The sequence below is a fragment of the Aulonocara sp. 'chitande type north' Nkhata Bay genome, linkage group LG7 (assembly GCF_057382095.1).
Source record: "Aulonocara sp. 'chitande type north' Nkhata Bay isolate Kocher_YH1m ecotype deep benthic linkage group LG7, A_spYH_male_GT1.1, whole genome shotgun sequence".
Taxonomy (NCBI): Eukaryota; Metazoa; Chordata; class Actinopteri; order Cichliformes; family Cichlidae; genus Aulonocara; species Aulonocara sp. 'chitande type north' Nkhata Bay.
This window is the reverse complement of record NC_141350.1, coordinates 18,555,322-18,837,704: the sequence shown is the minus strand read 5'-3', so window position 1 is coordinate 18,837,704 and position 282,383 is coordinate 18,555,322. Positions and strand designations below refer to the sequence as shown.

Sequence of the window (282,383 nt, the reverse complement as noted above, 5' to 3'; positions counted from 1 at the left end):
TGCAGTCTTTTATTCTGTAAATAGATCAATCATTTTTTTCTTGCAGCGGTTTGACAAAGGTGCTTTCACTTCCAGGTCTCTATCCACTGGACGGTACTCAGAGAGCGTCAGTGACCGTAGCGAGGTGTCAGGTTGTATTCACGACAAGCTCCTGGCCTTAATTGCCTTCCATGCAACTGGGCTCAATAATAATCAGCATGGAGGCGTTCATCACCCCCATCATACCTGTACCCTCTTACATGTGGAATTTAATTTATCTGGTGCAGTTTCCTTTTCTGTTCAGTGTCCCTCTCGCTTCAACTGCAAGAATCAAATGATACGAGTTATTCTGTCTAGCTTCGGTTTCCTTCCTTTCAGCCAAGCTCCAGATTTCTTTGAATCTTTTTAGGACGCTCTGTAAATGTAGAGGATCAGCTTACACGGTCCACCATTAAACCTAGAGGCTATTTGATACTGATACAGTGATTTCCAATCTTCAAAAAAAAAAAAGGGTGGGGTGGGGGGTGGAGGAGTGTTATTTCAACTTAGCTTTGTATTATAAGGACTGAGAGCAAGAAAATGACTATTTAAAAATGCTTTTCCATGATTCTTCTTATTTCACCCTTTGAAATGCCATCCTCAAACGCAGAGTTTTCTCTCTTTGGAAAAACAGAGTTCAGGTTCTTATGCAAAATGCAGCCTGGCACTAAACCTGATTCCTGCAGCTGATGCTACTTTGTCTCCTGGCTATAAAGTGAGTGTATGCTGTTGTCAAGCACTTCGCAGGGGCACTGCTTAAGCACACCACATAAAGGTCAGACAACAAACAGGGAATTGTTTAAATCTCTACAAGTCATTACATGTCCTCTGGTATTTATATAGATGCTATAATAGAAAACGTCTGATGACTCAGTCAATCTTCAAATGAAATTGGGGCGCAGTTCTTTTTTGTTTTGGTTTTAACTCAAAAGGTTAATGAAGAAAAATGAAAACGTGGCCATTTAAAGGGTAACTTTTAAGGTGGGCTGTTCAGCTGGAATTGGCTGGGGAGGAAGAGGCGTGACTCTGGAAGTCAGCAGTGACACAATGATCCCCAGACCAGAGGAAAATGGGATCTTGATGCCGCAGACGCCTCTTTCCTCCCCAAATCCCCTCAAGGGGTCATTAGTATGGTGAAGGGCCTCTGCTGTACCCATTCAAGCTGTTGGCTCCAGGTTCAGTAATTCCCGAAGGCTGAGTTCTCAGAAGCAGTTTAAGTGCAAGAGATGGGTCCAAGTGTCAGCATAACATTAGCAGTGGTGCTGCTGTTCGGGGACCGCGCTGCCATCTGAGAGGATTGCCAAGCCATATTAGAATCTGCAGGGAAAAAATGCCAAAAAACACAGAAAGAACCCAGCTCTCTGTTAGCCAAACCCATAATGGGTAGCTGTCCATGTGATTTCCCTCAGTTAGTAAAGTGTGTTCTCTTAATTGCCTTGAAGGCAGCATTGCCTGTTGCAAAGCTGTAAACCCCATCTTGAAAGCAATGGGGTGTCACTTAACATCAGAAATTACAAGATTCAATCATAAACTGCTCAGCCATCTGAAAGGTATTAAGATAATCATCTTTTCCTCCTCCAGAAACAACAAACCTTATGAACACAATAATATGCTACTGAAAAGGTGAATACTTATTATCCTGAGCTGTATCTCTCAGCACATTTAACATCTGCAGAGTTGGGGAAGGAGGTTAGATGCGTATTTACATGCAGAGAAATTAACTTTCACTGTGCATCATGTAACTTTGGGCAAGACCATAATTTTGTGGATATATTTTATGGGATCGTGATGAAGTAAAACCTCAAAATAAGCATTTTCAACCTTGATCTTTTTAGCCATACTGACGGAGCAGAAAGGCTCTCTGACAGGTTTTAAATCACTCCTCCAAAGAGTTTTGTTTTTTCTGTAAATCACTCATATGTTCAATCAATGCCATGTCCAACAGCACAAGTGACAAATCAGTCCTGGTATTTCAGTCATGGCACTGAAATAGTTTTGCTCTCTCTGAATCCTTCTGCGCAAACTTTGAACTCTTGCAACTGTCGTCACGCTTCCAAGCTTCACTTCAGCTGTGGTGCTTTTTCTTTCAGCTCTACCATTACTTCACCATCATCCTCTAATGATTCATATTTGTGTTAAATCTCACAGTGCTGTTGGTAAGTATTCAAAATTGAATATCAGAAATGATATGACATTCATTAGGAGGAAAATATTCTATCATATACCTGTTAATCGAGAGAGAAAAACAAAGATTTGTGTAATCAACAAATCATTTCAGTTATTTTTTTCTGTAATAGTTTTGTAAGTGAAATTATTGAATATTTAACCAGCTGTTTTACCCCCAGGGAGTCCAGAAAATGAGAGGAAGTAACAGGAAGTAACAGGAAAAGAGTACAGATAAAAAGCAGACACAGGGGAAGAATGAAAATATATTTTTTAATTAAACTCAAAGAGATTGTCAAGATGCTATTACCCCCTAAAACAAACAAGATCATTAAACCACTGCAATTGTTGTTCAATGCTTACACTTTGGACATTATTATGGATGTAAAAAATTACTTTTGAAGGATTTGAGCTCTCCAGTAATTACTTTACATACTTCAAATGATAAGGGCATGCGTCTGAAAGGTCTGTGATGTACCAGAACTGTAGCGATTATCCTGAAATTTTGCTATGAGGGCAAATAATAAGGCATCAATTATTTTTAGTGTCCTTAAAAATCCCTTTTCTTTTTCAACATATTCAAAGTATGGAGAAGCTGAGGGAATTTTTAGATGACAGAGGACAGCTCCATAAAATATTTAGCAACAGGCAATGGTCCCTCTGCTTTTTTCCTCCCCACCTGTGTGTAAACAACAAAGTCTCAGATCACTGTCACCTATTGTGATACTTCACTCTGAAGCCCCAGTGGGGGAAAGAAACCATCAGTCACGCTGACAGAGACTCATGAAACTGGAGATCCATCTTAAATTTTGCATGAGGTTTTGTGTTAAAGCTTTAAAAAGGGACTTGTGTGACTGTCGGCATTAATGGCAACGTGAAAACTTACTCTGGGATAAAAAGAAATTGAAATAAATAAAGCGCTTTTCACAGTCGCGGTCACCGTCACAGACGAGGAGTCGTTATTGCTGTCATAAAACACAAGAAATGCTTTGGTGTTTGTAAATGAAGATTATGCATCATTACAGCAATAAGCCCCCCGAGATGAAGTTGTTTTTTTTGTGCAAAGTTTAATAGCATTTCACCTCAACAGCAACTGTGTCTTTCCCAGTGATTGATGCTTTCACTCTTGATTTGGTCCAGGATAATTAGTGAGAAAACAATGTAGGGATTCTTGGAGCACAGTTTAATTCTCTCAGCTAGAAGCAGTGGCTGCAAAGGATTTTTTTTTTCTTTCCAGCATAGATAATGGAATGAAGCACTGCATCAGGACAGCGGGCTGTAAAAATGGAAGTTACTGTAGCATAACTGATGAAAGCAAGGATGTAAATTAGCAGTTTTTAAGGATTCACTGACAGGTTTTAACAGTAACAAAGACTGAGAGTCTGACATCAGACAAAAAGAAGGGGGAAAGGAGAGCACAAATTATAGAGCATTCAGCACAGAGACGTGTGCAGTTTTCAAGTTCAGAGTTCCTGTAAAGAACTGGAAGTATCTCATCCTGACCTGCCCTCCACTCTTGGGCACCAATAAACTTAGAGAAGGTTAAAAAAGAAAAGGTCATTGAAACAGCTATGTAAAGATTAGTAAGAACAAATAATTCACGTTTTAATGAAAAATGCAATTTAGTTCTTTTTAATGCAATGTACGGTACTAGAGACATATTTGAGGACAAGAAGTAGGCTGGAAGTCCTTCAGGTGTCGATTTTTATGTGAAGTACTTGAAGAACTTTCTGCTAATAAGCCTTTTATAGTTCAGGCTCCTGTACCATGCCAAATCTGCTGATAGCTTCAGCAAAGTGGGGCTACAAATTAAAACCAGAGAAGAAGTGTGGGAGGAACAATCCAGCAGTATAAACTGAAATACAACTCATTTTGGCATTAACTCCAAAATGGGTTTTTTTTTTTTAAAAAAAGGTTAAAAATGTTAAAAACAGCAACATTAAACTGCAAATCTTTGTGGCAAGAGGCTTTTGTTATGTCTACCCGAGTCCAATCTAACACACCTGGAAGTCTGGCTCCTCACATCTCAGGAGTAGATTCATGGCTCTTGCAGGCCTGGCATGCTCCCAGCAAGGAAAGGCAAATCTAACTCTTGAAAATGACCTCTTTTATCAAGATTGGATAGTAAAAAGTCATTTTAAATCTTCCACAAGCAACGCACAACCATCCTCAGTTCTGATTTGTAGCAAAAACTGATTAGGCTTTTAAAAAAAAAAGTTTTTTGTTGATGATTTTTGTTTTCTCGTAGTATATTAAATATAGCATACAGTCCTGTGAAAACTACAATAAGTAAACGCCACATGATTCAGTAGCTTGCAGAACAACCTTTGGCACAAAAACCTGAATCAACTGTTTCTGTATGACTTTATCAGTCTCTCACATCATTTTGGAGGATCTTTGTCCCACTCTCCTTTAAAACGCTCCTTCAGTTCTCTGAGGTTTGCTTTATGCATATTCCTCTTAAGGTTCTCAAACAGCATTTCAATCAGGTTGAGGTCAGCACTTTGACTGGACCATTGTGTTCTACATGTGCTGCTGTGCTTAGGATCATTTCAGCCAAGCTTTAGCTGTCAGACTGATGGTCTCAATTTTGAGTCTAGAATATTTTGGTATACAGAAATACTCCAAAACAAGCCCAAATCATTACCCCTCCACCACCATGCAAGACTGTTGTTATGACTTGTTTGTGCTGGTACGTATGCTACAGTCATTTCTTTGCTTGTTTGGTTTTTGTATTTGTTTTTGTTTTTTTCAAATATGGAGTTATGCATGATGTCCAGAAATCTCCATTTTCATCTTATCTGTCCAAAATACATTGATCCAGCAGTCTTGTAGTTTGCTCAGACGCAGCATTGCAAACCTAACCTACGCTGACCTGCGCTTCTTTTTAGGCAGACGAGGCCTTTTCCTGGCAATCCTTCCAAATAAGAGACATGTGGTCAGTTCTTTTCTAATTGTACTTAACTTTAACACAGTTTTCTTTCCATTTCCCTGTGTATTGCACAGTTTGACTCGGGATGAGATTATCCCACTCCTGGGAGGATTGCAGCATTGTGTTCAAAGATGTTTGAATGCTCCAGACCAGCAAACCGCCTAAGTGCTTGCTTTCACACTTGCTCATGATGACTGAACCAACTGCATTTGGCTTCTACTTACCCTCTTAACTCCTACTGAAAGACTACAGGCGTACTTAGTTTTTCACAGGACCTATGAAAACTTTCTTTTTCACGTTTTCATATGACTATATCCTGTTTATAACAGGTAGCTGTTTAGATGATTGAAAGTGGTCTCTGCATTGAAGTGTTGTTTTTATATTGAGCACAAACCTTTTTATTATAGGAGAGTCGTCATCAAAAACACAGGCTTTCCCAACCTTGTAACATCTCATCCCCAGTTTGTCTTTACTCACTTCAACCCTCAATGTTCAGATTTTACAGATAGCCTTACACATACAGACAGTACATTAAAAAAAGCATCTTTATTTACCTGTAGCATGCATGAAAGCAACAAGAAGAACATTTGTTCCAATTTTGTGGACTGGACATAATGAATATATGGATTTACCTTTTTTTGTGTTAGATACGGATTTAAATAAAGAAAATGAATACAAAGTTTTATATATTTTTTGTCTTAATATGACTATTTAATTAGAACCTGTGTCAGGAGTGAGGGGTCAAGAGTTTGCTTGTTTAATTTGGTGGTCTTCTCTTGTATTGTATCAAAACCACTCCCTGTATATGAAAATGATCAATAAATAAGATAGGTGAGGAGAGTTTGAATTATATATTGTCCCTGTGTCTGAAATGGAGAGAGATCATGAGGTTTTCTCTGACGCAAACAAGAGCATCCATTCAGGCTTTAAAGAAAGTCCTCCAAGTGGTCTTTTACAAGAATAACACACAAAGCCTGTCAGCATTGAACATGGCTCTTCGTATTATGTTTACATTTGAGGCTTTTAGACACATATTTATCCAGAAGGATTTAAAATAAGTTGGTAGTTAATAGGGACAGCCACATGACAGCTGCACAGTTGCTGTGGGAACCAAATCTCTAAAGGTTCCTCTGTAACTACAACACTGCGACCACAGTGCCACCTTTACTGGACATATTTATTGACAACAGAAACTTGTGACACAAAGGATTGTCACCAACCTACTCACACTGTGTGGCCTTACCCTCTGCACTAAAAAAAGGTCCTCAGTTTATTTATATAGCACAGGTATTGGTGCACAGAAGTCAGTAGAACAAAATTACAAAACAATAAGGGAACACATATTAAATCATAACTTAACATAGTTAAAATTACTAACCTACAGAAAGACACAGCTGTAAATTAAATCTATAATAAAAAGTTTAAAGAAAGAGAAGAGGTTTTAGTTGCTACTTGAAAACTGTTAGTGAGGCAGTCAACCTGATCTAGACGGGAAGGCTATTCCAGGTTTTCAGAGCTGCAACCTATATATATATTTATTTATATTTATTTATTTAGGCTATCCCATCAAAGCATTTAGAAGTAAACAAAAGTATTTTGAAATGAATCCTAACTTGCACAAGTAACCAGCATAATGTTGCCAAGATAGTTGAAATATGTTGACGTTTCAGACTAATTCAATTCAGTTCAGTTTATTTATACGGTGCCAAATCACAACAACAGTCGCCTCAAGGTGCTTTATATTGCAAGGTAGACCCAGGAGTCTAACAGCAGCATTTTGGACCAAAGTAATCACAATAACAGAGCCTTGCTTCAAATGTAACCCTTTAAACCCCCTATGGCTTCATATTTGTAAAGAAAAAAAGTCTTTATACATCCTTATACATACTTACATCACAAAGTGTTTACTTTTGGACAGGGCCAAATAAATGGTAAGAATTAATTAGATCCCCAGGAGTTACAATTCTCTTTAATGTAGAGGGTGCTTACTGTTCTAACATAACTACTTTGTCTAGTCTTAATATTACTTTTAGCCATAAGTCTACCATATAGAAACTTAGGCAGACTTTTAATAGGTTGGGTTTAACACCATGTGACAGTCTTCCCTGAGTGAATTTAACCTGTGTGTTCTCCTCAATGCCTGAAAACTGCCCACAGTCTTTTTATTAGAAATAGGCCTGTGGTGGCTGAAAAGGTAAAGAACTGCAATAACTTATTAAACAATTGATAAACAATAAACCCTCGATTTCAAGCTGAATTTGGAGAAGCTGAAAATGGCAGGGGGAAGGGGGTGGGATGGGATGGGCCAAAGGTCTTTCCTCCGAAATTGTTGCTGATTAGAAAGAGAATAATGATCATCACTTTAATTGTCAATCAGCATAAGGGTCTTTTCATGTGATTGCACACGGTCATTAGATAGTTATTGAATTGCCTTCAAGAGCACACTAGCATAGCTGTGCTTTTAAAGAGGTCCTTCTGCATAATATCAGGAGACCTGGGGGATGTGAGGGGAGCTCACGACCCATGACTGATGAGATGACCTCTGACCTCAATAAACTCACGATATTAAAAGACAGTACCAATACATTCACACACTTAAGTCCGAGCTTGAGAATCCTAATGCATGATGATGCAAAAAATCTGTTTAATCGATTTTATGTGCTTCATATGTTTTGCGTAAGATCAGTGAGATAAATTACAGTTTGATGTGGAAAATGAGCACAGAAAATGATAGCATTAACAAAGTGTTGCTGTGGTCAGACACAAATCTGAAATATATAAGTGGCAAAATACAGAGAAATTTCATATTATGATAACAGAAGGTTAGGTCAGTCAGGGTACTATAGTTGCTTTTAAATATTTTATGGCACTTCAGTGGTGGTTACATAGGAAACACTTTCAGCTACGGTAGGTGAAGGTGAGTGTAGCTCAACAGCCAGGGGAATATGGTGTGAAAGACTATACACCATATTACTCTGAATAATTCATCTATCTACTCACAAGGCTTTCTTTGCCCTACTGACAAGCTTCAAGGCGGTGTGAGTGCACATTTCAGGCTTTCATGTTATCATGAATGTTTCTTATCTGTGTTGTATAGATAGCTATGTGCTTTATAGATGAGTGCTGACCTCTGTGTGTTTTCAGGCATGACCGTCAGTCATAAGCAGCCTGATTGGAGTTGCCATCTGCTCGGTGACTCGTTGAAGGCCATGTAGCCTTACACAATGGATGGATAAATATAAACTGTTCAGTTGCTTTTTCCAATAAAAGAAACCCAGTATGTGGATGTACTGTCATTTTTAATGTTGGCATAATCAATAAAATGTCATTTCTAGTCCTCCTGTAAACTAAGTGTGCAATCATAATTTCAAAGCAGCTATAGAAAGTACTTTTGTTTGACTTGCAAGTGTTTCCTAAAACTTTGAACAGGAAGGTGATTTAGATTCTTGGATGGACTAAGATTAAAAATAACATAATAATTCATACAGTGGTGTGAAAAAGTATTTGCACCGATGTCATTGTTGCCCAGTATCTTTTATCTTCTATCTGAAACAAGTATGACCAATATGTAAATGCATTGATCTCAGTTCAAAATGAAGCAAAACCTTTAATAGAAGGCACAGTTTGTTTCACCACTGAGAGAAGTTGTTATTCACAAACCGTTTGTTTTACAGCTTCCCATTTCTGCAGACTAAACAACAGACTGACTGGAAATGCCTTTACAATTCATCATATTCTTAAGGGATTCTGCCAGTGCATTACAACCCCAGTGGCCATCAGGCCTAAGCTGCCCCGCAAGGTATTTTCACACGGTTGTTTGTTTTGGCACATGTATTCAGCACCCTTTATTCTGTACATCTTACTAGCACTGGGTTGAACCCCCTTTTAACTTCATGGCATGGATTCAACAAGATTCTGGAAACATTCCTCAGAGATTTTCGGTCAATACTACCATGATACTATTATTCAGTTGCTGCAGATTCATCAGCTGAACATCCATCATGTCAATCCCCCATTCCACCACATCCCAGAGGTGCTCTACTGGTGGAGCTCTGGTAACTGTGGAGTTCATGAACTCGCTGGCGTGTTCAAGGAACCACTGTGGATCATTTGAGCTTTGTGGCATAGTATATTGTTCTATTTGAAGCACCCATCAGAAGTTGAATGCATGGCAGGCATAAAGGGATGGATATGATCAGAAACAATCCTGAGGTGGGCTGTGGTGTTTAAATCATGCTTACTTGAAACTATATCCAAACTGGGCCAAGAAAATATCTTGCAAACAATTGAATTACCACCATCAGCCTGAACAGGTAATACAAGGCAGGATGGAGTCATGGTTTCAAGTTGTTTACACCAAATTCTGTCCCAGTGGGATTCAAGACTTATCAGACGAAATAATATATTTTTAATCTTCTACTCTGGTGAACCTTGTTCTTACCTGACGGGAGCGATATCTGGTCTGGTGTTCTTCTGCTATAGGTTCGATGTGCTGTGTTTTCAAAGATGTTCTTTTGCATACCTTAGATGTAATGAGTGCTTGAGTTACTGTTGCCTCCCCACCAGCTTGATGTAGTCTGTCCATTCTCTTCTGACCTCTGGCATCAATGAGGCATTTCCCCCAAAGAACTGGTTCTCATTTTCTCCTTTGTGGTGTGGATATAGGTCCTCTGGAAGCTTGGGGCCTGGTTTGCAACAATAATTAGATGGGTGAGAAGGACCATAAAAAGCTATAGAGTGGACAGAAATAATATTTAGCCTGCTAGCAGCATGACTGTAGGAATGTTTTGACTGGTTTGACCACTTTGGCCTTTACTGAAACATTTCAATAAATACGCTACTGGATAGACTGTCATGAAATCTTTTATACAAATTTGTGGAAGAAGTTTGAGAGTTTACATAAAAGAATCAGCGTTGCTTAGGATAACCTCAAAAGTCTCTTGGTACATTGGTCTGCTGTGTTTAACCATCTTAATAAAAATATTATTAACCTTAATAAGATTTGCTTTAGTGCACTTAATAAGTTCTGTCTACCAAGTGGTTATTTAGAAAAAGAACACTTTCTTCATGAGTGAGGAACAAAAACCCCGACCAATCTACCATCTTTCCAAATTCCAGAGAAGAAGAGGGATGGAAAAAAACAAAACAATGGATTTTAATTTTGTGATTCTTAATGCTGTCACGAAAAAGCATTAACTACTACAAGTAAGGGCAGAGAGCCAAGGACATCTGCTGACATTCTGCATTTGTCCTGCCTGCGCAATCCTTGATTACTGGTGTCCTTGGCGACTGGCTGAAAATAATGCAGTAAAAAGAAACAGACTCCTCTAATACATAAACCTTTGTTTTTCCATGCACTGCATTGGGTTTGGCTGCACGAGACAGCACAAGAGTGACTCATCACCTCGAAGACCATTTATAAAACTAACAATATAATTTTAATAGCTCAAACGAAACAACAGGGAACACAGAGTACGAGAAGGGGAAATTCTAAAAGTGTTAAAACAACATGATCATAATTTTGTGTACCAAAAAATATATCCACTAGATGTGCACTAAATAACTACTGCAACTGAACAGATCCCAGTTACTTCATCCTTGCAGAGCTAAAACAGGCTGTACTCTTATCACGTTTTGCGCTCAGTGGCCAATTATCTTCTGGTAGTTATGCAATTTATCAATGTCCTTGCTGATCTAAATCCCACAGTCAATGGTCTTCTGATACTAGTCACACACTGCTAATCTAAGTTTCCCCAATTTGCTTTGTTGCATTTAAATAATCACTCCAAAGAAACCAGGAGAGACCCCCAACAAGGAAGATAGATGGGCAAGAGATTTATTAGCAGTATAGATCTCATTGCTCCCGGCAGACCTGCAACACAGCATTGAAAAATGTTACGAATGTAAATGTGATATGAGCTCTGTGCAAAGTCTCAGCAAATATCAGTCATCTTTTTTTCTCTCTGTGCTGTGACGTTATTTGAGTTATCGATATTTATGTGAAAACGACAGTGCTCAGAGGTTCTCAGCTGCTGTACTAAATCTCCTGCAAGGTGTCCTGAGATCACGCTACATGGTTGAGAGGATAATAAATGCATATCTGATTTGGAAATATGTTATCCCGTTCACTATAAATCTGATAAATCCTTTGTGAGTGCTGTGAAATGGCGCAGTGAAATGATGGCATTTCATGACCTGAAGGCTTCCACCAGTGGTTCTCAAATGAGACACAATTAAAATCTAGCAAACGAAGGTGGAGGGGTTTTCATTTCACTATCAAGGCCTTTTGGCATGTAGAGAAAAAAAAAGATAATAAAAAAGATTGCAGCTACTTCCTGTCTTGACTTGGTGCTGACCTGCATTCTTTCCTTGGGATGTGAAAAAAATTCTGTAATTCCAGTCGTAGCTATGTATTCACAACCAGGCCTATGCTGAGCAAACAGTGACACTGTGTTTTGAGAGATCGCCTTAAGAAAAGGCAAGATTAGCTTTGATCATATCCACACACACACTTGTGCGCGCACACATACATACACACACAGTAACCAACAGACATTGTGTGCCTTGTCTTTCATCTGTTCTCACTGTTTGATTCCATCTGTCAATTCTTCAGACTTAACGCACATCAGGGTCTGTGTTTTATCTTTCCTGTGTGTGTGTGTGTGTGTGTGTGTGTGTGTGTGCGTGTGCGTGCGTGCGTGCGTGTGTGTGTGTGTGTGTGTGTGTGTGTGTGTGCGTGTGTATACGTGCATCCCTTTGAAATTGGTGGGAGGAAGAAAGAGACAAACTCTCTTGCCCTCTCAAAAGCCTTGCAAAAAGCAGACAAGGTGATTTCGATTTGATTTGTCATGAATCACAAAAAACATTAATTCAACATGACACAAGACAGACATTACACACAGGCACTGACCGAACACTCGGAAGCCTTTTGCATTTAGAGGAGCATCCACTGCAGGCTGACAAAGCTCAGTGCTTTTCGGGCTCTTGTTTCTTTCTGATTCACCACCACCAAGATGTCCAAGTGTATTGTATTCTTATAAGTCCAGTTCACTTAACACATACTGTTTATATAATAATCTGAGGTATAGGTTTCAGATACATTTTAATATTATATAGCTACTCGTGAAATATTTAAGCTTATAATAATAATACTTTTATACAAAAGCCTTCAGTGTTTGAATCAAGTAGTTCATAAAAAATAAAGTGCTCCAAACATCATTTTACTACTATTATTTACATTTGTAAGATACACAATTTCACTCATACTCTCACTCAGACTGACAAACCACTTGAAATTGGGATGATGGTGAAAGAAAACTTTTATGACACACCTCATGAGTTTTCCTAAATTATAACTGATTTTGGCAAAAAAAAAAAAAAAAAAACAGGTGCGGGGGAATAACTGCGTCCTCAGTTATAATAATATTGGATTACTCTAGGCCGCAGAACGTTCAGATTTTATTTTTATGCTCAGCAAATCTCAAAGAACAATTACAACATGCACTGATCATTAAACCGTAGGAGGGTTTGGCAAGAGCTCTGTTTTCTCCCCTGCACTGGCATGTAAACACACACGCCTACATGTGCATGCACAGATGCACCTGAGCGATGGATAAGAAAAAGAAGTTTGACTGTTCACTGAAGAAGGCAGATGCGTGTTGACAGCATACAGATAAAGACACGCAGCTGCCTGCAGCTTCGTAGAAAACAAGCGACCAGGCGGAAATTAACAAATAGAAAGTAATTTAATTTGATTGCATTAACATAGCGAAAAAAGGCCCCTCTTCTGTTGCAGTTAACTGCTGTTGACTTAAGTGCTGTCCATTAAGCTTGTTAAAGTGGGCAATATTATTACTGCCACATGGTAAACCAGCCTACAGTGGTGTAATTTTCTCTACCATCGCTCTCATTGCTTAATCACTTTCTGAAACAAACAGTGGTTTCAGTGGTTATTACTCAAAACATCCTGTATGTTTTATAATTACAGTTTTTGCCCGTTGCCTGAACACATTTTGCAAAACTTTGCTCATTGTGCCAAAACCCTAAACACAAGTAAACATGACACAACACTGGGAAATATACCATTCACATCTGCACCAAATTGAAACTCTACTCTCAAAACCTAAACTCTGCTATCAAAACCTAACATTCCTTTGTCAAAATGTAACTCTGTTGACAAAATGACACATACTTGCATCATATGCAAACACTTACAGAGCAGGAGGAACACACTAGTCTACTTTATATAAAGCACTGCAGTCTTTGATTTCCATTGTTCATTCAGAAGGCATATTTTCAGGAGACACATTTGCAAACAACCAAAAAAGCAAATAGACCTACTCAATATTGTACATTGCAGTACCATGAATTCAGATAAAGCAAAAAAAACCAAAACAAAAAAAACCCCATAATACAGTAATAGAAAAAACACTATACTGTAAACAAAAAATCATGACAATTGTGCATACGTGGGCTCATGGATCCCGCCGTCTGTTGGGGTCTGGCCACAGGACCTCATCAACATCGCAAGCAATGTCTTCTCCCGCTGGGCACCGGGGAAAATATCCTCTTCCATGTCAAAACCATCCATGGATTGCTGTCACCTGAATGTCGCCGCAGGCCTGTTCCATTGCCTGCAGAAGAGGCATGCGGGCATGTAGTTGGCGGTCATATACACGCCATCTCCAAGCCGAAAAAAATTCCTCTATAGGGTTTAAAAATGGTGAGTAAGGGGGCAAGCATACCACTTCAAGTTGACTTTGGTTGGAGAACCAGGCCTGGACCAGAGCAGCCCGATGGAAACTGACATTATCCCATATCACCACAAACCTGGGCTGATCTGGTCTGTTCTGTACAACTATATCATGGAGAGCATCTAGAAATGTGAGTATGTGTTGGCTATTGTATGGACCCAGTATTGCATGATGGTGCAGAAGCCCTCGAAGGCATATGGCGGCACATAATGTGATGTTTCCCCCGCGCTGCCCTGGGACGTGCACAATTGCCCTTTGGCCAATTACATTACGACCCCGTCGTCTTGTTTTGCTCAGGTCGAATCCAGCTTCATCAATGAAAATGTATTCATGAGGCTGTGCAGCTCCATCCATGGCCAAGATTCTCTGAAAAAAAGGGGAACATATCACTGTACTACAGTGCTACACATACAGCACCCTCACCCCATCACACAGGTACCTGTGTAGCTCTCAGAATGGATCCATGTGGTACTGATATGGTACATATTCAGCTGCTACTGGACTTCACCAATACTCTATTGTAAATGTAAGGGACAGTTACACGTACCCGTACATATTCAGCTCGAAGTCCTTTGACCCTGTCACTGTTCCTCTCGAATGGGACTCTGTAGAGCTGCTTCATGGTGATGCTGTGTTTACCCAAGATGCGTCTGATGGTGGTGATGCTCACATGGTCTATGTTGCTGAACACTCGCCTGTCTGCAAGTATTTTCCGTCGTAGCTGGTGGAGACGGATGGCATTGTCTGCCCTCACTAGGTCCACAACAGCAAGTTCCTGCCGTTGTGTGAACAGGCGTTGGCGTCCTCCCCCAGAAGGTCTTCGAGTCATTCTAGAGAAATACAACCACATATTGTCATCGGTTTGCTTATTTTTCTTACAGTACTTCACTGTATATACTGTATCATCCACTGTACAACACTGTACTTCAATATAAGTAATCATGGTATGTTTCACAGAAACTACCACTTTGGCTGCAAAAGGAGCATTAGCACCCTGCAATACCCTGTACACTTGATATGGTAACTGTAGAACAGTACTATGAAAACCATCTGAGTAGAGTAGAAGGCAGTGAGATGAAGACAGACCTGTTTTCTAGTCGGAATTTTCTTATTACAGATGCCACTGTGAAGCGGCTTAGATGTGGGTGGACTCTCTGCCCAGCTTCCCTCATAGTCAGGCCGTGGTTGATGACATGGTCCACCAAAGTTGCTCTTATATCATCAGAAATATGGGTCCGTGCATGGCCTCTTTGACCTCCTCCTCCTCTTCCTCTTGCTCTCCCTCCATCCATGCTTGCAAAGTTCTTGAATTGGCTAAACTGAGGGCTTTTTGTGGTTGGCTAATTGGTGTTCAGTTTTGCAAGTAAGTGCCTTCAGGTGTATATTTGAGTGGTTGCAATTACCCGATGTGTTTTGTATTTTGGATACATGTGTTTTCCAAATGGCACCCTGAAATTTCATTTTTGAACGAAGTGTCTTATGTATGAAATAGAGTGTAGTATGCAGGACCATGTGTGTTGCATAAAGGAGTAAGTGTGTTGCATAATTGCAACCAGAGTGCAAAGCAGCACTTTTGTTTAAGGTATGGGTACATGTGTTTGAGGTATGGTAACAAAAGCTTCAAGTTGTGTTACTTTAGTCTAAGCATGGGTTTATAGTGTTCAAGCAACGAGCAAAAACTGTAACAGCCAAATTACATCAAGCATATTATTGACAGAGTGAATCAACACTAATTTTGCTGGGAAATGACTCATTCTTTTAACTATTGATGAAAACAGGATTGTCAAGAATTTAGAAATCTATACAAGAAAATATCCTTCCAAGAGTACATATTATCATATCGTTTTAGGTATAACCCTAACCCACATGCTTAATCACTCACTCATCAAATTTTACTCCCCAAATTCTGACAGGAAGCGGTTACTTCTTGTAGGATGTTATCCTAAATCATAAAAAGCAGGAACATTTGGACAGTGCTGTTATCTGTTAAGTGCTAGATGTGTTTTATTTTGAAACTTCAGCTGGTACAAAAGTAAATTTTGTGTCATGTCTGTGTAGTTTCTCGGTCATCCAGGTCATGGTAGTAAAAAGAGCTTAGAAATAAGGCGGCTGGACTTCTTTAAGTTTCTTTTTTTGTTTTTGTGTTTTTTGTTCAGCTCTAAAACCAAAAGATGGAGCATTCCAGTTATTTAAACCCTAGTGGGGGTTGTCCCTCAGGAGGACCGTTGACCCAGTAATAATCATGTGTGCCATCAGATGAGCCAAGGTATAAAAAAATGTCAGTAGAGGTTGAGGTGCCTATGATCCCTTCCCAGGCATCTCAATCCCCATTCAAATCTTGCATCAGGCGACTTCAATAGGTCAGGCGCGTCTCCACTGTCACTCAAGATGCACTGTATTGAACTGGTGTTGACAATGTTAGTCCAGAATTTCTGTCACTATACCAAGTTCAGCATGGGGGTGCAGAAGAACTAACATCACCTACCTATTTATTTTCCCTGGTATTGTCTTTAGTTTGGATATATGACTAAACACAAATTTGCAACCTTTTTGTAATTTTACTCTTTCTGAGGTAGACCATTCTAGTCCCAGTTTGAACCCATTTTGAATTCAGAAGTGCCATTAATTCTTCACAATGGAGTCCCAGCAATGTGCTGGGAGCATTCCTCAGAGATATTGGCATGGTAGCACCATGTAGTTGCTTCTGATTTGTCAGCTGCACAACCAATATGTCAATCTCCCATTCCATTGCATCTCAAAGGTGCTCTACTGGTTTGAGGTCTGGTGACTGTGGAGGCTATTTGAGTACAGTGAACTCACTGTCATGTCCAAGAAACCAGTTTTAGATGATCTGAGCTTTGTGACATGGCACATTATCCTGTTGGATGTACCAATCTACTCTGCTCATAAAGGAATGGACATTTTCAGCAACAACACTGTGTCATTTAAACAATGCTCAGTTGGTATTAAGAGGCCCAAAGTGCGACAAGAAAATATCTCTCACACCATTACCACACCATTACCCACCCTGGGGCGCCTCTGTCAGTGCGCCCCAGGGTGGCTGTGGCTACAATGTAGCTTGCCATCACCAGTGTGTGAATGTGTGTGTGAATGGGTGGATGACTGGTTGTGTAAAGCGCTTTGGGGTCCTTAGGGACTAGTAAAGCGCTATACAAATACAGGCCATTTACCGTTTACCATTACACCACCAGTAGCAGTCTGAACTGCTGGTAGAGTGGATGGTGCCAGATGGGTTGGCACCATCAACCATCTCACATTCAAAGTCATGTAAATCACCTTTATTCTCCATTCTAATGCTCAGGTTGAACTTCAGCAGGTCGTCTTGTTCATGTCTAAATGCAAAGAATTTCTCCAATTTGATTGGCAGATTAGATATTTGAGTTAACGAGCACTTGAACAGATGTACCTAATGAGGTGTCAGTTAAGCCTATACACTTGGAAGTCTATACGACCCTGTGACTTTGAATTGTTTGCTTTATGTCAGTAGAAAGTAGTTTAGTGTCTCACACACCAAACTGGAAGAGTGTCAAATAAGGTGGCCAAAAGAGGACAGATGTGGGACAGCAGGGCCATTTCCTGAAGCCAGGCCTGAGGGAGCCGGCCAGACTTGGAGCTATGGGCCTTGGCTTTCAACAGGCAAGGAGAGGAATGTTGAGCAGCACCAACAAGATCCACAGGCTTGAGCTTTCCCCCTGTGCTCAGTGCTGGCTCTACAGCCAACCTCCACAGTCAAGACTGAGCCCTCAGTGACAACAACAGGTCCCTAGTACTGTGAAAAACAATAACATCTAAAAGTTAATTTGAAGCACCTGTAAATTTAAACGAACATAATAAGAAATAAAAAATGACTATATGAAGGTAAACAGGATTGCTTGTAGCGATAAATCAAAGCAGAACGCCCCACCCAACCACTTCTACCCCACCTCCACCTCACTCTTCCCTCTACCTTAAAGGACCTACAGATCTCTCAGCTCCCTGTTTTGTTATCCACGCTCAAAGTTTCACTTATTTGATTCACTCCCGGGCAGCTGCTTTGAAAGTTTGGAAAATGAAAACAACCAACCTCCCCCAAGAACCGACTAAACACTACCTGCCGAGCACAAGAAACTGGTGAACATATTGATGCACTCAGCAGCTACAGAGTCAGGTGTGTCCCTCAACACAGGTTGTAGAGTGCTAAGAAGCAAAAGGGAGATTGGATCTAGGACCTATGTTAATCTACTCTGTCCACAGGACGTGTAAACAGGTCACCGTTTTCTAATTGTCTTGTTTTTCATTGCCCCAATGCTCAGCTTTTTGAGTTTGAAAATGCAGTAAAGACAGAATAACAACTGGGATTCACCATGCTCTGTGCAGCAAATCACATCTGAGTACCCCGGCGGAGGCACGCAAACAATTAAAGACTTAACATTTCTTTTGTGATACACTAAATGTCTGATCAGGCTGATGAAGCAGAAATACATCTGTATACTTGACACACTTGAGCTGTGTTTTGTCTGCGTGTCACTGTTTTAAAGTAGTGCTTCTCCTAATCCGGCAATAGGCTGCTTTAATACTGAATTTCAATTTTCAATCAACCCTCATTTGTAACATAGTGGTCTGCAAATGGAGTTACCATGCAGCACGTCGCACATGTAGAGAACAGCAGAAGGGGGAGGAACAAATAAAAGGATGGATGTAATACTTGTGTCACTCTCTGCTGTCCCCTTTGTACTGTTTGAGCGTGTTTGCTCCTTCAAACCGCATATTATAATGCTTGATCATTACGTGACGCACCGCAAACAGAATACAGCGTGCTGTATTGGTGTGGACACTCTCTGATGTTAATAAAAAGAAACATTTGAAGAAGAAGGGGAGACGCTCACAAACAAAGACCAGTTGCTATGGCAGGGCTGACGCAAAGAGAGGACCATCCACACTCCCTCCACACACACAAACACAGAGACACACACATACACAGATCCTGGCTATTTTAAGCTCCACAAGACTGTAATTTGAGTGCTCCATTTTTGACCATTGTAACTCAGGGTGCAAATGGGGAAAAAAGAGAGGGGGACAAAAGGCTCACAGGGCTGTGGTGAGAGCCTAGCGGGTGAGCGCATTATAGGAAGCCTGAAATGCCAGCAGGCAGGTCAAGGGAGGCACTTGTTATCCCGTCCACCTGTGCCCCTAAACACACATCTGTTTTCAGAGACAAAGCCCTCCTGTAGACACATGGATTGCCTGTCAAATTGCAATGTAATCTCAATGCGTTTTCACAGTAAGAAGCAAAGTTTTGCTTCTGTCTTGCTTCTAAAGTTTAAAAAAAAAATAAATAGTAAAAACAAAAACAAATTGCTCTGTTTCATTTGGAGTCACAGATTCTTCACAATCACACATTTTCCTAAACACACCAAGGGACCCTAACCCCTTGTGTGACAGGAAAAAACAGAAGCTTTAGTGACTCATCCATGTGTACTATTCTCTAGTCATACATCATACCCATACACTGACAGGAGAGTAAAAGCACTGGACAGATGCCACTTTGGATTCTTTGCGAGGTGAGTGGGTGGAAGTCAGATCTATTCTTGGACCTTGATGGGTTTGCTTTTCAGACATCAATTAGTCTGGGAATAGCAGCGAGTCAGAGAGAATATTACCAGGATGATTCTGAGAGGAGGCAGACACCTGTGCCTGGCTGTTTGTTACGGAAGTTCCCAAGCAGCTGTCCTGCACATCTGGGTAATGTCACAAAAGCTTATGTGTTACTAGTCTCCAAGACTTTGTAAACCACTGGCCCTCATTTGCTTACTATCATTAATATTGTATCATCTTTTTTTCACCATTTAAATTAGAAACCAAACTGTTGGATATATTTACTTCATGAGTTTTATAAAGAGTGATCTAAAAGCTTAGGCATTAGACCACTGTAATGATTTTTGTTTTTGTTTTTTAATTATGTGCTGGAGAAAAGGAGGACAATTTGTAACACAAGAGTTGCCCCTTGTTGGTCATTAAACAAAATATAGACTTCAGTTACTCCCTGTCTAACACCTTTTATATAGAATATATGACATCAAGAAAAAAATTGCTACTTTTTTCTGTCTTCTACATTGTTGGACTTCTTTTTGTAACCACACTCAACCACCTATGTTGGCTTTAAAAAACACAAAGCAGAAGCCTAAGCCCATGATTAGTATACACAGTATTTTAAAACAATAAAGCAGAAAAACTGTTTATAATTATTTCCCACACATTTAATATTACCAAAGACCAATAAAACTAGTCAACTAAAAACTTTCATATGTTGCATTTGTCATACTTTATCCATTACAATTATTGCCACTTAATCATCAAACCATTGTAGCTATCGACTCATTTACCTCAAGATTTATCACATACTGCAACATGCATGCAATATTATCTGTAATTCCTTTCTTAAGGAATGCCATTAATTTTGGTCTTTTCTCGATTTAGGGTCCAGATAATAATATAGTTAATGACCAGGAATTTAACCAGGAAGAAGTTTTGCATCTCCGTTTCTTGTAACGCAGCTCATTATTTGCACTAGACGTTAGAAAGATAATTGGATATGGTGAAATATTTTGGCATGGACCCAGAGTGAAGCTCTGTTTTGGATGCAATTCATTCCATTTTCAAAGTCTTGTATGCTACACTGCATAATTGGCTTGTTGACAGCAAGCCTGTCACAATCAATATGAACGTATAACGTTGTGACAGTGTGGACATCTAGCAGTACTGGGTGAGTTATGAAGGCTAAGTGAATACCAGATGAAACGAAACCATAACCCTCTGAATACGGCTGCGCAGCAAGGAATACTCATAAAACATTCATATACAGAGACAGCAGTGAAGATGTGGACAAAAAAACCCAAAAACTGTAAGCAGTTTTATTGTTTTGTTTTTTTAACTGACAGCTGACATATACATTTGAAACTTTATTTCAACTGGTATATGCAGCATTGCCCCATTCAGACCAGACAATGTTTTTCCAAACTTCTGTTGTTCAATTTTGATGAGCCCGTGCAAATTGTATTAGGAAAATCCTAGTAGATCATATCAGCACATCAGGTATTAACTATCATAGATTTTTAAAGTCACTTAAATCACCTTTCATTCTGATGCTTGGTTTAAACTTCACCTGGGGTGAAATGGGGCTACATTCTTTAGGGCGATGGCTGTAACACTCTGCATATTGCCTTCATATTAAATCATTTTTGTGAATAATTTTTTTAAAATATTTCTTCATGTCATTATGCGAGCCGCAAGTAGGGGTGACATGGCCTGCGAGATTGAGACACAGACATTAGAGCCTCTTAATGCGTGTTTTGTTTGTATTCTGTAATCTGTAGTGGAATACATTTTAAAAGTAACCTTCCCAACACTGTTAATATTACACTTTGACATGACCAAAACCTTTCCCTTTCTCTAGGCTTCTTAATCACTATGGCTCTGCTTCAATCAAAATTAGCAGTTTATTAACATCTAGCAGACAACATGGCTGTTTTCATTCAGTATAAGTATTCCTCTTTGCTTTGGACACCCTTCCACTAATCACTGTGATCCCAGTGTCTCCGTGAATGTTGCTCCTGTGACATGCATATTAATTTCTCTTTTATTATCAAGACTAAATACCAAAAGAATATAACATCTAGCATAGGTGCTTAGAAAAGGTGTTATTTACTGAAAATTGATAGCACTCCATAATTAAGTTGCATCACTCCCCTGACAGTCTTAGTCGCTTTCTGAACTGACAGTATGCTTACAGACTGTGTGTGATGAGGGACCTCAGTTTCATTAAAATACTTTATGCAAACTAAACGAGGTAACAAGGGCTTGAATCAAAAACGAGTTTTTGCACGGGAATGCAAATCATCCTTAGTTTGCAAATTGTTGCCACTGACACAAAGGAAGAGAATGAGGGAGAGAGAAAAAGAAATGTTTCAGTAGGAGTTCAAAGGCAACAGCAAATACGAACCATCTGTGCGAGCCCCAATTTCTTGGTTGTAAAATAAAGAAAAAAAATTTTTTTTTGTATATTTTTGTTTCTAATAACTGGGCAGAGCGCCTTGTGGCTTTTTGCGAGGCACAGATTTCACAGAGTTCACTGGCGAACAAACAGTGAAACAATTAGTCATTGGTAAAATATACAATATAAAACAGTTATAATGCTACCCAGGGGTCACATTTAGTTTAAAGTTGCCTGACATTCTTGGTAGCGGAAAAAAAAAAACAATCTGCCCACAGTTCTGGATCTTCAAACACTGGTGGCAGCTGATAGAAGAAACAAAAGAAAGTGCCCTTCACAAGTTTCTTTCCATTGCTTCTTTTATATCTCAGAGTTGTAAAAAACTGTTCTGTGTCTTATTTCTCTCTGTCAGGAACTGAGCACGTTTCCATGGCGACCACACTGCCGTTAGCCAGCTGTCCAACGTGAGATAATGCAACAGACAAAGTTGAGAGGGAGTTCTATAAATCCCATAGATTAGGTGCAGCCATTGTGTTTGTAGAGGTGGAGGTGTGAGTTTACCTCATACCATCATACCACTGCCTCACGTCAGCTGATTTTAATCTGCTTCACAAGGAAAGCTCTCCGAACTTTTTTTTTTAGTACATTTGATACATTATACTACTTAAAACTGGTTAGCACTAATTAGCATAACTGTTGGCAGAAGTTTTCAATGTATTTAACACCCTTCCTGACAAAGTACAGCTGTACGGTGCAACCACATGCCCTATGGCAGCGGTCCCCAACCCCCGGGCCTCGGACCGGTACCGGTCCATGAGTCGTTTGGTACCGGGCTGCGAGAGTTGAGGCTCAGGTATGAAATGTATGGTTTTCAGGGTTTTTATTGGTTTTCAGCGTTATTTTGTTATCGTTTTTATCATTAACTCGGTTTTCCTGGGTCTTTTCACGTGTGTTATGAATAAATCTTCTTTTTTTTCGGTACCGGTACTAGTTTTATTTTGTTGTATTTATCCGCGACACCTTAAAGGCCGGTCCGTGAAAATATTGTCGGGCATAAACCGGTCCGTGGCGCAAAAAAGGTTGGGGACCGGCCGCTGCCCTATGGCATGAATGCATCAGTTAGGCCACCATCTGGCAGCTTGTGCAATATTTTTCCTGTTGTGCTCTGCAAGTGCTCTCACTGAAATGGCAGAATTGGTAATGTAGAAACAGCTTGTCTGAGACATACAAGCTTTATTTACATGGCTGTCCTTAAAGGAAAAAGCAAACTTGCATGAAACTTATCATTTTGCATTATGGAAAGGAGGTTGTGCACGTATATCCATATAGATTCTCAGTGAAGATCGTTGCTAATGTTTGAAGATGCCATGCTCAAAAGTATGCATGCAGAGATACTGATGAGACGTACACCATATAACTGTTCAAAAAGGCCAATAGGACTGAAAAATGTGCATCTGTCTGCTCTTGCAGTGTCTAATAAGTTACCATGACAACCAGAGAGTGCAGAGGATGCCCTGGTTGAGCTTGAGCTCTTTTTTGCCAGAAAGGTTTCCCTGTATCTCCCGTGGCCTTCAGTAAGCACCTCTCAATAATCTTGAATATATAATAAAGCAAAAAAAGAAGACGTCTTAAAGGCGATCAATTTAGGAATATCCACACTGACTCCTGAGCTTTTGTTCCCGCACTTGATGAGCTCCTGCAGCATCAGAACTGTCAGTTCTTTGATGAAATAGGTTTTCTCCATTGGGGCTTTCTGTCCCTGTCATTTTCTATGTGAACACTAGTCGGTTTTATCTTATCTTAGCGTTGTCTTTCAGCACCTTTCTTTTAGAGATAGTCTTAGGTTGTTGGGGATTTGTGCGTTGTATAGAAAGACTTGTGAAACCATTTACCTAATATTGGAAAATTGACTAAAAAAAACCCAAAATAAATAATAAATAAATAATGATTTTCATTAGCTTCTGCAGCAGTAGTGAGGAAACACTCAGTGAACCACTCATGGCATTACCGTAATCAACACTCCTACACCTGTTGAAGAGGATTAGCATTTGAGCCCATTTTCGCATCTTTAATCCCCGTTTTATATGCACTTCATGTAATAATGAACTGCTTGACTTCTCTGATAGCACGGCTTGAATCTGATTCAAAGCCACCCCGCAGCTTGTAGAGCTCCTTATCTGCCTCAGCAACTAAACTTTCTTCCGGTATTTTGTACATACCCTGCTCACCATCACCACCACCCCACCTCCATCTCCTCTCTGTCTTTCACTGCCTGCCAAGGGAGCACACATGTCGAAATAGCTACTCATCTACCGGCTGATCTGAGTAGGCTCCAACTGACAACTGAAGGGGCACAGTTCATCATTTTTGCTGTGGAGCGTTGCGGCATGCATGCTCCACAGCAAAAAGGCAAATGAATTGGGTCACGGTAGCTCCTTGTTTGTTTTTAAATCTCTAGTATTAGGAGCCTTTGATGAGGATTTTATGTTTACTGGTTGGAGAATTGATAGAAAATAATAGTTTTGTTTACTATTATCCCAATATCAATTAGTCTCCCAATTAGGAGTCTGACAAAAATGTAAAATGTAAATAAATAAATAAATAAAATTCAGTTTCCATGGGTCCCATTTTCAAATGTCACTGCTTTTTCTGTCCAATTAAAAGTCCAAAACACAAATTAATTTTATAATTATGGAAGGCTAGGAAAATCACAAAATATTTACATCCAAATGAACTTCTGGCATGGTTTCCCAGTGTCATTTTAACACTTTAGTGAATTACTTGTCACTTTGAGATGTAAACATGTAAGGACAATAAACACTTGTCCACTCAAGTGAAACTTCATCATTCTGTTTTAATGCAAACCAACCAGAACAGCAGCTGAATATTGCATTCACTAATGTCTTTTCTTTTTCCAGAAGCAGGACGTTCACAGACTTGGCTTCTTGTTTATCTAGACGTACAGTATTGAAGGATACCTGAAAAGTCTGACAGATGTTTCTATCGTCTCTCTCATCTTCAGTGAATCCCCAGACCATTTGATCCGCCATTCTTTGCTTAATCATGAGCCACCGATTACAATTTTACTCATCTTGCATAACGTGCATCACAGCATTGAGGCACTCGGAAAAACACACGGAGACAAAAGTGCAGAGGCTGACATTTCAGTATTGATTCCTAGCTTTAGCAAGGAATTGAACTGTGTTGATTGCGTCCACAAGAGAGCGAGGAAAATTCGTCAAGGTGAGCTTGTGATAAATGAGAATGACAAATATTGTGACATAAATGCTAAAGGTCATGAGTGACATTGGGCACATAGTGTACTGCTCTAACCAGGAGAGTGAGCCATGTCATTATCTCCTCTTCCAGCTCAAAAGGGGGGACCAGCAGGGCAACGGCCAGCTAAATGTCACATCTGCACTGCCAATGCATGCCGACAGAGCACGCTGACAGCCCCGTGGTGCCACAGGCTGCCACTTGCTTTGCCAGTTCATTATAAAGTACCCATCTCAGGACTGGCACACAATAGCTACTGTCACATCGTCACCTGAGTGCCTCGCCTCTAGCAGACAATGGCCGCGCCGCTGTTGCTCGGGTGGGAATGTGGGTGTTCTCGCATGTTTGGAAAGATAACTGAGTGTAGCCTGGACCTTTTTCTCAGCCCACCGCAATCCTCCTTCACCTCACTCCTCACTGAGCTCTCTGATTTGTTGGATCGTACTTTGAAAAATGCTAGAAAACCCTCTTTGTTCAAAGAGGGATTCACTTGGCTATTTCTTGGACTGCAAGATGTGCTATTATAAGCCGTCACGAAAGAGCAAAAAACCTGCAAGCTGAAACCTTACTCTGAATGACAGATGTCAAGCTGTTTGTGTGAGTTGAAAAGTACACAGTTCTGCTGACTGTAAAACACTTCAGTCATTCTTTTCACTTTGTGGCAGCTTGATGGGAGTATGCAGCTGTTGTCTAAAGGCATTATTGTATGATAAATGTGTTTTCATACATGTTTGGGTGTATATATCACTGGTACAATTTAACGCATCCATTTTTTTTTTTACTAAATTACTGGAAGAAGACTTGAAAGCCAATGGGGTAAAAGAAGAAGGAGGGGATGTGACAGTTATTGAGGGATTATGCATCATCATTGACATTTGCAGAACATTTTTATCAAGCTATGTTCATTATCTGGTGAATTACTCCCTTTTTAGCACCTAATCAGCCCGCCGCGGATTAGCTTCAGCTCATGTAAAATTTATGTCATGCTTTGGCTTCCATGGAAGCAGGGTGCGAAAAACTACTCAGACCAGTGACTGTGCTGCAGGCAATGTAAATAAATGACACATTGGACAGGTTGAATATTATATGGAGTTTCATTAAGCATATTAAGTGATCATTCCTAAATTACAAAACACATAATACTGTTCCACTTGATACACTACACTACAAATTTATTAGAAAAATAAATAACTGGTAAAAACATTTTCCAGGATTTCAAAGAACTGCATCTCTCCAGCCTCTATGCCATTCTTTCTCTTTCATGTATCCAGACGAGTTGCAATGTGACCGACCTTTAACTAGTGAGAGAATTAAGTTATCCACTAGGCATATTTCTGTAGAGAACAGCACATCATTAATATGTTAATACTTGCCGACGCTTCCCTGCTTCGCATTTAAGAAAGGAATATTTGACCTTTGCTGACATTCTGCCAACAATGTCAAGCTGGCCTCATTTATGAAAGTTGTTTAACTTCAGTTGCCCTTTGCTCCAAAAGCACAGGGTAATACACTGATGAGCAAATGACAGGCGTGAAAAATGTCAGTGGGACCAGAAATGCTGCTATGATGTGCAGGAATGCAAAAAAAAGAAAAAGAGTAAAATTATATCATGTCTCTAAACTTCTAACCTGTTTTCAGTGTCACAATATGTACATTAATATACAATATGTATATTAAATTCCCCTCGTGGCTGCTTTTTTGGTGTTGTATCTGTGTGCTGTCAGCAGGGGGCAGTGTTATGAATATGTGGCACAACTGATAATGTGGGATATTGTCGTTTCTGTTGGTGATACTGTTGGTTCTTTACCTCAGTCCTTGTGGTGGAACAGACAGAATTCCGAATTTAAAAAGAGATTTACTTCCCATGGATGGATGGGTTTCTGTTCGGCCCAGCTTTTCAATCAATCTGCATTTAAAGTACGCATAGTATTGTTGTGGCTGAGCAACACACTCATGGTGCTTTGCAAGACAGTATATAAGTGTTTCTTTATACCCTCTGGTTGTGAGATTTTGATAAAATTTTACAGAATCCTTAATCCACAATTTCACAAACAAAATATACTCTGCGCACTCAGTGAGGTCTGGAATAAGTTACGAGTTTTAGGTAAAAATGGCCTGGTAAATGGCCTGCATTTGTATAGCGCTTTTCTAGTCCCTAAGGACCCCAAAGCGCTTCACACTACATTCAGTCATTCACCCATTCACACACACATTCACACACTGGCGATGGCAAGCTACATTGTAGCCACAGCTGCCCTGGGGCGCACTGACAGAGGCGAGGCTGCCGGATACTGGCACCACCGTTCCCTCTGACCACCAGGTGGTCAGAGGGCCCACTTGGTATCACTTGTTCTTGGTCTTTAGTAGGGAAGGAACAGATGGATTGGTGGGGCATCTGCTGTCACGTGTACACTGTACCAGTCTGTTGCATTGATGAGAGCTAAATGTGAAAGCAAACCTGCCAATTTACTGTACAAATTATGTTGACATTCTCCAGGTCATGAGCTCTGGGTAGTGACCCAAAGAATGACACTGCTCACACAAATGGCAGAAATTAGGGTGGCTAGGTTCTCCTTTAGAGACAAGGCGAGATTACTCTGCTTGGACATGACCTGGAACCAGATAAGTAGCACAAAGCTTGGATGGATGGATCGATGGGTTTCTATAGTATTTAATCAAATTCAAACTAAATATGGGTTGTGTTTGCTACACTTGTGCTCCTTAACATCTGTGTCACAGACCACACAGTTGATATTTTATGGGGACCATTTTTTCAGCAGGAAGCAGCTCTACTGAAAGCTACAGACATTGTGTTATTCTTTTTCTCATAAAGATTCCAAGGTCAGAATCTCTGCAAACAAACATTCTCTAATTTAATATAGAGTTTAAGGGGCTGTATATGTGCACATGGAAGTGCAATGCCTGCACACACTTACACAATGATCTCAAGAGTTGGATCAATATGAACTCAAATGAACATTTCTCCTTTAAACAGAATATAGTCTAGCTGAATGCCGATTGGCTGCAACATTATCTCTGCCAGAGATGTTTTTATATCCCCACACTGGATACACAAGAGCAGAGTTTGACAAACACTAGTAGTGCTCCTGAAACACCAAATAGGCTTCATTGATCCATGGCAAGAGTAAATTACGTTTGATTTTTTTTTTCCTCCAGTGCCTTTAGGTTGACGAAGCCCATGAGGTTTCTCCCATGTACAGCAGGGACAGTGACAGTGACCCTTGGACGATGGCGATTTATCATCAGGCTTCTCTGATTCTCTGGGACTTCAGCAAGCTATAGGCTCAGTCTACAGTGGTGTAGTGTTAAATACACACTGGTGATCCACTGGGCCAAACATCAAGGATTTTGTGGTAGCCTGAAATATTGGTAGAACTATAAAGAATCACAACCAAAGGTACAAACAGAGCCAGACAAATGTTACAAATTCTTGCCGTTGTTCCCAGGCTGTTGAGCTTATATCCATCCATTTTTGTCCAATAATTGTTGCAGGTTGGATGACTGCCGTTTCTGTAGGTTTACTAGGATCCATCTGTTCCCCGCCTGGTATAGACTACGTTACTTTCTCTTCATGTTAAAGAGATGGGAGAAAAAGACAAAGGAAGAAAGACCACGGTTTTAGCCGCACATTAGTGTGTCGTCACGGAAAAAGCAGCGAGAGCTGCACCTACACAGTTTCACTGCTCCATCTGTGCCATGCGGTATGTGTTATAGCAGTTGGACAGCGATACGTTAGGCATGTGCCACGTTTCATGTAATGTAATCTAGCAGCTATGAAGACAGTTCTCCTGAAATCTGTTAATTTCATTTTTCTTATTAAGCTATAAGATGAGAATTCCCTATATTAACTCATTCACTGCCATTGACGTCTATAGCCGTCAATGGCAGTGAATGAGTCAATGGGTTTAACTCATTCACTGCCAATGGCTGGCAGTGAATGAGTTAAATATTTCATAATAGTCCCCAAAATATCAAAAAATCCACACAGTTATCATAATTGCACACATGATGCACTAAATTTCCTGTATGTTATTTTATGTGCAAAATGTGAAAATATTAGTGCAAACTACAAAAATCTGCATTTGAAAATTATTTTGTGGTATTTTGTGCAAATTAAAGGTACAAACCATACTGTCTTTATAAATAGAGCTGTGACTTTTGTTTTAAAATTCTGATAGCAGAAGTATGATGATTATGATGACTGAACAATTGGCTGGCTTTTACATGTATAGCGTTTTAAATAACTGCACAGAAACCTGGTAGCAGAATTTCAGACAGGGTTGACATAACCTTTTGTTTGAACAAATTGAATATTAAAACTTCATGTGCATTTACACATTACTAGAAGGACTCCGTTTTTGCCTGCTCAACCTTCATCACCTGACTGAAATGTCTTTGACACAGGTGCACAGCTGAATAGCAGTTCACAGTGACGATGTGGTTAAATTACCAAGTCTGAAACTCAAGTTTGAGCTTTGTGATTTCAGCAGCACAGAAGGCCTTCCTGCAAAGAGTCGATATCTGTAAAAGATCTCAATGACTCAAAGGTCAAACTTAACACACTTTTATTGCAGAAGGAGAGCTGTGAGTCACATTCATGGAGTTCAATCTATCTGACAGTGTTCAGGGTGACTATTCTAAAGTGGAGAATATTTTTGTTGAATTTTACCAATTCTTGATAAAAGCAGAGCACTGTATGAAGCAGAAACCTTTAAAGACAATATTCACTTACTATCTTTGTTTTAAAGACTTCTCAGTGAACCTGTTAAGAGGCAGCAGATCTTAAATGTACTCCTATTTCTGAGAACAGACATGTTATTGAAATACCAGTTTTATAAGTGAGTTCATTAGACTGTCTGCATAACACTGGACAGAGGCGCCTTGCAGCCATGGTATGAAATGAATGGTAGTTCAGCCCATTGAGCGTTTGTTTGTGTCAGAGCACATAGTTACTGACATTTGTGTTTAGATAGAGCAATAAATGGAGATAGCACTACTGTGCCAAACTAATAGATGGTTTCAGAGTTTGGTGAGGTGGCTGGCAAGTGGGACTCAGTCTCTTCTCACTTTTAATGATCTCCCTTGTGTGTTTTGGCAGATACGGAGTTTGAGCAACGTTCCAGCAACCGAGGTGATTTCATTTCACCAGACTGTTTAATGTGCACATCGGTGTGAAGTTTAGACCAAGCATACCCAGGGATGAAACAAGCTTTGGGCTTTTTTAAATTTAATTTACTTTGACTTGGAGGTGCATTATGTAATGCCTGACTTTCTTTGACCTCTTCTTGGAACTAATGGTACACGTATCAACATCATTAGAATTTACTTCTACCCCACACAAGTTTCCAGTAAAGCCTCCCCCCTAACTCTGGGAGCGTAGCCTGCAATTAACATAAATAAGTCAAATAAGAAAAAAGAAGTAAATCTCCGTACAGAAATGTTTAGATTCGATATATGCAATTCTGGTGAATATCACGGATTAATTTATCTTTTATCAGGTTCTGACTTGGGCTGTGAGGTAATATTTAACCTGCTTACACTTGACTGCTCTGGTGGAAGTACAGCAGGGGCTCTTCTGACAGCCAGATTCTGTTTGCTTTGCTGGGAGTGCTGGCTGACAAAACAATTAATGCTGCTGTGCCTTAGAGATGCACAGCTGTCCAGCTGCCAGCCTCTCGTCCTGTCATGACACTGTTGGAGCGCGACATACTGCAGCTCCTCATGTTTAGCTCTATCGTTTATACATCAGATTCCTTATTTAGCAAACATGACACTGAACTTTAAAAGCATATTGTAAATGGTTAATTAATTATGAGCTGCGATAGGAGGACGATGCCTGCATGTTTTTCGTGAAGGGGATCCTTTAGAGAATCAAAATATGACAGAAATATATTAACCTAAATGCCATTTTTTTTCTCACTATGACACTGCATACTTAACCGTTTAATATTTCAGAGTCTTCAGAATATGCTATGCAGTGTGCTTGGCCACACTATAGAGCAATCCAACGACTAAGACAATGTAGCATTTGTCAAAGTTGGATTTCTGAATGTTATAGTAAATATGGACAATATTTGAGTTTTGCCAGAGATAATATATGTGTAATTAAAGCATGTTTAAACAGTTACCACACATTACCTAAAGCCTTAAAAATCAAATCACATTGTGTGTTTCAGCACTGACATCAGTAAGATGACATCTATAATAACAGTTCCAGGTTGTAATTTAATGTTTGGTTTTGCATGGATTACACTTTTGATCTATGTCCACAACTTCAATGTCAATTGCCCAAATACATTGACAGATTTGACGGGATAGTGATGCAGAATTTTGTTAAGCTAATGAAAATTTACATGTATGACATTAACAATAAATATTTTGGTGAGAACCTTTGCTCTAAAGGAGAGCAAACATCAGTCAGTTAAAATCGTCTTTGACAATGCCTGAAGAGAAACACTGTGAGGCTAATTATTAGGGAACTCATTTACATTTTTAAATCCACTTACAAAAATTAATCTTTTGCTTCACAGAGCAAATCATTGTCATTAAGGGAGCCTGGAACTTAAATCATCCCCAGTGATCTAAGACTGCTCTGTTAAAACTGACCACTTTGAATTTAAATGTATGTTTTTTCAAAGACTAAAAACACAAACTCTCCTCTTTCAAAGTACTATGGGTGCAGTCTGCATGTTGTTCTTACAAAATTCTGGCCGTTCAGTTAATTTCCCAAATGGCTTTATCAGCAGCCATAGAGCGAAGCTCCCTGGAGACAGAGGCTGCTAATTTAAATGGCATTTGTTGTTCCCTTCAATACGTATTTAAGTTGTCAGCTCAAAAGCCTCTGTTCAAAATCACAAAGCCGGGAAACTGATGGAGAGATAGAGACTGAACAAGTAAGAATGAGCTTCAAAGCTGCCTTTTGTACAATACTGAAGATTTATGTCCTTTGAATTTAAAATAAATAAAGTGGGAATGCTGGCCTCCGCATTTCATTCTATGTTTAGTTAATGAATCATTTGCATTCTCTAGAAAAATCTGCTTCTGTCATTTTGACAGTGTAATGTGGCAACAAAACTTTAGCCTTAAACAGGCTCATTGTCAAAATTATATGACAATGCACAACAGTTGGGTTTATGTTTATGTAGGTGAACTTTTACGGCTGAGGCAATTAGTGCATGTAAAAGTTTCCTAACCTTTCAGAAGGCACACTATATATTATATTTAGTGGATCTTTTCATACCAAATTTTCTAATAAAAATTTTAAGTTGTGAACGAGCTGTCTTTTTTTTAAACCTAAACCAATTAGTGTGGACACCTAAACTATGACTGATAATACATTTTTTGTAAGTAATTTTTAAGTTATAATAATAATAAGTGAGCCAAGTCTAAAAATAACGACCCCAGTAAGTCCTGTGGTCCTTGATCGGTTCCTCCACCAATCCCACTTCCTCTGAACCAGCCAAAGCATAACTAATTAACTCCTAAACTATACTGTAAAGTAGTTTTATGAAATGACTTAGTCCTGAAAATGAAACTACATTTGTATATTTATGCCTTCATTAGTGTCAAAATTTGTGTGAAATTGGGGGACCTTTACCTCACCGAGGCAACCAATGATTTCATATGAGAAAAATATAAAACAGGTCTGAATTCTTAACTAAACACACCTCCGATAAGAGCTCTATTTTACAAAGGGAAATCTTAAACATGAATTAAAGTGATAATAAACAGATTCCCAGTCCTTGTATAGTCAGCTGCCACTCCACACTTTGATGCCACTGTTCCTTTCTAACCGTCAGAGGGGATTAGTAAGTCCGTCAAATGCCTTTGATCAACAAACAGGCTTAAAAGGGACAAGACACTCCGCTTCCCAGCAGCTAATTATCTTGAGTGAGCTACCAGGACAGTGACAAAGCCAGTGCTGAAGCCATCAGCTCTATACTCCATGCTTATCATTTGCTGCCACTGATAAAATACCATTACGAGGTCGTAGCTTGGAGTCACTGTGTTGCACTTGGTTATAAATAATGGCCTGTTCATTTGAAGGTTCCAGCTGACATTTTTGGTTTAAAGTGAGTCAGTTTCGTCTCTCATAATACAAACACAAGGACAAATTTTCAGCTTTTTAAACTTAGATAAAGAGTAAAAAAGATTTCTGCTGCCACATTACACATATACCTATTATTGCTTGGAACAATATTTATACTACCCCGTTTAAAATTCAGCAAATTTAACCTAGCAAATAAAGGATTTCTAATTTGATAAATACATGTGACCTTATATATAACCTTATATATAATATGCTTTAACTTAAGATTAGTTTCAAATTGGTAACCTTTTTGCTTCCACCCCTGCTAAATCTTCCTAAATCTGATGTGTCCACTTACATTTGTGTCTGTTAAAAAACAAAAGAAACATCCACTAAATGGTAAATGGCCTGCATTTGTATAGCGCTTTTCTAGTCCATAGGACCCCAAAGCGCTTTACACTACATTCAGTCATTCACCCATTCACACACACACATTCACACACTGGCGATGGTAAGCTACATTGTAGCCACAGCCGCCCTGGGGCGCACTGACAGAGGCGAGGCTGCCGGACAAAGGCGCCACCGGGCCCTCTGACCAACACCAGTAGGCAAACATGGGGTTAGTATCTTGCCCAAGGATATTTGACATGCAGCCAGGAGGCAGCCTGGGATCGAACCACCGACCTTCTGATTAGTGGCTGACCTGCTCTGCCACCTGAGCTACAGCCACCCCTGTTTTACTAACTAAAACAGACACAACAATGAAACAGAGATGTCCTTTCCTCAATATGACACTCGATCCTATGCAAAGTAAGGTTAAACCTTGCTCTGAGAAGCCGTGCTGTCATCACCATAAATGTGTCCTCCAGCTCTTACTGCTGAGACACAAGAGAATGGAGGATGGTCTTTAGCCTCAGTGTATATGGCACCATTACAGCCATCCAGTCCGTAGGTTGGCTGTGTGCATCACTCTGTATTATTGTGAATGCGTGTGCATTTCCATGAAACAACCTCCCCATCTAAGCAAGGACATGTCCTTTCCATCATCAGCATCATCTCTATCAAAGATGAAAACGTCACATGTAGAGGAAGCAACGACCAGAGAACAGTTTAGAACCAACAAAAGCTACAAGCATTGATTCTGTTCATCTGGTCGTCCAGATGAACAGAATCAACCTTTTGGGATTTACCTACATGGATGACTGAGCATGCATCAAGACATAACTGATGCATATTTGTTTTTATCAAAAGCATAACTAACTGCTCTGTAAGGTTGTACTTGGGTACAGCAGTGCTTTGAGTTATAAAGTAACCAGTAAACTACCATGGTTTGTGCAGATGTTTAGCAGCTTTAATGCTCACCATTTTCTTGTGGTAGAACACAAACATGAAATATTGCACAAGGACATTTCTTACTTAATGATGGTGCTATAATAATCCTGTTTTGTCATTTTCCTAAAGCTGCTCTTGAGCAGTTTCTGAGCTGTGGTTTGGCGCACTGTCCTGTGGTGAGAAGCTGCTGCCATTAGGTAATGTCTTTGCCATTTGGGGTATATGTAGCATACAACAGTGTTTCGGTGTGTGGAAATTAGCATCAATATAAATGTCAGGACCCAAAATTACATATATAAAAGTTTATCACATGCATACAGCAGAATGTCAGATTTGTTTTTGACAATCTTTCTTAATTAGAAATCATACAGATCGCACAGAACATTAGTCCAATCAGAAGGTACATGAACAATAAAACCCACTGAAATTCTGATTTTTTTGGGTGGGAGCCCAAGGAAATAAGGAAACCGCCACAGGTGCTCTCATTTTAAAATCAATATCCAAGCAGGGGAAAAAAGAGGCACAGATGAAAAACTGATGTGGAAAACAGTTCGTCTCCCCTTTTCATCATAGAAGATTATTGGTTTGCTTTTCATGCATCTCTGAGAGGATTGCCCTTTGAAGCAATCACTATGTAAGTAAGCTAGCGAGACAGAAGCTAAGTTCGTTGCAACATGGCAATTGCCTCAACGCTACCCGAAATTGAACCTCCCCCACCCTAATTCAGATCTGGCCTTTGGAACTATTTTGGTGTTCATGTGAAGTATGACCCTGAAGGTAAGCGCGTCATGGACAAAAGTAAAACAGTATGTCGAATGTGCCACGCAATGCTCAATTACATTGGTGGGTACTAGTGCGTTAGCGTAGTTAGCTTATTAACGCATTGACGCCGTCCAGTCCCACGCACGGGGCGATCCGCAATAGCTCGTTAACCGAGATTTTCCGTGTTGTGGCGTTAACGTCATTTTAGCAAGATTAACGCTGACAGTACTAGTGGGAATACAACGAATATGACTGCACATTTACGCCGACATCATTCTAGTGCAAAGACAAGTGGAAGCAGACAAGAACAACAAGCATGCATGCTACAAACTTTACCCGAGTCATTTAGACAGCCGTTAGCACATGATTCTCCTTATGGGGACCTGATATTTTTAACGTGCTGCTGAGAATATAGCCCAGAAGAAGCGTATAGTATAGCTTTTATTTTGGAAAGAGCAATTTCTCTGTAATAAACTCTCTTTTCCAAAGATGAGTGATTTCTCGATCAGATAGTTTTAATATTACTCTTATTATTCTTTCTGGGTCACAAAATAAACTTTCATATTTTCAGGTGAGAATGTAGCTGTGTAAACTTGAAATATCTGCTCAGTTTATCAAGACACCACATATTTTCAAAAGCAGAGACGTCTGTTACCCACCAGCTCGATAGCTAGCCAGGGTTCAAGGCTCACTAGAGCCGGTGAGAACACCAAACTCCCGGCAAATCGTTTTCAACCCCACCGCTGTCTTTCACTACTCGGGTTAAACATGATATATAAGTCACTCAGATAACTTAAAAATGTTATTGTTTGGCTTTTTCTTTCAGTATTTTATTTGTTCCTGAGTAAATCAGTTTGGCTGAGATTAAAGTTATTGTTTTTACACAGCTGAATAAACGTCAAGCAGACAACTGATTATAAGAAGTGTGAGATGCTCGAGAATTTACTCCGGTGTGCTGTTATATTTTAGATAACAAGGAGCAGACGGCTGAGTTTATTAAACTTCACCGAAACAATCTGCAAATTTCATTAAAATTTAATAAACTATCATCTTGTCTTTATTTTTTAGTTTGCACATACCTTAAACACTTAAAGCTGTAAGCTAATGATAGTTATATAAGAGCAGATGCTGCTGGTGCAATAAGCTGTACAATGGACGTCCAGTGGATGCACGATCTGATTAGTCGACTAATCGCAAAAATAATCGGTCACTAGTCGACTATCAAAACAATCGTTTGTGGCAGCCCTAATATATATATATATATATATATATATATATATATATATATATATATATATATATATATACATATATATATGGTGTTTCGTTCCTGACGGCAATCATGCCTACACAGGCATAAGTAAATAAATTCAACATTTCAGGATCTCATTGTAGAGTACTCAGGCTCAGGCTTACCCTAAGATCTAATATATATATACACATATATATATTAGATCTTAGGGTAAGCCTGAGCCTGAGTACTCTACAATGAGATCCTGAAATGTTGAATTTATTAAAAACATTAATAACTGATTTGATTCTGGTCATGAAATTTGAGAGCATGCTGTTGGCTGACAGTACATGAAACGATGTAAAAGAGGATCCCTGTCACATCCCATCTTTGTCAAATACATCTGCAGGAAAGACAAACACCCTAAACCACTGTAAGTTAGGGTGTTTGTTAAACTGCCAGGAACAACAATGACATGCAACTTTTAAGTGCTGCTATCCTGATAGTGACATTTAAAAGCTAAATTTAGCAACTGGCTGCATGGCTGGATTATCCTGTAGGGGGCCCCCTGGCAAAATTGAATTGCTGGACCCCTTTCAATCTTCCTCTTGCTCTCTGTGCAGTATGTGCAATGGAGCTCAACAGTTAGGTGAAATTAAAAAAACAACCATCCAACCCAGACTTGCTACAAAATAAAACATTGTCAAATGATGGTATGTGCTTCTGAATGAGATCAACCTTGTTTTATTAAGAACCCATTTTATTTGTGATGCTGAAGAAGAGTACTACTCAACCACTAAGTGGTAGAGGTAGCTGTTACCATGGAAATGTTTAAACCCATGAACGGCAGGATGCCTGTGTAGGCATGATTGCCATCAGGAACGAAACACCATATCACAAGGATCGCTGCCCTATGCTTTATTACACAAACTACAAAAACGTAAACCAAGATGCCATTATACAATACCATTATTAAAAATATAAACATTCTGATAGCAGAAAGGATTAAATTAATTCTAACTGTAATCTGGGAATGGCACTGGGCTATGGGATGAGTAGGTTGAGTAGACTGTAATTATGTACACAGTCTTGTACCTTTGCCTTTTTCCATTTTCCTTTATTTCATTTTATTTATTCATTTATTTATTTATTTATTTTTAAAATCAAAAAATCAAACTGCTTGACCAAGAATTTTCTGAGAGGATTACATTATATATTGCTATTATTAAGAAATTCACTTCCAGAACTTGGAGACCTTAGCGGATGATTTTTTTGTCCCAGCATTGTTCCAGAGCAACTAAAATTATCCAGAAAAAATGCCATTTCTTAGCTTTTCATTCTACATTTTCCTAAAAATGTAGGTAGGTCACATTTATAATTTCTGTATTTTATTATGCCCTACTGATTGGCATAAAGCAGACAAAGCTTCACTGAAAAAAATGCTATCATGAACTTGCTCAGGATGAGATTCGGTAACTTATGATTAACAATGTGATTCCAGTTGAGTTTGCTTAATGTTTAAATCTTGATAAATAACACCCAAGAATGTTTTTCATACCTGTGTGAATAACTTTTTAAAACCCTTTCATCAACCAGACCAGAGAATTTTTATCTGTCACAATTCTTCTTAAAATGTCACAATTTGTTCAAAAAAAAAAAAAAAAACAAGTTAAAAAATGTTATTAAGGAAAATGACGAGACACCGAGCACATCACTGCTAGAGCAGCTATCCTTTTCCATGACCAGTATCCTTGTCTGTCCTTGCTAAGAAAGAAAGTGAGAAAGTTTGTGCCAGGTTTATACAATCTATATTTATGTTTGGAAAAAGGCATGCACATGGGTTCTGATGTGTGTGTCATCCTTTATACTCTGACCTCTTTAGTTCTTGCATTAACAGTTTGCCTCCTTGGTGCAGGCTTGACTGGGGGCTGATGTGCAGTAGCATCATTGTGGTCTGCTCGCTGCATGAACGAAAACTCTGCTGAATATCAGCCATATTTTACTTTTCTCTGATGTCTTCCTGCTCTATTAAGGCGGTGTTTTTGCTACCGATGTACACAGAGCATTTCCTGCTTTTGTTGCTTCACACTAAAAGCCTTTCATGGTTACCAGCAGCAAGTTGGCAGAGATGTTATAATAACAGAAATGTGCTTATCACACAGTAAGTGGAGATTTATAAAGGGTTCAGGTAAACCAACTCTGTGTGGTATGCTAAAGAAACACTCATGGTGAGCCAGAGCAAATGGATTGACTGTGGCTGCTCAGGACCACCCTACAGTGGAAAAAAATCAATTAATAATGCTTATCAATTCACGTTTTTCTGGGGAAAACAATTTAGAAATGTAACTTATTCTCTTGATTATTCCAAGTTAAGTAAACCTGAACAATGTGTATACTGAAGGAGGGAGACTATTCAAATGTTGTTAAACAAAAACGAAGCAGCCATTCACTCCTAACTTGGCAAATTGGGACAGCTATTGTATTCTTTGCGGTAACAAGCTGTTACAATGTCTTCTCTGTTTCTCACTGAGTCCTAATGTAGGCTATGTCATTTTTTTCCCCATCTGAGGATTCCTCCAGCCAAAATCATAATAACACTTATTTATTTCATATTCACTGGCGAGGCTCTCTTTCATTTGGCTATGCCGGAGGTCTTCCAAGAGGCTCCATTAGCAGACTTCTCGTCACAGTGTTTACTTTGGTTCTGACACATATGGGGGACGCAACATTCCTCGTGCTCGTCTCTCCATCACATGCTGGATAAATTATTCACAAGTGATCACATTCCAGAAGTATAATTATCACTGTCCGACACAATCACCTCAGCAGTTTCTTAGCAACTGCTATTGGCTCCTTTCTTTCTTCCACAACAGCAAGATTTTTATGTTAGTTGAAACCAGACTCGCTGTTTGTAGAGTTTATAGAAAAAAAATATTGCAGGGATTGTCCTCAATATAAATGCACACGCTGCATCTTTATCGGTAACTCCTAAGCTAAAGTCATAAACGTTTCTTCCTTTAGTTAGAGTGACGTGAACGTATCCTTGGAAACACTGGTTCTTGATGGGGGAGTTGAAGACAAAGGAGAGAGAGGGGGAGAAAGAGACAGCTCCATACACATTGGTTGGCGAGATGAAAAACATAATGGACGACATCTAAGTCATCCATTATTCATCCACCCTTTAGAGCTGGCCTGTGCTGTGCATGTCAGCATGGATGGCAGACAACCACCCCGGGCAACATGCAGAGGGAGTCAGTCTTGGTCTCCATGAGCTGGTGGCTCAGATGGCTGTGTGGATGTCAGCCAAGACAAACAGAAGGGAGGTTAAAAGAATGGAGTAGGGAAATCATTGCGGTTTTGTTTGGGAAGGTTTTCGAATCAGTGAACTGGTGCTTGGAAAAGTTAGCTTGTTGGCTGTTTTGACCAGATACCCCCAGGAATTAAAGTCAGGACCCAAACAGGAACTAGAAGTTACTTTTCTGTGTTTAGAGTTGAACCACATGTTAAGAAATGTTAAGCACTACGGCAGCTTTCTTACATGGAACATTTTTGTGCATAATGTGCTCTCATCCATCCGAACAAGCTCCCATCTGACTGAGATATCGATTGGATGTGGTAAAGATGTGCATCGCCGCCAAACAATCCCTGACCCTGCTGAGTGTTTTGTGTTTATTATTCTGTTCATAATGCACCCATAATAAAGAATTTAGAATTAGACATGCCTCACCAGGCCAATATATTAGCAGATTCTAGCTTAACCCATTACAAGGAGCATACATGGAAATTTGAAAACGTCGGTGTTATTGAAGCATATTACAAGACTTTTTTTACTTGTGTGACTTTTTTCAAAGGTTTCATTTTTATAGCACAAATGCAAGGTCAATTAAATTTCCATATATGGTTCCTCACGTGTTTACAATAGACATTTTTCCAAAACGCATGTTTTCTAAAAACTACACGAATAACATGTTCTTTCTTTATTCACTCTAAAAATCTTTACAAATATAACACACATACTAAAGTGCAGCCCTGTACTGTTAGGAGGTGGTGGGTAGGTGTACTGTTGTTGTTTGGGTTTTGTTTTCCTTTTGGTTATAGGTAGGCGAGGCGGGGCTTGATGGCATTCCAACACACCTGCGACGCATCGGACGTCATCAGTGAGCGCTTTTAGGGAGCAGAGTCACGGACGTCTGGTGTCGGAGTATTATCGCTGTCACAAGTGCCTGTTCCATCGCCTGCCCGCCTACCTAGGATTTTGTGTTGGCTATGCTGGATCCGCGACGGAGTGCTACGTACCATCAGGCGGCGATCACCGCAGCGGCTGTGGTTTGGGTGGTCAAGTAAGCTCTCCAACTCTCTCCGTCCACTTGTGTTTAACGTTCGGCTATCAACGGTATGCCATAAACCCTGTTTTGTTCCCTGTTGTCAGGTAGCTCCGGTGCGTCTGCTACCTACCTGTATGCTTCGGCTCCATCTCATCGCCTCGGTGTTTTCCTGCTGGCACATTTTTATTTAGCACTGTATATAGCCCCTTTCCCTTGTAAATATTCCCCCTTACTTGTGTATATATAAAACTTGCATCACCAACTATTCTGCGTCCGTGTGTGTTTCTGCCACGTAATCCATCTGTGTAATCCAGCTAACCTAACATGTACAGTCACTGTTTCATGGTACTTGTGAAACTGCTGTAACATGCCAAAAAAAAAATCAGTAATTTCTAAAAACACAAACAACACCCATCTCAATTTCTAGAACAACTATTGAACTAATAACACTGGGTTTCATCATCTTACCACTGTTAGGTTTGCTGTTATGACCACAAGTGTGGGAGTGGGAAGGGGTGAAAAACCCAATTTCTCAAATTCTGGAAGAACACGGAAGTTCGACATGCTCCAGGCCATTACTGACTGGTCAAATGCAATAATGTCACTATCTGTCACATAACCTGGTATTTGCTGATTAGTTGTGAGAAATGCAAGTGGTTCTACAACCTCACAATGAGCCATGGGGAGGCTCCTTGCCCAATAAATGGTTAAGCAGATATGTAATTAAAAATGGTCTGTATTTATATAGCGCTTTGGGGTCCTTAGGGACTAGAAAAGTCCCTAAGGACCCCAAAGCACTTTACACATCCAGTCATCCACCCATTCACACACTGGTGATGGCAAGCTACATTGTAGCCACAGCCACCCTGGGGCGCACTGACAGAAGCGAGTAGTAGTGTACCAACTGTACATCATCATTATTCTTTTAAAAACAAACAGAATAAAACCTTGTCAAATCATTTTCGTATCAGCTAAAATATTCTTCTTGGAATCTCCCTGACCAAACAATGAAAATAAAGATCGTTAGAAATCCTGGTCTTCCCCAGCTAGCCAATATTACTAAAATAACTACGCTAACACAAGGCCCAATTTGCCTCTCACACACAGCATTGTTACATATTACATAAGGCAAGGCAAGGCAAGGCAAGTTTATTTGTATAGCACAATTCAACAACAAGGTGATTCAAAGTGCTTTACAGAGACATTAGAAACAAGAACAAATAAAAAGCATGATTTAAAATTGAATAAAACAAGCAAATAAACTAACTAACTAATTAACAAACAACAGTATATAAAATCAAAACAGATAAAATCAGAACAGTAGATAAAATCAGTAGTTAAAATGTTAGTTTTGAAATTTAAGCTTAAAGTGTGGATTTGGTGCTTTATTCAAATGCAGCTGAGAACAGGTGAGTCTTCAACCTGGATTTAAATAAACTGAGTGTTTCAGCTGATCTGAGGCTTTCTGGGAGTTTGTTCCAGATATAAGGAGCATAAAAGCTGAATGCAGCTTCTCCGTGTCTGGTTCTGACTCTGGGAACTGATAAAAGACCGGATCCAGATGACCTGAGGGATCTGGAAGGTTCATACTGGGTCAGGAGGTCATTGATGTATTTTGGTCCTAAACCATTCAGAGCTTTATAGGCCAGCATCAGAACTTTAAAGTCTATCCTCTGACGGACAGGCAGCCAGTGTAAGGATCTCAGAGCTGGACTGATGTGGTCCACTTTTTTGGTCTCAGTGAGGACTCGAGCAGCAGAGTTCTGAATGAGCTGTAGTTGTCTGACTGATTTTTTAGGTAGACCTGTAAAGATGCTGTTACAGTAATCAAGCCTACTAAAGATGAATGCATGGACTAGTTTTTCCAGGTCCTGTTGAGACATCAGATCTTTTATCCTTGATATATTCTTGAGGTGATAGTAAGCTGACTCTGTTATTGTCTTAATGTGTTTTTCTAAGTTTAGGTCTGCATCCATCACTACACCCACATTTCTCGCCTGGTTTGTGGTTTTTAGATGTATAGATTGAAGTTCTCTGGTGACCTGTAATCGTTTTTCTTTGGCGCCAAAGACTATTACCTCAGTTTTGTTTTTGTTTAGCTGGAGAAAATTGTGGCACAACCAGTCATTGATTTCCTCAATGCATTTACCAAGAGCCTGTACAGGGCCTCGGTCTCCTGGTGACATTGTGATATATATTTGTGTGTCATCTGCATAGCTGTGATAGTTTATTTTGTTGTTGTTTATAATCTGTGCCAGTGGGAGCATGTAGATGTTAAACAGAAGGGGTCCCAAGATGGAACCTTGGGGAACTCCACATGTGATACTTGTCTGCTCAGATGTGAAGTTACCTATTGATACAAAGTATTTCCTGTTTTCTACGTATGTTTTGAACCAGTTTAGTACAGTTCCTGAAAGACCTGTCCAGTTCTCCAGTCGTTTGAGTAATATGTTGTGGTCAACTGTATCAAATGCTGCACTGAGATCCAGTAAAACTAGGACTGACATTTTTCCACTGTCTGTATTCAGACATATGTCATTAAACACTTTGGTCAGAGCGGTTTCAGTGCTGTGGTTCTGTCTAAAACCTGACTGGAAGGCATCGTAGCAATTATTCTGTTTTAAGAAGTAACTGAGCTGTTGAGAAACTGCTTTTTCAATGATCTTACTTAAAAACGGGAGATTTGAGATCGGCCTGTAGTTGTTCATTTGTGTCTTGTCAAGATTGTCCTTTTTCAGTATAGGTTTGATTACAGCAGTTTTTAGTGATTCTGGAAACACACCTGATAATAAAGAAAAGTTGACGATCTGTAACAGGTCTGACTCTAAAGTGTTTGAGACCTTTTTGAAAAAACTTGTTGGCAGGACATCTAAACAGCAGGAGGAGGAGTTCAGTTGACCTAAGATGTCCTCCAGGTCTTTGCGGTTAATAGGTTGAAACTGTTTCATGGTGTTTAAACAGTTTTTTGGTGGACACAGTACATATCCTGGATCTGCTGTTGATGTACCAATTGCTTGTCTAATTTTTTGGATTTTTTCAGTGAAGGAAAGACAGACAAAAAATTATAAATATGAAGCAGTTTTGTTCGTCTGCAGCTGCAGCAAACATCAGGTCCTACAACTGGTACAGCAAATTCCCTGGTAGCAAACAAAAAACTGCCCAAAAACAAAAAATGTTGCAGTCAAAATGAAGCCACAAGTACAAAACAAATGTATAAAGTTTCCCTAAAAAGCTCAAGTCAAAAAGGATAATTGCTCTTGCAGCTCCTGGAAAGTTAAGGTGATCACAAATTACGACATGCTTTTTGGCTGCACTACAGGGAGGCGATGACTGGGTGGTGATGTGTTCTAAATTTAACAGTTAGCAATCTGTCTCTGGAGGAGGCAATTTATTTCACCCAGTGACTTTAACACAGTTGTCACAGCACGGACCATGTTTGACTGAAATCCAGATTGTGAGGAAGCAACTTCCTACACTTTGTCAGACTATCTATTATCAATTGTTGCTATTTGGAGGAAGCTTTCAAGCAGGAGCTGCTGAAACAATCACCACAACAGCCAGTCTCCTCAATCTGCGTTTCATTTCGCTGCGGATATTAAAGTCCTGTTTTCTTATCAGTGTACAGTGAGTACTTGGCTGCACTAATACTGATATTTAAAGCGCTCCTTTACAAAAAGAAAGAAAAAACATATCATAAAGATGACAGTTGATCTCAACTGGCTAAATTGCCTTTTCACAATTTTTAGTGAAGATTTATGAGATGTTGACTAATTTCCTCAAAAGCTATTTGCTTTCAGCCCTGTTCACACAAAAGGTTGACTGAGTCCAATCACAGCAGGCCATTGGAAAGAGTGTTCAAACTGAAATCAATTAATTACTTTCCTGCTTATGTCTAATTCTGAGTTTGACATTTTAACGTAGTCTGAGTTTGCTCACAAAACAAATTATCATCTGTTTCAAATAAAGTTTGGGAATGCCAGGTGACATAGAGCTGGGACATTGTGGTTTGGCAACATCAAATAAAGTTGTCAGTTAACCTTGTTTACACTGAATAAACCCCATCTTTAACCTTTTACATATGCTGCTGTGACAAGTCAAGAAGCTGTCAATCTAGTTGTCAACAATTTGATCAGACTAAAACGGTGTACTGATTTTTGTACTAGGCTATAGATATGCTTTTAAATGAATGTGCAATTTAACGTTGGAGTCTGCTGGGATTAACTTGCTTTTTGAGGCGGCCTGAAGTGGCCTCTAGAGGAACTGCAGTTTTTGTCACACTGGCACAGGCCTCATTTCTAAGCTCTGACTTGGACCTCTCTGCATTGAATCATACTTGTTATTAACCTCTGGCTGTCTTCCACAGCATGTCTTTTATCCTGTCTTATTTCTCTCTTCCCAACCAGTCGCAGCAGATGGCCCCTCCCTGAGCCTGGTTCTGCCGGAGGTTTCTTCCTGTTAAAAGGGAGTTTTTCTTTCCCACTGTTGCCAAAGTGTTTGCTCATAGGGGGTCTTATGATTGTTGGTTTTTTCTCTGTATGTATTATTGTAGGATTTACCTTACAATATAAAGTGCATTGAAATCACAACTGTTGTTGTGCATTCATCAGAAGTAGTCCTGCACAAAACTAAAGCAGTTCCATTATTTGCACATTTGCAAACATTTTGTCCCTAAAACTAATTTCAAATTGACAATAGCTGTAAAAAGTCTAACAGACATATTTGTTTTTACTAACCTCTGTGTTTTTTATTTTGAAATCCTTCAGAAGTAACATGTTACAACATAATGTTTACATTTTGGTGTTTGTTATGGCTTAAACCTAAGAGACAACTGTACATGTACTACAAAACGCAGTAATTACAGATCTCTAATGCTGATCAGGGAGTTAGGAATGCAAAGGAAAGAAGAGGATTACAGGCTCCCTTTTCAAGGAAAAAATGCATTTCTGCTTATTTTTGTGTTGATTTCATAACTTGGCTTCTTTGATATTAACTTGCTTGTAGTGATTGGAGTGGGGGCTTTTTTTGTTTGTTTGTGTTTTTTTATTTAGCAATGTGGAGCAGAGAGGTTATAGTTCACAGATTACAAAAACTCCAGGCCAGATCAAAAACTAAAACAAGGAGACAGCTGTAAAGTATTCACCTTCATCAACTTTTCCCTGTCAGCTCTTACTTTCTTATTCTGGGCATCCACTGATGACAGCCCTTACTCTGGTGTCTTCTCTTCTCTCCCTCCCTGCATCTCTGTAATCTTTAATTGGTTGTTCATTTGAAGCAGATGCCATTGTAGCCTGCTATTGCTCTGGCCAGCACTAGTTTACCTACCTACTAACAGACTGTTAAGGTTTACTGCATTGACAGTAATGGAAGCAGTTGTCATCATCTCATGTTCAATCACATTCACTCCATCTCTCTGTCCTCTGCTTGTTTAGCCCCTGTCCTTGCACACACACAAACGGTGAAATGATACAGGCATGGAGACACATTGTCTCTCCCAATGAATGAGATTCTCTTAATAACTTTATTCTATACTGAACGCTTTGCATTAACATATATGTACCTTTGTCAATCTGTAATAGTAATAACACATTTCAAAACTGACTTCACTGTATTTTACAGTCATAGGAAAAAGCGAGGTCTGTGTACAACACTGTGAAAAACTTAGAGAACACCATGATTCAGCAGCTTGTAGAACAACCTTTGGCAGCAATTATTTGAAGTAATCGTTCACTGTATGACCCTCAGCTTCTCACATTTTTAATGGTCATTGCAAAATCAGACTTGACAGGAAGGAAGAAATAGCGTAAGGAAAAATGGGAGACAAAATAGGTGAAAAGATAAGTTCTGAATGAATTTTGATCATGAATTTTGATGCTTTACTTCATTGAAGTTTGCAGGCATTCATTTACATACTGCTCTCTTAAGGTCCTGCCACAGTATTCCACTCAGGTTAAGGCTTGGACTGCAACCCTCTGATTATTCAGCCGCTCTGTGGTAGTTTTGCTCCTGTGGGTTAATTGTCCTATTGCATGACCTAAGTTTGGCCAAACTTTAGCTATTAGTCTTATGATCTCACGTTTGACTGCAAAATAGGTGCCCATGTGCTGCAGCTGCAAAACAACCTCAATCATCAGCCCTCCACCCCTATGCTTGAAAGTTAGTATGAGGTGGTTTTTCTGATTTGCTTTGTTTGGCTTTTGAGAAATATGGTAAACAAGTGCATTATAGCCAAACATTACCACTTCGATGTCATCCGACCCAAGGACATTGTTCCAGAGGTCCTGCAGTTTGTTCAGATGCAACTTTGCAAACTGAAGCCGAACTGCTATGCTCTTTTTAAAGAGAATATTTAAAATTTATTTCTGGTATTCTAAGCCTTTATTTGACAGGACAGAGTAAATAGGAAAGTACTGAGACAGCAGGGGGGGATGACATACAGGACATGGTCTGGGGCAGACTCAAACCGAGGACCCCTGTGGTAGCCTTTGGGATATGGGTCACCAGCTTAATGAGCTATAATGGTGTCTGTACTGTCGTGAGCTTTAACATTTAACATGCGGAGGCCTGTAGAGTCTGAGATGTAGTTTGTGGCACTTTTTCTGAGCACCGCATGGTGAATCTGCTGGGATGCCCACTCCTGGGGAGCTAGCAACATTGTTTTAACACACACACACACCTGAATGCTCCAGAACAGTAAACTACTAAAGCTTCTGCTTTTATAGGAATGGTCGTGCCTGCTCTTGATGACTTAGCCTCTTAATTCCTATGGAAGAAGTAAGGTTGTACTTTGACATGAATGCATACTTTCCTTTCTTTTAAAAGCAACACCAGCATGTACTCGCAACAGTTTTTAAGATCGACTCACAAACCCAAGGTAAAAATGTTACTGAACTCATTCTGGAAATGTTGAGTGACATTAGTGTTGAAAATGATTACATTAAGGTTGTTTTGTTCAACAAGATTTCCTCAAAACACATCAGTAATATACAATACAAGCAGAATTATGGCCAGATGGTGTTGTTGATTCACAGTTTGCATCTATTACTGGTCATACTATTACCAACTGCATGGGTTTCATTTGATCCACATTAGTTTTACTCATCGCTAGCATTTGTTACACAAGCTTTCAGAAGTGTTTGTTATGCTCATTACCGTCTGGTAGACAATATTTCTTTTCATGATATAATAATTTTTAATATAAAGACACTGGTAAACAAAGACATTGTCTTAATCAAAATAATCTTAGTGGCAATCTTATTAAGGTTTCTAATAATTTCTCATTGGGGCAAAATAGTCTAGACCCTTTTTTCTCTTGTTTTCTGTCTGGCTTTGGAGTCTATACTGACGTTTGCTTCTTAAAAAGCTAGATCTTGCCTCGAAGATAATGTTTTCCCTTCCATGTTTAGTAGGTGGAATGAGAACCCATCTGACAGGAGATTTGTCATGGATGTTGACCATGCACTGACGCTCCAAAGCTCCCGGGTTTCTGCGTGGGTATTTGTGACCTAACGGGAAACAAAGATCAGCCTGCTCTTTGGGAAATATTCACTGCTCACACAGGAAACAGGTAGAAGTTTGGGGTCCTGCTGGTTCATTGACATTCCTCATAAGTCAACATTTCCTCTTTATGACAGCGCTTGACTTACTGGTATTGACACAGAAGAGCTTTGTACAGCAAATGTCAAAAACGAGTAGTTTCATTGACTTGTCTCCAACCCCCACAGTTCAAGTTGCCGCAAATAACAATGACTCTTTTACTTACAAAAGATCATGACATGCTGAGTCAGTTGGCTGAGTTAAATGGCAAACCTGTTGGAGGCATTCAGTGGAATGTTATTCTCAGCTAATTTTATGGGCGCAAAAACAAGTTTCCATTTGAAGACAGGACCAGTTACTGAACTGTTCAAAATGAGTCCCAATTATATTCTCTGTAAAACACATTTCATTTTGTTTAGCAGGTCATCTTACATATTGTGTAACTGGTCGATCAAGTTTTGTATAGCGTGTGAGACCTGGAGCCACATTCATTAACCATTTTTTTATGCTAAAAAGCTACTGCCTTACTAAAGAGGCACGATGCCACTTTTACAACTGAAAGGCATGGACAAAAGTGGTTTTGTGGCTAGCCTTAATGCATATATATTTGTAGGACCTTTCCCTTTGAGGGTGCAAATTTTAGGAGAGTATTTAAATTAACGCACAAACTTAATTTGCTAAGGTCTGCAGCACACAATTAACTGGAAATTGTGCTAAATTTAACGATGTGGCTGTGATAGTGTTTGCTAGCAGCATTAATCAATTTGGAATGCCAGGAGGCGATATTATCAGAATGAGTGCGTAACTGGCACAGATGGACAGCTGAAAGCTGCGAGCGCAGTGCCAAAGCTTTGGCTGTCTCCTATAACTCCTCAGTGAGTCCTCAATAATACCAGTATTTTGAAGAAAGAGCAAAACGTAACAGAACTGAATGTGAAGCATGAGAGGTTATTACATGCTATTACTGGCAGCCAAGGTTTTTTTTTTTTTTTTAACAGCTAGCCCGTGAGTTTGTATCGTTTCAAGTTTTTACACAGTGAAGCCTCTATGCTGCACAAAGGCAGCCTCACATAGCATCCAAGAGAAAAACAGTCAAAACAAGTATGTGCATTAATATGTATGTGGGTCAACATCTCACAGTAAGTAAGCCTTCCTTTTCTTGTTCTGCCATCATATAGGTCAGCTGTTACACACAGGTTTCAGGTAAGCAACTGCTCTACACATTTGACCCTTTAAGTGGTATTACACCTGAACCCCCCCCAAAAATCTACAGATAACATATTTTAATGTATACCCTGTCACTTGCATATACCCTCATATTTACTACATACTCTGTGCTGTGCACCAAAAGCCTTTAAAAGGAAATGAAACACGACAGACATAAACATTAATTTACATCATGAAGTCCTGTTCTCAAAAACTGACATGAAGCTGAAGCTGGATTTATGAAAAAAAGTGCTTAAAATGTAAGTTTTGAGAACATGTGCAGTGCCACCTTCTATCAGTATCAATCAAAAAAAAAATCAAAATTTATTTATATAGCACACCAAAGTGCTTTTCAATAAATCATGATACAGATTAAAAATATATATATAAAATACATAAAATATAAATTACAGATATAAATAAAATAAATAAAATATAAAATAATTACATAATCTAAATGCAAAGCCAAATGTATTTTACCCTAATTAGCCTTGAATGCCAGGTTAAACAAATACGTTTTTAGACGTGATTTAAAAGACTGAATGGAATCTGATGCGCGAATATGAAGAGGAAGAGTATTCCATAAACTGGGTGCGGCAACGGCAAAGGCACGGCCTCCTCTGGTCTTCAGCAGAGACCTAGGTTGCACTAAGAGCAGTTGGCCCGATGATCCTAGTGCTCTCTGAGGGTTATACAGACAGAGGAAATTAGCTAGGTAGTCAGGTGCCAACCAACCACATGACGTCATGTGGTTGGTTGGTTGGTTAGCTGTTTGTAAAATACCTACATGTTAGTTTATATTAACTAACTAGTAATAGAATCGATAACTCAGAGAAAAGGACACTAAAACTCAAAATCACTTTAAGGGGATCACATTTGCGCTGCCCCTTGCTGCAACAATGAGGTTTATGTTGATAAACAAGGATATAGTCCACTTTCACTGTCTGTCTCTTTAGCAGTAAATAAATTATATATTCATAAATATAAAATATAGATTAAATCTACTGGGAGAAAAACATGCCAAAATTACTCCACATGGAAATATCAATCTTCTTTTCACAACAGCGGTCCTGCCTGAACTTGTCTTTGTCACATCTAGCAAAGTGATTTCTACTGCACACATTTTGCTTGGCGCAATCACCACTCTTTGCCACAGTAATTTAGAGTATCCTATTCAGACAAGGAAGCCTTTATGTTATTGCTCTAGTCAATCATCTCAGAGTGCAGATAATTAAATGTGACAAAGCTGATGGGGCGCTTAAAAAAAGACAAAAAATAAAGAAAAAACACTCCTCTGTATTTCTGAGCGAAAGGCTTCTGTCTGCCAGTGCATCACACAATCTGGGTATAAAAAAAAGTATGACTACTTTCTCAAAACCAGCTGGACCCTAAGGAGACTCATTTAACTGCCAATAAAGGAGCATAATTGATTCTGACCTCTAAATTTGATTTGTGCGGACGGAGAGATGAATTGCAATTCCAGTGGCTCTAATGACTGTTATGTTTCATGGGGGCAACCGCTACAACATCAGTGGGGAGCGTACTTGCCGTGCTATATTAAACATTTTACTACAATATGAATTATGCATGCTGTTTCAATATTATAGTGAGTTAAGTGCCAAGAATAACAGAAATTAAATTTACTGAGAAGAAAAATTATGTATCAAGTGCAGTGCTAGTTATACTAATATCTGTCTTTTAAAAATAATGGTTAAATCCTGCCTATATGAATATTAAAGACTGTATTCTGTTTGCTCCTGTTTGATTATTCTCACTGCAAAAATTAAATGCAATTTACAATTACATATTATTTATATGGTGCCAAATTAGAACAACGGTCACCTCAAGGCACTTATATTGTACAATCAGAAAACCCCCTATGAGCAAGCAATTAGCGACAGTGGGAAGGAAAAACTCGCTTTTAACAGGAAGAAACCTGTCATGGTCCTGGGTCGTTGACCCAGCGTTTTGTGTTTTGTGATTATTTCCCTCTGTTCTAGTTATTCTGTGTCCTCCCCCCTTGTGTCCGGTTCGGGTTCTAGATTTCCTGTTTTGTTCTGAAAGTCTGTGTCTGTTGTCATTGTGTTCAGCTTGTGTCCTCCAGTCATCATGTGTATTCAGATCAGCTGTTCTTCCCTCCTGTGTGCGATTACCCGATTACCGTGTGTGTGTGTGTATATATAGTGGGTGTCGGTCTGTGTTCGTTGTCGGCTCGTCTGTGTTTCTTGGTATCCTGGTCCTTGGTCTGCGTCTCTCTGCTCCGCTCTCCGTTTTGTAAGATTTCAGGTTTGCTCTTTAGTTTCTCCCAGTTTAGGTTTGTCATTACTCATGCTTCATTGCCTGTTTTTGCCACTGCCACCGTGTAAATAAACTTCACTCGTATCATCAGTTTGCTGCATTTTGGGTCCTCCTTTTCCTCCACACCACATGGCTCACTCCGCCAGCCGTGACAGTACGAGCCGACCAAACATGGACCCAGCGGCATCCGCACCTCCCGAGGAGCTTCGGGAGGAACTAATTGACTCTGTTTCCAGGTTGGTTAACCTATGGCTCGAGCATGAGGGGGAAGAGTGTCTCCGCGCTGTAGAAGCCAGGCTACAGCAGCTCATCTCTGCTCACTCCTGGCTGCTGGACTCTCTTCACCCGCTCGCACAGGACTTCATACTCAACGAACTGCACCTTCACCCACCAGCCGCTACCGCTTCCCAACTCAGCCCGGCGGCGAAGATTTTGCCCGGCCCGCCGGAGGTTTTGCCCGGCCCGCCGGAGGTTTTGCCCGGGAGGAAGCGACAATCGCGCCGTCGGCGCATCACCCCACAGCCGAAGACTAGGACTTTGGAACTGCCGGCTGTGGTGAGTGAAAAGGACCCTTTTTCTGTTTTGGACTGTGTGTCTGTTTATTCCGGGGCTGTGTTTTTTGAGTCGGCTGCCCTGCCGGTAGCTCAGTTAGCTGCCCAGCAGCCACTAGCTCAGTTAGCCACTCAACCGTCACCCCCATTACAGTCACAGCCAGACCTATTAGACACCTTGTTACAATCCGTGGCTCAGTCAATAGCTCAGTTGGCAAGAGACTCATCAGCGTTATTACCAGCTCAGCCACCTATTCAGCCACCATCTTCACCAGCTCCGCCTGTACTACAAGTCCAGTCCATCCAACCGGAAAAGCACTGTTTTTCACCTGTTCATGTCAAGCAGAGAGACACACCACATAACGCAGTAGTCAGTCCGCAACAGCTGGCCAGCCCAGAGACTGTGACGCACTCCAGGGCCTCCCCAGAGGCTGGGTCCCAGCCCCCGGCCGACTCTGGACCCCTGGAGATTAAGAAGCCAGCTGAGGACTGTATCTGGCTGTCGCTGCCCGAGCTGGGTCAATGCTCTGTGCAGCTGCAGTCTGCCTTGTGTTTGCCAGAGGCCCGCGTGCCTGCTGGTTCTGACCCGTACCTGCCAGAGGCCCGTGTGCCTGCTGGTTCTGACCCGTGCCTGCCAGAGGCCCGTGCGCCTACTGGTTCTGACCCGTGCCTGCCAGAGGCCCGTGCGCCTGCTGGTTCTGAACTGTGCCTGCCAGAGGCCCGTGTGCCTACTGGTTCTGAACTGTGCCTGCCAGAGGCAAGTGCGCCTGCTGGTTCTGAACTGTGCCTGCCAGAGGCCCGTGCGCCTACTGGTTCTGACCTGTGTGTTCCAGGGGCCCCGGTGCCCACTGGTCCAGAGACTGTTTTCGCTGGGGGGCCCGAGGAGCCCGTCCAGCCTCCTGCCTCGTCAGCTGGGGGGCCCGAGGAGCCCGCCCAGCTTCCTGTCTCGCCAGCTGGATGGCCCGAGGAGCCCGTCCAGCCTCAAGACTCATCAGCTGGAGGTTCAGGAGAACCTAGCCAGCCTCCTGTCTCGTCAGCTGGGGGGCCCGAGGAGCCCGTCCAGCCTCAAGACTCGTCAGCTGGGGGGCCCGAGGAGCCCGTCCAGCCTCAAGACTCGTCAGCTGGAGGTTCAGGAGAACCTAGCCAGCCTCCTGCCTCGTCAGCTGGAGGGCCCGAGGAGCCCGTCCAGCTGCCAACTGCAGCCTCATCATCCTCGCCAGCTGCAGCTTCATCCACGCCGCGGGCAGCAGCAGCTTCTTCCACGCCTGCAGCGCTACAGTCTCCGGCTTCCACGCCGTCGCCTGCTGCAGCCTCATCATCCTCGCCAGCTGCAGCCTCCGAGCCTTCATCCTCGCCCGGTCCAGCTTCGTCTTCAGCATCGCCTGGTCCGGCTCCAGCCTTCGTGTCTTCAGCATCGCCTGGCCCGGCTCCAGCATCCTCGTCAGCATCGCCTGGTCCGGCTTCTGCTTCAGCTTCGCCTGGTCCGGCCTCTGCTTCAGCATCCTCATCAGCTGCCTCGTCTGGTCCAGCCTCTGCTTCGGTCTCGTCTGGTGCTGCGACGGCCACGCCACCTTCGGGTCCCAAACTGCCGCCTCGACATCGGCGGTCATCTGCCAGGCCGCTGGTGGAGCGTCATCGTCAACATGGACGACCTCCTAGACGCCGCCGCTGCCTTCCGCGCGGTCGGCCTCCAGACTTGTGTCATCGCCGCCGTTGCCTTCCGCGCGGTCGGCCTCCAGACTTGTGTCATCGCCGCCGTTGCCGTCCGCACGGTCGGCCTCCAGACTTCTGTTATCGCCGCCGTTGCCGTCCGCACGGTCGGCCTCCAGACTTCTGTCATCGCCGCCGTTGCTGTCCGCACGGTCGGCCACCTGAACGGTTTCCCTGTTGCCGCCGCTGCCGTGTGCACGGTCGGCCCCCTGAACTGCCTCCACTCCGCCACCGCTGCCTTCCGCTCGGTCGGCTTATGGATCTGCGTCGCCGACGTGGCCGGCCTCAGAAGATGAACTGTCCTGGACTTCTGAGCTGTCAGCCCCTGGGCCGGCCTCCTGAACTGTGTTTTTGTCCTTGTACTCCAGCATGTGTGTTTTTGTTTTGGACAATTCCCTCGGTCCGCTGGAGCTTGTTTTGCTCGGTGTTGGTCCCTCCGTCCTGGGCCCCCGCCGCCCGCCCTGGGTTGGTCGTTTGTTTTTGTTTTTGGCTGTCTGGAGCCAGCCCTTGGAGGGGGGGTACTGTCATGGTCCTGGGTCGTTGACCCAGCGTTTTGCGTTTTTTCTGATCTGTATTAGTTAGGTTTAACCTGAAGTTTGGTGTATTGTCAGCCCTACCTGTGTCTGTCCTTGGTGCTCTGTTCATGTCCCCGTGTTGTGTTGTACATCAGTCTGTTTCCTGTTTTATTTTGAAGGCTCGTGTTCTGGATTTCCTGTTCTGTTCTGAAGGTCTGTGTCTGTTGTTATTGTGTTCAGCTTGTCTCCTCCGGTCCCCAGGTGTATTAGGTTCAGCTGTTCTTCCCTCCTGTGTGTGATTACCTGATTACCTTGTGTGGGTATATTTAGTGGGTGTCGGTCTGTGTTCGTTGTCGGCTCGTCTGCGTTCATCCATGTATCACTGCGTTAATCTACATTCATCTGCGTTCTATGGTGTTCCTGTCTCTGCATCTCTCTGCCCCGCACCCCTTTTGTATGGTCTCAGGTTTGTCATTTAGTTCTCCCAGTTTAGGTTTCTTCAGTTGTTTTGTCATGCCTCACTGCCTGTTTCTGCCATTGTCACTTTGTAAATAAACATCACTCGTATCATCAGTCACTGCTGCATTTTGGGTCCTCCCTTTCCTCCACACCACACGGCTCACTCCGCCAGCCGTGACAGCTGCGCTGACTTACCTTCCAATAATTCAAACGCATTCATTTCAGGTGACATTTTTCCATTAAGCCACACATGTTGAAAGTAAAATCACAATAATTTTAGATATTAACTATCTTGCAATTATGAACAATAACTTATATAATAAAGGTCCTCGTGAAAGCACCAAGTAGCTTAGCTCTATTAATTAAAACTTAAAACAATAAAACATTCAAATTGGCATGATAAGATCCTATTCTTTGTCTTTATCATTTTTTGTACCCATTTAGACATTTAATGTTGCTCATTTCCTCTGACTAATTGCTTTGACCAGGTTTGGACCTACTCTCCCATTATAATAGGATTTTAAAAGAGCCTTTTTCTATGGGATTATATGGCTGGCTGGTATAACTCGCTGGCTTCAGTACACGCTCTTCTTAAATTCTGTTTCATTTAAGAAGGTCAGAATACCTTGGGGGGCTGGGTTCATGGGAATAAAATGCTTTTATAACAGACTATACGTTGGGGATTTCAGTTCATCCCCTTGTAAAGCTAGTTCTACAAATTGACTCTGGAAATATTCAGCAGTGGCACATCTCTAATTTCTTCCATGTTGTGGTATTAAATAAAGATATACATGTATATGATTAATAGTGTAAAACTTATTGAAGTCACACTAGGCTAAACAGAGGATTACATCAAATTGCAACACTGGAAAGGGTGGGTGTAGGGTCAACACTTGGTCACACTGTAATTTTTAATCAAGTGAAAGTTCTTTGTGAAGTTTGCTCATGATTAAAGGGCTATATAGGGACGCTTGTTAAAATACACACTATCCAAGTTTGGCCTGAGAGCAGGCAATAATCTTGTCAAAGAAATCCAATTAAAAGCACCTGGATCCTGGGGAAACACAGGAGACTGGTACCTTTTGATAAGTTATTTCTGAGAGCCGCAGGCTACTCTAGGCTACAAGGCCTCGGCACCTAATAGTCTGAAGCAGCTATGGTTTCCTTTTTTGACAACCGCTACACTTACGTGTTTATATGAACGTGCAAACATGATGATACTATACACTGACTTCAATAACAATTCCTATACAGCATAAATTTAGAAACTATCTGCCAATGATATTCTGGCTACACAGAAGAAGCCTCATAGCACAACAAGAAACTGAAACGTTCTGTTACGGACATCCTGGTTACATTGCAGTTCCACTGTGTGAATATTCACACATTCAGTCTGCTGTGAAAATTAGAAGGGTTGAACCAGTTTTACACAGGAGAAGAATTAAAGACATGGCATCTGAGAACTGGACCGTGACGAGTTTCTAAAATAGAAACATCGACAATTAAATTATGTTAGACAAATTTTAAATGGTTTGGTTTTCGTTCAACCTGTGTAATATTATTGCTGATCATTTCTGTTTTCATTTGTAGATATTATGTAAATTTGGATCTCACTAAGCTAACTCGTGAGTTGGACTGTATATTTAACTGAGCCATGATGCACTTCCATGAAGTTGGATAAATTCTTTAGCTTTACCTTTCTTACTAGCTTGTTACATCAATTCTTTCATACTTTTCATACACATACTGTTAATTTCCAGTACAATGTTATTAGGCAGCACGGTGGCACGGTGGTTAGCACTGTTGCCGCACAGCAAGAAGGTCCTGAGTTCAATTCCACCATCAGGCCGGGGTCTTTCTGTGTGGAGTTTGCATGTTCTCCCCGTGTTTGCGTGGGTTCTCTCTGGGTACTCCGGCTTCCTCCCACCGTCCAAAGACATGCAAGACTTGTGGGGATAGGTTAATTGGATAATCCAAATTGCCACTAGGTGTGAATGTGAGTGTGAATGGTTGTCTGTCCTTGTGTGTTAGCCCTGCGACAGACTGGCGACCTGTCCAGGGTGTACCCTGCCTCTCGCCCTATGACAGCTGGGATAGGCTCCAGCGCCCCCCGCGACCCTGAAAAAGGATAAGCGAATGGATGGATGTTATTATGCACTGAGGGAATTGTCTTGAGATTGTGTAAGTAATTAAATGGTAAATGGCCTGTATTTGTATAGCGCTTTTTTAGTCCCTAAGGACCCCAAAGGGCTTTACACAACCAGTCATCCACCCATCACACACACATTCACACACTGGTGATGGCAAGCTACATTATAGCCACAGCCACCCTGGGGCACACTGACAGAGGCGAGGCTGCCGGACGCTGGTCAACAACCGAGACTGTCCAAGCCGGGGCAACTGTGGGGTTTGTTTGACAGCACAATTAATATATCCTGTTGCACTAAAGTATTTTTGATTTTTGTTCTGCTGTTAAGCTTGTATTGTAGAAACCATATCATAAAAAACAGTATTAAATAGTGGTATCATTGTAATAACTGCTGCTCATTATATGTAATGTTTACATATGTATATAATATATATATAAGCACATCTATCTGCCCATTTTTGCTAAACAAACTTTGATTAGACATAATGAACTCAAAGGGGGAAAGACACAGGTGTCTTGCTTAAAATAGGGATACATGATAATCAAATCCTAACAATAAACGATCCATCTATTCATCTGTCCATTTATTTTGTGTTTATTTCCAGGTCCAGGTCATGAAGGACAGCCTAAAAAGAAAAGCCCTGACCTCCCTCTCCTCAGCCACATCCTCCAGCTCATCCAGGGTAACACTGAGGCATACCCAGGCCAGCCAAGAGACGCAATCTCTCTAGATTGTCCTTGGTCTGCCGCAGGGCCTCCTCCCAGTGGGACATGCCCAGAACACCTCATCCAGGAAGTCTTCAGGAGGTATCTTAGTGAGATGCCCAAACCATCATAATTCAATGTGGAAGAGTAGCAGGTATCTAAATCTCCATGCAACATTGCAGAGAACTGTCAACCAAGGTAGCCCCGCAACATCGAGAGCCCTAAGGAACTCAGAGCGGATCTCATCCGCCCCATGCGCCCTCACCCCAGTGATGGGTGAGTCATCAGACAGAGCTGTCCCTAGACTCTATTTCCTCCCTTTGGAAGGCATGACAGTGGGATTGAGGAGGTACTCAAAACATTCGTTCTTCAACTGACTATATCCTCGGTCAAAGTCATCAGCACTCCACATGCAATATACACTGTGTGGCTAAAACACCACTCTCCCTTCTTTGTTACTTACGGTTTGCCAGAACTGCTTCCAGGCAAACCAAAAGTCTTGTTACATGACCTCACCTAACTGCTCCCACACCTGAATCTTTGCTTCAGCTACTGCCAGAGCTGCACACCACTCAACCTGCTTGTACCTGTCAGTTGCCTCTTGAGTCCCACGAGTTAACAGAGCTCGATGGGGCTCCTTCAGCTCTTCTCTCTTCAGTCCACCATCCAGTTTAGGGATTACCACCATGACAGACAGCAACCACTTCGTGGATCACTCTTCGTCTGGCTCCTCACCCAGGATCAATTTCCATTTGAAGATCTACGGGACACACAAACCTATCCACCATGGTAAGGTGGGAAACAATGAGCTAAAATAAGAATAAAGAGAGCATCTAAAAACAAACAAGAGACAAATGCCAAAACTCAAAACTCAAAACTCTGGGACAAGAATCGTGAAAACAGCACAGTAATTCAGTTTTAACGCTGCACAATTTTTTTTCCTCACGTGTTCCTTCTTCCTCGCATTAACAAACTTCTGTTAACTTTAACTTTGACAAACATCACCACAAGAGGTAAATGTTCTTACGTTTCAAGCGCATTTCTTATTTATGTGCACTGACTGAGAAGAAAATATGCAGTTCACCTTTGAAATCATGATGTTTCTACAGTGTAACAACCATAATTATTACCTTCATCCTCGCTAAAAGGACTAATCGTCAGTTTAATGCTACCGAATATGTTTCACTATGTACTGGCTATGCTATAAAACTAAGATGGAAAACCATTAAGACTGTAACCTCAAATTATCTGCTATTAAATGACTTTTTATAACCATTTACTCCTCATATAACTAAAATGACCTCAAAGTTCACTGGCAGTCAGGTACAAAAATCATTTTGAATGAGTTTAAGTAAAATTTCTGCACATTTGCATCCCCAAAACTATATTTCAGACATTTGTAAATTAAATTCATGGAACATTAACATCATGCTACACCTATTTTGATGAAAGAAAATCCAGCCGTATTTAAAACATTTTAAAAATACAGTTGTTAAAAATAGCTTCTTTATCTCTTTAGAATGGCGTGATTACAAAACACGGATACGATTGTTACAGCTAAAGACTCGTTCAGTTCCAAACACGATGGACTACCCTTCGACACCCTGTCACAATCAAACGAAAGAAGACGGACAAAGAAAGGCAGATAAAAGACCCGAGGAGACCGTTCACCTCTGCCTGAACAATTTTCAACGTAATTGAGGCTGAAATACAATCACAGTAGCCGTCTTCCGAGTCAGGGTGTCACATGAGGCAACTAATTGGGGGCAAACCCTTGTACGCCACGCGGCGATTAAGAGGGAAATGGCATTGGAGGATTGTAACAAGTTTAATTGGGTGTGTTGAATAACTTGATAACTTTTGAGGTTTCTGCTCACTCGTGCGATCGCTACATTACTGGTTCTCTTCCAAGAATAGCGGACGTAGCTTCGAGGAAAAAGGGCCCTTACAAAAAGGTGAAGCAACAAGGATGTCCATAATTGGCCACAAATCAAAGCATCTCTATTAGATTTGCACCTGCTTTTTTTTTTAAACATCGAATAGGCTGTGATGTCTCTGTCTTTGAAGAGAAGCTTGATTTTCCATTTGGAGCACGGAGTTGTAACTGGATTTGTGATAAACAGGATCAAAACAAAAGACCTCATGCAAAGCAGATTGCAAATTGCCCGCTGAACAAAAGATCTAAGGAAAATGATTAAAACAAGTTTTTGTTTACTCTGATCTTGACAAATGTCTTCATTTGCAGTGTGCTTTGTGCAAATTACAGTATCATATAAGTTAAAAGAAAGACATGAAAGCAGAGCAGTTAATTGCACGGTAATATAGAAAAGTAGGTCTGATATTTTAGGAAGCTTTGTCAACTCAATTTATTATGAAACATGTTTTTCCCCCTCCTTGTAAACAGTCTGTGGTATTTAAGCGTACCTGAATTTATGCTACATCTCTATGAGGGGAAATTACCTTCTGTGATGTGATGCCGAGTCTACGCCATTGTCCAACCTGGAAAGTAAAAGCAATTCACAGGGATACAAAAAAGATTCTCACACATTTCCTGAAAGACCCGAGAGATACATTGGAGGTGGGGTGATGGAGAGAAAGACACCGAGAGTGGGGATACGCTGGTTTCCATAGCAATTGTCGGTACTGTCACATGGTTACCTAGGAACTAGTCCTTGTGATGCTGTGCAATTTATTTGTTTATGTTCGGCATGTCTGCAGCTGTCGCTAACATGAAAAACACCCAAAGTCTTCCATTTCATTTCTCACACATACCGAGCTGTTATATGAAATCGGAAAGGTCAGAGTTTGAGAGATTACAATAAATGACAAAAATAAAAATAATAAAATATTATCGGACATTATTCCACTGAGAGAATAAGAGTTAGAAAACACAGGGCCATAACCAGGTCACGAGGAATATTGAGTATGGCACCGGCTGATCAATGCTCGGTGGATGTGTACAACAGACAGTAAAAGCAAACTATTCATGGGTCACACTGAATGCAGATTAAATGCAAAAGCCGACTTGGGTCATTAATGGAAATACGAATCACTCTTCAAAGCCAGAGTGTCACCTTTGATGAACAAAACCAAATGTATTACTTATCTGAAAGCGTTCTTTTTTTTTCACCCTCTGGTTAACAGAAATGGAGACGCTACAAGCAGCAAGATTACGTAAATCACATTACAACAGATCTGATTAATTAAAGATACAGAAATAAAATGCGGGCTAATCTTATGATTGCTCAGACACAAATCAAAATGAGTCAATGCATTTCATTGTTTTTAATATTGCTGATAATTTAACTGCAGTACTGTGAGTGAAAATGTATTTGCGAACATCTTAAAGCAATTTTTTTTACGTATTACCAAAGCTGCTGACACAAGTTATAAATCTCAGCCAATGTTGCGTTGATTTAGCAGTGTTAGAAAAATGAATGTATCACAGTTTCATGTACTTACAGTATGAAAGGGGGAAAGAGGGAAGTGCTTTCACGTGACAACAAGGGTGTAATAATGTTTACAGGCTTGACGAGTGGCTTGGAGCTCATCTGCCAAACGAGAACACCGCCTTGATTAAAACCTCCACCCCTGTGATTGACTAAAACCCACCCTTCTTCTAATCAGAGATCACTGCAATCACAAGTCTCTACAGGGTGCTGAAACATGATTACGCAAATGTCACTTTCACTTGAGAAAAAGAATCTCAATTACAAGCAACTACCGAGCACAAGGGACCATGATACGGCAATCACCATCAAATTTGAAAAACTTTTTTTTTTAAAGCATATGTATAAATTCTTCATTTTTCTGCTAAAAAATAGATGACCTTTCGTTTAAAGACTTTAAACATACAAACAAATACAAGTTCTGCTTTAGGCTTTTGTCATCCTCCAGTTCAGCATAACTATATAGTGACCCCTGCTGGTCTGGTAGCTTCACTGCATTGTACACACGGGTGATTAAAAATGCATTAAAAATCCATGTATAAGAATTTACAGTATGTCACTACAAGAGAGCAGAGTTTTGAGTTCTCAATGAATATATCTAAAAGAAAAAGATTTCCAGTGTTAACAGTAAAGACATACAGCAACTGTCAACAAAAACTATCCAGCCATGGTCTGAGTAAACCCCATCACTCAGGTCACTAACGCACACACTCTATTCAGACCATTCAGACTGTTAAGCTGTTGTCTGTAGTCTGTCTGTGTTTAAGTAAGGTAATATAAGTGGCTATATTTTTAAAATAAAACTGACCTTAAAAATGTATCTTTAGCTTTCAAGCTCTGATTGTATTTTACAAGCCAATTAACTTTTTTTAATGTATTTTAAAAGTAAAATTGAGTTAAGAAAAAAAAAGTTTGTTTCAAGCTCTGGTTATACAACCTTACAGTGCAATATTTTCTCTTTTATGACTTCAGTAATATATGAAGGCAAGGGTGAGAATAACACACTGTCCTTTCTTTATAGTACCCTAACATAGATGGCAACATAGTCTGGAAACTACAATATAGACGCTAATGACACACAACTCAAAAAATTACACTGACCTCATGTAACTCTTTCTAACTAGCAAGATCTCACTTTAAACAGAAGATAAGTCTCCTTAGAGACCGTCAAAAATTGCCATTGCCGACTATATTTCAAGTCGTCAAGGCGGGGTATTGGGTAAAGTTTTCAACTAGCAATAATCGCGCCTCGGATAAACCTCATAGGCTACAATACTGCCACTGCGCAAAGCTGAGGAGCTACTTCGCCGACAGGGTAGTCTCTCTGGGCCCTACACCTTTCTGTTAGGGTTTTAACCGTGGGCGTAGCTTTAACATGCACGATTTATAGAGCTGTAATTAAACGTATATATAGCTATAAGCAATATTAGTTGCACAGAATATCCAAAATAAAAAATATACATAAAAATCCTTGCAAATGACAATGTTTTGATCATGAACAAAACACAAAAAGCGCTCATTGTAATCCAAAACAACATCATCACGTGTGAATGCACGTGATGGCTTGTTATCAATGCGTGTAAAATCACGGGCAACCCGCCTGAGTAACTAAATAGCAACAACAAAAACACGCCAACAAAAATTATAAATACAAGTACTGGAGATAACTTGTAACCGGAAGTGACGTGCCCTGGTACGTCACTTTAGGGCTCCCGCATTCACCCAGAAAGTTTTAACCGTGCCATTCTCGAAGTATTCCACACATTTATAGCAATACAACAGTGGTGAATGTGTTTAATTCGAGTTCATTTTTAACAAGAAGATAAGTCTCCTTAGAGACCGTCAAAAATTGCCATTGCCGACTATATTTCAAGTCGTCAAGGCGGGGTATTGGGTAAAGTTTTCAACTAGCAATAATCGCGCCTCGGATAAACCTCATAGGCTACGATACTGCCACTGCGCAAAGCTGAAGATCTAGTCCGCCGACAGGGTAGTCTCTCTGGGCCCTACACCTTTCTGTTAGGGTTTTAACCGTGGGCGTGGCTTTAACATGCACGATTTATAGAGCTGTAATTAGACGCATGTATAGCTATAAACAATATTAGTTGCACAGAATATCCAAAATAAAAAATATACATAAAAATCCTTGCAAATGACAATGTTTTGATCATGAACAAAACACAAAAAGCGCTCATTGTAATCCAAAACAACATCATCACGTGTGAATGCACGTGATGGCTTGTTATCAATGCGTGTAAAATCACGGGCAACCCGCCTGAGTAACTAAATAGCAACAACAAAAACACGCCAACAAAAATTATAAATACAAGTACTGGAGATAACTTGTAACCGGAAGTGACGTGCCCTGGTACGTCACTTTAGGGCTCCCGCATTCACCCAGAAAGTTTTAACCGTGCCATTCTCGAAGTATTCCACACATTTATAGCAATACAACAGTGGTGAATGTGTTTAATTCGAGTTCATTTTTAACAAGAAGATAAGTCTCCTTAGAGACCGTCAAAAATTGCCATTGCCGACTATATTTCAAGTCGTCAAGGCGGGGTATTGGGTAAAGTTTTCAACTAGCAATAATCGCGCCTCGGATAAACCTCATAGGCTACGATACTGCCACTGCGCAAAGCTGAAGATCTAGTCCGCCGACAGGGTAGTCTCTCTGGGCCCTACACCTTTCTGTTAGGGTTTTAACCGTGGGCGTGGCTTTAACATGCACGATTTATAGAGCTGTAATTAGACGCATGTATAGCTATAAACAATATTAGTTGCACAGAATATCCAAAATAAAAAATATACATAAAAATCCTTGCAAATGACAATGTTTTGATCATGAACAAAACACAAAAAGCGCTCATTGTAATCCAAAACAACATCATCACGTGTGAATGCACGTGATGGCTTGTTATCGATGCGTGTAAAATCACGGGCAAACCGCCTGAGTAACTAAATAGCAACAACAAAAATTATAAATACAAGTACTGGAAATAACTTGTAACCGGAAGTGACGTGCCCCGGTGCGTCACTTTAGGGCTCCTGTATTCAGCCAGAAAGTTTTAACCGTGCCATTTCAAAAACTGAGAGGATAGCCAATGATGCAAACTTATACAACACACAGAACATAAGATATTAAGTACGAATTAAAACTGCGATTCACACATTTGCTCAACAAAATATGAATAAATAAGGCATCATACTCTTCGTTATTAAACGCGAACACCGTAGCCCACAATAAAACCATTTTCATACTTTTAACTACCAGCTAGCTTCTCGAAGTATTCCACACATTTATAGTAAGAAAACAGTAGTGAATGTGTTTGATTAGAATTCATTTTTAAACAAGAAAACTAGTCTCCTTAGAGACCGTCAAAAATTGCCATTGCCGACTATATTTCAAGTCGTCAAGGCGGGGTATTGGGTAAAGTTTTCAACTAGCAATAATCGCGCCTCGGATAAACCTCATAGGCTACGATACTGCCACTGCGCAAAGCTGAAGAACTAGTCCGCCGACAGGGTAGTCTCTCTGGGCCCTACATGTCTCTATCATGGTTGTAGGAGTGGGTGTGGTTTATAATTCAAAAGACTAAAACTGTAGAAATGTAGCCGATATCATTTACCACGAACTCACGCAAATGAACACAAACACACAAACACGAGAAAGCTGGGATTATACTGATGCAAAACACACCGAAGCGTTCCCCTTATCCTAAACAATGAACTGGCGGGGCTGGCAAGGTAGTGTTGAATGTAACTGCGGTTAAATACCCAGGGGGCTTATCAGTGTGAATAAAGTCAAATATAAATATAAATGTTAAAAAAAAAGATGAATTAAGAGAATTTACTTTTAAGCGCAGCGGATATATATATGATAATTAAGCGCTATGGATTTAAAAAAGGAAATGACGTAGTCTACGGTACGTCTATCAATGTGGGCTCGGGAACTGAGCAGTTCTCAAAATCATCACAATAAACCAACAGTATAGCTCGCTAACCTTTCAACATGAGCTAGTTAAAGATTATAAACACTTAATATAACTAACTAATTTTCTTTAAAATTCAGAACATTTAAGTTGTACAATAAAAGAAGTCTCCGTAGAGACCGTCAAAAATTGCCATTGCCGACTATATTTCAAGTCGTCAAGGCGGGGTATTGGGTAAAGTTTTCAACTAGCAATAATCGCGCCTCGGATAAACCTCATAGGCTACGATACTGCCACTGCGCAAAGCTAACCTCCACTCAGCACAAGCAGAGGGGCCATTTCGCTGCATGCGATCCTTAGTTATGGTGCTATCGTTCATGTTTTTGTTTTGATAATTTTACGGTCCCTTGATCACAATCACAATCGTTCACTTGTCCACCGCCGATGTTTGCCGAAGTATGCACCATTGGTTGTTTAAAATTATTTAGAAATTGTTACCAAGCCGCAGTGCATCATGGGACATTCAATCCTCCACTGTCGTTTCAGCCCCGCCCTGTCCTTCATTTAGAGCTTCACGCTGCCCAGAAAATGCTTACACGCAAATAACACACCAAATAGCTGTTTTTTTTATTGTTTTTTAAATTAACATTTTACCACGGTTGGCAGCTTCCTTCGATAGTCAACGCTTCAAACGTCCAGTGGGTTCAACAACGTTATTATAAAACACCACCAGATGTCAGTATAGGCACGAATACGCCTGCTTAGGTTTCAGCGAAGGCCTACATTACTGAAAAAATAATACGAATAAATAATAATAAATAATTAAATACACAGGAAGGCCTGCGTGTATCTCCTAATTCCAAAATACATGTAAAATACTGTAGGCTTCAGATGCTATGTCTATTAACTACTGGTTAGTTGAAATCGCATGTAGACCGCAGATTTCAGTTTGTGTTGGCCTGACTGACGCCACCTGACCATCACACGGTTATTTATTACCGTCCAAATACGTTTAACATTATCACGAGGGGATGAACGAGCAAAACAACTAGTGAAAGTGAATGAAGTCTGCAGACATAGATGCTAAACAAAGCTCAACAAAGCTCAAGGCCCACCCTGAAACACACTGAAACTGGTGTTTCTCACCTGCATCCTCCTGCTCGTCGTCTGCCGAAAAATTAAATTTAAAATGGGAGGAGGGAACAAATTTGGCAGTCATTATAGTGTTATATATAAATAAATAAAAACTAAGTCGAGCACTCAAGGTAAAGTAATTTCCTAATTTCCTTTTTCCAATTCCAGTTGAAACGATGCACTCCCTGGTGATCCTCGGTAAAACTAAGTGGAAGGAATGAAAAATGACCAGACCGGAAATTGATTAAACACCTCCCCATCGCCATCACCACCCTTGTGGGGGTTTTTTTAAGTAAAGATATGTGAGTGTGTAATGGATTGGCTTTCATATTGCTTTAAACAAATTCCATATTTGCAGAAGGGCCATTAATTTTCCACTGATCCAGAGACTATTTTAGACTGTCATCTCTGGAAGCATGGGGCTTTGAATATTTATATCCCTGAGAAAGTTCTAAATACGTAAACTGCACTGTTGTTAGCAGTGTTAGAGTTCAAAATAAGTACCAACTCAACCTGCCGCTGGTTTAAATCCTTCTTTTAAATTAATGCATGAGTAACAATGATCAAATTATATAATATGTGATACTAACACTCACAAGGGATGCACTGCATTGAGTACTTTTCAGTTTTAATACTTTAAGTCCATTTACGTGACAAAACTAATGCACAAAATTCACTCTACAAAGCACAGGTTTGGGGATAAAGACTTAATTCTTGGGCATATTTGATCATCAGTATAGCTCAAAAGCTTAAGTGCAGAGTTTTAATGAAGCTCCCTTGAGTATGAGTTGAAGAAGCAACACTATTCTTTGTTTCATCAGTTTTGAAACCCTCTCAGTGTCGACCACCGGAAGACAGGGTGCTGAAAATCATGAGGTGTATCTCATGCTGTATGTGTATTTTTCATCAGGTTATTAGCCCCTCATAATGGCGCGTACTTTGCACGCTGTGTGTCTGACGCAGTAATTTCACTGTGTGGATATTAGAGGCCTTTTTCACTTGTTGTGAAGCTTCAGTAGGATAATGCAGGTGCTTTTGGGTGCTCAGCAGATAAGCACTGGCGTGCCAGGTGTTAAAGCTGCCTGGGCTGACACATTAGACAGGGATTTTTTCTACTGCCAGAATGTCAGGCCAATGAGGCTCATAGAGGTAGGCTTGGATCACTGTCAGGGACAGGTAAGTACGCAGATAAGGGGATTACACCATGTTTGTGCCAAGTAATCTCAAATGAATCCTGCCAGCCTCTGTTTCATCCTCACCTGCAAAGCTCAAATTTGTCTTTTCTCATCCCAAGAAATACATTAGACGAACAAAGTTCAATTCACAAGATGATCCTTTTAACCTGGCTTTAAATGAATTTGAGGACACGCCGGGCTATGGTCACTTAACAACTGTGACAGTAATAATCTCTTCTAATTCTCTGAGGCACCTGATTGCTTTTTTTGGTATTAGTATAGTCCCTTTTATCACCAGCTCTGCCCAGTCAAGCAACGTGTGGGTTTTATAATCACCTGGACTGTGTAATAAAATGAGATCTGGCTTGGTGGTCCCTCGCTGCAAGGCTTAAACTTGACCTGTTGAACAAATAGGAGTCTGTGAGAGTAGCTGAAAGTCCCTTTGGGCTGTGGCTCTCCCCCGCTGGTAGGCAGACTGATGAAAATAGAGTGTACCAGATGGCTTAGCTGTTTCCACCGTTCAGCACAGGCTGCTCGGCAGCCCACATAAAAAACATGGCATCCAAAAGGGGCTCAGTGGAAAGCCCATAGCCTTCAACAAGCTGAGAGCTATTTTCCTCCTGAACCACCAATCACAAGGCTCATAAAAGAGGAGGAAAAAAATCGCTGTCACATTCAAGTCATGATCTAATCTGTCTTGCACCATGTAGAGCAGCTTGTAGTATTTTAAGAAACGCTGTTTTGGTTTGAGAAAATGAAAGATTTCCAGTCAAATCCACTCTGTGTATGCACCAAGCGGGCTTATCCAGCTTTTTTCACAAAGTGCAGCTTACTCTTTTTATTCCCACATTTCCAGACGCTGTCAAGGACAAGGCAGCTCTTGGATTCTCTGATCAGAGTCTCAACAGGAAACAGGCAGGACACACATATAAGTGCAACCGGTGGATTTATGCATTTGTTTACTTACAAGAGTACGGCTGGACGTAAAGAGGCCATTGTGTAATCTGGTCTGTGTCACATCAGCCTGGTTAAGGACATTTATTAATGCTAAAACTCCCTCTATTAGCTCTCAGAGTGAGGCCACCTGGACCATACAGGATGAGCTGAGCGAGCTGTGATTAGATTGCGATATGAGCAGAAGGAGAAGGAAAACAATGACATTTTTCTTGGGTAAAATGACAGTTCGGCTGGTCTGAAGGGGCATCTGATAACACAAGACAAATGTTTCTTACTATGCCTTTTAGGTTCTGCAAAGACACCTTCAGCATTGCAGTTTCACTTCCGTAGATCAGTAAGTTTACATGATACACATTAACTGTACATATCTATATATTCAACCACATCAGCCTCCTTTAAATATTGTGTTTTTCTGTCTCTCTGACACACACACATGCAAAATAAAAACACACACACACACATGCTTGCAGACTGTTCACACCAACCCACACACTGCTGCCACCCTGCTATTCCCAGCTTGTGGTTATTCCCAGACTGAGTCAGAACAGCACCATAAGCCTGTCTATCCCTTTTATACCAAACCTGATGTCTCCCTGTCGCACATGCTTTTTGCAAAGGATGTGAGCCCTGCAAACAGTAGCCACAGCTCGGTTTACTCGCACGCTCGCCCCTTTTTTAATTACTTGTAAGTCACGCTGACAGCTGGAGATGCACTTTGCTAAGTCAGGAAGCCATTCATATCAAAGTGCAGCCTATGCTTTAAAAAACCCTTCCCCTGTCTCCCAGTCGAGTCTCTCTTCACACCTTTATCAATCACCACCATGACAAGATCCTGTGTCTGTGAACTGCTCCATCTGTTGTCTCTCCGTCTTTACGCTAGCAAGCGTCTTTACGCTTGCTACAACAGTATGTCTGCCAACCTTCACCTGGTGATAAAGGGAATAGCAAAACTGAAAGATAGTGACAATACACCTACACAGCGAGAGCACCGGGGCACAATTATGTGAACGTACAGGATGTTTTAACATCCTTATTCTTTACTGAAGAGATGATTGCGATGCACGCACACTGATGCTCACGCGCCATTACAAAAAAAAAGGCCAGGACACTATTACAAATGATTGGTTGCATGGATTTTTGTGTGAAAGCCAAGATCAACTGTTTTGTGTTATTTACCAACTGTGAAAGACTTACACAGTTTCATCTGTGGGACTCTCGTGGTTTCTAGTGAGGAATATAGCCATATGAACTCCATATGCCATCTGTATGGGAGGAAACGGCGTGATAAGTCACACTGCAGTCAGTTTCCCTTAAACACAATAAACAATCCAAAAACAAGACACAGTGCCTTCTGTGCAATGTGGATTCATTACATTCATTATATCACACCTATATTACTACTGTGGGTAAGAGACATGCATATGCATATATGAACTAAATGATGCCATTGTAGGAAAAACGTCAAACAAACAAAGCTACAACAGAGACAACACTAGTAATAATGAACTATTTGTGAGTTTTACCGGATTCTTTTTTGTCTTCATGTATGATTTGTACACAAAGACAAGTGCAAGATGTGTAATTCACAGTACTGCCATGGCTAAAACAATCAAACAAATTCACAAGCACTAACCAAACCCCCCACCCCATCCGTTTTCAGAATTAGGCCACCTGGACCATATCTGCAAAGAAACCCTCTTAAATAAGCATGCAACTACTGTATGGTGCAATATAAAGCATTGCCCAATAGGTTGACTTAGGTTATGCTCCTGCTATTTTCAGGTTATAAATTACTGATTAAAAACAATATAAGCCGCAGCCAACAGAGGGCAGTCTGTCCCCATGACAAACAGACTTTGAACTCTGAACCTTGAATGTAATATGACCACTATATCACTATGGACAGCCGAAACGCTGTACCATAAATTACATTGTATAATATGTTGATAGTAAAACGTTTTACTGCCAAGACCAGCTGAGGGACACCGCGTGACAAATGGCGGTGTTTGACACCAGCGTGATAACATATCATCACTATTCAAGCAACATAAAGGCGAGCTGCAGGAAGGTATGGGCGCATTGATCAAAATGTCATCACAGTCAGGCTATCTTAGCAAAACAAAGTGAACTTCTATTCCACTTCAGTGAATTTAGAAAGCCTTGACTTGGACTCTACAGAGATCCCCTGGGCCAGCATGTTCCACGACTCTCAGCAGCCTCATTACTCTTTAGACAAACAGATTTGGACATATTGAACTCAGACCCCAAACAAGCCAGCTCTACCCCCGCCACTTTCCACTCTCCCAGTCCGATGTGTGATTGGAAGGTGTTTGTCTCTCTCACTCCATCTCTGGGTGTCTGTTTCCTTGACACTTGTCTGGCTTGGCCTACTTTCTTCTTGATCTCATCAGTCAGTGTGAGGACCTGTGAAGGCCATCTCCCCCATCTTCGCCAGCTCTGTGCCTGTGTCAGCACTTAGGGACTGACTCACACCCCCACGCTGTCTCCACTCTTTTGCTCTGGGGCGAAGGCAGCACATCTCCTCGTTCAACAGACAGTCTCATTTGCATGCCCATAAATCACTCTCGGAGCTGACACGCAGCCACACAACAAGGCATGACACAGTGTCACAAAACTCAGTGCGCCAAATTGCAATGTTATGTGATATTAGGCTCCAAGGCAAAAAACCCCCAAAAAAAACACTGGGTATAACCTCTTGAGTGAAAAAGAGCCAATCAAGCTCAAAGAGCACTTAAAAACACATATGGCCCATATCTGAAATCAATGCTACTTTCAGTTCCTTGCTGCTTGCATGTCTGAAGAATCTGCAGAAACTCTGACTCGTATTTTGTTTTAAGTGATGAAAACATATTGCTGATTTAAAGGTTGCACAGAGTCACGGGCCAATGAGAGATTGTTTCACTATCTGGATTTAAGAGCTGCAAAGACGATGCTTCTCGTGATTAACGATTCACAGTCGAGGTACAGCGATCACACCACTAATTTGTGGTATAATGACTACTAATACAGCTCTTGTAAATTCACAGTCAAAACGGGGGCTTGGTGAATTATAAATAAACGACGAGTGGTTGCTTTTGGAAATATTTTTAAACCAAACAGAGTCCCTGGATTGCCTCCCTACATTAATCTGCATTCATTTGTATGGAGTGCTGGTGGATTATTTATGTCTCTGTTTTGTTGTTTATCGGGGTTAAAGGAGCAATTAACATAATTCATAATTCATCCACTTTAAATATACCAGTAAAGCACCTATTGTTTACGGCATTCTGACAGCTAATTTACAGTGACTGTCAGGTCGCTTTAAAGGAAGGCTTCCGCTGCCAATCATGACAGACAATGTCAGGGAAAACTTGCTGGGGGAATCTCACAGGATCAACAAATGCCAGCTCAACAGCAATGTGTCTTTCTCTGGAGACATGACAGGCCTCCTTGTCAACAGTTCTTCCCGAGAACTAGTGAAAACCCTTTCCAATGCAATATGTGGTGGAAGCTTTCCACAGCGATGCCTGTTGATTATCCTGGACGAATGGAAATGATGTACTTTTAAATGTGCACTGATTTAAAGGTGCTGAAAGACCCTGCAAACTGCTTGAGGGAAGGTGGAGTGCAAACCTGAGGAGTGCATGCCCTGCAGTTAAACACATATTAGGCTATGCTTCAACAAAAGCTGCTGTAATTGTAATTGAGTTAATAGAGTCTAGAGAATCTATTTTGAGACCCAAGAATAAATAAAATACAAATGTTATGGTTCAAGAGTTGGGTTGCTCCAGGAAGAATTTTGGATTCCTGACCTCAGTATTTCATAAATGCACCCCACGCCCACATAGTATTGTGACGGGAGTGGAAGAAAGCTAATGAAACAGTGTGAGTGATAACTATATTCCATTAAGCCGCCTCGGCTGCTGGGTCCTTTTATGGATCTATAACGGCTCAGTGCCACACCGTCATGGTTTACTGAGACGCCACAGTTAATAAATAAATAACCAAGACATTGCGTTGTTTTCTTGTAACCACCATTTCCTATCATGCATGCTGATGGGGAAGCCTTTATTATGTTATTTTGGTGGCAAAGATCAGCAGCATATAACTGCTTAAACAAAAATAAAATCTAAGTCATCTGTGGCTTCCACGTGGTTAGTTGTCTGTTGCTTTTGGGGAACTAATTTCCTCACTTGTGATGTGGCGGGAAAACTGCTGACAGATTCTGTCCCAATAAAGGCGATTTAACGTGGCGAGCTCTAACTAGACAGAACTGTGCGTGTGCCTGTGTAGTGTACCATACACCCGGGTGAGAATGGGATCAGTTGAAACCGAAACCTAATCGGCTGTTTTCCACACATTCCTAACAATTCTTTGCGAGCACTGCCTGGATTGACCTGGAACCGCCCCCGCAGACTGAGGAATCCGGACCACAATTTGGGAACCACAGTACGGCGGCAGGGGGGGCTTACCACACCGCTACCATCGCGCGGAAATATTTCGGTGCGTCAGAGAACAGACGATACAAGTTGCTCCGTTTTCCCTCCCCGCTACTTCCCGGCTGTTGTCTCCTCGTACAGTAGCTTCGCCGGCTGAGTGGAGTAGGAGGAGAAGGAGGAGGAGGCGAAGGAGAGAGAGAGGGGGGGTCAGACTACTTCCTTTTGCGATCCGAGCGACGTCTGTTCTCCGTTCAGTGCGCACTTCTCTCTCTTTCTCTTCCTCTCTCTCCCCGTTTCATCCCATTGCTTTTTTTCTGTATTTTTTTTTACTTCCCCATCCCTATGTACAACCTCCGCGTTTCCGGACGAGATGACTGTCAGAGCGAGCGCACGAGCGCATCCCACAGGTGTGTCGCTTGCCAACTGATCTGCAGCTACGAGACACTCACACCTGGAAACTAACCTACCATGTGACTCGGCACCTGGGCGTGGAGAAAGTCCCGAAATTCTAAGCAAAGACACTCTTTTGTTGAAGGAGTTGTTCGCGTCGTCTTTCAGCGGGAATTGACAATTCGTGTAACCAAGCAGTCCGGGTTTTGTTTTTCTTTTTTATACTACGGAATAGTGCCTTTCTGAAGCCCCCCCCCCCTCACAGGAGAGGCGAGTAAAATGTAAACTTGCTTACGGACGTCTTTCTCCTTTTTTGTATCGTTCAACCAGGAAGGAGGGGGTAGATTCTTCAGGATTTGGAGTATTCGCGTCTGTGCCACTGTCTTCGCTCTCTCTTTTCCCCCTTTCAAGGTGAGTTCCAGGGGGGGTGCTGGTGTATCCCCGTTAAAGCGGGGTTGGGACTGTTTGCTTCATAGTTCATAAACGCAGAGTCAATTTCAGACCCCGGTGCGTATGGAACCAAGTTTGGATATCTTATTATGCGCCCGATTGACGGAGCAGGGGAGCGTAAACCTTGTGCCAGGAACGCTGTTACGCTGATGTAACGCCGCTGTTCTTTGCTTGTTATTGTTTTAGTTATTATAACGTTTGTGGCTTAAAAATGTACTACAAAGAGAGTTAAACGGTGCTGTTTGGTTTTCCTAACATTCTAAAACAGTGTCCTTGACGCCGTCTTTTTACAGGGCTTTTCAAAATCTCATTACAGCCCGTAGTTGCATAGTTGTTGTTATGGCTGTCTGGGTGCCAACTTGCTCTACTTTTCTCAAACTCAACAGCTGATTGTTCTAGAAGACAAACCTCTGGGAGACATTCTTGTCTCGCAACCATGCATTTCACCTCAGCAGCGCTACGAGACGTCTGTCCCCACAGGCAGCTTCAGAGAGAAATGGGCATGCGAACTGTGTCCCTCACCTCTGGACACTAGGCTGTATATCAGCATGAGAGAGGACAGAAGTGGTAGTGAACTACGCCTTCTGTTTGTCTTTCTTTTCTTTTTTTTGCTTTCTGTCTTGTCTCTCTTGTGGAAAACAAGAAGGACAGAAGCACTATTCATGTCCCTGTTGAATCTCCTGTGTAGTTCTGTCAGTCTGTATCTCTCCGTCCCTGGCGCAGACCTCAACAGACCACTGTACTGCCTTGTTGCCTTTCTAAATAGTGCTTTTATTAACAGCCCTTGCCATCCTCTGACCCCTCTTTGTGGAGAGGTCTACTGTATGTAGGATGCTCCATCGCCCTGGGGATTATTCTCATTAAATAACATTATACAAGCAGTCTCATAGTGGGAATGGATTAGTAGTGTGAGGGGAAACATGAAAGCAAGAAAGGTGGCTGTAGGTGGTAGTAAGTAGTGGTGGCTTGGAGGGATGTTACTGTAGAGCAGGGGTCAGCCTCCCAATACTCTGGCTGCACAGGGATAAATGCCATCTGCTCACATGGACACACACACAGGCAATTGAGAACCAAGCTGCTTCCTTGTCCTTTCCCCCCCTTTTATGCCACCATCTCTCTCTCTTCTTTCTTTCTCTCACTCTGTCCCACACTGCTTCATTCAGTGTTTATCTCCTCTGCTCTGAATAAATAGAGACACCTTATCTGCGCAGAGGAGAGCGGTGATAAATGTTTTCTCCTGCTCCCCGCAAGGGTGAAGAAGACAAGCGTACCACGCTTCTTCATCATAGATGCTCTTTTCAGGACAACTGAATAGGAAGACATTTCTCATTCAGGTCATGCTAGTGTTTCAGGATTCTGCAAAACAATCCCGAAAGCCGAATGCAAGCTCATACGCTGTAATAGGAAAGCGGGGAAAACAACAAGCAAAGCAAGCATTTCCGTGAGCCCGCTCTCACCCCTGCCTGACTTTTATGGGAAATATGCAGTTAGGTTTCAAAATGAAACTTTGCCATATAATCCACTGTGTGTATTTTTGGATCTGGTAAATAACCTCTGACCAGTTGAGAACTAGAGCTAGTGAATCACTGGGCAGTGAGCACTCGGCTGTAAAGCTCCTACGTGTTTTTGGTTGTGCTAAAGTTCATCCTGTAACTTCGTAGTGCTGCACAATTTTTGCTCATATCTCAAAACCATGTCGTCTCCTACATATACACCGGTTTGGCAATATTTTTGTGGTCAAATGAATTTAAACTAATCCACTGTGGGGGTTTTATGTTTCCTTTGCTCTGGATTACTGACTTCTGCCGTTTTCATTTTAAAAAATGAAACCATAATCTTTGTAAGCAACAGGCAATCCCATTTCTCCTCTATCTGCCACAAATTCACCCCTAAACCGATACTTGACATGTGTATATTCATCGCAAAAGGTTCATGTCAGTGTACTACCGCTAGTTAATCTTGTGTTTTCTGACCATAATAAATATAGTATGTCATCTGATTCATAATTTAAATGCCGTATTTGCTAGGCTTACTTTCACTTTTGAAAGGCATACTGTCAGATATTGTTTGCACAACATTTTTTTGTTTCCGAGTGGACTTTGTAAACTTACTGGTCATAAAATAGGTGTGGGATGCATGAGTACTTTGCTCCTCTCCCTTAACAGAAGTACAAATAGGTTTCAGGGGAGTGTGGGTAAATGTTTGAAGGGTGTGTCAGTTTGGCATTAGAGATTTCCTTCAGATTGGCGATAGGCTCGTCTTTTTATGTCCGAGGATTATCCCGTGATGAAGGGACGTCATGCTGAGGTGGATTTCTGATCTTATCACCACAGGGTTTTACAGTTGCCACCCCTGCCCTGGGATTCCACAGCCTTGTCCTAAACTATCTTCTCAGCAGCATTCCTGCCGTTACACCACCATCTTGACCTGATTTGCTGTTGTTTGTACTATGGAGGTCATATATGGCATTTGGTCCCAGTACCAATAAACCTCCTCTGCTTATACACATAAACACAACAGTGAGCTAGGACCACTTCAGCCTAAACCACGTGACACCAGCCTTTGCAAATACTGTTTTCTAAAACAGATGGACATCAAACTGGTTTTCCAGTCTTACTAACCACTCATTCACCCATTCATGGAGGGCTTTTTTTGCCTATGTCGTGCACAGTCATACACCACTTTGGAGCTCAATTACAGTACTGTGAAAAAGTATTTGACCCCTTGCTGATTTCTTAGCTTTTTGCATATTTCACAGTAAATACAAAATGCAGTTTATAAATGATTATTTCATTTATTAAGGGAAATAGGTTATCTAACCCTAACTGGAACTTTGTGGAAAAAAAATCCCCCCTAAACCTAATAAGTGGTTGTGCCACCCTTGGCAGCAAGAACTGCAGTCAAGCAATGGTAATAACTGCCAATAAGTCCTTGACATCACTGCCGAAGACTTTTGGTCCACTTCTCTTTGAAGACTTGTTTTAATTCATCCACACTGGAGGGTTTTTGAGCATTAGCGGCCTTTTTAAGGTCATGCCAAAGCATCTCATTCTGATTTAGTTCCGTACTTTCACTAGCCCACTCCAAAAGCATCTCTCTCTTTTTTTGAGCCATTCAGAGGTAGACTTGCATAACCCAACCTTGAGGGAACAAACTGATGACATTCTCCTTCAGGATTCTCTGGAGGACAGAATTCATGATTCCATCAATTACGGCTAGTCATCCTGTTCCTGATGCAGGAAAGCAGCCCCAGGCCGTCACACTACCACCTGACTGTTGGTATGATGTTCTTTTTATGAAGTGATGTGTTAGTTTTGTACCAGAGGAATACAAACCTTCCAAAAAGTTACATTTTTGTCTTATCAGTCCACTGAATATGTTCCCAAAAGTCTTCCTTATTAAGATGTGTTTTGGCAAATGTCTTTACGTTTTTGGGGTCTTTTTGGTCAGCAGGCATTTACTCCTTGGAAGTCTCCCTGTTTTGCCCAGTCTGTTTCTTATTGTTGAATCCTGAACTGTGACCTTAACTGAGACAAGTGAGGACCAGAGTTCTTTAGGTGGTGTTCAAGGTTCTTTTGTAACTTCCTGGATGACTTGTTGATGCAGTCTTGGAGTAATTTTGGTAGGCTGGCCATTCCTATGAAGTTTCACCAGTGTTCCAAGTTTTCACTGTTTGTGGATAATGGCTATCACAGTGGTCTACTGAAGTCCCCAAGTTGTAGAACCGACTTTGTAACCCTTATCAGACTGATAGATGTCACAGACTTTGTTCCTCAGCTGTTTCCTTAGATCGTGGCATGCTGTTGGAGATCTTTTACCCTACTTCACTTCGTAAGGTGACCTGATTCAACAGGTCTTACTGTATTCAGGCCTGGGTGTAGCTAAACTAAAACGAAACTTTAAAAAAATGTGCTAAATCAAAGTTAACGATTTAACAATTATTTAACTAATTTAACTATTGTTAATGTTTTTGATGATCAGAAACATTACATTCTAGCTTTTGGTTGTCCATGTCACTGATTGTCCAAATCAATCCCTATATATCACTTCAGATCTCATCACACCTGTTGGTGCGCATGCACTGTCATTTCACGGGTTCTTTTTATCTATAGGTACTCCAGTACCTGTGGCATCTTTAATGCCATCATGTTTTCCACAGCTTTGTATCAGCACGATACCAAAGCAATGTGACGTTCCGACTCAAATGAAACCCTCGCGACTCAGCCACATCCACTTAGAATTAAAAATAGCATAACAAACTTGCCAGGTGTGACAGTGGTAATTTTCATCCCTACTCCCTCAGCAGCAGGCTATGAGATGGGCTGTGTGGAGGAAGAAACCAAGGCGAGACAAAGCACTCATCTCCCTCAACAGAAAGTTCCCTGCAACGGTTTAAGCTGGTCTGCTTGCAGAGCAGTTCACAAATAAAGTGGTCATGTACAGCTCAGTGGGGTGTACTTTTACCACTATAACATTCATGACACTTTGTCAGCATGCTGTCTTTTAGCCCACGCCAACAACCGAACATACCATGCAGTCGGTTCTTGAGAAAATGTTTTCCTCAGTGCTGCTGCATACTTTCACTGGTTTCCCCCCCACTCCTGCCCTTTCTGCTCTTTCTCTGTCCTCACGTCCACCTTTTAAACATTGTGACTCTTCTTTCCCCTCTCTGTGCTCAGAGCATAAGAGGAATGTGATGAATATTGTAAACACACTCGCATTCCTGAAGGAGCTAAATTATTTGCATAGGGAGGGAGCTTCCTTTTTATTACTGAGTTAAGTGGTTTTGTTCAGGATGTTCTGCAGAAGAACTGAGATATCCCATCTTCTTTTGAGGGCAAGAGAGCAGAGGAGGAGAAGAGTGATGATGATGATGTATTCAGAGCTAAGCGAACACTTGAAAAAGTTAGCCCAGAGGAAATCATGATCTGCACTGCTGTTCAAAGGGCGTTTTTTGGGAACGAGTGTGGTATTGGCTGTCGGCGTCATCGCATGGATGAAGGCTGAACTCGGTGATGGATAGAGAACACAGATGTTTGCCTCGGTTTCTCCCTCCTCTCACCAGCTTCCCCTGTGGCACCTGAGCTGACTGGTTGAAACTGACACATAGTATCACAGAGGCTACTGATGTGCCTGCTTACTGGAAGCAAGTCAAACAACCCACCTATTTAGGCCGCTGGCAAAGGTTAACAACCACTGAGTCATTTTGCCTGACAGCCCAGAGGAGGGTATGTGAAAATTTATCACAAGTGATGAGATTCGTGGGTCACCTTGATTTATCTGAGCAAATGTGTTCACTTCACAGGTTTTGTATTGGCAGGAGAAAAGTGAGCAGCAATTTCATTTTTATTTTTTATTTTTTGCTTTGGTGCATATTGCTATGAAAAAAATAAACACTTTAGGTCGTGCCCGCTTCAGTCAGCTGGAACGTGAAAGGCCCACCTCCCTAGCCATTACGATGAAAAGACAAGTCATATCTCTCAGACTTTTAACACATCGAAGATGAGACGATGCTTAATTCCGCACAAATTGAGCCGTCTGTGCAGGATTTATCGGCCCATTGATAGATCTTTGTCGAGGAGATCTAGGTTTAAAAGAGGTTTGCAGAAATCTCTGACTAATAAAAACTATGTAGAGCTACAGTGGGGCAAAAAAGTATTTAGTCAGCCACCGATTGTGCAAGTTCCCCCACTTAAAATGATGACAGAGGTCAGTAATTTGCACCAGAGGTACACTTCAACTGTGAGAGACAGAATGTGAAAAAAAAATCCATGAATCCACATGGTAGGATTTGTAAAGAATTTATTCGTAAATCAGGGTGGAAAATAAGTATTTGGTCAATAACAAAAATACAACTCAATACTTTGTAACATAACCTTTGTTGGCAATAACAGAGGTCAAACGTTTACTATAGGTCTTTACCAGGTTTGCACACACAGTAGCTGGTATTTTGGCCCATTCCTGCATGCAGATCTTCTCGAGAGCAGTGATGTTTTGGGGCTGTCGCCGAGCAACACGGACTTTCAACTCCCGCCACAGATTTTCTATGGGGTTGAGGTCTGGAGACTGGCTAGGCCACTCCAGGACTTTCAAATGCTTCTTACGGAGCCATTCCTTTGTTGCCCGGGCGGTGTGTTTTGGATCATTGTCATGTTGGAAGACCCAGCCTCGTTTCATCTTCAAAGTTCTCACTGATGGAAGGAGGTTTTGGCTCAAAATCTCACGATACATGGCCCCATTCATTCTGTCCTTAACACGGATCAGTCGTCCTGTCCCCTTGGCAGAAAAACAGCCCCATAGCATGATGTTTCCACCCCCATGCTTCACAGTAGGTATGGTGTTCTTGGGATGCAACTCAGTATTCTTCTTCCTCCAAACACGACGAGTTGAGTTTATACCAAAAAGTTCTACTTTGGTTTCATCTGACCACATGACATTCTCCCAATCCTCTGCTGTATCATCCATGTGCTCTCTGGCAAACTTCAGACGGGCCTGGACATGCACTGGCTTCAGCAGCGGAACACGTCTGGCACTGCGGGATTTGATTCCCTGCCGTTGTAGTGTGTTACTGATGGTGACCTTTGTTACTTTGGTCCCAGCTCTCTGCAGGTCATTCACCAGGTCCCCCCGTGTGGTTCTGGGATCTTTGCTCACCGTTCTCATGATCATTTTGACCCCACGGGATGAGATCTTGCGTGGAGCCCCAGATCGAGGGAGATTATCAGTGGTCTTGTATGTCTTCCATTTTCTGATGATTGCTCCCACAGTTGATTTTTTCACACCAAGCTGCTTGCCTATTGTAGATTCACTCTTCCCAGTCTGGTGCAGCTCTACAATACTTTTCCTGGTGTCCTTCGAAAGCTCTTTGGTCTTGGCCATGGCGGAGTTTGGAGTCTGACTGTTTGAGGCTGTGGACAGGTGTCTTTTATACAGATGATGAGTTCAAACAGGTGCCATTCATACAGGTAACGAGTGGGGGACAGAAAAGCTTCTTACAGAAGACGTTACAGGTCTGTGAGAGCCAGAGATTTTCCTTGTTTGAGGTGACCAAATACTTATTTTCCACCCTGATTTACGAATAAATTCTTTACAAATCCTACCATGTGAATTCATGGATTTTTTTTTTTCACATTCTGTCTCTAACAGTTGAAGTGTACCTCTGGTGCAAATTACTGACCTCTGTCATCATTTTAAGTGGGGGAACTTGCACAATCGGTGGCTGACTAAATACTTTTTTGCCCCACTGTACTTATACCACCTGTACTGCATTTTCCCTGCACTTTTTGTTCCTGTCCGAGTTACTCTATGTGGAGTGCCATTTAATCCTAGCCGAGGCACCAGAGACTACAATTCATTTTTATCCAAGTGAGTCATTTCACAGTTAATCCTCAAACTGACCAATTTCCTCCTGCCAAGATCATTTTTAATTATCACCTCTGCTTTACAGCTAAAATGACGTCCTGCTGGTTTATGTTAATATGGTTGAGTGCAGGCCCTCTTTTTTTTTTTCTTTGTTTTTTCTTTTTGTTTTTTTGATCAAGTACACTGGGCGATTAATTAGGAAGAACTGAATGTGAGTGTCAGCCAGAAACGGTGGGTGTCAGATGCGTAAGGGGTCACTGCACTGGCAGCAGCTGCAGATGAAGGTCACACCAACCTGAGAGGGACGTGGGGGACCGTAATGTGGCAAACTGAGGAAGACCTAGAGGAATGGTGTGTGCCAGTGTAACTTTGTTAAAGAGATGAATGATCCGTCTGAATCTAAGGAACCCACCTGGAGAGCCTTTAAAAAAAATACACAGACTTCTTAATGAATTGGGGCTTTAAAAGAATTTGAAATTGGGCATATGTTTAAAAACATATTTTTTGTTACCAACAGTGGAAAAGTTGCTACTTAGATAAAGTAATGTAATACACTTTATAGCTTAAAAATAGTACTCATATATATAAAAATTTTTATTTTTTGATTGTTAAATCTCAAATATGCTCACCTTAGGAAGTGCTCAAGGTCATCTTACAATACAAAATCAACACCAAGAACAATAACGAGAGATTTAAAATCAAGGAATAACATGATTGTAGAACAAGACGGCTGTAGCTGATATGCTGATGAAAACAGATGGGTTCTGAGCTGTGATTTGAACCTGTGTCAACGAATCAAGCTGATGAGGGTGAAGTGGTAATAATTTCCAATGACGAGGTACAGCACAAGGGCTCTGGCACCCGTGGTGATAATTTCCAAGCAAGTAGGAGTCAGGAGAGCAGCTGAAGCCGAGTGTAGGGCACAGGAAGGGGTATAAGGGTGAAGGACGCTTGAAAGATACGAGGGTCCCAAGTCATTGAGAGCTTTAAAAGTGAGAAGCAGAGTCTTGATCCAGATACACTTGAGTAATGGGGATGCAATGAAGCTGGATGAGAATACGTGTGACGTGGTCAGCAGACTTGGTGTGGGTGTCGACTCTGTACCGTTTGGAGCCGATTAAAGAGCTTTTTTTTGTTTTGGGAGGGAACAGAGAGAATGGTCTTACAGGAATCCAAACTGTAGGTGACCAGGGAGTGGTCCAGGAGTTGTGCTGTGTTGAGAAGAAAAAAAGTGGCTAGTTGTTTACAGTGTTGGTCAAGTTACTTGAAAAAAGTAATCAGTAACTAATTACTGATTACTCCCCCAAAAAAGTAATCCCGTTACTTTACTGATTACTTATTTTCAAAAGTAATTAATTACTTAGTTACTTAGTTACTTTTTAAAAACACGATTTACAACCTGAAGAGGTGATAAAGTGATAGATCTTTCAGCCCAATTCTACTTTTTCTACATAATCCATCATACAAAATGTAATCAAATGGAAAAGTCTCTTTTTTTTAACTTGTTTTATCAGTTTTAATCTTTTAACTTTATGCATCAAGCAAAACATTTAATTATATGCAACATTCTCTGACTTGAATAAATTAGTTTAACATTTAAACCTATTTTCTACACATTCCAGCACATAAAATAAAATATTTTTTGTGTTTTCACTCACTCTTTCAAACAGATGCAAGTAAAACACAGCAGAAAATAAATAAAGTCAAAGACTCAGCGGTCCTTTTGCTCTATTTTCACCTGTAAAGCAGGAGCAGGGTAGGCGGAGGGTTACCCTTGTGTAGGTGTGCTGCGGTCAGTTGAAGAATCCGCGCGAGTGTCTCTGTGAGTTTCCCATCACGTCGTAGCTACTCGGTGCTTGCTCGGAAGTTTAGGGGTTTTTTTCGCTGTAAAAATAAGTTTTCTTCCCACGCACGATGGACGCTAATGTTTTTGTCACTTTTTATGGAATCAAACTCAAAGTAAGGTCAGTACTTCCACACTTTAAACGCTGCACGCTCATACTCTCTCCCGCACTCGATATATTATCCATTGTTGATCTGCACACAGCTGCTGTCACCAACGTCGCACTTGCTTACGTCACTGTCATGAGACATTCTCGCAAAAAAAATCACGGTTTTAGTAACGCAGTAACGCAGCGTTCCTACGGGAAAGTAACGGTAATCTAATGACTGATTTTGCAATAGTAATCCCTTACTTTACTCGTTACTTGAAAAAAGTAATCAGATTACAGTAACGCGTTACAAGTAACGCGTTACTGCCCATCTCTGGTTGTTTATGTCCTAGCCATAGTTGCTCAATGCTGTCACTTAGTTTTCCTTTCTGACAACACATTTAAAGTAAGGTGCATCCACTGCACACCACTCTCTCGCACAAACTAAGAGGATTGTTACATAAGCCTGCATAAAAAGTGAAGTCTAACAATTATGCAGATAACGTAATTGATTTTAATTCATAACTTTAATTAATAGCTGTGATTATTGAATTTAGGAACTGTATGTGTGTTGAATGTGTCATATTGTCACATTAAGAAAAAACATTATTACAATTATGCGCAACTGCATAATGTGTTGGCAACACCAGCCAGTGACATTAATACCAAACTAATAGATTTAATATGAAAAGTATTTGAAGGAAAAAATAAAAAAATTAATATATATATATATATATATATATATATATATATATATATATATATATATATATATATATAAAATACACATTTTATTGTCTGTTTTTTCAGATCACAAGCAACTCTTGTTTGTACATTTTAGAAACATCAGTATGCAATAGTGGAATAAATTCCCAAATTTTATCCAAAGGTATGTGCACTAAAATAGTATGAGAAACCATATGCTGCCCTTATTATCTCTGGCGTCTGCTGAAAACCTGCTGGCAGATGGAAGTGGGGTGGCAGCACTGCTGGAGGTTGGGTGTCTGTCCCTCGGTTGTCTGTTTCAGTCAAAATATGGAAAGAGGAGATGTTCCAAATACCTGTGCTTGTTAGTGTGAAGCTTGCAGGCCTTCTTTAACGCTTACTTGCCGCTGGCGGTTATGTCGTTTGAAATTACGATATAGTGCTAAACGAACAAAATAAAAAATATGATGGCGCGACCACATATCATTGTGCATCTTCCTATAAAATGTAGCATACTCACCAGAACGTTACATAAATACAGGCCATTGCATATATGTCTATACGTCTTCTGCACTGTCTAGGTCTAAATTCATAACCTTTTTCACAAAGGGCTGATGTGATGGAGGATACTGTAGGAGCAAGGTTATCTGCCTTTATTACATTTCATTTTGAAATGGTATTATGAAAATTAAATTCTTTTTTGGTCAGTATCATGTCCTTGTCTCTGTTAAATGAGGTGGGTATCTTGGCCTTTCAGCTGCCTATGATCCAAGAGGGACCTATTAAAATCTGTTCATACAGCAATTGTGAAAGTTGCTGTGAATCTCGTTAAATGCCACTGGCTCTGTTGCTTCTCATCTGTAAACTGACAGAGCGTTTTACTGTGGTAGCGGTCTCAGCAACAGCGGTAATAATGCTGCCAAAGATACTGCTGTAACCTTAGAGACTGACTTTTTTTTTTTTGTAGTGACCATTGGGTATTCAAATCTGTGTGTGATAGTCTGTGGTGTGATTTTTCTAAGGTAATCCTTTTTTCTTTTCTTTTTTTTTTTAATTTTATTGATCTGCCTGGGGAAATTAGCTACCCAGTGCAGCAGCAAAGCAATTCTGTGGGGGGGGGGGGGAGATGAGTAGAATACAAGCAGCAAAACAAATAAAAAAAAAAAAAAAGAACTTTTCTTTTAAATAGTTTGGATTTTTAGAGCGCATCACCATGAGTCAGGTCTTTACCTTGGTTTTGACCTTGTCACATTGAGGCATTCTGGTGGACTAAAATCAGACCTGCAGCAGTATGCGCTCCCCCCACTGGCTCTGTATACCATCACCTCCCGTCGGTTTGGTGAATGTATACAGGAACCTCAGTTGTTCCACATTCAGCCAACCGTGACCCATACGTTGGATCAGTTTAGAAGTACCCACTGCGATCACGTTTACAATTTCCTGTTAACACCCTCATCTCTCTTAGTTCTCTTTATTAGCAGTCTCTATCTGTTCTCTTGCTCTCCATAACTTTTCTCCCCCTCCCGTCGGATCGTAGTTTTTTTCAGCTCTCTTCTTTGTCTTCTCTTCGTCGGTGTGTCTGTCGTGCACGTGGTTATTAATCCTGGTGCTTCAAACCTGCCTGGGGCTCGGAGCTGTCTTCTGAAATGCAGATCTGTGGTAGTGTCATCATAGCTCTATGTCTTGGGTGTCTTCGCTTGCCCCCCAGCCTCGCTCTCCTATTCACGCAGCCACGATGACATGCATTATTCCTCACTGACTCATCTGGGCAGCCCCAAAACTTCCCAGTTTTGCCCCCCCCCCCGGAACTTATTCAGCCAAAAAAAAAAAAAGGATGTTGTTGGCTATTTTATGCTGGTGTCGGCATATCCCGTGAAGTGGTATCCATTTCCTGATTTGTTGTTGTGCAATATACAGTTAGTCAGACATGTGATGGTAGATGGTGAGAGCGGTAGCCACATATCCTTGTAAGAATGCCTAAATATTTACAAGCCCTCATAACACACTAACCTACCACTCAGCCTCCGATACGTTCAGCCCGAGCGTTTTTAAACTCAGTCCTGTGGTTACTTCCATCTGCTGTAACTACGTCTATTCCACATCCCTCCTGAGCTTATCCCACGTCAAGTCCCTCAATGAAGCTGGGTTCTTTAATTACGGTCATTAGCCAGAGTAGATCTGCTGCTGGGGTTACAGAACCTTACTACCAAGACCCTTGTCTCTTTCCTTGTTACACACTTAAACAACCTAATGCTGCTCTCTAGTGCGTTCTCCAAAAACAAGCTGCAGTCACACTGTTTACAAAAAACATTCAGCCAGATTGGCTCCCCAAATCACACAAGTCTCACCAGGAAAGATTTTTCCCCCCTTTTACTCCTGTCCTCTTTCATTTGGATATGGAGGAGCAGAGTGTAAAATTCCTGTAACAGATGGACGTGAGGTGGGGTGTAAGAGTCGCGGTCGCTTGTTTATTTGTAGACTGGTGCCGACTGCTACCGCGATCAGGCCCAAGTAGTCATTTAGCTACCGCTCTAGATCTCAGTAAGGATCGCTCTGTAGCCGTCCTTGTTTAAATCAGCAGCACACAACCGTTGACATGTCTCTCCATCTCTCTTAGCCTCAGTTTTTTTTTTTCTTATTATATTTTTACCCAGGTTCTGTTCTGTTTCATTCCCACTCCCTGTTTCTGTGAGCTGTCATCGAGCATTCCTCTGTGTCCTTTGTTTAATTAGTAGTACAGAGTTGGTAATGGAAAAAAAGAAAGTCACGTACCCACAGGGTTACTATGGCTCTTTCCACCTTCAGATGTACAGAAAACAAAACATTGTGTCTCCTGAGCATGTTCAAACTATGCATCTGTTCTTCACATGAGATATAAACAAACGAGTCCTCATCGCTGAAAACCAGTGAGATTATTAAATGTGGTATAATTAAAAGTGTATTTCTTACACTCAGGATGCTTAAGCTTTGTAAAAAGATGCACCACCAAAAAACCCCCAAACATCCTACCCCTGTCCAGTCCCTCATTTTATGCCTGCTCCACAGCCTTGTGATAGAACACAGTCCTTTTGCACCTCATGTTGGCCAATTCTGATGCTGATAACAGAGCACAGCCTAAGCTAGACCCTGTATTTTAGTGTATTATTCGGAGCAGCAGACCACCCTTGGTGCTCAGACAAATAAAAATCCCATTTCCTCTCTTTCCATTGGTAGTATTAAGAGCTGAGGATTGTGCTGTTGCCTGAGTGCCAATGAAAAAGCCACTCAGTGTGTGAGCAGTTAAAGCCCTCTCGGCACAGCAAGGATTGAGGCCTTCCTTCTGTATGCATCACCCCAGCCAGCTTGATCGATTCACTGTTTGCTCGGTCTTGTCTAAGTGCGAGCTCACACTGCCCACTCTGCCCACGGAAAATAATTCGGTCTTTGACCAGGGCTGCCTTCCTCCCCCTAGGCTTGCCCAGCACACACGCATCCGCACACATGCACAAATGTATACATGTATAGTGAGTCCACACACAGTCTGTCTTTCAGCCTCGGGGAGCCGGGCAGGCCAAGCATGGATCCATGAATTCCTCATAACACAATCTGTTGGCTGATCAATAATTCAATTCTATCTGTGAGCAAGCATGTCTGGATCCAATCTCACCTGCACCTCCCTTGGCCTTCCCTTAACAAGGTGGGTGCCGTGTCCTTGAGCTGGGCTCGGCTTATGTCTGTGTGGTTCCGTGTGCTCCTGTGTGTGCTGATTAGCTGGGCAGGCTTTCGTTAGTTCTCAGGCAGCGGTTGTTCTAGTTCATCGTTGTGTATCCGCTTCCTCTGTGCATGGGCGCACATGCGCGAGAGCCCTTGGCCATAGTGCATTACAGACCGTTCATTATTTCAACGTCGCTTGTGTCTTTGTGTGTCAATGTGAAACTGCCCAACTGTTAGCAAAGCTGATGTGTTTGTATGTGTGTGTGTGTGTGTGTGTGTGTGTGTGTGTGTGTGTTTGTCTGAGCTTATGCATGATCTGTCTTTCTCTCCAGGCGGCTAGACAAATCAAAGACATGGATCTCATTAAAAGGTATAGAGCCCGCGGAGAGGTCAGCGGCTAAGTTCTCTGATTAGTTGGATCCAGCGGGCTGCCTGGGTGTTGTGTTTGGCAGCAGGGGAGTCGGGAGGGGGGGACCCTCTCATTGACATGCCTCTCATCCTTCTCCAAGCCCACACCTGGCAGGTGCTGTGCTCAACAGTTTCTCAATGCAGGCCTCAGGGTCAAGGGCAATCCACAAGGGCACGGATTTACCCCCGGCTCCCATCGCCTGGCCCTCGCTATCTTGCCTACTTTCCATCATGGCCTGATGGGTTGCCTAATTCCAGTTCTGTTTTTATCCTTCTTTGAGTGTTTTATCAAAGGCCACATTGAGTTTCCATCCCAGTGACGACCTCTCTCGCTTCATATCAGGCTGCACCAATAGCCCGACGAGCAGCTTTCTGGGTCGTTAGTAACTCGTTCCAGGGCCCCGTCTCCTATCAAAGCCAGCGACCATGAACTAGGGATGACTTTGAGCCAAGGGCAAAGTGTGCACATGTGTGTAGCTTTGAGTTAGAGGGACGGGACGGGATGTGTCTGAAGGTTGCCTGATTTTTAGACACTTTCTTCCCTCGCTCTGAATGGCCTCTCTCTTTACTCTTACTGTCTCGTCCCCTGTGTGCCTCTCAGTTTAATGTGCTTCCAGATAAAACAACAGCAGCAAACTTCCTCTTTGTTTCTGGCGCTCCTTCTCTTCCTGATAACCACGCTATCTAAAAGTAGGCCCTGGCAGCACTCTGTCTATTCACTTCACCCCACTCTACCCCCCTCACCTCACCTACCTCTCTCCCACTGTATTGTATGTAATCAGTAGATGGGGTGGTGTTTTTCTTTCTTTCTTCTGTCTCTCTTTCTTTTTCTTCCCCTTCTCTTTTCTGGTCTGCCAAAGGAGGGAGTGCGTGCAATTGCGGATGAAGGGGACCAGTGCGTATCTGCTGACTGTCACTTCCATTAAGTGTGCTGTCCTCAACTGCCTCCCCTATTTGCCCAGTACCAGCTCTAAGTAAGCCCCTATTGTTCAGTGTCCAACCTTTGTAATCCACAAGCCCTTCAATCCTAAACTTTTCCTACACAAGGATTTAGTAAGGATTTGGAGCATTTTTTTAAAAGTTTTTTTTTATTTTATATATATAAATAACATCACAGTCGTCCACACACTGTCTCTTTTCCCATTCTCTCGCTCTCTGTCTCTCAGGGTCAATATGTTAATAAAACTTGACATTTATTGGAGAAAACAAATAAAAGTCCTCGGTTAGGGGATTGTGTCGTATAAAAACTGCACTCCCGTTTTTGTGTTTGTGTTTACATATCAATGAAGTTCCCCAATCCCCGGACAACGGCGCACTGTCAAAAAAACAAAAAAAATCAGGGCCTCGAAGGAACTTGGGTTTAGCGCCGTGCAAGTGCCTCCTCTAAAGGGCAGTGCCACGCCTCTGGTTGTCATTGTCTGTTTACCAGAATAATCAGTGTTTTAATTAGGAAAACTCAGTTCAGAATATCAATTATAGTTTTCCTTTATCTGCAGTCATGTCACACCAAGCAACAATTATGACTGATTGTGAGCTTCTATTGTGTTTGGCTGAGGATAATTACTTACTTTTTGCTTATAAATCATGTTTTTTAATAAATATCTTCCAGTCCTCGGCTCTGCTCTCATTTGCAATTTCTTGTACTATTTAATACTAATGAGTGTTTTTATGCTTTTTCCTTCCCTTAAAGCACAAGTTTGGGAGAGTCAGCGAGTCTGTCTTGAGTGCGTTCTATTTTAGCGAGAAGGCAGCGTGCTTGTGTTCAGAGCCTCGGGGTCCTGCTAGCGTTTTCTCTCAGTTTCGTCCTCGTACAGACATGCTCCTCGCTCTGGTATGACAAACATCTCCAAGATGCTCTCTCAAGCTCTAGCTGAGCCTTGATCGAACACAGTCACCACCCCTCGTGCATGTATTCATACGTCATTCGGTCACACTTTCCTTACACAATCACATTCAAACTGCCCTGCTTGCTTTCTGTTTAGCTTTCTCTAGCTGTTAAAACACCTTCACACAAACATTCTCTCGGCTGTCCTGTGAGTCTGAGAATGCCAGGCTCCGGGGTTCCTCTTCGTCTCTGTCCGAGGTAATGGTTGCGACCCTCTTGCCTGTTTTTGCGGTCTGATGGAGTGTGCACTCTTCTCCGGAGGGATGCCGTCGGCCCGCAGTCACACCGTCATCACTGTTTGCCTTCCGTAGCAGGCAATGGAGCTTCTCCCCGTCTCTTCTCTTTTCTGTTTTGTCTGTTATTTCTTTCCTATCTGACTGAAACAATTTGTGCGTTTTCAGTTCTTCCCCATGTTTGGAAGCAGTTTGTCACACTTTATTGTCTCTGAGACACAACTAGGGTATGGTTCTTTTCCAGTTACTGCAGAGTGGTTTGAATTTGCCAGTTGGCCCCGTCCAGAGTGGGTAAAGGGTGCAGTGGAACCAATTATAGCAATGGGTTTTGCGCGCAGTAAGTGTAGCATGGTTGTAGTGGGTGTGATGGGTTTTTAATGGGAGTGAACCTCAGTCACAGATGTAAAGGCTTGTTGTTTTTTGTGATTGCAATGGTCAGTGTGTAATAGGTATATACCGCCAGAGCACAGTCTACTTGAATCTGTGACTGATTGTTGAAATCAAGCAACACTCTAAGCCAGATGGTTTCTCACCAGTGATTTTAAATCACTTGTTTGTTCCGCTGATTTATAATTGAAATGCGAACATTATTGGCAAGAATTTTGCAAAAAAAAAAAAAAAAAAACAGAATGAAAGGTCTGTGCTGTTGGGGTTAAGTGCCTGTTCCTCCATCTGTTAGTAACACTGCTCTCAAGCTTTGTGTGGTAGTTATATCTGAGCACTGAGTGGAAAAAGAGAATTAAATAACCTGCGTTTTTATTTTCCTCACTCATAATTGATGTGCTAATTGTGTACTTATTGTCAGTGGGGGTTGTAAGCAAAAAAAAAAAGTCATTGTTAGGATGTTATCTTTTGAGTAATGAAAGTGTCCCTTCTCCAGAGCCTGTGTCTATGTGTTTCTTGCTAGGGGCTGTATGGTAAATGATATGGCTAGGGCCATTAGCGAGATCGTTGTCTGTTCATACTGCTGGCTCCCCCTGATAACTAAAGAGTTTTCTGCTTATTAACCGTACTGTCACATGCTTCTTTGTAAGGATGCATATTAGTCTTAATGCATTCTGGGACATTAAAATTCTTGCCTGCAGAAAACGTTGAACCACAAGAGGCTTGATCGGCTAAGAAATGAATGCGAGAATGCCAGTTCAGTAGTTTTTGCTTAGCTCAGTGTAGACTATCGAAGAAGTGATTTGTATTCGTGCTGCCTTGTGGTCCCCTTACTTCGTTTGCACTAGCCAATCTGGACAGAGGGTTGTTATCAGCAGGCCTGAATGAAACAGCTGCCTTGCACTCCTCACCACGGCTCTGTTCAAGTCCTTCTACGCCTTTGAAAATGTCAGGTTCTGCCCGTTGTGTCAGACACACTGCTTGCTAATGGCTCCTGGCTCTGATCCAACCTTATCCCACATTCTGAACCTGGCTTTGGTTGCATCAGTCCCCTCACACAACTAGGAGACTTACCTGGATCATGACAGCCTCTGCTGGGGGAAAAGGCTTTCCACAGTGGTTGAGGCATTCAGAGAATAAGCCCAAACTCATGGATGGATCTGAGAGGGGATGGCTAACACCTGCCACTGCTAACACGCTAATATTTAGCGATGACAGGGATGGGGGGATGTTCAGCAATGCCCTACGAGTAAGCCACAACGGATTTTTCACTTCACAAACCTGCCTAGTCACACTGAAATGGTTTTTCCTACTGTTTTGTCTCTGCCCTCTCCCTGCCCTTGACTCTGTGAGCTATTGTTGAAATCAAGTGCACGTACGGGCTTGTCAGCTCCGTGTGCCTGCTAGCAGTTAGCCCAAGTAGATCACCCTTATCTGTGATGTCACTTGCTTCCTCCCCTGTCCATGCATGTCTGAGCTCATAAGCCACCTCTACCCCCTCCCTAAACCTGTCTGTTTGGTTGTAATGCAGCCTAAGCCTTGTGTTGAGAAGGGCATTAACCTATATTTTTGGGCATGGGCGCTTTGTCATCCAGACTTGCGAATGGCTGCTCCAGATGGGTGATTAGTCACTTGTGTGTGTGTGTGTGTGTGTGTGTGTGTGTGTGTGTGTGTGTGTGTGTGTGTGTGTGTGTGTGTGTGTGTGTGTGTGTGTGTGTGTGTGTGTGTTGAGCATGCAGAAGAATCGCTGATGTGTGTATGTGACCTAAGATAGGTTTGATTACAAGGGGATGAGACCGACAGCCTAAATGAAGATGAAACGCAGGTGCTTGCATCGCTTCATGTCATGCGCTTCTGTATGTGTACTCGTGCACTGTGTGTTTATCATCTAATGGCTCCACCCTAGCCCAATACAACCTCCCTCCTCCGCTCTCGTCCCCTCTCCTCCCCAAGCGCACATCCCCAGTGCAATCTCATCACTACCTCTGACTCGGCTAGCCAGGCTTCCATCAGCAGTTTGGAGTGCAGCTCTTATGCCTGTAGGCTGCTGTAATGATAGCTTTTGCAAGGAAAAAAATAAATAAAATAAGCCCAGCTGTTTGCTCACAAAGTATGAGAATGAAAAGTGGAGAGGAGGAAGAGGAGGAGGAGAAGGATGAAAGCGTCACCAGCCTTCTATTGTACAGCTGCAGTCTCATACAACTCATAGAGCAGACCTAACAAAAGCAAGAACACGTGCACTATGAAAGATTAATTGGTTGCTGTTAGCTCTCTCATCATCACCTGCAGCAGAAAAGGTAGGGAATACAGAAAAAATGTCTTGCCTGGTGCCGGAGAAGGTAATAAGGCACGGGGGGGCTTTTTCTCTTTCTGGCCGCTGCCTGACAAAAAAGGGGAGAAAAAAAAGTTTCCGAAGTCGAACATGCCAAAATTGGAAATTGAAGCTAAGGTTGCTTTGCGTTCACCTGGTGTAGTTAGCTGGATGACAGTCTCATGAGCTGGAAATGATTACAGGGTAGACACATTTAACAGCCTATTTAGATATTGTGCACGTGCGCATGCATGCTTGTATAAGTGTGCTTACAAGTGTGCAAATGTGTTACATTGTAGGTGTGTGGTACACCACTGTCCAGACACATCTGCCTGGCTTTAATTAGTTTTGGCTGGCACAGGGACCAACCAGTCTCTGTGGTGTTTAATAACAGCCCAGACAGTAGGCATTTATCAAGGTCTTAATACAGCTGAAGGATCATTTGGCCAAATAACTTTAAAGTGATTATATTCTTTTTATTTTCTGAAGCTGCTTGCAGAGAAGTTCCTGTTTTGTTTTTTCTTCCCTGCATGCCAGGGTTTGTTGAAACAGAAATTGTCTCTGCTGTGCATATTTTGGATCTCTTTCGGTCTTCATCTATTTTCCTCTCTTCTAAATTGTTTTTCTTTTCTGGTTGGTCACTGTATTAATATGTTATGTCTCTGACCCACATTTCCAGGCCTTTCAGTTCTTTCAGGCTTCTTCCTCTTCCTCACTCCTCCTGCTTTTTTGATCAGAGCCATTGCAGTAAAAAAAAAAAAAAAAGTCTCCCAACTCAAAGAAAAACAAGAGATTGTGTTTCACTGTCTCCTCAGTCAGAATGTGTAAGTGGTGTTTGAGAGCAAACAGAACATTTCTTTGCTATTTTCTCCGACTATTGAATACAGTGGTTTCTAATCAGGACTGGAGACTTTTGCCGATGAATCAATAAGAACCGACGGACACCCTTTCTTCCCTTACTGCATTTTTCTTTACACCCCTCTCCAGCCCTTCAATTTTGTGAATGTTACCTGGTGTGACTTATTTGTCAGCCCTCCTCCCAGTTCTTCACTTTCCATCTACTTTCCCCAGCGATAGTGCCAACAAAACCGGGCAGAGGACACTGTTTTCCTACTCACACGCACACAGTAGAGTCTGGAGAGACAGAAACTTAACGGAGCAGAGCCGAGGCACATGCAGGTGCAGCTTCTCCTCCCTCCTGAGGGATAGCTGTCAAGGTCTCTTCATCCCAGCACTTTTTTTAATGTCATTCCCACAGTGGCCTTAGTATGTCTTACTTGGGTCAAGATAAGCACTCTTACAGGACAGGGTGGTCCCAAGAGGCATAGCGCCCACAGGGGGCATCCCTGCAGCTGTTGCTCCAGCTGTTGCTCTTCATCAGTTTGCATCTTCTATGTGTTGGAAATGTATGTATATTGTTTTTGTTATTATCTCTGACTTACTACAAGGGCAAGTTCCCCATAAGGGATAATAAAGATTTCTACTATTACTGTAATATATTGCATGCCAGAAGGTGCCTGCAAAAAAATATGGTGACGAATTCAAAAGCAGAGGGAGCAGCAGCTAACGTTGCCCCGGAGCTCTACTTGCAAGTTGAGTGAATGCAAATGGAGGGATTTTGTTTTGTTTTGTTTTTTTTAAGTAAAGCAAAGACTTTTATAGCTGTAATAGTTTGCATTCCTACCACAATTCTGCATAGTCTGATATTGCCTCATTCAGCACCGCACCAACTTCCTTTTTGGGCGGGATTGGCTGTCTGATTCCTTGCTATGTCGGCTCACTGAGGGAGATTGCTTTGATTTTGGGGCAGACTTGACCAGATTAAATAGAGTCGGTCCAGACCGCGTGGACGGATGGCTGCCGGCCATGTTCTCATTTGTGTTTCTCATTGTGGCTTGCATTTCCCCTCCATTTTTTTTTGTTCTCTCCCTTTCCCTTTGTTCGCCTTGTGCTTCTGCTCAGTATCTGGCCAACGATTGATAAGACCCAATCCCTGACAATGCTTGGCACGCGACGCAGGATCGGTGGCAGCGGCGCTCATGCATTGTGGCGAGCATGTGTCTGTTCGGGCTTTAGGAAGGAGATGGGATGCGTCTCACGTCATTGTTTATCTACCTTTCCACTTCCAGATGGCACTCAGCAGAAAGAATGTGGTTCTTGACACACACCCTCTTTCCATGCCTCTCTCGTTCTCGTTGCTCGGTTCCGTCCTCCATCTCTCCCGTGGCTCACTCTGTTGTTTTGGAGTTGGTTTCAGGTCCAGAACACGCAGCGTGAGGCGATGGGAGGAGGCGGTCAGAGAGACAGGAAGGCAGACAGGAACTTGAGAGGAAGCCATAGAAAGTCAGGTGGTAGTCTAAGTACGTGTTAAGACTTGGTGTGAGAGCATATGTGCTAGTAATTATACCTCTGAGACTGCGGCACTTGATGAGTATTTGTGAATCTGAATCCCAATAAAAAAAAGTGATTCAGTATGACAACATATTTGAAAAACATTTGACTTTTTTTTCTTTTTTTTTCCCCCTGCGAGTCATTGAATCATAAAAAAAATCGAGTCTCGGGCAACCACTGAGTCGGCTAGCCCCAGTCCTCTTGGTTGTCTGGATTGATGGACGGTCAATTCTAGCAGCGGGGGATAATCACAGCGTGTCAGCCTCCACCGATCCAAACTCTTATCTCTGTCTGCCCACTGCCAACATGCCGCAAATGACCACAGGGACACACATTTTCTCTTTATTGTTCCAAAAACCCCAAGGGAGAGAATGTGTTTTTACCTACTGAATGCAGCCTTTGCAGCCCTGTGCGACTGTATCCTCCACTGGTTGAACACATTCACCTGGAGTGCACCTTTGCCACACGGGCATTTGCCTCCCAGTTTTGGAAGTGAATGCACTTATCTCAAGGCAGTGCTGTCAGAAGTTTCTTTTTTCTTTTTCTTTCATTTTTACCTGCTGACTTTTCAGAGGAATTATGCACTGTCTGAAGTGGCTGACGATAAGCCTTTTCGTTTTCCGGTCTGAATCTTCCATTGTAACACGTCAGTAGTATCAGTTTGAGCTCTGGCATTGTCCCACGGCACTATAAGGCACTTTTTAAAAATCTTTTAAAGTCCCACTGCCTTCACCATCAAGCATGATCAAATAAGATTATCTCTCCTGAGTGTTTATCACAACAATGGACTTGAACGAAAGTCCTTTTTCTCGCATCCGCCCTGCCGCCCGAAGGTCTTTTGAGGGGTTATTTTTCCCCAAGCGAGCGGTGCTAATTGTGGCCTAATGGCAAGCTGTTATAGCTTAGAGTGGTAAAAAGCAGTCAGTTGGTGAGGCTTGCTCCCTTTCCTGTGCAGGCTGATTACGCTGTCTAGTTAATGCACCCTCCTTAGATACAAATGGAGGGTGGTTATTGCATCAGGAGAGACAGTCAGCCTGTCAAAATCGCCCTCTCTAACAGACAAGAGAGGAGATAAAGAGAGATGGAAAGGAGTGAGAGAGAAAATATTCTGGAGAGCCAATTTCACTGAGGGGATAGAAGCGTGGTAGTGCAATTATGAAATATAGCTTTCTGTTTCAATAATGACCTTTTTCTCTGCAGGCTATATATAGACCAGTGTAAATGATTTAGAGAGTGATCTACACTGTCCTATACGTGATGACCTATGGATCCCTGCAGAGAGTTCAGACAGTTTCTGGTGGTGAAAGGTTCAGTCTTGCTGGTACTAAGTTGAGCGAAAAATTGAAGCAAGAAGGCAGTCAAAGGCTATAGACACGCCTTCTTTTAGTTGTTGCCCTTGTGTTGCCGTTAGTCACTTCCAGTTTCCTGCACTTGGTATGTATGTGTGGGAGTTAACGCCTGCGTATTTCTGGAATTCCACAGAAAGAAACAGTGTCGCTGTCATGTGTGTTGTTTTTCTTTTTTTGCCATAATTAATCACCAGGGCATCATATGATTGTTTCAGCCCAAGTTTCATTTGAAAAAAAACAAAACAAAAACGGTGTCTCTTAGGACAACTTCTGTTTCAAGTCACAAATAAAAGCCCAGTGAAACAAGGCCTCAGCGCTGCTGCCAGTTGTGCAAAACACCCACACTGGCTGCTTTGCTGCGTGCTGTGCATCTGTCTGGATAGATACTCAGAGGTGTTACAAACCAGCTACTCCAACAGTAGCTATGTCAAAGTTGGGGGAGAAAAATGGGGTCACGAACTGATCTGGCTGAGGTGGATTGGTAAGGGACTGTGTACCAGAAAACAGATGCTTCTGTAAAAACACTAAGCTGTTTATGCTTAATCAATCGGAGCTATTGCAGTGAATAGAAAAACACTGAATAGGAACAAGTTTGTGTAACTATAAGCACATTAAAGATTATTTGTCTTAAACTCTGCTTTGTACCAACCAGAAGTACACTCCTGAAAAGCCTTCCTACATGACATTTACACAAAAATTAACTCTTGGGTTCAATTATAGACCAAGAAAAAATCCATTTAGGCTTGGAACAAATTGTCTGTAGATTATATTTGATTATTAATCAATTTATTCCTTACGTATTCTAATGCATTTTCTGGTGATAAGCCTTTTAACTCCTTATTTTGAAACCTATGATAACATCGTAGCGTTATCATGCAATGGGACACCAGAATTCATCCTGACCATTAACATAATGGTCAGGATGAATTCTGGTGTCCCATCGCATGATAACGCTTCTTCTTTTTCTTTTTCTTTTTTTTAAATGACCATCAGCCCGGCGCCGGTTCCATTTTACAAGCGCTCTTTAAATCACTGTAACTCCATTACTGTTTCTGCTAGAGACAAAATCCAAATGGTTTCGCAAAGAAGAGAAGAAGAGCTTTAAAGGGACATTCTGCGTTTCACGGTAGCACAAAGGCTTCACAAGGCACTGCTGACTGAACTCAGAAAACAAAAAATCAGCTCCGCCTAGATGTTACCATGTGCGCTTCACATTACCATAACTCCTCAACCATTTTCGGGTAGAGAGAACATTCAAATAGTTCCTGAAAGATGAGAATTATTTTGCAATTTTAACTGCCAAAGTTACAAAGTAATTCCTGGCAGCCTGCAAGATACTTGGGTGATAAAGGTACAAAGTGCCTATCTGAAGGTCATGTACCACAGTACACTGCCAGATGTACTTTAGTATGAATATCCTTTTGCCAGCCACTTTATTGAGTACACTTGTTCAAATGCTTGTTAATGGAAACATCTAAAAAATCATATGGCAGCAACTTGGCATATAGACATGGTCAAGACAACCTGCTGAAGCTCAGACTGAGCATCGGAATAGGGTTGGCATGGTTGTTGGTGCCAGATGGGCTGATCTGAGCACATCAGAAACTGCTGATATACTGGGATTTTCCCACACAACCATTTCGATGGTTTACATGAAATGGTCCAAAAAGGGAAAATATCCAGTGAGCAGTAGTTCTCATGGCAAAAAAGCTTCATTGAGGCCAGAGGTCAAGGGAAAATGGGCAGACTGTTTTGAACTGATAGGTAACAACCAAAGTATGCATAAGAGTATCTCTGTATGCTCAACATGTTGAACCTTGAAGCGTTAGGGCTACAGCAGCAGAAGAGCACATCGGGTGACAACAGGAAACTGAGACTATAGTTTGTACGGGTTTATCAAAACCGGGCAATAGAATGTTAGCCGGTCTGATGAGTATGCACTTCTATGTGACACTCGGATGGGAGATTCAGAAACTGACATAAACAACATAAAAGCGTAGATCCGTCCTGCCTTGTATGTGTACCTTTAGGGCCCCTAGGAACAACTGAGGTTTGCTTAAATGCCACAGCATGATTGAGTATAATTGTTGATGATGTTCAATCCTTTATGACAACAGTGTACCAGCAGGATAACATGCCATGGTACAAAGCTCAAATCATATCAACTTTCTGTTTTTGAACATGACATTGAGTTCTTGTAGTCCAATGTCCTCATCATTCATCAAATCTCAATCCAGTACAGCACTTTTGGGATGTGCTGGAGCCGAGGATGAATGTACGGCTGACACATCCACAGCAGCTCCACGATGCTGTTGTGTAAAAATGGAAATCTGAAAGGAATGTTTCCAGGACCTTGTTGAACCCATGCCACAAAGACTTGAGGCAGTTATAGAGTATACTTAATATTTACATAAAAACAAAGTTTGGATTTACACAGTTTGATTTATACGCACTCATATGTACCACAGCACTATACCATGAGTTATAGTGCATATTATAATGATTTCACGCTAAAACGTGGCTGGATGCAGCACCAGCAGACAGCATCATAACACAGCTACTGATGCTTCACATTGGGGCATGAGCAGTGAATCACCTCTGGACTGAGCCCTGTGAAGTGACTAAAGATCTGCCAATACAGGGAGGATCGAGGCTAGGACAAAGAAGACGCAACTCTGTGGCTACCACACAGCTGCATCTGATCAATACCTTGTTGGGAGGTTGTAAAGGAAGTAATGAGGTAGTGCATAAGCTGTCAGTCAGTATGTTTTTGTTAGGTTCTTATGAGGGTCTGATGTGAGTAAGCACCTAATAACTAGGCAGGCTGGTTGAATGTAGAGCACCTTTGACATCTTCTAACATCTGGCTGTCTTCCAGTAATCTCTTTTCATTTTTCCCACCTCATTGAGAACTAGGCAAGCAATGCTATCGCTGGACCATTTACTGAGTATGATCCAACATCTGTCTTGCTCATGTCTCTTGTTTTGGCATTAAACCCCCCCCCCCCTCCTTCCCTTGTCTCGTCTCCGTCTTTCACCCCCTCTGGTAGCCGTCACAGCCGCTGAACGATTTCCTCTCACTGGGAGGCTCCTCCGAGTCACTGTGGCAGTGTCAGATGAGGCTCCTATTTAAGCTCATTAAATGTTTCCAAGAGAATAGGAAATCAATGGTGCATGCCGTTGCGCGAGAACTTTTCTCTTAATTTAATTTCCCCTCCCCCTTATCTGTTTGCACATCTCTCTCTCCTTCTTTTTCTCCTATCATTCACGCTTGTTCTTTCCAACTTGTCGTTCTCCTTTAAGCCGTGGATGTGGAGGTGGGCGAGGTGGGGAGGAGGGAAGGCAGAAACGGTTGCCTTCAGAAACTATTTCGGACTTGTATCTGTGACAGGCACCGTGGTGTGAAGCTGTCCAGACTTTTCAGTGTTGTTTAGCGCGCTCGCCGCACAAAGCACAATCAGCCGGAAAGTTTTGCGCACAGTGACCCGACCTGGGGTTTTTAAGCTTTGCTTTCAGGCCGTGCTGTTAAGGGAACAGGTTGCAACCAACCAGAGCAGAATGTTGCATTGAAAACATGTGGCGCGGTGACGTGTGGCTTGAGATGACCCCCGCCCCTCCCGGTTTAAAAATCCTCCCACCTCACGCTTGCCTCCCTCCTATTTTGAGTTTTATTCGTCATCTCATCTATTTTGTCCATCTGTTTAGTTAGCTTGTAACAAGTTTTTCTTCAATTTAGGCAGGCAAATTAATGTGTGTGTGCACGCTTGTAAATCCTTGTGAGTACATGTCTGGCAGGGCTTTGTGCCGTTTGAAACTATGCCTGCGGGCTGGGCCCACACCTTCTCTGGATCTCCTGTAATTGCTCTTTTGGGGCCTTGTCTCTGGCTCTGAGCCCGTCTCCATCACTCTCTCTCTCTTTCTCCCTTGCTCTTTGGCCTTCTTCCTTTTTTTTCCTTTTTTTTTTTTTTGCCCTCAGTTCCACTTTTCTCCCCCTGCATGGCTCATTATGGCTGATCCCCACCTGCCCAATCTGGGAATTGTCTGTCTGTCTGCCTGCACGCACAACACACACAAACACACACACAACCACACAGCAACTCAGCAGTTTTTAGAGCTGCCTGTCGCTTCGTTGGTTTGTGTACTATCTGCTATAAAACAGCTTTGCTAATACTGTTTGGCCAAGAAGTGGAAACAATAGTGCTGTCACATTTTTTTCTCCTCTTCTCTTGGTGAAAACAGACAGTTTCTCGTCTTTGCTGTGGCTGTCAGAGCACCATTTTTCATAAAGCCCTGGCCCTTCAACCTTAGCGTCTGCTTTTGTATACCGTAGCCTCAACCACATGCTCCTAACCACAGGCCTCCTCCATTTCCATTTCAGCCCTCCCTTCAGCCTGTCACCCAGCAGCCCCTCCATGCCTGTTCCCAGACTAGGGGGCTTACTTTGAAGGATAATGGATGTGGCCAGTTGCAGCTGCTCAGCAGCAGGGCACTATCATAGGAGTTATCTAAGGGCCTGAGAGTGGTTGGTGATGAATGGCTGGGAGCTCTGTGTCTCAAACAATCAATAAGCCACTAGCACCCAGATGAGCTAGATGCCCCTTCACTCTCCGCTTCCCCCTCTATCTACGCATATATCTCCTGCTCGTAATCTCCCACTATGTTTTGTGAACTTTTCCCTCCAATTCATGGCTTGAATTGGGCCATTGATCTTTTATCCTTGGCTTGTTTTAAATAAAGGGCCAGTATCTTCTCTCCACCCAAGCATGCAAGCTCTCCGACAGCAGTTATTGCTACACAAGCGGCAAAGCTCACAAACATTACTTTAGACTGATCGAAGGCCCGTAATCTGAGAGGGAAAACAGAGAAAATGAAGGGGAGCGTGTATGAAGCTGCTGTCCCGCCCCCACCCAATCTGTAGCACTGCTGTGGTTTTCATTGCAAGGCTGATGCAAACAGAGGTCCCATGTGGATGTACACATTTGTAATGCAGGCAAACACAAATGACCAAACAGTCTTTCTGTCAGGGCTCATTGAGCACAACCTGTCCCAAAGCACCTCAGAAAGCCTCATCCACCCTCTCTGAATTGTCTCAGTGTTGTGCGCACACTTATGCGATGCCTCTTCAGACAACCAAAGTGTGTAAATTTTTATTTCCACTGCAGAACAACAGGTGTGTCATAGTTACTGTCTGTGTTAGTTTTTGATCTTCTTTTCCCCCCCCACATTGCCGGTGAGAGATTTCCAATGAAAAGAGACAACTGGAAATCTCTCTTTCTCTTTGTCTTTCTTTTTTCTCACCTCCGGGTAGTCTGTCTGTATCCTCTTTCTTCTTCTAACACTACGCTCTCCTTCTCTCCTCGAACTCCAATCCTACCTCTTATTTGTTGTTGTCTCTGTCACAAAGAGCAGATTCTCAACTTGGTAATTGCATGTCTGTTCGCCACCACACCTGTTGCTGTCAAGTCAGTAGTGTGGGAAAGAGGGGGAGAGCTGCACCCTCTGGCCTCTATAGCCCTGACTCTCTACCCCACCATCACCACCTTTGTTGCAGGTGTAAGCCCACAGGGACACGGGAGTGTGATTCGGCCAATGTGTACACGTGTGGTATGGTGTGCTCTGATTGTGTTTATCTGTAACCTTGAGCGTCACCTCTTGGTGTGCGTGTTTGTGCAAATGCATGTGTGTATCTCCTCAAACCTGGCCCCTGCTGACAGTTTACTCTCTCACCTGCTAATCCTCTCCACCTCCTCTCCTCTCTCCCTTTATCCAGAGCCCAGGCCCTTAATGAAGCTGGGGGTCAGCGGTGGTGTGCGGCTAATTGGCCAAGTTTGCCCGGGGCTCCGGCAGCCTGTGATTGAAGTGTCCAGCAAGCACCGACTGTGCAGTCACTGCTGCACCCTACTCTGTTTCGCTTCAACAGCCAAGACAGTCGTTGCACCCCTGTCGGCCTCTCCCTAGTGAGTAGCACCCGAGGTCATTTTATTTTCTCACTGCACAATACTCCTTTCCAGTCTCCTACGATCTTGTGCTAATTTTGTGCAAAGAAGATTTCTTTACCTATTTTATGGATCACCAGGTCTGCAATGTTAGAACTTCTACTGTGGAATGTTTAGATAAAGATTGAAGTTTCTGTCTCTGTGTCCTATGCCTCTGTATTTTTTAAAAAGATTATTATTATTATTACTAGACTTTCATTCCCACACTTTATCCCAGCATTTTCTTGGCTTGCGTGACCCTCACACTCTGTCCTCATTTGCCACAGTGGGATTTAGGCAATTACCACGGTCCCCCATTGGCTAGCAGTCTGAAGAAAGAAAAAAGAAAAAAGAATCCTCCAGGCCCAGCTCTGGCCAAGCTTTAGCTCAGTGTTCTGAGTGAACAGGAGGGGATGAAGTAATGGAATGGACGTATTTCTAATTAGTTGAACCTCCTACTTCTCTTCGTTAAGGCCTTCCTGACTCCCGGTTGTTTGGCTGTCAATAGCAGAGGTAGAATAGCAGAGGTAGGAAGTGGTAGTGAGGTCAATGGTAAAGTCTGAGCAGACAGGAGGTACAGGACACAGAGAAGGCACTAAGGCAACGACTCTGCTACCCAGCAGGCAATTGTCCATCTCACCTGGGAGATATGCAGGCAGTGCTTAGCCACAGTACACCATTGAAAACATCTTTTCTTTCTTGTCGTGCTTATAGAAGCGGAACATTGCTGACGAGTAAATGGTTTGTGTCAGGAAACAATGGTCCAATTATAAGTCAAGTCTTAGCCTACTAGTTGGGAGAAGTTCTAGTCTGTCAAATCTTTATTTGCACACCAGTAGGTTTCCATTCTTGTTTATTAAAGAACGCAAGTGATTAGATCTGCTCCGAGGCTTCATTAAATGAAGCTCCCCAGTAATTATCTACACTCACAATAGTTTTGTGTAGACAGCTGGAAAAACTAAATGTTTTCACATTTAATTTAAGCACAGAAAAAGGACCGTTGTTACCACTCGTCTGATGACGTGAATGAAAGGGTGAGCAATATGAACATGTGATCTCGTGAGGCATATTTCATCACTTCTTCTGAAACCGTTCCTGGATTTACTTTAAATCCCAAAGCTGCCACCAAGCCTCAGGACTTGCAGGTTTCTTAGGGTGTTACACTTGTCCATCTGTGGAGTGCTTAACGTGACAGATGACTCCATTTCTCACTCATCTTCTCCCTAATCAGCTGTTTTTTTTCTTCTTCTTAGGTCATAATTCTTGTGCTCCAATTTCCCTTGCAGCATGCCTGCCAGCCTACCCGCTGGTGTTAAAGATAAACAAAATATGGCTCATTTGAAATATAGGCTACACCAGGTGGTTGTTTGGCCTATGCTGAATGATTAGAAGTTTGGTGGAGCTGTGGCTTTCATCAAAGTGCTACAGTTGCGACTCCAAATAGATCACATTAAACAGGCACACTTTTCTGTTTTTTAATTTTTCTTTGCTGTTTTTCGTTTTGATCCTTTGTTGTTGACTCAGTTTGTCTCACATCCCAAAAGATGGTGTGAATGTTATGGTAATGACATGCTTTTTGGTATCCATAAGGATTAGGAGGTGCCAGTCATTTCTCCCATGAGGCTTTGCCTTGTCACAACCCTGGAGCAAAGACATACTTGGGGGATGAATGAATTAGGATGCACTTGAAAAATCTCTCTATTTTTTTTTTGTTGTCTTTTGCAATGTTGTGGGTGGGTCCCTTAGTTTTTTTTTTTTTTCTTTCTCCCTTGTGTGTCACTGCCCCCCCCCCCCCCTTTTTTTTTCCCCCTTCTGGATTAAATTTTGATACTTTGAACGTTACTAAAGTAGTTTTGCACTCTTAGTTTTGCATGCTTGACTTGCTCCTTGTTTACTGTGTAAAATGTGCTATTTTTGAAGTATAATAGCAAAAATAAGTAAACAAGACCATTTAACTTGCAGTATTTCAAAGAGGAGGCTCATAGAAGATATTGTTTTCTAAAAAGGCTCCACGCTTGTTTAGAATATTGCTGATGGCGATACCCAAGCCGTGGCACTTTTGAAGTTGGTTCAGGTTAATCAAGTGAGGAGAAAGCTGTCCGACATCAAAAGTCCTTTCTATGATACTCAAAATGACTCTGAGTTTAAGTATGAATCCCCAGAAATGAGAGTGAATAATTCATTTGTCATGCTAAATCAAAGTGATGATCCTAACTTTAAGGCCTGTGATCTATTGAAATTGTCACAGTGGTTTGTCAGATGACAATGTTTCATGTAATCTGAAGCCAACTGCTATGATTAGGTCATAGCAGGGTAAAAATCTTCAGGCCTATGCGGTCAGCACAGAGCAGGTCGAGCCTTTAGAAAATTTTCATTACCAAAAAAAAAGTCACAGCATTGCAGGTGTATACTAACGTCTTTTAAGGCTGTGCAAAAATGGTTTAAAAAGCCTGCTAACGTGCTCCAGGCATCACCAGAAGCCAACATACCCCCTCATCACCAGCCTAAGTTGGGTTTTCTCTACGGAAAATGGCGAATGTCGTGTCCTTGTGGTACAAAAATAATATAAAATACCTTCTCCCTGACTCATCACTCCTGCCCCTCCTCCTGCAAGTTCGCCCCAACTCCAACATGGTACTGCAGCCCTCCATTTCCACTGCCTCCTGTGAATATCCAAGCTGTCGAGGCTGACTGGGCTGAGCGTTTTCTTGCCAGGGCACAGTTGGACCAGATCCGGCCTCCGGGCCACATATACCGCACCACTCCAGCCCCTGCAAACAAGGCCTGCCCTGTGCAGCTGTCATCTAAATGCTAAGCGCTTTGGATCGCCACGGCCGATTCCTTTTGTACATACTTACTTGTTTTTTTTGTTCGGTTTCTTTGCGACTACTTGCTCTCTTGGAACACGATAGCTTTACATTCTTTACAGCTTGCTGACTATGAACTTCTATTTGTGTTCGTTTTGTGAAAAATACTGAATTTCAACAAGAGTGGGAGTATTTTTCTTTTTTAATAACAAAGGTATATAGTTGCAGAAATCTGTATAGATGCTGCAGATGCTCTTTGTCTATTTTAAGGATTGTGAGCTTTTACTCAAAGGCAGGTTTTTAAGCAACAGACTGTTATCTTTCAGATGATTGTATATGACCTAATCATTGCATCTGTATCCTCTGGAGGATTACAAAATGTGGTTGTCTGGCTTTATATAGGTATTGTGAACCAAGCCCATTTTAAGGGGAGGCAAGTTGAGAGACAGATTCCAGATGAGCCTCTCAAACAGTTTCATGTCAAATCCACAGACATACAAATCTCCACAATGATCTGCCAAGTTTCTGCTGAATTCACTGGAGCAGGAATAGCAGAATTTCACACCCCAGCACTGAGCCCCCGCTCCCCTCCTCTCAGCCATCACTGGGCAGCAGAGGATGATGGGAAACATCTGTGAAATTTGCTGTGTGTGTGTGGATGGTTGAATACACTCACCAGATAAAGAATTTTGTTTTTATGTTGGGTTTTTTTCTTTTTTTGAGACATCTTTTGTGTAACATCAGGTGAGCACATTCTTTTTTTACTAAACAAACCTCACGGTGGAATAAATGTAGATGCAACAGGCAAACTGTTTCAGTAGTTAAATTGCTCAAGGGATAATCTTTTCGAATTGTTCAGATAAGCGAGCAGCAGCAAGTGAGGAAAAGAAGAGGCGGTTATGCACTTCCTTCGCAGCTAAATTACTTCCGGTGGATGACAAAAAGGAAGGAAAGGCAGCCCCCTGTTGGCTTAATTTTCTATTTTTACACAGCTTTCAATACTAATCATGCTGCGTTTGCGCGCTGACTAGTATATTATCTAGAAAAAAAGAAAGAAAGAAGAAGAAAAAAAAACTCTGAGAGAATGATTCAGCTGATCCTCTGGATGCTCCTCTGCAGCTGCCAGCGATGTGACTGCTCAGAGTCACTGAAGTCTCTTTTATTTGGGTGTGCTGTGCTATATAAATAATGAAATGGAGCCCGTAATTGGTGGTTCTTGGTAATTAGGACCAAGCTGTCAGCTAGCGAAGTTGCCTCAGTCTGATGGCGCTGTAGCTAGGGCAGTAATTACTATTATCTTTGGGGACTGTTGACACAACAGTAATCCCATTCTCGTTGTAAGGATAGTGGGGCCTATGTTTTCTGTCCCTATTTTAAGAGGTCTGTCTGTAATAATACCACAGACTCAAATTTTCAGGTATCTGCATTAATGCTCGTCAACACCAAACCATGGGTGCTAATGGAGAGGAAGACCTCTCTCCTTAAGTTTGCTGTTTGGTGACTATGTGTGAAGAGCTTGTCCATATTTTCATTAGTCAAACAGTTTGACTTTTCCCTTCGAGCGGTGTGACGCCCAACCATAAACAGCATTATCAACCATCTCAGCAGGTTTTCTAATACCCCTGTAATCCTGTCATTTCATTCATGGATACCGCTGGGGTTATACCAGGCTTGGAACGTATCTGCCCGCCTGTCTCTGCTCCTCTGTGTGAGAGATTGGATTCCCCAACTCCCTCTCCTGCTTCGTCTTGCCACACACAAACACACATGTTCGTGCCCCAATGTTCACTCATCTCTTGTCATATCCTCACAGTGTATGGGCTGGTCAGACACGATGAGATGTATAGGGTAGCAGATAATAACTTGCCCTTGCTAAAGTGAAGTTCTGTTCATCTGACTCGAGGCTTACAAGCACAGCATGTACTACATGAGATGAAGAAAGTGAATGTCTTAAAAAAAAAGGGGGGGGGGGGTGCCCAGGTGACATTTCCTTTTCCCTGCCGTGTTGTAAACTAATGAACCTGCTGGAGACTTACATTGACTGTATGCAAGAAAGGGTGGAGTGTGATTATTGCGTGAGTGGGAAAAAAAGAGCAGTGAGGGTGAGCAAAGGGCTGAGGAGCTGCTGTTTCCATGTATACAGTAACACGCAAATTGCGTCGTGTCTGAATTAAACATGTGGCACCTCATTGCTTGAGGCGTGATGGACATTCAAACATATTGCAAGGCAGAGAAAATGGCTTTTTAAGTAGGCTATTTATGGCGAAGATATTGTATTCATTTCTTTATAATAAAACATCCATTACAGTCTGAGTGAATGGCGTGGGGAGGTGAGGCCGGCAGAGTGCAGCTCAATGTAATAACAACTGTGCGTCTGCTCTAAATGAGCCAAGGAAAAGAGCGGGTTCCTGTAGATATTAGTTTCCTTTGTAGGGGAGCTCAGATCTGGTGATATGCTTCGCGAGGAGTAATAAAGAAATATATCTGTTTTTATTGTGCCCTGGCGACAGAGTTATGTTTAGAGCTAGTATAAAGAGCTGGTACATGGCGCAAAATGATATTATGGCCCATTAGGTGGGGGCCTGAGCTAAGCGTCGCTACTGGTAACTGAGGACTGGGGGTAATGGGGCCGCGGCGTATTGTCTGTGATCTGCTCTTTCACTTCTCTTGATTGAATCGTCTATATCGCTGGCACTTCATCTCCTGGGGAACCGGAGTACACAAGGTGATTTTGGCTGAAGACATCACTCTGTCAAACCTGGGAGATAAGAGAATAGGATGGGGGAATTGGAAGGGGTGCGTTCGGAAATGTAAAGGAAAGGTGACGTTTAGGAATTATGGTGTGTAGAGCAAACTGATCCCAAGGTTTATAGTTTTTACTTTGCAACAGAAATCATCTCATTCTGTTTTGTGGGTTCTCAAAAGAAAATAAAACAATAAAGATTTCTTTCTTTTTTCTTAAACTTTAGTATTGTTCAGTCGTCGTCCCCCTCCTGTGGTTTTGGTCTGTTTATGAAACAATACAAATTTAATAACTTTTATAAGATCAAGGTTCTTTGGCTCCTCACGTTGCACTGTGTGTCTCTGGTCTGTTTCTCTGACTCAGTTTCTCAGAATGAGTGAGAGATTTTACAGTATCATTGCATCTTTAGCTCACTTCTACTGTACTACTGACCCTTGACTGTACTGCAGTCAAGGGTCTACGAAAGGGGAGACGCTGTAAATTAGAGTACCTGGGTTCTCAGGAGTCTCCCACTTGAGACCCATCCACTCTCAGAGCTCTCCTGTAAATTCAGCTTCACTTCTATCACTCATCAAACTGCGTTTTTCCAGTTACATGTTGAGCAGATGAGGTATTGTGCTGAGTGGCATATTTTATCTGCTGTCGTGCAGCAGTCAGCATGCGGGCTCAGGAAGTAATGTGAGCCAAGCAGGCAAAGAATTCCAGGCATCCTGAATGAAACCAGGTGTGTGTGTGTGTGTGTGTGTGTGTGTGTGCGCGTCTGTCTGTTTTGTAAAAAAATTTAATTCTACAATTTGTTCTTTTGGTGTATCTTGCTCGCACATAAGACTTACAGCCATGAGTGAATGTATGTCAGTAGACCGGCTTTCATAATAGTGAAAGATTCAGTGATAAGAAACCAGATGAGGCAGATGTGACTGCTGGCTTGTTTATGTTTGCATATCATGTTGGACTATCAGCTCTCTCCCCTTCACATACCGCTCTGGCTGTTCTGCTCATACGTCTTTCCTCATGTCGATCTTTTTAGTGACCAAAAAAGGAGTAACGCAGCTCCCTCTGCATTTTTGAGACACTCTGTCACATTTGAGCTACCTTATGCTTCCACCTGCCAACGTAGAGAATGGTCAACCCAGAACGAGTGTAAAACAGGCGAACAACCCAAAGTACTACCAGTTAATTGAGAACACAAAGATGTTGAAGGATATACCTTGTTTTGTTTTTTTTCTTTTACACAGGCTGTTTAGCAAAGCCCCAGAGGTTGATCTGCCAAGAGAATGGATTTTGATGTCTCCCTGCCCTATAACAACTGCTAGTTTATTTTCTAATTTAATATTGCCTGTTTTAACTTGAAAACACTGCACGTGTTATAAATTGTTTAAAAAAACACACAAACACGCACACAAACAAAAAAAGCAGCTGGTTACTGGCATTACACCCACATTGCATAAGTTTTGACCCAAGGCTGTGACTAAAGCATTTAGATGGCTCTGACAGCAACGTGCGAAAGCTTTTCGAATTTGTTCCTTGTCCAAAGACTCCACTCCTTTCGCTTGGGCTCCACTATGCCATCAAAGGAGATGGTGTTCATTGGCAGGGTTTTGCTAGCAGGAATGTGTGACTAAGTGTCTGTGTGCTTGTTGCCTGAACATGTACGCCCCATATCAGCCATCACCACAGGAAATGACCAGCCGTTTGCTTTGAAGTCCCAGCAGACTTTTTCATTATTCCTACTATCTCTGGAGACACAAGGCGACAACCCCCTCTTCCTCTCTCTCCCTCCCCGCTCCTTACGCACCCGCTCTGCACTCACCCTCTGCTGCTCCTCACTCAGAGCTGTGCCACCAAATGCCTGATAGAATGCAGAACAAGTGTCTATTAGCATAGAAAATGGGAGTGCTGGTGGCCACAGGGCACAAACCCCACCACACACACACACACACACACACACACACACAAATCCACACACCCTACTTGCCTGAAAAGGCTGAAAGGGCACGTGTAATTGCATTTTTCGTCTGCCTGTGCAGAAACTCAACGGAAGATACAGGGAATTCTAAGTTTCCCCAACCTTGGCCCATCCTTCCACTTCCCTTTTCTCGGTTATTTCCCACTTGCCTCGCTGCACACCTCCACTCCCTTCAACCCTCCACTTCCTCTTCTTATGCTCCTAGCATGTCGAAATGGGTGGCGTGTGGAGATGAAATTAATTGGATCCAACTGTAGAAAGTGTTCAGCCCCCCCGTGGTGCACTGTTGTGTGAGGTGGGATTGGCACACGCTCACCAAAAACTTACAGCAAAACCAAGAGTTGCTCTCTGCTGCCATTTTTTTTTTTTTTTTTTTTTTTTGCCAATCTGGATCATCACTTCCTACACACAGTCTTACATGGAATCAAAAAATTGAAATTTTGCACACACACTATATTATACCCCAGTCCATATTTCACCCACATGCACAAGCAAAACAAAAAGCGCATATTTTTTCTGTTGATTCATACAATATGTATGCGCAAGTTTCCGAGCAGGAAGGCAGATGTGTTGTTTGTCTGCCAGTAGGGTGCATGCCAAGGCAGCGTGCCTGGGATGGGTGTGGTTGAAAAACTGGGTTAGGAAATCCCTTGTCGAGGTTATTACAAGCAGAAATACTAATGAAGCTTTTGCTCCAGTAATGGCATTACCAAATGAAAACACTAACCCACATGCTCTAAATGAGCACCTCAATTTCCAGTGACAAAATCCTAATGACTAAATATCAAGTGTACTATACAATTTGGATCATGAATATTAATGGAGGCTTTTATGACATGTAAAAGCAGAAGCTCTATGGTTCTGTTTGTTTTCAGTAACTTATGATAGACACTGACTGTGTATTATGCTGGTACTTTGACCTTGGCCAGTACAGCTCACTCCTTGTTTATTTACCAAATGATCTGAAACCTTTAAATGCATTAGTGTCTCATGTTAATACAAGCATTCCTGAGAGAAGGCAGATTCATGGTGAATTTAGGCGCTAGTCCCACTTTAGTTGCAGCTATGTATCTTTATCGTATGTTGTCCCCCAACTCTTTATCCTCATTTTCTTTAACCCCTCTACAGGGGTTAGACATTTAATAAAGATTTATAGCAAAGATGCATAACCATAGCCTGATTAACATAAGAAAATTTCTAATGAAAGAGTAGATTTAAAAAAAAAACCTGGCTTGGCACTGACTGTGAGTGACTTTTTGTAATATAAATATTACTGTAAATAGCACTGTGGATGCATTTCAGGCTGCAGTAACAAAGCCAGGTTCAATACCAGTGCTTCTATTATGTGTATGGAGCCTTTCTTCTGTCTTGTGGTGTTATAAATGCTTCCTCTGTCCAAAGGTTGCTGTTTGTTCCCCTCCTTTGTTGTCTGATCAGTCCTGTGTGGCTGTGGCTTTTTGACTTCTCTGTTTGGCCTTCTCTCTGGTCCTGCTGGCTGGCTTTGTCTGATTTATGACAGTCTGGAGCTAATGGTACAGAACCATGATTTGTGTCTATGGTGTTGTGACTGGACCAGTGCCGGCTCATTGGCCTCCTCACTTCTCTCTGTCTCTCCGTCGCTCTCTCTCACTTGCTCCCTCTGGATGTGGTGAGCGACGGCCGGTGAGTGAGTCGGTTGTTGATCAGCATCCCCACACTCTACCTCATTTGTCTTTGTCCCCCCCTCCCTTTCTGCCAGAAGAGTCGGGCTGCAGGCTGGCAGGGGATCCAGCTCACCTTCAGACAAGGCCACCAGACCTTGTCTCACCTTTTTATTTCTTTTCCTCTCTCAAAATCCCTCAGCACTTCTTTTTACACACTGAAGCCTCATTTCCAGTGCATAGTGCAGCTGAACTGGACTCTACTCATTAAAGGTAAAGTACGTAAAATTTTAAGTTATTTAATAGACAAGGGAATGTTGTATTCATAAATATAAATTGATTAGTGTGTAATTATGTCTTCCAGCAGTCTTACAAATTTAGAACTAATCCACAAATGGATTAGTGAGCACCAGGTTTTGAAAGATGCTGTATTCCCTCAACATCATGAATATAGTGGCCAAGATACATAATTGCATTTTATGTATGTCGCTAGAGACCAACCACATATACATTATGCAATAGAAGTTCCTTTTAATTTAAAGATCACTGCACTCTCTCCTCCCTCATTTCCACCTCCCTCCTTTCTCTCCTCACTCCTCCTCTCCTGAATAGAAGTTGGGGCTGTAACACACAAAAACATACACAAACATGCCTATTTATTTCACATACTGTCACAGTTACTTAATCCAGCAAATTAGCCCTTTGACCCTCCTGTCTTTGGACAGCTCACGAGTCGGCTAAATGGCAACAACAGCTTGTTATTAGCTAGCAGTACGCTAGCTAATGTTGGACCGAAGTGTCCTAAAAATCACACTTTCCCTCTGATAAACAGTTTGATTTTATTCTGACATCATAAGATGAGAAGAAGTTTTTTTTGCTTGGTGCAGTCCAACAATGCTAGATCTGTTTGAAAGAAAATTTCACTAACGGCGGCTAACAGCAGCTAACAGAAGCTAAAAACAGGTAAACGTAGCCAAAACAGAAATGACTACTGACAGAAAAGTTCAGGATATTTTCGACAGCTCACCTTAGTACAGTGGTTCCCAAACTTTTTTTTTGCTGGGCCCCCCTTTGTTTTACAAGAAAAATGTTCGCGCCCCGCACACGCACACACACATCCTCCAACCACACACACATATTTTGCTCCATTGTGGTTTATTTCACACCTCAAATATTTAGTGAACAATTAAGCAAATACAAGTAATCTGCAATAAATGACAGGTAGTAATAAAATAAACTACTAAGTCTTTTACGTAGCGTAAAACACCTACACGGGTATTTTTGAAAATGCAGCTGTTTCGTCCACACGTAAACGGCGTTTTGAATCACCGAAAACTGAGATTTTTTTAAAACTCCTTTTTTGCGTTTACCTGTGGACGAGGAATACAGAGTTTGTCACACAACCTCAAAGGTATGTACCTTTTTTCACGTCACGCTGTGTGCCACGTTATTGTTTACATGAGATGAATTGCAAAATGGCAGATAGAGACAAAATACTGTTAATCTGACTATCTGCAGGTTTTACACGCTTACATACACACGCAGTTACTGTCCCCCCATTTACAAAGGCAGAGGCGTCACGATGTGATTATTTTACGTGTAGTTGTTGTTGTTTTTTTTCCTGTGTAATAATATTCAACATTGCTATCAATACATTTTTCAAAAAATGCCTCTCTGTGCAAAATAGGTTTAAAAACATAAACAGCTGTGGGATACTGTTTGTCCGTGATTTGAACCGGGGGAACAAATCGTGGCAGGATCAGCCTGATATCATTTGTATCCCGCTCTAACTTTACTGTATATAGTATAGTATGTATATCTCCAAAATGTCAGCAGTAGTTAGTCATTACAAGAAGTGTTTGTGAACTAAAAATCACGAATGTGGGATACTGTTTGTCCGTGATTTAAACAGCCCAGTGCTGCTCCCGACAAAGGGAAAACCAGTTCTGTAGGGGAGACCTACCTTGGCACTTGTGCAGGTGAAGCCAAAGGGAAGATATGCTTCACCATATTTTCTAGTCTTTGGCTTAGAATGAAGTTGGTTTGGAAACATATTCAGCTATGCTTCATCTCCTGCTTTGTGTTTCTGTAGGCGCCCGTGCTAGCAGTGTCCAAGCGGTTTTTTGGGGTTTTTTTTCACCCTTTTCATCCCGCGCCCCCCCCCCCCCCCCCCCCCCCCCCCCGCCATGGCTCTGCCCCACACTTTGGGAAGGTCTGCCTTAGTATCACTGTTATTGGACATAATTGGGCTGAGTCACTGAGTCATCATCATGTATGAGACTTCTCTCATAAGGTTTTACAGGCTCGTCAGAGGTAATAGATGTTATCTTCAGTGGGCCAACACCCCACACCCATTACAGATGAAAGGCGGCCAGAGTTACACAGTAGACACTTTAGCTAGGATTATGCACTTAAATTGGAAGAGATTTAAAAAAAGAACGCAAGTGACTGCAATCTACTGACATCTAGTGGCAGTATATTACTCACTCTGCCTTTAATTGATTTAACTGGTTTTGGTATATACTCGTAATTTTCAGGTTATGAGTAAGAAACAGCAATTACGATTTTTGTCCATTTATCTGCCATGGCTGTCATATATTCCTACTCATGTGTCTGTCACACAAATGCTTTGGATTTTCTTTCTTTACTTTCATGCATTGTGTTTTTGTACTTTTAAAAAACCTCCATCTCATTGCATGACTTAAAGAAGGAACCACACCACAAAACAGTTAGGAATCATATTGCAGTTTCAGTGTCAGTTTGAGAGCTGTTAAAGCACCAACTAATGCAATAACTTGATGTCCTCGACTGTGATGACCACCTTGAAAGTCTCATATGTTTGATTAGGAGAATGAAATATAGGTAAGTACCTTGCACCAAAAGTAGAACCTCCACCACGCTGTGGAAATGCAACTTAACATAGGCCTTTGCCAGCCCTCTGTGTCAGTGCTCAAGACTGAGGTCAGGCTGCGAGGCAAACGGGGGGGGGGCCTTGTATGTGGAACTGTGTTAATTAGCACAGGAGTCTGGAGACGAAAAGCATGATATTTACTGCCACAGTCCCCCCTCCCGCTCCCCCAAATCTCTCTCCTTCTTCCTCTCTTCCTTTTTCTATGACTCTGGAGGTTGCTTCCATCACACCGCTTGCATCGCCAGGTTTGTGAAGGATGTCGCTGCCAGCTGTCGTTTTCATGGACGGCTGCCAAGCTCTCTCCATATCTTCCGTCCGTTGTCATTTTCTCATTTATTCCCATCTCTTGCTCTCTTTTTCCCCCACACTTCTGCTGTTTATCTGTTAATGAACTCTGTGTCTCAAGCCCAAGCTCCAGCCTTGCCTCAGGGAGAAGGTTTTTTTTTTTTCTTTTTCTTTTTTAAAGATGAGGACAGTGTGGGAGCGCTCATTGGCACGTTGGCATAGTCATATGTACCAAGGTCGCGTAGGGCGGAGCACGCCCAGGTCGGCACACAGTCTGTGTCCGCTACACCATGCCAGCTCTGCAATCTGTGAGCAGTGTGTTAAGAGCAAAACAGATACTCCATTTCCCTGATGGCTTGGTGGCGTTTGCCTTCTTCATTGGCCCAATAAAGGTCAGAAGAGTATGGACAGACAAAGAGAGCTTTATATCCCTTCTGAACAATAAAAATCCCATTGATTGATTGGCAGCTTCTGCATGAACGTCCTCCCAGACCAAGCAACATGTTTTTTTTGCGTGGAAGCAGTCCTGCTGATGCTGACTTCACCCCAACTGAGCTCTTTGCACTTTGGGTGATTTGTCGCAAATTCCGCTTGTGAGTTTCAGATAGAAAGATATAGTTAAAGACAGAAGCAGTGGGCCAGGCATTCTGTTATTGTACATGTGTCTGAGCCATTTAGGGTTTTGAAAGCATGGCTAACGTAGCCCACACAGACTGCCATCCTCATTCAATCAAAAGAAGAGGATTTTTCAGTTTGTCTTGAGATTTTGAATTTATCTGTGAGGCTTACTGTCTGTTTGCGTGAAAGTGAATCCATTTGTTTGTGTGTCTGCGTTATAGTTCCTGAGTAGCCGTGTCTCCCCTGGTGTGCCAGAGCTGTTAAGCTCTGCACTTTATTTTACCCTGGCCTCCTATGAGGTGTCATAGCGAGCCAAATGTACAACAGAAATAAAGACTTGACATCCCTCCTGTTGCAAAAGTGAAACAACCCCTCCTACATGGACACACAGACAGTGCATTTACAGTCAATTCTTTTGTTCGCTGCTTTATAACTTTTGCTCCTGAGATTTCTGGCTTTGTAAATTAAGCTCACTTGGCCTCTGATTGTATCAATTAATCTGCCTTGGCAGTGCTTTGTGAAGGACATACTGGGCAAGGCTAATTGTGCCTTTAAACCAGATACATACGAGAATTTCCATGTCATTAGTAATCCTTCTACAAATACAAGAGACTATAAAATCATTTATATTCCTCTTTATTTTCTGTGTTGTTTTATTTTTTACATCGTGTGCCTCTCCATTTGTCCTACACCCCAATAACTCTCCCAATAGTATTCCACCCATGGGTTGATAGGCTTTTGAGAGCTGAGTTTTAAATATCCTTTCATTGATGAAGTTCTTTGATACCCTTGTTAGAGTGAGCCGATTCCAACATTGGGGGAATTAAGGCCGCTTTTGTACACTGAAGCTCCTCGGTGCGATGCAGCGCTGTGATAGTGACTTCTCTCTGAGAAATAGAGGAATGGGGACAGCGAGGGTGGGAGGGAGCATCTCTCTGATCTTCTGCCTTTCTCAGAACCATCTGTCTGGTGCTGGCCCAACATTCTGTGCCGCTTAGTATTAGCACTTACAAATATATACATTTCTCACATCTAGCTTTTGAGAGAAGTCATACCCCACACTGAGATATGCTCGCCAGGAGATGGGAAGCGAGAGCAGATTGGAGCCGGGCATAGTTGTGGGAGCGATGCCTGCCATTTCTTCCTTGGTGGGAGGGTTGGAAACGAGGAGGGGAGGAGTGCACACATTTGGATGGATAATGGAATCGGGACGAGACCTTGGCTGTGTGATCAGGGCTTATCATAAATATCTCAGACTAACTAATGAAATATGTTTTTTGCAGCTTGATATCACATCAAGCAACATTTACTCTGCATACTGACTCACATATGTGCACATGTATCAGTTTTACACTATATCTTTGCTAAATCACCAACTTGTATTGAAAACGAGGCTCAAAACTGTTGATACCCGCTGTGAACACGACATATAAGTATTCACTTAGTTATTATTTATTCCGTGTTTGCTGCTGTACAGATAGTTTTGCTCTGTTAGTTACAGATAGAAGTGTAAAAAGTTCAGGAGCTCAAGCAAAGTGAAATTCACAAATGCTAATAAGCTACATGCAGCATAGCACTCTTCTTGTCACTTGTCAGCATTAGGTAAGCTTCTGAATCGTACAGCAGGATGATTTGGTGTTAAGTCTGTCGTCTGTCTGCTCTTCCTCCTCTTTTTTTTTTTTTTTCATAGATATCTTGGGGTGAGCAGCTTTTATCCAAGGCTTCTATTTCTCTTTAGGAGCTAGTGACTGACTCTCCCACCCCTCCTCCTCCTCCTTGGTTTCTTGCTGCTGTGAAATGGAATTGCTTTCTCGTTCATTAAAGATTTTCTTGTTGCTGCCTCGTACTACTCCAGGAGTGAGATCACTTGAAATGGCTGAAAGTTCTCAAAAACCACTGGAGAATTATGGGGTGGCAGCAGTGGTGTGGCAGTGGATGGGGGCGCATAAATAAGGAAAATTGCTTTCCCCCCCCATTTTTCTGAATTAAATCTGTTTGGGGGACCTCTTTTTTTCCCGACAACACACAAATTAATTCCGGCAAGTTGTCGCTTTACATTAAAGCATGAAGTGGCCTGCTGGTGTAAGGGAAAGCAATCCCTCTTCTGGTTGCCATGGGAGCAGGTGCATTGTACGATTGCATACCAGCTGTGTTGGTTCTGCCAAAACTGCTGCCCACCTATATCCTATGGACTTTTCTTGAGATGAATGGATTTTCCCTCTAAGAACATTTTGGATTGTACTGGTATTTAAAAATAAATAAATAAATAAATACTATTCCCATGTGTGGCTTACTCCAGTCTTTTCACGTGATCTCTCCATTTTCTTTTGAGTATCAAACAGCAGAGGATAATCTGCATGTTCTCCAAATAATACCAGTCTTCCTGAGTGAAGTGTCTGTAAACAGTTGTTTGCAGTAAATGAGCCTTATGAACTTTCTCGCATAACTTGCCTCCTCCATACCTCTCGTTTTCTCCTTCACTTGCTTCCTCCTCTTTAAACTCTCATCATCATTTCCATCTGCCCCTAAACAACACAACTGTTCCTTGCGTCTCACGCTAATGCCCCAGCACCCACAGTGTTGGCGCACCAGCGCAGCATTGCTCGGTGGGTGTGTAGCGCCAATCTTAATCACATTGGGTGAGCACACCTGTGAAAACAGATGTCCACCGGGGCTGGCATGCTGTTCCTCTTTAGGGTGGAGCTTATGTGTCTGTGTGTGCGTGTGTGCTGCTGTGTGCCACTCTTTCTCTTCCCTCCCTCTCTTCTGCACAGAGCTACTAAGGTTCCCAGCAGGCAGTCCTGGCCTCGACACCCAGACAGGAAGAGCCCACGGCAGCATCAGGCAGGAGACGGGAAACACCAGTCCCTGGATTTACCCCCTGCCCTATATATTTTAATACTAGTCTTGCTTACAGATAATGAGACTGAATGATCAAAGCCACAGATCTTCTCTGCTTTCATTTTAAATAAACATGCTGATATATTACAAAATCATCTTTGAAGAAATTTGATGCTGCTAAGACCGAAACATTTTTTTTCTTTTTTTTTAAAGGCAGAATTCGATAAACACCAGGTGTTGACCTTTTAAATGAAGCTCTTAGATTATGAATGGGTCTCAGCCATAAGAATGAGCTTACACTGATATTTGCCGTATAGAAAGGCATTAGTACAGGCTGCTATCCGATTTAAGTACTTTATGATGGCATTCAGTCAGTGCAATGTTGTTTTGTATAATTACATCTTTATCTGATAGAAAGCATCTTTTAAAGCTAGATCCACACAGCTTACGCCTAGAGGCGTTAGGAATAATGTACGTCGTTAAATCGGTTTGCCAGATAGCTACTGATGTTAATGAGTTAAACAGACAGAATAATCTGTATTAGTGAATTTTAAAAAGGCAATAAACTCAACGCTAGACATAGTAGGAAAGGATTAGCCTTTGTGATTTCTATCCAGCTGTGCTTTCCCATTTGCCTGCCTAAAGCCTCAATCCATTTGTTACTGCCAAATCCTCCTGGCTGCTCTGTTTGGTAGAGGAGCTTCTCCCAGGTAGCCATCCTCCACAGACACAGAAGTCGCCAAACGCTGGCAGACACTCCCCTTGTCCTGGTTCACAAATATCACAAAAGACAAAAAATATTTTCTGACTTAAATTCAGGCGGGACTTGTATCCTTTTTGGGAGCTGATGTGATTTCCTGGAGTGGATTTAATGGTACATTGATATTACTTCCACCTTACTAATTATTACTGCACAAACTGCCTGCTCAGTTTTTGATTAACCTCCATCTGGACAAATAATTTAGCTCATCTCTGCATTGATATACTGTGCATATAGGTGCAATCGTTGTTACTAGGTTTAATCAGCTCAGCACACTGTGTGACAACTGAAGGAACAGAAAAGGAACCTGATAACTCATTAACATTTGTCAGCTCTCATAAGGACGGGAACTACTAAAGATAGACTTTAGTTAGTGAGGATTGTGTTTTCACCCCAACTCATAGACTGTAGTCAAACTGGAGCTATGGTACGCTTCATATAGAAATTATTGTTTATTTCCACTGTAAAAACATAGTCTAATCAACATTCACAAGAAGTTGCATAAGTAGTATTTTCTTCCCACTGTTAATTAATTAATTACAGCTACCCAGAGTAAATAATTTTAATATTAGAAAAGAAACTTTGACTCTTGGTGATGGTCTTATAATTTCCTGCAGCTTTTCATTGTGTATTACAAAAGCCCATTAATTTGCCATTGGCCTAAATGCTGTCTGGAACAACAACAACTCTTATTACAAGAGAAGAGGGAAACATTTCATTACCCACGCCTCTCTAATAGTATTCCTGTCCAAACCAGGGCTCATGAAAACTTTTAACACCACAATTAATCTCTTCTGCTGGGCTGGAAAGAAAACTATCTGCATTGCCTGAGACAGCATGTTACAAGTTATTTATTTTTTTAATTTATGATTGAGCTGTACCATCCACTTCCATTGATGCACATGGCACATCCAGCAGGTTCCCTACTGCAACATGGTCCATCCATGTTCCAGGCTCCACACGCTGCTCCATCTTTCCGTGCATCCAGCATTGATCCAGCCTCTTATCTCCACTCTGATCCCTGTGTTATTTCAGGAGCATAGGGATTGCTTAATGATCTATTGACCCGATCTATCGATCTGTACAGTCAACCACAATGGGCCATCCACTAAAGAGGAGCCTGTAGGGCACACACTAGTCTCTTGAGTCATGCCCTCCCATCTCCCATGCAACCAATCTCGATCCTCTTTGCTACCCTGCGTAACCTCACCAAGACTAGGTCCTAATGTGCTTTAGGCTTGTGGCTGTAAAGTGCTTGATATATTTTCGCTACTAAACAGCACTTTTTCTAAGATGACTTCATGCAGATGACTTTGCATAGATAAATCTTCTCACTGTTTCCATTTAACCCTAATGTCTATGTGTAAATGAGTAGCTGACAAAGACACAGCAGCATATCTGGTTTGTTTGAAGTGAGATTGCCTCATCTGGGCTGTGACTTTTATGCCCTCTGCAACAGGCTTGCTGCTTGATTTAATCAAAAAACAAGGCAGCAGACTGAGATGAATTTGAAATGCAGCGGTGCAATGTAGGGTCTTACCCAGCTTAGTTTACCTTTGTTAAACATAACCTTCTAATTTTGACAGTAGTAAACCTAAAAGAAGAAGACAGCTTCCTAGTAGGTGAATAAGGATCTTATTTATAGGCCGCCTGCTGTGCATACAGGTGTAAATACATATAGTCTAACACATGAAGAAACCACTTGAACACAAGCGACACATTTGATTGGATCTTTGCCTGTGTATTGTTTGCGCCGTGGCACCTTTGACTCCAGTTGCTGAGCTTGCCATGGATGAAATCCTCAGGGATTTGCAAGACACAAATAAATGACTCTGCTGTGCTTAATGCATTTGCGGGATTTTTGCCAGTGCTTTTGTGCTTGTATTTGTCCTGCTTGCAGTCCGGCTTAAAGATGGCAAGCATGGTTGGTCAGTGTGTCTGTTTGTCTGTGACAGTTTCAGGGAATTTTCATTAAATTTGTTATGGATTGTCATGGTCCAAAAAAGAAAGATTTTATAATTAAGTTTGCCTAACCTTTCATCTTCAAGTCTGGTAAAAAAAAAAAAAAGAAAGTTGTTTTTGAACCAGCACTTTAGGTAATGACATGGTGTTTTTCATTTTATTGTTCAGTTTCACAGTGTGTAATTGCAGCCTAGAGAATTTTGTTTAGCAAGTTACTGATAATATGTTTTAGTGCATCTCCAGGATCTTTGGGATTTGCCATTTACTGCAACAGCTGCATTTAGCATTGATGAATCACTGTCTCTTTCCTTTGTCAGTTTTGACTGCCATTGAGTTTGCAATGCAAAATGGCAAAATCAATCTGTCCACTCTGGCATTATAAATGACCTTCTGGGGTTCATAACTGTTCTCTTGTGTGCAAAAATGTAATCTTTTATTAATCTGGTAGTTATACTGACCTGCGTTATGAAAATTCGGGCATTTCTTTCAGGATCTGTAGGGAAAAAACTGTCGGTTATGGTCAATAATAAAATTGTCTGTATTTTAGTGTTTTGGTATAGTACTGTCATAGTTTGCTTAACAATGAAGCCTCTGTGGGTGAGTAGCATGGTTTTAGATTCTTTGTTATTTTCTAACTAGATTTAGCATCTCATCAATAACGTTTTGTTAGTAACCATGTTATTCATCCAAGACTGTCTCTGAAAATTACATTCTGAATATTTTTTACTTTTTGAGAAAAAATACAGTGGAATGGATTTTTAACCAGATTGTTTAACACAGTCGTTGAGAGTGGTGAGAGGATGCCTGAGAAATAGAGAAGAAGATCACTAGCACTGATTTTCAAAAGCAAGGGTGATGCTGTAGTAACTACAGAGAAATGAAGTTGATGAGCCATGAAGATATGGGACAGAGCCGCTGAAGCTAGGTTAAGAAAAGAGGTGAGGATCAGTGAACAGCAGCATAGATTTTTATGCCGGGAAAGGGCACTACAGATCCAATGTTTGCTTTGAGAGTGCTGATGGAGAAGTATAGAGAAGGTCAGAAGGAGCTGCACTGTGACTTTTGTGGATCTAGACAAGAAAGAATATGATAGGGTGCTAAGAGAGGAGGTGTGGAAGTCAGGAGTGTCAGAAGTATGTGAAAGTGGAGCAGTACATGTATGAGGACAGACAGTGGTGAGGTGTTCAAAGTGAGGTTGGGATTACATCAGGGAAGGGCAGGTTGAATAATGAGGTTAGGCAAGAATCTTCATGGATGATGAGGTTTGCATGGTGGTTCTTAGCGAGAGTAGTGAGCAGGTGAGAGCCTGGGGAGGTGGAGGTATGCAGTGGAAAAAAGAGGAATGAATGTCTGTAGAAGCAAGACAGAATACATATATGTGAATGAGATGGAGGCAGGTGTAACAGTGAAGCTGTACGGAGCAGAGGAAGTGAAGGGAGATGAGTTTACATATATGGTATGAACCCTCTAAAGCAACAGATGTGAAGAAGAGAGTGCAGGCAGGGTGGAACTGGTGGAGATGAGTATCAGGATTGATTTATAACACAAAAAGTAAAAGGGAAGGTTTACTAGATGTATATGCCATGATGGTTTGGAAACCCTAACACTGAAAAAAGACTCGAGGTAGGAAAGATGATTTTCAATAGGAGAGATTAACGATAGTGCATGAGTGCATCGGAGGGACAGCTCAGGTTGAGTGGTTTGGAGGCAAAGTTAGAGAGACAAGGCTGAAATGGTTTGGAGATGTGCAGAAGAGGGATAGTGGATGTATTAGTCAAAGAATAGTTAGTATGGAGCTGGCAGGCAGGAGGAAAAGAGGAAGACCACAGAGGATTCATTGATGGTGTGAAGGAGGACATGTAGAGAGGTGGTGTGACATAGGATGGTGCTAGGGATGGAGATGGAGGAAGATGATCTACTGTAGCCACCCTTGAAGGGAGCAGCCCAAAGGAGATGATGGAAGTTGGCAGGCAAAATGGTGGAGGCTTAATCCCCAAGATATCAAATCACTTTGGTTGGACTTGAGCACCAAAAAACTTTGTTAGGTTTTTAGATTCAGGTAAAAATCATGGGTTGCCAGTCAACACATGAAAAGCATCTCTCCCATTTGTTTTTTTTTTTTGTTATTACAAGTGTGCCATATACAAGTCTGACATTAGAGTTAAAGACAGTCCCACATTTCATCAAGTCATGAGCAGTGGAATGACAAGGTGCACAGATTCGATGATGTGATTATGATTGTCGACACACGGTATGTGGCATTATAAAAATTAATGTGGCACCGATCGATATCAGACAACTTTCAAGCACCTCAATTTTATACTTGCTGCAGGGAACAGATGGTATCCGCTGATAATGTTGCCCGAGTTGGATCCATTGCAAAAGAGATACAGAGAGGGGAGACCAGATCCGGAGCGCACGAGACAGGAGAATAGAGGTTAAGGCACTGTGTAATACTTATTCGCCTAACCTGTGTGGATGACTAATTCCATAATCAGATTTATGTAATGAATAGTTAATTGCACATCAGCTCCTACTGGTTATGTACACAACATGTGACCCCCTTGAAGTTGTGGATTCATTTACACAAACATCAGCAGCACAGTTGCTGTGCAAACTGATGTCTGCGCTCCGCCGCCGTTATCATTAGCGGCAATGCTTTATGTAGCTGGAGGGCATAAATTTGTGTTCACACTGTGTTTCGAGGGAAAAACGTTCCAGTGACACTCAAATATTAAAATACACCCACAGGCATGCTAAAGCCTCAGTAGCAGAGTACTTTATGAGATGATTCTGCTTTAGAGGCCTTAGAGTAACCTGTTGATGAATTTCTGCATGCAGAAACTTGTTTGTAATTGATCGGCCTTGGCGTGGCATTGATAGGAACGAGAAAATAGTCCTATGTGTACACCTCGTAAATCTATGTCATGTCGCGTTGAATCTTCTCAAACTACATACACGTCCTTAGGGAACTGGTGAATGAGATGAGCGTCCACTGCTGAAAAGCTTGTTATTGGAGTCCATTTCTGTTCTGGGATTCCTTTTGGGCCCCTGTGATTACATTGTCTTAGCCCGCTGTGTTTGTGTGCGTGCCTGCCATTATATGTGTGTGTATTTCTGTCTGTGTGCGAGAATATGTGCCTCGCCAAATTTTCTGCTCTGAAAGTAGGCCCGAATAAGGGATCAGAATTCTTAAAACGAGTCTGGGCACATCTGGTTTTGATTGGCAGAGGGAAAAAAGGGTCCCTGTGTTCTAGGGACAGGCAGTAAAAGCCTGACCCAACCCAGTCTAGCCCAGCCCAGCACAGAACCAGCCAGCACAGGGGGGGGAAAAGTGCAGGACTCCCCCTTCACCCCTCCCTAGTTATTTTGATTTTTGGCCAATTCTCATAATCCCACAGTAAAGCCCCTGGCAGCAGTTTTTTATAAACAGTGCTCAGAGCTCTCCCATTCCTTCCATTTCAATATAAGAAAGTAGGAGCTGCCATGAGCCAGGTAGACCCAGAGCTCCATTACTTTTGGCGGCAACTCTTGTGTCTGGGATAATGATGCCCCGGGGGGTTGAGTGTGTGCCTGAATGTCTGTTTGCTCATCTTGCCACCTTAGTCGAAGTAGAAGGGAGGAAAATTGCTATGGGCAGGCAGTATATTGAATGCCCTTTCATGGCGGGTGCTAAAGTGGGTAATTCTTCCATCTGTTTGATGTTCCCGTTAAAGGTGGGGAGGTCTCAACGTAGCAGATGTGTAAAGGATGGGCACGCTGCAGATTGAGCACGACAGAACAGACACCTGCCCCCCCCCCAATTTCCCTTCAGCCAAGCGTAACTGAGAGCAGTGGCAATTAAAAACTGTTGCCAGCATTCACAGCGACTACCTGAAGCCATTGTTTGCCTTGCCTACTCTCATCACGCTCATTATTGGGACCAGCATTTTCACCTGTGGCACATCACTGCGGTGCTGGTTTAGGAGATAGCCTGGCTGCCTTCTCCCCCAGTGGCTGCGGCTGAAAACAAGCCCTGTCACCTCATGAATCCAGCTCTAATTCAAATCAAGCGTGTGTGTTTAGCCTTCTGAACCTTCAGCCCTCTGCTTGGACATGGAGACAGCTAAACTCCAGCTACAGAGAGAATATCATGGCTTCTGTTATTGTGCCTTTAGTGCTGAAGGGACTATTTGCTGTCCTTATTAAGCAGGCTGACTGGTGACTGGGCAGCAAGCCTGGGTGTGTGGGTATTCTCTGTGTTCGTGGTACGGCTCAGTTTGGGCTGCGCGTGTGTGTCTGAGAGAATGTGGAGGCAGGCAGGATGCCTAAGGCAGAGCACTGAAGCCAAAGAACGACTGGTGTTTCCACACATGCCGCAGATCTAGTGACCCTCACCAGCATAATGACTGTGGGGTTAATTCCCCGGGAGTGGCCCAGCAGTCAGAGGGAAGAAATGAGGAGGGCAATACAGTAGGCCCCTTGCAGCAGGCTATACAATGCTGCTGCAGCTCTTATTCTTCTATGTAACACAGAGTGATATGTTTCTACCCCATCCTTTCTGATGGGATTTAGCAAGCTGCCAATAATCCACTGGCACTGCAAGGAGCATTTCTTCCTCTTTCTTGCTGTTTCTCATTCTCATGGAATCCTAAACCTAAAAATAATTTCACCACAAATGGGTGAAAAGCGCAGAGGGAAGGGGGTTGTGTTTTTTTTCCCCCCCCCTTTTTTTATCCCCAAATCATGGCTGAAATGTTTGAGAGAGGATTTTGCTGGCACTGAGCAAGAAGTGGAATTACACAGTGGCAATCTTGTACTCCATCGCTGAGGCGCAATAAGTCGAGGCAAAAATGCCCATTTCCCCACCGCATTAAGTGATTTGCAGGGCACCATCTGAGGAGGATTTGAGCACATGAGAAATCATCCATTTGCATGACATTTTCTTTCTCAAGAGGCAGAGGGATGTTAAGTGCCGTTACCGTTTTCTCCCAGACACTGTTTGGGAAATTGTTCTCATAAATAATGTTTTCAAATGAAACTGTAGTCATGCTGTACACAGGAATGTCCCTGAACAATACCTCTGAGGCCTTTTTAGCTCTGATTGTATCTTCGTGTATTTACTTTCCATAGCTGTAAATCATTAGTGCCGTGTCACTTTGCCAATAATGTCCACTAGTATTCAAAATGCACTAAGAATTGGAGGGGGGAAATGAAAGGCAGTGTAAAAAGAAAACCAAAAAAACCCCCCTAACAACCGTGCATTACATAGACACTCTGATTTCCAACAACACTCACCAAATCCACATTCCCATCTGCAGCAGCTACAGTTTGTTTTTTGTGTGTGTCAGGATTGTAAATGGATGTGAAGGGGGCCAGTTTGACTGTAATCTGGAGGGAGAAAGAGAGAGAGTGTGTGTGTGTGTGTGTGTGTGTGTGTGCACATGTAGGCAAGTGTGTGGAGAGCAATGGCTGCACTCCCCGTTGTTACATAATGATGAGATATTGAGTGTGTGACCTGGTACCACTTTCTCTCCGTGCACAGATTGCATTCCATAATATAACGAGACAGATATTCTTAAATGGAAATCCTGGACAGGGTCGTGATTACCGCGATAAAACTTAAGGTCACACTTCACGTTATACAAGACAGCCTTGCATATATGCATATTAAGCTAGGGTGTTACTGCTATGGAGAACATACTGTAATCATGTGTCTCGAGGGTTTTTTTTTTTTTTTGGTTATTAAACAAGCCGACATTGCTCGTGCTCACAATAATAAAAAAATTTAAAAAATAAAACCCATCACTGTGCAATAAATTAACCAATAAATCGGTTAACAAAGAGCTCGCGGATCAGAGTCAACAAGTGCGATATGCACAAATTGGTGGATGGAGCTGCTGTGAAATGAATATATTCAATGTGGTCACATATCAAATGAGGTCAGCACAACTACTGGCACTGGTTGGGCATTAGCTTATAAAATGGGGACTTTAAGTAATTTACACATCGCACAGACAGCATGCAGGTTTAGCTTGTGCTGTGTGCAGAACACAGAAGCAACCATATGTAAAGTCTAAGGAGTCCTGCAAGTTTGTTGCTGATTAAAAGCCTTATTGTCATTAACTAGTCTGGGACATTTGGCCAAGGTCTTTGCTAGTTTTGGCACTATGGAAGCTTTTCCTTTCCAACCCAAAAAAGAAAAGATTAAGTCAATATTCTTTTCTAAAAATGTTTGTCTGCCAGTAATTCCTACATGAGGATTCTGTCAACATCAAAAGCCTGTGTGGGAAACCTTCTTTCAATTTAGCTTTTATGTTTAATGCATTGTTTGGGAGAGCAGCCGTGTTACTATTGTGCTAAATTTTTGAAGAGGTTTGATGACAACAGAATGAGTATGGTGCTGGCAAATGAGATATGAACATGGATGGAGAGGCACTGTGGCCGACATCATAATATGTAAAGTAAGTGTCAGCACAAACTACAGGCCCAGTTTTAAATACATTTCTTGGACTGATCAACAGCGAGACTGAGATGCTGCGACAACAATGCCATCGAGCAAAGAAACACAAAGTCTTCACACCAGACGGTGAATCATCTTAATTGATGCTAAACAAAGTAAACAGTGGGTTTTAATTATGCCTGAATGAAAATAGATAGAGACACACCGTGTGAGCTATACAGCTGGTACGAGACAAGAAGAATTATTGCAGAGAGATTTGTGGTGTTTTGTCTTGCATTCCTTCGGCGCCTTTGGAGGGCTGCTTTTGGTTTCAGGTCAGTGTGGTGGATGCTGAGGGGGGAGAGAGTCTGGGTTTCAGCATCTCGAGTCAGAAGCTGCACATGCCCTCAACTTTCCTCTGTTTCTGACTAGCTCCGTCTCAGTTTCCACTTTGAATTTCTCCTCTCTTTTTTTTTTTTTTTTGTCTATGATCCACATTCTTCTTGCTGATGGCTTTGTATGCTTCATGCCGCAGCGGGAACCCAGCTGCACAGATCTGTTGCCCAGCTCGCAGTTTTTAGAACTTGCCTGGAGCAGCCACCCCTCCAGGACCACCGGCCCTGATGAAGAGCTGCAGAGCCTCCGTTTGGCAGCTATTCGACATGGGGCTTCTGTCCCCAGACACCTCGACCGCCTCCCCCTTCTCTCATCCTGAGTGTTCCTTTGAAACAAGGGAAAGCTGCCAGAAGGGGGAATCCATCATAGCTTTGGCCCAGGGCGTTAAATTTAACGTTAGCGCCCAAATGAAAAAACGTGCACAGCACAACAAGAGCGCTGTGATGTAGGGACCCTCTCTTCCTTTTCCTGCCGCCCATTGAAAAACTAGGAGAGGAGCACTCAGCCCACCCTTTCGTTCTGATTATCCATCACCCCGGAGCTTGTTGAAAAATCATTTACTGTACGCGAAGGTGATTGACGACTCCGAAACTGAGTCGGCATGCCTTTTTCATCAGTCCACCCCTGCAGACATAATACTTTCCCCCAGAGGACAGACATACACACAAACATATTCCCACCGCAATCTCAAATTGTTTCTGGAGATGTGACACTTAAAGTTCAAAGGAGGCCGGAGGGCTGTTGTAGGCAGAAAACATCACAGTTCTCAATAGTTAACACCCCTGGAGAAATGTTTTCCTTGTCACTCTTTGTCTGATTCTCTCTCAGAAATCCACACCTAACACACAGCGGTAAACTTGACCTGGTAGTTTCAGTGCCACACCATCAATCACTGGAAAAGGACTGAGACCGAGGCTAAAGATAATTTTACTTACTTACTTTTTTTTTGTGCAAAGTGACAGCAGTACTGACCAGCGTTTAGCGGCATATCACTCTGGAGTAATTTAGCCGAAGACAGGGAAGATGCTGCCTGATGTAGTGGGGGCGCCGACATGTCAAGTAATCTCGATTTTTGCTATAACGTCTACTGGTGGGTACATTTTATGCAGATTAAGTGGAAACTTCTGGAGAATCCTTTCTAATCCACCATTCCTCCTGATCAAAGGGAACCAGATAGTTCTGACTTTCCCTTCCAACTATGTTTTTTTAAATATCGCTGCTCTACTGTAGATCTGTTCAAATACCCGCTTTGGCCCTCCGATTGCTGTCTGAGAAAGTGGGGGGCCAAGATAGGAAGAAGGAAATTGGACTTGGAAAATCTTTTGTGCAGTAGGTGCTTTTCCAAAGCTATTGTTTTCCTATTCTCATTAAGCACAAATACGCAGTCTGAAATCACAACTTTGCCTAACGAGGTTTTACAGTCTGTATAGAATACATCCTGCAACAGTCGTCAACTGTTGTAGCTAATAATGTTCTCACAACTGGTTATAGGTTGTTGTCCATGGTGCTTTTACATTATAGTTTATTGGAAGCAAAGCTTTCGATGGTCACTAGAGAACATTTAAAATGTAAACCCAAATGTCTACAGAGAAATTATGAATATAGGAATGATTAGATATGAATGAATGGATTTAAGTAAAAAAAAATAAAATAAACGGACAATTTTGTATATTATCCTAATACAACTTTCCATTGTATTAATTACTACAAACAACTAGAAGCATTGCAAGAGCATGAACCTCTGCCAAGGCAACTCGTTATCATACAATTAGCTTTTAAAGCAAAAGGTCAGAGATCCAAAGTAAGATCATATATTACAATCCACATATATGTTACCTATATGTTGTCAATACAAACAATGGCAGTGAGAAACAGTTTTTAAAGAATCAATGTGTTGACCTTGAAGGAGAGGTCAGAGGTCAAATGCAACGTTATATTTTAAGTCTTTGAGCGATACTTTCTATATGTTGATAATACACAACACTTGTAAAAATCATAGTTTCCACACTTTAAGGATTTTCATGAATTTGACCTTGAAGAGCTCGGTGCGCCACAAACCTACAAAGTTTGATCAGAATTCATTGAAAACCATTCACACTATTGTGTTTATACCAACCCCAAGATTGGAACTTGCTTGACATTATTTAAAATTAGCTCCACCCTGACCATCTTCCACCGTGAAATCCTTAACAGTACTGGTACTGCACAAAATGTCCAGGCCAATTATCTGCAGAAAAAAAATACTTTTTCATTCCTAAAAGTAAATTCTGTTGACAACTTAAGGAATTAGACATTTTTAAAGTGGGTGTTATTGCTTTTTGTTGATTACAACTTCCAGCACTGACGATAAACATTAGTTGTAGAGCCTACATAAGGAAATTAGTGTTTGATTTAATTTTCTGAATCTGTAAACAAAGCCAAACAATAAACAGTCCAAGATGAATTAAATAAAACCAGTCTTTTTGTTGGAAGTGTGATATCTTGCTGGCTGGCCCACCATCTGCTCGAGCTGATCAAAACAATTGACATGCGCGTTTTTACTGTGATGTTTTATTTAGAGGGCTTAGTCTCTGCGGGCTTCGTAAGCAGAAGGCACTGTGTTGCAATCAACATTCGCAAAGAGCTGAGACTTGTTTAATGCAAGCTTGGAATGCCCCACACTATCACTGCCAGAAAGAAAAGGAAAAGCCGACTACAGTAGTGTCTGCTGCGACTGAGGGAGGCCCTCAAAGCCCACTCTTTGCTAGCTTAAATGTGATATTAGAGATGCACCCGTGGCTTTACTGAGCCTGTGTTTGAACGCCCTCCAGAAATACCGCGCTTTGTTGTAATATTTCATTGGAGGGACTGTAGCGATGAGAAAAAAAAGGAGGGGAATTGGGATCTCCAGGAAATAAAGATGTTTGATCATCATTTTAAATAATAGTGCATGGGGGGGATTTTGAAAGCATGTGAATGCGCTGTGAATCAAGCGCTGACACCTGCGAGGCAGTTTCTCCTCAAAGAAATGGACAGCTTTGTGTCACTGCCTGGCTTTCTCTTTTTCAGTTTTCATACATTTATCTTTCAGCAGTCTTAAGTTGCGCTAGAACAACAGTAATGCATTTTAATGACGTACACCTACTGGGTGATATTTTAAAATGGTACTCCCCTTCACGGGTCAGAGAAGACTAAAAGTAACCGATATGGATTTTAATTTTCCCGTCTCATCGTCTTAGCATGCATTAAAAGTGCTGAAGCGTAATGGTCTATGGGAGCTGCCATTGCCCTTTAACCAGTGTTGACAGGCTTGCTGGACAATTTATTTTCCCAGTATGAAATGTAAGTCTAAAATATCTGCACTAACAGGTCAGCTAGAATCTTCAGATACTGCAGATGATAAATGATAGGAAACAAACATGTCGTGTTTCCAGAAGGAAAAAGTGAAGGGAAAGTAAAGAGTATCTGAATTTGAACAATTTACTCTTTTAATGATGTTTACCAAAAACAGAGGTCATTAACTCCACTTCAGACTTGCTTGAAACCCTTTGCTCCTCGGAGAACCATTTGCTTGTTTTTGAATAACACGATGAGGTCTTGTAGTGAGTCCTGTAAAACATGACATACAGTTACTGCTCCTCCCTCTAATTATTCTATCCACAGAGGTATAGTGACACTGATTACTCCCCAGCTGTTCACGTGTGTCTTTAAGTGGAAATAAAGCAAACTTTTTCCCAAGTTGTGTTTTCCATTGTGAATTAAAAACCAAGGAAGTAAACTTCTGGTGTTATTTCAGCATTTCTGCAGAAGTTGCTCTCACAGGGAGTCATGACAGAATATTGATGGCCCCCATCTCCCTAGTTCCCTCAATTTCTCCCCTTTTGCTAAAGAATCTACCCCCTAGCCAGCATTTCCTTTACCCTTATGATCCCAGCCGACACACCCTTCCCTCCCTGCAGGACAAAGAGTTCAAACCCCTGGCGGAGAGGAGCTGTCTGGCTCACTGTCAGCTGTCCTCCCTCACCCACGGGACTGCAGAGTTCAGATGTTAGACGTGAGGGTGGTGTGGGGTGATTGAATATAAAACCAGAATGGGGCAAAGGGATGCTGCTCTTCTGTGTGCGGTGGCTGTTAACATAAGTGAGTGGCTGTCACGCATTTTGTTAGCATCAACACTTTTCTTTGGGCAGGCCTGCGGAGAGGGATTGCTTGTCGCAGGGAGGAGATAGTTGTCAGAGCTGCGTTTGTGCCCCGAGGATGGCGACTAGCCCTTCTTCATTTCTAAAAGAAAGCGGCAGCGAGAGTAGGGGGAGGTGGGAGCGCGGGACAGCTTCTGGAGCAGACGGGTTCCTGCAGATCTGAGCAGTGAAGTGGAAAAAAAGACACTTTTTATCAAAGCTTCACTTCAGACAGCACGGTTTTTTTTTTCAGACTAGTCTTTTTTTTTCTTCTTTTTTTTTTAAACACAGCACCCCATGGCCTAGGCACGAAAAAGATTGCCCACATCAGTGTTCAGGGGGAAGCAGAGATAACGGGCAGATGAGAAACAGGGATGAAGTAGAGTCCATCAGCACATAAGGTGGAGATGGAGCGGGACTCCTTTTCTTTGTGAATGATGGGGAATCTGCCCCTTAATCACCTTAGCAAAGAGGAAGTCAACAAAATTAGTACCTTGCAGAGCAGAACATTGTAGTTACTCTGTGAAAGTGAGAGTGGCAGTCTAAAAACTCATTTCATTTGCAGTAAATTACTGCACAGCTGATGCTGCACACTGTTCTGCTCTTTACAGCAAACATGATTTCCCGCCCTGCGTGTCCTAGCCATCTCCACATGCCTATAATCATATATAAGTAAAGAAATCGTCTTTCTTGAATGTGCAAAATGTGAGTTCCAAACCATGCAAGTTAAAGTCCTAATGTTGGAAATGCTACCTCTGCTATTGGTAATAGTTTGTAGTTTACAGGTAATTGTTTACTGAGCAGTTGACTCTGTATGATTGAATTTTAAAAACATGTTGCAAAGTTGAGTCTCAGCTCAAATAAGGCTTTTAAATTGCTGTGGAATAAACTTCTCTGTTGCAGTGCAGCATGAAAACTTTGCTTTGCTTTTATATCTGGCGCTCTACTTTCTAAGATGGCAATTCTCGAGCTTCCCTTAATGAGATGTGTTAACACCTCAGCATTTATAAATACCAACGTGGTTTCACGAGCATTAGCATAGTTTCCCGGTTTGTTCAGAGACCACCCTCACTAACACCTGATTCAAACCCAGTTATTTTGTTCTATGGGTAGGCCCGAAATATGACAGAAACCGCTCAGTTCACAAATGAGCTTTATGGTTTACTCCTAGTGGGCTTTCAAGAGGTAAAGAGTTCAAATTTGGATCAGAAGCTGATGAAGCTAGGTGGATTGTTTTGGTAATTGAATTATTGATTAAAAGCAATAGTGTCTGGATGCAGAGCTCTAAATGTTAACCTGTCCAGAAATACCTGGATGATACCTAATGATATTTGTTATGACTACATTAAAAGGGTATATTGTGAGTGTCGCTTGTGTTATTGAAAATATGGAGCATGGACAAAAGAACTCTGAATCTGTATCGCATTTTTCAATTCTGCAGCCTTGGTTCCTTGAATGTCCTCCTGGTGTTTGAAACAGAGCTTTCGGTGTCTTTGAGGTCAGAGTACGTGGCAAACAGACTTGTTTGTATGACATTTAGACTGACCAAGTCTGAAGGTAAAAGTGTTTATTGCTGTTGCAAACAGCCACACTTGCAGGCAATATGAGAAAGCTGCCACCACAAAGTGAGGTAAGGTGCGATAATCATTCAAATGGTGTGTGCTTTTTGAAAATCCTTCCTCACAGGCAGTCATATGAGAAAGGCTGTAATTTGTACATGCGAAATGGGACTGAAGTACTTGTGTCAAGAAGGAGAGAAAAGTTCAAATCATGCCTCTGCTTACCTGCCCAGTTGCTTCTGAGTTGAGCATAAATGTCAGTGTGATATTTTTATTTATTTATTTATTTTTGTCGTTGTCTTTAGATAGTTGCTAAAATAGCTTTACACAGCCTTTCCCAATTGGGATGTCAGAAAATAGTGTGAGGGAGGCTTTTAGACACCATAGAGAAAGCACTGTTCAGCACGCTGAAGCCTTTAATCTCTCGTACACTCCATTTCCCAGTTTTTCTCTAATTGTCTGTCATCTTTGCCTGTAAATTTTTACATATTTCTGTCTAGCCACCCATGGCGTTCTTTATCCTCCGCTTGCTTTGATGCTCCTCCCCACTTTTTATCTCCTTTCCTGCCTCATTCCCTTGGGCCCCATCTGTCTGAACTCTGTCCATTTCCACTGCTGACCTCATAAAGACGAAAGTAAGAGGATTCCACTCTCTACGGTGTCAAACAAAATCACACTGCAGTTCTATATAGGATAAAGAGCTTAGATATTAAATATATTACAGCTTCAAAAAAGCTCCCAAAACACTCTGTATATGATGTCTGACTTGTGGTCATAGGCCGTTGCTTGATTTATCCTTTCCCCATATACAGTGTCATTGTGACTCTTAGAAACAAAAAAAGCTCACGTGTCTTCATCAGTGCAAATTCAAATTCAAATTTTATTTGTCACGTACACAGTCATACACAGTACGATATGTAGTGAAATGCTTGGACAACTGCTCGTGACCTAAAGAAAACAAAAAAGGAAAGGCTATGAATAAGATAGGAAATAAATATGAAAAATTAAAAAGGGTAAATTTAACTAGGAAGGAATAAAATATAAATTAAGGTTAAAAATGAAATAACTTTACAACACAAATTAGAATGAAGGGTAAATTTAACTGGGAAGAATAAGATAAAATATATAAATTAAAGTTGAAAATAAAATAACTGTACAACAAAATACACAATACACAATATAGAACTATATAAGAATGTATGAAGAAACACTCTGAAAGAACAATTAATTATTCATGAGGAAGCACAGCACTTTAAATGGCATTTAAAAAAAAAAAAAAGGAAAAGAAACTTTATTTGCTTAAATGTGTCTCTTGAGCGTGATACTCTTTTCTACTAAAAGGCTGATGCTATTTTTTCTCTCCCTGTGTTGTTGTTTCCTGATATAGTAGTTTAATGAAAAACCCAAAGACCAGGCCGATAATCCCTGACAACAACCAGGCAATCCCCGATTTGTAATGTTGGGCATGCTGCATTGTAAACAGATCCAGACAGCATGCCGAGGTAGCAAATGTCGAAAAGATCTATTAAGCCGCGCAAGGTCATAGCTCTGGAGAAGATTCTGTTTTTCCCCCACTTGTGCTGAATAACTGTACATTTAAAACTGAGTGATATTAATGGAAAAGTAACTTATGTTCGGTATGAGCAGATAAATTAGACGAGAGCTGCATGCTAACATCATTTTCCCTCCTTTTTATAGACAGAAGTAAAACTAAACGTCTCATTTGTGCAGAGCCCAAGTATAATTCTGGTACTTTCCCTGCTGTCAAGAAGTCATTGTAGCAGCTCAGGATTGGATTTAGCTGAAAACCATTCGTCTCTGCTACTGTGACCCTCGGTTGAACTGTGTCTGCTGAGAAAATGCTTCTTCACCCAAAGTGTGCACCACAGATTATTTTCAGCAGCGACGCTGTCATTACGGGTTCAGTTTGATTTGTTTTTTATATTTTTTGGGGCTTTTTTAATGTTCACCTCTGCCAGGGAAATGTGAGCCAGTGCTGTTTCTTCATGTATGCATGTGTCCCGCCAGAAAACCCCATCGTGTCTGTTAGTGGTCTGACACTCTGACTCACTGAGAATCCGATATTGCTAAAGGAATGACTGTGACTACCCTGCTTAGTTTCCTGCTGCGCAAACACACACACAGTCAATCTCTTATTCTCTGTCTCCCTCACGCCCTCTCGTACATATAAATCCGAGCCAATCTCCTATTATTCATTTCCACTGCTCTTGTCATCTCTAAACCCCATCCTCCTTTGCACTTTAATTTTAACACCCTTCCCTCAGCATTTAGCATTTGTAATCAATGTTATTTATTGTGATAGAGATTAACTCAGCCTAATCGACGCAACCCACCCAGAGAGAAACTCTAAACGTGCCCGTCTTTATTAAGTGCCTCCTAATGAAAATTCACTGTTTAAGTTGATGATTGGAGCGACTCAATGAGCATACCACAGCGAAATAATGATTCGATTTTTTTTAAAGCAAGCTGGCATTGATTAGATCCTTAATGCCTATTGCATAACTGAGAGCTGCTGTTGGTGTACATACTAGTTATTGATTGGGAAATAAGAGAGCACAGGCGATGTTGGATCATTGTGCAGCAGAATAGCTGTCTGTTTTTATAATCGCGACATAGAGCGTGTCTTGTTAGAATCATAAAACCTGCTTTCTTAAAAATGTTTTTTTTATTTTATTTTATTCTTTAGCCAAAAAGTAAGAACCCACAAGGGACCAGTAAGAGAAGATTGTCACTCATGAGAAAGCTGGTAGGTAGGATTTTAGGATTTGAAAGCTTAGGCCAGATGAGTTTCCCAGGAAGATTGGAACACACTTTTGTACACACAAACACACAAGTACACACGCATAGGCAGACGTAAATACACATTTGTGTGCGTAGACCACTTGAGCTCCTGGCTGACAGTGATTATAAACCTCTGGAATATCTCCCACGTGTGTCCTCACGCAGCTATCAAGGGCTGCACGCCGTGCGATCTAACCTCCTGATCCTTGGTCTGCCATTGCCATGGTAACAATCAGCAGTTACACCCCAACACCACCCCCACCACCACCTCATTCCTCCTTCCACTCCTACCACTCAGATGTGACTTGTCAGGGGCTATTCAGGATGTGGATTGCCAGGCCTCAAGCCCAGCATGTCTCCTGCAGAGGTAGAATAGAACCAATCAAGGAAATGGACTGGCTCCACCAGATGCCACTTATTATTAGCATTACTTTCTTTGCGCTTTCATATGTGCATCTCTACAGCTACTTAGTTATTTTGTACCCCTTGATAACTGTGCATACTTCACTTTGCTTGAGTAATAAAAAAAACGGCATTAATTCAGACAAATTGTCTTTATGAGTCTGACGTTTACGTGGGTACCAAGAAAAGCTCCTGCTGATTACCGTTCATGCTGTAATCCCAGTGTTGCCAAATGTCACATGTTTCAAGTAAGACAATTGCTTTTAGTCTCTGTGTCACACTCTTCTGTCCAAATAAATCTTGCACCTAATATGAGGAAAGTTCAAATGCCCACCCTAATTAGATGATCTGCAAATGTAATTTTGCATAGACCAAAAGGCTTTCTCTGCATGTGGGACACAAAGTAGATTGGTCTTTTGCATGATTGCCAATTCAGCACTGGTCAATAAACAGCACATAAAGCACACAAGATGCAGTCTGTGTGCTTGGAGGGACTACATGCGCCTCTCCAAACTCAAAAAGCCCCTTTCATACATGTCGGGTTTTGTTTCATTAATTTTGGGCTGTTCATAAAATTTTTCAACTGCTACATGTGGAAAGGTCTACAAAAACATAGTTTTTTTTCATGAAAAGGATTCTGTAATGTGTCGGATTGCTTTCCAATAATAAATATAAAAACCAGGTTGTGACAAAAAAAACCCACATTCACAGTTGCTGAAGTTATGTTTCTTGCCTACAGCCTTTTGTAGAAATCTTTCCTCTGAATCTATTAAATCCATGTAGTGTACAGAATCTAAATGAGTCTCCAAAACGAGCGTGCGTGGATTCAAAAAATAATACTTTTTGTGAAGATATGTATTTGTCTTCACTTAGGGGATCTGTCACACAGTTACGCATCGGTCTCGAGCTTCATTCCAGCTTTAGGGGGCAATTTTATATCACTGTTTGTAAAAGTGCAATTCATTCACTAAACTCGGAAATAGTTTCCTTTCATGTCAAGATTTTTATCTCAGGTTTTTTTCTTTTTCTTAGGTTGTGTGCAGTTCTGACATTATTGTGCACATTGATTTTAATTATACGCGGAATGTGATTTCTCTAATAATTACAGTAACACAACAAATTAAAGAAACAGGTAACCAGAAAAACAAACTGCTGCTTCACTGTGCACTATTAACATTTAAAATGAGCATTATTAATTGTCTAGCCTCTCGGATGATATTACCCCGTTGGTTCCTCGCCCCTACAACCACCTCCTGCCCCTACAACCCACCAGTGCTGCTCAACTGTTAGCTGAAAATTGGCAACACTGCTTAATAGCAGCTGTGAAAAAAGAGGAAAAAAAACACTACAGGAGTCCATTTAACCGTGGCTAATTTCGTGATGCACTCCAGTTGCTTTTCATTGACTTATGGGAGCAAATGCAGAGTAGAGTAGACCTACAAAGTTGTTAGCAGCTAACAGGGGAACGTGCAGAAATGAATCACAACAATACCGTCTCCCTTTGACTCTGCAGTAGCAATGCCCCAGGAGACCATTATGTGCGCTCTGAAATGCGGAAAATTCATACACGGGAGGGAAAGAAACCTTGCCGTGCTGAATGTTAAACTTTTTTTTTTTTTTTTGCAATAGCTGGGGAAGTTTCTGGGATCAGTTGCCCCTCTGCGGAGAGGGGAGGCTGTTCTTTTGGGAATGAAGAAAAGACTTTGATGTAGATTTACTTCCAAAGTGGTTGAACTTCTCATTCTGTTTTACCCACGTGTGTGTGTGTGTGTGTGTGTGTGTGTGTGTGTGTGCGCGCGCGCGCATCAAGTCATTAGAGAAACCATTTGTATATTAATCATTTAAGCTCTGCACTCCTCATGTCAAATGTTTCTTACTGGGTTATATCCTATCTTCCCTGAGGACCTTTTTGACAGTTAGTTACCACAGAACGAAAGCAGTACTGGCACGTACGCCTTCTGTAAATGATCAATTGATGTCATCCCTGCTTTGCAGGAAAAGCAAAACGATTTGTGCTACAATTATTAGGCTTCAAACGGTCATCTTTTCTTCTTCTTCTTTTGCGGTTGTTTGTGGGTGCCAGCTGGTGGATCTCACTCTGCAGGCTGTACTTTGCCAGTGTTAATCCACAAACTGTTGCATAAAATGCCGCAACTGTAAGCTGTGTTGTTTAGCCTTTATTGTTGCACAAATATATATTTTTTTCACCAATTTTGTTATCGGCAAGCGAGACAAAGAGACGGGGACACTGGCATGCCAGGCAGCCAGCTGCTCACACAGGGAGCATGTCTTTAATTATTTTAAAGATAGATGGGCTGATCGTGACATCAGCAACTTGGGCAGTTAAGCACCCTCTTTACTTTCCTCTGTTATTTAAATAATACTGTGCAAGAACAAAGACGCGGAGAGTCCCCTCATCTGACTGTACGATCCTTTTGATTTAGGTCTAATTGGGTGCACGTTAGCCTCTGGTATAACAGATACAACTAATTAGGCCCTTGCTCGTGTAATTAAAATGATGTAGCATGGCCAAGCTTCCAGCAGGGTATGTCTTTAACAAAAGTAATTAAGAAATTTATCACCTGGAAAGATCCTTTATCCATTTTTGTCTTCATATCAGGCCCATCTCTGTTTGTTTTCACATGACAAAGGCAAGTCTGTGCTTTGTCACCATCTTCTGCAGCTGAAAGGGGCTCTGTGGTGGAGTTGAAGGTGTGAAGAATTAGGTTTGATCCTGGGCGGCTGGCACTTATCAGGAGTGTTGTGATATGGGGAGCTCAGTAACCTCCTCTGAGATTCCGCTTCTTTTCCCTCACACTCTTTATATTCTCCACTCCTCCCTGCTTCCCTCCCGTACCATTAAGCCCTGCATTAAACATTCATATGGCACCTACAGTGTATTCAGAAGACACACTACATCCCTGCTGCTCTTCCTCCCTCTTCGCTCTGCCCTCTTCTTTTTCACCGTAACCCCCACTACCCCCGACTTCAGCTCCCCCCCACCCCCATATCAGTGAATTCCCACTAATAAGGATACTTAGAGTAAATCCTCACAACTCCCCGTTTCACAGCGGATTAGCGTTCTCACCCTTGGCGAAGAGAACAATTGGTTAAGAAGGGCAAAACAAAAAGAACTCCTTGTTGGTGATGTTCTGTTTGGATCCTTGAGCTTGTTTTCTGTCTTCCTCGCTCTCACGCTCTTCTTTCCTTCCTCTGGCCGAAACAAAGCGGTTACCCACTCCCTCCGTTTTCCCTTACCTCTTGCTCTGACTTTTCACTCCGCCTTGAACGCTCATCTCTCATTACCAGATTTGCCATCACTGCACATGTGCCCCTCTGACCACTTATGGATTTGTTTTCCATTAATACATTTCTAAGTCTGACTAAAGCTAATGACGTCCTTCAGACTGAGCTCAGTCTAACAAATGATACTAGTAATTTCTGCTCAAGTGAATATAAGTTCCCCGAGGACAAAAACACAACTCCCCGACTCTTTTTATGTGCACTTTCCTCACTTTAAAAAAGAGAAAACAACGATAGAAGAGACAACAAAGTTCATGTAAATGATAAATAGAGTTGACGCAGGAGTTTATCCCTCTCTGTCTAAACCTACTCTATCACATGTAGAAACGAGGCAGCGAGCACTAGCCCCACCGGAGCCTTCTAGCAATTAGGCAAGTGCCAGAAAAACACATTAATCTAGCTGTTATATCTAGCCTTGTTAATTTATAGTTGGGTTGTGGAAGCTCACTCATTAATTGGCTGTGTTGGATGACACACAGCGAAATTACATTTGCATAGATCATTTTTAAATTGCCACCCAACATCCAGCTGGGAGCAATGCTGAGAATAAACCCTCTGGTTTTAAATGTTTGCTTGCTTGATGGCAGTTTAGTGATGAGAGAACACGGAGGAAAGGTGTCTGAGAGAGGTCTGTGTGAGCTGTTTTTTTTTTTTTGTTGTTTTTTTTTAAAGCTGTGGTAGCCATCTCGCCCACGCCTCCATACAAGCGGAGAAATTGGCTGTACTCAGCAGACCAGGACGAAGATAGCGAGCAGTGGTAGTGGCGATGAGGTGGGGAAGGCAGAGGGGGTGGCAGAATGGGCACCCATGCAGGAGGGGAGAGTCAATTCCAAAAGGACTGTTGAGTTTCTTTCCAAAAATTGAATCGTCAATTTCCATTCAGCTGACCACTCTGCAGGATTGGAAATGAATGAGTGTCAAAGCAGTGGTTGTCCTGGAAATAGAGGTTAGCCCTGAAGTGAAATTCAACGACGACAGCGTGGGGAGGTCGGGAGGGAGGAGTGGATAAGTGGTAGAGGAGAAAGAAAGGTGGACTGGAATCAAAAGTGAAATTGAACACGGGGCCTGACCTTGCTGTGCTCCCTCTCGCGATGGCCTGGGTGATAATTCCTCTGGCTTGAGCTGCGCAGACTGGCAGCTTTGGTGTGACCGAGTCTGAAAGAAGGGACGGCTGTAATTATCGGCAGAAGGCTCAGGAGATAACGAGTCTGAAATGCAGGCTTCCACTGGCAGACATCAGTGCTATCTCATGCCCAACACTTGTCATGGCCGGTGCATCCGAGCACGTGTGCAGAGGTGTCTGTACCTTTTTATGTGAGGCTGCTGTATGCATCTTTGTTAGCCCCCCGCCAGCAGAAACCTGCAAGGACCCCCCACACCCACACACTGTCTGGATGTGACAGAATGTCAGCGCTCTCACCTGACATGAAAGACGCAGTGACACCTTTAGAGATGAGGTGCAGATGTTATCGCTGACATGCCTCAGCTACGCCACACGACTGGCCCATAATGCCACCTTGCTGCTTATCAGGCCATCTGCAAGTTGATTAAAGCAGCTTATTTTTAGACGGTGGGGGACTAATTCCCTCTGACCTTTGTGCCTCTGCATTTGATTAGAAATGGCAATCACACGAGGTCTGAGCAATTAATCATGAAGAAAAAGATTCCAAAATGAAATATAATCAGGTGAGAAACCACAGATATGGATCGCATTACACCTAAACCTTCAGCAGCGGTGGAAGACATATACAAATACTTTAAGTAAAAAACAAAACAATAATACAACAATGTACCATCACTCAAATACTAAAAATGCTTCAATAACAGCTCTATGTTAAACCCTAAACCCTTTGACAGTATTCACAGTTAAATTTTTAAGGGAACTGCATTACATTTGTTACTTTTACAAGTAAAAGTATATCATTTGGTAAACTAATGAGTCGGACTGTTGCAGAATGAATAATTTCACAAGTATTAAATATATATTGTTTCTTATCCATTATCTTTCCAGTTGGTCAAGGTCCAGCTTCTTTTAGTGAGCACTTTAATCATTCACAATAAAAACACTGGCACTCTTTAGTTTCTGTTTGAAAAATTTGGCTTAACCTCGGAAGAGGATTAGTGCCACATCGCTGTTGTAGAAATATGAAAAATTATACTTTTTGTCAGAGCGATTTGATCCTAATTGATCTGCAGTGAAAAGAAATACAAGTGCATGTGTACGCAACAGGCCACTGGGAATGCAAATCACTGTTTTCATGATCAGTTAATCTCCTGAAAATCCAGTTAATTATTTGATTGTTTTGTTTGTCGTTTCTCCCAGTTTATCCAAATTTTCAATTGCCCCATGTGCTGTGTTCAATTTACTGTGTGACCACGAGTCCAGAACCTCATACTTATAATTTGCAGTGATATAAACCAGAAAAAAATGCAGCCTGTCATTCAGCAATTGAGAGACCTGGTGTGCTCAGGGTGATAAGCAGGGGCAGCATTGTGGCACGGGGTTAGCACTGTCGCCTCACAGCAAACTGGATTCGACTCCACCATCTGAATGGGGCCTTTCTGTCTGAAGTGTGCATGTTCTCCCCATCTCTGGATTCTCTCTGTGTACTCCAGGGTCCACCCACAGTCCAAAGTTAGGGGGGTTTAGGTTAACTGGTGATTCTAAATTGCCGGTAGGAGTGGATGGTGTGAATGGCTGTCTGCGTTAGCCCTGCGACAAACAGGCGACCTGTCCAGGTTGTATCCCACCTCTCGCCCTATGGCACCTGGGCTAGGCTCCAGCCCCACCACCCCACCATATCCTGATGGATGGATGCAGCAGTTGTTTAGCATTTAGAGTTCAGCATTCTTATTGTATGACTGGCTTAAATGATGTGCTAATTGCTTTAATGTTAAAAGGTTAATAATTAAAATGAGTTTTCCATTGAAATTAAGTCTGTATTTGTATCCAAAAACAAAAAGTGCCTCAGTGGCTTGTAACACTGCGTATCCTTAAACCGAAGTTTCAAGTGAACAAAAAGAAGGAAACCTATATTTTCTAATTAGTTTGTTGTTTAATTGCTTCAGCACCACCAGCTCACTCCCATTCCTTAATTGTTTATCTTTCTCCTTCAGAGTCACATACAAAATTACAGTCTTTCTCTCACAGTTGGGCAAACAAACACCCCTCTACTTCTCAGATAGACTTAACGCTCTGGTAGTAGCAGGGACACAGCAACGGGAGGGTGTGTGTGTGTGTTCGGGAGGGGGGGGGGGGGGGGGGCTCTGAATGAAAGTAGCACTGATCATCTCTATGATTTCAAACTTAATTAACCTGGGCATTGCACCACACACACACACACACACACACACACACACACACACACACACATCATCATCATCTGGCCCATCAGCAGTGGATGATCACTATCTCCTCTCAGATCAACTGTGATGGCAGGAAGAGAAAGAAGAGAGAAAAAGGGCAAGACAAGACTGAGACTCTGTCATCCCACCAGCATCAAATACCTTAACCCGCTATTAAAGACCGATTCAAGCAATTCACAACCTGGGTCTTTTCATAGCTGTTGATGTGATTTCTATTGGGTATGACACTGTTGTACTTACCAGTTCATTTACTGAGATCTGGGTAGATGATGACATCAGTCAAATTTGTCAGACTGAATAGGAAGAAGCATTGAGAGGACCAGACAAATTGAAAACGGTTAGCAAAGCCACCTTATTTGGGAGGTAAAATTGAAAGTGAATAATGTACTGGAGCATGAATGATTCCTCACTGCAAAGGAAGAAATTTACTCTGCTATCGTGAGTCAAAGTTGAGTTGGGAAATTATAAACTGGACTGAAGATGTGGTTAATTATTTTATATTTGTTTACTTCCAGATCAGTTGGGGTAACTTGGGGTTTGCTTGAAACCTCTAACTGTCCCTTCATACTTCCTGCCTCACTGAATGTTATGCAGTAATATTTGTGGCTCCAGCTAACAATTATTTTCTTTCTTCAATTAATTCAGAAGTGATTATTTAATTAACTGTTTGGACCATAAAACTTAAGAAGCCTAAGAACCCAAAGTGATGTAGATTGCTTTGTCTAGCCAACAGCCAAAAATCCAAAGATGTTCAGTTTATCACAGTCCTGCCGAAGTTAGAAATTATATATATATATGATCCAATGTTAACCTGTATATGATCCCCTCAGAAAACTGAAAAAACTGGAACACAGTCTGTTGTGTACACACATGCGCTTTAGAGCACAATTCAGAAGAAGTTATAAAAATATAATTTGGCTAACTAACTGCTGCTCTCAGCAAAACAAAACCTCACTTGCCCCCCTGCTCATGCCCTCCCCAGAGACCTGACTCAGACCGTCTGGCTGTCTGTCTGAGCTTTGAGAACACGGAAGTGCAGACTCAACCATTACCACAGTCAAACGAGGGAGGTTTGTGTACCCACAAGGGCCTGTGCAAAATTCCCAAAACTAACCATGAATATAAAAATACCTCAGCTTTGCTGCTTCTCATGCGAAGCAGTAGAGAAAGAGCCCAAGACAGCAGATTGATTGGTGACAGGGCACTCTCTTTCTTTCAGTTCTTCTCTCTTCCTTCCTTTTTAAGTTATTCCTCTTTTTTTTTTTTTTAATCTTTGTCTCACAGCCTAAAAAAAATCCCCTCTTTTTTTAAATGTTTTTTTTATTTATTTTTTTGTCCTCTCATTTAATGTCAAAAATGGACTGCATTTATATAGTGCTTTTTGGGGGGTCTCTTTCAACTGCCATAAAGTAATTTCATATAATTAGCCACTTCACCCAGTCATAGATTACGTATCCTGTAGCTACGGTACATTTTTTACCACATACTCGCACACCAGTGATACATTAGGTGTACTTCTGAAGTTCATTATCTTGCCGAAGGACCTTCTGACATGCAAACTTGAGGAGCTCGGTACTGAACCACCAACTTTCCAATTAGTGAGCATCCCAGTCTACCTGTGGAGCTGTCCTTCATATCTTTCTGTGTCTCCTTTCCTCAATTGTCCTGTCTGTGTGGTCATCTCATTTAAGTCGGTGACATTTGATGTGAAGTGGCGCAGGCCCGAGAGCTTATAGACACTGACTCATAAAAACACACATGTGCACTTGACTTGATGTGCAGGGAAAGGTCAGACCCACTCTCAGAGGGCCTAATCACCCACTCTCATTGAGTGGCCTGCTCGCTCAGTCACACTTGATTGTGTGCGTGTGTGCTTGCGTGTGTGTGTGTGTGTGTGTGTGTGTGTGTGTTTGTGAGGATAGTGTGGTCAGGGTGTGACTTGGTGTATGTAGGCAAGCGAGTGAGAGTGAGTGGGATAGATCATGCCTCAAGAGTGTGGCGGTTTGTGTGCAAAAGTGTGCTTTCCCTACTTCTGAACGTACGATCAGCAGATGACCGTTTTGGGTCGGGTGACAGACACACATGAACTTGTGCATGCAAATACACGCGCCATCCTCTTGCCCCAAACATGTGGTGCAATCAGCAGCCTTATCGTAGGAGCTGTGGGGCAGTAACAGGCTCATTAACTTCTCCCTGAGCCTTTTTTAGAGAGGGAATTGGCCAAGACGAGTGGGCCACACTCGTCTTTACCCCCTCTCAGTCTATTTGTGACATTTGCAGTAAGTGATTGTGCTTGCGCGTAGGTGTCACGCTCATTTTTATTCTAGCCCATAGTCCCTTATGTTTCTGTGCTTATTCCACCATTAGTGGACCTTCAGAGCTGCCCATTGCTTAAAACAGAAGCTAGCAGAGCAGGGCAGCGGGGATTAAGTATTAAAGAGCCTCAGCTGCTCTGGGGCTCCTGTAGCTCAGCGTTCGGCCACTGCGGCCTGATAATGGTGTTTGTTTAGCCATTAGTCAAGCCCTGCTTAGCAGCTCTCTCCCCTCTGGCTGCAGCAGCTCTGATAGATGATGGATGAAGATTACAGGGGTTGGCGGATTGAGGAATGAGTGTCGTGGAGTGGTTTCAATAGCATCAAGAACATTCGGTGGAAGTGCATGCATTGAGGAGTTGATCTCAATGACAAATTGATTTTAAATCGGAAATTGTAATTTGAAACGATGAATATGACAAATGGTAAAGTTACGTTTTTTAACGCGGTCATGTTGTGTAATAGCTGCTGTATGTGTGATTGTCATATGCACATTTAAGAAACTGATAAATGTTGCAAGCTTTTTATGTGTTGTGGTTCCCCTTCTTGCATTAAAAGATAAGAGCAAGTAATATTTTGATGATATCTTTAATGAGGTGCCCGAAACGCCTCACCTCCTAAGCACGGTGTTTCACGAACCTCATTAAGCACCAGAGCCATGTCCTGCCGGAAAGAGGCCTGGGCAGAATCAGGACACACTAGAGAGATTATATCTATTGACTAGCTCGGGAACTGGCTCGGTGTCCCCCTGGATGAGCTGGAGGAGTTTCTTGTGGAGAAGGTGTCAGTGAAAGGATAGATGGGCCTGCTTTAAATCTATTAGAACTGGTGCTTGGTTTTTGTTTTTTGTTTTTTTGTTTTTTTAAATCATATTGCAAATCAAATTGCTCTTGCAGTCTCTCAAGTATCGCATGTAATTTTTTTCCAAATCACTGCGCCATACTAAGAAGAAGGAGCAGAACTAGTCCAAGCAAATGTGTTTGTGCGTGTGTTTCATTCGTGAGAAAAAGAGGCTGTTAGATGGTGCCCTTGTGTTATGAGTTGAGGTTTTGTGTCGAGGCACACACAGTTTATCAGAGACTACCCTTCCTGTGATTAGTTCCCTTCTTCGGACTAATTAAAAAGTAGCCCAGTCTATTTCCTTTTGCACCACCAGCGGAAAGTACTCCTTCTCACTGAAAGCTATTTAATTTTATGAGGTATTTCTTGCAGCTAATTTAGCCATTACCTTTTAAGCTCTAAACGTGACCTTTTCTCCATATGCTGAACAGCGCTTGCTAATCTTTGGGCCATTACCTGATAGCTGTTAGTCATTACTAAGAGCTAGAATCTTACTGGGCCTCAGCCAACGCTTATATCCCCACCATCACAATGCTCAAGTCACCATCCACACTCTGACTCATCCTGACAAGTGACAGGCACCTGCCAGCTCGCACAAAGGGGCTATTGAGACTCAGTCAGTAACGTGTGTGATTGCCCTCCCTCTGTTCCGGTCCTCCTTCCTTTCCATTCTGCTTTCTTTGCTGAAGTTACTAGAGCTTGTGCTCTATTCATACGCTACCATGTCTCTGTTTAAAGGATTGCATTTTTGGGAATACGCATTTGTTTTCTTTCTAAGAGTGAGTTAAGAAGATTGCATCAAACTCGTCCAGAGGGAGAAATACACCTACTGGCACTTCTAAAATGCAAAAGTTACCATGTTGTATCTTTTTTTCTTCTTAAATGCTTACACACAGAAACAGAAACCACTCATGTGGTTTGGTGGAAACTGCTCAGCTGAACTATTTCTTGGCAAACATAAACGCCTTGTGGAAAGATTCCTCATGTCTTGTCTTCACTGTCAGCTTTCATAATTTCTTTAATGTCATGTAAGCAAGGAAACTGGTTTCTGTAATTGGGTGGGCAAAGAAAGCCGATCTCCCTGATCTCCCTGCATGGGTTATTGCGTTTTTAATCAGCCTTTTATTAGTACACATGTAGAGGGGGGGAAAATCAGGGAGAGAAAGTGAAAGGCAGAGTGGCTAGATAAAAAGGCGCATCATTACATGGAGAGTTTTTAAATTATTCCATCCCAGTTCTGACTCAAACTGAAACTCAGAGTATCATCTATTAATTTACACGAGTTGGTTTCCACTCCTGAACCACTGAATGTTTAATTCACACACATTTACACTAAGGCTGTTTGCCTGTCTTCTCACTATGGCGTCTGCTACCAGATAAAATCAGTAAGGAACATCTTCTATTGCTCATCGCTTATGAAATAAGTCTGATAATGCCCAGACATTTAATCAGTGAGCAGTTGCACCAGCATTCACAGTATTATGTATGTGTAGATTCGCAGTCATACGGTTCGTGTAGTCTTGAGAGGCTGAAAAAAGAAGGCAGCTGGACTACTTTAGGTCTGGAGTTCAATCTGCAGTTGGTGGAGAGTCTCAGGTATTTAACCTGTGGTGTGGGTTGTCCCTTTTGGGGGATGGTGATGGGAAAAAGAACCACAAAACCTAAAAATTCCATGTCTCAACCAAGGCATGTCATTGTACTGAGCTGGTCAGCAACTTAAAGGCTGTGTAGGAAAGGGTTATATTGAATACACTAAATGAACAGAGAGACAGCTGTTAAGTACCTTATTTATCAATGAAGTTAACAGAAAATGGCATATTCATAAATGGTATAAACAAGTTTTCTTTTTAATATACATATCTTTTAATAAAGTGCATTTTGATGTTTCACTGGGTAACCATGAGGCTTTAGCATTTGTGCTAACACCACACAGACATAAGTCCTAGATTGTGGGTTTATTAGCGTTCAACCGTAAAGTTATATCTTAATGTCCACTACTACACAGGTTTCTTGTTCCTATACATGGGAAGGCAAGCAAATCAGAGACTATAAGATCAGTGTTCTCCTTGAAACAAAACGAAAGCTGGGCACTGAGACTAAACCACATTACAAGATACCTTCATGGCTCATTGGCGTTTATGCTGGGGAAGTGAAATCATTATAACCAATAAGCTGTGTAATGGATTCCTTCCCAGCAGTCAGTCTGCCTGCCTGACTTCTTAATTGTCACTGTATGTGTGTCAGTATGTGAGTGTGAGCTGTTCTTTATATGTAAGTGCAAGGTGATTGTGGTCCTGGACCAGGGGATCACCTCAGGGTGGTGCACGGATTAGAGAAGCTGCCCTTCAACCCACGGAAGCAGGGATTTAACTTTCTGTGTGTGAGAGCAAGCTTCCGACGCGCTGAAATGCCCTTGAGCAATACACAGAGTTATTACCTGTTCTGAAAAAAGGAGTCTGGCCTCTGACAGAAGATGGTGAAATAAAAAATTCCCCGCAGCTAAGCAGTTGTTGAGTCAAAAGGAAATGAGGGTCAGCGCTGACACAGTGAGTGGATTGTTTGTGTAGTAGACTGACGAAACATTGGACTCGTTTTCTGATCTGTTGGTATATTATTCATCAAAACTATGTCAATAAAAACAAGACTAGAATATTAATTGACTGACGGATAATGAAAATATTTTAGAGTTTCAACTGTGGGTGTAGAAATACAATGCACGATACAGTACAGTTGGGACGCTTTATAAAGTTTAAATAAAAACAATATGGAATGATTTGCAACCCCATATATTATTCACACAGAAAGCACCAAGCTGGTAAACTGAGAAAATGTACCATGTGGGGGGAAAAAACCAGCATCTGGAGGAAGGTTTTGCATCTAATTAGGTTAACTGGCAACAGGTCAGTAACATGATTGTGTATAAAAAGAGCATCTTAGAGAGGCAGAATTTCTCAGAAGTAAAGATGAGCAGATGTTTTGCAAAAATCTGCATCTATAAATTGTGGAACAATTCTGTGATCTTTGGACTCCCAGGGAGCACTGAATTACAAACAGGCACGTTTGTATCATGGAAATCACTGCATGGGCTCGGAAACACTTCCAGAAACCATTGTCTACAAACATAGTTCACTGTGCCATCCACGATTTTAGGCTAAAGTTTTGTCACGCAAAGAAGAAACCATAAATGAACATGAACTAGAAACATCTTCAATGGGACAAAACTAAATTAAAATGGATTGAGGCAAAGTGGAAATTTTAATGTCTTTTTGGGGAAAAAAATGGATGTAATGTCCTCTAGACTAAAACGGAGAGGGAACATCCAGCTTGATGCCTCAAAAGCCTGCATCTCTGATGGTATGGGGGGTACATTAGTGGAACTGGCAGCCTGTGCATCACGGTGTATGAAAGGTGTATAAGCAGATTAGAGCAACACAAGCACCCATTGACTTTTGACCTTGCATATTTCAGCAAGACAATGCTGAATGACACATGTCTCTATTATAAGATCATGGCTACATAGTGGAACTGTCCAGGAGCTGAATTGGCCCTCCTGGAGTCCAGACATTTGACCAGTTGACAACATTTGGACTATCATGAAACAAACAACACGAAAAAGACGACCCAGGACTCGAGTATCGAGAATTCCATATCAGACAGGAATGGGATAAGAGTCCTCTCCCAAAAATCCAGCAACTGGTCTCAGTTCCCATATGTTTCCAGACTGTAATTAAAAGAATAGAGGATGTTACACAGTGCTAAACTTTTTAATATTAAAATATAGGTTTATTATTTCCCAAAAATTGCATTTGTTTTGGGTTCGGGTATGCTTGTCTGCACCCTACAGCTGTTAGTATGCATTAGTAAATGTCTGGATGTGGCCGCAATGGCAGTCGGAAGAGGCACTGGCTCCTGAAAGTACCTTTTCTCTGCCAGGCCAGGCTGTTTAATCAAGTTTCCCGCATCTGCCAGCTGTGTCCACACTGCAAACAGCCACTCTGTCCCACTGGAGAGTTGCAGCATCCAGCTGGGGTTGGGGAGGCCAGTTAGCATTGGGAGATTAGCCCAAGCTGCTGTTGGCCAGACAGAAGAGGTTGAATTTCTGTGTTTGTTTGAGAGACAAACAGAGATTGAGAGATTACAAGAGACACAGAGGTCAGCTGCCGGGCGGTATGAGGCAGAGAAGCCTGGTAGTGAGTGAGTGAGTGTGTGTGTGTATGTGTCGCTGAACACAAGCACATTTAAATGTGTACTCTGCTCAAGTAGTTTGTGTGTGCAAGCCTGTGGTTTTGCGCTCTTGCTGCTCAAGTGTCCAGCTGGCAGAAGGGAGATAGCAGGAGCCTTGAAAATGGTGACGGAGCGGTAAACAGACACACAAACAGTCTATCAGTCCTAATGAGGAAAACTGCTGGGCCTAAAAGGATCGTGTGCATGTGTGCACGCAGGTTATGCTCGCACCGGCTGACTCATGGTCATACATCATAACAGACAAACATACACAAGAGGACAGATGCATGTAGACACACACGTACACACAGGCAGAAACCCAGAGATGTGAGAATTGGGGCACATACGGTCTAATAAGAGAGCAACGTGTGATACACACACTCTTGGGTCATGGGCCAACTTTAAAGGTGTTAGCAAATTTAGGCCAGAGCAGCTGGATCCCGCTAAAATGGACCAGCCCCATCAACCCCACCCCCTCTGTGCCTGGTTCCCTGAATACAATGGCTGGGCTGGCTGCTTTTGGTGAGCATGGTTTTCCCAGTCAGTCAAATTGAAATAAATGAACTGCCAGCCCTGACGGCAGGGTAATTGTTCATATGGAAATTGGATTACCATCGTCACACCAGCCCTCCTTTACAACTTGTGAAACAATTTTACTCCGAGCATGGGACAAGACTTTTTGCATGTCAAAAAAGGAAGTGGTGGGGGAATGGAAGACATGCAGAGAAAGAGTTCTCCACACTCTCCCGCTTCATGTTTCATCTTTTAACAATGCTTCTGTTCTGCCTGTGGTTTCCTTGGTGGTGGCAGGAAAATAAAGGACAAGGATCCACCCCTCAGTTCCAGTTCCTTGTCATGGCTCTCAACCTGGGTTGTTGTATCTCCTTGGGCTCATTTTATCATGCTTTTTCAGCATGCTACATGTTGTTAGAGACATGGTAAGGTTTGAATCAGAGCATTAACCCCGCGTTCACCTCTCTTTACCCGGGGTCGACTTCTCTGGGGACAGGCTGCTAATTTAATCGTACTTCACTTATATCAGTGTATAACAGGGAAAGTGGTTTCACATCAGTGTCAGAGCTGTCAAAGGCAGCTCTCCAGTAAAGAAAGTGCTGAATATGAATGATCGCAGTATGGGGTGATATCCTGTTAGATTTTCTGGGTAGGGTGTCTGTTTCTTCATTTATTATATCAGTTTCCTTTCTGTATCTATTTTAATAAGGGCGAGGGGACTCATGCCGCTTCAAAACTTGCCGGGTCAGCAGTTATGTAACCGTTTGTGCATCTGATCTAATCTAATCATCAGAGACATATTTCTCCAGAATTTCAATTCTGCTATCTCCTTCCTGATCTTTTGCTCCCTTACCACGACACACTTGCAGACTTCCTCCTTAGGATTGGCCAAGAGGCGTGTTGACTGCCATGCTGGGTTTTAGTGCCCCTGTGTCAAAGAAACACAGCATGGCAGTTTGAAGAGAAGAGTGTCTTTGTGTGGTCTGAGCAGGATTACCTCGTCAGCACTTCAAGCTGAGCTGGTTTCATGTATTGGGGCTTGCACATGTATCTCTAAGCCTGTGGATTTGTGTGTGTGTGTAGGGTGCACACACCTTCCATTTTTCAATTTAATATCTTTCATTTTTTTCTCTGTTGAAAGCTGCTTCTCCTGTCCAGACATGGCCTACCTTATGGAGGAAGGGTGGAAGAAATGGTTCTGTATTTGTCAATAAAAGGTGTGTGTTTGCGCATGTGTGAAATGATAAGCAAGGAAACAAAAAAGCCACACCTATGTGCTACAGGCAAGCCTGTGCATGCCATACCTCAACAGTTTAGCTGTCCTACTTCGCTTCTCTCAAACCGAAGGAGTACATTTGAATTGGAGACTACATATCAGAGCGGTGTAGCACATCGTGTTCGTATGGCTCATTCAACTCTGAGCTGAATCTTCAGTTTGGTGTCGTTATGGTGAGGTGAGTAGTCAACTTAGCTTAAACAAGTACTGTTTAGGAAATGCGGTTTATTGACAACACTACTGATATAGTTTGTCTGAGGAGAACAAAACAGTTTTCACAGGTCTTTATGCCAGTTAATATTGTAAGGACTGGACAACACAACTTACAGATACTGTTGATAATGTTCAGAGCGTTTAGGTATTTGAGGTTTGTACATCTCATTTATAACAAATAACAAAATGTGTACTTCCTACTTTCTTCCACAATGGAAAAAAGCATTAGTTGCACCGCTCCTTTAGTTTTCTGTTGTTGCCTAGTTTCATTTTCACTTAGTTTTACATACCGAGTGCTAGAAATTGCTCTCTGGAGATCTGCCCCAAGACCTACTGGTAGCTCATATTTTCACAGCATTTGCATTAAAATTACTACATTTGTGCTACAATGCCATTCTTTTTTTTTAGATCAGAGGGTGGATAACTGCAGCATTTTTCTTTATAATGTGTTAAAATTCAAGAACAACACAAATCAGCAAATCCAAAAGAATGAAAGCTGAATACTAAAACTGAACATTATAACCTCTCTGAATGATTTATTCATGAAGAATTTTCAAGCACCGCTGTAACAGACAGCATTAGTTTTAACTAGGTGCAAACTACCTGTTAAACTGCTGAGTGACAGTGAGGTGACTACCCTGTGGTGGGACTGAATTAATTTTTCATCTCAAGGATTCTACAAGCTTTGTAAATATATGCATAGTTAAGAAGAATGATACAGTTTTACATGTGTTTAAAGTAAATACAACCTACTATAAACAGTCATGAAAAAAAGTGCACCCCATGGTTCAGTAGCTTTTAGAAAAGACTTTAGCACGAATGACCCAAAGTAATCATTTTCTGTATGACTCTGTCACATCACTATGAAGGAATCTTTTCCCACTAGTCTTCTAAAAGTAGAGAAGCTTCTAAAACGTTGCTTCAGTTGTGGGCATTCATTTATGCACAGCTCTCTTAAGGCCCCAACACAGCAATCAGGTTTTCGTAATTTAATTTTTTTCTTTTTCAGCCATTCTGTTATAAATTTGCTGTTTCAGCTAAACTTTACCTGTCAGAAAAATAGCCTGTGTGTTGAGACACAACACAACACTCTAGACTGTGTCATTATTTATTCTTGTTAAATAAATAACACATTATAATATGTTTCGTAGTTAACCTGAAGCTGTACTTACATAATTGTAAAAACTGCTAAAGACCAGAATTGGCCCATTTAAGCATTCGTGTGAAGAGTTAAAGAAGTTCTAAAGCTCAAAGATTTTTTTTCTTTCCGTAACCACAAACAATCACGTGAAAAGGAATGAGGTGAAATGCCTAATTTAAGGTCAATTCAGTGCTGGCTTCAGGCTGTTTGAATTTGAAAATTGACTTTCACCAGATCATATTTTTCAGATGTGCCAGCTTCATTAGTGCATGATGTGTTTCATTATTATTTATTCCAGGCCATTGGAGGCTTCATTAGCTGCAGGCTGATGCAGCACGCAGCCTCTAAATTTAGCAGGCTTTTATTTATTCAGAATAGCCGCGTGTTGGATGATATGCCCAGTTGTCATGTTCTCTCACAGCAGACATGTTGAAAAAAGAGGTGGGTTGGTCTGGGGAGAAATGGGCCTCATTCCACCTGTGCCACCCCCACCAGGCGTCTGTATCTGCTCAGCTCTTTGAAGCCTCTTTAATTCCAGCGTTAAGGATTAAGCCCATGAAAAAAAAGGATAAAAAGTGACAGAGTGACAGAAGGAGACATCTTAGGAGAGAACAGGCTCTTTTGAAATATGTTAAGAAATTCGTTTGCACTGACCCACAATGCAACATCTGAGGGAAATTTGTGTGACACATTTTTTTGTCTGATCAGGGACTGGCCATAGGATTTGCATGAATAGGAAAAGCACCCTTTGAAGTTGCAGTTGTAAGTGATTCTGGAGTTTTCTGAAACCTAAATGAGTGTCCAGAGATGATTGTCCTTGAATTTGTGGTCTGAGAAAGTTTTATTGGGAGTTAAAAGAAATCAAGTAATTTTTTTTGTCACAGGATACTACTGACATAATCCACTTTTTTTCTGTGTGGTATGTCATATCAGGGTAAATTGATAGTAAAGGGGATATTATAGTTTTTAGTGAAAGACACAGAGTCATCTATCTACACCATGTCTGTAGACAATCCATTAAAAAGTGGGAATTGTACATTGTGGCAGTATACAAACAGCTGTTTAATTTCATTCTGTAGGTGTGCAGATATGCAGTAGGTGTAATTGTATGTACAGGAGTGTGCTGACAGTGTTTTTGACAGGTATGTTCTTAAGCAGAAAAAATGCACATTAAAGGTCATGTAGCTTGTTAGACTACCTGAATCTGTCTAGTCAAAACATAATAATAGTCAGATGGCACCTTTATATGATAAAATTAGTATACCAACTTACATACTACATACAATGTCACCCTAAATTTGCTCAGAGTACAGTTTTTGTTTACAGATCACAGAGCTGCTGATTTCATCCTATGGTGATTTTTTTCCTTTAATACCATTTTTTCCTTTTAGTTTTTCTCTGTGGACATTTTTGCAGTTTGCCACCTCACTTTGTCAGTGAAAGTTGTCTCTGTTTTGCTTTTGATGTCAACATTTTGAGGCTGTGAGGCTGTTTTGCAACTCGTGCAGTTTCTGTGAAGCTTCCCTGAAAACTCAAGCACAAGCGTTATTGTCCTGCCGCTTAAAGCTGACACGGGCTTGTAATTGCCGATGGATATGTCCTTTGAAATTGAAGTTGTGTTACTTTAGAGCTGAAATAATAGTTTACATAATATACCCTTTATTTTGTCCACTCTGTACTGTGCACGTAAACTCAAGATTTCTTTTCTGTTTTTTTGGTCTTTTCCTCTCAGTTAAATCTTGGCATAACACTTACCGCCCCTCCTTAATTAAAGCTGTAAAAAAAGCTGCCGCACACATTTCTGTCCTGAATAAGCAGAGAGAGGGATTTTATTGCACCATTCCCATTTTAATGGAAATATTTAAGACTATGAATTGAAAAGGGCACAATACATTTATGTAATGAAATGGGTTAAGGGGGGGTGGATAGTTTGAGGCAGTAAATGGGGGGGGGGGCTAAAAAATCAAGAAATCGAATTGTCTACTTAAATGAAAATGAGTGTTGCCAGTGAAATTAACGGCCATGCGCCCCCCCCCCCCCCCCCCCAGGCAAATGTCCAATCAGTGGTCTTCCCACTTAGTCCAGTGAGCAAAGGCAGGTTGACATAATAAAACACAGTTTTGGCAAGTGACTTTGACAAATGTGTCTGTGAACTTGACTGGCAAGATGATATGAGGAGGAGGATACTACTGAGTGTGTGCAAGACTGAAACCACATGCAAACATACACTAACATTTGCTGTGTGGGCAATGGCTGCTTCAAAGCCACCTGCAGTTCCATATTTACCACAGCCTGCGCAAACAGCAGTGAACGAAGGCTCCGCAGGCACCTGCTGTTAGCCGGTACATGAAGCTGTCTGTAGTTTACAAGGATGTTGTGTGATCATATTTCCTGAGACAAAACAGTGTACTTCCTAAACACATTGTGCAGCTGTTAGGGCGGAAAAAAAGCAAGTGTAAATGAAGTTGGATGTGATCCAAGCTTTTTAAAGAGTTGTTTATTGTGTTATGGGTTGAGATCTAGTTGTTATCCTTGTCTTTTTTACCCCTACACAAACCAGTTTTATTTTTTTCACCAGTGATGGCTTGAGATAAGTCAATTGAATTCAACCCCCTCCCCCCCGTAATATAACTGGATCAGGGAGTTGAGTCAGACACAAACACCTACGCCATGCGCTGTCATCTCGAGGCAGTTTTTAAATGGTTTTAGCCCCATAACTTAAATCTGTGACTCTAAAGTGGGATATGCTTCATGTGTTGTACACCTTAAAATCCCAGTTCATTCAAATTACTTCCTGTTACTTTTGTATATACACTAGGCTATAACTTCAGGTGTATAGCCTAGTGCAACCCTATTAATGTCTCCATGTGCAGATTTTCTAAAAATACACTATATTGCCAAAAGTATTCACTCACCCATCCAAATCATTGAATTCAGGTGTTCCAATCACTTCCAGTTGAATATAATCAAGAAGCTAGGCATGTAGACTGCTTCTACAAACATTTGTGAAAGAATTTGTCACTCTCAGGAACTCAGGGAATTGCAGTGTGGTACCCTGATAGGACGTCACCTGTGCAGCAAGTCCAGTCGTGAAATTTTCTCGCTACTAAATATTCCGCAGTCGCAGTCACAGTCAGTGGGTGTTTCCTATTCCAATGTGCCAGTGCACACTGTGTGCCAGTGCACAAAGCAAGGTTCATACAGACATGGATGACGGAGTTTGATGTAGAAGAACTTGACTGGCCTGCACACAGTCCTGACCTCAAACTGACCCTCAGCCCCTCCCAGTGAAGCAGGCTTGTTGCTTAGAACCAGTGTAAAGACAACTGATTTACCTTCAGTTTTATGTATGAGTATATGTGTATGTATGTGGGGTTATATTAACTACACACAAACCCTTTGTTGATGTGTCATGTTGCTGATAGTTAATGTGCATTTAAAGTGCCATTTAACTTCATTAATAATAAAACACTTCTTCCTTTCTGTTCCTTCCAGAGATGGCAAGCTGGGTCTCCATCCTTCTCTTCCTCTTCTGGCTGTCAGTCTCTCAAGCCCAAGGGGGGAGTGGAAAAATCCCCACTGTGGAATTCATCTCTGAAACCCTGATTAACAATGTGGTCCAGGACCCACAGACTGGTCGCATCTACCTGGGAGCAGTCAACAATATCTTCCAGCTGAGCCCGTCCCTCCAGAAGGAGGCCCGCACTGAGACGGGCCCAAAAAAAGATGCCAAAACATGTACACCTCCTGCTTCAGGCTGTCAGGACACAGTGCTCATGCCCAACAGCAACAAACTTCTGCTGGTCCACCCATCCAATGGTTCACTAATAGTATGTGGCAGTCGGTACAGAGGCATATGTTCCCTCCTCAACCTGTCTAATGTAGAACAAGAGTTGTATTACAATGACAACAAAGGAGAGAGGACTTACGTGGCTAGCATAGAGGATAATGTGAACGTGGTGAGCGTCATGTCCAACTACACAAAAAATGGCCGGACCTTCAAAGTGTTCCTTGTTGGAAAGGGCTATGGAAACCTGGACAGTACAAAACTAATCAGCACACGAATCCTTGAGGACTACCAGGACTGGGTTGTGTTTGAGAACATCATTGAGGCATCAGCGGTACAGACGGCGCCATTTGTCCTCAAGTACTTACACGACTTCCAACATGCCTTCAAAGAGGATGGTTTTGTGTATTTCCTCTTTTCTCGGACTCTCGATGGCACAGATAACAAAAACTTGACTTTTGTGTCTCGTCTTTGTGAAAATGACCAACATTACTATTCGTACACAGAGCTCCAGTTAACCTGCGGTACAAACAACCGGTACAACAAAGTCCAAGCTGCATATGTGACTTTTCCAGGAAAAGAGCTGGCACGGGTCATGTCTCAATCTGGTAATTATGGGACGGTCACCTCATTCACAAAAGTCCTCTTCATGGTGGCTCATCCAGATGACGACGAAAGCGACTCTGCTCTCTGCATGTACCCGCTGAACTCCATCAATCAGCAGCTGATGGATATAATCAGTGCATGCTACAGTGACTCTGGGGAGATTTCTGGGGTTCCTGCTGTGGACGTACCCTACTCATCTCAAACCTACACAGCATGCACTTCAAAAATTTCTGTAAGTGCTTCTTTGTCAGCTGACTCTAATTTAAAAGAATGTTTTGAAAAACTCAGATTAGTATAATCTTTAATGCAGTTATCACTTTTTATTATAAAATCTCAACATTTAATTCGTTCCCTGGATAACTTGTAATCTGACCAAGTCTTAAAAAACAAGGCTCATACACTTCCTTTACAATGCAACAGTGTCCAATGAGAATTTGTGAAAGACACAATTCTTGTAGTCTCTGTACACCACCACAGTGGATTTTAAATCACACAATCAAGACGTGGCTAAAGTGCAGACTTTCTACTTTAATTAGGGGGCTTCAGTATTTTTTGGGGTTTTTTGTTTAGCATTTGTCTGAATCTAAGCAGAGAGTATAGCCCTGTACACTTCACATTTCATCCTTCTGTTTCTGTTTCGATCAGCAGTCACAGTAATCAGACAGTAGTGACCCAGTTTCAGTGGCAGCGATACATGCCCAATCTGATCATGAGCTGCTTCTCACCCCTCCATATTTTTCTCTACCCATCATTCTGGTTCAGGCTGTTAATCTTGGTCTAAGAAGGTTGGAAAGAAAAGTGTCTGGACTTTAAGTTGCTTGAAGACGTTTCACCTCTCATCCGAGAAGCTCCTTCAGTTCTAGGGTTAAATGGTGGAAAGTTCCAGATTTAAGCCCTGTGGGAGGATTCCCCCAAAAGGGACAATATATTCTTTTCCTAATCACACAAGCCAAGGTGTAAAAAAAGGGGTGTAGGTCCCAATCAGCCAAGGTTTCGGATAAGCTCATTGTGAAACCTAGCCCCACCCTATCATGTGATTTCTTGAGGTCAAATGGCCCAGGATGCAAGTGGCCGTGAAGGGATCTCAAAACTTGATTATAGATAGCAGACAGTTGGTGTCGTAAGCCACCGCCTCTGTTCAAAGATGGCTGTCCACAGTGGACATAGATGGCTTCTTTCACTTCTCTTTAAATCTGGGACTCTCCACCATTTGACCCTAGAACTGAAGAAGCTTCTCGGATGAGAGGTGAAACGTCTTCAAGCAACTTAAAGAAGTCCAGACACTTTTCTTTCCAAGCCCCTTAGACTACGATGACATGGATGACTGAGAACCTTCACAGACATGCTGTTTATCTTCAATCAATCAATCAATCTTTATTTATAAAGCACTTTTCATACAAAAAAAATGTAGCACAAAGTGCTTTACATAGTTAAAAGCAGCCCACCCCACCCTCCAACTCACTCCCCACACTCTCATTAACATAAATGATGTGAATACACACATATCCCCCCCCCCACACACACACACACACACACACACACACACACATACACACACGCGCACACTTAAAGAGTAAAAATTGGGCTGGGCTCGCAAGAGCCAAGTGAGGAAACACTATAACAGGGAGCTGTCTGCACCGGGAGCCGGTCACAGACCGCAGCCTCCAGGCTGGGCACACAGCAGGAGGGAGGCAAAGGAGCCCCCCTTGGTTTCACCTATCCAAAGATTTTTTTATTTCAGAACTGTAAAGGTTCTTTCAGATTTTCTTTGGCAAAGTTTAATCTGATCCTCTTGTTATTGAGTGTAACCGATAGTTTGAACCTTGTTCTATTCCCATTCATGGAGGTGTTGTGATATGTCTACCACCCCTGGGTGTTTTTGACTTAGATGTTATGAAGCCATTTTTCTTATCTATGGAAATAATTTTTCTCAGGTCTTTATGTGTTGCTGAGCTGGCCATTTCATTCCTTATTTTCTAAGAAAGTACCAGATTTTTAATTTTTTTTTATTCCTGAAGTTTTTATTATTTCTGTCCAACCATCTATTCGCTTCCGCTTATCCTTTTTCAGGGTTGTGAGGGGCGTCTGGAGCCTATCCCAGCTGTCTTAGGGTGGGAGGCAGGGTACACTGTGGACAGGTCACCAGATTCTGGTTTATTTTTTCAGCTGAATGCTAGCCTATCTCACTTGCACTGACATGTATTTGGGGATTTTTATTCACAATTAGAAAGAAAAGCTATAAAATGTAAATTCGACACTTCAAACCACCTTCAAATATTACGTCCACTTCATTTGTCATGAAGTAACAAGGGAACTGGCCTCACCTGGAACTACTTGTCAGTCGAATATCCAGTTGGTTTTAAACCTCTAAAAAAGGGGGACTGTGTATAAAAATGGCTCAAATTCTCAAAGAAGTTTTGGCAAAGATTTGCTAAAATGCCTTGAGTTAAAGCTTAAAGTTTAACTTCAATCACTTATTGATTGTTTGATTTAGAACCAGCCTTTGTGGTGTAGAAAAATAAAACCACCAAAATTACGCCTTTGTTCAAGTTATAGGCCGAACTTTAATATGGATCACTCTCCTCTCTCCATGTACTAAATACACTTGTCAAATTTGGCGGTCTATTCATGTTTTAAAATTTTCCCTTTGCTGCCTCTGACATGTCAAGACCGCTGCTACCCTGCACCACTGGTTGATATTTTAGCTGTTTCACATCTCCAGCTCCCACCATAGGGTCTGCAGCTGTAGGGTATTTACTTTAGAGAGACTGAGCTTAATACCGAGATCAGTACCTACTCAGAAATAATTGAAGTATTCCATGAACAATTTTAATATGCCAAAGACTTTTTTAGTTATGGCCCAACTTAACTGGCTATTTTACATTTTTTACTTGCATGTATTAGTAGTTTCTTGTTAAGTGATCGTTAACACGAGTTTTCCTATTGTTCTCGTCTCAGACTTCCAACTCTAAAGCAAATACTTACTTGTAATTTTTATTCATTATTTTAATTCATTATTGTAATCAAAGAAATGATCAGTCAAAACAAAGTCAATTTTAGATTGTAGATTAAAATGGTCGAGTGTTCAAAGCACATTTCCCATCTCTGTTATAAAGTTTAAGTAGGATACGAACAGTACTGCAAAGACAGTTAATGTTATTGGAGTGAAAAGCAAGCAATGTCTGATCGTCCCTTCTTATTATCCTTTCCCTTTACAGAAGGATGCATTGGGAAACTTCAAGTGTGGTGCAGAACATTTGCTTTCGCCTCTGGCAAGCAAGCCAGCATTTGCCTTAAAGGCAGATGCAGCGTTGACCATGTCGGTCCATCTGACTGCTGTAACTGTTGCTGTGGAGAATGACCACACGATCGCCTTTTTGGGCAGCGCCAACGGAGAGGTCTTCAAGGTTGAGTTCTCTTGTGGTTTTTTTTGTTGGATATTTTTTTCCTCAGTTTAAACTTTTATCTGAGGGAAGGTGTATCAAGTGAATTTAAAACCTCAAATTTCTCTTACCTTTTGTCTTTTGTTTATTTTGTCCAGGTACACCTGAGACCAGGTGAATATGGCAACGAGCCGTACTCCTATGTTGGCAACAACATAGGAGAGAAGGTCAACAAGAACCTTTTCCTTGACCAAAGCCAGAGCCACCTCTACATTACCACAGAGAAAAGGGTGTGTGTGTATATTTAACACTTATTATACATTAAAATTCTGGCAGAGTACTTGCTGGTGCTAAGACTGAGCTCCACAATGACTGTATTCATTTAAAAGAGAAAAATTGATCCAAACCCAAAAACTATGCTGTGGTTATGCACGGAGAAAAGCCTGTATGGTGCCACTGTAGAAAGCTGCCTTGATTAAAATGAGAGATGTTGCTTTCAAAATGTCTTATAATATAAAACAAAGTGTTAATAGCTCTGCTGAGCAGCCTCAGTCTAATGTGGAGAGGAAAGCTCACTGTCTTAGAGAGCGGGCACATACAATACCATTTAAATATTGAGATGGTATTTTTAGAAGGGAAGACATGGACTTCACAGATCACAATCAAAAGTAGCAACGCTAGCTGCATTAAGAATAGATAAACAGATCTATACAGAATCATGGCTTTGTTCTTACATCCACACAGCTGACCAATCACAGCACGAGTATTAGCATTTTATAAAAAATAAATAAATATATAATAATCAAAATTATTTGCTCCATTGCTTTTTTAAGTTTGCGATTTCAGAAGTTTTGCTTTCATTATATTGACTCACATCTGTTTCTGCAGAGGGGGAAGAGTTTCTAATGTTGATGCTGTTAAACATTCAGATTTTATCGGAAAAATACTGATGTCTTGAAATAAGATCTAATGGATTGGCTTTTACATGTAAAAAAGAAAACAATTTCACGCTGGTTACAGTAAACATTCAGTGCTTTGTGTTGAATAAACTAAGTAATTAAACATGGGGAGAAGACAGGAGAGACCCCACTCGCTCCCACTCTGCACACCTGCAACATACTAAGGAACATTTACAGCTACACTTTAAATACTTGTTATTTTTGTCCAGTGTCTCCCGTAAGGTGCACCTTTGATCATATTTCACGTTGTAATAATCCAGATCACCAAGGTGCCAGTGCAGATGTGCCTCGAAATGAAAGACTGCCAATCATGCGTGGGACTGAGGGACCCTTACTGTGGCTGGTGTGTTTTGGAGGGCAGGTAAGGATCTCACACACACACACACACACACACACACACACACACACACACACACACACACACACGTACATTCTTGCATGCATTTACAAATGCATGCACACAGCAACAGACTAACACAAACACCCACACATGCAATTCCATCTGTAAAACACAGCAGGATATTTGTTCAGTGTTTTATTGCAGACACTTTTAGTACCCCTCAGTGTTTATATTCCATCTCCTGTTGTCCGTGCAGCCGTAAGGAATTAAAGCTGTTTGTCAGCCCCACACGGCGAAGGCAGGCTGTGCAATTTACTCTCATCAGTCTATATTTATCAGGGTCTGGAGGGTAGAAAAGTGCGCATGTATCATGTGTTTTACAGGGATGTGATCATGACTAGGAAAAAGAAGCAAACTCTGTCCCTCTGGAACTATCTGATATATCCGATGCTCTTACTGTGCAACATTGTGCATGCTATTTAGTATTAGAGCTGAAATCTATTTATCAGTTGATAAGTCAATTGACAGAATATGAATCAACAACTTTTCATAAAGAATTAATCAATGCAGTCATTTCTCAGGCAAACGATTCGATGATTTGAGCATTTGAATAGGATAATTCTGCAATTTTTCTTTTCCTTCAATTGCTCCAAATGATTTGAAGCAGTGCTTAGTTCGTTTGCTTCTCATTTATGAAAAAAATTCAGTCCGCGTGATTTACAGTGCAAATTTGATGTTGCATTATATCCTGTACTTCTGTTTATGTGCACAATATCAGTTCATCTCTATGTTAGTTTGTATTTCCTTCAGAGTATGTATTTTAGTCTTTGCTGCATTTAGTGCTAGATTGATTTTATCAAAAAGAAGTCACATGTTTTTATCGCTCCTGTGTGTTTTGTCTGATTGCAAAGTCATTTTTTGTCTTTAACAGTTTCATTTCTTGCATCATCACATAATATGAATAGCTTCATTAAAATTATGTCCTATTAACCAAATACCTTAGATGATCACAGCTGGGAAGCTTGAACAAAGGAGTATTTTTTTAGTACTTTGCTTAAAGGTTATATATATATATATATATATATAAAGTTAAAATGACCCTACTAATGTAGTTACCATTGAGGACCTTGCATGTTTTTCTTTTTGATACATAAATCTTTATTTTGTGCACAGACCCTGCTGGAAGTCACGTAGGCATTGAGTTGTTATTTACAAACTGACTTTTTGTGAAAGCATTCATGGCATGTGCAGCTCAGGCTGATGGGATTTTCTCATCCTTCGTCTGAAGGTGTACCAGGAGGTCTGAGTGCCGACGGGCAGAGGAGAAGAATGGCTGGTTGTGGAGCCCCAAGCAGCAGTGTGTCAAGATTGTATCCTTCTCTCCTTCAAACCTTTCCTGCAGAAAGACCGGCAAGGTACAGCTCTGTTTGTTCCTCACTCAAACTGTCTCTGACTTCCTTTGTTCTCTTTTATTGTCCCTCTTTTCTCTGCAGTACCTAACTCCACTTACATGCAGAGACTGAGTAATAAACTGGGAATCAAAGACCTCGAGCTCTAGGTCTTCCAGCTCTGTATTGATCCACCCAGAAAAATCCAAACTGTCTTATTATAACCTGCATGGCTGATTGTCTGAAGATGGAGAGCCTCTTCCTATTCCCCCATTTTTTACTTCTTCTGTGTTCCTGCCCGTCTGACTCACACATGAATTCCCATCAGCAGCATGTCACTCCTTTCTCTTTCTCAGTTTCTTTCTTTAAAAAGAGAAACAGTTTCTTTATTATAACTTTGGTTACACAGAGATACAAATTCAGTGAGATGTTACGGGCTAAGAAGCCACAGTTTCCAGTCAGTATGTTTTTGTCTGTCCAGGTGAACATCAATATTCCCTCCCTTCCTACCATTGGACACTCTGACCGTCTGCAATGCAAGATTGAGTCTTTCCAGAGTAACGGCATCATGTCAGACTCTGGTGAGGTCTCCTGTGATCTGCCCCAGCCTGGGCTTATACCGAAAACACCTGAGGGCCAAGGTATGGTCTCTTTAATTACCCTGCCATGTTTCTGTCGTCTTTAAGGTCTAATGTCTGTGCTTCTCCATGATGGTTAACGCTGCATTACTAACTGGCCAAGGTGGGAAATGGGCTGAAAAAAACATGAGGTTAAGTTAATGTCAGCTGGCAAATTCTCCATCATTTTGTTGAAGAACTTACAGTGTCCAACAAATTTGCACCAGAAAATTGCACGAAATCAACACACTAATCTAATTTAAGCTTTTTTATTTCAGTTTATAGTTTTTTGTATCAGTAGTCAGCAAACATCTTGCCCAAAACAAAGTGAGTCCCATAAAAAAAGTCCTTTATAAAACAAAACATGGAACTTTTTTTAAATACAGCTCAAGTTTTGGCTTTTATACACTAATATGCAGTTCAGGCAGTTAAATAATCACTGAACTGATTCTGAGGAGATTTATCAAAATATTTAATCGCTCTGTTTTTTGTCTTTAAATGTACAAGCATACTTCACATCTTTTATATGATAAAACTTGTATTCACATAAACAGCTAGTGTATCACATTTTAACCACTGTTTTACTGTATCTTCAGACTTTGTGGCCGTGGCTATCAGGATCTTTGTGAATGAGACTGTGGAGTTGGCCACGCGGGAATTCATGTTCTACAACTGTGCTGCCACAGTGAGGAAATCTGAAAACACACCGTGAGTCAGGCTGTTAATCTTTCAGTTCTGCTCTGTCACTCAGTGAAAATACACAGTGACATGGAACACAGCATCATCTGACAACCTTGATGTAAATGTATCACCGTGCATGAGCAGATGAGAGATCAAGGCTCTGTTTGTAAATTGTGATGCATGGTGGTTTTGAATGCACCTCTTGCATTTTCGCTCCTGCTTCTATTACCAAGCCGAGGAAATTGCCTCAGTTTCCTTTTCATTAATCAAAAAAAGAAAGTCGATCCTGGCTGTTTTTTTCCCCTCATTTTTTTCTGCATTTCTTTCACACAGAGGAACGTGTGATGAACGAGCTTTGCTTATGTGAAGTTGCAGAGATCCATTTCATTGTCAGCAACATAGATTTTTGTGCCGGACGCTCTCTGATGAGTTTGCATGTTTTAGATGTTTTTTGTGTGTGCTTTTGTGTGTGCATGCTCTACCCTGATTGTGCATGTGAAAGTATTTCCTTATCCAAGTTGGTCCATATTTCTGTGTTTTCAGGTGCATGTCATGTGTAAGCAGTCAGTGGGGATGTCAGTGGAACACGCAGGACCACACCTGCAGCGATGCGGACAACAGCGTGGTTGTTTCCCACATCATCAAGCACCGTCAGGTTAGTTCTTTCTAGAGCTGTGAGTTCAGTGACAGGTCAAGGACTCTTTTCTGTCATGTATGTGTGTGATAGATGTGGAGAACGACTATACCACAAGTTTTAAAGGACACATCTAAACTTTACATGTGATTCACCGCCTGAGTGGTCCAAACTCCTCCTGAAAAATTAATAAATACACAAATCCCACTATCAGCTGCCACCATCTTGCATGACAAACGTTGCAGGGTGGAGGATATCAGATTCCAAGTCAGCGGATGTTTCAGCGATATAGTTATCTGTCGCCACAGATGAGGGTGTCCGTTAAGTGGTTAGCATGTTTAAAATGTAAATTATTAAAGTATCTAATTTGTTTTCATTCTGTTTCAGAGCGCAAACTGTCCTCGGTTCGAGAATCCAGATCCTGTGCTCATCCCTGTGGGCTACAAGACTCGAATCAGCTTTGAAGGCATAAATCTGAAACATTACCAGGTAAACTGGCCCCACTCCACCCCCAACATGCATCTGAGTTCCAGGGAAAGAAACACTCTCTTTCTGTTTGTGGCTATCCCTTTGACAGAAAAAAGGAAAAACACAACAGGTTCATTTTTAGGCTAAAAGAAAGGAGAATGAGCCAAACTTGTTTCAGTTTTTTCTACTCTTGCATCTGTTAGTGATCTGTAAGTGATGATACCGCACTCTTACCAACTGTTTAAATGTTGCAAAAAAAAAAAAGTTAACTTAAAGAGATTGAAAGGAAGCAAAAATGGCTCCTTTAGACAGTGAATGAACTTTGGGGGCCACACCAAAGTCCAATATAAGATAAATAAGGATTATTTTGTCTATGAATCATGCAAAGCTACTCTGGTAAAGTTCGATTTTGGAATTTGAAGTAATGATAATAGTTCCCCTTTAACCCTCTCAGGCTCAAATTAAACTTTTTGTTGCTAATGCACAACCAAGTCCTGCAGTGGTACTTCTGAGTAAAAAAAAAAACCCATAAAATATGTATGTGGGGTAATCAGGTTGTTAGTTTTTAACTGTTGCAAATCGGCAACGCCTGCCTTGAGAGGGTTAAGGCTGGAGTGTTCTGCTGGAAGAGGGCTTAAAACTTACTTTTTACCATTCAACCGTAGCGAACAGGTGTGAGGACACCCAACTTTGTGAACAGAATTACTCAAAAAATCTTGTGAATACAATAACTCAAGACGGACGTCTCCTTGGATGTTTAAACTTACCATAGGCAAATCAAGGAAGTTAAGGGGTGGCACTGGGGACCGTCAGTATTTTTGTTTTTGTCATGATTATGCAGAGTATCTTTCCACATGAATAACATTACAAATCCCAATTCTTACTATCAGACAGCAATATAAGCTGTAACAGTTCACTTAGTTGTCACAACATACATCTTGATCATTTTCTTTGAATGTGTGAGTTCTGATGGACTTTATTGGTGCAGGTTCCCGGGGATCCATTCATGTTTCATCAATCAAGGTTTTGACAGCTGATCTTTTACAGCTGTGAAAATCTACATTTTTAAGCCCTGTGTGAAGGTTTTGTAATCACACAGCTTTCTGGGCTGTTTCCCTTTTGGTTGTTGTGTGTATATGTTCAGTGTTGCTGATTTGATTTTACACACTTGAGTAGGATCAGAGAAACTGCAATTGTTTCCATGCTCTATACAAAGAAGAGCATCAGAGAACAGTACTGTAAAAGTATGATCAGCATGAATACACATCAGCATTTTTGTGTTTGTTTGTGTGGTTCTGCAGGGTCATCATTTCACCATTGGCAGTGAGCTGATGACAAAGGAAGAAGATGTCTCGTTTGAGGGGGGACCATTCTACACATTCAGTGGCTTCAATGTGAGCATGACCCCTCGTTTGACATTTGTCTTGATGCAACACACTCAACACAGGTCTTTGCACTGTGACTGGTTTGTGGTCCTAGTATTCAAAGTACAACCTAGAAATACACTGAAAGAGTGAATGTATATATTCTGCAGCAAAAAAACTGTGTGAAGACTTTCTGTTTGTGAACAGCTGTATTTATGTTCCACATTTATAAAAGAAGTCAACCTTTAGCCTTTTTGCACATTCCCTTTGATATTCTCTAGCTCCCTCTAATGGACATGCTCCCCTCGCTGGAGAGTTAAACACCATCTCCACATTGTGAACTTTGTGATTGGGAAGCTCAAACAGTGCTTAGCCTCCAGCTATGTTCTTTTCCAACATTGATTTCTGTAGCTGAAAATCTGCCAGACTGGGTATATATTCTTTTTTCTTTCTTATTTTCCCTTGGCGTGGGGGAGCAGCAGCCCACACTGTTTGCAGAGAAGAGCTTAAGTGCCATTAATCACAGGATTCTGTATTAATAATTCATTTTCTTCCAATTTCTTAGTTTTTCTATGATAAGTCACCGGAGACCAATGTTCTGTTCTACGTGAAGGACAAGGAGTCTGGCGAGAAGATGGACAGCACGGTGAACGGTGTGTCTTCACATATTAATGAGGAGATTTCATTTTAATGCCCTGTGTGTACACGGCAAGTCGCACTGTGGGGCTTCAGCTGGATTTAAGGAAGCTACCTTTAATCTGCACTTGAAAATTACAAAACATTACTGCACAATCTAACAGCTTTGTACATGAAGGATTCAGATAAATGTATGTTACTGCAGGAGTCACTTGAAATTAGATTGTCCATCAATTTTTCATTGAGGATGCAAGAATATGCTCTTTGAATGTACAATAACATAATATTGTTTTTGTTTCCTCACTATTATCTCTACAGTCACACTGTACAACTGTGCCGTTGAGAGGAACGACTGTAGTCTTTGTAAGAACGCCGACCCAAAGTACAAGTGTGTGTGGTGCAGCAAGAAGCTGGCGTGTGTGTATGAGAAGCTCTGCGATCCTCTCCCCAGCAACACAGAGTGTCCTGACCCTGAGATCACCAATGTGAGTCGTCACAGTGCTGTCATGACTTCATGTTTACCTTTGAAATGGAAACTGTACCTTCTTTAAAATCTTGTGATTGGATGTAAAAACACATTGACTGTGGTGATTGGACTGAGGTCTTCACTGGCCGTGTATTTTTCTTCCACAGAGGAGTTGGGAGTGTGTTTCTCCTTGAGAGTGTGCGGCGCTGTTCCTTAGCACATGTCGATCGGATCAATTCTTTGTTTGTTCACCTAATTGTTCGTGCCTCTTTGTCATTGATAAAAATCCATCAGTAATTGTGTTTATATCATTCTGACAGAGGCTATCACCTAACCGGCTGCAGCCTGACAGACAGAGATACTGCAGATAAATCACCATGACTTTGTATGTTGTTGAGATTCAACTTAACAACTATACAAAGGATTCCAGTGAGATTTTCTGAAGACGTTGAGAGTCTGCAGTGTTGACCTTTATGGTTTTATTATTCATAGACACTTGTGCCCATGTTCAGGTTAAACATATGATAAGGGACACAGTGCAGTAAACATCATACCTGTTATACATTAACATGCTAGCTTTGTCATTGTGAGCATGTTAATGTTACAGTGCAGTGTGAAGCACCATTATCTCTTTAAGTACAGCCTTGCAGGAATGCTGCACACTGTGTGTGTCTCGCATTAGTGTATTTTATTTGAAGTTGAATTCACATTTTTTAAATTAAAAAATTACAGGAAAAATATTCAAATTTCATATTTTACTATAAAATGTTCAATTTATCTCGTCACAAAAATGTTTGTTTTTGTTTTGCATTTACCAGAACATCTGCTTTTATATTTTAGTCTAATTTTCTGACCTACAAATACAATATGGGTCATGTTCAAATACATGCAGACATGCATACAGATGTGACTCATACAGTATTGATGTAATTCTCCACTTGGCCTTGAATGTTAAATACTTAAGTCAGCTCAATAGTGGTTAAACAGACTGTGTAAATCTCTTGTATGTTCTTATTGCACAAATAATCTGGTTAAATCCATTTCCAATCCCTTCTTCCTATAAACACCCTCCTATTGCATCTCCACATCCAGATCAGCCCTCTTTTCGGCCCCGTGCTGGGAGGCATCTCCATCACCATCAGCGGTTCCAACCTCGGCATCGATCAGGGAGACATTAAAAGCATCACGGTGGCTGGGAAGCCCTGCATTCATGAGCCAGAAAAATACTCCGTCTCCAAAAGGTAAAGTTGCCCACATGCAGTTGTGCACTATGCACAGGAAATGTAACCCACCTGGAGGCCATTCAAATGGCATATGGACAGGTTTTATCAAGTCTCTTTTTAAATGTTGTATACTTAACTGTGTTAGGAATACTTTCCTTTTGCTCAGGATAACCTGACTACAGGTTTTAATTAGCTCATTCTACAACTGTATTGATCTGAGTCTCCAGACACAGTTTGATTTAGAGACAGTCACAGTTTCCAGAGGGAAATGTCAGTAGTAGAAGTATTCACTTTTTTTCCTTTTCTTTTCACAAATGTGCAAGACAACAATGTAAAAAAGTCACGTTACAGATTGATTGTTCAGTAAACTTTTTATAACCGTTCAAGCCAGGGTCAGTCTAAATAAAGAGTGGGCCAATCAGCCTTTTAATGATGTTTTGGTTTTTAAGCATATCATTTGAATATATTTAAGTTATTTTCTGGATAGGAACCTAAGGCGCAGATTAAAGTGAAATTAAAGCTATAATATTTGCATGTAAAATATAGTGAGGTATAACAGCAGAATATTGAAACACTTTAGTAAAATACAAGTACATGGAAATTTTACTTAAGTTCTGCACTTAAATAAATGTACTGAACTTATTTGCTTTCTGCTGCTACTACACCACTGAATGGCACTCAAGCACTTGCACATGGCTGCTGATTGAGAGGGTCTTCTTTTTTTTTTTGCCCTAATGTTGCACACATCCTTTGAGATACATGTGTTCATCAAAGCACTGTACAGGCAGTGCAGAATTATTAGGCAAGTTGTATTTTTGAGGAATAATGTTATTATTGAACAACAACCATGTTCTCAATGAACCTAAAAAACTCATTAATATCAAAGCTGAATGTTTTTGGAAGTAGTTTGTAGTTTGTTTTTAGTTTTAGCTATTTTAGGGGGATATCTGTGTGTGCAGGTGACTATTACTGTGCATAATTATTAGGCAACTTAACAAAAAACAAATATATACCCATGTCAATTATTTATTTTTACCAGTGAAACCAATATAACATCTCCACATTCACAAATATACATTTCTGACATTCAAAAACAAAACAAAAACAAATCAGCGACCAATATAGCCACCTTTCTTTGCAAGGACACTCAAAAGCCTGCCATCCATGGATTCTGTCAGTGTTTTGATCTGTTCACCATCAACATTACGTGCAGCAGCAACCACAGCCTCCCAGACACTGTTCAGAGAGGTGTACTGTTTTCCCTCCTTGTAAATCTCACATTTGATGATGGACCACAGGTTCTCAATGGGGTTCAGATCAGGTGAACAAGGTGGCCATGTCATTAGTTTTTCTTCTTTTATACCCTTTCTTGCCAGCCACGCTGTGGAGTACTTGGACGCGTGTGATGGAGCATTGTCCTGCATGAAAATCATGTTTTTCTTGAAGGATGCAGACTTCTTCCTGTACCACTGCTTGAAGAAGGTGTCTTCCAGGAACTGGCAGTAGGACTGGGAGTTGAGCTTGACTCCATCCTCAACCCGAAAAGGCCCCACAAGCTCATCTTTGATGATACCAGCCCAAACCAGTACTCCACCTCCACCTTGCTGGCGTCTGAGTCGGACTGGAGCTCTCTGCCCTTTACCAATCCAGCCACGGGCCCATCCATCTGGCCCATCAAGACTCACTCTCATTTCATCAGTCCATAAAACCTTAGAAAAATCAGTCTTGAGATATTTCTTGGCCCAGTCTTGACGTTTCAGCTTGTGTCTTGTTCAGTGGTGGTCGTCTTTCAGCCTTTCTTACCTTGGCCATGTCTCTGAGTATTGCACACCTTGTGCTTTTGGGCACTCCAGTGATGTTGCAGCTCTGAAATATGGCCAAACTGGTGGCAAGTGGCATCTTGGCAGCTGCACGCTTGACTTTTCTCAGTTCATGGGCAGTTATTTTGCGCCTTGGTTTTTCCACACACTTCTTGCGACCCTGTTGACTATTTTGAATGAAACGCTTGATTGTTCGATGATCACGCTTCAGAAGCTTTGCAATTTTGTGACTGCTGCATCCCTCTGCAAGATATCTCACTATTTTAGACTTTTCTGAGCCTGTCAAGTCCTTCTTTTGACCCATTTTGCCAAAGGAAAGGACGTTGCCTAATAATTATGCACACCTGATATAGGGTGTTGATGTCATTAGACCACACCCCTTCTCATTACAGAGATGCACATCACCTAATATGCTTAATTGGTAGTAGGCTTTCGAGCCTATACAGCTTGGAGTAAGACAACATGCATGAAGAGGATGATGTGGACAAAATACTCATTTGCCTAATAATTCTGCACTCCCTGTAAGTACTGTATATGTCAGTGATTTGATAGTGTCACACACAACTTCTTCTGGTGGTCTATTCATGCTTCAGGCACTACCTCATCCTTCTACCTCAGGTGTTAAATGGACTGAGCGCTGTGAAAAACATTGAATGAACTTTAGGTCAAGTCAAGCAAACTGTACTTCAATAACAGCTGTGTTTAAAAAGTGCTCACTTCATACAAATGGTCTATAAAAGAGAAAACGGCCACATCATTGCCCCACAGCCGCTGGCCAGAACTGTTGACACCTGGCAGGATGGAGCCACATTTATGACAAAATCTTGCCCCACCATCTGCATGATGAGACATAAAATAGGATTTATGAGACCAGATGGAAGTGTTTCTCCCTTAAATCATCCACTCTTGGTGCTAAATGCCTCTGTGCTCCTGCTGTTAGTTGTCCTGCGTGTTTGTGCAGCAGGTTGTTCCTCATTTGCCTAAAATCTGGGCAGAGTTTGCATTGTGTTATTTCACTCTTTCACATCTTAGTTGGAGCTGCTGGTTGTTTGGTCATGACCTTCCTGTTGGAGGCGTGCTATGAATGATGACCATTTCATCAGCTCTGCATTTTCCCTCAGAACTGTTTATCACATGGTTTCTGTTAAACTCCAGACATTGACATTCATAAAAGAAAATCCCTACAGGGACAGAAGCAGAGAAACTGTCTGAAGAAATCACGCTACACTCATAGCTGCTTAGTCAAACAAATAATTAAACAGTTGAACCTGAATGTGAACAAACAAAAACAACTGACTGCAGTTTTTTAACTGTTGCCTTATCTACTAAACTAAAACAAGAGTTTTAGTTGTTAACTATGTCAGTGATGGTCTAAAGATTACAAAATCAGACTTCTCCAGTGTTTCCAGTTTGTTCTCTTAAATGGCAAATCCAGGTTCAATAGTTGTGTAGGGTGGACACCCTGTCTAAATGATGAGACCTAAAAAGCACATACAGCTGACTGTCATCTGCATAGACATGATAAGAAATGTCAGTAAAAGATTGGACGATGCCAAAGAAAGGAAATAATATAATATGAACCCTGTGGACCTGGACTGAACCCTGTGGAACCCCACACATGAACCTGCTCATCCTAATAGAGAAAATCCTGTCTGATAAGAAGGAGGAAAACCAACACAGCACCAGAAATATAACCCAAAACCTAGAACCTATTAAGTAAAATGTTATGGTCAATGGTATCAAAGGTTACACTTAGATGAAGTAAAATGATTACAGAACAAACCCCTGCAGCAGAATCCACTGAAAGACCTTTATGGATAAAGATAGGGGTCCAGTGGTGTGCTGCTTTTGAAAGCCAGACTGAAAAGGGTCAAAAATCTGTCATTTGCATAGTAAAGATTTGAACTGGCTTTCTAAAATCATTTTAATCATTCAAAATTACCAATAGAGCTGGCATCAAAATTGGACTTATTCTGTAAAGAAGTTACAACAGCATGTTTAAAGTAGGATTACCTCAATGAGCTATTAATGAAGCAATGATGGACCAATGCTTGTGAGAGTCCCAGACAGGACAGAAGGAGGAACTAACTGTATGGTCACCATGAGCATGATGAGGGTTTCATCTTGCCTTTTACTGCAGTCAAGTCATCTAGTCAAGAAGTAAATGATTCAGGACACTGAGCACCATTGTTACAGGCGGAGGAACCCGAGGAGCTTTTGAAGTTCAGGACCATCATCTTATTTACAAAATGACTGAAAAAACAATCACAATCAGAAAGTAACAGAACATGCAAAGGTGCTGTTGACGGTTTCAAATAATACCCTTGGATTATTCTATTACAGTTTATTATTAAAATAAGAGGATCTAGCTTTTTTATTGCCTTATTATAAAAGTGAAGAAATTCTCTGAAATATTTACCATGGACCACCCAACCCATGGACTTCCACAGCTACTCTGCTTTTTAAAAGGAATGTCCAAGGCCACAAGTTCAGAGTTATTACCAGTTTTGTAAGGAGTGACCTGACTGAGAATGGCAAGGTAGTGTTCATTAATGGTGGCAGCAAGGAGCTCAACATTATTATCAGAGGAATTAGAAAAATTTAAAAAAGAAGAAAACTTGAAAATAACAGAATCATCAATGAAGCTCCTGCGCTTAACACAAACTTTGAAATAACAAGTACGAGTTACAAGAAAACAAATGAATTTATTAGGGGTGCAACGATACACAAAATTCACGGTTCGGTTCGGTTCGATACTTTGGTGTCACGGTTCGATATTTTTTCGATACAAAAAAATGTTCATGCCTTTTTAATTTGTCATTTATTAAAATTATAAATATATATTTTAACTCAAAAGTACAGTTTTTAAATTTAATGTCGCTGAAACAAAAGTAATTTAAAAAATAAATATATCTCAGGGCTCTCAAAATTTCAAAATCCCTGGTAGCCCTTCGGGCAGGGACTCTTCAGTTTTTGGTAGCCCAAAATAAATGTAAGTGGCCCGAATAAAAAAGAGAGCAATTTTTTGATTGATGTTTTGTTTCCTGTTTTGTTTCCTTTACAATATTATACATTAAAGTATAATATTGTAAAGGAAACAAAACATTAATCAAAAAATTGTTGAAAAACAAATTACAACATTGTATAAAAATTACAATCATCAACTCAAATACTTGGTTCTAATTGAACAGAAATTTCTATGAACTTGTAAGAACTGTGTAGGACATGAATCCGTCTGTGTCAGATCCTGAATTTGAAATTTCCACTGAAGTCACGGGTAAGAGGCATGTGGAACCAAGATCGAGGCCATTTGCTTTTTGAAGTTTGCAAAGACTGCTAAATTTTGCCAGTGGTAGTTCACTCTTTGCAACATAGTACGCTGTTCTAAACAGATTTTTCAGGTTTATTTTTAGTATGTTATTTGCAATTGGTGTTTGTTCTGGGAAAGATATTGCAGACTGAGCAATAATGCATTTCTTGCATTTCTAATGGGGGCCTTTCTTAAAATGACTGGTCCCAGTAACAAAGGCGCTTGTCGACTCAGAAATCGAGAGAAAACCAACAACACACCCGGCAGAACATTATGTTATTTACACGGGTGCACATAAGTGGTCCGCATGTGCGCATTCGCTGTCAAAATAAAAGACGCGCACCAGATAAGAAGTTGCAACGCACGTTTGCGTCCATATAAAAAGCACTGTTTTTGTCCGCTAGAGTGGGATTTTCACGGCACATTCCGCACCACATCTCTGTGCTTTCATCATTTGTTTGAAACCAGCTCACCTCCTGCAACCACTTTTCCGAGAATATGCGCTTCTTTTGTGGTTCGGACTCCTTCTGACATTTCTTTGGAGGTAGAGGAACACTAAAGTAATTGCTTAAAGGAGCTTCTTCGACATCTTTAAGAGTTTTAAACAAATGTCTGTCCTCCTCCAGAAAATCTTATGTATGCAAGCACGCGTTGCAACTTCATATCTTGTGCGCGTTTTTTTTTTTTTTTGTTTTTTTTTGTTTTTGACAGAGAATGCGCACCTGCGGACCACTTATGTGCAGCCCCGGTTATATAGCTCGTCATATTGCAGCCACAGAAATTATTTTGTCCAAGAAACCATAAAGCTGCACTTTCTTTTTGCCTTATAGTCTGATTTGTCATAACTTTTCCGTTTTGTGGTAAGCTTTTCTTTGGCTGTCACTTCTTCACCCTGACCTGTCTTATTTGGCTCAGCAGAACTAAAATATATATCCTGCTGCTTTTACACACATAACGGTCAGCAATTCTCTGCGTGATCAACCTCTCACATGTTTAAGCTTGCTGCAGGAGATTTCACTTGTCATGTTTGCATAGTAAGCTAACGATTGATAAGATGATGTCAGAGGAATTGGTGCGCAAATTATCATCACTCATCAATCAGTGCTGTCACTCTCTATACACAGTTCGTGCGATTGCAAAGTGAAAGCAAAAAAACAAGCGCAAATTCAAACGCGATTTCAATATGTCACATATTGACAGTGGCTCACCGATGCCAATGACATAATTACCCAGCTACATTTCTGAAAGAATGCAAAAGCATTGACATATATTTTTCCTTCCTACAATAGCCCGACGGGCAGGGCAGAGATAGATTTTGGTAGCCCGACTGGAAAAATCGCTAGCCCCGGGACGTCGGGCTAGCGATTTTGCAAGCCCTGTATCTGATTGAGGAATCACTCATCTTTGGAAAAGAGAGTTTATTACAGAGAAATGGCTCTTTCCAAAATAAAAGCTATACTATACGCTTCTTCTGGGCTATATTCTCAGCAGCATATTGTAGCGGGTCAGGGCTGTTCGGGGTTCTGTTTGTACAGTTATGTTTTGTTTATGTTGCCATAGTGACGGGTGACGCCCTCTCGCTGCGACGGTGTGTCCTTCCAGGGTCAGAGGGCGCCCTGTGTGTTGGTGTTGTTGTTGTTGTTGCTGTGTGGTTGCTGCGCTGAGCAGTTAGCTAGCGGCAGTGTTCTTCTGCAGATGTCAATAAACGGCTGTGCTCCCTGGCTAGCAAGACCAAACGACACCTCCGTCTCCTCGTTGTCTGAGCTCGCCACATTGGTGTCAGAAGTGGGATGATAGTGGCACCCCATGTTCTGACCCGAGTGACTTTTCCCCGGCCGGTCAGCCGGTGCGCCAAAAGAAGGCACCTGGACATTTGCAAAGTGAAAGCAAAAAACAAGCGCAAATTCAAACGCGATTTTAATATGTCACATATTGACAGTGGCTCACCGATGCCAGTGACATAATTACCCAGCTACATTTCCGAAAGAATGCAAAAGCATTGACATATATTTTTCCTTCCTACAATAGCCCGACGGACAGGGCAGAGATAGATTTTGGTAGCCCGACTGGAAAAATCGCTAGCCCCGGGACGTCGGGCTAGCGATTTTGCAAGACCTGTGTTACAGGCATGGCCCTTTAAGGATGAAGCCTGATGGGAAATGTATTCGGGATGTGTGTAGCGGGACTGCCTGGTGTGTGTGTGAAGAGAGAGAGCGGAGAAGGGGGAAAGTAACGGTTAGCTACAGAAGAGACGAAAAGAAAATAAATAAAAGGAATATAATAACTCCCTCGACAGCCAGAGTTGTGTCGGCGATGCTCGCTGTGAGTAAACTGTTTCAGCCCATTGTACGCGGTGTTCGTGCCTTAGAGAAGAAATAAAGTTCGGTGAAGCAGTTTCCTACGCCTCCTTCGATCTTTTTGCTAGCGGAGTTGACCTGTATAGTAAGCTGTTGCCGGCTACGAGTCAGTTACGGAACCTTCAAGTAACTGCCAGAGGTTTCCTTACTATGGTTCGGGGCCGCGGATCTGGCGCGGTAACACCTGTATCTGATTGAGGAAACACTCATCTTTGGAAAAGAGAGTTTATTACAGAGAAATGGCTCTTTCCGAAATAAAAGCTATACTATACGCTTCTTCTGGGCTATATTCTCAGCAGCATATTGTAGCGGGTCAGGGCTGTTCGGGGTTCTGTTTGTACAGTTATGTTTTGTTTATGCTGCCATAGTGACGGGTGACGCCCTCTCGCTGCGACGGTGTGTCCTTCCGGGGTCAGAGGGCGCCCTGTGTGTTGTTGTTGTTGTTGTTGCTGTGCGGTTGCCGCGCTGAGCAGTTACTTAGCGGCAGTGTTCTTCTGCAGATGTCAATAAACGGCTGTGCTCCCTGGCTAGCTCACGGGAAGCAAGACCAAACGACACTTCCGTCTCCTCGTTGTCTGAGCTCGCCACATTGGTGTCAGAAGTGGGATGATGGTGGCACCCCATGTTCTGACCCGAGTGACTTTTCCCCCGCCGTACCTCGCTAAGTAAGTTAGCTGGATTTGATTGTTGACGATTTCGCGTGATCTTGGATCGTTCGGTTCGTTGCCACGCTGAGCAGTTAGCTAGCGCAGTGTTCTTCTGCAGATGTCAATAAACGGCTGTGCTCCCTGGCTAGCTCACGGGAAGCAAGACCAAACGATACCTCCGTCTCCACCTTGTCTGAGCTCGCCACAATATTAAACATATCAGGTCCCCATAAGGAGAATCATGTGCTAACGGCTGTCTAAATGACTCGGGTAAAGTTTGTAGCATGCATGCTTGTTGTTTTTGTCTGCTTCCACTTGTCTTTGCACTAGAATGATGTCGGCGTAAATGTGCAGTCATATTCGTTGTGTTCCCACTAGTGCTGTCAGCGTTAATCTCGTTGAAATGACGTTAACGCCACAACACGGCAAATCTCCGTTAACGAGCTACCCCTGCATGGGGCTAGACGGCCAACATGTTAACGAGCTAACTGAGCTAACACACTAGTTCCCACCCATGTAATTGAGCATTGCGTGGCACATCCAACATACTGTTTTACTTTAGTCCATGACGCGCTTACCTTCAGGGTCATACATCACATGAAAACGTCTGTGAAGGTTCTCAGTCATCCAGGTCATCGTAGTCAAAGGAGCTTGCAAAGAAAAGCGTCTGGACTTCTTTCCAAGACAAGATTCCAAGACACAAGAAGTGGAATCCTTCACTGCGCACATTAACGCTGTGGATAAGAACATCAAGTTCACCAGGGAAGACACAAAGGACAACTGTCTGCCTTTCCTGGACTGCGCTGTGCACATTGAAGAGAACGGCAAACTCAACATCGAAGTTTACCGGAAGCCCACACACACGGACCAGTACCTCCTCTTTGACTCCCATCACCCTTTGGAACACAAACTTGGAGTAATCAGGACCCTACACCACCGGGCAGAACATGTTCCCTCTAAGCCTGAAGGGAAAAAGAAGGAACACACACATGTAAAGGAAGCACTCAAAACGTGCGGCTATCCTAAATGGGCGTTCTTAAAGTCAGCAAAGAGGCACAGAAAAGAAGATCAGACACCAGCGAGGGAGGACAGACGCAACAACATTGTCATCCCCTATGTAGCCGGCATATCAGAGAAACTCAGGAGAGTTTTCTCCAAGCATGACATCCCAGTGTATTTCAGACCCAGCAACACGCTCAGACAGAAACTGGTTCACCCGAAAGACAAAACGCCAAAACACAAACTTAACAATGTGGTGTATGCTGTACAGTGCAGCGAGGAATGCTCAGACCTCTACATTGGAGAGACCAAACAGCCACTTCACAAGCGCATGGCACAACACAGAAGAGCCACCTCCACAGGACAAGACTCAGCAGTCCATCTGCATCTTAAGGATAAAGGACACTCTTTCGAGGATGCCAATGTTCACATTTTGGACAGAGAGGACAGATGGTTTGAAAGAGGAGTGAAAAGAAGCCATCTATGTCCACTGTGAGCGACCATCTTTGAACAGAGGCGGGGGTTTACGACACCAACTCTCTGCCATCTATAATCCAGTTTTGAGATCCCTTCCCAGACGCCTTAACGCCCACTCACATCCTGGGCCATCTGACCTCAGGAATTCGCATGATAAGGTGGGGCCAGGTTTCACAATGAACACACCCGAAACTCTGGCTGATTGGGACCCACGCCCAGTTTCCCACCTTGGCTCAGGCGATTAGAGGATCATCAGGGGGTCCTTTTGTCCCTCTGTGGGGGGTCCCTCCCACTAGGTTTATATCTGGGACTCTCCACCATTTGACCTTAGAACTGAAGAAGCTTCTCGGATGAGAGGTGAAACGTCTTCAAGCAACTTAAAGAAGTCCAGACGCTTTTCTTTGCAAGCTCCTTTGATCACATGAAAACCAAAATAATTCCAAACGCCAGATCTGAATGAGGGTGGGGGAGGTTCAATTTGCCATGTTGCAAGGAGAGCTTAACTTCTGTCTCGCTAGCTTGCCCTGCGCTCTTCCTTCTGACGATGCTGTCTGTGTCAGTGGATCTGCGCTCGACAGTGCAGCCTAGGCGGAGTAGTCGAACGCAGATTCACTGAGCGCTCAACACAGACAGCATCGTCAGAAGGAAAGTTGATAAAATAAATTACAAATTTTGTATTGTTCGATACATATGCGTACCGAACCGAAAGCGTAAAATTCTGTTTCTCACTACAAAAAAAGTCATTTTAAAAAATATGACTTGTTAGCAGTATAGTGGACATTACCATCATAAAACAGTTGAAACTTGCCTTAATATGTAAATAGTAAATAATTCTTTACCCAGTTTTGAGTTTCCAGGTCAAGTCCCAGCATTTATTTTTGTTTATTTATTAATTTATTTTTTCTGTTCTGATCAGAGTTGTGTGTGAGATTGGACCTGCTGATAAAGCTGACTGGGGACAGGTTGAGATCGAGGTGAATGGAGGGAAGAAAGGAACCTCCTCTGTTTCCTTCACCTACAGGGTAAATGCATATACACACAAACACACTCACAAACACACACGTATACACTGTCCTCAGCTGCACGTCCTCTGTTGAGTTGTACAACTTTTTATTGAGAAATTAAACTCATCCAAAAGCTTTCAGCTGATTTTGTTGTTTTATGGACTGTTTTATGTTTTCCATTTATTAGCTCCAGAGAAACTCTTATCAAAACATACCAAGGGCATGACAGTTAAGAAGACTGACCAAACATGCTAAATGTAACAGTAAATTAGGCACCTAGATGCACATTGCTGTGGTAATTTACTGTACAGTAAGTCAAAATGTGCAGGCATTCCTCTTTAACCAGATGCTGTGCAGCCGTTCCCTTTGTCACTTTAATACTCTAAGAGGCTACAGCGTAGCTATTTAACTGGCTTTTCATATCTCTGGCTCTGCTAAAGCTTCCCCACAGGGGAGTGCTCCTCCTAACTGTTTGCTCAGCAAATTGAGGCAGATGTGGTGCTTGTGGGAGTTTGTGTGTCTGAATGTTTCTGAAAGAGTGGGTCGGGTTAGATCAGGCTGAGAAGCAATATTTCTGACATGGAGCTGTATCTGTGTGTGTTATTCTAGTGTGTGCCAGCATCTGCCAGTAGTTAGTGTGTACTTGAAATATGAGTGTGTATTAAGGTGGCATTTGGTGACACCCTCTCCCCTTCATTAGGACCCGATGCCTGAGGAGGTGATGCCAAATAGAGGTCCTAAAGCAGGGGGAACCCTCATTACAATCTCTGGACTATTTCTGAATGCTGGCAGTAAGGAAGATGTCCAGGTTACCATCGGAGGGGTGAACTGCAGTGTGTAAGGATTTCTTTTTTTCAATAATTCTCATTCAGACCAAACTTTTTCAATTCAGCCTCTTTAGTTAATAGAGCTACTTGTTATTCAGACATTTAATTCTATGCAAATTCTGCTTTGCGCACATTTTGAAGTCCATAAATTGATTTTTTTTAATATATGTGTATATTCTTGAAGCAAAAAATTGAATTGACCTAAACTTTAGTGTCACAATGAGGAGGGAGTTTTTTCTCTTACAATTTTCCTGTACTGTTGTGACCACCAGTGCTCTGTCAAAACCGATTCGCGGTGACATTTTAGGCAGAGGTAACGGAAAAATAACGAGCAAGAGAAGCAGCAAAGACAGATTTTAACAAGCTGTCAGCCTGCTGCCATGTTGGCTTCCACTGCACAGTGACCTTGTGCCACCCCCACTCCTTCAGACAGCGAGTACTGAGCTATGTCCTTGTCTTGGCAGGGAGCACTTTGGAGAAAATATCACCTGCAGGACAGGAGAATACCGCGTGGATAAAGTGCCCTCTGACCCTCTCGACGTCGTAATGAAGTATGGAAAGAGAACCACAAAAAGCATCCCGGCTAGCTTTCGGTTTGTTGAAAACCCCACTGTGCAGGATCACCAGCCCAAAGCAAGCTTTGTCTGGTCAGTTTAACACAGCAGTATGCAGTCATGGTGTTTGTGACATTCACTCTGTTTGTTACATGTTGTATTTTTACCTTTTTTTTTTCTTTTTTTTTTTGCTGAAGGGAGTTCCAAGGATCTACTTTTCATATTCACTCTGAAGTATCTGAAATATCTACCTAATAAGACCAATATGACCAAGTACTAAATGCATTCTGTACATACATATGGTCTTACTGAGTAGGTATGATCAAAAATTCATAGTTGGATAAGAAACTCTCCCTCTCTGACTTGACTAACTCTGTTATTTTGCGAGTCCAAATTTCCCCAACCTGTAAACCTCAGAAGTGTGAAAATGCCATTCTGATTACTGTCTTGATGGCCAAAAATAAGAGAATAAGACACAGGCTGACTTTTACTTTTGAATATGTGCTTTAAAATAAAAAGAAAAAAGCTTCTAAGTTGGCATTAGTGACACAGGCAAATAGGATTGTTCTGTATGTAGAAAACTGAACACTTAGAAACTTACCTGCCTTGTTCTTTGCCCTGCAGATTTCTGTCTGAAGCTTTGGGAAACCTTAATAATGTCATTAAACTTCTTGTGTTTAAAACTAGGATCTAGGATTTTTTCCTCCAAGAGTTGCTGAGTGTGCGTGCGTGCATTTAATAGTGATTGGCTGAAACTGGCTGAACCATTGCTGCTTTTGGTGTTGTAACAAACTGCTTGATAATTGCTGAAAATTGATGCATTTGATGGTTCCCTTGCTTTTTCTGCTGCAATTCTGACACACGATTAGGTACACTGACTAAAACAACAGACGACAGTTTGTTTTCATCTCCAGTGAAAATTACCCCAGGTGCATTTTAAGAACTGTCTGTCGTCCTGTGAGCTTGTGCTCTCGTCTTTGTTTGGCTGGGAATACATTTGATTAATATGTATTTTCCTGTGTTTTTGGTGTGAATAGATATGTTTGTTTGTGTGTTTTAGTGGAGGGAGGAACATTGTGGTAACCGGCTCCGGATTTGACATAATCCAGACTGCAATCATGAAGGTCCAGGGAGGCAACTGGTCGGCTTCAGAGGTTCCTGTTCATTTTCCGTATCTTCATCTGAGTCAATGCACTGATGCATCTCTGACAGTCATTATCTTAGATCTTCTCACCCTTTCTCCTAAATGTTGCTTTTTCTCCCATGTTTTCCCTCTCTCACAGTACCACCACTCTTCAATTCCCCCACTTCTCATGAACCCCAACTCTAGTTTTGATTCATTCAAACTCTGTGAAGCATTGCAATTAAACGAACACACAACAATAAACAAAACACACATGTCCACTCCTCCTTGCTGCCACTGATCAGTGAGATTTTATAATACTTCATGTCACTTCCTGAGCCATAAATCCCTAAAACCTGTAGGATTGCAGATATTACCACCAATGTTTCACCCTCACCCAGAATGTAACTATGGCCCTCGTCCAGCTCAATCAGGTAGGACTGACTGTGCCAGGGAACTTTAAGGACCTGCACACAGCTTGCCACCGTCTGCCCTCCAGTGTACTGGGCAGTCTTAAGAAGTAGCAGTTTTGTTCATTTAATTTAAAGGAAATGATTTTAAACCAGAATCAGGGTTACTGAAGATTATGTGCCTGTTTCACTCTTCAAGATTTTACTCCCGTCCCAGCGAAGTCCCCTGGCCCTGCTACCAAGGGACAGAAAAATAATTTTCTGGCTGCCACAAACTAGCAGTAGATGTAAAGTGTTATCTCAAAGACCTTGGTTGGTCAGCCTCACAAGCTTCTCTTGGTTTAAGTCCATCTCTGAGCCAGACCCAAATATGAGGACCCATTATGGCTGCTGACATATATTTAAAAACATGTAGATTTCTAGGTCAAGTTGCTGACCTGAACTTTATTTATTGTGTGTGGTTTTATTCTCTGTAAAGACCAACTAGTTCTTATTTTGGATTTTAAACTTCCTGTGAGTCCTTGAGTCTGTGCAGCATATGTTTGTAGTTACAACCTAGATGGATTTTTATAGACTTCTAAATCGCAGTTGATTGGACCGCAGAAAAGCCTACTAAATAGTTGCTTCGAAATGTTTACTTATACCAAATGTGACTGTTGCACACCTAATGGAAGCAACAAAAATAACGTTTTAATGGATGGATCATGTTAAAGTTCCAGCACATACCTATGGTACAGTATTGTTTGTGCTGTTGGCAAAGTGATGTACCTAATCACACTGAGAAAAGTTCCTTTAAAAAGGGGTTGGTAGAACTTGTTTATCTAGAAGATAAATATGGGACTGATTTAATGTTTATATACAGCAAAATGCATTTATGTGTATGTATGATTATGGGACCTCCATTGTCTAAAAAACAAAAGTGTGCTACAGTCAGCCAGACACCTTCCCACGATGTTAAATGTGTAGTGAAAGATTGGTATGGATTTATATTTGTTCCATCAAATAGAAATCTATATAATGTTAATAACATTCAAAAGTTATTTTGAAGACTGGACTAATTCACATACCTTCAGATCTCATTGTTTCAGGTACATTAATGCAGTGATTTATTCAACATTAAATTTTTGATACAGTCTCTAAATAGAGTAAACTATTTTTGTGGGTCCCCTGGAGTTCTTTACTTTTCCTCTACTATATAAATGTAATTGTAGTTCAGGTCAGGTGGTTGCCAGGCAATGTAATGTTGTCATAATAGATGCCATAATAGTCAAATTAAGTGGATGCAAATTAGATGCTACTGCTGTCAAATGAAAATGATACAATGCTTTTATGAAGTTTTATATTTGCATATATGCAAAAAGTTGGTCATTTGCAGTTTGATTGTAGGTGGCTGCTAGGCAACATAATGTTGTCAAATCTAATCCAGATAACATGTAGCTGTGTGCCACATGTGGATGCTGAATCCTGATTGTGTAGGAGGAGTATACGGACAGATTTGGCATGTTATAGTAGTGAGTGTAAATATACATTCAAAATGCCTTCAAATGGGCAATTTGCAAGATTTTTAAAAGGTGAAGGGGAGAATTTGAAGAAATTCTGGTTTTGATATTATGCCAGAGACTTCTGTGACGTGCTTCTTCTTTCAGCTGCTCACAATAAGCATTAGAGAACCCGGTCCCTGCGGAAAGGTGTGAGTGTGTCTAAAATTGGTAGTTTTACACGTATTTCTATTGTATTCTACTTCTAAACCAATTTTAGCCCTGTGTGAATCACTATTTAAAAGACAAAATATTTCAGAAAAAATAACAAATATCAAATTAACACCTTTTATTAACTTAATTATTAGCCTTATTTTCTGAAGTTTGGCACTTGAATTTACAATGACACCCTGATTACAGTCCAGATGTTTCCTAACCACCTATTGACATGTTTAGAAAGAGGGTGAGTCCCAATCACAGGATATTGTACATTGTTACACTGCACACTAGATACCAAAACATAGGAATTACCGGTACTATTATGTCTGAAAACTTAAAATGTGTGTTCTCAGTCTTTCTGTTATGTGTTAATAATGACATTTTGACGCCTTTGCTTTGTTCTGTTGGAAAACTTTACCTACTTGTAGAACCGTGGAGTTTAGCTGTCATGCACGTAGTGTCGAAACAATGAGAGTGACAGAAATATCACCATCAGTCCAGTTAATCACAAACAAGCATAGAAAGGCAGTGGAGGAGTGACTCAGTGTGAGTTATGATTCATCAGAGGCCTCATTCTATGATTGAAGATTGAGATTTTAATAGAATGACTGAAAAGACGCACATCATTTTACCTTCCCCATTGTACCAAAACAAGCTTTTTCTTCCCCCCCACAGTCTATTACCATGTATTATATTCACTCCAGTAACGCCCAGTGTTTGCATTATTATTTTTAGTGCTGCTCCATATTTTCCATGCTGTAATTTCCTGCATTTTTTGTCATGCTTGTATTTGTAAAACGCTTTACTGTCCTTCTATCCAACTCAGCTTGCCCATGAGAAGAACGACACAGTCATCCAGTTTCAGTCTCCAACAGTAAACGGCTCCTTAAACCAGCACTTGAAAACAGTCATCAAGCTGGACAACTGGGAGAAGGAGCTGAAGCCCTTTCACTACCACCCTAACCCCAGCTTCAATAATCTACAAAACAAGATTATCACTGCGAACAGCATGATTATCGTTACTGTGAGTACAACCATGAGGTCACTTTAATGCAGTTGCAGTACTATGTTTTCCCTTTTTTCCCTGAAGAGTCGGTGTCTGCTGTGTGTCCTAATTAAGACAAACTGTCTTATTATCTGACTTGAGGATAAAAATGGAAAAGATGCTGAGTTGCATTTGCTGCACATTTGTCATTTGAGCTCAGTGAACGCTTTGGCTTGGAAGCAAAAAAGATTTTTTTTAAAAAATGTTCATTTTATGATATAATAAACACGCTTTTAGTGTAATGCTGTAAAACTGTTTTATGACAAACACTGCAGGGTCACAAAAAGATTAACACCAGAAAACGCACGTGCAAGTGTTTACACAAAAAGTAGTTTCGTAACACTTATCTGAAATCATGCAGTGTTTTTTGGGCAGGGGCCCCAATTAAACAAAGCTTTGTTCTCTTTCATAGCATTCGTTTCGTGTCTCACTATGGGAACGCCTCCTGCGTGACCTCATCAGAAGCTCAAATACCATTACGCCAGCCCTTACAGGCTGGCTAGGTGACGCCCATGTCAGGAGGGGCCAGTGCCTCCCTATATAATAGGCTGACATAGCGTCAGATGTCATTCAAAAACCTCTTCTCGCTTCTCACAGAAGCCTGTAGACAACTGTGCTGTTGGGTGCTAAAGCTAAACTGTCCACAGATTCGAGTGAACAACTCGGTCGCCGGGCGCTTTGTTCCCAGCTTTCAGTTGTCCACTAGCATACAAGCAGTAGCAATACTGTTCTGTGGCTAGTGCGGGTGCCAAGTAGCAATACTTTCACCCAGGGAAGTAGCAATACTTTCCGAAAGCGAAGTAGCAACACTCTGCTAATAAAGGTACCCCTAGCTTCACCATCAGGTAGCAATACCCTTCGACGCTAGCGGTTTTACACATTAGGTAGCAATACCTGTAGAAAAGTAGCAACACTTTTCACCCCACGCTAGCGAGGAATAGCAATATTCTCCGCACTCAGTGTCAGTCTCGCTAACGTGCGCAACCCTCTAGCTAACCATGGCTACGACGGCCAACGAAGTTGCAAAACTTTGTCCTTGCGGCAAGAAGATTTCTGCCTGGGATACACACCCCGTGTGTGCGGCATGCCTGGGCTTATCTCACGCTCAGGCTGCCCTGACACCTGCACACGACTGTATCCACTGCGCGGCTGTCCCACGCAAACTACTCCGCCGCAGGCTAGCTCGCCGGGCTAACCTGTCGGGCGGCGACCCTTTGCTGTGTGAGGCTGCTGCGGCGCAAGGAGAAACTGAGATGCCCGATGATTTGGCCGCAACGCCAGGGCCGAGCTGGGCAGAGGCAGACCCTCAGCCCATCGCGACCGCTTTCCCGTCGCTGGAGGCACACGGAGATCGTGTGTTTTTCCGCGATGCTGAAGTCACCTGGGGAGGAGATGCTAACGAGGAGGACGATTCCACCTCCTTGGCTAGCATCAGCTGGGCTGCAAAGCCCTCGGCTACCGGCGAGGTTGAAAAACCGACACCGCCGTCTCCCCTGGATCTCGACATGCAGGACATGTGCAAGCGCGCAGCCGCTAGGCTCAACATCCTGTGGCCCGCCATACAAACAGAGGTTGTAAAGTCTCGTTTTGACGGTAAGAAATTGCCGAAGGCGAAAAAGACGGGGAAGCATGTGTTGCCTGTTTTTCCTGAGCTACTCGATGAGATAGCGGTGACGTGGAAAGCAAAACCTTACAGCGAGAAACACCCCATCAAGGGGAGCTCCCTGCTGGATTGTGAGGGGATGGAGTCTATCGGCCTCCGCCGGATGCCACAAGTGGAGCCGTTGGTGGCGAGCCATCTTCACCCGAAGACGTCTCTGTCCTCATCGGCCCCATCTCTCCCCTCCAAAACAGACCGCTTCCTGTCTAGCCTTACAGATAAGTGCTACAAGGCAGCGGCTCTGTCAGTAAGAGCCCACAACGCCTCTTCTATGCTAATGGCTTACCAAGCTGAGCTAGAAGAGGACATGACAGCTAACACAGATACCACAGTGTGGGATGAAATCTGCGTTATAACTGACCACGTCCTCCGCCTCCACAAGGTAGCCATACAGGCTACTGGGAGAGCCATGGGCCTCATGGTTCTTCAGGAGCGAGCACGCTGGCTCGGGCTCACCAACCTGACGACTAAGGAAAAAGAGGAACTCCTCGACACCCCTGTCGTCCCTCACGGTCTCTTCGGTGCGGCTGTTACATCCATGCAGAAGAGATGTGAGGAGAAAAAGAGAGATAGAATAGAATAGCCTTTATTGTCATTGTACAGAGTACAACGAAATTGGAGTGCCACTCCCTTGGTGCAAGTTTCAATAATAAATATAAATGTAAAATATAAAAAGTACAAAAAAAACAATCGTAAGTACTCAAACAATAGTATGTACAATATATACAGGATAGCAGCATTAATATAATGACAGTATGAATAGCAGCATAATATAATGACAGTGACGGTATGGAATAGGTTCAATTGTTTTTGTGCTTATTTACTACGGTGATAGCTCTGGGAAAGAAGCTATCCCTGAATCTGTTTGTCCTGGTTTTATGTGACCTGTACCGTCGGCCTGACGGTAATAGTTCAAACAGTTGGTTGCTGGGGTGAGAGTGGTCCTTGATGATATTGCCAGCTCTGCTGAGGTACCGAGAGTTTGCAGTGACCTCCAGGCTGGGCAGAGAGCAGCCAGTGATCTTCTGGGCTGTGTTGATGACCCTCTGCAGTACTTTCCTGTCTGCAGCTGAGCACCCTGCATACCATGTTGTTATGCCGTACGTTAGGATGCTCTCTATGGTGGCTCTGTAAAATGTCACCAGCAGCCTCTCCTCCAGGTTGTTCCTCCTGAGCACTCTCAGAAAGTGGAGACGCTGCTGGGCCTTTTTAACCACCGCTGTAGTATTTGCAGTCCAGGAGAGGTCATCAGATATCTGCACGCCCAGAAACCTCATGGAGTGTACCCTCTCCACACAGCTCCCGTGAATGTAAAGTGGGGCCGGGTCTGCTCTGCCCTTCCTGAAGTCCAAGATAAGTTCTTTAGTTTTCGTGGTGTTCAGTTGGAGGTTGTTAACTGAACACCACTCAGTCAGTCTGTTGACCTCATCTCTGTAGTCCGACTCCTCCCCCCTTGAGATGAGTCCAACCACTGTGGTGTCATCCGCGAACTTTATGATGGTGTTTGAGAGATGGGTAGGGGAGCAGTCGGATGTGTAGAGCGTAAACAGGAGGGGACTCAAAACACATCCTTGTGGAGACCCGGTGCTGAGTGTGATGGTGCTGGACCGGTGGGGGGCCGAGTCTGACAGACTGTGGTCTATTTGTCAGGAAGTCCTTGATCCAGAGGCAGATGGGGGTGGAGAGTCCCAGGTGAGACAGTTTCTGGACCAGGATCTCCGGGATGATATGATTGAATGCTGAGCTGAAGTCCAGAAAGAGCATTCTCACATAGCTTCCTCGGTGCTCCAGGTGACTCAGCGCAGTGTGGAGCGCTATGGTGATAGCGTCCTCGGTGGAACGATTTTTCCTGTAGGCAAATTGGTGGGGGTCCAGAGTGGGAGGCAGACCGGCCCTGATGTGCTGACAGACCAGTCTCTCAAAGCACTTCATCACTACAGGCGTAAGTGCAACAGGCCTGTAGTCATTTGGGCTGGCCACAGCTGTCTTCTTGGCGATGGGGATGATGGTGGAGGTTTTGAGGCAGGGCGGGACGGTGTTTGATGACAGGGAAAGGTTGAAGATTTTAGTGAAGACTCCGGTCAGTTCGTCAGCACATGCTCTGAGAACCTTTCCATGTATTCCATCAGGACCTGCCGCCTTCCTGGGATTCACAGATGATGAGGCTCTGAAACTCTGCCTGCCGAGGAGGGCCCAGCACGCCACCCCAGCAGCGCCGCGCCAGTCATTCGCGCAGGCAGCGTCTCGCCCGGTCCCCGCTTTCAGGATTCCCAAAGTGCCTAAGACGCAGGCAGCCCCCCAGGCTGCCGGGGCCACTAAGAATCCATGGACTCGGAAGCAGTCTCCCCAGGCCAGACCTCAAGCGGCCCCTCCTCCTCCCCCCGCTGCCGCGATCGTGAGGAGGAAGAAGCGGCCGGCCTGACAGCCTCTCCTCTAGGCGGGAGCGAACCCAGTTTCCCCCCTTCATGGGCCGCCCTGCCGCCTCCCAGCTCCGTTCCAGAGCAAGTTCAACGGGACATGTTCCACACGAGCACTTCCCTCATGCATTCTGTATTAAAAAAGCCCCGACACGCGCATCCAGGCAATTTGCCGAGGGCGCTGTCGAGTGTTGCAAAACACATGAGAAAATCAAACATGCTGAAAAACGGAGCACCGTCTGCCATAACGCCGCCCGTGGAGACTCGCGTTTCCACAGCTGTGATGATGCAGATGAGCCCGTCACCTCGCTCGCCTGTGACAGAGGTGACGGGACGCCGAAATGGCGTGTGTTTCGCGCTGCGACCACAAGGGGGCGCCAAAACGCCATATTCGGTGGAGTGGCCAGTGAGCGCTCTGTCTCTCCACATGAAGAGCTGGGCCACCTGCACTCAGTCAGCATGGGTGCTGAGGACATTGAAAAAGGGCTACAGGCTGCAATTCAGTGTCGCTCCACCACAATTCAAAGAAATTGTTTACTCTCGTGCTCCGGGCGAGTCTGCCAGTTTTCTCCTGGAGGAAATTTCCACCTTGAGAGACAAAGGAGCTATAAGAGTTGTCCCTCCTGAGGAAATGCACAGCGGATTTTATTCAAGGTATTTCCTTGTGCCAAAGAAAGGGGGGAGGGGGATGAGAGCCATTCTGGATCTCCGTGCCCTGAACCGGCATTTGAGGACATACAAGTTCAGGATGTTGACGCATGCCTCGCTGCTACGGTTTGTACGAGCGGGCGACTGGTTCACATCAATCGACATGAGGGATGCTTATTTCCACATCCCCATATATCCCCCACACCGAAAGTATCTGAGATTTGCTTTCCAGGGGATGGCATACGAGTTTGTAGTCCTGCCTTTTGGTCTCTCACTGAGCCCAAGGGTGTTTGTGAAATGCACCGAGGCAGCAGTGGCCCCGCTCAGGAAAAAGGGCATTCGGGTGGCCACGTACATCGACGATTGGCTGGTGGCAGCCCCAACCCGCCAGGGAGCGACTTGTCACACAAATGCTCTCATACACCATCTGGAGAGTTTGGGTTTCCAGATAAACGTGGAAAAGAGCACATTGACGCCAACTCAATGCATTACTTTCATAGGGCTCAGCCTAGACTCCCTTCGGGTGAGGGCTTTTCTGTCCCCGGAGAGAACTGCGGCCATACAGTCATCCCTTGCACTTTTTCGCAGAGGCAACACAGTGACCCTCAAACAGTGCCAGAGGCTGCTCGGTCTGATGGCTTCTTCTCTAGTATCCAGGGAGAATGCTCAGTGTCCCCTGTTTTACTCGCTGCACGATCAGAGAGCTCCACTCGGGGTGGATGCTCTAGCTCACGAGTGGCCGAGAACCCTCCTCTATGCTTTTCCCCCAGTGGCCCTCATTTCTCCAACTCTGGCCAGAGTGAGGGAGAGAAGTCACTATATGGTCCTGATAGCCCCGCACTGGCCAGGGAAACACTGGCTGGCGGAGATTTTTCAGCAGCTGTGCGGCCCCCCTTGGCCGTTACCACTACGCAGAGACCTCCTGTCTCAGGCACAGGGGGAGATATTCCACCCCCACCCAGAGAGGCTAGCTCTATGGGCTTGGCCCGTGAGTGGTTTAACCTGAACACGGTGGGGCTCCCTCATAGTGTTATCGACACTATTCAGTGTTCTAGAGCATCGTCTACTCGGACGCTATATGAGCACAAGTGGCGTGTGTTTGAAAGCTGGTGCTTAGAATCACAGGCCATCTCTTTTCAGTGCTCGGTGGCTGTGATTCTGTCATTTCTTCAGGCCCTGATTGATAAGGGTAAAGCCTTCTCCACCATCAATGTGTATTTGGCAGCAATTTCAGCCTGCCATATTGGTTTTGAGGGAAAGACTGTTGGCCAGCATCCCTTAATATGCCGTTTCATGAAGGGTGCACGCCGTAAATTGCCTTCGTCTAGGCCATTGGCTCCATCGTGGGACCTTCCCACAGTATTGGCTGCGCTCTCCTGTTGCCCATTTGAACCCCTGGAACAGGTTGGGTTAAAATTTCTGTCCTTGAAGACTGCTCTTTTAATTGCTTTAGCTTCTGCTAAACGTGTGGGAGAGATCCACGCTCTCTCGGTGCATCAGTCATGCATTCAGTTCTCCTCGGATAATACGAGGGTCTGTATGCGGCTCAACCCTGCCTTTGTCCCGAAGGTTGTCGGCGCATGTTCCCCTATAGAACTGCCGGCCTTTTGCCCACCGCCTTTCTCCTCAGAGGAGCAACAGCGGCTGCATACCTTGTGTCCAGTCCGTGCCCTGCGCATTTACATGGACCGAACCCAGAGTGTCAGACAAAGTGACCAGCTGTTTGTGTCCTGGGCTAAACCGCATATGGGAAAGCCTGTGTCTAAACAGCGCCTCTCCCATTGGATAGTGGGAGCAATTGCCTTGGCCTATACTAGCGGGGGCCTTCAGCCCCCTGCTGGCTTACGTGCGCATTCCACTAGAGGTCTGGCAACCTCATGGGCTCTCTTTGGGGGAGTTTCTATTCAGGAGGTGTGTGCAGCTGCATGCTGGACCTCGCCTCATACATTTGCTAGGTTTTACAGGTTAGATGTGACAGCACCTAACCTAGCACATTCAGTCCTCAGTGCAGGTTCTTCCCGGGTGGGGGCCTCTCCCCTGTGAAGTGCTGTTGGGGACAGTTGTCTTCTTAACAGGCATGTCTGGCAATCCGGGAGTCAGTATTTCTCCCATAGTGAGACACGAAACGAATGCTATGAAAGAGAACTTAAGGTTATGTATATAACCCCGGTTCTCTGAGTAGCATGAGTGAGTGTCTCACCAGACCGCCCTCCTTGCTATGGAAGCGAGGAAGAGATGGGCTTGTTTTGAATGACATCTGACGCTATGTCAGCCTATTATATAGGGAGGCACTGGCCCCTCCTGACATGGGCGTCACCTAGCCAGCCTGTAAGGGCTGGCGTAATGGTATTTGAGCTTCTGATGAGGTCACGCAGGAGGCGTTCCCATAGTGAGACACTCACTCATGCTACTCAGAGAACCGGGGTTATATACATAACCTTAAGTTTTAAGTGGTGTTAAGCCAAATGGTTGAAAAGCCCTCCAAGTCTACCCACGACTACACATTATTGTTTTAGCCACAGTATAACGAATGTTCATCTTTACGATAGCTAATCTGACACTTTGTGCTCTCGATATCAGACAGTATGTAGATGAGCTAGTAAATAAAAACCCGGTTTCTTTCACTTTTAATCTTTTCATCATCATGGATTTATTTTCTCACGTGTTTTGTAGCATTATTTTTACCTCTCAAGGGTGCCACTTCTTCTTTTTAAAAAGTCCAAGGTGACACTTTCACATTGCTTGTTTTGTTTGACAAGTGCAATAGAGCATTGTCACAAAAGGCAAAGATATGCAACAAACAAAAACGACTGAGAAGCCTGAGCCAGAAAATGAATCGATTTTTCTTATAGCTTATTTTTATGGCTGTTTTGAGCTCCCAGAGTATACCACCTCAAAGTTTCTGTTGATAAACTCACTTGTGGGGAAAGTCATATGCAAAACATGTAAAACCTTTTCAGTTACTCAGGCGCTGATTAATTTAAGCTGGTTTCACCTTCTTCCAGCCGATATTAGAATAATTAAATGTCTGTAGATCCACAAGTGTGCTGCAAAATCTCAAGAAATTACTGAGAGTGAGGTGCTTACAATAACTCCAATCTTTATCTTTTTAATTACTTTTAGCTCATATTGGAGCAGTAAGGAGCTGTCGTACAGCACACTTCCTACCCATTACTCATAAAATGCTGCCGATAATGTTTTCAGTGCTCATCGTAGGATCTGTCTAATTAATTTCTCTCCCATGTACTTCAGTCACTGCCCTTAGAGCCTCGCATTCACTCTTCCCCCTGCAGGGTCGGGGATTCTCCAAAGCGATGACAACTAAAGAAGCACAAGCCTTCGTAGGCGACGTTCAGTGTGTGGTCAACACCCTTCAGGATGATAAGCTGTTCTTGGAACCACCTTCCACCACGCCTCGTGCTCCTACTCGCTCCAAACATCAGCACAGAGAGACGGGGTCGGAGAATCTGGAGCTAATGGTCAGAGCACACTAACAGTAACAGATGAGTCCTGACTGATGATCACTTATTTCAGTGAACGTTTTAATGCAACACTGTAAGATCACTGCTTCATAAATAAAAGTACTCGCCTCAAAATCTTAGTATGTTAAAGTTTTAAAGATATCTCAAGAATGAACTTTAAGTACTCAAAATAATGGTCTGTAATGGATAAAGGCTCCTTTTGGATTCTATGTAATCGTTTATTATAATTATACTGCTCTATGTCATGCGTTACACACAAGCAAGCTTCTTTTTAGCCATTTATTTGAATCATAGACAAATTAGTAGGCTCTTTTCTTTCTTTTTAAAAAAATTATATTGTCTGGTTTGTAATAAATAAGGAAATGATACGAATGAACGCAGAGGACACTGGGTACTACTCAGGCTATTAGATTACGGTAATGGATAGTGGAGTAAAATACAGCATTAAAACTGAGCAAAGAAATCTTTCGTGCCCATGGTCTTTATCCCTTGTACATGTACCTCAACTGTGTACTTCAGCAAAGTACTTGAGTAAATGGACCATTGCAGATCCATACACAGACTTGAAGATGAGAGCATGCATGCATCATGAACCTTTACTGTTCTTCTCCCGGCAAATCGTCTATACAATTTGAGATCCAATTTTTTTTCCACTGGTTGAACAATTTTCATGTAGCTACAGGCTCTATAATTGCCTGTAATTATAGGTAAGCCACAACTATGATGAATACCATACCTCTCCCTGGGTAATTCTTATTGTTATATGTCAGCGACTGCTTAAAGAAGTGACACCGCTAGACTATACAGTGGGGCAAAAAAGTATTTAGTCAGCCACCGATTGTGCAAGTTCCCCCACTTAAAATGATGACAGAGGTCAGTAATTTGCACCAGAGGTACACTTCAACTGTGAGAGACAGAATGTGAAAAAAAAATCCATGAATTCACATGGTAGGATTTGTAAAGAATTTATTCGTAAATTAGGGTGGAAAAAAAGTATTTGGTCACCTCAAACAAGGAAAATCTCTGGCTCTCACAGACCTGTAACGTCTTCTGTAAGAAGCTTTTCTGTCCCCCACTCGTTACCTGTATGAATGGCACCTGTTTGAACTCATCATCTGTATAAAAGACACCTGTCCACAGCCTCAAACAGTCAGACTCCAAACTCCGCCATGGCCAAGACCAAAGAGCTTTCGAAGGACACCAGGAAAAGTATTGTAGACCTGCACCAGACTGGGAAGAGTGAATCTACAATAGGCAAGCAGCTTGGTGTGAAAAAATCAACTGTGGGAGCAATCATCAGAAAATGGAAGACATACAAGACCACTGATAATCTCCCTCGATCTGGGGCTCCACGCAAGATCTCATCCCGTGGGGTCAAAATGATCATGAGAACGGTGAGCAAAGATCCCAGAACCACACGGGGGGACCTGGTGAATGACCTGCAGAGAGCTGGGACCAAAGTAACAAAGGTCACCATCAGTAACACACTACAACGGCAGGGAATCAAATCCCGCAGTGCCAGACGTGTTCCGCTGCTGAAGCCAGTGCACGTCCAGGCCCGTCTGAAGTTTGCCAGAGAGCACATGGATGATACAGCAGAGGATTGGGAGAATGTCATGTGGTCAGATGAAACCAAAGTAGAACTTTTTGGTATAAACTCAACTCGTCGTGTTTGGAGGAAGAAGAATACTGAGTTGCATCCCAAGAACACCATACCTACTGTGAAGCATGGGGGTGGAAACATCATGCTATGGGGCTGTTTTTCTGCCAAGGGGACAGGACGACTGATCCGTGTTAAGGACAGAATGAATGGGGCCATGTATCGTGAGATTTTGAGCCAAAACCTCCTTCAATCAGTGAGAACTTTGAAGATGAAACGAGGCTGGGTCTTCCAACATGACAATGATCCAAAACACACCGCCCAGGCAACAACGGAATGGCTCCGTAAGAAGCATTTGAAAGTCCTGGAGTGGCCTAGCCAGTCTCCAGACCTCAACCCCATAGAAAATCTGTGGCGGGAGTTGAAAGTCCGTGTTGCTCGGCGACAGCCCCAAAACATCACTGCTCTCGAGAAGATCTGCATGCAGGAATGGGCCAAAATACCAGCTACTGTGTGTGCAAACCTGGTAAAGACCTATAGTAAACGTTTGACCTCTGTTATTGCCAACAAAGGTTATGTTACAAAGTATTGAGTTGTATTTTTGTTATTGACCAAATACTTATTTTCCACCCTGATTTACGAATAAATTCTTTACAAATCCTACCATGTGGATTCATGGATTTTTTTTTCACATTCTGTCTCTCACAGTTGAAGTGTACCTCTGGTGCAAATTACTGACCTCTGTCATCATTTTAAGTGGGGGAACTTGCACAATCGGTGGCTGACTAAATACTTTTTTGCCCCACTGTAATCCAGCTTTTTCTATATTGGTATCTGCTGCTGTTGATAAAGTGTCAGACTTGGTACGTTTATGTAATTATCCTCTTTATGCAACCCTACCAACCTGAACATACATACTTTAAAAATACTTTTAAGGTCCTAGAGCTGCTTTAGCCGAGTTGACGGTTGGAATCTAAACTATTCACATTTAGATTTAATCTTTCTACTTCCTCCCCGGTATCGTCCGGTCTTTGCTTTTGACTTTGGCTAAAATGTGGAGAGCTTGTGCAAATAATAAGATTTTTTCTTTCTACAGATCAAGTTTGGGAAAGGGGAGTGGGTGGTCGACTCGGTGCAATACGAGACGAAGAATGATTTCCCGCTCTACATCATCATCCCTGCTGTCATTGTGCCCATGCTGCTCATCATCACTATCTCTGTCTACTGCTACAGGTGAATTGAGCTATTTTAGGTTAACTTTATGCAGCAGGAACACACAATTGATTGTGTTTTTTTAAGAGTATAGATACTTCTCCAGTCAGTCCCAGCTTTTTCTGCATTGTGTTTGCTAGTTTGTTTGTTTTTTTTAAAAAACGACTTTGTTTGTTTGTGTCTGTTCCAAGAAATATGTTCATATTCATAAGAAATTATTAGGAGCGCACCAACAGCGACTGCGTAATAAGAACTAATAGATACCTTGCAGCTAAGTTAATGGCCAAAAGAAAAGAACCTCTTTGCAACAAGTTAACATTCATCTGTTTGACCTTATTTTCATGATGCGTTTTCTTTGTGTGTGTGTTTAATCTTTTCAGGAGGAAGAGTCAGCAGGCAGAGAGGGAGTATGAGAAGGTGAAACACCAGCTTGAGAACCTGGAGGAGAGTGTACGAGACCGCTGCAAGAAGGAATTCACAGGTATAAGCTGTGCAGCTGTGCAGAAGCGTCACAATATTGCTAATGTCCCTCTAAGGATCCGTGTTTCTAAGAAGCTGTAAAGTAATGAATTGGTTCATAGCTCTGATTAAATGCATAAATTCTCCCACTCAATGTCATCTTATCATCATTATTAGAAGCAGTTTTGCAGTAACATTAATAGAAAACAATATTTCACTGTTGAAATCATTTTCCTGGCAATGCTCTCCATTTTCTGCCTCTTGCAGCATCGTAATTGAGTCAGACGAGCAGTGTGAAAGTGACAAGAGTTGCTTATTAAAAAGAAACCATGTGGTGTTTTTTGTTTCTTTCTCGCAGACCTAATGATTGAGATGGAGGACCACACCAATGACCTGAATGAGGGACGAATCCCTTTCCTGGACTACAAGACGTACACAGACCGAGTCTTCTTCCTGCCCTCTAAGGACGGTGCCAATGATGTGATGATCACAGGGAAGCTAGATATACCAGAGGCTCGCAAGGCCACCGTGATTCAGTCTCTCAACCAGTTCTCCAACCTCCTGAACTCCAAGACATTCCTCATTAATGTAATTATACTGCACACGCATCATCAAATTGTCAGCTGTGAGCTCGGACCGATAATGCCTGCTTACAGAGAGTTTGCAGTCCTTTAAAACTGTGCAAAATCAAACCTCCAAACACTGAACAATGCTGGATACATCTAGATTTTCAAAGCTTTCTTTTTAGCTTCACTGGGACCAGGACTCTGAGGATGTCAGAGTCAGTTGGTACACTTCAAATAGATCACTATCAAGTTTTACAAAGACATTTATGATTCTAGGATGATGGATGGCTTTGGTGATCCCTCTAACTTCTCTAATAATACCACCAGCAGTCTGGGATTTGCTTGTCTGAGTGAAATGATGCCGGTTGCTTGAGAGACTGCACAGACATTACTGTACCCCACAGGATAATTTGGAAAAACTTGGGTGTTCCAGTGACTTTTCCTCTTGAACTACAGTCAGCTCAGAAAGAATATTTCAACTAATTTGGGCTAACACAATAAGAAGTACTTAAAAAATATTGACATTCCTATCAACCTCAGCTGTAGTTTGTTTTTAGTGCTAAATGGCAAATGCTAATTAACATTACATGAGATGATAGTAATGTGAGACTATTATACCTGCTAAATATCATGCAGCTTGGATCATTTTGGCATTATGACTTTAACATTTAGCTCACAGTAAAGACTCTCAGCTTGCAGCTAGCACAGATTTAGACTCTTATGAAACATCAGTCAGTCTAAATTTAGACACGTAATCACTAATGTTACTTCATATGTTATATAAATGTCAGTCACTGGAGGCTTATTTCTAAACTGCATTATTTCAACTGCTCATCCAAGTGAATCCAAACCCATCAGAGCACCATCAATACCAGAGTCCTTATGCATCAAGTTTCAAGCACAGTGGGTGAACAGATGTCGAGAAGGGTGAAGAACAGACAGACAGATATAAAGATTGGCCTATTAATTCATGAGATGTAGCATACTGTATACCATAAATGGAGTTGACTTGCAAAAGTGGCAGCATTGCAACAATTTCCTCTGAGCTTGCCAGATTTGCACCACTGCATAAACTCTCTAGGCATAAGCTGATTTACTGAGAAAATCACAAATGTAGTTGTGGAGTTGTTTCTGAATGAACTAAAGTGGCCTTGTGTAATGAAAGAGGTAAATCACTGAATGCACCAAAACAGCTCTTTTATATGTATTTAGACGACAGTGGAGGTTTGTGGCACAAGGAGTCACAAGGTGGCTGTGGTAATAGGACGGGAGAAAATAGTCTTGAAAGGCAGCAGGATAAACGCAGGGGAGGTTTTCTTTTTCACTAGCATTTCTGATAATATGTGTGTGGGGTTTTTTGTTTTTGTTTTTTTGAAAAAGAAAAAAAGAAAAAGAGAAGGTCAGCTCCAGCCATTACCTTGAGCTACTTAGCTAAATGTTTGTATGATACTATATTGATGGTGTTTTTAAAATGGGCTGAATACCTCACAGATTAAGGATCTATTGTAACTTTAAGCCGCCCCCTTCCTTTGAATTGAGCACTGTAGTGTGTTACAGTTTTGCGGCATATCTACAGTAATACAAGCGAGAGGCAGAGGACATAGCAGAGGGAGACGTGTGAAGATTCCTGTTAATCCAATATTGCTGGCACAGAAACAGCCTCTGAGGTGCTAACTGCACTTGTGGGGTGATTCCTCTTCCACTAATTGGTATCATTTCTAAGCCACAGTATTTTACAGGGCAGAACTAAATTTACCTTGATAATTATAATTTTCACTAGCATTGGTCTTTTGATAATTTAAAAGCATATTATGTTGGATTTGCTTCTGTGTGTGCTTCATCACGATGATTAATTCACCTCATCATTTGCCTCCTGTTTCTGTGTGTGTATGTGTGTGATTTTTGTGTTTTTGCAGTTTATCCGTACCCTGGAGCGCAGTCATGACTTTAACGCCAGGGCCAAGGTTTACTTTGCCTCCCTGTTAACAGTAGCTCTGCATGGGAAGCTGGAATATTACACTGACATTATGAGAACACTGTTGTTGGAGCTGATGGAGGAATATGTCAACAGCAAGAACCCCAAACTAATGCTGCGCAGGTGAGTGTGGTCCAACTCTCTGTTGCTTATTAATGGTTCTCCTGTATTGCTTTCAGGCTTAATTAGCACAACATTTTTACATAGCATGAATCCAAAATGTTTTGGTGCTTGCTTCCCATTCAGTGCCTTGAAATCTGGTGCAAACATTCATATCCTCTTTCTAGATCTTTCTAGGTCAAAACTGTAACAGTAAACACCTGCTTTTTGCATGCTAACCTACTTAGCTCTGTGTGCTGCTGCCTCAGTCTAGCCTCTCGGTGCCACTCTTCTGGGTGGATTCTTAGATTTGTTTAGCAGTAATTGCTCTGAGATTGTAAAATGTCCTCTTTCTGCAGTTTTGAAGCAGAGTCGCTCAACTCTGGCACTGATATGAACCAGTTGATGCGGACTGGGATTCAGTTCAGAATGCAGCGGACTGTTTCATTCTGTTGCCATGTTTTCTGTTGAATTTTGTAAAGACTTACTGTAGTCCATTATCAAGAGCCAGACTGCTGCTCCATCTATTCCAGTCTTCTTCCATCTGCTCATCCTTCTGTTTTTTCCTCTTTTTTTTGTTTTTCCTCATTGGAATCCAAGTAAAATGTGCTGGACAATTTTCTTTCTTCTCTTTCATCTCGTCTTTGTCATCTTCACCTTCTTATCCCTGCTGATTGTAACTAAAAAGATCAGCTTTAGTGCTTGAGCCAGCGTAACCCTAACCCAGATTCTATTTTATTAGTTAGACTTTCCAGCTAAGTGGAGACTGGTTGTAAAATTTGGGTTGGTGTGAAATTATAAGTAATTATTGTTTTGCTAACAATAATTAGTATTTTTAAAAACTGACCACATACTGGTGAGTTATTTTCTGTCACTGATTTGATTGTTTTAATAGTAATCGTTCGCTATATTCTTCCTGGGCAAAATTTCAGAATTTCTTTGTGAAATTTGAGTCCATAAACATTCAGCTTATTAATCTGATTGAAGTAAATAGCCTTAAGAAACGAAGCTTCCAGATTTTGGTGTTCTTTGATCTTTTTAATGATCATGTCAAGGTCAAGTGATCCATTGACTGCTGCTTCCCCTCCCTCAGCAGGACACACTTGTCTGACGGCACAGTTGCTTATCGTTTCTGAGGGGCAGTTTTGTGATCTGAACTATTCCCTGTGCCTAGGCACGCTGTGACTGACTGTTATGCAAGTACACATCTTAATTATCCCCCAATGGAGAAGCTCATTATGCTGATTAGCCCATTGTGCCAAAACAGACCTCCTTATATACAAGATATCTAATTAGGCATGCTATGTGCATCAGCGAGCATCACCAGTGGATAGTTGACATTTTGATGGGATATCTGTCAAATGACCAATGACATGAGTTCTGAATAAAAATATCTTGACACTGATAAGCTGTATATAATTCGAGGCCCATAAAGTCCCACAAGATGATTTAAAAAAATATAATAATGGTTATGCAAGTTATTTATACTATGCTTTTTATCAAAGCCTTTATTTATTCTGTAAATAAATGATAAATGTCAGAAGGTCTTTTCATATTGCGCTAAGAAGTAGTCTTGGCCCCCTTCCTGATTTCCTAGTTTTTATACGTTTGTCGCACTTAAATGTTTCACATCATTGAACAAAATTAAATACTACAAAAACGTAACACAAATAAACACAAAATGCAGTTTCTAAATTAAGGTGTTTATAATTTGGGGGGGGGGGGGGTCCAAACCTCTACATGGCCCTGCGTGAAAAAGTGATTGCCCCCTAAACCTAATAACTGGTTGGGCCAACCTTAACAGCAAGGTTGGGCCAACCTTGCTGTGGCATGACCTTTTTAAGGTCATGCCACAGCATCTCAATCAGATTCAGGTCAGGACGTTGACTAGGCCACTCCAAAGTCTTCATTTTGTTTTTCTTAAGCCATGCACATGTGGGCTTGCTGGTGTGTTTTGGATCATTGTCCTGCTGCAGAACCCAAGTTGTCTTCGGCTTGAGGGCACCAACAGATGGCTGGACATTCTCCTTCAGGATGTTTTGCTGGATAGCAGAATTCTGGGTTCCATTTACCACAGCAAGTCCTCCAAGTCCCGAGGCAGCAAAACAGCCCCAGGAATTTTTTCCCCTTAATAATAAACCTCTTCATTTAGAAACTGCATTTTGTGTTTGCTCGTGTTTGTCTAATATTTAAATTTGGTTGGTGATGTGAACCATTTTAGTGTGACAAACATACAAAAAAATAGGAAATCAGGAAAGGGGCAAACACTTTTTCCACACCACTATATATAAGCTCACCTTATGCAACTTCAGAGGCTCTGTAGTGTAGACTTTCCCCTTATCAACAAACACTATATAGACAAAAGTACTGGGCTGCATACATGATACACCTACAGGAGGCGCTCAACCATGGAAATCCTGCCAGGAAGCTCGCTGTGCACAGGGTTTGCTGATGTTAATGCCAGAGGAATTTTGGAAGTCTGCAGTTATTGAGTCAGCGTGCACCTTAGCAGTCAGCAGCCCTGCTCCGGTCTGCCACATTGTGGCTAAGTTGCTGTGGTTCCTAAATGCTTCCACTTTACAATATTATCATTTATTACTGCATGCAATGTCAAAGAGGGAAGAAATTTCACAAAGTGACTTATTGAAAAGGTGGCATGCTCTTACAGTGCCATGCTTGATTTTAGTGAACTCTTTCTTTCACACACATGACTGCATGGCTTGATTTTATTGGAACTGGAAAAACACCTGAATTCAAAGATTAAAAGGTGTGGCCCAATACCTTTATTTATACTGGTGTCTGTTTCATGCCGTGTCTCTTGATATGCAGTATTTTACACTAAATAAATACATTTTATTTTCATAATAAGAGTAAAAATAACTCAACAAATATGTTTTTCAGGTCAGAGACAGTGGTGGAGCGGATGCTGTGTAACTGGATGTCAATCTGCCTTTACCAGTTTTTGAAGGTAATGCAAGTTTTGGGTCACTGGAAATGATGCAGTGACTGACAGGAGATTGATTTGATTTGAATATTTTCTGGTTGCAGCTCTGATATGTTTTGATTTTAGTAGCTGTTCCGTGTTACAGTGAACTTTATGGTATAGACTGGTGGTCTGAAAAATATAGATGTTGTTCAATACATTTTTTTAAGGAGTGAATATACTTTATCAGTTATTTTTAAAAAAAAGTATGATCGCATGCTTCAATATTAAACTGTGGGCTTTATGGATTTCTGCATTTCTTTCATTAGTGCTCGTGTTGAAAGTGCCAATTTATTTGACTTTTAAGCTGCTAATCACAACAATTAGCTGCTTTACAACAGCTGTGTCAAGCTAAATGGTGGTTTTGTGTGTGTGTGTGTGTGTGTGTGTGTGTGTGTGTGTGTGTGTGTGTGTGTGTGTGTGTAACAGGACTCTGCAGGCGAGCCCTTGTACAAACTGTTCAAAGCCATCAAGCACCAGATTGAGAAAGGCCCCGTGGATGTCAGAGTGAAGAAAGCCAAATACACCCTCAATGACACAGGCCTGTTGGGTGACGACGTTGAGTACTCTGTCCTGGTGAGATCGACGCACACTCACTCACTCACTCTCTCTCACACACAGAGACACACACACACATGCACATGCACAAACACACACAGAGCACCCCTCACAGTCAGTCATAGAAATTCAGAAACTCAGCGTCATAAAAACTGCACACTCTGCTTCAAGATTGCATGGTGTTTTGTGCCTGGTGAGCAATACATACACACTGTGCAGTTGCCGTGGTAACCCCCCCACCACCACCACCACCACACAAAAAAAAAAAAAAAGCCCTGAGGCGACTGCCCGCTTTTGTGTGACATCCATTTTCAGTGTCAATGTTCTCAGCTCAGAAACGACACAGCCAACACAATCCAGCGTAGCAGGGAAATGTGTGGCTTAGGTTAAAGTCCTACAAGTGGGAACAAGTATGGAGTACAAGCCACCTCCACAACCTCCCCTCAACCTCGCAGCCTGCACCTGCTCTCCGTCCATTTGGGCAGCTTTCAGGAGTCAGGAAATGCCCGTGTGTCTCGTTTTGATATTGTGTCTCGGTAATGGAAGCTAATATGAACCCAGCTGTTTTTTGTTAAAGTCAGCACAAATAAAAAGACCCATGGGTAATGGCGTTGTCGAGGACAATTATCAAATTAGCGTGAGTTACACGTCTCCTTCTGTGATGGATTGCTTTCTGTGATTGAATTACATAGGGAGGAGGGAAAAAAAAACGCTTGACAGATTTCAAAAGCAGATGCATTGCTTCCTACTGGCTTACATTTACAGCGTGCTACTCTTATGCATTTTATATGCAGCTGGGCTGATAGGGTTGCCATTGTGAGTGTATTCCCTGGCTCACATTTGAAAGCGTTGAATGGTCAGTTATTTCTAACAGAATTGGATGTGAGAGGCGAGGCAGGTCAGTTGGCTCCTGCTGAGCTTTGGTCATTAGCTGGCCAAAAGTCCTGTCAGGTGTCACCAATGTGTGTCTGTGTGTGTGTGCTTGTGTGCTTATAAAGCCCTGTTGCTGTGACAACAACATCCAAATAGAACTTGGCGTGGGTGGGTGCCTGGGTGCTCTGACCATGTTTGAATATTTCTGCATGTTTGTATTTTATTAACGTAGGTGCGCGTTATCAGCGTGAGGTATTAATGTGCGATTCTGTTTGTCAGACCTTGCAAGTGCTGGTTCAAGGCGAGGGGCCGGATGTTACGCCCGTCAAGGTGCTGAACTGTGACACCATCTCGCAGGTGAAAGAGAAGATCATCGAGCAGGTGTACAGGAACCTGCCATACTCCCAGCGGCCCAAAGTCGACAGCGTCACCCTGGGTGAGTAAATGACGGCCACCTAAAAAAAAGCAGATGAACTAAAGCAGGAACGTCTAGTAATGATAAATAATGTAACTGTTATTTCAGTCTTAAGTGAAATTAATTCATAATTAAATGAGAAGTGAGTTATCTGAGAGGGTGAATAATTATTTCATTTCACATGTATTCAGTATATTTTATTATTTTAATAAAACAGCTTTTTATTTCAGTTTGTGGAGTAAAAGAAACCAACTTAGCTTAGAATTTATTCATTGTCAGCAACATGAAGAAATCGTTCATCCCTAAACAAAGCTATGCTCGCTACTGTAATCAGAAACCTTGGGGAGTGACTTGAAAGGCTAAAGCTCCACAGACATTTTCTAACTTCAAAGTCATTTTTTTATTCCCACGCACGCTGTAGATCTCATTCCTTTATACATTTTAGATAAGCAGAGATCTATTTTCTTTCAGGCTAACTGCCTTGTATTTGGTTTTAGTTGTAAATGAAATGCAGACGGTGGTGGGCTCAGTTATGCAGAATGTGTTTGGGTGCAAACTTTTCTATTATGTTTCAATTATGCAGAAACTACTGACATGTGACTTCTTCACCCGAGTTCAGCCATATAGCTAACAGGCGAATTTAATAAATGCATCATTAAATCCCAAGAGATAACTGAGCAGATAGCTGCATTCGTTAAAGATCACATTATTACAGTGTAACCACAGGACAGCCGCATCCCAGGATAAAAGTAATTGAAATAATATAAAAAAGTATTTTATTTGAAATGTTTTACTCCCACAGCAGAGATAACTTGCGTTTTGAATAACGGTCTCATCCTGCCTTCATCACAGAGTGGCGCCCTGGCTCAACGGGCCAGATTTTGTCGGATCTGGACTTGACCTCCCAGAAAGAAGGCAGGTGGAAACGCATCAATACTCTGGCACACTACAACGTGAGTACTGCAAAAATTTACTATGCAGTAATAAGAATTGAAATTACAAAACCAAATGACTGGGGTTCAGTATCTGATGTAAATCAATGACCATTTAATGTGCATTCAGTTCGAATGTATAATGTAATTTATATGTAGAGTTTCTAAATGTATTTCTTTTCTTTTTTTTCCACAATAACAAAATGTTTATTTACCTTACTTTTTTACCACCAATTTATACCTAATCTCTCAGTATAAATAAGTATACCTATAAATACTTATTTATATATAAGCATTTAAACTTACCTTTAGGTAAAAATAAATTGCTGATACTTGTATCTTTGCATACTAGAAGTCTCTTCTCTTGGTTATGTCTTTCTATGCAATCCTACATTAAGCCATTTTAGTTTTTTCTTCCAAGTATTTTCTGCAATAAAAAAAAATTAGCAAGATGTATGGCAAGGACACAGCTTTCTGCTTACAAAGCCACATTGTAATGTGTTGTTTTGTCAAACCATATAAAATTGCAGTCATGCAACAGCTCACATGTGACCCTACCTGAGGAAACAAGATTAAGATTTCTTTTTTATAAAATATGTATGAAATACCATAGCAAGAGAAAGTAAATGTGCGATATGTTCTCAAGGATAACATTGGAAGCTTCCTTTTATCTTTTTATATGACTCTTTAGTTCAAGTCCAACAACCATCACAGAGTTTTCACTCTCCTTTCTATGCCAGTAACTACTAAGCTGTGTAAAAGCTAAGAGAAAAAAAGCTTTTATCCTTAAAGTGCTGCTTAAAGATTTCATCATTAACTTTCATGGAGTGTATAGGTGTTCAAGATAGATCATTTACGATAATGTTGGCCCAAAGAATATGCTATACAATAGCACTGTAATAAAATTCTTCACTTTTTGTTTTTATCACCTACAAAATTTAATTTCTTACCTGCGAGTCCCATAGCTTTCTCTTTGTTTGGTCTTGTTGGCTCTCAGTGGTGACAGAATGCCACTAAATCTTCTTGGCACTGTATTGATCCACAGAAAATAAAGGTCACTCGTGAATATCCCCTACCTGTTCTGCTTTTCAGCCACTTAAATCCGCCTCTTTTAAAGGTGCTCGAGTTTCTTTCATCCTACCTGCTGCCTCGCTGTTGTTCTTAGACAACAGACCTGCTCCTATAGATTCATTGGCTGTGTCAGGGTAGCGCTAATCACAGTATTTGTGGGGTCAATAATAGGTTGACGCCAAAGAAAATGGTCTGTAAATATCCCAATAAAGACTCACTGTTCGTGTCCGCTCATTCGCATTGATTAGGAATTAGATCTGGGTGCTAAAAGGCACTGCTGACCACAGTCACAGTAGCTATTAAATTCAAAGGTGTGTTAAGTTTGCATCGTTGTGTGTGTTGTCATCTAACAAAATGATTGACTGTACATTCCAGGTGCGGGATAACGCCACATTAGTTTTGTCCAAAGTGCAGCACACGCAACCGAACTATGACCAGAATCAGGAAAACCACGAGGAGCGTACGTATCTCTAAGTACACGCATGCCGTGCACATAAACACACACGTGTTGAACCCAGAAGGACACAGATGAAATGTGTACTTGAGAGTTCCTGCCTTTGTTTTGTTTCTCCAGGGTTTTTGTCCATATTCCCACGACCAATTAACATGCTAATACATGTTGTTTTATGTATAACACGCTTTGAGATTATGCAGAAATAGTATGTCCTTTTATCTTCAGCTTTTTTATGTACATTTGAGAGTATTTGATGGTTTAGCATTTCTTCTTGGATAGTCTCATTCAAATTCAGTAGACACACCCTCTCATGTTTTAATTTTAATCGTCTGAATGTTTTCTGTAAGCATGTGCATGAATAAATAAGAAGCAGAATTGTCAAAAGAAAGTTTACACCAGTGTTTTCCTCCAATAGGAAATGCTTTATTGGAAGATGATAAAGTGTTTCACTTGGTGAGGCCAACAGACGAACTGGATGAGACCAAATCTAAACGAGGAAGCATAAAGGACAAGTCGATGACCAAAGCCATTACAGAGATCTATCTAACAAGACTCCTTTCCGTAAAGGTACAAGAAAAAAACATTTATGCAATTATTACAGTAAATAGGGCACTGTTACACTGACTAAACAGTAAAATTCTGCTTTACAAACCAAGGTTTTTCCAAGTTAAAGCTATTTTGGAAAGAGCCGAAAATGCACAGTAAAAACTTGAATAGCTATACTCTCCTTGCAAATAGTTGTGCCTCTGGTATTTCTGGCTGCGCTCTGTGTCTCTGCCCTGTCTCACATTATTTGTGGCCCCTTTCAGGGAACACTGCAGCAGTTTGTGGATGACTTCTTCCGCAGCGTGCTGTGCTCTGGGGCAGTGGTCCCACCAGCTGTCAAATATTTCTTCGACTTCCTGGATGAGCAAGCGCTGAAACACAACAATGTGGATGAGGAGACTATCCATATCTGGAAGACGAATAGGTAAAACAACAGGTCGACTGCGTACACTAATGATCACTCTCAGAGTTCCTTTTTGTATGCTGTATGTTAGTATGTGGATGTACTCCAAGTATCAAAAGTACAAAAGTATTTGTTTCCGGCCTCATTCCATGAAATCAATCAGTCCACATGACTCCCTCAGAATAAGCATCAGACAATAACTATTTCTGTGTTACTGTCCCCTAAAGTACATATAAAGTACTATTTTTCCCCAGATTTTATGGGCCCGCATAACTTTATAAGTACAGGAGATAGCCACTTAAACTTTATTCTCACCTGAAAAGCAAATTTAAGCTCTTTTAAACACAGGAACCCACTCCAAGTGTTGCAATGTAAAATAAAAATCTTGTTTTTATTTGCCAGGATTTTTTTCTATGACCTACTTTATGCATCTGTATCAGAGAATATATCACAGTTTTTCCACTGCAGCAATTTATTGTCTAAGATTTAGAGTAACAGAAGAATCTGTGCCTGGGATTTTTTTTTTTATTTACTAGAGGACAATTTAAAAAGTGGATTTGGGGTCATTCTCAAGGGTTTTATCTGTATAATATTTTGGACGTAACACACTGATCAAATAGGTTTAGGTCCTAAAGAAGTTTTCCAATCCTTGCAATCAGAGCATGGAAAAGGGTGGCGATCACAGAGTGCTCCTCTGTGGCTCTATGCTCCATGTAGTCAATATAGATATCAGCCTTTGCCATTAAGGGATGTTAGATGGTCATTAGCAGCTAGTTCATTGTTGTTGATGTTTCCTTCCCTGAGAGGCATTTTTCCCCACTTGCTATTAACGGTATTTCAACCAAATGTGTATAATTACTACATCTTGTTCCCTCCTCCTTAATAGAACAGGAAATTATGCAGATAGTTTCATACATTTTGACAGTACCTTTTACCTAAATGTTTAAAGTAACATGTTGTATTAGTGGACTATGGGAAATCTTTTCATCTTCAGTTTAATTATAAAAAAATTGAATCAATATTTTCTCCCAAATTTGGACTGTTCATGTATTATTGCCATTTTTGCCGGGAGAGGGGGAAAGTATTTGCTTTCCCCCTCTTTCCTCTTCAGACCGGAACCATCTGAGCACTAAACTGATTGGCTGATTCAGTTAATCTTAATGCTTTCCATTAGATACAGGTTGTTGTTTTTTCATTTAAATCAGAAAACCAATGAGTAGCTATAACTCCCGAAAATGTAAAATAGTAAGAGCAGCTTTCTAGGATAATTTCGTCTTAACTATAGTGGTGCAGAAGTATGGCATAGTATGAAAAAATGCATCTTGAATGAAATACAAGGACCTCTCATTTAGATACGACTGTGGTATACAATTTCACAACCAGTCCACACAAACACAGCTATCCGATTTCATTCCCACCAACAGAAATCCCACTGCCTGAGACACTGTAACTCTCCAAGAAATAAAACTTACTTATCCCAGAATGGACAGAATACAAATGCCCAATTTCAACTTACTTAGTTTGCATTTGCAATCCCCCTGCTCCCATGTGACATTTAAGTGCATAAATTAGTGTCACGTCGGCTAAGGCTCAAGCATACAAGACGACGTGTTGCATGTAGATGCCGGTGATTGACGCAAGGCCGGCAAGAGAGCAGCCACACAAGGACAGAAGATGAGCGATTTAATTACTTACTACACTCCACACCACACTCTGCATCCGCCCGTTCTGTTTATCAAATCAACTGAGGGCCATGTACTAAATATGAATGTGTGTATGAGGCATAACAACAAACAAACATGGTAATTATGTCCCAAGCTAATTTAATTCTGTGATTATGACAACATTGCTATTTTTATGCTTCCATTGTATTCTCACGGCAGCCTTCCCTGGAGATATTACCAAACCAGTATGAATTTTATGCGGTGCGTTTCTTCTCTCAGATGGCAGAAGACGTTCTCACCGATTGGGGAGGAGTTTTTTTCCTAAACTATTGTATTTGGTTGTTCTTTTGAATGTAAAAGCTGATATGAGTTTGGAAGAAAGTCTGTGGAGTTTGTTTTTCCATTCAGGGGGGAAATTAGCAAGACCGTTCGAGCATTGCATTATGTAGTCTGGGCTTTAAGTTGTTAGGCTGCAGAGGAACCTCAGAGGTCAGCTGCTTTATCATTTCTAATCATTGTTTGTTAGAGTAGACAAGCGTCATTGGATGTTGCTTTGTGCAGATCCCTTTAGTTGTTAAAAAAAAGTCTTCAGAGATCATTTTTTTTCTTTTTCATTTAATTTTCCGTGAACAGCAATAGTTCTCACAGAGGTCAGCATCGTGTGAAACAGTAATATAAACTGACAGTCAAGGGTATAGTCCTGAATAAACTGACACCGACACGAAAGGCTTTTCTCCATCGCTGTTATTATCTTGTACTGCACTCAATTGCACCTCAGGCAAGTGCTCTCACACATGAAATGAAATGCCTCCCTGACTTAAATTAATTCATGGATGTAATGCGGTTGATGAGACACCCCCCCCCTGTTCTGAAACAATAATACCGATAACAACCAGTGATGATAGACTGATTTCTTGCCCCTCTTTTTAATACCCGTGCAGCCTGCCTCTGCGGTTCTGGGTGAACATCCTCAAGAATCCCCACTTCATCTTTGACGTCCACGTGTCTGAAGTGGTGGACGCCTCACTCTCTGTCATCGCCCAGACTTTTATGGATGCTTGCACCAAGAGTGAGCACAAACTCAGCCGGGTGAGTGGAAACGAATGGACAAGAGGAGGGAGGGGTGGGAGAATATGAGGTGGAGGAGTGAGGAGGAAAAAAGGAAGATGGGTGAAAAGATGGACAGAAGATGAGAACAAATTTGATTATGTGAAAAGGTTATAGGCACGTTAATTTAAAGTGCCATTTTCACTGAGTTGTATCCCTCCCCCTTTAGGACTCGCCAAGTAACAAACTACTCTATGCAAAGGAGATCTCCACCTATAAGAAGATGGTAGATGAGTAAGTACTGGCAGCACTTTCCATCTGTTATTATTGGAGACTGTAATACCTTTTTTTAAATATCAGTTAACATAATGGATCAATTACCACCTCTTGTCTACTCTTTATGTGTGTGTCTGTGTGTTTAGTTACTACAAGGGCATCAGGCAGATGGTATCTGTCAGCGACCAGGACATGAACACTCACTTGGCAGAGGTGTCACGGGTAAGGAATACATCTGTCATTTTTGAATAGAACACAATAGAGTAGAATATCTTCATTGTCACTGTAACATGTGCAGTTAATAAGTGCAGTGTCTATAGTGCAGAGATCACTCACAACAGTCATAAAACTAAATCTGTAAATTGCATAAAACTATATAAGAGATGGAAAAAAAACAACTTTTCTCCATTCACCTAAACTGCAAAACCCTCCATTGCACACAGCACAATCATGTGGACAATGCAGCATTTAATGCTTTTACAGCTCTGGGATAAAAACTTGTCTTGCTGTTAATGTTGCAATCCTTAAGGTTTCAGTCTAAAACATGCTTTTTAACATCCCTCGAGTGTGGGTATTGAACACATTTAAGATTGTTGGGTTTTTTGGTTTTGTTTTTTTAACCAAATGCCCCCGGGGACGTTAAGAAAAAGGTATTTCCTTTCTAAAGACGAACTGCCAACTCTTGAGCCACGATCGTGCCAAGATCGTGGCTCAAGAGTTGGCAGTTTGTCTTGTAATCGGAAGGTTCAGACAGTCTTGGTCGTTGTGTCCTTGGGCAAGACACTTCACCTACCGCCTACTGGTGATGGGCCGATGGCGCAATATGGCAGCCTCGCCTCTGTTAGTCTGCCCCAGGGCAGCTGTGGCTACAACTGTAGCTTGCCTCCACCAGTGTGTGAATGTGAGAGTGAATGAATAGTGGAATTGTACAGCGCTTTGAGGTTCTCAAAAAGCGCTTTATAAATGCAATCCATTATTATTATTATTATTATTATTATTATTATTATTATTATTATTATTATTAAAGCCTCTTTTGTACTGGCATGTCAACTGTGAGAGATTCATAGTCCACTTTCAAGTCCATAATGTTAAAATATTTTTTTTGTTCCATTTATTTTGGGTGTTTTTGTCTTTAATTGTCAGCAGATAGGATAGGGTGACACAGGAAACCAATGGAGAAAGTCATAATTGAATCATATTGCATTGATGTGGCATCCACATAACATTTTCCACAGGAAGGACTGTATGAAAATTGTATTTTTTACTTACTGCGCCAAGGGTGCACTTTGCAACTACATGCTGCTGAAAACAACAAAAGAGGAACTGGTGTATTTGTTTGCACTGTTGCCGAATTAACTCAAATGGTTTTAACCAAAAAGCATGTCAATAATTGACTTTCTTTATATTATAATATGAAAAACAGGATTTGAGTTTATGAAAATCTTAAGGATTATAACTTTAATGCCCGGTGGCATTACATATCAGCATTGTTCAGAGGCTTATTTATGTGTGTGCAGTAATTCTCATTTGCTCCGCCACAGTTTTTAAAGCCTGGGTGTAGTTTATTCAGCTGGGTCCAGGTTCGTGGTTTGGTTGGATTTCCACTTTAACCTTTAAATTTCTGTTTATGTTTTTCAGTCTCACACAGACAAACTGAACACACACGTGGCTCTCCATCAGCTTTACCAGTACGCCAGCAAATACTATGATGGGGTAAGAGGCCCTTCTTTTTCCTATCACACCCGAAGGAGGCTATTCCACTGAATGCACTACTGCCCACTATATTATTGGTTCTCCTTTTTTTTCTCTCTCTCTTCACTCTTGATATGCCAGAAGAGTGATTGTATGAAATTTTAATTGAAAGCATTTCTGTGGGATGTGAATTGGAAAATTGCTCTGGGAATTGATTTTTAAGAGTCCATTGTGCATTGCCACTTGAGGTCACGAAAAGGGGATAAACAAAACCTAATGAACAAGTTGGATAAACAAATGGGGCTGTCAGTCTCCCCTAAGTGGGACTCGCAAAGAATAACAGCTTATATGACGCGATTGCTGATGTCGAATAACACCATCTTCTCCTCCCACTCTCCACCCTTCTTCTTCTTCCTGTGCTTCTTCTCTGTCCATCCCCCTCCTCCTTGTTTCTTTGCTTTTCCGACATTACCCTTATGCCATCCTCTGTCCAACTCTTTGTCTCCTCTCTATCCTCTACACCTATTATACCCGACATCTCACTTTTTTTTTTAACTGTCCTTCTTACCTTCCTTTTTTTTTTTTTTTTTCCAGATCATCGCTTCTCTGGAAGAGGACCCAGCTGCCCAGAGTAAACAGCTAGCCCTGCGGCTCCAGCAGATAGCAGCCGCCCTGGAAAACAAAGTGACTGATCTCTAACCCACTAAGTGGAGGGAGGAACCAAGGGAAGGGGGAATATCGCCAGTGACTACAGGGGCTTATTTCTTTCTTTTTTTTTTTTTTTAGTGAATAAATTCCAGAAATGAGGAAATGTGAGAAATGGGCGTGTTTATTGTACAACTTGGTACTGGGGTAATTTTCTGTTCTGTGTGAAGTAACAGACTAATGAAATGCAGAAAGAGAGGAGACAGGAAGAAAATGGTGGGTTACACTGTCATAGGTACGCCTTAAAGCTCACTTGCCAAACCTTAAAGGTCTGCGCACTCATTCATGCTTCACTGAATATTGCTCCCACAATGCAGTGTGGCAGAACTCTCTCTGAGATTTAAGCCCCTCTGTGGAGCACTGGCATAGGAGATAATCAGATGTTCAATTTCACTCTGTGTAAAAAAAAAAATGGTTTTAAGAGTTGTATTATATATTTTTTTTATCGTGCAGTCTTTATGCGGAAAGCTTTATAAGAAAAAATATCTTTTTAAATGGATCACCTTGTGGTGCGGATAGTGTTTTTATTAGCCTGTGTATGCGTAGATGCCTGTGTGAAGTACTTGTGGAAAAAACAAAAAAGAGTGTGTGCTGCTGAATTTAAGTGTGCGTTTGGGTGGATTGCACGTGTGCGAATGTGTGAAATTGTGCGTGCACACACGGGATGCCTACTGTCAGGCGCGAGGGTGACAGGACGCCTGCTTTGTCGTTTTAATTCCCCCATACTCAGTAACACACTGGAGCCTGTGCTCTCAATGAGCTTTATGACAGAGACCAAAGGGTCCTCAAAAGGACGCTGGTTAATCTAGCAATGTACAGGCTCATATGAATGACAGATCACCAGGCGTTTCAGAAACATTTGAGTTATATTCTTTTTCTTTCGACTCGGATTTGGTTCCGGCTGGATTGCCTGTTGTGCTCGTGGAAATCGATAATAGCACAGTCTGTCTCCCTTTATTGTACAGTGCCATGAAACATTCCACTTCAACTAAAGCACAGAAGGACATTTAATACGTTTTAAAGATATTATAGTTAAAGACTGTGTTTAAGTTTTTTTTCCTTTGCTATATTGTTTTATTTTTATATACATATATGTATCAGCAAGAAGCAACCATTTTTCCTGCCACAGATTCGTGTCACTCATATTAGCCCTGCAATAATGTCAGTATACCATGAGCCACAATCAACAGTTGCATTTGCTTACTAAAGTAGCAGTTCAGCAATATGTTAGAAGACTATTTAAATTATTTTATGCATTGCTCATGTTTATGATTTTTGTACCATATTTTTAGTATTACCCTTGTAATGTTCCAAATAGTCATCACGAATTCTGCCTCTACAGCTATGAAATAGCCTGTCGCTGATGTTAATAATTTAGATGAGATTCAGTCGGTACTTAAATGGCATGCTCTGAACAATTATCGTGGATTTAGCCTCTGTATGATGTCGGGGGAGGGAGGGGGGTTGTTTGGTTCAGTCGTGTACATAATTGTTATATTAATTGGGTTATTGATATGTCAGTGTCAGAACCGAGGTGTCGCCAGGGTAGGTTGGTTATTTCTTGGGCCATTAGACGCCGTCCCTAAATTGTAGGCCTTGCTGTTGACAGATGATTTAATTGTACTCGCTGTATCTGATCATGGGTGTGTGGATTTGACGGCGCATGACGCTCTCCACAGCCCCAAGAATGTTAATGATTCCTGCCTTCGCTAGAGAGAGGTGTGCACAGACCTCGAGCTTGCCTGCCTGCTGTCTCAGCATGGCACCCTGGCAACCCGACCAACAGCACTTGGCACTGCCCACTCAGCGCAGTGCAGAGTGGCACTCTGTATAATGGAATCAGCAGGGGAGGCTTTTGATCTTAATTGCATGCCAACTGCAGGCTCCATCCTTGTCTCCGGTGTTGTTTACTGCTGAGTCCTTTCTTACTGACAGAGTTGATGCAAGAAGCTTCTTTCAGAGCCTTTCTTTCACCAAAAATGTGCCTTATATAGGATATTACATATATTGTTTCTAAGTTATTCTACTGGTAACCTAGGTGACTATGATGATGATAGTGATATAGACACAGCAATGTATTTGGACTTGTGATCTTATGTGTGCTGTCTCAAATGCTAGATGCCCTGCTGCAGCCATTTGCGTGCCAATAGGCTGAAGATGTTTCAGTAAGATTTCTTTTATGGTTGCAATTTTGACGTGTGCATTTCCTTTGGGTGTCTGTGGTGTGTGCTTAGTAGGACTTTGGTGGGTAAGGCAAAAAAAGAAAAAAGAAAAAAAAAAAGCCAAACTGATTAAATGTAAAACAGTGGCCAATGTGATTTGGGTTTCCCTTGAAAATGTCTGGCATTCCTAAATTAGTCTGAAGCCAAAAGGTTATCCTTATGTAGATGGATATGCGCAAAATTGTTCCAGTTGTGTTCATTTTTTGCCCTGTGTTTCTCAGCTGTTCCACAGTGTGTACGATAAATGACTATCTATACTCGACAAATGACCGTTCTTACTGCTGTGCAGTTATTATTTTTATTTCTCGTTTCCTATATCATATAAATCTTTGTAAAACGCGTTGAAATACTGTATTCTAACTGTATAATCCTATGCATTGAGTCCTGGGACAAAAATAACAAAAGTGAAAAAAAAAAACCTGTTTGTGCAGTTGTCGAGACCTTTTTTTTCCCCCCATTTTGAAACTTGTGAATGTGCTGTGATGATAAAAGAAACTGGGACGCTCCATTTTCAGTACAGGACCATTAACGGAAGCCAACGTTTTCCTTCACATCCGAGGCAGCTCAGAAGATTCTTGATCTTGTACCTGATCTGGTTGTACTGGATGAACTTAATTTTACAAAAGTTGTGTGTGGACGGAGGGTTACAGGTTTCATCATACACTCCTCCGTTAATAAACTCAGAGACATATACGCTCTTCATATCTGCTGTGTTTCTTTCACCTTCAGCATATTGATTTGCTTCAATTTGACACCCACCTCTCACGAATAATGCATGAGAAACAATCACCTTGGATGATAGAATAGCTTTTTCCACTGCTGAAGGAAACTCTCTTTTGTGCAAGTCTTTGGTATTCCTGCATGACCTTATGAAGACAACATGCACAGGCAAGAGTAATGGTGGGGTTTCTGAAAATTAAAACCACCATAGCCCTATTTATGAAGAAGAGGACCAAGTGTCAAAAGCTGACAGTTTTTTCCCCCTTATCACACATATTCCTTCATATTATGACCCCAAACGACTTTGTTGATAACATCAGTTGATATCATCAGTCTTCATATGCAGTGTATCCTATGATGGCTGATGCTTTTTTCCCCCAAATGCCACATCAGGTTCCTGTCACAAGGCTCGGAATACAAACTAGAAGCCAAGGTCTGGCTTCATGAAATGAGTTGATAATATAAATAGCCTCGCCGCATCTCTGTCATCGGCGGTGAAGGTTGGAAAAATTGCGGCAAAAAACATTAATTAAGTACTGACAGCTAAGAATGAAATTGGAAAAAAGAAAGATGAAAGGCAAAATTGCCTCATCGGACTGCTTAACAAACCCAGACGCAGGGGTGGAGATATCAAAGACAGACTAGGAGCCTGCACGGGCCATCTTCGAACCGGGCGGATCACTGATGCAGCAACAGATAGAGCAACTTCAAGGGCTGCTGCCAAAGCAAGAGTGATTACACTTGATTATCGCAAGCACTGCATTTTGTACACTATCCTTGATCACTTGTGAGAAATCAAAGGCGATACAGTACTTTATATTCCTATTAGGACACGCGCCTTACATCATTTTGGGATTCAACATTATTTGCCGCGCACAGCGCTTGTGATAAGATTTCTAAATAACCATGCCCTTCACTGTCTAGAAATCAATGATACTGCACACTAAGAATAATTATTTTTCAGTCAGCCTCTGTGCCGGGTTTCAAGAAATTGGGTTAAAATCTGCACGATTCCTGGCTTCTGTTCTCCCGCATAGGATGCTTCTTCACACAATGCAGCCAGCCTCTCCTTCTGCAGGTTAAGTCTCACCTCCACGTTTGAAACCTCCTAACGAGATTTGGCTTTGATTCTCTCTGCCTTAGGGACGGAGGAGGAGGAGGAGGAGGAGAACTTGGAGCAAATAAAAACAATGATGGTGTGGTGTCATTCTAAACAGTTGTTCTGATGAATAATTTAAAACCGCGCAGGCAGTTTCTGACTCCAGGGTTCTCTAAGCTCATATCCTGTGAGCATATTAAAATATCTCGTTGAGTTAGCTTGGATTTTCACATGTGGGATTTTATTAAGCTTAGTCTGAGTTTAAATTGGTTGTAGTCTACTTAACTATTGAGTCTAACGAGTAGTGAGGGGCGGCAGTATCTCAAGAAAACTGATTTACTGATGTTTAAAAATCACACACATAAAAAAGACCCTCAAAATGTTTTTAATTGTGTGATATACAAGTTATTATAGGCAATAATTAAAAAAAAGCCATCAATATCACTACATGCTTTTTTTAAATGTAATTATAACGACTTAATTAGGTGTACATACAGAGCACCTCCCACTTCATTTGTCAGATATGTGTGCAAGAAAAATATAATTAAAGGAAAATAACAGTCACGAGTACATGTAATTCTTCTGATTACTGCTCATGCTGGTCATTAAAGGGGTACTCTTTTCTCAAACATGAGGGACAAAGCCCACTTAAATCTAAAACAACTTTAGCTGCAGGTGATCCTTGGACTGTACTGCAAAACAAGAACTATCGGCAGGTTTTTCCGACAGGGATTACTCCTAGTCTTAGACTTAAAGATAAATTCAGCAAAGACCTCCATTGGGGACGGGGGTATGGTTAGTAGGCCTGATCCATTTCTGGGAAACTGAACCTATCAGTTTTGACCCAGGTCATTAACTGCATTCACACTAGGAATGCATATTTGTTGGAGGCTGCATGAGTGCCTGTCAACTTTTTCAGGAATCTGATCAGCGAAAAGAGGAGACCATATTCAACCATCAGGTCTGTAATTAGAATGTATTCACCCATAAGTAGTGGAAACCGCTTAGGTGTTTTGCTGATAAATCATTGAAATGGTCTATTTATAAACGATTTTACTCTCAAACAAGCAGAACTGCAGTACTGGCTGCAGTAGCTTTGAAAGTGTTTTCTCTGGATATCTCTTTTTTGTCATTTTAAGAGTTCTGTTCATTAATAATTATCGTCAATTACTTAAAAGTGTCCTGTCATAGTAGACAAAAGTACATTTTTCGTGTAACACCTGAATGCAGCAAAAGCGCGGTTACAAATGACACTTTTCTCATCCCCTGACAGACGAACAAAACGGACCAATCAGTCTGCCCTCTGCAGTATCATTAGCCAGTCGTTTGCAGAGGAGAACTTGATTGTCCAATCAGAGACAGGGGGAGGCAGATCTACTGTTTCTTGTTTCCTTGCGGCGGACGATGGAAGATGAATGAGGCGCCTAGCTTGCTTTTAGCTCCTAAGTGCAGCAACACTGCATATTAATTTGTAGCTGAAGTAAAAAACAAAAACAAAATCGAAATAAATATATAATTGGTCCGACTGTTATTGCGCTTAAACGTAGCTGGAAGGCTAATCGATGCAGAGGTACATTGGTCACAACAAACGGTAGCATGCACGGGAGGAGTCGCTGGAGGTGGATGCAAGGTTCAAATTTTCAGGTGAATTAATACATATAATACTATACCAAGAAGATAGAAAACTACAAGAAGGAAATATAGTTTTAGCTCGGAACAGCACAGGGCTTGCTAAAGAAACAAAAACATGCCGTTTGATATCGCAAACGTTAGCTAATAAGGCTAACGGTGATGCTAGTTAGCTGACACAGTATACATATAAAAACAGCCAGAGTAAGCGCACTATGTATAGGATACATACGCACACACGTACGTATACTGTGGTTTATAAAGGAAGTATTCAACAGTAATATGTCTACCAGTGTTGGTTGGACTGAGTTATTGTCTGATGTCTATGTGTTGTTAGGAAAACGTCTGTTATAGTTACAGTTGTTCTAAAAGCAATCACCTAAAACTTGTTTGTTTTACTCATACAGGCTGAGGCAAGAGAGCTACCATGAACCCAAGCCTTAACAACTGCATGATGCCCAGCTGTACCAGCAGCAGCATCACTGAACTGCTGAGTGCCCTGTGTGACTGCAGCCTTTCTGGGGTGTCATGGAAGCGCAGAGCACTGGGAGGAGTCTCAAGAGAAAGTTTCCACAGGGCTCTTAAAAAACGTGCCTACGGTGCCCTCCTGTCTAACCTGTTTCAAGATGGCACCAAAGGACCTGCACCAGGACTGAGTGCCACAGCTAATACACCACCGAGAAATAAAGTCTTGATGATATGTTTTGATTTACGTGTGGCTGGCTGTCGAGAGGAAGCAGAAAGGCTGGAAGAGCAGCTCGGGAGGCTGCCGGAGGGAGAATACTCTGGTTTGAAGGAAGTGGATGCAGTCCTTGACCTTCTTGTGAACCTTGCTGGGTCGGCACCTCCTCCCCCTACCTCGTTCAGCAGGGACTATATGAGAAGAGAGAGGCCTGTGCTGCGGATGCCTCAACCATGGAGCTACCAAAGTGAGGACTTGCAGAGGCTGGAGGCCCGGGCATGGGGTCTGGTGTGTGGGGAGGAATGGGGGACTTTGGAGAGTCTGTATGGAACTCAGAGGCTGATGGATGCTCCACCTGGCACAGGACTGCTAACTTTGAGAACAAAACTAGAAGCAGAAGAAAGATTTGAAAAGGAGACCAGGCTGACCCTGTTTGGAGCACTCCAGCACACTCGCACCTCAGACATGGACATAAGACTAGATCTGCCTCCAATCCCCAGTAATATTGATGTAACAGGGTTGGCGATACGAGTAAGACACCATATTATATCCTTAAGTAATATATTTAGTTTAGCTTAGGCTGTTTTATCATATGTCCACTTCAGCAGCTCAGCGTATTCATATTTGCACAGTGTTTGATTTAAATAATTTATCTTTGCATTGCTTTATGCACTCTCTCTTTGTTGTTCTCTGCAGGTGCCTCCTTGTTTAGATCAGTGTGAAGATGAGGGCTTCCAGTCAGCCTCCAACCTGACCCCAGACTCTCAGTCAGAGCCTAGCCCCATTCCAGACTTTGATATCTGGGAGGCTCTACGCACATTTGAGCCTGGAAGACGCCGCTGCTGGGAGTCTGTTGGCTGGTAAGTGATGTGTCAATTTGATTATGCTGTAAGCATGCCAAACTTCTTTTCGTATTTAAAAAAAAAACAGCTGTAACCCACTAACAGTTGTAAATCTAGTTCCTCACTATAATATGAGAGCAACTACTGATTCTTTTCATAGTTTTATTGTTCTGCCTTTTTGAAATAATTGATGGGTCTATAAAATGCCAGGAAAAAGCTGAAAAAAATATAAATAATGATAGATTGAATCATAGAAGCTTGCTTACGTTTTTGTAAGACCGAAGATGCCAAACTAATGAAAATGTGGAAAAAAAGCATTTTTGAAAAAAATAAACCAGTCTGTGTTTGGGTTGTGAGGTTTAATATAAATAAACATCTAAATGTTAAATGACAACAAAATCTGTGACATATAAATGAACAGAAATCCACTTTAGCTGGTAGATACTGAATTCAAGAGTATCCTGAATAAAACCAAAGCCTTTAGTTTAGAAAATGACATAATGACACATACACTATTAACTACAGAGTCATCAAGGTATTGGAGAGGCCCACTTGCTTAGTTTTTTTGGGTTTTGTATTTTTCTTCCCTCTGGAAAACTGAACTGAATGCCTCGTTTGTCTCACTAGCCCACCTGGAAAAAGGGAGTCTTTCTATCTAACAGAGGGAGGCAGGGAGGCCTTTGATCAGCTCTATCGGCTTTGGGAGGGTGAAATGAGGGTGGTGAGCACGAGCACACCGTCTCCTGTCCTCCCCTTACCCCTGGACTCCCAGAAGCAACTGGTGTCTGATCTCCTTAACGTCCTGATTGGAGTGGCTTCTACTACTTTTCCTCTCAACCAGGTGCAGTTCGTTATCTTTTATTAGTCTCTAAAATGCACTTTATTTGTTTTTTGTTTTTTTTTGTTTTTTAGTAGTCTGTCAGGCAGAAGTGATAAAAGTAACTAAAAGCGCCGTGACATGCTACAAATAGAAAAACAGATTAAAAGGAGAAGCTGGAATGTGATATAATGGGAAATTCGTGCATATAAACAAGCTGTACTGACTCATAAAATGTAACAGTGTGAAGTGTATGCTTAAGTCAGCTGCCTGATTAAATGATCATGAAATAAAATAAAATATTCCTAATTCTGAACACAAAAACCCAGGGGAGCTCTGCTGGTAGTTTATTGTTTCCCATTAAATTCTTATTTTTTGTCGGAAGATTATACTTATTTTTACAACATAAAGTGCATCCTACTTATCTTGTTTACTTCTCAATTCCTTATCTTGACTCTCCGGCATATTTTTATGATTAACATCAGTGTTTCCCTTTGGCTGACTGCTGCTGGTGGGGCCCCAGGGGGTACGGGGCAGACATAGCTTTTCCCACTTCCTTCTTTGTTATAACGACAAATCTCAGTCATTTGCCCCTGTTGTTTTACGCAGATTAACATTTGCTGGGAAGCTTTTTGTGCAGTTGCAGTAATGTGGCGAGTTGTCTTCAACTCGAGTAATGCAATCTTTACTTTGCTTCATTGCCCTGCTCTGTGCTTATGGTGAGTGGTTTTACACACAGTGAAGCCGGAGCAGAGGAGAGAAACAAGGATGGCTATAAATGACGGCAGAATGCATTAGGGGCATATGGCAGTGCAAGGAAATTAAATGTATTCTCATAAAATTGGCAAACCAAATAAATAATCATCACCCTCGCCCACTTTTGGTTTTTTGAAACTATATAAAGAATATATTGTATATATGTGTATGTGTATATTGTTATCTAAGTGAGTCCTGCCTCCTTCATTGGGTTGCCTTGAGGTCAAATTTTGTTTCTATAGTTACATAGGTGTTTTCTTTACTGCAAGTGCAATCAAGGCTGTGGATCAAGGCCCCCAGATGTGTGCTGTCTTGAAGTACTGTAAATATCTCTATAAAAAAAATCAATGTGAAAGAAAAAAATAACAAAAATAACACACAGCAGATTATGTGATGCAGTCTAAAATAATACCAGCAGAAGCCGTGCCTTCAAAAATCACCATGGACGTGACTCTTCTACAGCCTTGGCAAAATTCAATATCGAATGCACTAAAGACAGTCTTTGCTGCCGGGCTGTTTTATTGGATTTTATTAGACTGTACAGTTATTTATTGTGTTTTGTCCACCATCTGTCAATATGCGTTTCCCTTCTTAGAGTGTTCAGTTTGACATCAGGCCCGGTGTGTGTGTGTCAGGAGCCTCTCCAGAGAGCGTGTCTCGTCTCTTGGGGGAATTGGCCCAGTACGGCACCTATTATTTGAGGCTCAGCCGCTTTTCTCTGCAGAGTGCTGACAAGAAGGGCTTAGTCTTCCAGGTATGTTTGCATAAGCATCGTTAATACCACTAACGCTGCAAATTATTTCCTCTAAGTTCTCTGCTTGCATTGTACTGTTGTTAATAGTGTTGTGTTCAGAAATTGGAAATAATCTTCCTGAATGGGCACTTTGAGACAAACACATGAGCATCTTATTTGCGTACGCAGCAAAATAAATAAATACGTCTAAAAATATTATATAATATATAAAAACAGGGAAAGAAAAAAATTAAAGTGCCCTAAATGAAGCAGTCCATAGCAGGCAACAAAATCCAACACAGAAAGAAGTCCACATGCATTTTAATCTGTGAACATATATTCCATCTCTTAGGCTTTTACCGGTGGCTTGAGGAAGTATCTGCATTACTACAGGGCTTGCGTTCTTAGTACGCCACCCACTCTTAGCCTGCTGACCATTGGCTTTCTCTTCCGCAAAGTGGGTCGCCAACTCAGGTGAGGTCAAATGCTTTTTACACGCTGGTTTTCTGGTGTTAACTTTGTCATTTTGAACCTCCACCTCACTTAGTTGACAGTACAGCCATATCCTTTCAAAGAGGACCTTGATGTAAATATCAGCAAATCAAAAATGCTTTGCTTTCTTTTAATCTAAGATACCTGTCAGAACTGTGCTGTGTGGATGGGCCTTTGGGTGCAGGCCAGGCCACCTTCCCTGTGGTGAGTGCTCTTTTATCTGCAAACTGCAATATGTCTTCTATCACAGTTGTGTTTAGCCTATCAGATGAGTTGTCAGCTTAGTGCCGTGTGGCTCTCCTCAGGGTGTTAAACTGCTGTCCTACCTGTACAATGAAGCACAGAATAACTGCAGCAACGAGAACTACCCTGTTCTTCTTTCGTTGCTGAAGAGCAGCTGTGAACCTTATACACGGTCAGTTTCTATGCGCCCCGTGCAGACAGGCATCCTGAAAACAGCAAAATATATCCTATATTATTTTAGTGATATAGCTAAATGGTTGATAAATCTGTCTAAGAGTGACACCACTATTTTGTTTTGTTTTTCTGTGCCTCACTTAGGTTTGTGTCTGACTGGGTGTACAGTGGCGTGTTTCGTGATGTTTATGGAGAGTTCATGATCCAGGTCAATGAGGAATACCTTAGCTACAGAGGTGAGGAGACACAGTACTTGCACACACATATACACACATGTCACCGTATCAAAACCTTGGCTTCGGTCTCCAGGCTCTGAAAATGAAAAACCTGCCAGATACATAGTTGAGCAGAAAAAAATAGATTTTATTACAGCGTTTGTTGCCTAGTAGGATTTGTCCTTGTGTCTATAAAAGCTGTCATGACGTTATTGCACGATAATCAGTGGGAAACTGAATCAGATACCCCAGCTGGAAGAACCAGAGATATCTTCACTCAGTAAGCCATACAAATAAGTAGTGGTCCTTTATTCTTTTTAGCTGGTACAACTATTCTGGTTCTGGTTTAATTGCCATGGACACACATGGACCTGCTGAATTTATTTTTTGCTTCCAGAAAAATTAATGACTTTATTAATGACTTGATCCCTTGGGGAGACCAGAAGAGACCAAAGAGGCTTTGAGGCCAAAATAGACTCGTTTGTACTCTGCAGGATCTGAGGGACTTTGTGTGTCTCTGTATGTTGCTTTGCTCACACTGCTTTTCATTGTCATGTCTAATTTTTCATCTGTGGTCATCTTATCTGTATTGTGTAATGGCTTTAATTTCATTAATATCAAAACTTGAAAAATAAACATTACAATAGCTGTTTACTATATACAAATGTTGTTGTAGCTTATCTGTCATTTGATTGTTGTTGCTATTATCAGAAGATGAACAGCTATATATTATTTTTTTATTGTTAACAGTCCTGGGTGTAGTCCTTAAAGGATCAGAAAAAAAACAATAAAAAAAAAAAAAAAAGAAAGAAAAAGGCCAGGGTTCAAATCTCACCGAATCATTTGAGAATAATTGAATATTAGTCAAGTGGCAACCATGCCAACCATGCAGTGGTACAGTAAACAGTGAAACGAGACAACGTTCCTCCAAACCATGGTGCTACATATGATGTATAACAGACAATCAACGCAGGACTACATAAAGTGCAATGTGCAAAAATTGCAAAAAAACATAACAAAGACAGTGCAACACCAGACAGAGCGCAACGATACAGACACAAGACAGTGAGGACGCAAAAGTGCAATAGATGTGCAAAAGAGTGAGTATTGTGCAAAAAGTACGTTGGTGCATGAAGGTGTGCGTGAGTGTGTGTATGAGATTGTGCTTGGTAGTGACGTGTATGAAGATATGTGTGTCAGTCCAGTCACTGAGTGATTGATTAGTCAGTTGAACAGATGATTAACCACTAAATATTTTTGTTAATTGGCTGATAATTTAATTATTCGGGTAAGAAAAAAATGTTTGCCGTTTGATGGTATCAACTTTTGGATTTTGCTGATTTTTGGTTCTCTGGTTTTTAAATTGTTAGCCAGGCAGAATTGTACGTGAAAGCATCCCATTTTAGTTTATTCGTTTTTTGTAAACATTTTTGTATACATTTCTTTTTATTTCCATTTTGACAGTTACTCCATATATATACTGCTACATGAATCAAGACTGTCCAAATATTGTACGTCATGCAACACCCCATTCAAGGTCAGACCACCACCTCAGCTTTGTCTGACTAACAGGTCCATTTGCTCATCGGCTACACCTCATCAACTCCTGCAGCGAACCTCTGCACTTCACACTCTTGCTTTTTTGGAGGACACACAAATGTCATTGTTCTCCTCGAACTCCATCGGCCAAGGAAGCAATCAGCAGCTAAGCTTTCTTGGCAAGCCGCGGGCTTTCTGTAAAGAGCTCTGGAAGCCTCGTGCATTCATGTTCTCTTATACTTTTTGCTGAGGATCACTGAGCTAAGAGCTAACAATTTCCAAGAGTTAATTCAAGCAGCCAGAGTTTTGCCATGCCCCGTAAGTCATACTAATAAGGAAAAGTTTCAGCCCCAGCATGGGCTGGGTATTACTCCACCACCATTGCTTTTAAGATGTTTCAGTGCCGGGTACGATGTGCTGTTATAAGAGGCATAATGGACCACGAAAACTACTTACTCTAAATTGTAGGACAACATGTAATAGACATCTTTGAATTCCTGCAGACAAACACTTCTGGGTCCAAGGCTACACTCTGATCTCAAAGGATGTGGAAGATTGTGTGCCAGTCTTCTTGAGACACATTGCCAATGATGTGTATGTGTGTGGAAAGACTATCAACTTCCTCAAAATCTGCTGCCCACAGGTTTGTTTTGCACATTCACAGATCCACATTTATGTAGATATACATATATATAACGTAGATAGCCTTCTTAATTTGCCCAGTATAGAATTTTTGAGTCTTGTAAATACAGAAAACATGTTGAGAAATGGTTAAAAGTACCTAGCCATTTTTCCTCTGTTATTGCTGTTGATATCAATTGAACTGGCTGTATGTGCTTGATTATAAATGCCACAGTACAAATTCTATTCACTTGAAACTCCATACTGGCCAGAAATAGTGGAAAAAACAATCATTACTGCAACAGATGGGAACGTGGTCTCTTTGAAACTTTATTAATATGCTGTCATCAGAATTGTGATACATTTCCTGTTATTGTCAGGCAGATTTTTCATCTTCCATACTCATGTTTGACTCCTGCTTTGGAAAGAATAATATTGCTATTGGTGTCCTAGGTATCATGAAATATTACTTTTTAAATCACTCAGCTGGTTGTCAAAAATATTCTCCAATGGTTTTCATTAGTCGTATGTACACTGACAGAGTGTTCTTTGGTGGACAAACTATGCACCGTCAACATGGTTGAAGGGTGGTTGTTCTTTCTCTTCCTTACATTTATTAACCATCATAAATACACATCCTGATAAATTGAAAAAGATTAGCCTGCCAGTAAATTGGTCCGCCTCTTGTCAACCAGGAGTTGAAGCTTCAAATTCATTCACTTTAGTATCATAACAAGAGAATGTAGAAAGTTTTCACATTTGACCAAAAAGAACTTAAATTGTAAGTAAATGAATCACTTATATAGCAAACCAGGGGAAAAATCAGTAAAGTGGTGAAGTTTTCATGAAAATGTATTTTGCATAACTTCCCTACCTGCTGATTGCCCAGCATGATGTTTTTTACAGTCTGACCTCCATGACCTAAGCTGTAGGACCTTTGTTTCTAATTGGCATTCTGTAACTTTTCCTCTCTCTGTTCTTTCCCCTGATGCTTGAGTCTTTCTAGCCTGCAGGGTAGTTATCAATACCTAGGAAGAATTTATGGATTAAAAACACAAGAGTGAAGTGATGGGCATTAATGTGCTTACTAGCTGATATGGCACATGAATCCATGTCTTTAATTAAAGAAATACTTTGTTACCGTTATCTTCTGAATGAAATGCGTAATGCAATGTACAGCATAAAACCGATATGCAAAACAAGCGCACAAAGGAAACCATACATATTTGAATAAAAGTACAAAAACTGATTCATGGTAACATAATTACATGAAACAATCAAACGCACAAGAGGCACGGTGTGATTTAGATAAAAAAAAACAAAAAACAAAAAAACAACTCTCCATATTTTGTGAAGTGTCTTATGTCACAGGCAATGTAATTATTCATTTCTGAAGTCTTGGGGCCAGGGGATCTTTTGATATCCATTTTAGTTTTTCAATTTTGGCAGTAATTAATACAGTTTCTGAAGGTTTGACTCTGATTTAATCCCATGCAGTCATAAGATCATAAACGGGAACAAGGCCAGTTACAGTGTCTGCATTATGCTTTCTTCGTTAAACACAGTATAACAGATTTGTATGATGGAATAATGAACACTTTGATTTTTTTTTTTAAATTAGAAGCAGCACCACCATAACCAGGTCATTGCATAGCTTCTATTTCAAATTCATTCCCATACTGGTCTTCAACATCATCCTAAATTCATTGCTAGTTTGTGTTGTGCTGGTAGCTGTAAAAATGAGTTACATTTTCAGACAGCTGGTAACACATATTTTAATATGAAAGAAACTCTGGGGTTATAAAATATGTCAAAATCCACCAAATGAGTCATCCGAATTGATCCGTGAAATTTTTTTTCCCTCTTTTTATGATACTAAGATTCTGTCAACTGTGTGTCCACAGCACTACATCTGCTGGTCGGAGCTGCCAGTACCCCGCATCGCTGTCACCTTCTCTCTCCAGGAGGTGGAGGAGATTGAGAGAGACTGTGCAGTGTATCGTGGACGCATGGAGAGAATTGCAAAGCACAGTGCTATCAGCAGGGAGGAACAAGTAATGACACACATGGATATTCTTGTGCATCTTAGATGTCTGTGATGTGTTTTTCTTCTTCTTTTTTTCTGAGTCTGAGATTTTCTCATTGCTCAAAATCATCAGTTACATTTATGAGAGCTTTTCAGCTATATAGCCTAGAGTCGAGGCAGTGAAAAAGGAACTTTAACAAGACAAATCATTACCATAGACTATATGTAGTCCATATTTATATGGACATAGCCACCAAGATGCCATCCATTGGTTTGTGGACTAGCATTTAAAGCCTAAGTTTGGCGTTTTGGCAGTTGTCTCGCTAGGTTTTTGAAACGGAATACAACAACAGGGGGTTGTATCTGACTAAAAAATGAGGATACTGCAGACTTACACAATAGTTACACTGGACTACATGGGGCTGTCTATTCCCAAATGAACAGTATATGCAGATTTAGGGTTCTTTCACATTAATCTGTGAACACAGTTTAGTTTTGTATTTTTGTTTCATTAATTCATTTCAGTCTTTATTTACCTTTTGTTTCAATTCAGTTTGGTTTCCATTTCTGGACAACAACAACAAAGAACCTTTATTCGTCACATACGCTATCATACAGAGTACAACATGTAGTGAAATGTTCCAAGCAGACAGGCTGCAGACATGGCTGCACCATTTCAGGGCTTGGTTTTAGCATGGGGGGAATAGCCAGGACCCTTACTAGATACCACTGCCGGGCGGGAGTTGAACTTGCGACTCTTGGTCCAAAGGTGTGCAGTCTTACACTACCAGCTGGAGTAAATTTAATAGATATTTCAATACAAACACAACAGTTTGGGAAGGCAGTTGACTCAGTCTTAATACATCCTCCTTAGGCAGATTACACTAATAAACTAAAAAAAAATGTAATTTAGTTTTACTAAACTTATGGAAACTGTGATTACTGTCAAATAGCAGTTGATGGTTTCAGGATTGCAGTTAAGCAAATACAGTCCAAAGTTTTTGCTGACTGTTAGCCTGCATGCCAAGAAAGCCAGGATTGGTTAGTAGTAATCAGACTGAAAAACAGAAACCAGGACGCTTCCACTGCTTAAAATCTTGTTCTGTGATTCAGCAAATTCATATCCAGACAATGATCTTTTTACAGAAATTCCTTCTATGCTTTTTAGATCCAGAGGGTGTGTCCATCTTTTATATACAGTGTTTGATTACAGGTCTTGTCCTGTAAGTCAAAGAGAAAGGAGAACTTTTTTTTTCCGCTTTTTTTTTTTTTTTTTACATTACACAATCCATCAAAGTGGCACTGCTCTTCAAGTACAGAGGATTTCAGCAGCCAGTCATTAAAATGATGTGGATGAAGTCTCGAGCTTGTACTTGATTTAGTGTAACAACCTGGCTTGTATGGCGGATCTTGTGTGAGCCTCTGGCTGAGGAGGGGGAGGAGAGGTGAGAGACAGGGCAGGGACATAGATCTTTGTTAATGATGATATTTTTTTTTCTGTCTATTGTTAGGCCCTGAGGGCAGAGCAGGCACGCCAGGAGCTGATCAATCAGGTCAGAGAGTCAGCAGCCAAAACCCTGGAGAGCATCCGCGGTCAGTGTAACATTTATATACACACACACACACACACACACACACACACACACACACACACACACACACACACACACACACACACACACACATATACATACACTGTAAGTAGAATTTTATATACTGCGTGACGTACATGCATAACCCACATCCTGCTGGGTATACCTTTAACAAATGGCTCAACTCTAAGTATAAGCCTGATTCGCTTGTTGATTGCTAAATGCGAGAGCTTCCTTCAGCTCCATTCCCACCCCTCGGGAGAGCAGAGGAGATGCATGGGGCAATTGCAGTGAGGAAGGCTTTGAATACTTTCCAGTACCATGGGTTGTGAAATCTAATCATCACTTGCACAGTTTAGCTCTCACTCTTCACATCATTTATTACTTCAGAGGATGTGTGGCACTGTTGGGGGGCAGTGGTGGCTGGGTGGGGGGGGGAGTGTTCAGCCTGATGCGCTTTGCGTGTCTTGGCACGGGCATATTTGAGCTTGTTTATATGGGGCAGATGGTGATGTTGTCTTGTTTAAGTGTGTGCGAGAGGCAGACAAGAATGTTATGTACTTTTCTGTGTGTGTGGAGGGGTAAACAGCTCACTGTTATCTCCCCCGCCTCCTGTAGGACGCCAGGTGTCACAACGTCTGGCTGAGGAGGCCAAGAAGAGGGAGCGTTTTGAGGAACTGAAACAGCACCTGGAGCAGGAGCAAGAGGTAGTAAGACATGAAAGAGAGAGAGAGAGGGTAAAAAAAAGTGTGTGAATAGGAGTGCCTAGATTAAACTGTGTATTGTCAGGTATTGCATGTGATCCTCAGATAGTAAGAAAAGACCATGTGATAAACAGTAATGATGTATGTGCGTGTGGTGCCAGTGGAGAAGTGCAGCCAAGAAGAAGCAGGAGGAGGATGACTTCAGCTTTGCCAGAGAGCTGAGGGACAGAGAAAAGAGACTTCAAGCTTTGGAGGAGCAGCTGGAGCAGAGAGCTAGGTCTGACTGCCTTTACAGCTGTTAAGATTTTATTTGAAAAAACTATATCAACCTACTCATGCAAACATGATGGGACATCAGTTCTGTGTCCCGTGTTTTAATGTGCCAAATTTCCATAACTGATTCAGCACCATGAGCAAATAATGTGAACACTAAGCTTTTATTTACTACAATGACATGGCCGAGATCAGAGGGTACCATAGCTTAAAAAAAAAACACCTGTCATCTACAGCTTTTCCTCCAAACAGTTCACATCCTTACTTCTCCCTTGGTGCAACCTTTGCATTATTCAAAATATAAATACCTTCTAACTGTCCATAGATAGATAGATAGATAGATAGATAGATAAACGGATACTTTTTTGATCCCACAAGGGAAATTATTGTGTTTCAGCTGCAGGATGAAGAATAAAAAAGTAGTGCAGTTCTTGCTGTGCTAGGCAAAAAACTAAATTCTTTTCATGTGTGGATAAATAAGGCTTTTGTCAAGGAAAGCACAGGTTTCATGTTTTTGCAGGTCTTACTGATTAATTGCCTGTAGTTTGTTGAGGAATTTAGTTCTAATTAAAGCCAACACGTATTATAAGCACACAGGTTACCAGTACTCTCAGAGTCCCTCTAAACCACAAGCTCAGGTGGGGCAAACATTTTGGATACATCACAGTCATGCACAAATATGAATAAAACGTTAGCACAAATATAAAAAAAATCACTTAATGGTCAGTTCGGGAATGGCAGGGCCATTTATACAAGCATTTATTGCAGACTTCAGTAAGCGACTGAGGATAAGACCTTCAGCTACTTTAACATTCTTTTTTCCATTTATTTAATTCTAGGAAGGAGCTGATCGCTCAGTACAGCCGTCTATCGGAGGAAGCAGCTCGCAGAGAGAGACGAGCCATGTGGAGAGTGCAGCGAATGAGACTCGATGAAGCTCGTGCTCACTTTTTCAGGGATGACGGGCAAAAAACTCAGGTTTGTTACAAATGAATAGAAAACAAAGACATGTAACCAAAACTTTGTAACCGAACCTTTTGTGATTTGTTTCCAGGCCATACTGGAAAAATATCCCTTGGGTCAGGAGAGACCTCATTTGGAAGTAATGTCACCTGCTCCCTCAGCACAACAGATTCCTCCACGACAAACAACAAGCTAGTTTTTGAACATCCAGTCTTTTTTCACTTCATGTCACTTGATGTGTGTTCCAGAAACATAATATTGAATTGTTAACATATCTTGACAGGAATTTCCCACCCAGGAGCTGTCAGAGCAGCAGACAACAAAGGCTCAAGAATCTGAAGCTGTATCACCACCACACGATCTGCCTTCGCCAAAGATTGCACAGGTTACAGCGGACCCTGCCCTCATCTCTGAGGAAATTGACATCGGTGACTTTCTTCCCAAGTCTCCGAAGTCTCAGAGTGAGCAGGTAGATATGGCTCTACAGGAGATTGGCTCTGACCTACCCAAAGCCTGTCCTACAGCTCCACTAGTAGACTATGACTTCAGTGCCCCCTTTAGTCCACTTGAGGGTATCACTGGCCAAGCGTCAGTCCAGCCCAGGCCCCGCTGGGGACCTGTAGTCCTGCCTGACATGATCCAAAACCACTCCTTTCACATCTCCTCTGAAGAGAAAATTCCTCAAATCCAGGAAACTGTAACCAAAACTAGCCTGCTAGCCGGAGCCTCTCAGTCCAGCTCTCTAGGCCTGCACACCCCAGAGGAGTCTGAAAAGAGCAGTGTGTGCGCGCAACCTTCACAAGCCTCAGCACAGCAGGTGGATGAGAGTGGCTCAAATACAGGCAACGAACAAAAGGAATCTACACCTATACTCCAACAGGATGCAGAAACAGGGATTCTCGAAAGTAAACCAGAAGACAGACAATCCAAAGATGACGTGGTTAACAAGGCTCTTTCCACTACAACTGTGCAAGGTGACCAAGGTGATCACAAAGTCCTGACAAGTCTTTCTGATGATGGTGGCGTGGAGCCACAGGAGACAGGCGCTAAAGAGCAAAGCTCAGACACACACAATAAAGATGGAAAAAATATTCCTTTGCCAGACTTTCACAGGCCTCTCTCCAGTCCTCATTCAGATGTCAGTCAAACTTCACCCACCATCCATGGACATTCCTCTGATGCTCACATAAAGATTGGACAGTATGTATCAGAGGTAACTGCTGCACTTCCCTCGCAGAACATCCACGGCCATGCATCAGATTCACACATCAAAATTGGAGGTCATGTTTCAGAAGTCGATGCTCCTGTACCTTCTCCTAACGTCCATGGTCACGCTTCCGATGCTCACGTCAAAATTGGGGAAAACGTTTCAGAGTTTGTCGCTCCTCTTCCTACTCCAAATGTCCACGGCCACGTCTCAGATGCCCACATAAAAGTTGGGGAACTCATTCCAGATGTAGTTTCCCCTCTACCTTCGCCCAGTGTTCACGGGCACAGTTCAGATGCTCATATTCAAGTTGGAGAAAATGTATCGGAGATTGTTGTACCACTCCCTGCTCCCAGCATCCACGGTCATTCCTCTGACGCAAATATAAAGGTTGGTGAGTTTGTGTCCAACGTTCCCGAAGCAAAACCTCGTTGGAGTAAGCACGGGCACGCTTCAGACAGCACCCTTCAGCCAGGTTGTCTGGTATCTGGAGCAGAACCATCCTTGTCGCCTTTGCCTGGAAGCTCTTACGGACACTCATCAGACTCAGCGTTAGGTGTTGGGTGTGTAGTTTCAGGAGATGAGCCCAAGCGGTCTCCTCTGCCCGGCAGTGCCCACGGCCATTCTTCAGACTCAAATTTAGGTGTTGGATGTGTTGTTTCTCAAAGTGAACCGCTTCCATCACCGCTGCCAGGCAGCAGCTATGGACACTCGTCTGATTCGACACTGGGGATAGGCTGTGTGGTGTTGGGGACTGAGCCACAACCTGCCCCATTGCCAGGCAGTACTTATGGACACTCGTCAGATTCTTCACTTGGTGTTGGATGTGTGGTGAAGGACAAAGAAACTGGAAATCAGCAGAAAGTAAAGGGCAATGAATACAACAAAGGTACGAAACAAAGCCTGTGTTATACACATACACATTCTGTTGTGACATTCATGTAATTAACCACATGTTACACTCAGTAATTTTTAAGATGTTACGAACTCTGAGGATATAAAATTGAACCCAAGCTCTTTAGTGTTCATTTGCAAAATTATTATTCCTTGTATCCACGTTGTTGTCTCGGGGCTTGTAGTGGGGTATTAAGTAGTATATCTGAAGTGTATTACCCCTGTTAACCCTGTTTTCACATTAGCATTTTCATGTGAAGCTTAGCATAATCACCGTTTTATTGTAACGGCAAAATTTGTGTCACCTGACTCTTTGCATGAAGGTGTGAAAAGCTGGAAGTGTAAAGTGTTTTTCATGTAGTGTAAATTGAGACGTCACTGCAAATTATGTTCTTTCTTTGTAAAAAGTAATTAGTCTACACTTCTCCTTAGGTTTTGTGTCAGAATGCCCCAGTGAGCAGCTGGCTGAGGGCATGGGGTCCTGGACAACCTGTTTAGGGTTGTCCCCTGGAGAAAAGTCCGAGCAGGAATACCTCTTGGCTTTGGCTGCCCAATACCAGGTGGAACAGTATGAGGACTGCTACAACCTAATGGGTTAGTTGAAAATATCAAGGGCTCGAAATGAACGGCTCCTTTGGGACTTGTTTATTGAGGGCAAAGTGAAGTGCGACTTGTATAGGGGTGGGGGTGGAGGGGTGGGGTGGAACAGTATTTCTGGCCACATCTCGTGGCATCTCCTTTGTGTGTTGTGGATAAGAGGTAACATAATGTAGGTGCATATGGTGTAATTGATCAGTTTGTACTTGGCATTCAAAATCCAGCACAGCAGCAAAACGGAAACAGTTTGTTCCTATTTAAATGGCTCATTGATGTTTTTGTGCCCAAGAGAATATTTTCAATTTATGGCTTGTAGGATTTTGTTTTATAAAACCTTTTCAAATGCATTTTCAGTGCATTCAAATAATAAGCTTATCTATCCATTTTTAATACTATTTATATTAATTTGTGCCATTAACGAACCACAAATAATTCCTTTAAAACTGCTATGTTTTTCTTTTTGCTGAAAATGAGATGAAACTCAGCACATGAAGCACTTTAAGGCTAATCTGTTCTTGTAGAAATTAAAATAGCTGCAGCCTACGCCAAGTAGGCCTTGGGCACATCTTTTTAAAACATCATTTCAAATTGCAAAGAAGTGAAAATGTGTAACAGCCTAGTCTTGTGGTACATACTTGATGTAAATTAAAACAATTATTTTTACATGTTCAGGACTGTTGCAAATCCAGAGGCTGTTGAATATTTGCTCCATCAGCAAGCAAAGGTTTGCATAAAAAGCAGTAATATTTCATAAAGGTCTGCTTTATGCTCGGGTGGGATGCCTCGTGGCTCGGTGGAGTAATATCCTGTCTTGTTCACTCTGTGTTCAACATTCAGTCATGCTGCTATTATTCATCCCTGTTTCTGGAGTTACTGTGAAATCAGTCATGGAAATCTACTCAGACAAATACGTGTTCCACACCACTGAGCAAAGTCAGGAGCAATAATTTAGGAAGTTTTATGAAAGATATGAGGCTACGGAAAACCCCCAAAATGACAGGATCAACTTGCAGTAAATGCTATAGCTTTTCAAGAAAATCAAAGTGATGGTAATTGTATATATTCTGAATAATTTTTAATTAGACCCAATTTACTTTTCCTTCATTTTAATCCTATATGTACAAATAAATGGTTACTCCCAAAAGTTTCAAATAATAAGGTCAGCATATGTGCAAATAATCCCAGTAAGCCTAAAAGCTAAACTTCAGACAACTTTCAACACTCAGTTACTGACACATTTTTCTACTCCTGGACCTTTGTGATGTCACAGAGGGATGGAGCTGGTGGTTGTGACCGTGGAAGCCCCACTCACCTGCTTTTCCAACTTTGTAATGGCCAAACGGGCAGAAGAAAATAGGCTCTTTGAAAGAGCAGCCTTAAGGTTTCTCTCAGAAGATGACAGAGGCACAGTATAAGATACCAACTTCAATATTATTAATATGGAGCTGGAAATGAGCATTACAGAGCACCTTGAACTCTTTACCCCTATAAAGAAGATTTGATGTCCTCCCCAGGATCCTTAATGATGGGTTTTGACACCTCGGTATATATCAATAAAAATGTGGTTTGACGACCACTAGAATAGTTTCTGGATTTCTCATTTTGGTCCATAAGCAGGCCTGAAATATGAGAGAAACAGCTCAGTTCAGAAAACAGATATAAAGGTTACTGCTAGGAGGCTTTCAATAGGTAAAGAGTTAAGGTAGTAGCTCAGTGGCTGTAACAAACAAGTATAAGCAATATTCATTTATAGGCTTTGGTTCTCAATAAGTTGATTAATCATTTGGTTCATAACAGCTTAACCCTCTCAGGCTCAAATTAAACTTTTTGTTGCTAATGCACAACCAAGTCCTGCAGTGGTACTTCTGAGTAAAAAAACTCATAAAATATGTATGTGGGGTAATCAGGTTGTTAGTTTTTAACTGTTGCAAATCAGCAACGCCTGCCTTGAGAGGGTTAAATGTTTGAAAAATACATTTTGCTTGAGTCCATTTTCACCTACTTAAATGACTCTGGGTCTTTTTTTACACTTTGAGGCACGGCACTGTTGTTTGCAGTCGTCAGAGTGATATTTCCTCAGCGGCATGCCTGTCATCTCTCTCTCACAGCTTCTTCCCCTACGTGTCAGCTGCTGAAGCAGGTAACTCGGGGCCCCTGGGGCCTTCCTGTGGACCCCACACTCCACAGAGCCACAGACACCACAGCTGTCCAACTCAGCGAGATGGTTTCCCTGCCAGTCCTTATAAAACACTCTGTGACTGCACCGCTCATCACACAGTGAGTGTCTGGAAAAAAAAGAGTTTGTGTTAGAAAATGGTAATAACATCCTTAACAAGTGAGTACCGAGTGTCTGTGTTTAAAGCCAAATACAATGTTTAGAGAAATGCAAGTGTGAGTTTTCATAGATTCTATTCAGGCCACTTAAGCTGTAGTCGAGTATATATTCGGAGCTGCAGGAATAATAAGATTCCATCAGAACTCCAGACAAGCTTGTCAGTCTTCACCTGCAGTGTTCCTGCACCCCATGCAGTCAAGCCTTTGTGTGTAAAAGAAATGGCTTTCTCATCCCTCACTGCACACAGAAAGAGTGCCGAATATTTAGTGTTAGCTCGTAATTTTTATTAACACATTTTTATTCCATGCATAGACAATGCAGTGGAGTTTGACAGAAATCTATTTTCGACTCTTCCTTGCTAACTTCTGAGTGAAAGAGAACCTTCTCACAATCAGACTGTTTTATAAATGTGAATTGCTGAGAGACGATTTAAAGTAATGCCACATAGAAAGCCATCCACGGGGTGAAAAATAATATGCTGGTATATTCTCCGAGCTTCAGTAGGGTTGATGCCTGTACTGTCTACAACCTGTATGAAATTTGCAAGTCAGCACAAACTTTTCTCAACTTAACTTAGTCATTCCTTTCCTCACCTTCCATTCCCAGTGTATCTTTAGTGAACAAGGCCGTGGTGGACTACTTTTTTGTGGAGCTCGGTGTGGAAAGACACTTCGAGGCGCTGCGCCACTTCCTGCTGATGGAGGACGGCGAATTTGCGCAGTCCCTCAGCGATCTGCTGTTTGAGAAGGTGACGCTCTTTTGTGCTTCATATCTTTTTGTTGTCTTTATTTGAAATGGGCTGGTTGTCTCTTTCTCTCTGGTGTTGAATTCTAGCAGCGGACAGGAAAGAGAATCTCAGAGCAAGGTCAAATGCCCGGTCTCCATTTGGGAATTTTTATTTTTATTTTGTTTTATTTATGCTGCATGTATTAAATGTTGTCTGCTTGTAAAAAGCAGGCACGGGTAACCTTGAAAATTCCCCGGTCATTTATAACTCTAAACACAGTTTTAGAATGTATACGCCACAGTTAGATAGCAGTCGTTTCTTGCCTCATTACCCAGAGGGTCAGTTTCTAAGGGTTCGTATGTCCTCCTGCAAATGTGATTTAGTACCCTGGAGCCTGTGTGTGCACTGTGGTTCTGTCACATATAATCTCACAACATCGCTCATGTAAATTGCAATAACCCAATTTCCAAAAAGCTGCATCAGATCAATATTTTGATATTAGTAATAGACTTGGTGACTACATGTATATATGGGGGTTGGAGGGAGCTTTTTCTATTTTAAAAATGTCTAAAATACCACTGTTTGCTAACTGCATGCTAACATAGCAAGTGGATAGTACATTTATTGGAGTATTTAGCAGTTAAAGAGCCAGATTTCTTTTTAGGAGTTGGTGTTTGTTCATCTGCAGTCTCTGGACAGGTGGACACAATAACAAATAAACTATAAACGTTAAATAAAAGCACAACAAAATAATATTATATTCATGAAATCTTAAAAACTGTCCAGCACCACACCACCAACAAAACACATACACATTATAAAATCTTCATGTCCACTTTACATTCAAAGCCAGACTATGCTCTCAGTACTTACGTGGCTGAAAAAGCTGTAAAAGGTTTTAAAAAGATGAGCGCTCGGTGATTCGTGTGGACAGTTTTTTGGATGATGAGAAGAGATATTAAAAACCTACATTTTTCAAATTGGTCGGGAGCTTGTTAAGATCTTTAATGGACTTAAATGAAAAAGACGATTCTGCACAAAAGTGGAGCGTCTATTAGGATTTACCTTGAACACTAATGCTGAAGTTCTGCTCATCTGCTGTGAGCAAAGTTGTACAAATCTTTATAAAGGTGGCCGTGCAGTACTGCGAACCATTTTCAAACATCCGAATACAAAATTAGGTTTGCAAAATATTTAATATTTCATAAATCTCAAGAATATCACAGCGGTGATGCTGTTGTGCTTTTCTGTTTAGAGCTTTTAGGGCTCGTTCATAAAGAGAAGCAGGTTTAACTTTTAACCTTGTAAGCAATTTGTATCCAATTCCATCCCTGTTTGCTTGTTTTGAAGCACACGAAGCATCAGTGTGATATTTCTAGACTCTTTACTTCAACCTCTTCCTGCCAGGAATTAACAAGCACAGCCTTTGCTAACACCTTCTTGCCTTTCTGATGAAATGATCAGGTACACCTGTCTCTTGACACTCACGAGACAGAAGGTTTTGTTTATCCAGCTTAAATGCAGATTTCACTTATTATCACTCCTTTTTACCCTAAATGAGTCAATCAGCTCTTTCTAAATATGAACATGCGCCCCAACAACACATTACTTTTTTTTCTTCTTTCCCCCCATCTCCCACCCAGCTGGCCAGTGGCCAAACCCCAGGCGAGCTCCTAACTCCCTTAGTCCTGAATTCCATCCTCAGCAAGGCCCTGCAGTATAGCTTACACGGGGACACGCCTTTGGCTGGAAACTTCACCTTCGCACTTCGCTTCCTCCCCGAGACCTTCCACCCACATGCCCCGGACTCTCTTAACTGCTTGGAGCTGCGCTACAAGGTGAGGCTGAGTGTTTTAATGGGGTAAATGAGCGAGTACCCTTGCATGGGTGTGCTTGTCTCAGCCTGAGTGGCAGCTTGTCTGTGACAGCCTGTCATGTTTTGACAAACTGCTTTGGGTGTGGAAAATGAGCTTATCACACACTTAAATGGTTCAACTTCATAGATCGATTGGAGTCGCGTCTTTTAGGTGACATGCACAATGACTAATGCTGCACATATTGCCCTGAGTGTTCGTTCCCTCCTTTGGCTCTCAGACTCTTCCTGTTTTTGGTGGATCTCAGTCTTAACTGTCCTGGCCCACTTCCCCTCCTCGTCCTTCTCGCTTTGTTTCCGCACATTTCTCCACCCAATTTTTCTTCTACCTCTAACTCCTCTCTCTCACCACTCTGGCTTAACTTCACAATCCTCTCACCTCCTCTGTCAACGTCTCTGCACTCACACCTTTTTCCTCTCCTCCCCCACATCATCCATCACTCTCTCTTTACCTGTTTTTCTCAGCTCCTTTTTCCTTCACACTCAAAGCTCCACGTGCCGTTCTTCCTTACAGCAGTTACATTTTTTTCTTCTTTTTTTTCTCGCAACATCTCCCAGGTCGACTGGCCGTTGAATATCATCATCACAGACAGCTGCATGAACAAGTACAACCGCCTGTTTTCGTTCCTGCTGCAGCTCAAACACATGGTGTGGAGCCTCCGTGATGTCTGGTTTCACCTCAAGAGAACAGGTGAGAGGACAGAGCTGCTGATTCAGAACCCAGCTTGAACTCCAGGTTACCTCTGGTGGTTTATAAAATATACATGGAAGAGAATGTTGAGATTTTTTTATTTATTTATACAAAGCAAACCTCAGACCTGTGGGATTGTTGTAAAACCGTGTGCATCCCTGGGTTAGGTGATATTGATCAGTTAAAGTCAGTGTAGACTACATAAATGGAGGTCCTGATAGGATGGATAAAAAAAACCCCTAAATGAATTAATATTAATAATACAGAAATAATATTATGACTCAGGCAGATCCTTTAGTAGTTTTCATCTGTAAACTGGGTGAATGTCCCACATGCAGGAAATACAATCCACCAAAGTCTGTTTCATAAATGTAGTTTCAGCTATCAGTTATTTTCTGTAATGATTTATATATATTGACTTTTTGTCAAAAAGTCAAAACAAAACAACAAAAAAAGATGATTGCTACAAGTTCCCAGAGCCCAAAGTCAGCTGTAATAGCCTTTTGTTACACTAAGAGAATACAGAGAGCCTGGAGGCTTTGATTATTGCATTGATTTGATACCAGCCACAAATCCTTGCGTGTCAGAGTCTGTAACCAGCAGATGTTTATGTTCTAGGTCCTTGCAGCACTGAGCATAACTTGTTCTGATGGCCTTTGTGTCTCTCAGCGCTGGTGAAAGGCGCAGGTCGCTCGGTGCAGTTCCGTCAGCTGCAGCTGTACAGACACGAGATGCAGCATTTTGTCAAGGTGATACAGGGATACATCGCTAATCAAATCCTGCAAGTGTCCTGGAGTGAGTTCACAGCCAAATTGGCCACTGCCAACGACCTAGATGCCATCCACCGTACACATGCAGACTACCTCAACAGAGCCATCTTCAGGTGAGTGCTGGAACTGCAAATGGGGAAATGCCGCTTAAGTAATTATTGCCGTTTGATTTTTCTGTTGACTATGCATAGATTAGGTACTAGTTTTTGGGCAAATTTATTTATTTTAAGAGGTCAAGAAATAATTTAAAACAAGATCAAAAATTCTGAATGAAATACATTTTTCAACAACAAAAATCAGCCTTTTGAGTGATCACAGCTGCAGTTCAGCAGATTAACAACATTTCTTGAGGCTCTGTACGGGCAAAGCATGTCAAAGTAGCATTTAGCTCCCATAATTTCATCTAAAATTAATTAAACCTCCACGTAACAAGTTAATTAAAATTCCAGCTGAATCTGAGGCTAACTCGAACTCCATGAAAGATTTAATCTCATTAGGAGAGGTTGTCAGTATCACACTCGTATTTGTCAAACTTCAGCCCGTCTGAAAGTCATTCCGAAGTTTCTTGTCATGTCTCTTAAACTTTGCACTCGTCGCCTCTCCAGGGGTTTGCTGACGGAGAAAGCAGCTCCGGTCATGAACATCATCCACAGCATCTTCAGCCTGATCCTCAAGTTTCGGGCCCAGCTAATTGCACAGCCCTGGGACAAACAGCAGGGGGAGGCAGTGCACCCAAGCTTCATTGCCATGCAGCAGTCGTACAATACCTTCAAGTATTACTCTCACTTTCTTTTCAAAGGTAAGGCCAGGGAATGTTGTTTTGTCTGTATGAATGAAAGTTCAGCTTGTTTATCTTCCTTCTAAGCTCAAAGAGGTTTGTTAGGGGTTCACGTGAGGCATCAATAAATAAGTTAGTCTGTGCAGTCTTAGTATTTTTGACTTTGCTGAAAAACTGGTTTCATTGAGTGTAAAGCATTAAAAAATGTCTCTTCCTTTCTTCTCTCAGTGGTGACCAAGCTGGTGAACAGAGGCTATCAACCACATTTAGAAGATTTCCTGCTTCGCATCAACTTCAACAACTACTACAAAGACTCATGATCTTAAAGGAATCCTTTCTTCTAAAAAGTGGGTTTAATATGTCTGTAATTATTTTTTTACACCTTCATTTCATGACCAAAATACTTTTAAATCCTGCCTGCAGTATATTATAGGACATAGCTGTGACACTCAAAAGTTTTTAGGCATTCGTCCTGAATCAGTGTGCAGAATTTAATATGTACTTGAATAATTAAAAACAGCTTTTGAATAAATCTGTGCTGCCTGCCTGCGTGTGTGTGTGTGTGTGTGTGTGTGTGTGTGTGAGAAAGAGAGAGAGAGAGTGTGAGCGAGACTGAGATGACACTATTGTAATACATCACTTGCTGAGGTGTGCACACAGCTGTGTATATTTTTAAAAACTATAAGTGTCAGGTAAATGTACATGCTACAGCAGATGCTTTTCTAAATAAAATCTCTATTCTCTGGATGTGTGTGTCTCTGTGTTATACTTTTTAAAGTTCTTTTGTGGGATAAAGAAAATACAACATTTACACAAGTAAGAAAAATGACTCATGTTTATTAAAGGATGCATGTTTACACAGTTCTAGAAAATTAGGACAAATTAAGTGCAAAGCTGTACGGGTAGTGGCAACTTCAGCCTTTTACAAAAAGACAGGAAAAAGGGAGAAAATGCCATCCTTGCTATATTACAGAAATTTATTTTCTACAACTTCATAACCCACATTTTTACTGACTGTGCATTACTTACAAGAGAATGCAGCACAGCTGTAATGAGCGTAATGGGCTGCATCAGCCTCTATACACTAAGATTTCTTTTTGTGACTGGGTAGAAGCATTTAGAGCAAATCTCACCAATTAAGCCACTGCTCAGCAAAAGCACAGGCACCCGCTTATATGTGAATCATCAAACCCCAAACTACTCACTGTTGGCCACTGCACTAAGCACAATTTTAGTAAAGGTGTAATTAAAGTGCCTCTGCCGTCCCCTGAGAAAGGAGGATATTGGATAAACTGCTTTATCTATGCCGCATCAAACAGCCTGCCAGTTTGGAGTTTCCAATCAGGCCACAAAGTTAGTCGACGTTTAGGGAAATGTGCTTGGTTTCCTGGAACAGAGTCGGTGTTTACGTGTGTATTCTTCTGGCTACAAGCGGCACCACGAGTTCATGAGTCAACTCTGGGAACTCAGCCATTAAAAGAAAAAGGGGGAAAAAAAAAAAAAAAAAGCTATTCTGACAAATTGCCCAGATAGCAGTTGTTCCCTTGGAAGTGCGAGACTCGCTCTTCTAATGCTCTGGTGAGCTTGAATGTGCTTCTGACTACTGCACATTTCTGACAGGTGATCTGTAATCCTCATTACCAGTTTACTGCCTGAATCAATACATGCCATAAACATCCACACCAACTAATCAATTATCTCTCTCCCAGTGAATCCAAACATGCACTTCTTCATTTGGTTGGTATATTTAACCCAATTAACATTTTTGTTTGGTGCAGCCCACTTTTATTTAGATGGGTTTAAATTATGAGAGAATCTCATGATTATGAGATAGCGGGGGCGGGGTATAGATCCTGGAAGCTGGGAAGCTCTAATCTGCCTTTGGTCCTATTTACACGTTGCCTGGGTTAGTAAGTGTCATAAGCCATCTTAAACATGTACTTGATTGGACACTAGTTTGTATATAATGTTCTTAACAGACTTTTTATATCTTCCTCTTCTCGAATGTATCCATGACATAAATATTAAAATGCTGCCTGCTGTAAGAAGCTGAGTATTTACGCCTGACATCAGTGTGGAACGTCGCCAGCTTGAGTTTAAAATGTTCAATTTAGAGATTTCTGACCTGAATGAAAGGAAGCATTAGTCTGTCAATTACCATCTGCTACATGGGTGTTGATTTTTGTATACAAACAAGATCTACCTTGTCGGTTAAGTAAACCAGGATGGTCTTTTTTTAAACTTCCTCTAAGAAAACAAAAAGAAATTCTCTTTGCAAATCAAACTTGTAATTCCGATGCGTAGGGTGATGAGCAGTCGAACAATTTTTGTTAGTGCAGCTCCAAGTTCTAAATAAAATGTGTGACATGTTTCTGCTTCTGGCACGGCGATTCTGGCACAAACTGACTGCACTGGTCACCACGCTGCAACTTTCAAGTTCTACTTCCAGCCAGTTTCTTTTCACCTTTGCCTTTTCTAAACACGGTCACACACTGACACTGCATAGGCTGCCGCTGTCCATCAAGATTTGTGTCGCAGCTCAAACGGACTGAAAATGAACAAAACTGCGGCGGCATCCAGAGGGGGCGATGAATTTCACAGGTTGCGTTACCATTAGTTGTTCTGCTCTGATTAGCATTCATATGTAAAGAAGAGCAAATTGCTTTCCCCCCCACACACAAGTGCACTGTGGACTGTGACAGTTGAGTTGATTCTCTTTTAGCGTTACGGCTCAGTGCTCATAGTATAAGCTTTAATCTTCTGCAGAGGGAACTAGATTGAATGCCATTATTTAATCATGCACTGCAATAGATCCTAGCATATTGACTCTGGTTAAACATACATAGACAGATCATATTTACACGGGCTTTTGGGGAAACGAGCGTGAAGTCGTTTCTGGGCCGTTTCCCGCTGACATACAAATCATCTTAGAACTTGTTTACATAGGTAGCCGAGGAAAATGTCGAGCATAAAAGTAATTCAGTTTAGTGGGAAGGCTTAAGATAGCCAGGGTGCCAAGTCTAACTTCACAGTGGCAAGAGAGTCGAGAAGAAAATGTTTTGCCAAGTGTGTACCCTGCTTTGAGACACACATTACGAGGCTAAAAGGATAAAAATATTAAACTAGGCAAGAGTGGCTGCTCTAAGGATAAAAGGAGCTGATGTCATTTCAACTATCCTACACTATCATAAAAGTCTCCAATCCTATCAATTATTACATTCTGTGGTAATTTGATGGTGTTACACAAACACAAACCTCAAAGTGCAGTAACGTTTTCTTTCATAAATAATCAAGGAATGAATGCCAAAGTATTTGCGTAAGAGCCTCACATACGTGTTAACAAGCAAAGTAAGGTAAAGGGATTAAATTCTCCAAACACAAAAAACCACTTCAAACTATGTAAACCTAAAAATAAATGTAAACCTAAACTGAAAGAAAATGAGTCACCACTCTGTTAAATGGCTCGGGATTTTAGGAGACGATGAAAACGCATCCAGTATCTATGTGGTGTCCCTTTTGATGTGCGCACCACCTACAGTGGTGCAAAGACAAACTCCACATGCAAAGACTCATGTTGCAGTCTGAGCACGGGCGAAAATAAGTTCTTTTTTCAATTTTTCTTTTTAATGTATGTGTGTGTGTGTGTGTGTGTGTGTGTGTGTGTGTGTGTGTGTGTGTGTGTGTGTGTGTGTGTGTGTGTGTGTGGTCAAACCCATGTCAACATCTTAAGATTTTAGCACAGCAAAAGAGAGAGAGAGAGATGTAGTTACTGAGGGTTGGTGGATGTGGCCTATCTAATATTGATGTCACAGTACCAGAGTTAGGGCTGGGCATCAGAATGAAACCTCTGGGGCAAAAGCAGAACTGTGGCTCTGGTTTTGACTGGCTCATCTTTTTTGGGGGTGGTTAGGTGGGAGAATAATCTAACCGGAACTAGGCTTCAGACTCCAGATCTTCTTGTCCTGCTCCTTCGGTCGTGTCACCCGTCTCAGGCTCAAGCAGCAGGAACTTGCCATCATTGGTTAGAGGCATGTTCTTCATTAGCTGGGCCAGAGCTTCCGGGTCCTTAAAAATGTTAAACAGATTTGCTGAGGAACAATATCCTTAATTTATTTTATACCATTTTTTCCCCAACTTTCATCAGCTTTGTTGGCTACAGTTACTCAGGATCATGGTTTGATGTTTGATAGCAAGAAAAAATAATCTTAATCAAAACATATATTGGTTGTTTTTAAAGCTCAAAGCAAAAAGATCTAAAGTTTTACATTTTTTAAGACGTTACCTTCTTAGCTTCTGTAATCTCCTTTGCCAGGTTTATGGTGTAACATATCTGTGAATAGACAATCACATATAGTGTGTTGATATTATATTACATTTAACATGTTCTTCTACTTGAAACCGAGTTGTTGGTTCTGGGTTGTGAACCTTTTCGCCCTCCGTGTTGCTCTCAAAGACGAAGGCGCTAAACGATGGTTCTCCCTCCTCGTCTCCATCGCTCCAGTCTCTGCTTTCAACCACAAATCCCATCAGCCTCCCATTCTCCTGGTGGGCTGCGAATTGACACACTTCTCCAAGCTGGAACTGAGAATAAATAAAATAAAAACTGAGAAGTGTCTTTTAAAGAAGTTCAAATACAGAAAACCTAACAGAGCTCAATAAAAGAGCAGCTGTGATACCTGTTGTGATACTTACACTTAGTCTTGTAACTTGAGTCTGTGGGTCTATCAACCTGTTCAGGAAAACAAAACAAACCACAAAAACACTGAAGTCATACTCAGGATTTCTATTCTGAGAGTGTTAAAAAAAGAAACCGTGGGTTACGTAGCAATTCAACATCACAAAGTTTGTTCTATGCTGCCAATATTCATGCTTCACAGGGTTCCTGCTTCAAGCTTCTTTTTGTCGTTTACCTCAGGCAATGACCTACGGCAACTTGCCAACTTTAAGATTGTGTTCCTGTGGCATCTTGACATTCTTTTGTTTGTTTGTTATTTTTTTCAATGGCTCTCACTTAACTTCAATACATTTAAAGTTATGTAAATGACTTGTGCTGCCTTGGTGCTACAGACAACTTGGATTTGCGTACACAAGATGAACGAACTTCAAGTTCTCCATAAGTGCTTTGCATGGCGTGCTTGGCTACAGGAAACAGACGTAGCTGTGATCAAGGTCCAAACCAGACTATGTCACTCAGGCTTTAATGCAGTAAATGTAAATATAAAAAACACTGACAACCGCCAGCGTCTCAGCTTAGCCTCAGCCTCCCAGTAGATGCACAGACCTAGGTCGCATCTTTCTGTTTTATGTGTTTACAAGATTTTCAGAAAACCTGACCTGCGATTTGAAATGGATTTTTACTATCAACTTGACAATCCTACATCGTTGCGCTCTTGACTTTTCGTGTTCACAAAATTGGGTGTCCACACTGCCCGTCTGGCTGCCCACACAGCAGATTAACAACAATACATTGTCAACCTTTTGCAGCTGAGGTGTAATAAAAACTAAAATTAAAGTATTATTTTATTTTATAAAATAAAAATGAAACTATTGGAAGAATCAAGGTAACCATGAGTTGAAAGAAAAACACTATGAATATTTTTTTTGACCTTTTTGCACATGTACCTGCACCACTGAAAAGAACTTTGTTTCTATATCAACGAGATATTTCCAAGTGCCTCAAAACAAGTCCCCATATCTGTCTCCAGCAGGTTCATATTGATGTAAAACTTATTAAAATTGTGCTGAAAGTCTACCTGAGGCTACTGCTGGTGACCATGAGGTGGGCCTCTGTGGTCCTGAAGATGTTGTGAATGGCTCGGGCAGCCAGCACCTGCCTCATGGCCTCGTAGATCACTTCCTGATTGTCGCCGCAGCGAACCGCCATGGAGCCCAGGAAGCGCACAGCGAATACCTGCTGAAGCAGGGAGTCTGCAGAGACAGACAAACATCATGCGCAAGCTAAATATGTCAGCAGAATAAAAGCACAAGGACAGTGAACAAAGAAGTTGACCGATGACAACCACACACTGAGGTTAAGGTGAACTTAAAAAGTACTTAAAAGAGAGTGGACTATTAAAGTGCACTTAGAACAGGAAATTGTTACCACCAGTATCTGTCGAACAGTCGTCTTCTGTTTCTCCAAATGGGTTTGTGCGTCTGTCGGGATGGGAGCAAACACCAGCAAGAAAAAAACAATTAAAGCACTGCGCTACACAATTACGAAGCTATTTGCTTCCTGGAAATGACGTGAGAACCACAATGAGACCAACATTTAGGAAATTAGTGTCATCGCCCACCAGTAACTCGCCCCTGTCTTTTGCAAAAACACAAACAAGCACCCACACAAACTTCCTGTCTCAGCTGGGCTCTCACCTCCCCCCAGTTCTGTTCTGGTCCTGAAATTCGGACGCAGGCAGCATGATGTCAAACTGAATGGGTGTCCCCGGGGCTATTAGGTCCTCTGGTTCTGGGGCAACTCCTGTTTTCTGAGAACCACTGCTGGTAGTATGAACACCTCCTGGCTTAGCTCTGCAGAAATTAGACAAAATAAAGATGAGTTCTAATGAATAAACCAAGAACACACCCACCCACCCCCACCAATAAAGGATAAGACAGATTGGAAAAATGTGAACCTAATACTTCAGTCAGCAGCAGCCGTGAAATGATTCATGGAGTGTCAGTGAGGGGGCAAAAATCTACAATCCTCAAGAGAGGATTTCACACTGAAAATCCTAACAATGAAAGATAACTACTTAAGGCAGACTTCAAAGTGTATTTCTGGTCTTCCACCAATTCTTAAACTTGCTTTAAAAACATGAACAGAAGGAAAGATTACAGCAAACAAAACCCACCCTCCTCCGTTTAAAAGAAAACACAAAGCTTAATCTGAGGGAAAGAACCCTGTTCAACAAAGGGTATTTACAGGGATGCATAAGATGTTTGGCTTTGGCCACATTTCCAAAGCTCAGTGGCACTTTTTTATTTTTTAACGTTACCCGACTTCATTTGCAGGAGCTTTTGTAGCACAGAACTAAGAAAACTGCATGTTTGTTTGTTTGTTTGTCCTTTCACCATGACACGAAACATTACATTACAAGCTTTGGATTGTTATGCAGTACTGAATGTAGGATTCTGAACACACTCTCACATAAGCTACATGCCTGACCTGTCGGGGTTGGGTGAGCCGTCTTGTCTCTTCTCAAAGCTGGTGATGGGAGTCACTGCCTGGATGGCGGTTTGGTTCAGTCGGATAGCCACAGCCTAATATCAAAGAAATCAGGGACTTTTCAGTATCTCACATACTCGTAGTTTGAGTCATTTAGGGAATATAAATGATCCTAAAAACAAGTACTTTCCAAGTACTTGTTTCATTGTCTTCAGTGTATTTTCTCAACCTCATGTTTGCTCTGTGTACCATAAGCAGTTTATTTAGTGGCATCCCTAAAAAACAGCAGATGGTTTCCTGGTTTCTATTTGTTGTTTAGTTCATATATAATTACGTATAGGATTTGAGGGATGTAATTATTTACAGTAATGTGGAATGCTAACTGGAAAAAGAAACCAATCACTGAATAATAATTAGAAATCCTGCTTTAGTAAATCTGAAAAGAAAACCTGACCAAATTCTGTCGAGAATGTTTTACGTAAATGATATACTGGAGAGCAGGTTTATTCACTGTACTAAGAGGTTTCACTCTAATTAAGAAAAATCCATCAAACAATTAACAAAAGTCACATCACTGACGAGACAAATGAGGGTGAGGTCACGCAGCTCTCCACGAACACTTGAGTTGGGAGAGAGAACGGAGGCAAATTGCACAACTTTAACAATTAGATAAACAAGAGAAGCTGCGTCGAAAATCATTCTCCATCTGCTGCCTGGCGCGCTAAACTTCATTACCGGCTCTTCTGGTAATTCTATCCAGCCCACTCAAAAATTCTCAAACTCGGAAAAAACAAACAAACAAAAAACCTCACTCAGTCCAACAGCTATTCACTAGAAATCCTGAAATCTTGCTCTTGAGGTGATAAAACCATAATTTCCAGGTCTATAACAGCGCACCTGTTAACGGTGTCTGAAATCTATGTGAAACCCCCCAAACGATTACCACGGATGAAAAGTAAGCGCATAAGAGTGAGGGCAGTTTTGGATGCAGTTATTTCATTATTAGAGAATGTGAAGAATAAACATTTGCAAAGCAAATATACAAGATTCTGGGACTGAATACCTCTCAAGGCAAAGACAACTGAGATACTGTGAGGGCGTGACAGAGTAAAGGTTTGTTAATCTTTACTTGTTATGTTACTTAAATAGATTAAACATTCGCCAGTTAATGTGTTAACTGGATGTGTGTTAATGTCTTAAAATGTTATCCTTAAATGACTGGTTAATCGTCTTTTATCTTATTTTTATTTTTTTAAATTTAAACAGTGTGTATCTGTGCTGGTTAGTATGAAATCTTTACCTCTGGGTTGTCAGTCAGGTAGATCTGTCTGGAGATGTTGTTCACAGTGCAAATCCACTGAGAAAGAAACAGAAATTACTACATTAAGGCTTCATCTAGCTCAGGCACAGCGTGAAATCCCTTGACTGATACCAGCTGTGACAGGCCAGTCACTTGTGTCCGAGCACAAAACTTAATACGAAAACACACAAATGAGTCTTGACAGTCTCTCCATTGTTCTATGACAGATACTCGTAGCAGCGGATAGCTTCGTGAAGTGGATGTAAAACAAAAACGAAGGTCAAATGGTGCTGTTTGAGCTGCCCCTTCACTCACTTCTTCATACTCTTTTTTGCTCTCGGCTTGTAGAATCATTGACCTGCAGAGACACAATGTTTATGTATTATTCTCACTGCTGAGCATGGAGAAACTAAAAAAAAAAAAAAAAGTACATACGTTTTTCCTGAAGGGGAAGTTATCTGAAAACAGTAACGTCTGTCCTCACAATCCACCGCCATGACAGAGCTGTTATCCAGGTCCAGCACCATGCCTCCTGCTACAGCCCCCCGCGGCTGGCACATGAGATTCCCTCCCTGGGTGAAGAAATACAGACGATCCCAGGCTGTGGTCACTAGGCCTGTTTTACTGGGGAAGAAAAAGAAGAAACAGAAGAAACAGCGTTTGAATCAAAGCCATAAATGTAGATCCAGATCGTAAGTGTAAAGTAAGATAATGGATACTATTTGTATGCATGTATGCAATTAGCTTCGAGGTGATTTGAACAACAAAGTGGACGATTTTTATTTTTTCTTTACAGCAGGTCTCTCCATCTGGTAATTTCTCAAAGGTCATAATGACCCAGTGACCTCTGAGATTAGTCTCTTAATCTGCGCCTCAGAGGGATCTCCTAGTCTTTTTAGTGACCTTACATTCTAGAAGTAAAATTAGTGTGTCAGACTTATCTGTATGAAAGAGCAAACACAGCTCGTTATTAAACAGCCTTCACAAATCAATGATACATGTCAACATATAGGCCCCAGAGGACCTCTATCCCATCTGTACAAAGACAAAGGCAAGACATGATTCAGTGCAACAACTCCCAGTGGTTGTATGGCTACAGTAATATTTGCCACAGGACAAATTTATATGAGCCGCTTTAAAAACACATATAGATGAACTAGTCCTGTAAAAACGTCTCCTGGAAAATATATTCAACACTGAAACTAGTCTGCAATTCATAATGTTATTATAACTGAGATGCACGTGCAGCGGTAGGTTAACTTTATCCATTCATCCCCTATTTATTCCATATTTTATTCCAACATCTTGCACCACCGCATATATAAATATAAATATGCTATACGTGTAGTTGTTGTCTGTATCGCCTGTTGTCTACTCTGAAAGAAATAAACAGATGTTATGCTTGTAGCAGCAGATCTATAGATGTTTACAGACAAGTTTCCCACTTACAAACAATGGAGGATGTGTATTCAGCAGCCAGACAGAAGCCTTGCACGAGCTCATATTATACAGCACAAACAGTGGGCCCTCAAAACACACCCGATGATTAGAATCACTGCTCAAAAGCCATCATGATGGATAGTGATTTTGCATACCTTTGGAAAACTAGAAAACATGACAGATTTCTGATTTAAAAAAAGACACTGTGTGCTCATCTATTAGCTGGTGCTATTTCCTGCATTGAAACATTAGTAATATTTAATAACCAGATATATGAGCACACAAACAGGGCACCTACTACTTAATTCCTGGCATTACTTGAGCTAAGATCTGACAGGCGGGTAACCTTCTCTGAATAATAAAGATTCACCTTGTTTTAATTTTTAATCCATGCAGCTTAAAGCTGTTGATAAAGCTTTAATTATGAGTCGCTTACAGCCCACCTGAGCTCACATTTTAATAATGACTCGTAAAACACATTTATGCAAAGCTCACAGAAAGATAACATCTCCTACATGATAGACACTTAAATACTTCATCCATTCATTTTATGGAATATTGCTGTGGTAATACAAACAGGATAATGTTCATTACTGATTATTATTATATATTCATGAATGCTGTTACCTGAAAGTTTCACAGAACTCAATTTTCCTGTCATTTTGGTATTTTTTTCTTTTTACTGTTTACATTTTTTGTTTTTAATAGGCAGAAATCTTCTTATCCATCTCCAAAAAAAGCACTTAAAAGCAATAACTGATTAGAACAAAACTGCACGTATCTGCTGTGGTCTGCTATATTCCTTAGAGTTCGGGTAATTGTACAGAGGTCATCTTTTTAGCTTGCACTTAATGTCTCGTCTTCGGTAATGTGAAGAATTTTTATTGAGAATCTAAAACACGAACTGCACATCCATTGTTGAAACCATGATTAACTATTTTAATAACATTTTCACACCAACAATTTTCCCCCGCTCATCATTTGATTCCACAAGTAGATCCTGAGTTGTCTTCTTTTTTTATTTTTGGGTTGTTTTATTTTGGCTCTAAATTTGTTTTGGCTATTAATGTTGTATATGCAATTATAACGAAGCTAGGATGTAACTCAACTCTGAGTCACCCCATTTCTGATCTATACATGCGTGACTCATTTCAACTGCGCATCTGTAAACCTTCAATTTTGTACGCTCTGTTCAACAAATATTCCCAAATAAATGTCCTTTGATAAATACTTAAGTGTATGGCTCGTTTTGCCCTGGGTGACTCAGACCCTTAATACTGAGAAACCATTTGAAACAGAAAATGTTTTCTGGCCTCAGCTCTATTTGACAAGTGTTTGAGGCTGTTGGCAGTGTGTGTCATTAAACAGAATGGCATTCTGTGGAAACCTTTTCTCCGGTGTCACAGACATTTGTCAAAGACTTTGGATGTATATGAGGGAGAGACAGAGTTTGACAGCTTTGACATTTCACTAAATCACAATGCGAGCTACGCAGCAGTTTTATCCCTTGAAGCCATTAAGGAAGTTTCCTTTGCCATACATCTAGTCTAGTATAAGCTGACAACGCACACTGTCAACATGTTACCGGACATACCTTGTCTGCTGTGACAGACTTACTGTTTACTGTGTTTGGCTTATTTTTAAATGTATTTGCTGAGAGAGAGAGAAGCAAAAAAATCATTTCCTGGTTGTGTTTGGTAATTTAGGCATTCGAAATCCCCCGGAGCCACTGTGGATCAATGGCACCATCTACTGAACTGCATTTAATTTCCTGACAAAATTGGAAATGCCACTTCAGTTTGTTTCCTTTCATGGCATCCTTTAACATATTGACTTGGTAGTAAGTAGGAAGTGTCCTTAGATTTTCAGATAGGGCCATAATGAGTGTAATTAATCTTACTTCCGAATGTTGAGGTAGCCAGCCTTCTGGATAAGCGTGCGATTGACAGGCTCTGTGTCCTTATCTGGCATGTAGACAGTGTCTTCCACAGACAGAAGCTCCCTGTGGGACACTCGCATGGCCTCCGCCTCTGAGTCCAGCTGGGCCTGGATGCTGAGATGGAAAACCGAAATCAATCTAAACGCGCTCCAGAATTTTTTTTTCTCCCCCCCCTACAGAGCATTTAAATACAAAGACATTAAAAAAAATCATTCAATACTATTATGTAGAGCAGCGGTCCCCAACCTTTTTTGCGCCACAGACCGGTTTGTGGCCGACAATATTTTCACGGACCGACCTTTAAGGTGTCGCGGATAAATACAACAAAATAAAACCAATACCGGTACCGAAAAAAAGAAGATTTATTCATAACACATGTGAAAAGACCCAGGAAAACCGAATTAATGAAAAAAAACGATAACAAAATAACACTAAAAGCCGATAAAAACCCTGAAAACCATACACTTCACACCCGAGTCTCACTCTCGCGGCCCGGTACCAAATGACTCACGGACAGGCCCGGGGGTTGGGGACCGCTGATGTAGAGCACACACACACACACACACCAAAAAAAAAAAAAAAAAAAAAAAATCATAGTAACATTATGTCTTTTTCCAGTCACACACAAGCATCAATACCCCATAATACTTGCTCCAAAGCCATATTTCATCACCTCACCACCCAAAACCAAAACAGTTGTGAATGGGATTGGACTTACCTTTGTGTCATGTTGGAAACAGAAGCGAGAAAACAGTCCATCTTCTTTGACACCAGCTCAAAGCCTTTCTTAAAGAAGCTGATCTGCAAAATCAAAGATAACACTGAGCCACTTTGTACCATACTGCACATGCATGTTGCAGCTCACATGCCCATAGATTGGGCATTTATTTAAAAGGATGAAATTGTACATCTCTTTAAAGCTAAATCTGGTCTAATGAGGAATCATTTCCCTCTTTTTTAAGCACTTAATTTGAATGCTGATATGATGACAGTGAGTACCTGTGCCTGAGTGTAGCCTAGCATTGGTTCAAGCATAGCTACTCTCTTGCGATACTGCAGGGCATTGAGGGCACAATAATACTGCAGTGAGGCCTGGTGCTGCTTTCTTCTGGTGTAAGCCACCTCCTTCACCAAGTCCGCCTTCAACTATTCAGACAGGAGAGGGACATGCAAATAAGCAGCACAGCAGCACAATCTTGTACATCCAAGAAAACACGTTGATATGTTCAGCATAGCAAAAAGAGTCTCATCTTTGCACCCATTATAATGCATACACTGTATTGTGGTTACAGTCATACTCCCACGAGGAGGCACGGCAGCAGAGGATTATTTAATTTAATCCATTTGTACTTCAAATGCTTTTAAAAGACTCCCACTGCATTAATGAGAGCATTACAGTGTTGCGTGCTCGTTTTACAGCTTGTGATCAATGAGAAAGAGAAGCTAAGAAAGCACTTGGCAGTTACTCTACCTTCTCATTTTCCTTCTTCTTGGGCAATCGACTGTACTTGACCATAGCCGCCTCATGCTCTGCACAGAACAGAGGAAAGACCGTGAGCATCAGATAGTAACTATTTCCTGTCATTTTCTTTTCTCAGACTGGCAAAAGAATGTGCTTACCATCAGTTCCAATGGCAAATATTTCCTTCAGTGTGCTTATCTCTGCAAAATTGACAAATATTATTAGAGCTACATCTACAACAGGTATTTAAAAATGCATTATCACCTAGGTTTTGCTTATGTTTTTATGAGGAGGGCTTTTTAAAAAAATCCAAGTCTGTCAGAAGCTACCTGTGAGGTCTTTCTCTCGGAACTGGATCAAGGGGAAGACCATGCTGTCAGCCATCTGGTTAGCTAGCTCGGAGTGGAGTGCATTCAGCTGGACGATACAAAACAGATTACACATATGAGGCGCCGTGCAAGGACACAAACAGAAGATGAGCCTCCCCCAAACATCTTGAGGGATTTCGGTTTAATATTTACAGTAAAATTTCTTGCCAGCAAGCTGGAAAATTGCATTTTCAGTGAAATAGGGGCATTGTGGCAGACAATGCCTCCCCCTACATCATAATAAAGCCATACTGTGGAAGAGTACATTTCATAAAGAGAATAATAAAGCTTAGTGTTTACTCTGATACTGGAAACAGGGCTGCATATCAGACAAATTCAGCTATTATTCCCTGTGGTTATCAACAAGCCACATGACGATTTAGCAAGTTCTAAAGTTCACAAGATTAGGTGCAGTTTAAGCCTAATCTCAGTGTGAAATTTGTTTCCTGTGCATGACAAGGTAAAAGGTCAAGCAAACAATCAACGTGTGTCCTCTGAGCATATGGGTGTGTGTCATGAGTGCTGACTGGGCAAGGCTTGTGGACCCCCATGGCTGACAGTGACAGGCCCATCTGTTTTGTCTATATACGTGAGCCGGCACACCACTCCATCATCTACTCATCCATCCACCCGCCCACTGCTGTTTCCCTGTATTCCTCCATCCAGTGAGATACACTGATCAATCAGTTCCGGTCGCACAGTCTTAAAAGTCCTCTGCCCTTTTCATTGAGCTCATTTTCTCTGCCATGCTAGGGGAACGCAGGTGCAATACCCTTTGTAACATGATAAAAAAGCAACTACAGACTCCGGGATAGTTCATCATCTCACTCTTTTGCTGTGCACGCACACACCCCGCGTAAAAATACTCATAGAGCAAGAAAACTGCAAGCACGGGCCTTACCTCCCCTACAGTTTTGGCGAAGTTTTGCAGCGTGGTGATTACCTCCTCATCACCTCTTCCAAGGGCAAAATTCTAGACAGAAAAAAAAGAAAGAGCAGTGAGTTTAGACCATGAAACTGTGAAATTTGCCATAGATTTATTTAATGTGTAGGAAATGGAATGGGCTGGCATTTATATTGCACTTTTCTGCTCCTATAGAGCACTCAAAGTGCTTTAGACCACAAGCCACATTTAACCAAACATTAAAACACTCTAAGCACTTTAGCTACCTTACATCGAATCGCCAATTCACCTAACACATATGTCTTTTGATTTTGAGAGAAAGCCTTAGCCTTGAAGACACAAGGAGAACATGCAGACTGCGCTTAGAAAGACCCCAGCTGGGGTTCAAACCCAGAATCTTCTCGCTGTGAGACACATTTTAAATAACCGCCCTGTTCTGCCAGGATTTCTGGCACATCCCTTTCATTAAACAAGGCCAAAGATATCTGTGTAGGTTCTCGGTCATCAGGGTCATGGTAGAAAACACAGACAAGGTCAAAGATGGTAATAAAGCCAGTAGTTAATGTCAAGATGCTGAGTTTTAATCATAAGAGTGCTAAGAAAGTTCTGCAGTTACAGATCACTGCTGTTTTTGTTTTTTTAAAGTGTTCACATTCACCCTGCAATCCAGAACAAAGTCTACCAACAAAGGTCAACTATCCACATATGTTTCTCTAAATGAATTAACAGATTTGTGGGTTTTTTTTGCTGCACACAGGAGGAAGGACACATGCAAACTCACACACAGACAGAAAGTTCATTTCAAAATGATAAAAAAGTCTCTATAGCCCACATAGATACTACTCATAACACAGACTGCTGTCTTTTTTGTGGAATCACACGATTAAGTAAGCATATGAACCCTACTTACTTTCTTTTCGTATTCCAAAAGTTGCTTTGAGAGCTGCTCTGTGGCCAGTCCCATCTCACTCTGTGGTGGAACGAAAGAAGGAAAATAAATACATGTTAAAAAGGACTGATTACTCCTTCAAGCTCAAACATCATGCATTTTTTTTCACCTACTGAGAACATTTAAAAAAAACAACCCAAAAACGTTTTTTGGGTGCAATGTGATTCAATATCTGTTGAAAAGCTGGCAAAAACACCAGAGGGCACCTTCAATAATGAGATACCTCAGAGAACCAGGGTTACATTAATAACACAGCGTTTAAACCACAATGTAAATATAGGTCAAAAACAAACTTGTACATCAAATGTTTTCTCCTCCATTTCTACAGGAGACAAATTTTCTGTGTGGGGCTGAGAGTATGGTGTTGCAGTTTGGTACGTTTCTCATCAAAAACAGCTCAAATGGCATCCTAAATCAAATCAAACACAACACTCTGCTGCTGTTCAGTGATGCAAAACCCCAGAATCAGCAAGTTAAATTAGAACTCATGTTCATCTACAAACTTAAGGGGGGGGGGAATCTCCTATTATGTGTTTGAACATGTGGCTCTGTTCCAAACAGCAAATGGAAAGGAGTGCAAGCATGCGCCTGACAGTAATTTGTTTTGGTACCTGTGCTCCGAACACCCGCTGCATTGATTGTAGCAGCTGGTTGGTGTAGTCTGTAAGCATTCCCACATCTTCCTCAAACACACTGAGCAAAGAGCGAGTCTGTGGGTACGGGGAAAAAACAAAAACATTACAGACTCTTCTGATGACTATAATGGCATGAATAGCTGAACACGAAGTGAAAAACCTTATCCAACAATTATCCCACTAACTTACAGAACTTAAATATTCTGATAACTGATCTCAGTTACTTCACAAGGTGAAAAATATCACTGTGGCTTTTTTGTTGTGGTGGATTTGCATGAAACCCCATATGAAAGCCCAGCATCCTGGAATATTGTAATGGAAATTTTTAAAACTGTTTTCTGACCAATGAGAAAAAAAAAAGAAGAAAAATAAACTTTGAAGAACAGATATACTGTAAATAAACAAGTACTTCCGATGATAAATACTGGTCTTAACCTTAAGTCAGATAAAAATCTACACAAGTCACTGAGCTCAAGAAATGTGGGTAGCCGGATTATACTCAAGCAAAACTTAACTTAAAAACTTAAAACTAGTTAAACTAAAAGGCATACGTGTTTTACTGCAGGGTGGATATGCAAACAGACAAAATCCTGTCTGGTGAAGTGTTTTCCATAAACAGGTGCAGCAAGGTAGGGCAGTTCAAGCAGAACGGAACACACCCAGAGAGTGAAGTCTGTTTATAGTTCACTCAAACCGACTTATCCAATAAAAGGACCATGATTCATTTCACACCAACAAGACATCATGACGTTTGGCTGTATGTGTGTTACTGTACAAAGATGCCAGGTCCATTTCTTGTTTTGAGGAAGCAAACCACTAAGCAGACGGTGACCCTCCAGCGTGGGCTACACTTAAGCAGAACCTCCGAAGAGGTCAGCCCTCTTTAGGAGAGAGTGATGCAACAGACTACAGAAAACAGGATGCATTAGCTGTAGCAAGGACGGAATTCATCACCCACGGTCATGCATGAAAATGAATGCCGAACTTTGTGAATAACTTGTACACAGTGTAAGCGTTTTGTACCCTGTAAAAATTTGGCATCTTATTTTTGCAGTAACACTGCCCTGTTTGCAGACTGTTGACTGATTCCAGGGGAGTCCGATAATGGAAACCCCTCCCACATCCTGGGAATCAGGCCCAGAAGGGCTACAGAACAGAATTTAGATCAAAATAACTTGACGGCATTAGAAAATAAAACGATTGCAGGACACCGAGTCTGGTGGAGCTTTATGGCTGTGACTGACACAGGTCTAGATGTACAGCAGATAAATCATCTCTGGCAGAGAGATGGAATCCCTAAGAAGGGCGGTAGCTTTGTAAATACAACAGAGACAAAAAAAAAGATAACCGTGACATGCTGTAGTAATGACTGGAAAGTGCAGCTACTGCTCACAGGGGGATTACAATTCTTGTAACAATGTGTCAATTGAGAACTGTCATCGACCAGTGGAAACAGACTACAACGGATACTGGATACTGTCTGGGCTAAGCTAACTTCGGCGCTCGTAACGCCTTTAATGAGACAGCTGGGTACGCAAACATGAGAAAAGAGACGCAGGCCTACCTGAGGACTGTCCTGTAAAGCGTCCTCCAGGAGCAGTTTGTGATGTACGGCCGGCATCTTGTTAGCTGTGCAGGAGAAGGGAACGAGGGCTTGAATTATTTAGAGTACGGACTCAATTTCCCAGAAACTACTGCGCGAAAGAGAAGCCGTATGCAATTGGTAGCAGGCCCAGTCATGATGTCATCTAACAGCCGGTGACCAGTAAGAGTAAACATTCTCAAACTCTGAAGTTGTTTAAAGACATATAGATATATATATATGTATATCTATATATATCTATATATATATATATAGTTCAGTGTTTAAGTTGATTTTGTCCTCTGAATTATTTACGGCAAAGAGTCGGCAATAATGGCCATGTATCCTAGGAGATTTTAATGTCAACAGTGACCCCGTGTGGTCACATAAAGAATTGCAGCATTGATTTTTCAAATTTTTCAAATTTAATTAAAGGAAAAACACAAAGTTTCTTCGTGAGGTGACGGAATGTAGTGCTGTGGAGTACTACACTTTTTAGATGCAATATCAAGTAAATAAAGGGCCACTACTGCCGATACCAATATTGACAGCCACGATTTAAAGCTATAAAGCTTACGGAGTGGAGAACAGTGTCATGTTGTATGAGATAAAGCCTCCTTAATTGACAAATTCTGAACACATTTTAATGAGTTTAATAAAACAAACACACATTTCAGTTTTTCATGTATTTTGAAATTTGGTTTTTCAGAATTCTAAATGTTCCTCTCTATTTACTGTTGTTTAAATGTGCTATAGGCTATAAAAATTGATTTGACAGTCAACACAAAAGGGTTCAGACATTTTTCATAGTGGATATTTTTTTCATTTCCAAAAAAAAAAAAAAAAAAAAAAAACCCCAAAGAAAAAACAAAACAAAACATAAATAATGTATCCCAATTCATTATGCTCGAACTTAGAGGATAGGAACAAAGTACTAATCTGATACCTATCCCATCCACCAACCTCTGGATGGATCATCATGTGCCAGTAGAAAAACATTAGTGCGCCACTGAATTCTACTGGAGTCCTGTTTAAGTGTTGGGAGAAGGCACTGTCTGATTTATTGGACCAATGTCTTCCATAGATGCTCAGCTGGGTATAGATAACATAACATTTCTATAAAATTTATACTCATCAATCCATTTAGTGGCACTATTACCCTGGAAAAGCTCACTCCACTCATGACAAAATAAAATGTTCCTTTACTTTGTGAAACAACAAAAAACAAGCACAAAACAAAAAGATTGATTGATATGAGGCAGCAGTTAGTATTTATTGAGAGATAAATGGATGTAGACCGATGGATGGTGATAAGTTGCACAAACCTTTTAAAATTACATTTTAGTCTGGTAAGTAATCAGGACCAGAAGCTCTTGTCTTGATTTGCATCAATCGCAACTGACAAATTGGCTGAGCATGTGATGTGCTGAGTTTCTGGCTCTCTAATTAAATCGCACTTACTGCAAAAGGCTATACAAAGTAAAACAAAAACAACTAAAACATATGTACTGTTTTGTCCTAACAGGTAGTTTGAGAAATAAACCTTTGCAAAGTTAAACCTTTATATAACTTTGATATAATGAATATGAGAGTACTCACTATTTTTTTTCTCTCTGTAAAAATCTGTATTAACATCAGCCCTAAAACTTAAAAACCTAAAACAAATCCAGCTATATTAGGCTGTGGCACAGTAAGAAGACAGCATGTAATATGCACTCATGTAGTATTTTACATTTTTTTCCAGTGTGAATAACTGTCTTGTTGACTTGTTAGGATGGCCATGTCATGTTGTGTTGTGCCTCGATAATCTAGGCAAGCTGTGACAAGCACAGCCTCTTCATCAAGCTTCCAGGCAGCCTGAGTGGGAGATCATTCTTCGCTCCCCAGTGGACTTGCCTTGTTTAATTGGTGTAGTTGTGGCTGTAAATCAGACATAGCTTTTCAGCTCTAACTTTGATAATGAACTATGCTTGAAGTCTGGTAAAACAGCAATGGATAATGTCTGGATAGCCTCTTTTAAATGAAAGAGTGATTCAGCTAACCAAAGACCACCCTGAAAGGAGCAAGCTGCATTGCCACTGATTATCTGGCGTACAGTTAATAATTTTTGCTTTTCTAGGGCTAAAGTAAAGCCCACCTAGTCAAAACATACCTTAAAAGTCATACTAAGTCATTCTAATTTTAGCATGTTAGCCTTCTAACAATTCCTAAATAGTGCTAAGTACAAAGTGTAAATGCAAAATAGACTGAGAATATCTCAGTCTTGTTGATATAAAATAATTACACTCATGTTCATGAGGTAAATGTGATCACTATCCCTCTGTCAACCTCTCTCACAGATAATGCAGTTATAAACCTTGTCAAGGTGCCAAAGCAAAAGTCAGACGAGCACCAAAACTTTTAGAACTTCTTCTACGAACACAAAGGGGATGACAGACATCTTTTGAAATACTGACGCATTTTTATCCAGAAGATCTTCTGCTTTCAACTCGTACCTCTGCCCAGTAACCATATAATCCCACAGACTAGTCATATAGATCCTTTCATATACATTTAAAACAGCTGTTAAGAAAGCAGCTAACGCCTGGGTGTTAATATATATTGTGTCTCACTGATTGACACATATATTGTGTCTCAGTGTGATTTGGAAATGGCCGTTTATTCTTTTGTTTCTCACACCTCGATTAATGTAATTCATTATTGCTTTGCCTGAGGAAATTATTCCTGAATCGGTTCTCAATGTTACTATGAAACTACTCACCGGGTCCTCTATAAGGTCCATTGTGACGCCGATTTGATCTTTTTCATGCTGGTAAAATTTAGGGTTCAGTTTTGGTTATCACATTTAGAACGCTTCATAATCAGATGTCCTGGATTTGGATTTATTTATTTCTTCTACATCATCCACATGCAATTGCTAGGTCTCTGAGATCAGCTTGCTGGCTGCACCTAGATCTAAGTTAAAGACAAGAGGAGATTAGGACCCACCTGCCCGCAATCACCTTTAATTAGTTTAATCAGTTTATACTGTTTTAATTGTTATGTCTTATTTTGTGACTTTTGATCTTGAACACTGCAATATAACTAGACAATGCTTACTTATTTACATGGCCTAAGGTCAACCATCCATGATGATCTCTTGATCAGATTGTGTTGAGACCTTTTCTGACAGTTCACCCCCAGACGTTTAAAATGTGCCTTCTGTCCTGCTCTTGTGTGCCACAAAGACTGGATGTGGTGCATTTCATGCAGATGCTTTACCACTCAAGGTCACTTTTTTATGATTCTCTGTGTGGGTGGCTAACAGTGACAGGTACAGAAAGATGATCTTTTAGAGAGAAAAGTTGTTCATTAGCACAATCTGAGCTGCAACTGATAGTAGCTCACCAAAGCTTGGAAGTACATCCAAGCAGGTGGAAGCTGCTGTGGGGGGGCTCCGTGGCATTCTGCACTCCTTCATTGTGGTAGCAGCAAACCATTCCCCGGGATCTCTTACGCCCTGCGTCCTCACAAACGCCATCAGCTCTTGCTGTGTAAGGAGGTGAATCAGGTCCAAAGCTGATTTTTGCAGCCCACTTTTGGATAGAGCCCCAGTATAGTTGTTTCCTCCCGTTTTCAGTCAGTGTGTTAAGCTAACCAGCTGCCAGTTTTACAATGAACTGACAGATGGCAGTGTCATCAGTCCTCTCACAGCGCACATGAAAAGCAAGCATGAGGCAAAAAAGCATTTTTCCTATAATGTATTTTACTTCAGATTGCAATGGATTGTGCACAACAGTTTAAGACTGACTTTACTCCACACAAAGTCTTCTTATTGTTCTAGACACCTGTAATTGTATATGAGAAATTTGAATAAAATTAGTCTCACACATCAATTCATCTACACATAAGAAGCATCTCAGGCCTGTTTAAGGGCCTTTGGAAATGAGTCCATCTAGCATAAAACAGAAAGGGAATTCATGATGTCTTTTTTTTCCTCTGGGAACTTCTCATTTGAATTTTAAACATCTCGACTCCCATTATAATATAGATAACACCGCTAACAGAAAGTGTGAATTGGTTTGACTGGTGCAGAGTGCTAATGTAATGCTTCTTGCCATCATACTCTACTCATGTGACTGTTCTTGCATTTTAAGCGCATACATCGTGAGTGAAATGAAGAACAGAGATGCTCTGAGAATCACTCGGGGCTATAAAGAGGCCTATGCACGACCCTTTGTGGGTCCACTTGTTCACTGTCCAAGGTTTTTCCATATTCTCATTCTCACTGATTGCCAGCAGCTCAAGTATATAAGCTTTAGGTCATGAGTGAGCATGAACGTGTGTGTCGCCTCTGTAAAAAAAGCACAAGTATTGCTTCTCTATATTTTAGCATACACAGAGCACTTTGGGAATTTTACAGTATGCCACACAAACATGCTGATATATTGATGCCATTCAATGTATTCCAGTTTTTTATTTTACACCTTTATATATAAAGGAAGCTCCTTATTGGTTGGCTCTCACTCCACCCTCCGCCCCTTTTCCCCTGGTTTCCCGGGCAACCTTGTCAGGGTGGAGGAAAAGAGCAAATCATGTGAGGGTAAAGCATCTTTCTCTCTCTCTCCCCCCTCATTCCCCCCTCTCCCTCGTTCTCTCTTGTCAGTGAGTGTGGTGTGTGTGTATAAAAGCCTCTCTCGCCATGCTGTCACTTCACTCTGAGCTCTTCATTGCATCGCATTAGGCAGGCGCAAGGGTTGAAGACAGGGGGGGATACAACCAATGGAGGTCCCTGCTAGGCATTTCCTTTGACCTTCCCTCCCTTTGTGCCTCTGTCACCTCTCCTGCCCACTTTCCCCTCTTCTCCCAATGTGTTGTACATTCCCCTCCTGTCCTCCCCGTCCATCCACTCATTAAACGTGTCCGCTCAGCTTGGACGGTGGCTGCATCGATGCAAAATGGGTTGTGGCAATTCCTCAGCCACCAGCACCACAGGAGGGGGTGAGTGTTTCAGGAATCTCTGTGTACATCCGTTTGTGTGTGCGATACTGGGTGAGCGTGTGTGTGTGTGAGGTGGGCGAGGGGGTTGGAGGGGTTTGAAAGAAAGAGTTGCCACTGTATCTGCAGCGATGGGAGAAGATGTCTTGAATGTCAATGAAGTGTGTCGGGGTTGCCCTTGCGTTTAAAAGAATGTGTGTGTGTGTTTGTTTGGGGGCGGGGTTGTGTGTGTGTATGCCCGTGGTGGTCTCTCGAAGCCATGGGTGGCAGATCGATCACGAAGGATCTCCCACGTCTGAGGCACCTGGGTCTGAAGAATGCGCCGCTTTGATGCAGATCGCGGCTCCTGACACCATAAATGTGGCGTTAACATCTAAGTGAGCAGCTTCTCTCTTAGCATCTTAGTGCTTGTTTGAAAGGGTTCACTGAGGATGGAAGACAAGCAATTTCACTGACATCCATCCATCTTTGTCTTCCCGCTTGACTGATGTTGGTTGTGCCCTATAAGCAGGCGGCACTAAAAATGCCTAATCAACAGCCAGGTTCATTCATAAAGCCTGGAGGACATATTTGAATGGAAAAAAAAAATCCTGTATCGCGTGATTTTACCAACTCTCACTGGGCTATCGTGCTTTTCCGTTTGTTATTTTCCTCATAAAACACCTTTCTTAGTCGATGTAGGCTGATTTTAGACATGTTTCAAGTTTCGCGAAGTAAATCTCTGGGCTCCAGAGTCAAATTGAGGTAACTATTTTCCTGAAGTATCTGCAGGATTACCTCACCCACCACTACCTATTAAAGCACGGTGTGTGTTTGTGCTTCTGCAAATGTGCGTGTGTGTTTGCAGGTACCTAATCAGTACACTAGCAATTTCGACTAGTGGCTGTACTCATTTGTCCATAGAGGCTGACACCAGGTCAGAATCAAGTGTTTCGCTTTCTGTAAATAAAGATAAAAGCATTTCTTGTTTACATTTCCTATTATTTCAATCTATGAACAATTATTTTGTCCCTATAATTTGTTCTGTTAGTGATAAGTTGCATATATACACACATATACCTGTAACTGGAACGTTAGCCTGCAAGTATTCATCACAGAGAACATTAAGTTCAATAAAATTAACTTTGCTTTGCTTTGATTTTAGTGAGGGACAACGTCAAACCTACAAATGCACATTTTCAGGTATAAAGTTTAAGAACTCTGATGTGCAGCTGTTATTTTGCTTACAAAACTCAAAATGACGGCTTTAGTGGTTCTATATCACATTGCCTGTCCCTAGTCTTATGCACCCTGATGTGCTGCCTTGGATATGAATGAGCTTTTGTCAGGCCACTGAATAGGCCCCTGTGTCATGTCAGCATTCCCTCTACGAGGATAAAATGTGCTGTTGCCTATTTGTGTGTAATGTAGATTATCCAATTTTCTACTATTGCAAGTGATTCTTGTGGTGTTCTTTTCAAGGTACATTTCTACTCTTATAAAATAAGGTATAACATGAAAAAGCAATTGGAGGACGCAACTGAGGCTTTTGTTCCACCGCTGTTGTCAAAGTGCAACTGTACATTCAAGAAAAAAGTCCGATTATCCTCCTGCAGAATGCATTATGATGTTATTACAATTCAAATCAAGCTCAGTTGACTGCCTGCAGTTTGGCAAAGCACAAAGTGTTGTCGGTCCATAAAAGAGTCAAACAGCATGGAGATGAGCTCAGTGGGTATCTGCAACTGAGGCATCATACAGTGTATGTCCAAAGTTATTTTACAATATGTTCCTCTTTGTAGATCAAGTCATCACGATGGTTGTTATCAACCGGTAAACGTGCCATGTCACAAAGCTCAGATCATCCCAAACTGGTTTCTGGAACAGCTCATTTAAAGGCTATGAGAATCACAGGCATCTCAAACATAGGCTGTAAATGCTGTTAAATTGGGAATGTTCATGCTGTGTATTTGCCGTTATAAAAAAAATGAATGAATAAATCCAGCATTAGTTATAACTTTGGTCACTAAGTCTTTGAGGTGGTGTGCAACTACCTCCACAAAAAGATTTCAGTAAGTAAATAAATAAAACACCAGCTTGCAGTGATGTTGTGAATATTATTGTGAGCACCAAAGATTAGTGTCACCAATTCAGTATCCGACTAAATGTGAAATAAGGCCAATATCACATCTTCTGTTGCTGAATTATGGTCCTGAGTAATGGCCAGAAAAGCATTTTTACAGAACATTATAAGGTCACAGAAGTTCACCGGTCATCACCTCTATTTGATCATATTAGGCATTTCTATTTGTCACAATTTGCACATGAATTTGAGTGGAAGTCAAAAATATGTTGAGTGAGGATCTTTGACCACCAGATTCTAATCAGTTGATCCTTGTATCCCAGATTTAACACACTTCCAACCAGGTGTTTCTGAGATATCCTATCATTTCCTGGATATATGTTATTGTCCCAGTACTTAAACGTTGTACATTGCGTATAAGGTTTAATGTGTGATCTGTAAAATGTTAGCTGCTGAAAAATGTTCTAAGGCATTAGAAATGAATATCAAATATTACCTTTTGAAATGCAGTGAAAAAATTAAAAGCATCTGATAACAAATAACGACTTTAAATAAAAACGTCTCTTGTCCCTTAAAAGGTTGTCTCATTTGCAAAATTTAGACTAGACTAAATCTAGTTTAAAATAAAGGCTGGGATAATTAAATCCACCTAATTAAAATGTGCAATTATTAACATTATAAAGAAATTGTATTTATTGAGTTCATTATTGAACATTAGACATTTTAATTAGGTGGATTTTGTTGCCTTTAAAAACTAGCAAACAAACAAATAAACTGTCTCACCTTGCATGAAGCTAAGTGCCTTCTGTATCGTGCAGCTTTTTATTTTAATGGACAGATATGAGTTGAGTGTGTGTGTGTGTGTGTGTGTGTGTGTGTGTGTGTTTTGTTTTTTTTTCAAGCATTTCCGAAAATTACCACGTCTCTGTAAATCCTGTATCATAGTCACTGCAGGGTGCACTAAATTGGGTCCATCCTGTTGTTCAGCAGCAACATTTCTCAGTACAGGAAATGTATCTGCTGTGACTGAGGGGAATTGCAGTTAGGTAGTCAGCAGTGTTTACTTGAGTTTAAGCAACAAAAGCATTTTGAATATAGTTGGCAGAAGTTGTGGTTTTGGTTAACAGTTCATTCAGCTTCAACAAATAACAATTGTAATGCCTGGTTGAATTTCACGTTTGTCGAAACCGCACGTGATAATTACGCTGGGAGGGGTTCGTTCTACACCTTCCGAAAATATTGCCAGTTAACGGTTCACTTTCGTCACCCTAGCAATTAAAGAAGCCAATAAAGTGTTGAATTTTTGTAAGGTAAGTCTGATAAGTGTGACAGATACAGAAGTAGTGTAGGCATTATTTATGCACATTGAAGTATCTAAAAATATAGTTGCCAGTATACTAGGCAAGGCCTTGTTTTGCTCACAAAACAGCCTCTATTCTTTGTGGCGTGGATTCCTCGAATGACATATTTGCATTACATCACTCTTGTAGAATCGTCAGCTGCACATTCATGCTCCCTTTGTGCTACTGGACATATTAGCAGTATTATGCTGAATGCAGATCTGCTGACTTGAGATACTCTCAGGTCCACCAGACTTGCCATGAGACCAGTGTGAGACAATGTTTGTGATGTGGTGTTCTGTCATATTTTATGGGAGCATAAAGGAATCAATACATTGTAGCACATTGGGTGCATGGATTTTTACCCTTGAGACATTGCACTGCACTCTTGCAGCAAGACTGACAGATTGGAGAATGATGTATGAATGACGCTGGTGCATAGGTGTTCCTAATAAAGTGCTCAGTGAGTGTGTAGTTCAAATTCAGTGACTGTAGATTAAAAACCTGCTGTGCAGTTCACTGATCGTAAATGCAAAGAAATTAATTATCAATTTGGTGAAACACACCTGCTTTGACCACTTGTACATTTCATAATGGAATGAAATTAACTTCTGGCTTGTCATCTGTTCTCAGGGCCAGCAGAAGCCTCCAAAGATGTGTAAGTACTTAAGCCATTTTCTAATTATTTAAAGTATTTCTAAAACTCTGCAGGCTCCAGGCCTTGAAGGTTTGCATCAAATTTTACACTGTACAAAATTAGCTTTATACCTCAATGCTGTATATTAACACTGACACTTAGGGTCATTTAACAATGGTAAATATGCAAGGGTTTGACAGTAAAGATCATCATTGTTAACATTTTTTAATTTACGTGTCTTGATGCATGCTCAATCTTACAGGTAAGAAAATTTCCAAAGGTTGATTCTGTTCATCTGGACGTAACGTTTTCAGTGGGAGACACGCTTTGTCACTCATCCAAGTGACTTCTTCAGTCTCAGCTGACTGTTTATAAGATTAGGGAACCCTGCAGTCAGCTGAGACTGAAGAAGTCACTTGGATGAGTGACAAAGCGTGTCTCCCACTGAAAACGCTACGTCCAGATGAACAGAATCAACCTTTGGAGATTTACATGTGACATGTGAAGTTGGGCACCACAGTGGTGTGGTAGTTAGCAATGTTGTCTCACAACAATAAGGTCCTGAGATTGACTCTGCCATCTGGCTGGAGCCTTTTGTGTTGACTTCACATGTTCTCCCTGTTTTTGTGTGGGTTCCTCCTACAGTCAAAGATGAACAGTTAACAAAATCTTAGGCAGCATAATGTAAAGTATGGTTGGTTACACCGTTGTGCAATAAAGAGGATGCACGTTGTATCACAAGACAGCTGATCAGTTTGTTTCATTAGGTCATTTACACAAGGCATTTTGTAGAGGTTTATAGCACATTTGACAGTTTGTCGTCAAACAATAACTGTAATCTGGACTTTTTTTCTCAAAATAGAATTACGACTTCATTCTTAAAATGATTTTTCCCTCTAATGTGGCCCTAATACTCCTGCGTAGTGGATTGTCCCAGTTGACAGTGACAGAAATATTTTAATTTCAGACGAACCACTCTGCTTTTGTTGTATATACTTTTGGTTAAAAATAATTTATTTTGGCTCCCAAATAGTTTTGTGTTCTGTTCTTTGTTTTTGTTTTTTTTTTAAAATTCTAATTGAAATACAGAAGATATACTTTTCTTTGCTATCTAGAATACAGTAAAAAGCTTTGGGAGGGGCAGCTTTTTCCAAAGCATTTCCTGGAAACACTGTGTATGTGTGTTTGTGCTTTATTGTAGTTTGTGTTTGTGTGTGTAAGTGTGTGTATTCCCCTTCATAGCCATCTGAACAGCCAGCACAGGACCCATGAGAGCTGACAGTAAAGCATTGACTCAGTGAAGCTAATCACAGCTATCTATGTCTGTACTACACAGCAAACTACCACACAAAAGCTCATGCACACACACTCACAGAGCAAGACACACTGTTAAGGGAATAATATACTCACAAAACTGAAAAGTGTGATACAGCTTGGCTTGCATAGGGATAGTGCACACAGTGAATAAACCTTCACATCGGCTTCATGTTGTTACCATGTTTGATCTTAATGCTCAGCCACCACATCAAACCTGAGACCACTTTAAGTTTGTTGTTCAGCAGGCCTGAAATAAAACTGGAGGTTTGGTCTATAGAAGTTCCTGACAGAGAAGTATTCCCTACAGGGCTTGAGCAGCATACTGAAGATTTCTGAGGCTAAGCAAAAGAACAATGTTTGCACTTTCTCTCTATTTTGTATATTTGTGATTTTTTTTTATTTCCTCTCTGCTCCCATATGACCTGACCTGTGCCCATTCTCTCAATCAGGACAGAAGATCCCTCAGCAGAAGATGAGAAAAGAAGGTACTTTGCAGCGCCCTTGAGTGCACTTTGCTAAGACGGCTATACTTGAAATGAAATATACTTGAAATTTTTGATCGCAAAAATGTCAAATAGTTTGTTTTGCAGTATTCTCATAATAAAGTGCAAGGTTTAAACAAGTAAATGAACAATAACTCAAAAAATAAATGAATAAAATGATAAATGAATTTCATTTAGAGGTCTGTAAGTTTGATGGGATACTGGTAATGCTATTAAAAACATCCACTAAAACAAAAATCAATGCCATCTATGGTTTTTAATTGCTACTTGGTCTTTAAAACCTCTCATCCTCTCTCCTCTCAGGAACTATGGTGGTGTGTATGTAGGTTTGCCAGCAGACCTAACGACTGTGGCTGCCAGCCAGTCCAAAGCTACACGTAAAGGTGAACTGCAGCACGCATTACGTACACGAATCTCTCACATTTAGAAGCAGAACTCGGTGTGGCGAACAGTGAACTGTTATACCGCTGACATCTGGCAGCCTCTCAGGCATCTCACCACATGAAACCACGCCACCACGTGGAACCACGTTGCCAGCAGCGTCTTCGGTTTTATTTGACCTTTATTTTTACTGAATATTAATGAGAAACATTTACTTTGCTATACCCAACAGGGTACTGATATTTGCAAAGTTAAATATAGTTGACGACAATTATTCTGTCCAAAAATTGTATTTTTAATCAACATGGGCTTTACAGAGAGCCACATTTTTGTGCATATTTTAAATGTTATTCATTTTCTCTGTTTACAAAGTAAAACGTCTTTATGTATGTAAATGACTTTCTGATGGAGAAATATAAGTGATAAACTGCCATGCCTCCTGAATTAAGAGTTTAGAGTAAACTCACATCGCTCTTGCGTTTTGCGGCCCTGAGGGCTTTCTTCTCGCATACATGTCCTTGTGCTCATTGAGGTTAAATATAATAATGGATTGATTCAGTTTTGTATCCTCTGGCATGAGAAGTATTGGCTCTTGTTTTTATTGAAGCCAAGATGTTCAAACTGCTGGGTGGAGTGTGTGGGTGTTTTTCAACACAGTCTTGACTGTGAGACAAAAACACCAGAGAAGAATAAAAAAAATTTTGTCAAATAATTGTCCTATAAATATCTGAACACTGACTCAGTTGTTTCTTCCTTCTTGCAGACTAGCAACCATTCAAGGAAACGCACAAGAGGTACCTGAAATATGAAGCCTGTTTGTTCAGCTTTTAACATTGCTTATTCAGTGCAAAAGACTCATGTGAAGGCCGCTGACTCCATTTTTTTCTCTCATCTCGACAGGATCCTGCATATTAATTTACGTACAAACAGTCACATTACAAGCAAAGAGCATGTAAGCCCTCTGATTCTGCCCCACCACAGACTGAATAAAGTCTCAGGCACTAGTACTCTACGAAGATGTGGACGGCCTACAGGGGCTGGGGGGATGTTCCCTCACAGAGTAATGGGTGGCAAAGTGAAACAGAGGTGCACATCAGAGGCCTGCAAGTGGATTGTATCATCGCCCTTTACTTTGCAAATACTAGGAAAGCACTCAATCTGGGACTAGCAGCTATGGACAGCGGCACCGGACTTATCGACAGTCATCTGGATTTCTCGGTCAATTCACTGGAAATTTCTCTTTCTCAGGAGGAGACAGATGATCCAGCCAACTTACTAAATAACTGGGTGGGGGCTGACACACTCCCAACAGCCCTCTGCAATAATAATCACTGCTCAGTTATTTCTCTAAAACGCCATCAATGATTCATTGTGTGGCAGGGATAGAGTTATAGAGAGACAGAGATAAACCAGAGTTTCACACACACACACACACACACACACACACACACACACACAAAAGCAGCAAGCACATTCCTGTTAATGTATAATAATGGAACATCTCAGTGTTGTTGAAAATAGTGCTGATTGCAATCAGGGTCCTGCTGCTGCAACAGAAAAGTCTGAAATGACACTGATTTTAACAATGGCTCTAAATGTTAATAACAGCGATGAGTCAAGTCGAGGGTTTCACAGATGATGTTCCTAAATGTCCCGAGTGCAGCAGGCAGGTCGTACCTGATGTTATCACTTATCTTGGCCCCAGACTGATTATGTAACCACAACATATGAGTCATGATACTTAGAGGAGCTCTCCCCGTCCACCCGTCTCTCTCTCTCTCTTTGCGTCCTTCTCAATTGTCTGCAGGATTGTATTTTCCTGTTCCCCCTGTTTATACTGCCTTTGGCTCATTCACATAATTCTTATAATAATTTCGCTCCAGATGTAGAACTGACACAGTTTCTTCAAATCTCACAACATCCATGTATGTTACACTCAACTGAAAAAAGAGAAAAAAACCACGTCTTAATATTTCATATTCATTTGCAAAAAAAAAATAAAAATAACAAAAAAATGTGAAGAATAGAGACAGCCGCCCAAAAAAGTGAATTCTTTTCTCTTTTGTGAAACTGCCGTTGTAGCAACTCCATTGAATTTATTATAATTCTCCTTTATACTGTATAAGCATAGTTGTTTTATGTTTGTTTGCTTTTTGTTATCTTTATATGAAATGTGTTATTATGTATTTTTTTAGACTGTCAACAAGTCCTAATGGAAAAAAAAAATGAAATCAAAGATTCTTGTGTCTAACTTAGGCTTTGCTCAGTCCACTCTAAGGTTGAGATAAACTCTGCGACCCTGTTCACACTTAATGCTAAAATGCTTCTCAGGCGATTGGATCAAGATTGGACTACAGAGACACGTTGCTGTTTTATATCTGCGAATCTGTGACAATCATGTGTCTCCAGCTGTCTTTGCTACTGTTGAACACAGATGTTTCATTCCCACTCAAGTGCCAGATTTACTTTAGGTTAGCAAAGAGAACGAAAACTAATATTTGTGTAAGAGTTATTCCGGCTATTGATATTGTAATTTGTGAGAAAAAATGAAGGAAATGTTCTGTCTGCAACAAGGATAATGCTTCATAACAATTTTCCAGGTTGTTTCTTGTTTTAGGCAATTCAGAAAATGAAAGCATTGACCTTACAATAAATATGTGGCTCAAACCAACACAGAAAGCACTTTGAGTAAGTGGATCAGATTGCATGATATTGATTGTTCTTTATCTTTAGCACTGTCCGTGTGTAATTTGATTGCAGAAGGTGCAATTTATAATCAAGTGTAGGCAGGGTCTATGTGTTTCTCCACCATATTGTTAAGAGATTTCTTTTTAAAGAACTTGGGCATTGCAGGAACAAATGAATTCTAATAGATGGTGCATTAGTAGATCAATTCGTTGTTGGGATCGGTCCATTTGTGAAGTTTGTTGACCTCGAGAAAAAAATACACAATATAATCAGCCTTATACTTTAACAGTAAAACCTCATCAAGCACTACGATGTTCCCAGAAAAGAAAAAACACATTACAGCTGGTCGAGCATTAAGGTCTAAGGTCATTTGTCAGCCAGACTCTTGACAGTTCTCTCCTCTAATGAATGTACAACATCTTCCACTGACCAAGACTTTAGGGGAGGGTGGAAATAGGCCAACTTTAAACACTTGAGATTCAAGAGATGTTCTGTCTGAGCTACACAAAGCTCTTTATACGCCTGTCTGTGTAGCTCTGACGGCCTCAACTGACCAGCCTCATAAAAATGAGGACTTGTTTCACCCTGCCAGCACACAAGCTTACTGTTTACTGTTTGATCAGTTTTTCTTGCGGGTGGCGCTTCACATCGACGCCCACTAGCTGCCAAGCTGCGTCGCCAGTTATCAGTCGAGCTGATACCAAGGGATTTCGTGTAGTGTCTTTTAATTGCGAGCCATTTGTCTATTCACATTGTTGCAGTGTGTGCATTGTTCACCTGTTGTAGAGACAGATTATACTGCAGATACAAAGAGCTGCTTCATGTACTTTGTAGTTAATGGCAAATAATAAAAGGAGCTGAAGTGTGCCTACAGTGCCAGATCATAAATTTGATCAGCAAACCCACCTGAGACGTTGCATTTTTGCTGTCCCTTTTCTTTGATGTCTACATTTTTTCCCTACTGCTGTCCCCACCGGTGGCCTTTGGCTTTTACAGCGTGTTGTGCTGCCTGCCTCTCCCTCTTCTATCAGCCTCACGTTGCCCTTTATGGTTGTTCCTCCTGTATATGATGAATGTCACTGCCTTTGCCCTATTCAGTTAGCTTAACAGGGACAAGGGGGCAGAATGTGGATGAATATAACCGTCTGATGTCCTCTACATTAAAATGCTGCTGTAGTTGCTGCAGTACAGCGTGTTGAATGTAGTAGGGGCGGGCTGTGCTTATAGAAGATTTTTGGGGGGAGGAACTGCTATGGATGTTAAATGCTAAGCAAAGCTAGCTACCAGCAACCTGTTAGCTTAGCGTAAACTTTGGAAACAGCCTATCTTTAAAGGTCACCATTTAACACGTAACATCAAAAGTAAGATTTAAAAGGACACGTCTGTTGATACAAGCAAGAAAGGAATGAAATGCCTTTCTTCAAACTGTAATACTATTCCTTTTGTGTATTAAATAAAATTCTTACGGTTTAGTTGTATAATGATGCTGAAAATTCTGGACACCACCTGGAGTCAAAGTAGCTGTTAAATAATTTATTTATTCCAACACTAGAAAAGACCTAAAGTAGTCATAGAAAACCCTCCACCCCCCCACCAATGTCACTTCATGGTTTTGACCACTGTAAAATTTTATGAATCAAGAGGTAATAAGTGAGGTTCTTGGGTTGTTCAATGATGTTCTATGCTTAAAAAACATTTTATGGGATATTTATCATGTCTGTCTTTCACGCAAAAATAATATTTACTCATCACTCCTTTCTAAACCTAATCTATCAATGATGCTGAAGATTAAAAAAATGTGACTGCCTCTGTGCAACAAATCCACAATTTTCTGATTGAATTATCAACAATTAAAGACTTTTATATCGTCCGCACACAGCTATGTTTATTGATTGTGGTCTTTGCTGGAACGTATCTGCCTCCTGTAATCAATAGGTTTCAGACTTGAGGGATTAAAAGTGTTCTTAGTAAATATTCCAGACATGAAGAAATAGAATAAGATTTGCTAACTGCCGTGGGCCTTTGTGCAATAAGATCAATTGCAAGTTCATCTTGATAATTGGCTGTGCTGAGATCGCATGAGGAGAGGTAAAGAAGAGCAGGCTGGGTTCACTGTCCCCTCTTCTACTGCATGCAAACAGTTTGAGCCTCTCCACTGATCACATATCATGTTCTGCTCCCGGTGCAGAAATTAGAAAATATAAGCTGTGCGTGAAAAAGAAAAAAACAGAACTTCCCTAATAAGTAATCAAGGGACATATATCTGCAGCATATAGGACTGACTCACATATGAATATATATTTTTTTTATCATATATTCCATTTTTCTCATATATTGTCATATACATAATAGCCTTCATTCACATATAAAACATCCCAAAGAAGCAGATGTGGTTCTCTGTGACATGCAGTGTTAGCTGAAATACTTTGTTACACAAGCTCTGCTAAAGAGTTATTTCTTCCAAATTACAAAGGGCAAAAATGATAAGTTCTAGTATTTACTGAACTTTCGAACTCTGTCTATTGAAAAATGTGTCCTTTGTGTTACGTCACAGACTAATTACCTTGCATTTTTTAACTTTAAGATGAACGAAATCAAATAAAAAAAATCTATTCAGTACTTAAATTGTTCTGAGACTAGAATTTCAGTCAGAGAAATCTCAGCACTGACAATTAAAAGCAAGGCCACCTACAAGACTAGGCACCATGAGAGACAGGAGAAAAAAAATACCGTAGTCTGTATTTGGTAATATAAGTGAACAAGCTGAGTGAAACGTCCCACTCAACAGAACACCAACATCAAACACAACAAAAAGGTTTGAACAAAATTGCTCCCGTCTTTGTGTTGAGGTAATCATGTATATGTATCACGCACAGATAGAGATCTGACTCTGTGTGAACAGTGAGAGGTACGTGATTGAGAGCAGGTCCTTAATCATATCATCTGTGCATCTGGCCCACCATGAAATAGCAGCTGTTCTTTCTCAAGCTTACATTTTTTAGTAAACACTGGCGTCTGCCTTTCACTTCATAGCATAATTACTCACACCTACTTGCTTGTTTAAAAAAGGAAATATTATCCGCCTAGGACCTGGCATCCACATATGTGGACATCACATTTTGGGTTATTTAGACCAAAATACTCAATTTTGCTCTACAAGGGCCTGATATCCACTGACGAGGACATTATACTGCCACTGTTCTATCAAAATTTTAAATGAGTATCCTCATTTGTGGCTCTTATTTTTCTTAAAAACAAAAATAAGGTGAAAAAAAAATCTGGTAATTCTTTGTTTTTACATTCATTGGGCCCCAATCAGCCCAAATATCAAAGAGAAATTCAAAATGCATTTTTGATATATTGTGAATATTAAAAGAAATACCTCTGACAAATCATAATCGCAACTTCTAAACTGCAACCCAACTGCAACTCTAACATGCCTAAAGTCTAACCTTGTGGTATCAAAATATATCCTTTTTGCCTTGGCAATCATAGAGCACTAAGTGACACACAAAAACTATTGGCATTTATTCCAAAAATGTCATTTTTTAAATTTCTCTAAATCGCATAAGGCTAGCATCAGACCTAACCCTGGACCTAACAGTGTTAATTTAATTTTGCTGCAACAGCCTCTTCATTTTCTTTGTGCTTTGCACAGCAGGGCAGTAGAGGATAGCAACAGCATCAATGGCACACTTGAAAATCAAGTGTTTTTTAAGTATATTTAATATGACCATTTTTTGTTCTCATAGCCACTGAGCAGCTGCACAGGACCAAACATTGGTTCGTTGTTACAACTATTTTGGCTCACGGCATAGACGATGGACATAGTACAGTATGTTATAAACAAATTCATGAAGAAAGGATATCTTAAGATGTGTATAGGGCCACCAGGGAGAGCAAGCCTGTAGAAACTGAGATGTAGCCTTTGATATTTTTCTTTTTTTTTTGCAGCTTCATTTCGTTTCATTCGTTGCATTGCATGGTCTGACCTTGGGGTGAATTTGCTCAGCTGTCTGCTCCTGGCAACATTTGCAATTGTTCTGAATGTTCTTCAAGTGTGAATAATCTTTCTCACTGTAGAATGATGGACTTCAAATTGTTTGAAAATCACCTTATAACCCTACAAGACTGATGGAGAGCAGCAGTTGGTTGCTTAAAGTCATTCCTGCTGTTTTCCACCTTGGCACTGTGTTAATGAACTCCTGAATGTTCCAGGAAGCTGCAAAAACGTCTTCTTTAACTGAGGTCCTCACACTTGTCCTGATATATAAAACCTTAGAATTTTTAATTCCTTTTCTTTCTTTGACTGTTTTTTTGTGATCCTCAATAAAAACGAAGACAGTGATTTATTAGTAAAATGGTCCATTAGACTTGTCTCCTTTCAAAGTCTCCCTTATCTTAAAGGACAAATGCAGTAAACAGCCATATTCGATTAAATATTATGCACTGTTTTGGCACTGCTGAATTATTATTCAGACAAAAAAAATATTACTTTGCCACCTATTTGAAATTGTATTTGTAATTCATCCTTTTTACCAGTAGATGTCACTGCTGCACAGCGTTAGCTTCAATTGTGGCAACAGCAGCAAAAATCTTGTGCACTCTCACAGTACTTTTGTCTAAAATCTTTCCCTCTGTAATAGCCATGAAAAATGAGAGGTATGTCTTCCCGCCCTCAAGGCCTCTGCAGCTTCTTTGAGATCTACAAAGAGACAAAATCATTAAAGCCAGCTATCAGTTCTAACAATCTTATTCATTTAAATTGAGAGGTTTGCACTAATCTTGGCACCAAAGTTGCTAAACAAGCCCAGTACATGCAACAGGGTGCAAATTACTGTTTTGGTTGCAGAAGGGGGGGGGGGGTCGTACCAGCTTTCAGGGCAGTGAGGCCAATTACATACCCCCGAGTTTAACCTGAAGTGTATACAGCCAGTTTTAAGATCAATCTAGAATTTCAAAGTTTTTTATTATGTTAAGTTTTAAACTCTAAAATGGGGGGCCGGGCGAACAGCTACCTGGTCTTTGATTCTTTTTTAAAAATCCCTGTCAAGGCCTTATGTTCTCCTGTAATATTCCAAATATTGGAGGCAAATCTCAACCTGAGATGGTGAGGTGTGAAAGCAGTTCTTTCAACTTAGTGTTAAACATCCAACTGAAGTTGGAATAGTCACAGTGCTGTCTGCAGACCTTTGTGATTTTGTGTGAAGGAGGAAAATATTTAAACCTTCATTTTTAAACCTTCATGTTTTTGCAAAGGTGCCAATAATTTGAATCTATATATATTTGTCTATTCCTTGTGTTGGAGCTATTTATTTTTAAATCATTAAAAAAAACCTGGCTTTAGACTTGCCAAAGAGCTTTATGTGCAATACAGAGTGCTGTTTTTGTCCCCTTACATTTGTGATAGATATGCTGCATCATTGTGACTTTTGATTTCAGCAAATATCATAAATTCCTCTCTTATGCAATCCTGTTCTGACACAAAGACATTATGTAAGAGCTGATGATGCTTGTTTCTTGCATCCATGGCCTGTCCCGTTTAGACATCACAGACCGTAGCCAATGAATAGTACAGTATGCTGCTTGTGTTCTGAAAACATGTCAGACCCAATGTCAAGGTCTCCCTCCTCAGCAAACTCGTAACTGTCACTCACATTTAAGTCTTAGGTTCGAGTGCCACAAAGGACATGTGATACAGTCGTCCCACTGAACTGAGTCTGACGTGTAATGCCAGGTCAGTTAGTTCAATAAGTGCTCTCCCACTTGGCCTGGACCAAAAAGTGGCACCCGAGACCCAAAGGGAGGGGATGTGGGGCGGGAGCAGAGGAAGGGAGCCTTGTCGGCTGTGTCGGCTTCGCTTTACTTTTGACTTCAGAGTGCATGTGCTTCCAATTACAGACAAAGGAGAGGCGGTCTTGTGCAGCATGTGGTTCCATTTAGAGCAGGTGAAACAATGTAGGAAAATAGATCCGTCATCCGTCGCATTCCAGAGGCCAGTGAGAATCAGCGCCAAATCATAGCAAAGCTAATCCTGAGAGGAACGACTGGGGTAAAGGCAGTTGAGGGTCCTGGAGCCAACCTCAACAAGGACATGCTCACACTGGTCAAAAGGTCCTGGAATTCAGAGAAGTATGTGAACTTGATAGATTCATCCCCTTTCATGTTACCTTGGATTTCTATTGGCTCTGCTAGTCTCCTGATCCTGAGCCGTGTTAGCAGCATGGGTCGATGGATGACGCTGTCAGCCAGACCAGAACTTCGGTCACGAGTGAAATGTTGCTGCAGAATCTGACAGAGACAGTTGTGTTCCTCTGATGATGAATTGCAATAACTTGGCAATCCCGACTCTTTATTTAGGCTAAGACTTAGTAAAGCTTGGAGTTTGTATTCTTCTCGGTCTTGTTTAGGTTTAGTTCTAAACATTACATGCCTCTTTGATTTCTTGCCAGATTGCACTGGGTTTTTTGGATTCATCATTTACATCTCAATTTAAATATTATCAGAAAGTCTCAAGGTGGCATCTTGAGATGATCTGATTTTTCAGAATATCAGTCCAAAACCCTCAAAAATTAGGTTAGAAATGATAAACAAAAGCAAAATAGAAAATCCTCACATCCCGACACTGAGTTTCTTGTGATATTTGTCATATTTCAGAGAGTAAAAGAGTCTGAGGCCAGACAAGGCTGTGGAGCAGGGTTGTGTAGGAGAAAAGGCATGTTATTGACTGCCCTAGTATGCAAGAGAAGGTCAGCAGCTGATTTTATCAGACCCTTCCCTTCATCCGCCCTTCACGTGAGCTCTCTGTTGGGGCCTGGAAGGTTTTCCTCTTTTCAGCATGTGGTAATAGTCAGTTCATGCAACCACTCTACTCTATTGGAAAGAATTTAGGTTAATATAGCAAGTGGGATCTGGACATCTCGCTCTCATTTGCCTTTTATAGCCCATAGGAGCAAACGCATAGCGTGTGCTCCAAGCTGTAAATCAGGGGATGTTTGGCATCCCACTACTTTACAGGAGGGCGGCTGTAGGGCTCAGTTAGGCGATGGACCAGCAGCACCCAGTAAAGCTCTCACGTGCAGAATAAAAAGGAGGGGAGATGAAAGAAAAGGAGAAATATTTTTAGCTTGCATAAAAGCCCAGTGAGTGTCAACTGGACTCGAGTTAACAAGGCGTATTTGGGTGATTACTTCACAGCTCACATGCTTTCAGAGGAGTACCTTTTCCTGCATGCTTCCGCCAGTACCTATATTGTGGGAATTAATAAAAAAAAAGGTATAGATTCCAAGGTGGTGCTGGAAAAGCCATGGGAAAATGAATCCAGTCACACATTAAAAAATGTGGCAGCTGATTTTCCATGGTTCCCCTCCATCCATACTCAGTTTCAGGCCTTCATGTGCTAAGAACAGAAATTAACTCTGACATTAATTTCTTACTTCATTTGTATTCTCGGTTAATGAGCAAGATTTTCTTTTGGGTTTTTTTGTTTTCTGGTATTTTAAATCTGTTTTTTTTTTTTAAATTTATTTTATTTTCAAGATTGGTAGTGTTTATCATACTTGTCTAACAGATTCTTCATTGAAACATGTTTTTATAAGGTCAAAAATTGCTGTGCAGGTTGATTACTGATTGCAGTTAATATCAGGAAACAGAAGATTTCAGTCCATTAGGTTGATCCCCCAGGATTGATTATACCACCTCTCATTCCGCATCCCACAGCCCATTCCTGACTGTCAAGGCTCTCGCTCTCTCTCCTTGTGACTTCTGCTACACAAATTCTCTTATATTATGTCTGCTTGAAAGCTACCTCACGCTGTTCACAAAGATGTAACTTAAACATCTGTGGTTTTATGTTCCAAGTTTTTGGAAAATTGAACTGAAGTTTAGCCAACACCAAACAACTGAGTCGGATGGAAGTTTGATTGTGGATTATTGGGGTAACAGATGGTATGCAATTAGTATCCTAAAGAAAATACTTAACCAAAACATGCCA

At 41.4% G+C, this 282,383-nt stretch overlaps 6 protein-coding genes and 5 non-coding genes across 12 annotated transcripts; 4 read left to right on the top strand and 7 right to left on the bottom strand.

The window, feature by feature from the left end:
* Nucleotides 1–13,075: 13,075 nt before the first annotated feature.
* Nucleotides 13,076–15,485, bottom strand: LOC147324992 (uncharacterized). The gene is made up of 3 exons (XM_086299216.1): nt 14,953–15,485; nt 14,414–14,696; nt 13,076–14,232 (listed from the first exon to the last, which is right to left on the bottom strand). Exons 1-3 carry the CDS (start codon nt 15,156–15,158, stop codon nt 13,690–13,692), a joined length of 1,032 nt encoding a protein of 343 aa, XP_086155342.1. The 5' UTR covers nt 15,159–15,485; the 3' UTR covers nt 13,076–13,689.
* Nucleotides 15,486–62,559: 47,074 nt separating this feature from the next.
* On the bottom strand, nt 62,560–62,700 carry LOC147324991 (U4 spliceosomal RNA). The gene has a single exon (XR_015130654.1). It is a non-coding gene; the product is annotated as a U4 spliceosomal RNA (small nuclear RNA).
* A 534-nt stretch (nt 62,701–63,234) lies between these two features.
* LOC147324990 (U4 spliceosomal RNA) lies at nt 63,235–63,375 on the bottom strand. The gene has a single exon (XR_015130652.1). It is a non-coding gene; the product is annotated as a U4 spliceosomal RNA (small nuclear RNA).
* Nucleotides 63,376–63,909: 534 nt separating this feature from the next.
* Nucleotides 63,910–64,050, bottom strand: LOC147324989 (U4 spliceosomal RNA). Its single transcript, XR_015130651.1, has one exon. It is a non-coding gene; the product is annotated as a U4 spliceosomal RNA (small nuclear RNA).
* Nucleotides 64,051–64,770: 720 nt separating this feature from the next.
* LOC147324988 (U4 spliceosomal RNA) lies at nt 64,771–64,911 on the bottom strand. The gene has a single exon (XR_015130650.1). It is a non-coding gene; the product is annotated as a U4 spliceosomal RNA (small nuclear RNA).
* Nucleotides 64,912–65,506: 595 nt separating this feature from the next.
* On the bottom strand, nt 65,507–65,647 carry LOC147324987 (U4 spliceosomal RNA). Its single transcript, XR_015130653.1, has one exon. It is a non-coding gene; the product is annotated as a U4 spliceosomal RNA (small nuclear RNA).
* A 7,496-nt stretch (nt 65,648–73,143) lies between these two features.
* plxnb2b (plexin b2b) lies at nt 73,144–217,461 on the top strand. 2 transcript variants are annotated; one of them, XM_086299213.1, is made up of 37 exons: nt 73,144–73,845; nt 102,306–102,492; nt 157,464–158,593; nt 161,580–161,768; nt 161,903–162,034; nt 162,964–163,064; nt 164,332–164,458; nt 164,913–165,072; nt 165,645–165,756; nt 166,273–166,384; nt 166,751–166,852; nt 168,133–168,225; nt 168,761–168,848; nt 169,150–169,316; nt 170,390–170,538; nt 181,047–181,152; nt 181,835–181,971; nt 182,426–182,608; nt 183,576–183,669; nt 186,572–186,769; nt 194,809–194,994; nt 197,694–197,830; nt 198,190–198,290; nt 198,627–198,856; nt 200,751–200,932; nt 203,810–203,876; nt 204,321–204,467; nt 205,602–205,758; nt 206,590–206,690; nt 208,116–208,200; nt 208,610–208,761; nt 209,004–209,164; nt 211,749–211,896; nt 212,084–212,148; nt 212,277–212,352; nt 213,769–213,843; nt 214,417–217,461. In XM_086299213.1, the coding sequence occupies exons 3-37, from the start codon at nt 157,466–157,468 to the stop codon at nt 214,519–214,521; spliced, it is 5,553 nt and encodes a 1,850-aa protein (XP_086155339.1). In that variant the 5' UTR covers nt 73,144–73,845; nt 102,306–102,492; nt 157,464–157,465; the 3' UTR covers nt 214,522–217,461. The 2 variants fall into 2 exon arrangements, with proteins under 2 accessions (XP_086155339.1, XP_086155340.1); XM_086299214.1 differs by lacking the exons at nt 73,144–73,845; nt 102,306–102,492 and adding an exon at nt 152,638–152,792.
* Nucleotides 187,923–190,903, top strand: LOC147324986 (uncharacterized). Its single transcript, XM_086299215.1, has 2 exons — nt 187,923–189,017; nt 190,605–190,903. The coding sequence occupies exons 1-2, from the start codon at nt 188,044–188,046 to the stop codon at nt 190,870–190,872; spliced, it is 1,242 nt and encodes a 413-aa protein (XP_086155341.1). The 5' UTR covers nt 187,923–188,043; the 3' UTR covers nt 190,873–190,903.
* Nucleotides 217,462–219,938: 2,477 nt separating the features above from the next.
* Nucleotides 219,939–243,488, top strand: tubgcp6 (tubulin gamma complex component 6). The gene is made up of 25 exons (XM_086299211.1): nt 219,939–220,212; nt 220,605–221,410; nt 221,576–221,739; nt 222,349–222,562; nt 223,890–224,048; nt 224,380–224,501; nt 224,660–224,723; nt 224,825–224,934; nt 225,081–225,172; nt 227,194–227,333; nt 229,216–229,365; nt 230,849–230,930; nt 231,548–231,636; nt 231,795–231,910; nt 232,746–232,884; nt 232,961–233,008; nt 233,153–234,965; nt 235,403–235,564; nt 237,676–237,844; nt 238,509–238,650; nt 240,273–240,467; nt 241,061–241,193; nt 241,863–242,076; nt 242,569–242,762; nt 242,970–243,488. Exons 2-25 carry the CDS (start codon nt 220,625–220,627, stop codon nt 243,059–243,061), a joined length of 5,589 nt encoding a protein of 1,862 aa, XP_086155337.1. The 5' UTR covers nt 219,939–220,212; nt 220,605–220,624; the 3' UTR covers nt 243,062–243,488.
* A 2,883-nt stretch (nt 243,489–246,371) lies between these two features.
* Nucleotides 246,372–263,404, bottom strand: appl2 (adaptor protein, phosphotyrosine interaction, PH domain and leucine zipper containing 2). The gene is made up of 22 exons (XM_086299212.1): nt 263,247–263,404; nt 260,468–260,532; nt 258,880–258,978; nt 258,230–258,289; nt 257,317–257,388; nt 256,377–256,464; nt 256,206–256,247; nt 256,057–256,115; nt 255,585–255,731; nt 255,304–255,386; nt 254,547–254,699; nt 251,642–251,830; nt 251,522–251,564; nt 251,207–251,263; nt 249,907–250,001; nt 249,114–249,269; nt 248,845–248,897; nt 248,495–248,669; nt 247,434–247,470; nt 247,167–247,322; nt 247,024–247,071; nt 246,372–246,806 (listed from the first exon to the last, which is right to left on the bottom strand). Exons 2-22 carry the CDS (start codon nt 260,522–260,524, stop codon nt 246,675–246,677), a joined length of 2,001 nt encoding a protein of 666 aa, XP_086155338.1. The 5' UTR covers nt 260,525–260,532; nt 263,247–263,404; the 3' UTR covers nt 246,372–246,674.
* Nucleotides 263,405–265,063: 1,659 nt separating this feature from the next.
* c25h12orf75 (chromosome 25 C12orf75 homolog) lies at nt 265,064–276,257 on the top strand. Its single transcript, XM_086299210.1, has 6 exons — nt 265,064–265,465; nt 269,498–269,522; nt 271,268–271,303; nt 271,625–271,704; nt 272,466–272,496; nt 272,603–276,257. Exons 1-5 carry the CDS (start codon nt 265,423–265,425, stop codon nt 272,468–272,470), a joined length of 189 nt encoding a protein of 62 aa, XP_086155336.1. The 5' UTR covers nt 265,064–265,422; the 3' UTR covers nt 272,471–272,496; nt 272,603–276,257.
* Nucleotides 276,258–282,383: the final 6,126 nt, after the last annotated feature.

Bases quoted from the DNA above. Each gene is read 5' to 3' on its own strand.
- appl2 (XM_086299212.1), bottom strand. From the start codon at position 260,524: ATGCCGGCCGTACATCACAAACTGCTCCTGGAGGACGCTTTACAGGAC. The intron at 255,387-255,584 runs GTACTCACTGTC...TTGATTTTGCAG, and splicing joins TAGGCTACACTCAGGCACAG to ATCAGCTTCTTTAAGAAAGG. The intron at 248,670-248,844 runs GTAACAATTTCC...CTGTCTCTGCAG, and splicing joins CTGTTCGACAGATACTGGTG to ACTCCCTGCTTCAGCAGGTA.
- LOC147324986 (XM_086299215.1), top strand. From the start codon at position 188,044: ATGCCCGATGATTTGGCCGCAACGCCAGGGCCGAGCTGGGCAGAGGCA. The intron at 189,018-190,604 runs AGATAGAATAGA...CCTGGGATTCAC, and splicing joins AGATGTGAGGAGAAAAAGAG to AGATGATGAGGCTCTGAAAC.
- c25h12orf75 (XM_086299210.1), top strand. From the start codon at position 265,423: ATGGGTTGTGGCAATTCCTCAGCCACCAGCACCACAGGAGGGG. The intron at 265,466-269,497 runs GTGAGTGTTTCA...ATCTGTTCTCAG, and splicing joins CACCAGCACCACAGGAGGGG to GGCCAGCAGAAGCCTCCAAA. The intron at 269,523-271,267 runs GTAAGTACTTAA...TCTCTCAATCAG, and splicing joins GCAGAAGCCTCCAAAGATGT to GACAGAAGATCCCTCAGCAG.
- tubgcp6 (XM_086299211.1), top strand. From the start codon at position 220,625: ATGAACCCAAGCCTTAACAACTGCATGATGCCCAGCTGTACCAGCAGC. The intron at 227,334-229,215 runs GTTTGTTTTGCA...GTGTGTCCACAG, and splicing joins TCAAAATCTGCTGCCCACAG to CACTACATCTGCTGGTCGGA. The intron at 242,077-242,568 runs GTGAGTGCTGGA...TCGCCTCTCCAG, and splicing joins CTCAACAGAGCCATCTTCAG to GGGTTTGCTGACGGAGAAAG.
- plxnb2b (XM_086299213.1), top strand. From the start codon at position 157,466: ATGGCAAGCTGGGTCTCCATCCTTCTCTTCCTCTTCTGGCTGTCAGTC. The intron at 165,073-165,644 runs GTATGGTCTCTT...CTGTATCTTCAG, and splicing joins GAAAACACCTGAGGGCCAAG to ACTTTGTGGCCGTGGCTATC. The intron at 166,853-168,132 runs GTAAACTGGCCC...GTGGTTCTGCAG, and splicing joins TAAATCTGAAACATTACCAG to GGTCATCATTTCACCATTGG.
- LOC147324992 (XM_086299216.1), bottom strand. From the start codon at position 15,158: ATGGATGGAGGGAGAGCAAGAGGAAGAGGAGGAGGAGGTCAAAGAGGC. The intron at 14,697-14,952 runs GTCTGTCTTCAT...GTATTTCTCTAG, and splicing joins AAATTCCGACTAGAAAACAG to AATGACTCGAAGACCTTCTG. The intron at 14,233-14,413 runs GTACGTGTAACT...CCTTTTTTTCAG, and splicing joins TTCGAGCTGAATATGTACGG to AGAATCTTGGCCATGGATGG.